This window comes from Sorex araneus, chromosome 3 (genome assembly GCF_027595985.1).
Source record: "Sorex araneus isolate mSorAra2 chromosome 3, mSorAra2.pri, whole genome shotgun sequence".
NCBI lineage: Eukaryota > Metazoa > Chordata > Mammalia > Eulipotyphla > Soricidae > Sorex > Sorex araneus.
In genome coordinates this window covers 192,538,448-192,791,257 of record NC_073304.1, presented here as the reverse complement: position 1 = coordinate 192,791,257, position 252,810 = coordinate 192,538,448, and the positions used below count along the sequence as shown (strand labels likewise).

The 252,810-nt window shown below is 48.8% G+C and overlaps 3 protein-coding genes across 3 annotated transcripts; 2 read left to right on the top strand and 1 right to left on the bottom strand.

Moving 5' to 3' along the window:
* Positions 1 to 17,211: 17,211 nt before the first annotated feature.
* On the top strand, positions 17,212 to 177,669 carry VPS53 (VPS53 subunit of GARP complex). The gene is made up of 22 exons (XM_055133685.1): positions 17,212 to 17,371; positions 22,215 to 22,295; positions 30,177 to 30,226; positions 33,205 to 33,271; positions 63,583 to 63,669; positions 66,470 to 66,585; positions 69,067 to 69,186; positions 80,427 to 80,505; positions 85,856 to 85,999; positions 86,891 to 87,033; positions 92,867 to 93,008; positions 104,399 to 104,497; positions 111,311 to 111,405; positions 121,398 to 121,640; positions 123,401 to 123,548; positions 131,297 to 131,379; positions 133,119 to 133,197; positions 146,656 to 146,804; positions 152,882 to 152,951; positions 171,773 to 171,910; positions 173,617 to 173,721; positions 173,974 to 177,669. Exons 1-22 carry the CDS (start codon positions 17,285 to 17,287, stop codon positions 174,142 to 174,144), a joined length of 2,496 nt encoding a protein of 831 aa, XP_054989660.1. The 5' UTR covers positions 17,212 to 17,284; the 3' UTR covers positions 174,145 to 177,669.
* A 13,382-nt stretch (positions 177,670 to 191,051) lies between these two features.
* On the top strand, positions 191,052 to 200,293 carry RFLNB (refilin B). The gene is made up of 3 exons (XM_055131898.1): positions 191,052 to 191,367; positions 193,674 to 193,780; positions 197,550 to 200,293. The coding sequence occupies exons 1-3, from the start codon at positions 191,149 to 191,151 to the stop codon at positions 197,878 to 197,880; spliced, it is 657 nt and encodes a 218-aa protein (XP_054987873.1). The 5' UTR covers positions 191,052 to 191,148; the 3' UTR covers positions 197,881 to 200,293.
* A 23,377-nt stretch (positions 200,294 to 223,670) lies between these two features.
* Positions 223,671 to 228,515, bottom strand: LIAT1 (ligand of ATE1). Its single transcript, XM_055132216.1, has 2 exons — positions 228,173 to 228,515; positions 223,671 to 224,885 (listed from the first exon to the last, which is right to left on the bottom strand). The coding sequence occupies exons 1-2, from the start codon at positions 228,513 to 228,515 to the stop codon at positions 224,392 to 224,394; spliced, it is 837 nt and encodes a 278-aa protein (XP_054988191.1). The 3' UTR covers positions 223,671 to 224,391.
* Positions 228,516 to 252,810: the final 24,295 nt, after the last annotated feature.

Here is a 252,810-nt window from a genome sequence, read left to right as displayed (position 1 = left end):
CAGGTGCTGCTGGGGGGACCATATGTGATGCCGGAGATTCAAACCAGGGTCGAGACCACCGTAGCTGGGTACAAGGAGTGCCATCTGTGGTCCCCTAATGCTTTTTAAAATTTTTATTTTAAAAGTATTACTATTATTATTATTATTATTGTAGTTAAATTTACACATTTATAATAGTTCCTAATGCTTTTTATTTTATTTTTTAGTTTTGGAGCCATGCCACTAAGGGTGCTCAGGGTTTACTCCTGTCTCTATATTCAAGGATCACTCTTAGCAGGCTTAGGAGACCATAGGGAGTGCCAGGGATGGAATCTGGGTTGGCCTGATGCAAGAAGCACCCTACCTGCTGTACTATCTCTCTGGTCCCTTCTAATGCTTTTAAAGCTAATGTTTACTGAGAACTTACTACATACCAGGCGCTGTATCAAACATTTCAGATGGATTATCACACTGGATTCTTTATTTTTTTTTCTTTTTGGGTCACACCCAGTGATGCACAGGGGTCACTCCTGGTTCATGCACTCTGGAATACTCCTGGTGGTGCTCGGGGGACCATATGGGATGCTGGGAATTGAACCCAGGTCAGCCACATGCAAGACAAATGCCCTACCCACTGTGCTATCGCTCCAGCCCCCACAATGGATTCTTACACAAAAAAATCCATTATCCTCAATGCATATGTGAACAAAATGAGTCCTTTAGAAATTAAAAAAATTGTCCAAGGTTATGAGGCCAGAGAGACAGTACAGTGGACAAGGTGCTTACCTTACATGGGACTTACCCAGGGCTTGATCCCCAGCATGCCATATGGTTTCCCTAGCACTGTCAGGAGTGACAACTGAATGTAGAGTGAGGAGTAACCCCTGAGCATTGTGGGTATGTCCTCAAACCCTCGACCCCCAAAGTGTCCAAAATTACAAAGCTGGTGGCACGGCTGGGATTTGAACTTAGTACTTTGCGATTTCAAGATTAATGTGTTTAATGAATGTACTGCCTTTAAACTAGACAAGCAAGGAATACTTTTCACAAGATAGTTTCTGATTAATAACCATTGCTCCTAATTGTTTACTCACAAATAAGTGGGGTAGAGTTTATGGGCTGTGGTGCTATTATTAACACCCTTTTATATTCATCTTTAACTATAAATTTTCAAAGCACTTTCATGTATACTATCTCACTTGCATCTGAAAATAAGCCAGTACATGAACATATTATTTTCATTTATAGATAACGAAGCTTAGGTACCAAAGGGTACATTGACTCGCCACTCAACAAAGTGGAAAGGCTCCTAGTTTGTGTTCTAAGGAGATTTCAGTTACTTCCTACTGAAGTTGGGATTTAAGGAATTTTGTTTGTTTGGGGGACATACCTAACTGTACTCAGGACTTATTCCTCACTCTGTGCTCAGGGATCACTCCTGGTGGGACCCAGGGAACCATATGAGGTGCCAGGGATTGAACCTGGGTCAGTTATAAGAAAAGCAAGAGTCTTACCTGCTGCATTCTATCTCTCCAGCCCTTAAGATCTTTTTTTTTTTTTTTGAGAGGTAGGGGGCATGCCCAGTTGTGCTCAGGGCTTACTCTTGGCTCTGCACTCAGGACTCACTCCTGAGTGATTCCAGGATTCACTGGAGGGGCTAGGGACCATATGTTTTGTTGGAGTTCAAACTCAGGTCAACTGTGGGCTAGCCAAGAGCCTACAATGCTATACTATTGCTCCAGCCCAATGACAGGTTTAATTATGCTTCTTGTGTGGATTCCAGGAGTGAAGCTGGGGTTACTAGATATCAAAATAATACTCAGTTCCCAACTCAGCCGCACCCCTTGAATGGGAATTTATGAAGCTCCCAATTTGAGGGGCTGGAGAGATAGCTGAATGACTTGAGCATATCCTGTGCGTGCTGGAGGCCAAGGTTCAAGCCCTAGTCTCACATTGTCCCCAGCACCCCCTGAGCACTGGGCCAGGAATAGTTCTCTCCCTCGCCCCCCACCAGCCCTAGTGTCATTGGATGTGGGCCCCAACAAATCACAAAGTCTTCAGTTTGGTAGAGTAGAGGCATCCAGGTCAGCTGTGTGCAAGGCAAACGTCTACCACCTCTAGCCCTTTTAAAAACTTCTTAAGCTAATTCGTTAAGATATGTGATATAGGACAGAGAGATAGTACAAGGGGTAAGGCACTTGCCTTGCATGTAATTGATCCTAGTTTAATTTCTGGAACTATATATGGTTCCCTGAGAACCAACAGGAGCGATTCCTGAGCACAGCCAAGTGAAGCTCAAATAATAATAATAATAATAAAATTTAAAAAAGAAAGAAAAAAGAAAAAAAGAAATGAAAAGGTCAAAATAAGGCTGTTGTTCTTAAGGACTTTTTCTGTGTAGCCAGAAAACCAGAAAAAAGCATCCTATCCTCCTCCTGCAAAAAAAAAAAAAACCAAAAAAACACAAAAAACCTAACTTCAGAGACTCATATAGGAAATATCTTTATAACGGGCTTGAGAAGACAGAGAACCTGTTGGTCTTCATCCATTCATCAGTTAGAGAAACTAGAGGAGAAAAGGAAGCTAGGCTAAAACAAAAGGTCCTTTGTTCAGAACTGCATTTCATTTCTGCATTAGGAGGGGCATAGAGAGAGAGCAGGAAGGAGGGCAAGAAGCTGGAAATGATGGAAATGATGGGAACAGACACCAGGAGAAAGATACAGCGCAGGAAGGAGGCCTGTTGGAAAACAGACACAGAGAGAATAAAAGACCAGGACACACCCTTAGGAAAATACAGAGATAGAGAAATCCAGAGATTGAAATTTGCAATTATTAAATAAGAGGCAAAGGCCTGGAGGCCAGAGAAGAGAAACAAGCCACAGGAAGGGAAAGAAAGTAATAGCTTTTTGAGACTCTCAATTCCTCTGCTACAGCATCGACAAAAGCCCTATTGCAACTGAAGATCAAGGCCCAAACCAGGAGACAACCTGCTGTTAGGATTGAGCATGCCCAGAAGGCTAATCTCTTCTTTCTCCTACACGTTGTGTCCAAAAGAGTGGGGCTGGAGAGAGTTGCCTTGCATGCAACCATCCTGGTTCAATCCCCAGCACCACAGATGGGCCCCGGAGCCTTGCCAGGAGTGATCCTTAAGGACCGAGCCAGGAGTAAGCCCTGAGCACCGCCAGGTGTGGCCCCAAAATCGAGACCCAAGAAGAATATCAATGTGACCTGACTCTGAATCTGCTCCCCTTTAGGCCAGACATCTCTGTCTGTCCAGACTGCTGTCTGCAGTGGTGGCATACAACATGGGGGTTAGGATTAGAGGGCCTAGTTTCCAGGCCTTACTCTACCACGTCCATGTATGACACGGAGGAAAGGATCTGACTTCCAGGTGAGATGAATTCCTCTAACTACTTGACAGTGTGGCCTTAAGAATTAAATGAGGGGGCTTGAGCTATAGTCCATCATATAGGACACTTGCCTTACTTGTGGCTGTCCTGGGTTCGATATCTAGCACCCCATATGTTCCTTTGGGCACTGCCAGGAGTGATTCCTAAGTACCACTAGGTGTGGCTAAAAATAACAATAAAAAAATCAGTTCCGTCCTTTTTTTTTTCTTGCATCTCTGGCGATGCACAGGGGTTACTCCTGGCAGTCCTTGGGGGGACCATATGGGATGCTGGGAATTCAACCCGGGTCGACCGTGTGCAAGGCAAACGCCCTACCTACTGTGCTATCACTCCAGCCCCAATAACCATTCTTAAGGTGGGCATTAGGCGGTCAGAGTGATAGTGCAGGGGTTAAGGCACCTGCCTTGCATATGATGGGCCTGGTTCAAGCTTTGCCTCTACATAGTTCCCTGAACTATTGGAGTGCCCAAGCACTGCCAGAGTGGCCCAGGCAAACCCCAGACCACAGCAGTCCAGCACTGAACAACTGGCCTGCTTGGCCAAAAGTTGCTGGGAGAGGCCTCCAGGCCTCCTGAGTACCATCTGGGAGGCCCCATAATCCCCCCAGCTGGGCATTACGATATCTATAGAAACAAAAGCTATGTTTTATACAGATGAAGCTTGATTAATGTAACATAAACTATTAACATGTTAGCACCACACATTAACATAGTATCAGCATACCAGCCAGTTCTGTTTTGTATGTCTGGTGGTTTGTTAGCTGGGGATGCCACCAGGACAATGCTGGGGGAGGGGCCTGCAGTGCCAGTCTTGGAATTCGGGGCCTGGCACACAGGTTCTATCCCTTTAAGTCACTTCCCTGGCCCCAATACATTTCAACATATTAACTTTACATGTTGATGAATTATTATTTTTTTGGCTTTGTGGCCACACCTGGTGGTGCTCAGGGCTTACTCCTCACTCCTGGAGGTGCTTGGGGTGCTTGGGGTGAACCTGGGTCAGTCAAATGCAAGTAAGCACCTTACCCGCTGTACTATCTTTCTGGCCCCTTAAAATATGAATATAAACAAAAAGTATGGAGGCACTTAGCACTTGTTTATAAGACGAAGGGAAAGGCATTCTTTGCAAGAAGCTAAATCTGCAGTGTCTTTTACCATGCATACCCAATTCCAGCCCCAAGATTTAATTATCTCTCAACAAAATTGTAGGTAAACAGCTAAGTGGCCAGAAATGAAAACACTGAGGAAACTTACTAGGTGCTCCGAGGACTTGACCGACCTCTCCAGCCGTTACTGAACAGTCTAAAAAGACCTGAGGAACTACTGAGTTAGGAGCTGAGATATACTGGCTCTGCAGGCTGAGCCAATTTCTAAAAAGCCAGGTAACCTGATGGTGGTGCCTCGCTTCGGTCTTATAAGGCCTAAAGAAGATTTTAAAGAATATTAGAGAAGATGAGGACAAGCACTTGCTAATCAAGCTTCCGCCACTTTTCATCTCCTATGTGTTCTAAATCCATGTTTACTTATACAGCAGTTCTGGCTGGATTGGCTTTACTTTCTCTCTCTCTCTCTCTCTCTCTCTCTCTCTCTCTCCCAGCAACGCTCGGGTTACTCCTGGCTCTGCACTCAGGAATGACTCTTGGCGATGCTCAGGGGACCATATGGGATGGGATGGTGGGGATCAAACCCAGGTTGTCCTCATGCAAGGCAAATGCCCAACCCACTGGACTATTATTCCAGTCCCATGGACTGGCTTGTTTTTATATGTTTTTCTGTTTATTTCTGGCTCCAGGGATTGAACTGAGGACCTCGTATAAGCAAGGTTTTGTTGTTGTTGTTGTTTGGTGGGAGGGGGGGAGGTACTCATGAGCGATTACAAGCAAGTTCTGTGTTTTCTGCTGAGCTATAGCACCAGCTCCATTACAATGAATCCTTGGCAAGCACATCTGACTGCTGAGAAAAGGAAGCAGAGGAATGTAAGAAAAACACAGAAGCTGTTCGCCCTTCAGATCATGTCCACCCAGAACTTGAGACATCTTATTTGGACATGGAGTATTTGTAGGCCTAACCAAGGTACAGATGACAGTGAGTCCATACTGGACTAGGGTAAGCCTGAAATCCAGTGACAGTATTCTTAGAAAAGGAGGCAGGCACAGAGAAGGCGATGTGAAGATGAAGAGGTTGAAATATAAGCTAGGAACTCTAGCAGCCACTAGAAACTAGGAGAGAGGCCTGGAAGGAGTAGCACAGTGGGTAAGGCTCTTTTGCCTCGCACACAGCCAACCTGGGTCCCATCCCTGGTACCTCATATGGAGTAATCCCTGAGCACAGTGCCTGGAGTAGGCCTGAGAACTGCTGGGTATAGCCCCCAAACAAAACAAACAGCAGCTCTAAATAAGTACATATAGGAACCATGCCACCAGACTCACCACCAGGGGTGCCCCAGAGGGGGGTGGGTGAGAGCCCTCCCTGCCCCAAGGGACCCAGTCCCAGCCGCTGACCTCTACTACCCAACCAACCACTGCCACGCTCCAGGCCACTTTCCACAGGCTTAGGCCAAGCCTCACGCATGAGCTAAGTCCCACAGAACCCAGGTAATGCGGAACTTTGTGATCTTAGACTATAGGCTCAATGGGACCCAGGAGCAGAGATCCTCTGCCTGCTTCCCCCAATCTCCAGAGATCCAGGGGTCACACCCATAAGCCACCTCCAGCCAGCACCAGATAATCTCCTCATCGGCCACCCTTCAGAATTCACGGCTGCTTCTCCAGAAGGGAAGCATAAAATGAGGCCCCCATAACCATGCCACCGAACTCCACACCAGGGGTGACCCAGAGGGGGGCGGATAAGGGCCCTCCCCACCCCAAGGGACCCAGTCCTGGCAGCCAAACTCCACAACCCAACTGCCACCATGCTCCAGGCTGCTTTCCACACCCTTGGGCCAAGCCTTATGCATGAGTGAACATATTCCTGGACCACTCGGCCACTTTGCAGCCACGCAACACATCTTCATAAAGGGAAATACATATATATATATATGTATGTATATATATATATATATATATATATATGCCTTTCTGAGAGCCCAGCAAGCTACCAAGAGTATCCTGCCCACACGGAAGAGCCTGGCAAGCTCCCCGTGGCATATTTGATATGCCAAATACAGTTATAATAACAGGTCTCATTCCCCTGACCCTGAAAAGAGCCTCCAATCGTTGGGAAAAATGAGTAAGGAGAGGCTGCTAAAATCTCAGGGTTGGGACGAATGGAGACATTACTGGCGCCCGCTCAAGTAAATCGATGAACAACAGGATGACAATGAAACACAAAAAGGACAATAAAGGTTTTATAAGTAAATATTTAAAAGACTATTAAGATTTACTGCACATAAATATAAAAAGATACAGTCAGCTTTTCTTCGCTGGAAGAAGTGCAAATATGTATTGCAAGGGTCCCGTATTAATAGTAAAAAAAAAAAAAAGAGGGAAATAATCCAAATACCCAAATCAAGTACTAAAATATTTTTTGATATGTTTAGATTTGTTCAAATTATTGAATGCTGCATAGCTATAAAAGGGGAAACCTAAACATAAAGCGAAAGCTTTCCACTATATATATATATATATTTTTTTTTAAAAATTTTTATTTTGGGGGGTTGGGCCACATTTTGCAGTGCTCATGTTGGGGCTAATGTTGGCTCTGAGCTCAAGAGTAACTCCTGGAGGTACTTAGGGGACCACACTGCCAGGGGCTGAACTGGGGCTGGCCTTCATCCCTGTACTATCTTTCCAGTTCCAGAATATCTTTATTTGTAAACCAGTGGTACTTGAGAGACCAGAAAGTGCCCGGAATCTGGGGCTCCCACATGCGAAGCATGCACTCTAGTCCTTTCAGCTCTTTCCCCAGCGTGTATTAAAGAAATCTGATGAAGAAAATCACATTGTCGGGGCTGGAGTGATAGTACAGTGGGTAGGGCGTTTGCCTTGCACGCTGATGACCTGGGTTCGATCCCTGGCATCCCATATGGTCCCCCAAGCACCGCCAGGAGTCATTCCCAAGTGCAGAGTCAGGAGTAACCCCAGAGCATTATCGGGTGTGACCCAAAAAGAAAAAGAAAAATGAAAATCACATTGTCTTGAAACATACGTAAAAGGCTTTCTCTATCTATCTATAGTACATATGAGGAATGGCATGGCGGCTTAGCGTGCTCATAAGTTCATATTCCTGTAGCCTCACATGCAGAGTAGCATTCTGGCAGCTCTGCTGTCTGTGACCCTCAATACTGCAAGAAATTTCTGCCTGCAACACAGCCAAATGTGTATGGGTACCACAAAAAAGAGGTGTGACATCTGGTGAGTGCCATCGCTATAAAGAAGTGTGTGTGCCGGGAGTCGACCCTGGCAAGCATGTGTATGAGCACCACAGTCAAACTTTTGAACACCAGTGTCACATAAGTGCTTTGGGACGCATGTTTTTCCCTGCTGGAACAGGATCTAGCTGAGAAAGGTAAGAAAAGCCTTAAGAGGAAAAGCATTGGGCAACAACATAAACAGAACTTGGTGTTTGTTGTAACAAGCTAGCACTAATTTAAAGACCATGTCTCCTCGCCCTGCTGAACCCCTCTCTCAAAGGTCATGGTGAAGGACCAGGAAAGTGGCACCACGGGCTGGAACAGATGCTTTGTACATGGGAGCCCTTGGTTCAATCCCTGGCACCACATGGACCCCGGCATCATGAGAAATAGCCCCCGTCATTGGGCTGGGAATAGCCGCTAAAGAATTGCCAGGTGTGGCCGCAAACAAATAGACCACAATGAGGAATAAGAAATAACATATAAAAAAAATAACGTATATATTAAGTTGCGCCTGAAGTACAATGCACATGCATGTATTGCACTGGTTTCTAAAACCATTCACTATTAGTGTCATGGATAATGACACTTGACCATAAAATGCTAAATTCAATAAAGAGATTCGCTTCGGCCAGGGCAGTGAGGGTAAAGATATATAAATTGAGACTGAGCCAAGTGAAAGCTTTCACAGGCAATCTATGACTGGCACTAGCAGGAGAAACTCAATATGGGTGTAAGAAATTTGGATGGGGTTGAAGAGATGGGGTTGAAGGCACTTGCCATGAACACAGATGACCCAGGTTCAATCCCTGGCACCCCATAGGGTTGCCCTAGAATAGCCAGAGTGATCCCTGAGCATAGAGTTAAGAGTAAGTTCTGAGCACAGCTGGGTATGGCGCCCAAACCAAAAATACTTCCCCCCTCTTTTTCTTTTGGTTTTTTTTTTCACTTAGTGCTAGGGGAGAGATCAGGGCTCAGATGGTCCCAGGTATTTTTCACTTAGGGCTAGGACAGGCTCAGGACTCAGATGCTCCCAGGTGAACCCTGGCATCACACGGCCTCCTAAGCACTGCTAGGTCCAGCCCTCCTAGAGGCCCCCTGAGCAGCACCCAGACTCAGGCCCTAGCACTGAACTGCCAACACAGCTGACCAAGTATTGCCAAGAGTGGCCCCCAGAACCTTTAAACACTCCTTAGGAGACCCCAAATAAGTTAACCATTTTTTTCTTGCTTTCCGATGGAGATCTAAAACCAAAAAAAAAAAAAAAATGCTTAGCTGGGCAAGATATTCTTGCATGGTGGAAAAAGGATATCAATTGCAGATCAGTGATTGCAAAATTGGAAGAATGAGAATCACACCTCTAATACAAATATTATGTGTGGGAGCGTTGTTCAGAAGCTCTTATGTTTAGCATGAGGAGGATGGGCTAAAAAAATATTCAATGGCATCCTCCCCTCCTATAAAATGTGCAAATGTGGGCTGGAGAGATAGTACAGAGGGTAGAGCATTTGCCTTGCGTGTAGCTGATCCAGGTTCCATCCCCAGCACCACATACGGTTCCTTGAATCCCACCAGGAGTGATCCCTGAATGTGCTCAGGGGTGGCTTCTCAAACAAAAACCAAACACACAATAACAACGTGCAAATATTTATTTTCCTAGGAAAATCATTTTATATAGTTATTTATTTACCTTCTCTAAGGGATCCAAAATTAAAAAAGGATGAGGGGCTGGAAAGATGGATCAATGCCTGGAGCATATACTTTGCATGCAGAACTGGGTTCAATACTAGGCACTTTGTGGTCCCCATAGCACCATCCAGCACCAAACCAAGAATAGCTCTGGGATATGCCAGGTGTGAATCAAAAGAAAAAAACAAACAAAAAAACCAAAACAACCCTCCTCTCCCCGCAAAACCCAAGAAAAACATAAACCCAAAACCAAAGATAAACTACTGATGCAGACCAGATAAAAAGTCTGTAGTTGAAAAGCGAACTCAGAATTAGAAAAAACTCAGCAGGAAGAAATGAAATCAAAGAAACAAGGAAATGGGGTATTAGAGACAATGAATCAAAATAGCTACATTATAACCAGCATGCTAGTTAAATAAGTGTCCCTTTGATAAAAGTTTTCATATTTGTTATATTGCATACTACTTGCACAATAGGGTTTGTCATTTTGTTCTATCTAATGAAGACTTTGTTGAGAAATGAAGAAATTACTGAATATGAACCTGATGGGTTGGGGTTCTAATGTCAGACCATCTGGGAACAGGCATGCATGCATGACTGAATGCCTGAGCGGTGACCGTGGGAACCGGGGAGCTGCTGAAGCGAGCTGGAGATTATGATCAGCTGAGCAAGAATGGGCATGCACAGAGAACCAGAGTACCAATCAAAACAAAACTGGGCGTCCAGGATATGGGAACACGCAGAACCATCTGAATGTCAGTCAAGAATGCTAATGCCCAGGTTGCATGGAGAATGGAGGAACTGAAGGATAGCAAATGAATCTGTTGGCATGAAAGGCCGAGGACAGTCTGTAAAGGAGCACCAAAGAAACAGCTTGAACGATATTTCATGTAGAAAGTCAACTATATTCCAGCTATAATCCTCCACCACAAGATGGCCTGAGACTTTTGGCATATTAGGATATAAGGGTGGACATAAGTGTATAGATATAATAGAATTCAAGTGTGATTGTGAGTTCTAATGGGGGTATTTTGAAATTTGCAGGGACAGAGTCTCGTTTTCACAATGTTGGAAGAACAGGCAAGCTGCTGCATTTGGTGGACAGGGAGCAGGACCATCCTGCAATACTTTGCAGTGAGGTGCACAAAAACTTCCAGCCCCTCCCTCCCTCCTTCCTTCCCTCCCTTTTCTCCCTCCCTCCCTCCTTTTCCTTTCTTTCTTTCCTTCCTTCTCTTCTCTTTCCTTCCCTTCTCTTCCCTTCTCTCTCCCTCCCCTTCTTTTTCCTTCTTCCCTTCCCTTCCCTTTCCTCCTCTATTTATTTAGTTGGTTTTTGAGTCACACCTGGCTGTGCTCAGAGCTCACTCCCGGCTCTGAGCTCAGGGATCACATCTGGTGGAGCTTAGGGGATCATATACAGTGCTGGGGAACCAAACCCAGATTGGCCATGTGAATGGTGAGCAAACTACCTTCGGTACTATCTCTCCAGTCCTGAAGTCCATCTCTTTAAGAGAAGGTGGTGATAGAGAGGAAAGCTTTAATTGGACAGAGACATTGTCTTGATCTCGCAAAATATTATATATTCTGTACAATGTCTACTTACAGCTACTTATATCATAGTTCAGCTACTTCAGAAACAATGACACCAGTTGTACATATGACAGGATCTTGGAGACTAAGAGTGAGGAATAGTCAAGGATGTGGAATTTAGAGGAACACTGGATTTCTCTCACCAAGGCTATTTAAAAACCGGGTTGGGCCGCAGCAATACTACAGTGGATAGGGGGCTTGTCTTGAACGTGGATAATGTGGGTTCAATTCCTGGCACTCCATATAGTCCCCATAGACCCAAAGAGTGGAATCCCTGAGTGCAGAGTCAGGAGTAAGCCCTGAGCACTGCCAGGTGTGGCCCATATAAAACAAAACAAAACCAAAAACTGTGTAATATTTGCAACTTATACTTTTTTGGCACTGTGAGAAACATTAGCAAAATTCCTCACTGGAAACCACTTACTCTTCCATTTTATTCTGATGCTATCTTCAGAGCTGTGCCCCAACTCCCTGGAGTTTATTGTGCTGACTTCTCCTCTTCCAATCTACTGTTTTCTCACACCAAAGAATTGAGTCTCTGATGGGGGCTGGAGCAATATAGCACAGCGGGTATGGCATTTGCCTTGCACACAGCCCACCCGGGTTCGATTCCCGGCATCCCATATGGTCCCCCGAGCACTGCCAGGGGTAATTCCTGAGTGCAGAGCCAGGAGTGACCCCTGAGCATTGCTGAGTGTGACCCAAAAAGCAAAAGAAAACAAAAAGAATGCTGTCTCTGAGATTTGAGGGTTTTAAGTATTGGAGACGGAATTTTAATGCTCATTTGATAAAACTGCAAGGTAGAGAGATGCAATATGATAACAAGGCACTCCTAAAACTTATTCATACTAATTATTAGATCAGTTATCTTTATTTTATTCTATTTTTAAGATCTAACTTTAAATTTATTTTTAATTGAGGGCGTAGTGATCTAGAAATTATTCATGATCAAGTTTTGGGCATGCAATGTTCTAACACCATTCTCTTCACCAGTGCCCACTTCCTTCCACCAATGTCCCCAGTTTCCCTCCCACCCCTCATCCTGCCTCATTATTAAAAAAGAAAAAGAAAAAAGGGGCTGGAGAGATAGCACAGCGGGTAGGGCGTTTGCCTTGCACGCGGCTGACCCGGGTTCAAATCCCAGCATCCCATATGGTCCCCTGAGCACGGCCAGGGGTAATTCCTGAGTGCAGAGCCAGGAGTAGCCCCTGTGCGTCGCCAGGTGTGACCCAAAAAGAAAAAAAAAGAAAAAGAAAAAAGGGGCTAGAGTGATAGCACAGTGGGTAAGGCATTTGCCTTGCACGCGGCCAACCTGGGTTCGATTCCCAGTACATAAGCCAGGAGTAACCCCTGTGCATCGCCGGGTGTGACCCAAAAAGAAAAAAAAAAAGTTTTCTACAAGAAATGAGAGAAGAGATTAAGAGATACAAACTCCAAGTCACACACACACACAAATTAAGAGGTAATGTACAAGGGCACTCTAATAACTAAAACATGGCAAACTTGGAAACTGGTAAGAAAAGATGGTACATAAATTTGTCATGATACTCATATTGCTACATACATAAATGTTGAATCAGCAGTGCTCAGGGTCTGGGGACCAAACCTGGGGTGTCTGCATGTAAGTGCCTTAACCTCTGTACTATCTTTCTGGCCCCTTATACTTCAATACTTAATATTTTCTATAATGCTTTGTCATCAACACTATGTTGTCCCCACAGCACAACAGAAAACTGCTTTCAGAAATCTATTTTTACTATTGTGAGAATATCACATGCTTCTATTTTCATACCCAAATTTCTCACATCTATAAACTTCCACATTTTATTTACCTTGAAAGTGTGCAATCTGTTTTCCCAGGTTTCCCCCTTGTATTACAGCTATTTTCCTCTTTTGCTTATATAAGCAAATCTTTCTAGACTATAACTACTTAATAACCTAGTGTCCACCTGTCTCTCTTCTATCTTCTGATGTGTTTTGGCCTCTATTTGTTTGGCCTCTATTTGTTTGGCCTCCCAAGCAGTGATCTTGGGGGCCAGTGATATTCGGATATTTGGTCAATAAGGTTATATGGTTCAATATTCGGTCAACAAGATTATATGATTTGATACGAGGATGCAAGGATTTGATGCTGCTCCAGCCTTGAGGTGCTAGGGACCACCAGGGCCACTCTGACAGTGCTCTGGGGGGAAATACAGAATATAAAGAGACGGGGAATGAGTCAGGGTGTCGCACATGCAAAGCATGTGCCCCTAACCTCTGCGCTATCTCCGTGACCTTCTTCCTACACTTTTTTTTTTTTGGAGGCAGAGGGTGGGTTTGGGCCACACATGGTGATGCTCAGGGCTTACTCCTAGGTCTGCACTCAGGAACCACTCCTGGTGGTGTTTAGGGGAGCAAATGGGATATTGGGGATCAAACCAAGCACCCTACCCGCTGTCCTCTCAGGAGTAAGCCCTGGTCACCACCAGGTGTAGCCCCAACCCAAAACCAAACGACAAATAAACAAACAAAATGTCTTTGGACTGGGGATATAGTTCAGTGGCAGATGGGGATATAGTTCAGTGGGGAATATAGTTTAGTGGCCTTGCATATACGAGGACCCATGTTCAATTCCTGACAACCAACAAAACAACAACAACAAAACTATGAAAAAACAGGATCCTTGCACTACTGCTGGTAGTGTGCAATATATTTCAGCCATTTATAGCCAATAAATAACAGCCATTTTTGAAAACAATTTATTAATTTCTAACAAAGTTAAGCATAGCGGGTAGGGCGTTTGCCTTACACACGGTCGACCCAGGGTTCAATTCCTCCGCCCCTCTCGGAGAGCCTGGCAAGCTACCTAGAGTATCTCACCCGCACAGCAGAGCCTGGCAAGCTACCCGTGGCGTATTTGATATGCCAAAAACAATAATAATGGAGACGTTACTGGTGCCTGCTCAAGCAAATTGATGAGCAACAGGGATGACAGTGACAGTGATAACAAAGTTAAACATGAACTTACCATTCAACCTAGCAATCCTTTCATTAGTTTTTGCCCAAGTAAAAGAAAAATGCATGGGGCCGTAAAGTGAGCCCCACACATTTGCCATGTATGTGGCCAAACTAGGTTCAACCCCCAGTATCCCATATGGTTCCCCAAACCTCGCCAGGAGTAATTCCTGAGCACAGAGCCAGGAGTAAGCCCTGAACACTGCCAGGAATGGCCCAAAAATTTATAAAGAAAAAAAAGAAAGAAATGTTCATGCAAATACCTGCGCAAGAGGTCAGGGAATACAGCGCAATGGCAAAGCACATGAACTTGTCCTCTGGCACCACAAGAAACACAGCCTCAATTCTGCACAGGAATGTTTACAGTAACTTCATTCATAACTTCCCCAAACTGTGAACAACCTAAATGTCCTCCAGCCCGGAAATGGATGAATAAATTATGATATTTTCATAAAATCAAAAGCACGCAAGAAGATATGAACAAGCAGTAAATAGATAAATCAAAGTACACTATGATAAATGAAAGACAAAATCAAAAGGAGACATACGATTCCATTTATATGATATTCTGAAAAAGTCAAATGATAGGGCAGAAATCAGGTTGCCAGGAGATGGGGGTAGAGCATGAGGAAATCTGAAAGGATAATGACCATGTTCTAGGCCCGATGGATGGTCGTTACAGGACTACAGGCACTTGTCAAAACTTAAAGCGTAAAAAACTAAAAGGGTGCATTTCCTCTGTGTAAATTATTATGATTATTGCTATTGGGCCGTACCTGGAAGTGTTGCATAGCTGCTATTGGCACTGTGCTCAGGGGTCATTTCTGGTTGTGCTCTGGGAACCATATGTGATGCTGGATATTGAACTGAGGTTCCTAACACCTGAGCAAAGTACCTTACCCACTGAAATATATCTCTGGACCTGTAAATTCTTTCTTTTAAAATGTAAATTATTTCTTAACATAACAAAAATAATTGGAGATAAGAGGCATAGCTACCCTCCTTTTCTGAAAAAGGGCATTTACATAAACATACTAAGCACTCATTGTGGACATCTGAGGGAAATGTACAATTTCACTCCCTGCAGGAAAGTTGTATTTCATTGTATCTATTTTTTGTTTTATTTTTTTCCCTGCCCCTGTTTTTATAGACACAAAACACATATTCAAACTGGGATCACTTTTGTTTTCTGACATATGCTATGCGTATATTTCATGTCATTACTTTTCAAATGTTAAAGTATAGCAGGTAGGGCGTTAGCAGGTAGGGCGTTTGCCTTGCACGCAGCTGACCGGGGTTTGATTCCTCTGTCCCTCTCGGAGAGCCTGGCAAGCTACTGAGAGTATTTCGCCCGGACGGTAGAGCCCAGCAAGCTACCCGTGGCATATTTGACATGCCAAAAACAGTAACAAGTCTCAAAATGGAAACAATACTGGTGCCCACTTAAGCAAATCGATGAATGAGGGGACAACAGTGCTACAATGCTACTTTTCAAAATCATGATTTTGAGTTAATATTCTACTGTTGAGCTGACTTTTATTTTATTTATTTATTATTACTCGTCCTTCCCTTCGGTGCCGGTATTGCATTAGAGGCTCTTTCAGGACCAGGAGAATGAGACCCATCATTGTTACAGTATTTGGCATATGAATACGCCATCAGGAGCTTGCCAGGCTCTCCCATGTGGGCAGGAAACTCTCGGTAGCTTGCCAGATTCTCTTGCCAGGTTCTTTGAGAGGAGAACTATGCTATAAGATGTCATGCGGTAAAGAGAGGCTGCTAAAATCTCAGGGCTAGAATGAATGGAGACGTTGTTGGTCCTGCTTGAGCAAATCGACAATCAACAGGATAGTGATTTATTATTATTATTATTATTTTTTGCTTTTGGGGTCACACCTGGCGGTGCACAGGGGTTAACTCCTGGCTCTGCACTCAGGAATAACTCCTGGAGGTGGTCAGGGGACCATGTGGGATGCTGGGAATCGATCCTGGGTTGGCCAGGTGCAAGGCAAACACCCTACCCGCTATGCTATGGCTCCAGCCCTCTTATATTTTAAACTTTCCTTTATTGTTAGAAATTACATTGGTCCTAATTTTTTCCTTTTCCCTTTTTGGGTCACACCCTGCGATGCTCAGGGGTTACTCCTGGCTCTGCTCTCAGGAATTACTCGAATTACTCTGGGGAACATAAGGGATGTTGAAGATGGAACCTGGGTCAGCAGCTTGCAAGGAAAACGGCCCTATCCACTGTACTATCACTACGGCCCCCCTAATCTTCTTTATTACAACTTGCGTTAAAAAAAAAATAAAAAACACCCAACTCGGTGGGACTCTCCCAACTCGGAGTTTCACAATATTTGACTGGTAAAGCAACTCTTCTTCTGGCTGCAATTCTTTCAGTGTTTAAAGAGTCTGGCGGAAAAGTGGTTCCACAGGGCGATCTGGCCTCCTTATCCATAAGGACAGGCCACCCCAACATTACCAGTAGGACTGGCTTGCATTTGCATAACCCTTTTGATACTCCATCTCACCACCTTCATACGGGTTAAGGAGAGCAGCTGCAGTAACTTGTGCACCATCGCAGACCTCGCCAGGGGTGGGAAGGGACTAGGGGCTCCAGCTAGCCCAGGTCACAGCAGATAAATACGTCCAGTGGCTGGGCACTGCCCCACGGGGGCCACACGCGGCCGTGCACAGGGAGCATCACTCCTGGCGGCTCTCAGGGGGGCTGGACATGGAGGGCCCGCGCCTTCCCCGCTGTCCTAGCTCCGCGGCCCGGCGGAAGGGACGCCGCAGACGCGACGGGAAAAGTGTCCAGCGGCTCTGCGCCCGGGGGACGTGATGCTCTGTCCCATCCTTCACAGTGCCCCGGGTGCATCCTTCACACCCCCACTTACCAGCTGGGCTCATTTCTGCCCCGGTGGCGGGGGGGGAACACTACTGCCACGGACCCGGGGTCGAGGCGCGGCCGTGCGCCGGGCTGGCCGCTCCCCCCAGCCTGCCGGGGGTCCCGCAGGGGCGAGCAGGCGCGGTCGTCCCGGACCCGAGGAAGCGGGGCGCGGCCCCGGCGCCCAGTCCCGGGCACCCGGAGGTCAGTCCTCCGGCATCCCAGAGTGCCCCGGGCCCCGGAAGTGCCGGCCTCCCGGAAGTGCCCGGCGGCCGACGGCGCCGCGCTGCTGCGACGCTGGGCTGGAGGTGCGGGGGGTTTTGGCTGACAGCGGCCGGTCGGGGTCGGGGCCCGAGGGGGCCGGGCGCGGGGGCCCGCGGGCGGCATGATGGAGGAGGAGGAGCTGGAGTTCGTGGAGGAGCTGGAAGCCGTGCTGCAGCTCACGCCCGAGGTGCAGCTGGCCATCGAGCAGGTGAGCGCCGGGACGGGAGCCCGCGGGGAGTGGGGGAGGGCGGGGGGGGCGGGTGCTGGGCGCCACCGGGACCGGGCGCGTGGGGGAGGACGTGGAGGGGAGGAGGAAGGGGCTCCGAACCGAGCGCCGCCGTCAGTCTAGGCCGGGATCGTCCTTGGACCCGGTGCTTCGTTCTTCGGCAGGGATGAGCCTAGAGGAAGGGACCTCCTGGACCTCCCGGTTTGCAGCCTGCACACCAGTGGGAAGTCTGGGGGTGGTGGGAAGCGGTTCATCACCAGCCTTGCAGAGGTGGCAGCGGCCTCCGCTAGACCCTTCTTTAGTGGCTTGGAATTGCGGGGCTGCCAGCTTGCGATTTCTGACGCGGAGGACAGAGGCAGGCGTGGGAAACGGACCCGCCCCCCCCTTTTTTTTTTCTTTCTTTTGAATCTGTGTTAAGGTACCTGATTTCCAATAGTGGTAAATGGTTTCTTGCATAGACCATTCCACCACCACACCCACTTCTCTCCACCAAGGCCCCGAAGGCTCCTGGTTGTCCCCCTCTCCGCCCATCTCAGGTCTGCATGAGGTGACATGTCACTGATTGTGGACCAGCTCTCCATTGCCTTTGCCGTTTGTTGCTGCCTTGTTGTGTATCTCTAAGTCCCGCCTGTGAGAGAGATCATTCTGTGTTTGGCCCTTTCCTTCGGACTCACTTCACTCTGCATGATATCCTCTAGTTCCATCCATGTCGGGGCAGATTGCATGATTTTGTCCTTGCTTAGAGCTGCTAAGTATTTATGTATATATTATATATTTATATATACACAATTTATATTATCAATCACAGCTTCTTGATTCATTCATCTGTAGTTCCTCATTTGGGTTTCCATATCTTGGCTGTTGTAATAGTGCTTCAGTGAACATAGGTATGCATATATCCTTTTGAATACATCTTCTTGTGTTTTGAGGGTAGGTGCCAAGAAGTGGTATCGCTACTTGGAAGTATGGAAGTTCTTCTGTTCTTCTTCTTTTTTTTTTAGATATCTCCATTTTGCTTACCATAGAGGTTTAACCATATGACATTCTCACCAACAGTAAATGAGGGTTTGTTTCTCCCCACAACTCCTCCAACTTTGGCCATTTTCAAACTTTTTAAATGTATGCCATTCCCATTGGCACGAGGTGGCATGTCACTGTTGTTCTGATTTGCATTTCCTGAGTAATAGGTGGTAATGAATATTTTCTCATATGTCTTTAGGGATGTGTCTGTTCTCTCCTCTTCCCATCTTTGGATGGGGTTCTTGGATTTTTTTGTGTTGAGATTTGTGAGTACTTTATACACCTTGGATATTAGTCCTTTATCTGATGTATTGTGTGCAGTTTTTTTAACCTGTTTTTGGGCTTCAGTTGGCAATGTTCAGTGCTTACTCTTGGCTCTGCTCTCAGGAATCACTCCTGGCAGGGCTGGGGCGAACATATGGGATGCCAGGGATCAAATCTGGGTTAGCCGCCTGCAAGACAAATGCCCTATCCTCTGTACTATCGCTCCAGCCTCTGTGTGCAAATATTTTCTTCCATTCAGTAGGATTTTATTATAGCTTGAATTTCCTTTGCTGTGCAGAAGCTTTTTAATTTGATGTAGCCCTGTTTGCTTATTTTAATTTGTGTTGTCTTTACCTCTGCAGGCATCTAAAATGACCCCTTTCTCATACACTAAACATTTGGGGTTTATTTTGGTTTAGGTTGGAGAATATTCCCAGGAGGCCTCCCACCTGGATGGGAAGGGACTCCTTAGTTGATTGAATTTTCTCTCTTGCTCTCTTTCTCTTTGTTTTTTCCTTTTGGGGTCACACCTGTGATGCTCAGGGGTTACTCCTGGCTCTGCACTTAGGAATCTCTCCTGGTGGTGCTTGAGAGACCATACGGGATACCGGGGATTGAACTTGCATTGGTCCTGTGCAAGGCAAATGCCCTTTCACTCCAGCCCAATTGAATTCTCTTTGAAAGTAGTAAACTTTTAGGGGTAATGATATAGGAAATAGTGATTTTGATTCTTCTCTGAGGTGCTGCTCCTGATAAAGAGCGAAAATCTTCCTTCAAGGAATTAGGCTAGGAATCTGCTTTAAGAAAGGGAGGGTTAGGGCTGGAGAGATAGCATAGCGGTAGGGCATTTGCCTTGCACGCAGCCGACCCAGGTTCAAATCCCAGCATCACATATGGTCCCCTGAGCACTGCCACCAGGAGTAATTCCCGAGTGCAGAGCCAGGAGTAACTAACCCCTGTGCATCGCCGGGTGTGACCCAAAAAGAAAAAAAAAAGAAAGGGAGGGTTATGCCACATTTAATGACCAATGGCTGATCGTCTTTGGGAACCTCATCTTTGGTGTTCAGGGACACCTTCTGGCTGTCTTCAGGGGTCACTTCTGTCACTGCTGTCAGAAGTGCCTGGGGGACTGTGTGTTGCTGGGTTTGAACCTGGGCCTCCTGCGTGCAAAGCATGTGCTCAGCCCTTGAGCTAGTTTCTCCTGCTGCCGACAGTTCTTTTATTTTGACAGGAAGAGGGTGCATTGGGCTATACCCCCTGTTCAGGGGCGTTGTGTTTCCTGGTGGTGGTGGTCTGGTGACCATGCACAGCAGAGATTAAATGGGGGTCATTCTCAAGCAAGGCACATACCTTAACTCCATACCATCTCTCTGGCCCACGTGGGTAGGTTTTTGAAGTTAAGCGGTAATGGTAGTGGCAATAATAAATAGTTATTGGGCATTAATACTTACTGTGGGCTTGCTATGTACTAAGTAATTTGTATCCCATTTATAGAATTATGAATGTGTTTTTCTTTTTCTTTTTGCATGGGTGGAGAGACAGGAGAGATGCGTACCTGCCTGTGCTCAGGGCTTCCTCCTGGCTCTGTACAGCGGGGATCGCTCCTGGAGGGGCTTGGGGGACCAAATGCAGTGATGGGTCCGCCTTACCTGGCCTACTATCTCTGTGGCCCTGGATCTGTTTTTTTTTTTTTTTTTTTTGGTGGTGGGGACGCACACCTGACAATGCTCAGGGCTTATTCCTGGCTCTGCCCTCTGGAATCACTCCTGGAGGTGCTTGGGGGACCATATGTGGTGCCAGGGATCAAACCCAGGCTGGCTTTGTGCAAGGCCGTGTGTGTACAATGCCTTGGCCACTGTACTATCGCTCAGGCACTGGATGTGTTTTTCTAGAAATGTTTGGCTGACCCAGACAAAGCGCTTTTGACACATGGTCAATCACTGGTACAAGACTACTGGTCAGTGGTTTTGATCCCCACTTTTCTTAGGCCACACAGCTGTCCCACTCACTCCAGCTGCCAGATAAAAGACCTGTTTCCTTTGCTTTTCGGACCCAGTGGACTCTAATGGAAGAACTTGATAGTGCACATGGCTGCAGTTTGACAGGGATTTTATTTATTTTAATTATTTTACTGAATCAATTTATTTTTTGATTATTGGGCCACACCTGGAGATGCTTAGGGGTTACTTCAGGCTCTGTGTTCAGAAGTTACCAGGTGGTGCCCAAGGAACCATATGGGATGTCAAAGATCAAACCGGGTTCGGCCGCATGCAGGGCAAATGCCTTATCTCTGTATTATCGTTCTGGCCCCTTGACAGGGATTTAGAGAGCTTATCTGGATGATTGGAAATAAGGTTGAATTTGTAGCATTGTTTATTTAATATGCAGAATCAGAAAAGAACTTGCTTTTCTGTAAACTATAACCGTCTTGTACTGGTGAAAGCCAGGGGATTAGTTGACTGCTTTTGTGATTCATCTTCCTGCATGTTCTTCAGGTTGCAACTATTGCAGGGATTGCACTATATTTCTCAGGAGACAGCAAGTTCAAGTCTGCGCTTCATGCTCTCCGATTTTCCAGGCTGTCTGTAAACTTGCTGCAGTGCATGGCGGATTCTGCAGCCCCCACATCGCGAAGACATGGCACATTGTTCTGTTTTTGAAACTCTCTAAATTCACGCATGTCAGCCCATCTAGTCTGACCATATACAATACTCTGAATTCCTCATCCTAGAGTTTTGTTGCTCTCTATGGAACGTTCATAGTTGCACGTTTGTTTCTTTTGCAATCACACCCAGTGCTTAGATGATCATATATCAGGGATGTGAACGTAGGTCACATGCAGGCCAGTGTCTTAGCATCTATACTATTGCTTCAGCCCTGATTACTTTAAAAAAATTGCACCATGATGTTAACGTTATAGATGTTGAAAATTAAAGATTAATAGGGGTGTGTGTGTGTGTGTGTGTGTGTGTGTGTGTGTGTTGTGGGTTTTGTGCCACACCCACCCATGCTCAGGGGCTACTCAGGAGACCATAAGCAGGAATAAAACCAGGGCCGGCTGGGGCCGGAGCGATAGCACAGCGGGTAGGGCGTTTGCCTTGCACGCGGCCGACCCGGGTTCGATCCCCGGCATCCCATATGGTCCCCCAAGCACTGCCAGGAGTAATTCCTGAGTGCAAAGCCAGGAGTAACCCCTGAGCATTGCTGGGTGTGACCCAAAAAGCAAAAAAAAAAAAAAAAAAAAAAAAAAAAAAAATACCAGGGCCGGCTGAATGCCTGGGAAGTTCCTGTATTCTCTCTCTCTCTCTCTCTCTCTCTCTCTCTCTCTCTCTCTCTCTCTCTCTCTCTCTCTCTCTCTCTCTCTCTCTCTCTCTCTCTTGTCCTTTTAACAGGTATTTATTTTATTGAGTATCTGTTGTAAACATTGTAAAGTGAAAAAAAGATGTTTTATTTTTTTCCTTCAAGGAATTTACCACTAGTGTGGAAGAAAGAAAGATCAACAGAAAGATGAGTTCTTTTATAACCCTTTGTGTTCTTCTAGGTATTTCCAAGCCAGGATCCTCTCGATCGAGCAGATTTCAATGCTGTGGAGTACATCAATACTCTCTTCCCAACAGAGCAAGTAAGTGTGGAATTTCAGGTTCTCTTCATTTAAGCACCTCCTGACACATCAGTGTCACAATTGATGTTGTTCTGTGATTGATGTGCATCCCCTTACTCTTCGGAGCCTTGAAAAACAAGTGAGGGGCTGGATCGATAGTACAGCGGGTAGGGCGTTTGCTTTGCACGAGGCTGACCCGGGTTCGATTCACAGCATCCCATATGGTCCCCTGAGCACTGCCAGGGGTAATTCCTGAGTGCAGAGCCAGGAGTAACCGCTGTGCATCGCCGGGTGTGACCCAAAAAGCAAAAAAAAAAAAAGAAAGAAAAGAAAAATAAATGAGTCTACATCAAGTGCCATTGTGATCAATTTGAGGGTCAGCTAGGACCAAATACTAGTGTAGGATTCTTTGTGTAGTTACTAAATTATTTAAAATCGAATCCTTAGATTGTAAGTCTCCCGTAATTAGATATAGTAAATTGGTAAGGGAAAGGCTTTTTGTTTGTTTGTTGTCTTTGGGCCACACCTGGTGATACTCTGGGGCTACTCCTGGCTCAGTGCTTAGGATTGACCTCTGAGGTGCTCATGGGGCCTTGTGCAGTGCCAGGATCAAACTGGAATTGGCCTCCTGCAAGCAAGCAGCGGACCTGTACTATCTCTCCACCCCCAATTTTGTTGTGGTTGTTGCTGTTGTTGTTTCTTGAGTCACACCTGGCAGTGCTCAGGGGTTACTCCTGGCTCTGCTGAGGAGTTAATGATTAACCTGAATATTTATTTATTTATTTATATATTGGCTTTTTTGGGTTAGACCCAGCAATGCTCAGGGGTTACTCCCGGTTCTGCACTCAGAAATTACTTCTGGTGGTGCATGGGGGACCATATAGGATGCCAGGGATTAAACCCAGGTTGGCTGCGTGCAAGGCAAATGCCCTGCCTGTGTACTATTGCTCTGGCCCTTGAATAATTGTAGCACAGCCGATAGGGCATTTGCCTTGCACGCTGCTGACCCTGACCGGGGTTCGATTCCTCTGTCCCTCTCGGAGAGCCCAGGAAACTACTGAGAATATTCCGCCCACATGGCAGAGCCTGGCAAGCTACCCGTGGCATATTCGATATGCCAAAAACAGTAACAAGTCTCACAATGGAGACATTACTGGTGCCCACTCAAGCAAATTGATGAGCAACGGGACGACAGTGCTACAGTGCTATTAAATAATTCAGTAACTGAGCACTGTATGGTAAATTCTCCACAATCTGGTCATGCTTATTTTATGATGAGAGTAATAAGGTTTGGAGATGTAAAGAAAGCTGTTTGGGGACCGGAGATATGGTATAGAGGTTAAGACACTTGCCTTGCACAGGTCCCAGTTTGATTCCTGGCACCACATATGGTCCCTTGAGCACTTTCAGGAGTGATCCCTGAGCACAGTGAGGAGTAAACCATGAGCATCACTAAGTATGACCCAAAAACCAGGAGAAAAAAAAAAAGCTCATCATAATAACTCTTGAAGGCAACAGACTAAGGGCCTTGAGTTATTATTATTATTATTATTATTATTATTATTATTATTATTATTATTATTAGCTTTTTGGATCACACCTGGTGATGCACAGGGGTTACTCCTGGCTCTGCACTCAGGAATTACTCCTGGTGGTGCTCAGGGGACCATATGGGATGCTGGGAATCAAACCCAGGTTGGCCGCATGCAAAGCAAACGCCCTACCCACTGCGCTATTGCTTAAGCTCCTCCCTTTATTGTTTTTTTAATCATGGTAGCATAGTTTACAATTCCACTGAAGTTGTTTTGCAGCTGCAGAGCTGTGCATCAGTCCCTCCAGCAGTGTTTCAAGATTCCTGTTACCCTTTCCTCAGTCCCTTTCCCTTCCTCCCCTAGCCAAGGGTCATTGTCTAATCCCTTTCTTTGTCTTTATAGTATGCATGTGAGTGAGATCAGCTGGTGCTTATCTTTGACTTCTGACCTGACCCATTTCATGTAGCATGACACTCTCCGATTCCATCTAAGTTACAGCAAACTGCAAAGTTTCATCTTCTCTCAGCTTCTGCACTTGCCAGGGTCACATTCTTGTTTGTTTGAAGTTGGGGGCCATACCTGGCGGTGCTCAGGGCTTCCTCTTGGCTCTGCACTCAGGGATCACTCCTGGCGGTGCTCAGGGGACCATATGGAGATGCTGGGGATCAAACTCCAGTTGGCCATGTGCAAGGCAAGCGCCCTCTCCCCTGTACTATTGCTCCGGCCCCTCCACACTTTTTAGCTGTGATGCTCCTGGATCCCATTCTGGCTGTAGAGCTTATTTGCATTGCTGTGGTGCCCAGCTGGTGTTTGCCCAGTGTCACACCCCCCAGTTCCGGTGTTCATAGACACCTGGCAGTGACGAAACCTGGAATCACTTGTTTTCTCAAATGGTCATTGGCAGCATCATGTGGCCAGCAGCCTGCTTGGCACATGTTGTGGCACCTGGTACCGACCTCACAGTCTCATGCTTGTTAGGTTCTGCTGGTCTGGGAGGCATTCAAAGATCCTGAGCTGTTCTTCTGGGCCCAGTATATTTGTTTTCCTTTATTTATTTATTTGGGCCACCGCAAGGGGTAATTCTCAGGGGCTGCTCCTGGCTCACTGCTCGGGAGTTCCCTCCTGGAGGCACTCAGAGGGTGCTGCAGTGCTAGGATTGAACCCAGGCCTCCTGCATGCAGAGCATGCCCTCAGCCCTCTCCGCGAGCCTCCCAGCCTTGTGCTTGAACAGCTGAAGGTAGGTATTTTTTTTCTTTGGGGACCCCACCCTGCTGTACTCAGGGCTTACTTGAGGCTGTGTTCAGGCATCATGCCTGGCAGGCTCAGGGCACTGTATGAAGTGCCAGGTATTGTACCCATATTGCCCATGTGCAAGGCAAATGCCCTGTGTGCTGTACTGTCTCTCCAGCCCAACTGATGGTAGTTGAGAATGAGCTTAGAGCTTAGAGCAAATTTCAAAGTTGGGGGAGTGAAGGGCCTGACGGTTGGTACAGGGCTTAACGCACATGCCTTCCATGTGGCACCACAGGCCCCCATGCAGCACCACATCCTGGGGCCTTTGCATCAAACCACCACCCTGGTTGGCCAAGACTTGAATGGCAAGGAATGCCCCCTGGGATATCCAGGAATATAAGGGAAGGACTAGAGAAATGTCCTGTTCTTTTTTCCCTTTTCTTCTTTTTACGGTAATGAGGAGAAAGGTGAGTGAGGGTAGAGGAGGGCACTTTGTATGTCTCGCTGACCGGGACTGCCCTGCCAGGGGTCCAGCATCCGTATAAGCACCAAGGAACCCTCAGGGCTCTGTTTGGCCCAATCAGAGTGAAAAGAAAGTGACAAGGTGACTTCTCCTTTGAACTACAAGTCTCAGCCAGTCTGTTTTCACGTCTGTTTTGGTTTTGGGTGATACGTGATGGTGCTTGGGAGTCACTCCCTGGCATTGCTCAGGGTGCCGGGTGATGCCAGGGGTCAGTTAAAAGAGGCAAGGTAGAGGCACAAGTTCCAAAACACTTTTATTGTTTTATTACAGGCCTGTGTACATGATGGCCTGTAATGAAGCTTCTTAAGAAATTTAGAAAATTTTTGGCACAGGGTTCGCTTTTTTTCTCCAGCCAGGGTTACACTAAGCAGTTCCTCTCTCAGCCCAGCCCCCATGGGCTGTAATGAAAGGTAATAATAGAGAGAAGTGGCATGGTCACCCGTTTCTCTCAGCTCTTCTGAAATCTCAAGACGAAAGCCCATCGATATACTTTGTGAATATGCAGTAAACACTTGTGAGGTATAGTTAGCTGATTTAAGGTCCACGTATGGTCCTGGTCAGGTCTCAGAGAGGACAGTATGTCGGATGCATATGCTTCCGACTGAATGGCAGCTACTTGTCTCTGGTTTTCTGACTGAAGCAAGTCCCCAGATATTTCTTGTTTTTTTTTTTCTTTTAATTTTTTGATTTTTGGTTCTGGGGCCACACCTGGCAGTGCTCAGGGGTTACCCCTGACTCTGCTCTCAGGAATTACTCCTGGCAGTGCTCGGGCTTCGATTCCCAGACCATATGGTTCTGGGAATCGAACCCGGGTCGGCCGCGTGCAAGGCAAATGCCCCACCCGCTATGCTCCAGCCCCGTCCCCAGATATTTCTAACTCACCAGGTCAGGGAGGGTCGGAACCAGGTTTCTCTAGATCCAGCAGGGTCCCTAGATGGTTCTGAAGAGCTGGCAGGCTTGGGAACACTGACCCAGTGATTGGTCTCCTGGTTAGAAAATGAAGATAACCATTTCGAATTTTCATTAGAGGTGTGATTAGGAAAATTCAGTCGAAATTTATTTTATGTTTTTGGATTTTTGGGTCACACCCCATCATGTATTTTATGGTGTCTTCTACCCATTCTTTCTTTAAGAATCAGAAAACTGTTTTCACAGGACTCCTTCAATTAAGAATAAATACTTAGCAGTTAGGTTAAATATGGGCAAAAGTCTAATTTTACCCAAATGGTGTAAATAACTCTTAAAAACTCTTGATTTTGTGAATGGAGATTCTTGCTTCTTAAGCCATATCTCGCCCATTAATAGTTAGCTTCAGGCACTTAGTACAATTCATTACCTGTCTCCTAGGTATTCCTACTTTACTCCCATACCTATCCACATTTTGTTTTGGGAGCTTACTCCTGGCTCTACGCTCAGGGATTACTTCTGGTGAGGACCAGGGGGACCAAATATGGTGCCAGGCATCAAACCCTGTTGGTCATGTGTTCTGGGTCACACCCAGTGGTGTGCTCAGGGATGGTTCCTGGCGGGACTAGAGGGACCACATGGGGTGCTGGGAATCGAACTTCAGTCAGCCTTGTGCAAGGAAATCTCTCTGTCTACCATATGATCACTCTAGCCTTTAAAGTTGATTTTAAAATCTAAAAGTAGTGTTAGGAATGGAGCTTAGTGGTTAAGAACATGCTTCATATGTGTGAGGCCCTGAGTTCAATGACTTCCACCCCAACCGTAGATAAAAACAAAAAACTCCAAACAAAGGCTAATTTCATTAAGAATTTTAGTAAAGTTGCATATGGAGCTTTTTGTTAATCATCTTTAGTGACTTTCAGGATGCTTCAGATCTCCAAACTTAAGTGAAAATTTAATCTCCCCTGCCCTAATAAATATATATAAAAAGAAAAATGCACAAGTTTATTTATTTATTTTAAAGGAATGAATTCCAGCAGATCTAAACAAGAGGAGAATTCTTAAGCCCACTCTGCTCTTGGAGAAATAGAAACTTAGAGACATTACACAGCGCACCCTGGACTGGAGACGCAGTGGGTAGGGCATTTGCCTCACTGACCCGGGTTCGATTCCCAGCATCCCATATGGTCCCCCAAGCACCGCCAGGAGTAATTCCTGAGTGCAGAGCCAGGTGTAACCCCTGAGTATCATCGGGTGTGACCCAAAAAAGTGGGAAAAAACCCCCACCTTACTCTTCAGGTGTAATTAAGCAAGTTGGTAGAGACAGGTGTTGGTCCAAACCCAGTCTTGATAATTGCATTCCTTTTTTTTTTTCTTTTTGGGTCACACCTGGCAATGCACAGGGTTTGTTCCTGGCTCTGCACTCAGGAATTACTCCTGGCAGTGCTCAGGGGACCATATGGGATGCTGGGATTTGAATCTGGGTTGGCCACGTGCAAGGCAAACGCCCTACCCACTGTGCTATCACTCCAGCCCCGATAACTGCATTCTTGTTATGGTGCTGGGGGCAATTTCTACCCAGTTTACTGTGGAAGTGACAGATGTGACAACAGCTGCTTCAGTTAAAAGTGACTTTTGGGGGCTGGAGTGATAGCACAGCGGGTAGGGTGTTTGCCTTGCACGCGGCCGACCCGGGTTCGAATCCCAGCATCCCATATGGTCCCCTGAGCACCGCCAGGAGTGATTCCTGAGTGCAGAGCCAGGAATAACCCCTGTGCATCGCCGGGTGTGACCCAAAAAGCAAAAAAAAAAAAAAAAGTGACTTTTGTTTTCTGAGATTCATGTTTACATCGGTCTTTCCCCGGACTTCTAAGCTTTCTGAGTAAATATTGGCTTTGACAGAAAAGTTGGGCAAAATGTGAACAGCCCAGTCTGACTTCTCTACCTCCTGTGACCGAAATCTCTTGACAGGTCTGTGCCTGGAAGATTTCTGACCACTCCCTGCCGACAGAGATTGTCATTAACAATTTATAAGCACAATTTTTGCGTCACTCCAAACTCCTTTAGGAATAGCGTTTTTTTATTTCAGGAGAAGGCAAAATAACTTAGAGCAAGTTGTCTTTTGAGTTGGAGTTATAATGGTGCTATGGAATGATACCATCTCTTTTCCATTAGGGGGCACCATTTCCTCACATTTTCTCCCAACTCAGGTTGAAGTAGTCCATTTGTTTTATTGTCATTGTTTTAAAAATAGAAGTAATCTTATTATGATTAGACTTTACAACAATTAGCAGTTCTTATTCTATGTAGGGCAGTTAGAAAATTCTCATAGTCACTGAGAAGTAAAATTTAAAATTCTCCTTTCCATAGATTGCACCTATTACTATTGGTTTTGTAGATTTTAATTCTTTAGCTGTGGTTTTTGAGGAGGGGCCACACCCAGCACTGCCAGAAGTAACCCCTGGCTCTACACTTAGAGGTCATTTCTTGGGAAGCGTATGTGGTGCTGGGAAGTAAGCCCAGGTCTGCTGCATGCAAGGCAAACACCTTTACCTGCTGCACTTGCTCTTGGTCATAATTATTAGTAAAGATTGCAACCAGAGTTTATCCTTGAACTTGTCTTTTTCCTTGTCTTTGGGCCACTCCCAGCAGTGTTTTGGGGACCTTGTATTGGAGCTCAGACACAGGACTCCCCACATGCAAAGCATGAACTTTGCCCTTTGAGCCATTTCCCTGACTCATCACTTTTCTTCTAATGGGCTTATACGTTTAGGCAGAAATACACTTTATTTATTTCTAATATTGTAACAACATAGAGTATATATATCGTAGGTGTAAGGCTGTCTTCCTTCCCACATAATTAATCCCACATAGATCAGACGTGAATGTAACACTTTTAGATGCTTCCTGCTTGCTCTTACGGTACCTTCTGCAAGATAATCACTGGCCTCAGTTCTAACACAAGAGAACAGTTTTGTCTCTGTACTCTACAAATGGGATCATACACTAGATGTGCTTCCATGTGGTTTTTTTTTTTTTTTTGGTGCGACATTTTATGAGTAAGATTTGTTCATGGTCCTGTGTGTTGTAAACATTAATTTTCACTGCTGTATTTTGTTTGTTTGTTTTTGGGCTACACCCGGCAATGCTCAGGGGTTACTCCTGGCTCTGCACTCAGGAATCACTTCAGGGACCATATGGGGTGCCGGAGATTGAACCCAGGTCAGCCAAATGAAAGGCAAACGCCCTACCAGCTGTGCTATTGCTTCGGCTCCTTATTGCTGTATTTTGTTTTATGCATTTGTCATAATTGTGTATGTGAGAGTTCAGCAAAATTTCTATAAAGAAGTACATATAAAATATTTTAGGGGGCAGAGCCATGCTACAGTGGGTCAGGCACTTGCCTTGCACATGGCTAATCCAGGTTCAATTCCCTCCAGCTTCCCTGATCCCTGCCAGGAATTTTCTTGAGTGCAGAGCCAAGAGTAAGTCCTGAGTACTGCTTGGTGGGATCCCCCACCAAAAAAAATTTCAACTTTCTGGTCTGTATCTGTTTTAACTAGTCAGTTGTTAAGTAAAAGTTGTCTCTTAATGCAATGGTAATTCTTTTTACATCTTATAAATAGCCCTTATAGCTCATAATTTCTCTATTAAAAGGGAGATCTAGAAGGTTAAATACTAATCAAAACTCTTTTTTTTTTCTGGTAGTCTCTGGCAAACATAGATGAAGTTGTGAACAAAATTAGACTAAAAATAAGGTAAGTGACATAGTATAATTATTGATAATGAAAAATATGTTATTAAATTTAGGTAATTAGGTTCTGGATTTTTTTTTAATAGTTTTTAGGTCACACCTGGCAATGCTCAAGGTTACTCTTGGCTTTGCATTGAAAAATTACTCCTGGCAATGCTCCGGGGACCATATGGGATGCTGGGGATTGAACCCTGGTCGGCCACACGCAAGGCAAACACCCAACCCATGGCACTATCTCTCCAGTCCTGAATTCTTTTTCTTTTTGGTTTTTGGACCACACCCAGCGGCGCTCAGGGCTTATTCCTGACTCTGTGCTCAGGGATCACTCCTGGCAGGGCTCAGGACACTGTGGTCCTGGGGGGTTAAACCCAGGTCAGCCATGTATAAGGCAAACAGCCTGCCCTCTGTATGGTCTAGTCCCACTGGATTATTGTTATCTATGAAAACACTGAAGATCATTTTGTTTAAATGGCAAATTAAAATTTTTTTTGAAAAAAACTTTATAGGTTTTCAGGAGGCTACAGAGATAATACAGCTGGGGGGTTGCTTGCCTTGCACAAGGCTGACCTGTGTTTGATCCCTGGCACTCTGTATGACCCCCTCCAGCCCTTCTAAGAATGACCTGTGAGCACAGAGCCAGGAGTAGGCCCTGAAAACCACAGGGTGTGCCCCTCCACCCCCCGCAAAAAAAAAAAAAAAAGAAAAAAAGAATGCAAAATGAGTCAGGATCTAGAGAGATGGATATTATAGGAGGGTCCCCTGTGATCCTGGATGGAATTCCCAGCATCACTGAGAGCCCCTTGAGCACCAGCAGGGGTCACTCTTGAAGACAGAGCCAGGAATCACCCCTCAGCTCCTCTAGATGTGGCCCAACCAACACTCACCCCGCAAATGAGGCCAAAACATTATTATGCACATATATATTTATTTGAGGTGGTTTGGACCACACCCAACAGTGCTCAGGGCTTACTCCTGGCGGTGCTTGGGGGACCCTGTGTGGTGCTGGGAGGGTACTCGGCCAGTGCCTTACCCCCAGCACTGTACCTCCAGTTCTCGGTTATATTTTTATTGGTTTTATTTCCCTGGCGTCTGCTGTCTTTCCCCAATCATATTTCCATGAAGATGGAAAATGGAAATTCCATAATGATCCAAAATTCACTTTTATATTAGTTATCCTTTAGCTTTCTTCTACCATTCCTTTAATGTATTCTTCAAAGAGAAAATGAAAATGACGGCTATTAATTTCTCTGACTGAGGTGCTATTATGTGGCCTCTCATGAGCTCCATGGGGGAAGGAGCTGGATGTGACAGACTCGTCCACGGTACGATTATATGATGAGGCCCAGAGGACAAAGGAGATGACTTCCTAGAGAGCCCTGCTTCCTGAAGCCTTTTAAGAAGACTGAGGAAGGATTTTGGGGGTGTAATTTGAACTCCCCATAATTTGAACTTCCTCAGCAACTTTGTTATCACAACACCTTGAAAAATACTAAAATTCAGACTAGTCCTTTTGGGTGATTCTGAATATGAAATTAAATAGGCAGCACGATAGGGCAGTGTGATTCCTCTGAGGATGTACTTTGCGTGTGTGACACCCAGTTTTGATCCCCATCACCACCTGGTCCCCTGAGCACTGTTGCATGTGGCCCCAAACCAAAAATAAATAAAAACAAGATAAAATAAACGAGGCTTCTGCTGGTCCTGTTATGCCCCGCCCCCCCCCCCCCCCCCCCGCTTCTAAGGTGCTTATAGAGTCCTTTTTTTTTTTTTTTTTTTTTTTTTACTTTTTGGGTCACACCCAGTGGTGCTCAGGGGTAACTCCTCCTGGCTCTGCACTCAGGAATTACTCCTGGCACTTCTCGGGGACCATATGGGATCCTGGGGACCGAACCCGGGTTGGCCCTACCCGCTCTGCTATCACTCCAACCCCTTATAGATTCTTAATCTATTCAAACTTGTATGATTTTTCAGGACAGAGGATGGAATCTACAGGAATTAATGAATAAATCACAATGTCTTTTTGTAATTTAGCTAACTTTTTTAAAATTTTTATTTTATTTTTATAAAGTAATTCACAATATTTGATTACATTTAATATTCAAACACCAGTCTCACCACCATTACACCTTCCCACCGCCATATTTCATATTTCAGATGTTTCCATTCTGAGCCCCAACCCATTCCTCAAAACAGAACTGAAATAATTTGTCTGCTGAAAATGATCCAAAAAGGTTTTTTAAAGCAACGTGTGTGAAGATTGTTATATTTGACCCAGGAGCCATTAAGGCCTTCAACAAGAGATTACTAACATGTTGTTAAAGGTTTAGCCTTGTGTGCTTTTATATATATATATAAATATATATATATATCTGTAAAAATATATTTCCCTCTAAGATTGGTTGCCTCCTAATTTAAACCCCATCAAATGTGGTACTCTACTCTTGGGAAATTAGTGGAGTGAGGTATGAGATTTCGAGAGGCTGCATGGTCCAAGAATGGGTTCACTCATGGGGGAGGCTCGTCCAAGCGTGTGGAGTGCGGCCGTGAGCATGGCAACAGTTGAGTTCCAGAGGTTTTCGGCTGCCGGGGCTGGCTCTGTTGGGGCGGGGAAGGGCCTAACCCACTCTTCTCTGGGTTGCCCCTAATGAAACAGCCAGGCATGGGGTCTGGCAGCATGGCTATGGTGTCTTGTTTTGTACTCTCTTCTGAGAGATTTATAGTGAGTCTCAGGATCGTGGCCATTGTTGAGATTATATGGTGCCAGCCAGTGGTGACTTACGGATGTATGACTGCCAAGTTGCTGGAAACCGGGAGAGATGGGGGGAGGTCATCCATTCATGGTTCCATTGAACCTGGAGTTTTCAGTCACAAGTCCCACATACCTGGATTTTCTACGGATTTGCTCATGGGTGAGGCTCAACCCAAGCGTGTGGAGAGCAGCCTTAGGTTAACTCTTTTAACTTATCCCTCTACTTCTTATAGGAGACTGGATGACAATATTCGGACAGTTGTAAGAGGCCAAACAAATGTGGGGCAGGATGGCAGGCAAGTAAGTAACTTACTTTCTTCCATATAATTTTATTTCCTTCCTCTCTCCCTTCTTCCCTCCTTCCCTGCCCCCTCCCTCCCTCTCTTCCTCCCTCCCTCCCACTTTTCCTCCCTTCCTTTCTTCCTTCTTTTCTTTCCCTTTGGTTTCCTGACTCTGTGCTCAGGAGTCACCTCAGGGAAACATGTGTGGTACAGGAGATTGAGCCAGGGTCAGCCGCATACAAGGCAAGTGCCTTAGCAAGTGTTGCTTTGCTTCTGCCTTGTTGCCGAGCATGTTTGCATGTTCTTATTGATCTGGCCCATACCCGGCATAGGTGAGCTCGGCTTGTCCCACTGGTTAGCAGGGCCCAATGAGGAGTTTGCTCAAACCCCGGGGAGTGCTTGCTCAGTGGTTCTGGGAACCAGGAGTATCTATTGTTATAGAGCTCTTGAGATAACAGCAAATTGAAATTAAAAAAAAAAAAAAAACACCTGACATTCCTCGGCTTTTGTCTTAGCACTGGACATCTTATTTAGAGTGTGGTGGCTAAATAAAGGCATTGCTTTATTTATTGGGTTTTGTTTTCTGGTTGTTTCTTAAATCTAAATCAGCTGAATTATTGGATTTTGATCAAATTATTTTTGCTGCTGCAAAAAATAATAATGACCCGTACCTCAGAGGATACCCCTAGAGAAAAGATCATCTTTATATGGGAGAAAATATTTAGAAGTCATATCTGATGAGGGATTAATATTCAGGTATTCAGGCTGTATAAAATTCCTAAAATTTACTGTCAGTAAAACAACCAAAAAACTCAACTGAAAAATGGGCAAAACATTTGAATAGACATTTTTCCAGAACAGCTCTATGAATGACAGTAAGCACATAAAAAACATTCAGCATTCCTAATTGTTAGGGAAATGCAAATAAACACTACAGTGAATTATCCCTTTACACCCATTTGGATGACTGCAATGCCCTCGCCCCCCCCCCCCCAAATTAAAAAGAAAGGTGGGGGAAGTGCCTTGTTTTGCATGTGTGTGAGGACCTGAGTTCACTTCCAGGCATCACAAAAAAAACAGCAGCAGCAAGAACAGCTACAGAGGACAGCAAGTGATCATGGGTTTCATAAGCCTCATGCGGAGTTAGTGAGACTTAAATGGTGTAACTTCTTCACACCCAGCAATGCTCAGAGGTTGCTCCTCGTCCTGCATTCAGAAATCACTTTTGGTGGGCTTAAGGGACCATATGGGATGTTGGGAATCAAACTATGTTGTCCATATGCAAGGTAAGCCCTCCCCACTGTACTGTCTCTCAGGCCCAAATGGTTGTAGCTTCTGATTATGCAAAACAGTATAGTGGTTCCTTAAACATAAAAATAGAATTACAGTATGATCCAATTTTGCTGCTGGCTACCTACCTAAGGTTATTTGAAAGCATGATCTCAAAAAGTTGATTGGTCTACTCATGCTCTTAGCGGCATTCCTCACCTCGAAGGTGGAAACCACATTTAACCAACAGATGGAAGAATAAGCAAGGTATGTTAGAGATGTACAGTGCAGTATTACTTAGCCTTCAAAAGGCTGCATTGGTATTGTATCGTATTATTATCATCATGGCACTCGGCTTCGAAAAAGGAAAGGTCTTCTGTACTGCACTAAGCCCGGATGGGCCTGGGGCATGTTCAGTCTGTCACCAGAAAGACAAGCACTGTGCAGTGTGTCACGAGGTGAACATCAGAAGACAGAAAATAGAGCAGTAGCTTCCAGGGGCTGGGGAGAATGTGGAGCTGTTATTTTAACTAGTAGAATTTTAGTTTTACAAGAGGCAAAGAACAATGGGGCTGGATAGCAGTGATGGTGGTCCACAGTGAGTGTGCTTGGGACCCAGGAACCGCACAATTAAAAATCACAGTGGGGGTAAAGTACGCGTTTCTTACTGCAATAAAAGTTATTTTTCTAAATAAAGATTGAAATAAAGTGCACACTTAGCAAAGAGATAAATAATAACCTGACATACCTACAATCCCTCATACCTAGGTTTTTTGGCAGACGGGTCAGTGGAGATGCACTTGAAAGCCTCCCAGGTCTTTTCATATCTAGCCAAGGAGGGCTGTTGGAAGGGGATGAAGGAGAAAAGAACTGAAGTGGAGGCATTCTTCTCCGGTGGAGGGGCCAGATGTTATCTGTCGACCGTCTTTCCTTGTCATTTGGAGTCTCCCCATCTGTTTAGGCGTCGAATTTCAGAAATGTTCAGGCTCATAACAGAAATGCCGAGCCCGCCTCCCCCCCTCGCCCTTTCTCACGGCGCCTGTGGCCCTTTGACCACGCTGGCACTGTTAGCCTGGTGTGCACTTTCCTAGGCGCTTCAGTTCTATTACTTGCCCTCCGACTTTTAGTCTAGCTGATTTTTTCAAACGTTCATTATGCTTCTCCAGTTTCTTGGGTGGGCGAGGGATAGAACCCTTTGTGGATCTGGAAGCCGAAATCTCCTGTCCCCTCATCTCCCTGTTTCTGTTCCTATTAACTCACAGATATTTTGATTCTCTTTCTTGTGTGCTTTCAGTTTTGTCCATTTTTTTGTTTTTCCTGCATCTGTGGCTTGCTTTTCCCTTTAGCCTGTCGTGAGTAGACCCTCTTTGTCTTTATCATCATTGGTATTTGTGTGTGGGCATATCCGGTTCCTAAAACCCCTGTTTCCCGGTCCTTGCTTTTTAAACTTTGATTGCATGGGCAGACACAGAGAGATAGTACTGCAGGTAGTGCTCTAGCCTCGCCTGCAGCTGACCCGGGTTCCATCCCCAGCACTCCTCTGTCCCCCTTAGCCCCACCAGGAGTGATCTCAGATGCTGACAGGAGTAAACCGTGAGCACCAGCAGGTGTGGCCCAAACCCCAACTCCCCCCCCCGCCCGCCGGCCACCAACATAAATAAATAGTTGTGGGTAGTCATGCCCTGTAATGCCTGGGGGACCATGTAATACCAGGGATTGAGCCCAGGGCCTTGCCCACACCCCAGGCCTCCTTGCAGAGGTCTTGTTCCTCCTGGCCTCGTTGCTCTCTGGCAGGTGAGATCCTTGTCAGTGGGGCCCTCTGAGGCGAGTAATCGGGAGGCCAGCCGCAGTCTGCTCCCTACCTTTGCTGACACGGGTTTGGTCATGGCACCTACCCCTGTGAGCCCTCAGAGGCTTCTCTCGACTAAACTAAGTCAAAGTCCTTTCTTTGCGTGGCATCAGCGCTCGACTCTGCTGTTCTAATTTTGTCTTCTGCTGTGCTCCATTAATACTGAAAACTCTTAGTTGCACGAAGCATGTCCTGTGCTTTGGTTCTGTTTCATTTTGGTGTGGTTTTGGAACCAAAGCCCTGTTTTGTGCTCAGGGAGCCATGTGTGGTACCAGGGATCTGAACTGAAGGTGGTTACCTCCTGTACTATCTATCTCTCTGAATGCTGCTTGTGGTTTAAAAAAAAAAAAAAGAAAAATCGGGGGACACACCTGGCTTGATGCTCAGGGGTTGCCCCTGGTCGTGCTCGGGCCTCCTGCATGGTCGTATTCCAGCCCATGTGCTCTTTGCTATCGATGCTTGCTCTCCTCCCTCCCTCACCCCCCAGCTTCAATCCAAACGCCTTCTCCACTGTACTCTCGGACCCCGCAGTTCAAAATCAGACACACACCCGTCTGAGGCCCAGCTCAAATACTCTTATTTTTGGCTTGTTTGTTTGTTTGTTTTGCCACACCTAGTGGTGCTCAGGGTTTACTCCTGCTTCTGTGCTCGGGGTCAGTCCTGGTGGTGCTCAGAGGACCACATGAGACCTAACGCTGGTCGGCCGTGTGCGTGGAAAGCACCCTACCCACAGTACTATCTCTCTGGCCTTTGAATACTCCTTTCATGAAAATTTCTATTTGGTTCAACTGTTTACATCCAAGAATCAGAAATTCAGAACTAGAATTACCTTCAAACTCTCTGGTCCTCATTCATAGATGAGAAATCGGGCCCTTGGCCTTGTCAGTAAGCTCTGTAATCTCCTGGTTTATTGGTAAGAATCACCATAGCCTATGCTGTGCTTTTCACTTTGTTTTCTGTGATTAACTTGACTTTCTAGTGAGCATATCTTACCATGTCGATGAGTTCGTATATTTGTTTTGGTTTTAGGGCCACACCTGTCAGTGCTGGGGGGAGTTGGGAACATGCAACATAAGTGGTGTTGGGATCAGTGGGGTCAGCTGCATGCAAGGCAAGCACTTGCCCTCTGTTCTATCCCCCCTCCACCCCCCACCCCCACCCCTTGATGAGTTTATAAGGTCCTCAGAGCAAAAATAGTTTCTTCAGGTTGGGGAGCTGCTCAAAGGGCTGGTGGGCATGCATCGCCTATGGGAACCCTGGGTTCAACCCCTGGGATTGCGCTCTACCAGGAGTGACTCCCGAGCACTAGGTATGTCCCCCCAACTTAAAAACTAACTAAATAAAAGGAACTGTAGTTTTGTCCTCTTTACATTGCTAAGAACACATAGCTCATATGACTAAAACACACTATGATTCCACTGTATTGAGGCCTGGGGGTGTAGCTGAGTTTTTGAGCATTGCCGTGGGTGTGGGAGGCCCTGGGTTGGACCCCCAGCACTGCCATTGGAAATAAGTAAAGTCCATGTACTATGACAGCAGTTTGATTAGGGCATGTTCCTGTTAAAGTGTTTCAGACTTTATTTGTGTTTGACTAGCCCCAGCTTACTACTGTTTGAAGTAATAGCTCTACCCGTTGCGTGTGATTTAGCCTGCATTTCGAATGGTTCACTAGAAACCTGAATACTTCACATTTCTCAGAACACAGATGAGTCTCCAGTATTCCACATTCCAAGAATGTGACTATAAAGTGAGTGATTCATCAGGACTTTTTGTTGGGTCATGCTTTGCAGATATATATCTTGTGATTGTTCGTATTTGGGTCTGTGGTCACGGGCTTGCAGGGCTGGAGCGGCCAGGCCCAGAGTTCTCCAGCCCCTAGGAATGTCAGCCTCTCCACCTTCCCAGATTAATCGGTTACAGGTTGTGGCCGCCGAGCAGGTCGTATTTCAGAGAGCAGGACCACATTTTCAAGAATGTTTAGATAGCATTTCAATCTGTGATGGAATTTTGTAGTCGTCTCCTTAGAATCCAGACAGAAAGGAAGCCCAGAAGAAATAATTGCTTTTCCTGTCATCCCCTCCATCTGTCTTTTCCAAACAGTTTGTAATGCAAGCTGTAATAGCAGCTTTTTTTTTTTCCATGTCAACTCCTCGGGGTGAAAGCGTCGCTCTCCAGCCCCGGCTGGCCGGTGGTTTGCTGAAGGGAGGCCCGATTTGACTGGCACAGACTTGGGAGAATTATGGATGTTCCAAAATATTGTGTTTTATAGGTCAAGAGGCCCCTGGTTCCCTCTTCCCTGGAACACAGGGAAAGTTTGCTTTCAGAACTTGTTTCCGAAGCTGCCAAGGAACTCTCGGGAGGAGGGCAGAAAAATGGACAAAAGGAAGTTTCCCTTTTGTAAATTGAATCAGATTCTGTTCAACCAGAAAAGACGTGCTTTTTAATTTGTGTAAATAAGAAAGCATTTTCTTGTTCAGGGTACTTAAAGAGACATGTTTGGCACCCCTCCCCCCATTTTTTTTTCCTTTTTGAAAAAAACAATGCTTCTGACTCAAAAATTATTTGTGGGGAGGGAATAATTTAGCAATTGGAAGGGCAGTTTCTTGAGTGGCTCGACATTTCTGAAACCCCAGCTGCCCAGTTAGCCTTGTGCCACCCTTTCTGAAGGGCCTTTCACTATTGACCCTCCTACGCAGGCGAACTGGAACTGGCCTAGTCTGCAACCTCTTGTCACCAGACTGTGATGCTCATACAAAGTTAACACAGCCTTGAATTCTCCCCATTTTTATCTGTTGAAATCATCGGGCAGCAGCGCTAATTAAATGCCCACATGTTTAAGCTCGGTGGATAAGATGAGTCAATTCAACAAGTACATGGTCTGAACTTAATTGATGAAAAAGCAAATGGACAGACTGGAGGGTAGGTGGAAAGAGAGGTGAAGGGAGACATGAGTCGAAGGCAGCCACTGTTGGTTGATCTGTGAAATCACCAGAGTGGTGAATGAGACCTTTCCCAGCAAGCTGAGGATCAGCTGATAGCACAGTCTCTCTGTCTCTGGAGTGGAGGGTTTTTTTTTTTTTTTTTTGAGGGGGGGTCACACCTGGCAATGCACAGGGGTTACTCCCGGCTCTGCAATCAGGAATTACTCCTAGAGGTGCTCGGGGGACCATATGGAATGCTGGGAATCGAACCCGGCTCAGCCGAGTGCAAGGCAAACACCCTACCCACAGTATTATCCCTCCAGCCCCCTGGAGTGGAGCTTGGCTGGAGTGGAACTGTGCGGCAGAGCAAGACTCTGGTTTGAGAAGGAAAGAGAATTCTCACTGCACTCTCGCTGTGTTCACTGGACTTTCATTTGGGAGATGGTCTAGGTCATTGTAGTACATTGCTCTGCACAACTCAGGATTTCCTTTCCATGACCTCTGACAATTCATTAACTCACTATGACTTAGATATTTAATAGTGATGGGGTACTCATTCTACCTCCCTCCTCCCCCCACCTCCCCACCACCGGTCTATTGCAGTTCATATAGAAGCTGGATTTTATTTTAGTTATTAGATGGCTTTGCTTATTTCATTATTTCTCTTTTGAGGATTTTTCTTATTTTTCTTTTGGGGCTCTACTTGGGAAGTTTTCACTCTGCTAATGAGTGAAAATTGCTGGCCAAGTTTTGTACAGCTTTAATTATAGGAGACTTCCCTCTCCCCTTTGACTGACCCAAAATAGTAAAATGGGTCTCACTGTAACTTCTCATTGATCTTCATTCTGCCAGCTGGACTGGTATAAGCCTAATCTCTTTTCCTTATTACAGCTTCTGAAATTTAAAATGGATATTGAGTTCCTTTCTGCCTGTTTTTGTTTTCCTAGCCTCGCCATTCCTAGGTTCTTTGCCTTTATGATATAATTTCCAGACTCTTTATCATCCAGCCTCTCTTGTAGGTCACTGTATTCTTCTTACAATGTGGTACCTGGCTGTGATGCTAAGAATATAGTACCTAGAATATGGTACCTAAAGTTTAGGGATACTGGGTGGATACACAGAGAGGCAGTTTGCCTCCTTGTTCTATACTGGGGCTGTTAATTGGGGAAGTAGGAGTTTCGGTAGGGAGGGAGCTATCAGCTCTATTAAATTAATTGTGAATTTTTGTGTGGATAGAATAGTGTATGGGTAGAATGAGGATCTATTCGTTTTCTAGGTTCTTTAAGGGGTCTGATTCTTCAAATGCTCAGAGGCATGAATTTAGGCATTGCACTTCTGTTACCTTGGGTTGGGGGAACATTCTGGCAGTCATACTGTACTTTGACTTCTCTGAAATTTCACTGTACTATCTGAAACCCCTGGGGTTAAGAGTACAAGAGCCCCTAAAGTTGAGAAAGTGGGGCCCGAGAATCCAGGGGCTCCGGCGCATCTGGCCAAACCCCGTTCAGTCCCCAGTACAATGCGGTCTCCTGAGCATCACCAGGTCCAGCCTTCGAGCCCCCAAGCACCTCTGGGCTGGCCTGTGTAATCCTCAGCACTGCAGGGCCCAAGCGACAGGAGCCCCTGAGTCCCTAGAACACTACTTCGAGAGATGGCTTCTCCCTTCCCCTCAAAACCTCCACCACAACAAAAAACACAAAGGCTGAGAAAGGAACCTGGATGGTTCCAGCCACGCCTCTCCGTTCCGAGCCGTGGCTCTCGGGTCTGAGTACCGACGTGGAGTTGCCTGATCGGTCAGTTCAGCAGGAGCAGCTGGAGATCTGGATTTTCATGTGAAAATCCCAGCTCTTAAAGGCCGGCTTAGTGTTTTTCACAAATACCAAATAGGCCAAGCAAAACGCGCCTGTGAGCCAGCAGTTTGCAGCGGCAGCCCCAGGCCTGTCTTTCTTGTGAGCTGCTTCAGCATCTCCCTTCCCTGTTTATCTAAGCGATTCTTTGAAAGTAAGTGCTGGACTTTATGTGTCTGCCCCTTGGATTCATCTTTGCAGTTTTTTCCTTATTTTATTTTTTATTACATGTTTTCAGTTTTGCTTGATCGCTCCTGCCTGCTCAGACCTTTTTATTTTTGTGTTGTTTCATTATTTGCTTATTTATTTTTGATTTCTTTTGCTTCTCCCAAGCAATGTTCTGGAGGCTCGGGGGACCTCCAGGGCTCCCTCTGGCCATGCTCAGGGAACCATGTGTTGCTGGTCAGCCGCATACAATATCTGGCCCTTAACCCTGGTCCTGTCTCTCCAGACCACTCACACGGTTTAAATCTTGATGCTTTCCCCATTTTATCATTAGCGGGTCTGCCAGACATGCCTTCTGTGTCTTCATTCTTGTGGGTGAAGAGACTACCCAGGTGGGGTTCAGGACCATGCAGTATGCTATTTGAGACTTCTTCCCTTCCCTAGCACCTCATTTTAGTAAAAGGGGGCCCAGAAAACAAAGCCGCCCCCCTCCCCCCACTTCCTGCCCTGGGTTGTCTGTCTGTGTGGAGCCATGCTTCTCATGTTTTAATTTTCTTTTTTACCTTCCAAATTTTATTTTATTAAAGCATCGCGAGTTACCACATTACAAAGTATGAGATTTTTTTGACATACACTGTTCTATCACTGATCCCGCCCCCAGTGTCAGCTTTCCTCCACCAGTATTCCCAGGTTCCCTCTTCTGTCTGTTTCCATGTCTCGAGTTTCCTCAGAAAAGAAGGCTAATTAGACTTGCCTTCCCTTTTCGCAAGATACCAGAAAGATGAACAAGATCAGCAAGCCATCGTGGAGAAAGTGTTCTTTGCTTTCCATTCCCCAAATGAGCATATTGTCTAATTCTATGTTAGAATAGAAATAATCGTGCTCTCCAAGATTTTGCACTTGGTGGATAGATGTCACAGGACACCATGGGTCTTCGTTAAGGGGGATTATGGATTTACGATTGTCAGCTCATGAAGAGCCCTTTTAAGCCTTCTACTCTACACATCAGATGTGTCCTTTCTCTGATCCTCTCTGTGGGACGAAAATGGAGCCAGCTCAATAATGGAAGGATGGCATTATTAATAAAGGTACCCTAAGTAGTTTGTGGGAGGCTGGGCGGGGATGGGCAGAAAGAGGCAACTGTCACTAGAGCAATTGGACTTTTAAAAGCACAGGCTCGGGGGCTGGAGCACTAGCACAGTGGGTAGGGCGTTTGCCTTGCACGCGGCCCACCCAGGTTTGATTCCCAGCATCCCATATGGTCCCCCAGCACCGCCAGGAGTAATTCCTGAGATGAAGAGCCAGGAGTAACCCCTGAGCATCACCGGGTGTGACCCAAAAAGCAAAAAAAAAAAAAAAAATTTTTTTTAAAGCACTGGCTCAAATTTTTCATTCATGATCAAGGATATCTGCAGGTAACATTGAATTTTTGACATTGCTAAGCCCTGAGAATGTTCAGTGAGAGCAAAAACCCCTCTGGTTCAGTGGGAAGTCAGGTGGGCCCTAGGTCTTTTGAGGGTTACAGTGTGCCTACTTTTGATGGGGGCATAAACCACCTCCCAACGAGAGCCTTAATACATCAGAAGGTCGAAGTGGGCTTGCCGTTATTGGACAGGTGGAACCCAAGGAAAGGTTCGACCTCACCCACTTCTCCAGCTCCCTTATTGCTCAGTTCTGTGGACTCTGTTCCTCCTCTGTCCTGCTTATATCTGTGAGCTCAAGAGGGCGCGTGAGCTTTCTCTGTTGGTGCTGACATGTCTGCTTTAGATTGCTGCCCTTTGTCACTTGGCCTCTAATACACTCATTTTTAATGTGTTTGTTTTCATTTTGGATCACACCAGGCGACACTCAGGGGTTACTCTGGGCTCTGCACTCAGGAATTATTCCTGGCAGTGCTCAGGGGACCATATGGGATGCTGGGGATTGAACCCGGGTCGGCCATGTACAAGGCAAATGCCCTCCCCGCTGTGCTATCGCTCCGCCCCCATAAAGACATCCTTTTTAAAACCAACCTGCCAGTAACCCGAGTACTTTTTTTTTTTTAATTCTCTAAGGACTGGAGTTTGCCAGCTGAAAGGGTTTGGTCCCTGGTCACTAACAATATTGCATGCCAGCCTGGTCAAGTAGAGAAACAAACCTGGGCTTTGTTCTTTACATCCGGCTCTGTCATTCTCTGTCCGTGTCACTCCGGACCACTTAACCTGCCTCTCGGAGCCTCTGGCTCTCCGCCTGTGACGTAAAGATTCTGTGTGCTGCAGGACGGTGGGGGGCAGAGTTGAGGGTTTGAAAATACCAAACCTACTGCTCGCCTCCATTCCGCCCGTCATCGGGACTCCTGCTGCTGCAGTTGATGGTGCGACCTTTGTAGTAGAGGCGTTTCTGATGCCCTGCGTGCAGGCACCGGACAAATTTCCTGTGACTTTTCCATCAGTCTCACACCTCTGCATCCCCATGGCCCTGCTGCCAGCTTCCTCACTGCCCCTCAGCTGGCATTTCAGACGGGAAAATTGGAGCACAGCTTTCCTTCCCCATGGGCCGAAACTCTGGCTCTTGCATCAGATCTGGTGGCAGACTCTGAATTTGCTCCTGTCCCTAAAGCCTCGGCCTCTGCCAGGACTGCCTCTCCCTGTATAAGCTCCCAGGCACGAGGGGAGTGGGCTGAGGCAAGGATGAAGGTTTCTCGGGGCTGTGCTGGCCTTCCCTTGGTTCTCTTCCCTCCTCCATTTTTCTTTTTTTTTTGACATTTTGGGTCATACCCGGCAATACTCAGGGATCACTCCTGGCTCTGCACTCAGGAATCACTTCTGCTGGCAGTGCTCAGCAGACCACATCGAACCCGGGTCGACCGTATGCAAGACAGATGCCCTCCCTGCTATACTATCGCTCCAGCCCCTCTCCCGTTCTCCTGACAGGAGCAGGCTCTCTGCTCTCACACACAGCCCACAGTTTTTCTCTTGAATGCCCAGTAGAGGTCGTGGGAAAGTGGCTGGGTCTGGGTGTGGACTGTCTTAGGCGTGCAGCTCCCAGACGTTCTACTGGCGTGCTGGTCCACACTTGGCCATTAGTCATTTGTGGGAAATGGTAAATGACTGCTACACCTACCAGCTTGTGGAATGTCCCTGGCTTCCTCTGCTCTGCCACATATGAAGCTGCCCTAGGGTGCCCCTACTCTCCTTGGGGACCGGGGACGGGAGTGCCTCCAGGTCTTTGGGTAGGCTCAAGAAGAACTGTGGTTTTGCCATTTCTTTTCTTCTTCTTGTTCCCGTAAGAGCCAGTCTTTGCAGCTCTTTGCATCAGAAGCAAAAGCTCAGCAAGCTAAGGAATCTTCACAGAACGTACTAGGAATTCCTTGGGGGGGTTTCAGACTCCACAGCTCAACAGATGTTCAGGAATTGGCCACTTTTCAAGTTTTGGTGTAGTTTCAATAAAGGAGGAGCCAAAAATACCTGAAAGGGGTATTAAAATAGTTTGCCTTCTATTACGTGTCTGTGTGAAGCCGGATTTTCGTCCTAATTTTCCACCAAACCATCATCATCACAACAGAGTCTATAGAGAAGCACATGTGAGAGTCCAGGTGGAATCTATTAAACACTCAGAATGTTTGCATACAGAGAAAAAAGACCTCTCTTCTCTAGAAATTTGGTTTGTTAGAAGGAAATGGAGCTATTTTCATAAGACATACTATTTATGTTAACATTAGTGGTGCCTGTATTGTTATTTTTAGAAGACTAATAAAGATTTTTGGTGGGGGAGGGAGTTTGGAACCACATCCCGGCTGTGCTTAGGGCTTATCCTTGGCTCTGCTCTTGGGGTCACTCCTTGCAGTGCTGGGGGACCATACGTGGTACCAGGAATTGGATCTGGGTAGTCCCGTACAAGGCAAGCACCTTAACCTCTGTACTGTCTTTCTGGCCCCAAGTCTTTTTTTTTTTTTTTTTTAACTTTTTGAGCCACACCTGGTGATGCTCCAGGGTTACTCCTGGCTCTGCACTCAGGAATCTCTCCTGGCAGTGCTCAAGGGACCATATGGAATACTGGCGATTGAACCTGGATTGGCTGCCTGCAAGGCAAGCGCCTTACCTGCTGTGCTATATGTCCAGGCCTCCATTTAAAAACATTTTTAGGGGCTGGAGTGATAGCACAGTGGGTAGGGCATTTGCCTTGCATGCGGCCGACCCGGGTTCGAATCCCAGCATCCCATATGGTCCCCTGAGCACTGCCAGGGGTGATTCCTGAGTGCATGAGCCAGGAGTAACCCCTGTGCAACGCCGGGTGTGACCCAAAAAGAAAAAAAATTTTTTTAAGCTTCCCAATTTTAATTTTCAGTATGATATCTACCAATAAAAGAGACCCATATACTCAAGATCTCCTTGGGTCCCTGAACAATTTTGAAGCGTGTGAAAGTATTTGAAGTAAGTTTAAAAAATACTCTGAGTGATTGATGTGTCAGTGTTTGGTAAGAGAGAACGGCAGGCAATTTGTTCCTGATTTTAATGACAGTGATTTTATTAGAATATTTGTTCTTTCACTCACTCAGTAAATATTTCAGTTAGTACTTTCTGTACACAAAGTGCTCTGTAGGGACTGTGAATAATAAGGCTAACAAAGCAAAGATCCATCTCTCCTACGCATGTGTATGATGTTTGCCTGTTCCCTGAGCCTTTGACTGTTAGTTCCCCTCATAATCTTGGTTCACTAATTACATTCACCAGATAATAAATGTTACATTTTATCACCTCCTTCCTCATCATTTTCTGTTGCTATGAACACATGTTTATGCATTTCATTGGCTAATTTAACCTAAATAAAAAAAAACTCCCTTCAGTTTATATCACTCTGCAGGATCACTGTATATTGCCCTTTTAATGTTCCTTTATTGGAGTCTCACATTTTTACCTGGAATCTTTATTTAGAGGTGGTGTTTTGGGTCACACCTGGCAGTGCTCAGGTGTGGATGGAGTTGCTTCTGGAGGTACTCAGGGAACTGCGCTGGACCAGGGATCGAACCCAGGCCTCCCCCTTTAAGCTATTTCTCCAGCCTACAAAAACTTTTTCATGACTGACTAATGTTTTATGGTGCATATGTATCACATTTTGTGTAACTATTTGTTCATGGATGAGACATCAACATAAATATTGGTTTAAGAACTGCTTTCACTTCTTTCACTATAACTTCCTTTCACTATATATATGTATATATGACTATATATATACATATATATGTATACATATACCTAGGTGTGGAATTGTTAAATCATATGATAATTTGAAGTGATTTCAATATTAAATCTCTCTGAAAACTTTTCCCCATGTTGTTCTAAACTTTAATAGACTATTATTTTCCCCATTATACATAACATATGTTTCTATTTGTCTTCACTTAATCCACATATATGGACTACATGTTTCAGATTAGCTATAGAAGCTTAATCTTTTGTGTTCAGGGCCTGCTATATGCCCCTCCCCCCAAAAAAACAAGAAAACCCAGTTATTTCTTTCAGTTAGAAAGTCTCACAGCTGGACTCTTTCCTTCCAACCTTAGAAACACATCAAGTCCCACTTGAATGCAACATGGTTATTGAAAATGGTTTTAGGAAAATTGTGTGCCAAGACGGAACACTGAGGTTTATTATTACTCTGCGCCATCTCCATATAAATTGGCACTCTTCAGGAGCCAAGAAAGAAGGTCAAGTATAACTTTTGCCATCTGCTTATTTCCAGGATACAGACAGTCTCAAGTTTAAACTAGGGTCTCTCCATGTGAAGAGGAAAATGCCATTCATCACTACTGTAACTGCTCTGGCGATTTCCCAGGTTACTTTTGCTTATGACTGTTAGTAGTCAGGAAGTTAGTAGTTAGTAGTTAGGAAAATTCCATCCTTAGTTTGAGGTTGCACATGAGAAAAAATGCAGTTTTACTGCTGACGGGGCAAAGCATTGTGAATTTCAAGTCCATGACACAAGGAGTCATTCAGATATGTTTAAACAATGAATGGGAATTTGAAACTGTCTTCGTGTAAGAACTTGACCTCCTTTTTCCCCTTCCCTCTTTCATCCATGGAAATACAGAGCAGCATGAGTTCAGTGCTATGGTTGTTCTGTCAACATTTCCATTCATAAGTCCCTATTTTCAAGAGCCTGTAATAGAACTATAAAATTTCCTTTACTCTCATTTGGACCTTGTGGTCTTCTCTCTGGAAGGGGATTAATTTTGCAGAGCCAGAGATAATGCTTTTTAAGTCTGTTTTGGTCTGGTGTTCCATAGTCATCTAGATGAAAGCTCTAAAAATTCCAAGACATATATCTTTCATGTAGGATTGGGTTATGTGCCAGGATCTCTGATCGTTTCCTATCATATTGTGAACTTTGAACTGAGGCTGTGTTCAACTATAGACATTGTGTGGGATACCCAGGATATAGCTCTTGAGCATAATGAAAGGTTACATTTCTTACAATATGGACAGTCCTTCAAAAACTAGAAATTGAGCTTCCATATGACCTCGCAATACCACTTCTGGGGAATATATCCCGAGGATTCAAAAGAGCACAGTAGAAATGACATCTGTACCTATATATTCATTGCAGCACTGTTCACAATAGCCAAAATATGGAAACAACCCGAGTGCCCTAAAACAGATGACTGGTTAAAGAAACTGGTAATCTACACAATGGAATACTATGCAGCTCTTAGGAGAGATGAAGTCATGAAATTTGCTTATAAATGGATAAACATGGAGAGTATCATGCTAAGTGAAATGAGTCAGAAAGAGAAGGACAGACATAGAGGGACTGCACTCATTTGCGGAATGTGGAGTAGCATCCCATGAGGCTGACACCGAAGGACGGTAGATACAAGGGCCAGGAGGATTGCCCCATAGCTGAAAGACTGCTTCATGAGTGGAGGGGAGAAGGCAGATGGAATAGAGAAGGGATCACTAAGAAAATGATGGCTGGAGGAACCAGTTGGGATGGGAGATGTATGTCGAAAGTTGATAATGGACCAAACATGATGACTTCTCAGTGTCTGTGTTGCAAGCTATAATGCCCAAAAGTAGAGAGAGAGTATGGGGAATATTGTCTGCCATAGAGGCAGGGGGAGGGTGGGAAAGGGGGGGTATACTGGGGATATTGGTGGTGGGGAATGTGCACTGGTGGAGGGATGAGTGTTTGATCATTGTGAGATTGTAACCCGAACATGAAAGCTTATAACTATCTCACGGTGATTCAATAAAATTTAAAAAATTTTTTAAAAAAAGGTTACATTTCTTCTGGAGATATACTTGCAGGTCCGTTCAGTGTTTCAAATATTATCTTTCATAAAGCAGAAGAGGAGGTGAATTGAAGGGACTTTATCCTGTCTCAGGTTTGGTGACTCCCCATGTCTCCTTGTTCTACTTCAAACATGCCTTAAGCCCTTGGGAGTGGTAGGGAGAGAGAGAGCCAAATATTCATCAGATAGAGGTTATTGTTGATGCTAGAACAAGTGCCACACAGTATTAAATTTTGTTTTTTAATTGACCTCTTGGAGATTTCTCTTGACTGGATGAGTATTTTGTGGTCAGGCTTTAGAGCGGGTGTGAGCCTGGGAGTTATATCCAGATCCTTTGAATTGAGAATGTGCCGTGGGGACCTGTGAAATAGCTTAGAGGGACTGTGCCCCTGCTCTGAAGACTGGAGAACAGGGTTCGAGATTCCCAGTACTGGTGAATCCCCTGAACACTGTTAATAGCCCCAAGCACCAGGCGTGGCCCAGTTCTTAAGCACCACTTGGTGCGCCCCAAACCCTCCCTCAGCCCCCCCCCCCAAAATGGAGAGGACCATTGGCGTAAAAGATTGGAGCTGATGCTCTGTGTACATGCATCTGGGTGTGGTCTCCAGGGCGTCACTGGAAGTAGCCCCAGGCGCTGAGCTGAGTGTGGCCCCAAAACAGTGGTAAAAAGGGTGTTATTGGGGGCCAGAGAAATAGCAGAGTGGGTAGGGCCTTTCACCTGACCGGCCTCAGTTGATCCCGGACACCCCAGTGGTCCCCCGAGCACCACCAGGAGTGAGTCCTGAGTGCAGAGCCAGGAGTAACCCCACTGCATTGCTAGGTGGGACCCTGAAAACAAAACAAAGCAAAAAAGAATATCCAGATGTCGCCACAAAAGAACATTTTCTCCCAAGTGAAGATGCATAGGATAAATGAGTTACTAAGTCAGAGTAGAAATAACAGTATGATATGGGATACGTTTTGAGTCCATAGAATTAGAATTTCCCTTGGCAACTGGAGGGCCTAGCTCTTTGTGGAAAGTAGTCCTTTATTAAACTTGGACAAATTGTCCCTTTAAATGCTCCCTATTTCCTAAAGTATTGAATTTCTGTGCCTTTTCTTCAGGAAAAAAAAAAAAGCAGCTGAAACTTTTGCGTAAACATTTCCTTCTCTTTCTCCATTTGGAGTTGCTGCTTTAAATATTCGCATCCTCAAGGGTTACATTTCACCAAAGGAAGCTGTGCGTGAATGCACTCACCGCTCCCTCTATTCCAGGCCTCGCGTATTTTAAATCATGGGTAATAACAGATATAAGCAGAGCTTTAAATATAAATGTTTAGTCTTATTTGGGCACTGCTGAATTTGTGTCCCAGCCTTGTCTTGTGATTTTCGCTTCTGGCTTTTTTCCTAAAAACAATAAAAAATGAGCTCTTTGGTTCATGTTTTCAGTGAATGTGGTTTGCAGGACTCATAAATAAAAGTAACTTGGGTGGAACAGAGTACTTTGACTAATCAGGTGAGAATTTTTCCTTGTGCCTTTTGCGTTCTTTTGGTTCTCAAACTTGAACCGAAACCCGTGCTTTAAATAAAACTGCTTTTCCCTTAAAGTTTCTGAATGGGCTGGTGCAGGCAATGGCTGCTCATGCCACCGGTCCTCTCCGATGAGGACCCAGCTGACATTTGACCAGGGTTGTATTGTAGGACATGGGGGGGGGCGTGGCGCTGAGCACAAGTGGCCCTTCCTGGCTCCCAGGTCCCTTGTAGTTCCTGCAGCTGTTTGCACCATCCTGAGGAACAGGCTATGTTGTTACTGTTGCTGAGGCATCTTAAAGCATCTCAGCTCCAGCTGGGCGGGGCCTGTTTCCATGGCAGCAGTATTCCGTGGTGCCAAAGTGGTCAGCAACATTAAAGAAAGGGACATGCCAAAAATAAAGACTTCTTGCCCTAGTCAGTGAATTATCCTAGTGCTCATCAAATGTCCGAGCCCCCGCCCCCCAAGCAGTGATTTTGTGTGTGTATGAAAGACTTTGCTTCCTGGTTCTGTCATTCTTTACTCAGAACACTTTGTACAATTCTTTTTTATTTTTTCTTTTTGCGTCACACCTGGTGATGCACAGGGGTTAGTCCTGGCTCATGCACTTAGGAATTACTCCTGTTGGTGCTCAGGGGACCATATGGGATGCTGGGAATCAAACCTGGCTTGACTGCATGCAAGGCAAACGCCCTACCTGCTGTGCTATTGCTCCAGCTTGTACAATTCTTAACTATGCTTCTGACATGTCTTTTACAAGCTTTTCAAAGACCTATCTCCAGTACGGCAAGTAAGGCACTTGCCTTTCACACGTCTGACCTAGGTTCCATCCCCAGCACCGCACATGGCCCATCAAGCTTCTCCAAGAGTGACCCCTGAGGACAGAGCCAGGAGTAAGGACTAAGCACCACACGGTGTGGCACAGAGACCAAAGGGGGGGAAACTTATCTCCATCTAGTGGCTTGTCCTCTCAGTAACTGGCATAGTAAGTGCTCACTTTCCCCCCTAGTTTTTGGGCCACACCCAGTGGTTTTTAGGGCTTACCCCTAGCTCTGAGCTCAGGGATCACTTCTGGTGGGGCTCGGGACCATATGAGATACTGGGAATTGAACCTGGTTAGGCAGTGTGCAAGGCCAGAACCCTACCTGCCTTATTATCTCTCTGGTCCCCACTTTTTTTACTGAAGGAATAAACCAAGGGCTGCAACTTCCCCCCCCCCCCCAAGAGTGCCTGGTTTTCAGGATGGTTCAAAGAGACTATTTTCCTGATCCTTGAGCCCTTCTTCTGTGTTTACATGTAGGCGTTGGACTTCTCCGACTTCCTCACACACCTTTGAGAGAGAGGATCACCCTTGATTCTACAAAAACCTTTTCATTGAAGGGGCTGGAGCGATAGCGCAGTGGATAGGGTGTTAGCCTTGCATGCGGCTGACCTGGGTTCGGTTCCCAGCATCCCATATGGCCCCCTAAGCTCCGCCAGGGGTGATTCCTAAGTGCAGAGCCAGGAGTAACCCCTGTGCATCACTGGGTGTGACCCAAAAAGCAAAAAAACACCAAAAAACAACCCTTTTAATTGAAATAACACACTCTGTCTGGTAGAACTGGGGCTATCTTTTATAGTTGCTATCAGCGCACTCTTGCTGAGAGCCTAGTCCTCCACCAGACTCTGGACTGAGGAAAAGAAAAGCCCAGTGCAGACTGGCCAAGCCAGTGCTTCTTAGTTTGAGTGGGGAGGTTCAGTGCGAGGTCGTGGAGGTGCAGTGTCTCAGAAGGGCGTGCTGAGCAGCTGTGTGTGTTGAGGTTCTTGCTGTGTCTGCCCTCAAGTGCTGGCTTCACCCTCTCTCCCAGGAAACCAGCCTCCTCCTTGTCATCCTGGGATTCCATAGGTTTCACTTCTTGGGACTCCTACTGTGAGTTCACAAAGTATGTGTGTGTTGAACTGCCTCTGTCCTCCCCAGGCCTCCCAGATGGTGAAAATGGCCCGTTTAATGTAGAGCTGTTAGCTTACTTATGGGACATCTGAGGGGGGTTGAGGTATAGGACCTAGGCGTGATTGATCATTTACATAGATAAAACATTTGGCAGAGGAAATTCTGTTAGCAAGGAGACACTGTCTCCCAGGGACATCTACATTCCTTTTATCTTTCCCTCTAGTTGTATGTGTTATCAGTACTTGCAGTTGTTTGAGTAAACACAGTAAGAGACAAAGACGCCAACACTTAGTTCATTGGGCTCTGAGAGCAAGCAAGGCTTTTACCATAAATCCCAGGCTAAGTCTCCTCTGGCCAGTTCAAGCTTGTCCTTCTCCATGAGGGTCCTTTGGCTTATAAGTAATCAAGACCAACTTGGGGAACTGGGACAATAAGAGTTAAAATACAAAGGAAAGGTTAGAGATAAACTTGAACTAAATTAGGGATGCTAGCAAGAGCATGGTAAGCTTCTCTGGGAGGAGGAAAATGGGCATTTCACTGACAAAGCCTAAGACACTTACAGTTAATATCCAGCATCCTACCAAAGAGAATGAACTCTCTTTTTCGGTTTGTTCTCAGAAGTGCCCAGGAAACTCTTGATTGGCCTAACGTGGGCCTGGTCTGTGTCTGTAGGCAGCTCCCAAGAGGAAAGGACATTCCCAGGGGGAAGGAAGAGTGCTGGGGAGCAGTTCTGAAAGGTGCCCACTTCCAGACCTGCTGCTGCTTCCTAACAGAAAGTCTTCGCAGTAGCTGCTCTGACTCCTGTTCTAGGTGCAAGGAGTCCTGAGCTTATGGAAGTTGATAGATCAAGGCTAACAACCTTCAGACCTTGGGTTGCTGGCTCTGAGACCCTTGCTTTTCACTCAAACAAGCATGCCATTACTTTAACAGATGGTAGCTGACAGATGTCAAGTATGATACAGAAATGGTAAGAAAATAGTGGGGAAGTAACATTTTCTTTACTTAGCCTTGAATACTAATACTCTTTTTTTTTTCTTTTTGGGTCACACCTGGTGATGCACAGGAGTTACTCCTGGCTTTGCACTCAGGAATTACTCCTGGTGGTGCTCGGGGGGCCATATGGCATGCTGGGAACCGAACCCGGGTCAGCCGCGTGCAAGGCAAACACCCTACTCATTGTGCTATTGCTCCAGTATCCCTAATACTCTATTTTTTAAAAAAGAATAGTCCAAGCCATACATATATACCCTACCCGTACTCCAAGCTCTAAGAGTATTGCACCACATCTGATGGGGTTCAAAGTAGGAGGCAACCAATCTTAGAGGGAATTTTTTTTTTACAAATATATATACATACATATGTATATGTATATAAGCACGCAAGTCTCAACCTTTAACAACATGTTTGTGATCTCTTATAGAAGGGCTTAATGGCCCCTGGGTGACATACAACAATCTTCACACTCTTTCCTCTAAGGAATCTTTTCTGTAGCATTTTCAGCAGTTTTTCATAACAAACAATATAAAATGTATTATTATTAGTTCTGCTTTGGGGCCAGGGTTGGGGCTCGGATGGAAACATTTGAAATATGGTGCTGGGAAGGTGTAATTAATGGTGGTGGGATTGTTGTTTGAATATTAAATGTAATCAAATATTGTGAACTACTTTATCTAAAATAAACGGTCACACCCAGGAACTGCCCCTGGCGCCATGTAATCCTGTCAACGGCCAGCATCTAGAGACTTAAAAGCAAGCTCCCAGCGGGGCTGGAGTGATAGCACAGCGTAGGGCATTTGCCTTGCACGTTGCTGACCTGAGTTCGATTCCCAGCATCCCATGTAGTCCCCTGAGCACTGCCAGGAGTAATTCCTGAGTGTGAAGCTAGGAGTAACCCCTGTGCATCGCCAGGTGTGACCCAAAAAGCAAAAAAAAAGCAAGCTCCCGGAAGAGAGCTACGCAGAGTCTCTTGCCCGCGTGCCTGGCTGTCTTCCTCCAGGGCCCTCTCGGAGGGGATGGGCTCCAGCTTCCCTCCCTGCCCCAGCAGAGCTCCCGGTGGCCGAAGACCTCCAGAGCCTAGCCACAGCCATGCTCAAGGCCCCTCTCCACATGTTCGGACAAGCCTCATGCATGAAGGAACCGGCAGAGGAACCCAGGTGTGTGGGACCCAGGGCTGAGACCTCCAAGCCTTCTCGGATCGGGACTTGGGCCTCCTTTGCCCAGATTTCCCATTTCTCAGTAGCTAGGAGGTCACACCCAGGGACTGCCCCTGCGCCGTGTAATCCCGTCAACGGCCAATATCCAGAGACTTAAAACCAAGTTCCCGGAAGCATGCAGCCACTTTGCGGCGGCACGATATCTTATAGCCTACTTCTCCCTCTGGGAGAACCTGGCAAACTGCCGGGAGTTTCCTGCCCACATGGGAGAGCCTCGCAAGGTCCCCATGGTGTATTAATATGCCAAAACCAGTAACAAGCTGGGTCTCATTCCCCTGATCCTGAAAGAGCCTCCAATTCGGCATCATTGGGCAGGATGAATAGAGAGAGGCTTCTAAAATCTCAGTGCTTGGACGAATGGAGACGTTACTGAGACCGCTCGAGGAATTTCGACGATCAACAGGATGATGATGATGATGATGATGATGATGATGATGATGATGATGATGATGATGATGATGATGATGATGATTTATAAAATAAAAAAAAAATAGTCCAAGCTTTACCAGTTCTTCTGAAAATGAACACTTTTCTCTCCTAACTGCAGTTGCAACAAGTGGGATCTTGCTTTAAAATCTGTTAAAGGCTGGCTGTCCTTGGACTGCTAGGATAAAAGCACCTGCAGAATTACAGCCAGGGGGATTTTTCTTTCTTTTTTTTTTTTTTTGGTTAGATATTTGTTTTTGAGCCACATCCCAGGGGTGCCCGGCATCAAACCCACGATGCCTGTATGCAAAGCAAGCACCTTCACCCCTGTACTATCTCTCCTGCCTGGATGTTTATTTCTTACAGTGTTTATGTTGGCTCAGATCCCCTCTCTCTGTATGGGGGGAAAACAACGGTTCTGTAAAAAGGAAAGGAAGGAAGAAAAAGAGACAGAAGAAGAAAGCGGTTGGGATCTCTGCCAGGTTCCATGCTGCTTATCTTCTCTGCGCAGAACCCAGAGTGGCTCTGTAGCCTGCTTGGAGCCTCCTTCAGGAAGCCAGGAAGATGGAGGAGAATAATTATGGTTAATGACGCACACAAACAGAGAGAGGGGTAATTGGATTTGCTGGGCTTTTTCAGCTTCCCCAGTGGGTTGCTTTGCATCTCTGAATTACAGAAACTTGGTTTACTAAGGCGTGCCACTACAGTATCTGCTTCCTAATAACCCTCATGAATGTGGGCAGCCACCATACTCCCCTGCTCGGTTCAGGAGTTCTGGTAGGGAGAGATTGAAAGCAGACGTTTTGGGGTGATTAATTTTGTTTTTTATCCACATGCAGCTTGGAATGTGGAAATTGGAAAGGTAGCTGCATTTTATTTTAGTGTCCAGGGACAGTGCCAGAATCTTTCTTTCAGCACGTTTTCTGATCAGCCAGGTAGTAAAAGTATTTTTAGTATTTAACAAAAAAAAAACCATAACAGCTATGGCCTTTTGTGGAGGTCTTCAGATTCTTCTACTTAGAAACACTCTTCTTCCTGTGTCACTGGTTAGTAGAGAGGAGAGGTTAGCCACAGGGATGTGTGTTGATGGTGCGAAGACTTTAGAAGAACCTTTCAGGACTCTGGGAAATGAATTATATTAAATTTCCTCGACTCCAGTGCTGTGTTGTAACACGCAGAGATACTCCGGCCTGTAAAGATCTGGCACTTTAAAAGAAAGTTTTTGGGGCCAGAGCGATAGCACAGCAGGTAGGGCGTTTGCCTTGCCAACCTGGGTTCGATCCCCGGCATCCCATATGGTCCCCCAAGCACCGCCAGGAGTAATTCCTGAGTGCAAAGCCAGGAGTAACCCCTGAGCATCGCTGGGTGTGACCCCCCCAAAAAAAAGAAAAAAAAAAGAAAGTTTTTTCTTTCCTTAAGACTGTGAGGGCTGGAGCAATAGCACAGCGGGTAGGGCGTTTGTCTTGCACGCGGCCGACCCAGGTTTGATTCCTCCGCCCCTCTTGGAGAGCCTGGCAAGCTACCAAGAGTATCTCGCCCGCATGCCAGAGCCTGGAAAGCTACCCATGGCGTATTTGATATGCCAAAAACAGTAACAACAAGTCTCACAATGGAGATGTTACTGGTGCCCGCTCTAGCAAATCAATGAGCAATGGGATGACAGTGATACAGTGATAAGACTGTGAAATGTAAGATGATGTGAGTCTTCTTCGTGTCCTCCAAGCAAAAAGAGGTGTGGAGACGCCTCTGGAAGGATGTTCCAGGTTGAGAGTAGATAGAAACCATTCTCTGAGCAGCCCTCTGCAAGCTGCCCAACCTTAACCCCCAGGTCCCGTTTGCCCTCATTCCCAGAATATCTTAAGGGCATGTACTTGACATGACTCTAGCTTCTTAAACTTGGGTGCTAGTGTGTGTGTGTGTGGGGGGGGGGGGGGCTCATGAGAATTCTGTCTTAAAATTAAGTTGATGATTTCTTATCACTCAGTGTTTGCCTGTCATCACGTATATTCCCTCAGTCACCTGCACACATCTCAGGTGAGAAGGAGTGGTGAATGCGAAGAGCTTTCAGTGGCGACAAATAAAATCTTGGTTTAAAATCTCTTAAAGGCTGGCCACCCTTGGACTGGCAGGATAAAAGCGCCTGCCGTATTAGAGCCAGAGGGGGTTTTTGTTTTTGAGTCACATCCCAGGGATGCTTGGGGGACCAGTACGGACCGTGGAAGCTGCTGGGAGTGATCTGGTCAGGGTCATTCCTCGCCAGTGGGAGGTGGTCTGTGGAGTCTGTCTTCTGGTGCTTGGTTTTATTTCTTTAATTTTTAACAAAATGTCCCAACATTTGGTAGAAGGCTTTAATGGCTTCTGATTGAGCCTGGGGAGGGCTCTGTGGCAAGTGCCGCCACTGGCAAGTGTGAGGCTCCCAGTTTGCCCCCCCCGCCCCCCCCGGAGCTACCCACGGGTGTTGCGCGTGTCCCTGTCTCAGTCTGTCTCAGTCGAGGGTGTGTCTTCAGGCATGTCACAGCCAGGTGTGTGGGGACAATGCAGCTGAAGTGTGTGACCCCCGGGGGACCCTGCAGCCCCATTGCCAGACCTGCATTCCCCATTGAGGTTCACGAGCAGTGTGCCACTTTCCAGTCACTGCAGGAATTAACAGCAGGCAGGAAGGGCAGGTGCCACCCGTGGCCCCGTGGACAAGAGACTCCATGCTTGCAGCCATGTGGAGGACAGTACGGGAGAGCGTGGTGTGTACTGCTAGGTTTTATTTATTTATTATTTTTTAAAATTTTTTTCTTTTTTGGGTCACACCCGGTGATGCTTAGGGGTTACTCCTGGCTCTGCACTCAGGAATTACTCCTGGCGGTGCTCAGGGGACCATATGGGATGCCGGGGATTGAACCCAGGGCTGGCCGTGTGCCAGGCAAATGCCCTACCTGCTGTACTATCTCTCCAGCCCGTGCTGCTATGTTTTAAACTGCTTCTAATTGAGCTTGCTCCTCCGAAAAGCACCCCACAATATTTTTAATGAGTTGGCAAGTATTTGTTGGTCCCAACTGTGCTCTGGCTTTGGTTAGATGCTGTAGTTGAGGTGTGGATATGTAAGTTGCCAGCAGAGCCACCTTTGAGAGTGAGGAGGTGGTATGAATAGTTCTGCCGAGAGAGGGGATATTTTAGCCAGATCTGGGGCTCTTCTCTGAACAGATGATTGCCTGACCTAGAAGCTATCTGAATGTTACTCATATTCTTTTGGCGGGGCGGGGGGTGGGATTTGGGGTGGTTTATTTTGTTTTGTGTTTGGGGCACTGACTCCATGCTCAGGGATCACCCCTGGCTCTGTGCCCGGGGTTCACTCCTGGCTGGGCTTAGGTGACCGTATAGCATACTGAGTTGAGTCCTGGTAGGCTGTGTGCAAAGCTAGTGCCCTGCCCGCTGTACTTTCTCTCTGGCCTTGGTCCATAGTATTTTAGTCTTGAGGTGCCCTGTGGTCTCTCTGGCAACTACTTGTCTCTGCTATTCTGGTGAAAGTAGCCACAGACAATACCTAGTGAGGGGGATTAACTGTGTCTCAGCCTCGCTGAGTGACAGAAACGGGTGTGCCCCTGCCCTCTTTGCTCACCCCTGCTGGGCGTCACCGTCCACCTCACTCCCCACTCCAGGTCCTCCACTCCGCAGAGCTGCTTTTGTCTCAGTAGTTGCCAGCTCCACTGGCCCTCCCTGTGTGAATCTTGCATGAATTGTCATCAACATCAATCATCGTCACCCCATTTCTTCTCCTTCTAGGGCTTTTGTTGGTTTTTAGCAACCACGGTTCCCGGTTTTCTCCCAGGCCACTGGTGACCCTTCTCTGGCGTCTTTCCTTCTTCCTCTCCTAGACATCTAACCACCAAAATGCTTCCCTCACTTCTCCCTTCTCTCTCCTCTCCTCCCTTTCTCAGTGATTTCTCTCATTTCTACACGCTGCTACACCGTAAGTAAACCTTTGCTCAGGACCACTCCACGTGGTCCTCAGGGGGTCATGCCAGGCATGTGCTCTAGTCCCTTGAGCTATCTCCCTGATTCATTGGTTTTATTTTTTTTTTCCTTTTTGGGTCACACCCCAGCGATGCTCAGGGATTACTCCTGGTTCTGCACTTAGAAATTTCACCTGGTGGTGCTTGGAGAACCATATGGGATGCCAGGGATTGAACCTGGGTTGGCCGCATGCTAGGCAAACGCCCTACCTGCTGTACTATCACTCTGGCCCTGGTCTTAGAATGTAACATAATCGGCATGTATTCAGTGCCTACCATGTTAATGTAATCATCATTTATTCAGTACCTACTGTATTATTCTGGGTGCTGCCCTAGGTGTCTGGGAGCTAATTGATGACAGATGATTCCTGCCCTCTAGGATCTCAGAGTCCATCCAAAGGGGGACGTGCTTACAGCTGTTAAGTACCCATAAAGCACCCTGAATACCCTGATAGTGATTTGATTCTGTTGTCTGCTGCATAGTGAATATGGGAGAGGGTGTCGGGAGGAAAATGTACATGACGGGAAACAATGGAAAAGAAATGGCTCTTCAGTGAGACCGTGGAGAAAGCAAAGAATGGCACTGCATCAGTAACTGTTGAGTGTTTAGTTGGAAGGTTCACTCCTTTGGTTATAAATCGGCATCTGATAATTTATTCTTTTTTATCTTTGTTTATTAGAACTTGATTTGGGGGGGAAATGAAGCTAGCCCATTGATGAAAGGAAATATGTGGCATTTGTATTAAGGATACTATAGATCATTTGTGGGCGGAGGGCAGCTTGATTTTGGTGTTATAGTTTCATGAAATTTGGGGGGTTTTGTTTTTCTTGGTTTGTGGGGCCACACCCAGAAGTGCTCAGGGCTTATTCCTAACTCTGCACTCAGGGATCATTCCTGGCAGTGCTTGGTGGACTGATGTGGGGTGCTGAGGGTTGAACCTGGGTCTGCTATATGTAAGACAAGAATTGGTTGACAGCAGTATTCTAAAGAATCCCGTATCTTGGTTTTTAAATTGGTTGGAGGAAGTGACTTACTGAAAAGAAGAGAATTCTCAGGAGGCTAAGATGAAGAATGGGTAGTTGTAGATGTCCAGGAGTGACTGAGGATTGGGCATGTCAAGGAGTGGACAGGCCTGGAAGCTGAGTGAGATAGGGGAAGGGGTAGTCAGAGGAGGACATATATGTAGCTGTATGTTTAAGCACAGCTTTTATTTATTTATTTATTTATTTTAAAATTTATTTTATTGAATCACCATGTGGAAAGTTACAAAGTTCTCAGGCTTATGTCTCACTTATAAAATGCTCAAACACCCGTCCTTTCACCAGTGCCCATATTCCACCACCAAAAAAACCCCAGTATACCTCCCACCCCCATCCCCGCCTGCATAACTGTTAAATTTCACTTCATTTTCTCTTTACCTTGATTACATTCCATATTTCAACACAAAACTCACTATTGTTGTTGGAGTTTCAACACAGAACTCACTATTCTTGTTGGAGTTTATCCCCAAAAAATACGGCCTTATTGACAAGGAAACATTTGATAATTAGTTTTCCACTGGTGAGAATGAAGAGACATAAAGTCACGTGGCCACAGTAGCGGCCGCACAGTTTAGAATTTCTGTATTTTCGTAATTAAGTCCAGGGAGATTTACGTTGGAAATTGCATCATTTCCCTTCCTGGGGCAGCATGGAGCAAAAGCTTAGTTCACAGTCTGGAGACATGGCTGCAAGCACTTGCTGGGACCAGAAGTAATGTAGCTGGCTCTGGATCTTGGTCGTTCAGCAGCAAAGCAGCCGTGCAAAAGCATGGCCACCAGGGTCGAATCTCGGCAGAGTGAGAGCCAGTATCGGCCCTGGCCCGAGACTGCCCAAGCGTCCCGCTGTTTCAAGTTCAAAACACATTTTTTTTTCCCCTCCTTCCCACGCCACCAAGTTCATACCTGTTTAAAAGTTCCATAATATGGCGGACGCCAGCTTAAGCACAGCTTTTAGGCATTTTCTCAGAATGGTCAGAGATCTGGAAATTAGCCCAATACTTGTCTTGAGCTAATGTACCTTTTGTCATTAAATCTTTCTTGCATGTAGGAGCCATAGTCACTGTGTGAGACATCAGGAAACTCACCCAGAAAAGTTCTTTAGCTAGTAGGAATCCTCATGCCCTGGACATCTGGCTGGAAATGGGAGTTTTCTTTCACTACACTACTGCCATTTTCTTTCTTTCTTTCTTTCTTTCTTTCTTTCTTTCTTTCTTTCTTTCTTTCTTTCTTTCTTTCTTTCTTTCTTTCTTCCTTCCTTCCTTCCTTCCTTCCTTCCTTCCTTCTTTCTTTCTTTCTTTCTTTCTTTCTTTCTTTCTTTCTTTCTTTCTTTCTTTCTTTCTTTCTTTCTTTCTTTCTTTCTCTCACTTTTGTGCCACACCTGGCTCTGCTCAGGGTTTACTAGTGCCTCTGTGCTCAGGGATCACTCCTGGTGGGGCTCAGAATCATTTGGGGTGCCGGGGATCGAACCTGGGTCAGCCGTATGCATGGCAAGCACTTTACCCACTGTATTATCTCTCCGGCCCACCACTGACTGTTTTAGGGGGTGCAAACTCATGGTCTGAGAAAGGCAAGATGGTGGGAAGCTGCAGTAGAGCCATTCACCAGAGCCCGTGTCCCTGACCCTGCTGGTCTCAGACATGGTGTGAGCAGCTTGCTTGAGTCATCCGAGACCTGACACCCAAAGGGCTAAGACGGGCCGAGTGAGAACTTAGTTAAGCATTTGCTTGTGGGCAGCCTATGTTTGACCCCCCAGTACCCCTGGGGGCAGCCCCTAAAGCCAGAGCCAGGAGAAATCCCTGGGTACCGTGGGATATGGCCCCAACAAAACAAACAAACAAGCTTAGGAGAACTTCTGGCCTGTGGTCCGTGTCCCTGGGTATGAAACCCCTGTAAATTCCAGAAGTGGCAGCTCACAAGAAAGCTGTGTTTTTCACAACAGAGCCAGGAACTCCAGACTAAGAAATGGACAGAGGAAGTGGACAGCCTGGGATACCTGGGAAGAAACGGGAGGTACAGTCCCTGCCTTTGACAGGGAAGCAGTTTCCCATGGAGGATGCCAGCTTAAGTTTGCTTTAGTTTTTTGGATTTTTGTTTGTTGGGGGGGCCACACCTGGCAGTGCTTCGGGGTTATTCCTGGTGGTTACTCCAGGGACCATATGGGGTGTGGAGGATCAAACTCAGGTCAGGTGCATGCAAGGCAAACGCCCTACCTGCCGTACTGTCGCTCTCTGGGCTCCTTAAGTTTGCATTCTGATGATGCTTTGTTAGGCAAGAAGGAAATGTCATAGTTTGAAGTGCAGAGTTGGCTCTTCCTTTCGGAGCTGCTGAGGGCTGGGCTGCAGTCCGTTCTCCCGGGCCTGTCTCCTCCCTTCTCAGCACTGCTCTCCCCTCTCCTCGGGTGTTCTCGGGAAGGTTGGCTGCCTCCCAGTTATCCGGATGGATGGATGGCACACACAATTTCAGGATTACGTTGGCCTATTTTCTATTTTATAAAGGGCCTGGGAAGCCCAGTTTGGACAGGCTACTCTTAAATCCAAAATAAATAAAGTGCCGAGATGAAATGAAGCCTGAGTTCTTCTTTGGCTGCCGCATCTTCCGAGTCCATATGCTGTGCATGTGTGTGGCTTTCCTGCCCTCCCAATTCCCCGAACGTAGCTTCTCCTACTTGCAGAAGCTACTGTGGCTTGTAATACTTTTCATGTGCAGCATATAACTATGTGGGCTTTTAATTCACTGGCAACATTTCACCCATCGTCAGTGTTCAGTGTCCTTCTAACTTCATTTCGTTGATTTACTTTTTTGTGGCACCAGGAATTGAACCCAGGGCCTTACACATGCTGTGCAAGGCAAGTGCACATGCTCCATTCCGGAAATGTAGCCCCTACCTAAATATTGTGCTTCCCAGGCACAATTGTGTGTGTGTGTGTGTGTTTGTGTGTGTGTGTGTGTGTGTGTGTTTAACTGCAGTCTTTGTTGTTTTTATTGGGGGTGTGAACAACACGCCCACACGCCCTCTGCTGAGGCCCAACAGTGATTCTCCTCAGCCAATTGGATGGGTGGGCTTGAGGGTGCGATGCTGGAGACTCCTCAGCTCACCCCAGCAGAGCCCTGGGGGTCTCCAGGACCATACCCCGTGGTGCTTGGGGCCCTTTAGGACAACACTCATCGATGCTGAGAGGACCATATGGTGTACTAGGGCTTGATTCGGCGTGTGCCCTGTCTGCTGTACCCTCTCCTTGCCCCTGAAAGCCATCTTGGGGAGCTTCTAAAAGTTAACATTTTCCCTGCCTGCATTGTAGAGCCACTTCTGTCCTTTTATAGACTTTGCAGGTCTGTATGACTTTGTGTACATACACGCACTCATGAAAGACACAGGTGGACTTGTCTTATTAATTATTTATTTTGGCGAATGCTCAGGGGTTACTCCTGGCTCTGCACTCAGGAATCACTCCTGGGGGTACTCGAGGGACCATATGGGATGCCAGGGATCGAACCTGGGTCAGCCTTCTGCAAGGCAAATGCCCTACCTGCTGTACTATGTGTGTCTGGTTCTTGGATTATTTACTTGTTGTCATCAATATGTGTAGTAATCTTTGAGCTGAAAGGAAGTCGTTTTGTTTTTTAATTAAGGCTTTACTGAGCAAATTGGCAAGAATTTTAAATATTTCCCTATATCTGAACACTGCACTTTCGCCTGTCTTTTCTACTTTAGTCCAGTGAAATTGTCCATGAAAATAAAATGAATCAGAAGTTTTATTAGTCCCTCCCCTGCCCCCATCTCCGCCCTCCCCCAGCCAGACCGGACTTGATTGCAGTGTAGGGGACAGGTCCTGATTTTGCATTGTTTCTTGTTTTCTGTTTTTTAAATGTATTTCTTTTATTCTAGGCTCTTGAAGAGGCACAGAAAGCTATTCAGCAGCTCTTTGGCAAAATCAAAGATATCAAAGACAAAGCAGAAAAATCAGAGCAAATGGTGAGTTTGGGCTTCTACCTAACTCCTTGGGGGGTATTTATGCACACCTAGAGATAGTCAGGGCTCACTCCTGATGGGTGCTCGGGAACCGTTCAGTGCCAGGGACCAAACCTGGGGCTCCCACACTCAAGCCGTGCAGTCCAGCGCTTGCGTTCTCTCCCGGGCCCTGGACCTCTCTTTCTTGCACTGGAATTCACCTACCATGAATGGTAGGTCACCCTCCTGTAGTGGCCCTCATCCTACCTGTTGCAGCCCTCAGGTCTCTGAGCAGCCTCTGAGCCCATTCCAGCTCCTTCCGGAGCGGCTGGGAAGCGTGAGGTGATTCACCATCCCTGCTGGTCTCCATCTGCAGCCCCGATTTTGAAGGGGGAAAGTTTTTCTTCTATTCTCTTCCCCAAAATAGCTTCCTCCTCTCTTTGGATTCCTTTCCTTGGCATATGCTTCTATCTTGCATTTCTCAGCTAAGATGTATGATACGTAACTTAGGAAAACTGGTATGTGATCCGGGAGGTTAAATGCATCCTGCTGTGATACATGCGTGTGTTTTTGATTAAGTTCCCCCTCTACGAGTCTGTGTCCTCCGGTGCTGTACTCAGAGGCCTTCTGCTGACCAAGAATCCAGCCTCACCCACTCCTGCTCCGTGGGAGGCACTGTGAAATGCTAACTCCTGGGCTCGGATTCTCACCACATAATGTAATGTCTATGAATTCACTTTTTTTTTTTTTCAACTGTTAAGTAAGAACAATAACATCTGTGAGTGGTCTGGACTCATCAGTCAAAAGGCACAGAGTGGCTCTATAGATAAAAAGCAAGATCCATCTTCATTATGTATACAAGAAACTTGGATCAGGTCTTTGTTGTTGTTGTTGTTGTTGTTTGGGAGAGCCACACCTGGCTGTGCTCAGAGCTTATTCCCGGCTCTGCCCTTAGGATCACTCCTGGTAGGACTCAGGGACCATATGTGGTGTAAGGGATCGAACACGGGTCAGCCGGGCACCAGGAAAGTGCCTTCCCGACCCTGTACTGTCTCTGCAGACTCTCCTACCAGATCTTAAGGCGACATAAGCTCAGTGAAAGACTGAAAGTATTCCAGGACGGCATTCCAGAGGAAAAGGCAGCAACTGCGGGTCACAAAGTTGTGTGTGTGTGTGTTTGTGTGTGTGTGTGTGTGTGTGTGTACATATTTATATATACATTCAATGAAATGCTGCTTCCCATTCAGAAAGATGATGGTGTCCTTCGGGACAGCATAGATGAAACTGAAGGTGTTTATGCTAAGTCAGTCAGGAAGTGGAAGACATTGAACAGCTGACTTAACTCAGATGGAATATAAATAACAGAAGCAAGCAGGCAAAACAAGAAAAGTGACTCTTAGACTCCGAGTAGTGTGATGGGTACCAGAGGGGAGGGGGTGGGCAGAAAAATGGGCTGAAGGCTAGGGAGATAACTCAAAGGGCTGTGTGCATGGTTTTCTTATGGGGGCCTCAGGCTTGATCCCTGGCACTGCATGGACCCCAAACACTACCAGGAGCATCCCCTGAGCAGCGAGGTGGGTGTGGGCAAAACCAAAGGAAGAGATGGAGGGTCATTTCGATAGAGTTGGCACAGGGACTTTGGCGGTGGGACAGTGAGACTAGCTGTGTGACGCTCTCCTCTAAAACCTTAGAGTATTGTAAAACAGTGACAGATCATTAAAATTTTATTACACATAAGTAACTAGAGGTAAGATTCACATGAAACATGACCTTCAGGGATGCAGCATGATTTATTCTCTGTGTATATTGCAAAGTGACCAGTAAAGTTTGATTAACATGTGATGAGGATTTTTAAGATTTAGTCTTTTACTAAACCATTTCTATTGAGTGATTGGATTTATGACCCTGCTAATTATGGTTTTCTTGCTTCATTCATGCACACATCATTCCAAGATCCGCTTTTTAAAGCATCTTTCAAATATATTTAAAATCAAACTCGAATGTGTGTATGCAGATCTTATACACACACACACACACACACACACACACACGTATACATGTATGCACCTGTGTATATATGGGTGCAGAGCTTGGGGTGGCCAGGCTGTTTTCAGCACTTTTCCATATCTGAGTTGCAGACCTGATGGTCCAGTGCTCAGGCCCAGAGGGTCAGTGTTTTATTTTGGGGGCCACACACAGCTGTGCTGCTTACTCTGCACTCAGGGATCACTCATGGTGGTGCTCAGGGAACCCTATGTGATGCCAGGGATGGAGCCTGGGTCAGTTGTGTGCAAGGCCAACACTACCCTCTTTCCAGCCCCTCAATTGTTAGTTTGATTTCTTCATTTGTAGTTAAAAAAAAAAAAAGGTTTACTTTATTCTCTAAATGGAGGATTTTATGACCCTGGGTAGTGGTTTCTGAAGAGAGGCCTGGAGTGACAGAACAGCAGGTAGGGTGTGTGCCTTGCACCAGGCTGACCGGGGTTCAATACCCAGCACCCCACATGGTCCCTGGAGCCCTGCCAGGAGGAATCGCAGAGCACAGACCCAGAGTGAGCCCTGAGCACTGGAGGGCGTGGGCTTTCCTCCTCCCACCCCCTCCCCTCCCCCCCGGCACCCACTCCCCCGCCCCCCGGCCCAGAAAAAAGACATCTGATGAAATACCAACTTAAATCCAAATAAGCTGAGAAGTTACCTTCATTATATGTTGTGAGGATGTGTTCTTCCCCCTTGTTTCATTTGCATCGTCTTCTTGTGGAGCCACTTGCGGATGAGTTTGCGTCCTGACTTCCTCCTTTCTTTGCTGTGCTTTTTAATTATTTAGGTCAAGGAAATCACCCGTGATATCAAGCAGTTAGATCACGCCAAACGCCACCTGACCACCTCCATCACGACGCTGAATCACCTGCACATGCTGGCCGGCGGCGTCGACTCCCTCGAGTGAGCTGGGTCCACTTTCTCTTCGGGGACCCCGGGAAGTGAGGGTCCCACAGAGAAAGCGGCATCAAAGGCATACGTCCTCTTAGTCTCAGCATCCTGCCCACTTGCTGCAGATTGGCCCTCGGCGGTCAGTCACCCATTTTGCTTTGTGCTCTCTGGGTGTTTAGAAGCAGCACGCTCCTGAGTCACCCCCAGAAGGGTAGCGAGGGGCTCCATCAGTGTGTGAAGTGCTTCCATGCACAGATTTGCCCCCATCAGGCCGATTTCAGGCTTAACTTTTCCCTGTCAAGCTTATACTCGAACCCTGCCCTTTGGCCCGTCTCTCTTGTAAGCTGGACCAAGCTGCCCCGTGCTTGAGTGTGCTATATGAGAACAGCTCTCTGGTTTATCATTCCGCCCATGTGTTTGTAAACCCACTTATATAGTGAATACTCTGTTTATTGTTGTGGGGCCACATCTGTTGGACTTATGCCGTGGGTGCTCTAGCCTGGTGGTACTGGGTCGAAGGACCACATCTGGTAGTGCTGAAGGCGTGGGGCGCGGTGCTGGGGATTGAACCCAGCAACTGCCCATGCAGAGCAGGTGTCCTGCTGTGCTGTCCCCAGCCCCAAACCACTTTTTTGTTGTTGTTGGTTTGTTTGTTTTTTTTTGTTTTTGGACCACACCCGGCAGTGCTCAGGGGTTACTCCTGGCTCTCCACCCAGGAGTCACTCCTGGCGGTGCTCAGGGGACTATATGGAATGCCAGGGATTGAGCCTGGGATGGCCACATGCAAGGCAAATGCCCTACCCGCTGTACTGTGTCTCTGTTCCTCCCCCACCACCCCAGCACTTTTTCTCAAGTTAGTAAAGTTTCTAAAGTTAGTTTCTGAAGTTTCCTGTTTGACTTGTGGAGGATCTCTAGGGGTCTGGGCTTGAGGATATTTAGAGGAAGAGATGGTTGTTTACCACAAAGAGGCAAGCCCAAGCCCTTCTCTGCTGGCAAGGCTGTGATGTGCCCATTCACTTCTACGGTCTTTCTCAGGCTGAGAATTCCCCCTGCCCCTGCCTCCGTATAACGTCTTGTTTGAGAACGAAAGAATGGAGGCCTGGCAGTACAGCAGGTAGGGCACATGCCTTCCACACGGCTGACCCAGGTTCAATCCCTGGCACTGCATGGGATCCTCTGAGCCCCAGCAGGAGTGATCCCTGAGCACTGACTGATCGGTGTGGCCCAGAAACAAAAAAAAAAAAGGTGGGAGGGGGGACTGGAGAGATCGTGCAGTGGGTAGGGCACCAGCCTTCCACAGGGCTGACCTGGGTTCAATCCCTGACACCCCATATGGTCCCCCAAGCCATGGCAGAATTGATCCCTGAGCACTGCTGGGTTTGGCAAAGGGGGAAAAAAAAAAAGAAAAACAAAAGAAAGAAAGAAAGAAAGAAAGAAAGAAAGAAAGAAAGAAAGAAAGAAAGAAAGAAAGAAAGAAAGAAAGCAAGAAAAGCAAGAAAAGCAAGAAAGCAAGAAAGCAAGAAAGAAAGAAAGAAAGAAAGGAAGGAAGGAAGGAAGGAAGGAAAAGCTTTATCACAGAAATCTGGAGAGAATATCCTAAGTCAGGGTTGGGGTATTGGTGACTTCCTGGGTGATCTCTCCTAGGTTTTGCACGGGCTTCAGCGAGCCCCAGTCTGTTTGCCAGTGAGTAGTGACCAGAAGAATGGGCTGGCAGGAGGCAGGCACAGAACCTTCCTACCCCTTCCCCAGATGCACCCCCAAACTCTCCGACCAGGCAGTGGTATCAACCAATCGAACTGGTTTAAACTTATCCGTTCTTTTGAAATCTGACTTCTTCAGGGAAGTCATAAATTACAAATTTAATTTGGAATCCCAACCCTAATGAAAAATTTATATTTGTTTCTCCTTTCCTTGCTATGTGTAATTATTGGTTTTTATCAGCATCCTTTACTTTATACTTCATTAACATTAGCAGTAGGGAAAATAGACGTCACTTAGATACCTCAACTTAACAGTGACTTCAAACCTATAGATTTGCTTTACCATTGTGTAGAAATACCCTTTGCTGTGGAAAGCTGTGTTTGGTTTGCCCATAAGCTGTAATATCCCTGCCAAAATCTGCCTACTTCCAGAACCCAACCCAGACCCCACATCCGTGAAACCTTCCCAGATCCTGTCACCTTTCACCCTGTTGCGAGGCCATCAGTCACATTGTTCTGTTCCTCTCACAGGATCTAGCTAGTCCTTTTGTTTGGAATCAGTTATTTTACTTGTGTCAGGTGTATGCTGGCCTTCCTCCTTTATTGAATGATGTCACCTCGAGGCTTTGGACCAGCTCTGTGCCCCCGCCCCCGCCCCCAGCATCAGACACCAGTACTCAGGGTCAGCTTAGTGAGCCAGGCTGCTGTCTCAGGCATCAGAGCAGGCCCTGCTACGGCTCTCTCTGTGGCCTCACTATTTTGCTTGAGTTCTGAATTTCTTACTTCCTTCCAGAGCCATGACCAGGAGAAGGCAGTATGGAGAAGTTGCCAATCTTCTTGAGGGCGTAATGAACGTCCTGGAACATTTCCATAAGTACATGGGGATTCCACAGATCCGGCAGCTTTCTGAAAGGTAAGATGTCACAAGAGAAAGATGTCACTCTTCTCAATTTGTTTTGGTGGGGCCAGGAGCCAAGCCCAGCAGCTCCCACATGCAAGGCAAGTGCCCTCGTCTGACTCACACCCTCTCATAGAAAAGACAGAGCAGGAAGTACTTAGCCCTCAGCACTTGCTCATTGTAGAATTGTATAGTGAGAAAAGAACTGCAGCTTTCTTTCTTTGAAGAAAGGTGCCGTCTTGGGGGCTGGAGTGATAGCACAGCAGGTAGGGCGTTTGCCTTGCACCCGGCCGTCCTGGGTTTGATTCCCAGCATCCCATATGGTCCCCTGAGCACCACCTGGAGTAATTCCTGAGTGCGGAGCCAGGAGTAACCTCTGTGCATTACTGGGTGTGAACCAAAATGAAAAAAAAAAAAAAGTGCCATCTGACTTCACTTTGTGTGATGCCGGTGTCCCAGCTGCCATTCCACTCACTAGCTTCTTTCTGTATCTTCTGACGCTCCTGTGTCAGATGGTTGCTGGCCCAAGCATCCCTGGAGTGGTCCTGGTGGGTGGGGCATGTGGAGAACTGTCTCCTTTAGTGTATGTTTCAGATGGCGGCTTCAAAAATCAGCCCGTGGGGCTGGAGTGGTAGTATAGTGGGCAGGATGCTGGGTTTGATCCCCCTCATAGGGCCCCTTGTTTTCCTCCAGGAGTGATCCTGACCACAGAGGATCCTGACCACCCTGTTCGTTATTGTTTTTGTATTTGTTGTTGTTATTGTTTTAATTGTTTATTTTTTTTTTTAATTGAATCACCATGAAAAAATTTACAAAGTTTTCAGGTTTAAGTCTCAGTCATACAATGATCAAACCCCCATCCCTTCACCAGTGCACACGTTTCACCACCAAGAACCCCAGTATACCTCCCATCCCACCCACCCCCGACCTGTGTGGCTAATGATCTTCACTTTATTCTCTCTATACTTTGATTACATTCAATATTTCAACAGAAAACTCACTATTATTATTTGGAATTTCCCCCCAACAATCAAACCTGCTGAAAAGGCATCATTTGATAATTTGTTTTACATTGCCGAGAATGAAGAGTATATGAGGTGCTGTCACGGCCGCACGGTTTTGGATTTCTGGTATTTTAGTAGTTAAGTCCAGAGAAATTTCTGCCAGAGGTTGCGTCACTGCAAGCTCGTACCTCCGGTTAGTGGGCTCTATAAGATGGCAGTCACCACACAGCCACCGCCACCGCGGAAGGGAAAAGTCAAGAGAAAAACCTTTCCCCTCCCGGGGCAGCATGGGGTCACAGCTCAGTTCACAGTCTAGAGGCATTTCTGTAAGAAGCCGCTGGGTACCGAAAGTAGTTAGTAGGCCTCCCGGATCATGATGTTTTAGGAGCAGAGGAGCCATTCATGTCTCGTTATTGTGTTTTGATGTCACATATTCTTTATGTACACATCTGACTGGGTGCCTGGGTACTTCCTAGCTCTTGGTTATTGTGCGTGCAGTGTTATTTTTTTTAATTAATTAATTTATTTTGCTTTTGGGGTCACACCTGGCGATGCACAGGGGTTACTCCTGGCTCATGCACTCAGGAATTACTCCTGTCTGTGCTCAGGGGACCATATGGGATGCTGGGAATCGAACCTAGGTCAGCCGCTGGCAAGGCAAACGCCCTACCCTCTGTGCTATCACTCTAGCCCCACACGCAGTGTTATTTTTGGGTTTGTTGTTGTTTGGTTTTTTGCCATTTCCAGCTGTAGTCAGGGCTTACTCCTGGCTTCTTGCTCAGGGATCACTCCTTACAGGCTCGAGGGACCATATGGCATGCTGGGGATTGAATCTGGTTGGACATGTGCAAAACTAGCACCTAAACCTATCACGCCAGCCCCTGTGTTTGATTTGTGAGGCATCTTGAGGGGCTTTCTGTAGTGACGGCACCCTTTGCAGTCCTGCCTTTAGTGTACAAAGGGCTGCTCTTGCCACATCTTTCCAATGCTTGTTCCTTATCTTTGGGATAATAGCCATTCTCGCTGGCTGGAGGGGATATCTCAATTTTGTTTTGATTTAATTTCCTTAATAAGAGATGATGAGTATCTTTTCATTACCTATTGACCATCTGTATGTTTTTTCAGATGTTCTACTAAGGACAATTCTTTGTTCCCCACATTTGTGAGGGAAAGTTCCAGTGATCTATCTCCATGTAACAAATAACCATGTAACTTAGTGACCTCAAATGGCTCTTTTGCACACATACATTAATAAACTGCTCAGTGGAACAGCTTTGTTCTGCCTCGAACAGCGTAAGCAGGGAAGGCCCTCCAGGGACTGGAGAATCTCTCAGCCCACTGACAAGTTTATGGGTTGCTTTAGAAGCAACTTTTTAGGAAATCTTGGATGAACCAGGGAAATCTTTTGTCTGGCATTTCTGGTTGCCTGTTAATGATCTAAAATTAATCTTATTCTTTAAGGTAACTTCCTTTAGCTTGATTCTCTCTCTCTCTCTCTCTCTCTCTCTCTCTCTCTCTCTCTCTCTCTCTCTCTCTCTCTCTCTTTCTCCCTCTCTCTCTCTCTCTTGCTCTGGCTCTCACTCTTTTTTTGGGAGGTCACTGTATCAGTGTCACTGTCATCCCATTGTTCGTTGATTTACTCAAGCAGGCACCAGTACCATCTCTATTAACTTAGCCCTGAGATTTTAGCAGCCTCTCTTTACTTGGCTTTCCCAACGATTGGAAGCTCTTTCAGGGTCAGGAGAACGAGACCTAGTGTTACTGTTTTTGGCATATCAAATACACCACAGGTAGCTTGCCAGGCTCTGCCGTGCAAGCAGGATACTGTCGGTAGCTTGCCAGGCTCTCGGAGAGGTATGTATATATCTTTCTGTTACTGTATTTGGGATATTAGTACGCCATGGGGAGCTTGCCCATGGGAGGTCACACCGGCAATGCTCAGGGGTTATTCCTGGCTCTGCACTCAGGAATTACTCCTGGTAGTGCTGGGGGACCATATGGGATCCTGGGGATCAAACCCGTTTCTGCCACGTGCAAAGCAAATGCCCTACCCGCTGTACTATTGCTCTGGCCCCTCCTTTTTTGTTTCGTTTTGTTTCGTGGCCACACCTGGCAGTGCTCGGTCATTACTCCTGGCACTGAGCTCAGGGATCACTCTTGGCAGGTTCAGAGAACCATATGGGGTGCTGGGGATTGAACCTAGGTTGACTGTGTGCAAGGCAAGTGCCCTGCTACTTCTCTGGCCCAACTTTTGCTGGATTTCTCTTTTGTTGTGGAAACATTTGAGTTTTTTTTTGTGGGAGGTAGGGGTAGGCAGTGTACTCAGTGATGTTCAGGGGTTACTCCTGGCTCTGCACTCAGAAGTTACTTCTGGCCATGCTCAGAGCACTGTATGGGTTCCAGAGGATCACACCTGGGTTGTACGTGTGCAAGACAGATGCCCAGAAATATCTGAGATCTTAAAAAAATTATTGTTTTGGTTTTGTAGTCACAGTTGGTAGTGTTCAGGGTTTATTCCCAGCTCTGCTTAAGGATCACTCCTGGCGGTGCTTAGGGGACCATATATGGTTCCAGGGAGCAAACCAGTGACATCCGTGTGTAAGGCAAGTGCTTTGACCCCTGTGCTATCTCTCTGGTCCCATACATCTGAGATTTTGAGGGGGAAATCAGAAATTTTATCAAGACATGTTTGTTTTGCTTGTATTTGGGTGATACCTGGCAGTGCCCAGCGTCTAGGCCCAGCATGGTACCCGGGGGCCAGTGGGGTGCTGGGAATCAAGCCCCGCGCTCTGGCATTGACAGCATGTGTTCAGCCTGTCAAACTCTCTACCTGGGCCCCTTCTTTGGTTTTGTTTTGCGTTTTTTGTACTTAGGCCACGCCTGACAGTGCTTGTAGCTCCTCCCAGCCCGGCAGGTTGCTGCCAGTACTCCACTGAGAGCAAGTCAGCCCCTCCCGCCCAGCTCCCTTCCCTCTGTCTTGCAGCTCATAAAGCTCTTTGTCCGCTCTCTCGGCCACCTCACATCCCCCGTGCGATATGGCGATCAGCCAGCTCTGAGTGTGAAGGGGCAGGGAAGGGTGAGGGGAAGGGCGGCGGTTTCCCTAGCATCTGCCAAGCTCTCTGCTGACATTCCTTCATCACTCCTTGGCATTTCCACTCTTCGATGGCACACTGGCACTTGCTGCGGCCTGCCCTTCCTGTCCTGGATCTTTAAAAATAAAGTAATGAGAAAAGGTTTTAATAAAAAAAAAAAAAAAATCCAAGCTCTGGCAAGAAGAGAATTGGTGTCCCGAGGAGTGTTGAGGATTCCCTGGCAGGGCAGGATGGAAGCAGATGATCACTGCCTAAAATGAGGTGCAGGGGTTCCTGGGGCAGCTCCCAGGGAGAAGTGTTGGGGTTCTGCAGAAGAAGCTACATAGAGCTGGTGTCCGAGTCCTGCCCTGAACTCTCAGCCCAGTAGCGCCTCTGGGTCTGAGCACCCCAGTGGTGGCTGAGGGCTGACACTCGACTCGCACCCGAGGGCCCTGCACCTCCAGTGTCAGCTCCTTTCGGAGAGCTGTCTGCGGGAGACTCGGCCGCGCACCCAGACTGCCTCTCGCTCACAGGCTGAGCTGTCTGCGGTGGACGAGGCCGCACACCCAGCCTGCCTCTCCTTCTTACAGGCACTATGAGCGTATTTCCAGGCAGAGCAACAGGGACCTGACACCCAAAAAAATGCATTGCTTCAGAATCTCCAAACAGGGCCCAGGCATCTGGTTCAGTGATAGAGCACGCAGGAGTCCTCCAGCACCATCCACAGCACCGCACTGCACTGTCCGTGTCAGCAGCCACAACTGCTGAAATGTGCAAATACCTCGAGCAAGTGGACTAATGTGACAGTCGTGATGAGACAGCCCCCAGACATCTCAGCGACAAAGAGAAGGGGGTGGGGGCATCACCAAATATGAGAGGGGCGCTAATACCAGGAGAGTTGCTTCAGAGGACAAAGTAAAGGAACACGCAGCCCAGAGCTTTAAGACACACCTCAGGGGCCAGAGGAATAGTATAGCAGGTAGGGTGCTTGCCTTGTACGTGGACAACTCAGGTTTGATCCCTGGAACCCCATAGCGTCCCCTGAGCACTGCCAGGAGTGATTTCTGAGCACAAAGCCAGGAAACAGCCCTGGGCACCACTGGGTGTGGACTGAAATTTTGAAAAAAAGAAGGGAGGGAGGGAGGGAGGGAAGGCCATTGTAACAAAATACCTAATTTATATTACCTGAGAGATTTAAGAAATTATGCCCATGAAAAAAAGAATCAACTAGACTCTGGATATTGCATATTAAATCATCTAATTTATCTAGTAAATTTCTGAAAGATAGCAAAAAGAAGAAGGCTATAAAAGTAGACTATCCAAATAAAAACTGATCAGTTTTTAACCCTTGGCACCACAAAATAAAAACAAATAGAAGATGATAGTTAAGCGAGGGGCCATAGCGTGTCAGGGCTTTATGCGCCTGCCTCACATACAGCCGACCCTGATTGCATCCCCAGGACCACATGGCCCCTCCACGGGTGGAGCCCTGGGGAGTCCTAAGCCCTGCCTGGGTAATCCATGCTCTCAGAGTCAAGGGTGACGAGGCAGTGGCGTCTTCCTCTGCCCTTACGCCAGTCCAGAGTTCATCTGCTTTTCCTGTTCATTCATTTCCTTCACTTACCTGCTAGATACTTCCTCTGCAGCATCCCAGTCCCCGTGTTGGGGTCACGAGGGAACACTGGTAAGAAATACCTTCCCCATCCCCACCCGTGAGGGGCTCGCCATGTTTGGGTACAAAAGACAGAACACTAATAGAAACCGATCACCGCAGGCATGTAAGCAGATCCTAGCAGGGTCTCCGAAGAGCAGTGGACAGAGTCCAGCTTCGGGACTGAGACCTGGAGTCAGGGAAGAGCCCAGTTTTAATCTGATCTTTGAAAAGTCAGTCGGATCCACCCTCGAGACAGAAGAGGGGGAGGGAAGTGGCAGAGGGAACATTCTGCACGCCACACTTGGAGGTGGTGGGATGGAAAGACGTTCTTTTCTCCAGTTCCCTTTTTTGTGGGCCACACACACCGTTCATGAGGAGCCACGGGCCAGGCCTGGTGGTGCTCCAGAGGCTGTGTGGTCAAACCGTGGCTTTTACACATGTCACCAGCATGCGTCTGCTGCATGAGCTATCTTCTTGACCCCGAAGGGCTTCCCTTCACAGGTAGCAAGGGTCCGATTTGATATGCCTTGCCAAATCATGTTGTTTTCCTATCTTGTTTCACGGAAGGGTTAATTTTATCTCCTCTCTTTCTTTTCCTTTTTTTTTTTTGGTTTGGGGCCACACCTAGTGTGGCTCAGGGGCTGCTCCAGCTTGGTGCTTAGGGATAACTTCTGGTGATGCTCAGGGGACCGTGTAGTGCTGAGGATGGAACCTGGACCCCCTGCATGAAGAACATGTGCTCCAGCCCTTTGAGCCACGCCCCCTCTCACATGCCCAGCCAAAGATTTAGGTTCAGTTTTATGTGGGGGCCACACCCAGTGGTGTTCAGGGCTTACCGTGGCTGTTGTGCGCTCAGCACTCACTCTGGGCAGAGCTGGAGAGACCAGGTGAGGTGGTGGAGATTGAACCCAGCCGGCTGCATGCCAGGCAGGCTCCTTCCTTACCTGCTGTACTGTCGGTCCAGCCCCCTAATGAAAGATTAGGGAGCTAGGAGAGGACTGAAGGATTTTATTTGTACCTTCTAAAGGCTGAGAGATAATAAGTGCAGGAGACCAGAAGTTGTGACTGTTTCCTGGAACAGAACAGATGCTGACCTTACCAAAGTAGTGACCTCAAAGTCAGGAAACGGGCCGGAGAGCCGGTTCCCACCAGCTGTGTGGGGTGTGGGCTCTGCTGTTGATGGCAACAACATGGCAGCTCGGCAGATGGTGCAGGGAACAGTAATGGAGGCCAGACCGGAGCGTGCCCTCGCGAGACTCTGCCTTTTGACATTTTCCCCAAAGAGGCGGTGCTTGGGTACTACTTCCCCTCCCAGTGCTCGGGCTCACTCCCCGAGGTGAGCAGGGAGGACCAGGTGGTGCTGGGGATGGAACCTGGGACCCCCCCAGCCCTCTCTGCAGCCCCTTCTTTCCAGCAGCACGTTTCCCTGCCCTGGACATTACCATGTAGGGTTGCTGCATGCACAGGAGGAAGTACTTTTAGTTCATTTCACAACGTCCCATTGCAAAATGTTGTGTCAGTTCATCAGCATCTGTACTGCTTGGGGACACTGAAAATGCAAGAGAAGAAACCTTGTTTTCAGGACTTAACTACAATTGTTTTTCAAGAGGTAGTAAAAGTTTGAGGAAAGTCCAGAGTCTTTATTTTTAGCATCATTTCTGATGAATTTTCCTCCCGTCTGTTTACATAGCCATGGTGGGACCATCTGGAAATGATAGAAATGACTGTTTGTTTGCGGGGGAGGGGGGGCCGGAGTGTCACGCCCGCTCCAGTGCTCCCTTTTCTCGCGTTTCATAGCTTTGCTCTCTCCTGATTGCCAAAGCCCCTCCGAGGGGCCGTGTTCTCAGGTCTCCCAGATCTGCCTGGATCTTTGAAATATGAAGTTCACAGACCTTTATTTGAATATGGCAGTTTTCTTCCAACTGCCCTTCTGGAAAATGTTTAAATGTTTAATGTAGCATTGAAGGAAAGATTTCCCCCACCTTAATATCTTTACATTTCAAATCCTCCTGGCTTAAGGAGATCCATGAAAGCAAATGTTTCTGGTCATCAGTCAGTATTTCCTGAGAAAGAATAGAAGATTCCTGCATCCTCTTGATACTCATGAAACCCTTGAACGAAAATATCTCTTTCAGGGCTATTTCCAACGTCTTACACATGAGAGATACTTGGCAGGTGGTGGGGGCCTCGTGGTGTAGTGATAAAACATTCTCGAGGAGGTAATAAAGAGGCCTGGCGGGCTGGGGAGAGGGCTCGGCGGGGCAGAGGGGGTGCTTTGCATGTGGGGGACTCTGTTTAATCCCTAGCACCGCACACTCCTCTGTGTATGCCAGTAGCTAACCCTGCACACAGAACCTGGAGCACCACTGGTTGTGTCCCAGCTGAAGCTCACACCCCCCCAAATTTCAAGTTCAAGGAGCTTTTTTGTTGCTTGTTTGTTTGTGGGAGTTTGGGGCCACACCCAGCTGTACTCACAGCTTATTTCTGACCCTGTGTTCAGGGACCACTCCTGCCCAAGCTCGGGGCCCAGTTGGCTGTGCCAAGAATAGAACCCTGTTTGGCATATGCAAGGCAACCGCCCTACCTTCTGGCCCCACCAAATATAAGTTTTCAAAGTATAGAGTTGTACTTGATCCCCCAAAGCATCCCACTGAGTCGCTGCATTGGGATTTCCCTAGTCTAGTCTCTCTGTGTAGAAATGAAGCTTTTAACCAACCCTATTAATCATGCTGTCTATTACGGACTCTGTATTTAGGCAGTCGTCTTACTGTGAACTGTCTTGCCAGCCCCTTATGAAAGACTATGAAGAGGTGAGGCTGTAGATGTAGTTATATTGAGGGAGGGGAGGGGTTCACTCCGCCCATTGAGGTCCAGGGACCCTTTTGGCAGTTCTCAGCTAACTGGGGCCAGTGGTTCAATGCAGATGCCCGAGGATGTGATGAAGCTCAGGCTCTCTGGTGCCAGGGATTAACCAGGCCACCCTGACTGCACCCAGCGGTACTCTCGGAATGTGGGCCAGGGAGACAGCCTGGATCGGGGGCGTGCCTACCCACTATACTATCTTTTGGCCCCTGATGCTCACTTCTTTTACATGTTTGTTTTTTTTTCTTTCATGCATTCTGTTTAGGCAACCAGAAATAAAAAGACTTCTATTCACATCTCATCTGGCAGTGCGTGGCAGCACAGTTACGTTTATAGAGCCATCGTTAGTATAAAATAGGGAAACCAGGCATTCTTTCATCTGAGTCACCGACAGACACCTCAGAAACCACACCTGAAAACATCTCTGTGCAGAAGCTCATTCTTTTGCTCCAGTGCTCGTCACACCTCAGACTTGCAGTCAGCTGTAAGGAAGGAGGCTGTTGCCAGCCAGCGTTGTCAGATGGGGTTTAGCAGAGAGGCAGCTCTGAGAGACCCCTGAGATGCGTCCAGTCAGGCCTCCAGCCCCGCCCGCTGAATTCACAGCTCTTTTTTTTTTTTTTAAATTGAGGTGGGGGGCACACATGATGTTTAGGGCTTTATTCCTGGCTCTGTGCTCAGGAATTACTCCCAGCAGTTCTTGGGGGACCATATGGGATGCCGGGGATCGAACCCAGGTTGGCTACACGCAAGGCAAGCACCCTACCCGCTGTACTATTGCCCCATCCTCCACTTCACTACTCTAATGAGCTGTGACCCCGTAGGGAAAGAGACTGAATTATGATAGCACAGAGTTCACCAGAGTCTGATCATTAAGAGGTTACCTTGAAAATGGATTGAAGAAGGAAGAGGGTCAGCAAATCGTGACCTGGACTTTCTCCTCTCCTGCACTCTAGAAGTACCCAATGTTATCATTGGTGCCGGTATTCTTTTCAGGCACCTCAGTTTCAAATCCAGCAAGAACGTGGAGCCAGTGGGTAGTGGGCTGGGAGGGGTGGGAGGGAGAGAGCTGGGACCTTCAGTTTCCTAAGATGTTCCGGAGCACTGAGCACAGGCATGTGGCTACCCCTTGACGGGGTGGGGCTGTCCCTCTGGGAGTTTCCTTGTGGCATAGAAGGAGCCAGTGCTTTCTGGGCACTGCCAAGGGGCGGGTAGGAATATAGGGACCTAAAGCTCTGGAAGTTTCTGCCTTGGGACCTAGCACCAAGGGAAGAGTCTGCCTTACCCATGGTGTGGAATCTTAAACTTCAGAAGTTTGATTTCAGAAAGTTTTCTCTCCTATCAGTGCTGTCACTCAAGGACTAGCTCCTAGTGTCCACTGGGGAACTATCTGGATCCTCCTAATTCTGTCTCAGGGTAGGAGGACGGGGAGGGAGCATTACTCAGGGAATAGCCTTATCTCCCTCATTTCTAGCCCCGTGAAATTTGACTAAAGAGCATGCAAGTCTACCTACAAAAGTGGTTTTAAACATTTTGAAGATGGTGGAAAAACCCTGGAAAGTATTTGGAGTAAGGCATAATTATAATTGTGCCACAGGATAAAAACAGACTGGTTTGGGTCCTGCCTATCCCCTCATTTAAAGGAATCTCAGTAGGATGCCAGGGACTTCCCGGTAGCCAAAGAAATTGTGGTTTTGAGCTACTCACTATTTCTAGAAACTTCATAAAAGTTAATTCGGAGTAACAGGGTGGAGCAAGAGAGGCAGAACACGACTTTATAAGTGCTTTTAGCAGAGATGAAATAGCTGCCTTGAGCTCCGGGCAGTCTCGTCCCGTCCAGCCTGACTCCGCCCCAGCTCTGCCTGGCCAGCTGCTGCCCGGCATCTACCACGTCCACATGCCTGGCAGAGGCGCTCTTGCCGCAGGAGCACTGACTCGCTGTCCCTTCTCGTCCCAGCTGCCGCTGCTTGGTCCTCTTTGGCTTGAGCTGCAGACTCTCGAGCTCCTTGTATGCAGACAAGCCACTTTGTTACCGGCTACCTTCTCCCCCCTCCCCGCCCCACCCCCCCAATTCTTTCATGTTTTCACCGTGACTCAGGCTTCATCGTTTCTGAGTGTGCTTCAGCCCTCATCCAGGGGCCGTTCCTCTCACCTAGCAGTTCATTTCACCATGTGAATCTTTCTCATTTGACTTTAGAAAATGTTCTCTTTGTTCTTTGCTCACATTGATGGGCCTGGTGCTGGTTTCTGCGTTCAAAACAAACCTCTGAGGCCAGATGGGGCCCTTGTCCCGGTTTATACCCCAAGAAGCAAGAGATCCAAAGTGGTCCAAAATGGATTTGGAACCCCCCTTGAGTTGGGCATCATGAGGTAGGCCATTTCCACACAGCACGGCCTCCTCGAATGACATTTTGTAAAGATGAATCTACACTCCTTCACAGCAGCTGAGAGATGAGCTAAATAACTTTGGGATGTAGAAAATTCCATTGTGAAGATACTTGGGTCCCACTCACCTGCCACACAGTATGAAGCCGCTCTTACCGAACCATCTCTTTTGATTGTCTCTAAGGATCTCGACACTGCTGGGCCCCTGGGATCTTTGCATCATTATTTACAGTATTCTTATTTATGCCTACTCTCAATGACATACTCTCTTTTTTGCTACAGAGTGAAGGTTGCCCAGACTGAGTTAGGACAGCAGATCCTGGCTGATTTTGAAGAAGCATTTCCTTCCCAGGGGACCAAGGTATTGTCTGGCATTTTCTCTCCAGTCTTTGGATCTAAAGAAGTTGTGCCTATTTTTGGCTGGCTCTCACTCCCTCAGTTACAGCTTGCTTATCATCCCAAAAGTGTGTGTTAGCAAGTTGTAAAGTCTTTGTCAAAGGTGCTGAGTAAAGAAGACCAACCTCGAGTTTAAATATCTCAAAGCCATGTGGATTCATCATCTATGTGTTCTTCCAGCCTCCGCGAGTAAGGATTTGTTTGGGTTTAATTTAATGTGTGTCAAACCCAATATCTTGTCTACCCAATAAATTCCTTTTTTCTCAAAGCTGTGTTAAAAAAAAAAAAATTCTTCCCCTCCAGCTGCAATGTTTTTTAGGATTGTTACATAACTTACTGGTTTCAGTTTGGTGAAAAGACAGCTGGGAGGGGCGGCCATGAGCTTATGTAACCCGGGGAAGACATGGTTCAGCAACTCACTTTTAATGCTCAGAGTCCTGTTCTTTGGAGTGAGCCCCCTTCGCCCCAGCGAATGGTGTTGTGTCTACAGAGCACACGCTGTGCCCCTGCTGAGCTCTTGGTTCCCCTTCTCGTGCCACATGCGTGGCCCCACTACGCTGGCCTTGTGCTGCGGTGGCTGCTTCAGCTCCATCCTTCACATTGGAGCAGACATTGCATGCTCCGAGGAGGAAGGGCCCTGAGCTATTCCACGAGAAAGAATTGCTCAGGACCAAAACGAACCGAAGCACACACGGGCAAACAGCATTCTTCACTGCACTCGGTGGGTGGTGACGGGGGGAAATATATGCTCATTAACCAGGCCGTGCAGTATTTCCTGGATCGGCCCTATAATTCAATAGCGGGAAACATCTTAATCATTTTCTCTTTGTGCTCCAGAAAAGAAACCGAGGAAGTAGGTGGGGAACCTGCCCGGGGTGGCCGGTGCTTTCTAGGGGGAACTGCTCCTCCTTTGGAAGCCCATGTGGCTTCCTGCTGCCTTCTAGGAATCAGATATCTTATTCGGAAAGCTTGTTCCTGTGAGGACCTTGGATTCCTTGTTCTTTCGATAGAGCTGTGGGGAGTGGATGTTGGAAAGCCAGTCTGTAAAAAAGGGATTGTAAGACATTCACACATCATAAAGCCCTAGGCTTTTCGTAGCCCAAGGTCTGAGTTATCTGCTGCTCTTTCAAGAAATCTCAGGAAGAGGTGAATGAAGCCTCTCTATTCTCGAGAACCAACTAGTCTTTGCTTTTTTTTTTTTTTGGCTTTTTGGGTCACTCCTGGCTCTGCGTTCAAGAATTACTCCCAGCAGTGCTTAGGGGACCATATGGGATACTGGAGATTGAACCCAGGTCAGCAGTGTGTAAGGCAAACCCCCTACTTGCTGTACTATTGCTCCAGCCCCCAGCCTCCATTTTTTATTTTTTTAAAATCTTTTCTCTGCTCTTAGCAGGCAACGACACTAAAATGTTTTTCTTTTGCAACTCATTTCCGTCTGACAGGGCGACTTAATGTTCTTTAAATGAGTTTTCACATTTCCTTTTAAATCCTGTGGGCTTTTCTTTTTTTATTTATTTGTTTATTTTTATTTTATATTTATAAAGTTGTTCACAATATTTGGTTACATTTGATATTTGAACACCAATCCCACCACCATTATACCTTCTTACCACCATATTTCCATCCTGAACCTCGAGCCCTACCCCCTAAGCAGAACCAAAATAATTTATTTTGTATTGCTTGCTATGAATAATCTGCTAAAAATGAGGCAAAAAAGGTTTCTTGGAGGAAAGTGTGTGAAGATTGTTGTATTTCACCCAGGAGTCATTAAGCCCTTCTATAAGAGGTTAATAACATGTTCTTAGAGGCTGAGCCTTGTGTGCTTTTATATATATGTGTATATATTTACACACATACACATTACCCCCTAAGATTGATTGCCTTCCCAATCAAGTGTGGTGTGCTACTCTTGGTATATTGGTGGTGTAAAGTATAAGATACTGTGCGGCCGCAAATGTGGCCACATGGTCCAGGAATAGGTTCACTTGTAGGTGAGGCTCGTCCGAGTGTGTGGAGAGCGACCCTGGAGAGCGGCCATGAGCATGGCGGTAGTTGAGTTCTGGAGGTTTTAGGCTGCTGGGGCTGGCTCTGTTGGGTTGGGGAAGGCCTCACCCGCCCCCCTCTGGGTTGACTATAGGCTTTGCTTGAAGGCCTTGAATTAATATTCTTGTTTCACTATAATGGAAATCAAGACATTAAAAATTTATCAAAAGCATGAACTCAGCCTTTGTGCACTATCTTTCCAGCTCTTTAAGTTTCTCTCTCTTTCTCTCACTACCTCTTTCCTCCCTCTCTCTTTTTCTTCCTTTCTTCCTTTCTTTCTCTCTTTCTTTTCTTTCTTTCTTTCTTTCTTTCTTTCTTTCTTTCTTTCTTTCTTTCTTTCTTCCTTTCTTTCTTTCTTTCTTTCTTTCTCCCTTTCTTTCTTTCTTTCTTTCTTTCTTTCTTTCTTTCTTTCTTTCTTTCTTTTTCTTTCTTTCTCCCTTTCTTTCTTCCTTTCTTTCTCCCTTTCTTTCTTTCTTTCTTTCTTTCTTTCTTTCTTTCTTTCTTTCTTTCTTTCTTTCTTTCTCCCTTTCTCCCTTTCTTTCTTCCTTTCTTTCTTTCTCCCTTCCTTTCTTTCTCTTTCTTTCTTTCTTTCTTTCTTTCTTTCTTTCTTTCTTTCTTTCTTTCTTTCTTTCTTTCTTTCTTTCTTTCTTTCTCCCTTTCTCCCTTTCTTTCTTTCTTTGTTTCTTTCTTTCTTTCTTTCTTTCTTTCTCCCTTTCTTTCTTTCTTCCTTTCTTTCTCCCTTTCTTTCTTTCTTTCTTTCTTTCTTTCTTTCTTTCTTTCTTTCTTTCTTTCTTTCTTTCTTTCTTTCTTTCTTTCTTTCTCCCTTTCTTTCTTTCTCCCTTCCTTCCTTTCTCCCTTTCTTTCTTTCTTTGTTTCTTTCTTTCTTTCTTTCTTTCTCCATTTCTTTCTTTCTTTCTTTCTTTCTTTCTTTCTTTCTTTCTTTCTTTCTTTCTTTCTTTCTTTCTTTCTTTCTTTCTTTTTTTTTTTTGCTTTTTGGGTCACACCCAGCAATGCACAGGGGTCATTCCTGGCTCATGCACTCAGGAATCACCCCTGGCGGTGCTCAGGGGACCATATGGGATGCTGAGATTTGAACCCGGGTCGGCCGCGTGCAAGGCAAACGCCCTACCCGCTGTGCTATCACTCCAGCCCCTCTTTCTTTCTTTCTTTCTTTCTTTCTTTCTTTCTTTCTTTCTTTCTTTCTTTCTTTCTTTCTTTCTTTCTTTCTTTCTTTCTTTCTTTCTTTCTTTCTGTCTTTCTTCCTTCCTTCCTTCCTTCCTTCCTTCCTTTCTTTCTTTCTTTCTTTCTTTCTTTCTTTCTTTCTTTCTTTCTTTCTTTCTTTCTTTCTTCTTTCTTTCTCCCTTTCTTTCTGTTTTTGGGCCACACCTGGCAGTGCTCAGGGCTTACCCCTGGCTCTGTGCTCAGGGTTCACTCCTACTGGGGCAAAGGGGAACATATGGAGTTCTGGACATTGACCCCTGGGTTAGGTATGTGTTAAGTAAAGAAGGGCCTTACCTGCTGTACTATCTCTCCAGCCTCTGAACTTCTTTTCTTTGTTTATTTTCCCCTGGCTTTTGGCTCACACCATCAATAATTAGGGGTTATCCTGGCTCTGCACTCAGGATTCACTGCTGATAGTCTCAAGGGACAGACCATAATGGATGCTGAGGATTCAACCCAGGCCGGCTGTGTGCAAGGCAAACGCCCTACCCACTATACTACCACTCCAGCCCCTGAAATTATTTTCTTAAGAGAAAAACTTGGAACCTCTGACTAGAGTTTCTGGCTTCTGTGACTTCGTTGTCAGATCAGTCATTCACCCACTTGCGAGAGGTGAATGCAGAGTGCCCCGTGACGTGATTGCTGTTCAGTGTGTAGCAGGTCAGCAGTGGGGTTGCTTGCACACTGCTTTGAAATACTTAAAACTCCCATTGAGATGGATAGATTGGACTGAATTAATCACTGTATCACTGTCATCCCATTGTTCATCGATTTGCTCAAGCAGGCGCAAGTAACATCTCTATTTGTCCCTGTTGCATGCTAGTGTAGCCAGATGGTGGACTGAACTAATAAAAAAAAATAATAAAGATTTGGAATCTCATCACCTAAAGTTCATTATTATTAACAAATATTTTAAACCTTTTTATTAATTGAGGTACTGTGATTTACAATACTTTGGGTCTGTGGTTATCCTGACAGTGTTGATTCTTCCAGTTCATGAACAGGGAATATCTTTGCATTTCCTTGTTTTAATCTTTCCTTGTCCTCTTCTTTTTTCTTAGCAGCAGTTTATAGTTTTTACTGTGTAAGTCTTTCACCTCCCTTGTTAGGTTGATCCCTTGGTATCTGAGGTTTCTGGAGTACTATTTTGAAAAGGATAGTCTTTTCAATTTCTTTTTCTTCTTGTTTATTATTTGCTGATAGGAGTGCCACATATTTGGGGGGTGTTACATTTTTCACCCTTCAACCTCGCTGTATTTATTGGTTCATTATTTCTAAGTTTTTCCTTGGAGTCTTTAAGGTTTTCAGTGTGTAGTGTCATGTTGGCAAATAGTGATAGTTTGTGAAGCCCCTTATTTTTTAGGTGAGGTCACTGTGCCGAAGCTATGTGGCAATTTCACCATACCCAGAGTAGACTCCAAGCGTTCTTTCAACTCCAGTTCACTCAGCCAATCCTTTTCATTCAGTGATATACCATAAAGAATAATTCTGCAAGACTGACTTGGTTTCAGTCATAATCAAAGTCTTCCCATTGTGGGTGGTGTCCTTCCGTATCACAGTGTTCTGTCCTTCGCTTATCTGAACGGTTGATTGGACAAACGAGCCTGGTAGTCAGGAGCCTGCTTTGAGGTTCTGTGCCACCACGTCATTTGGCACTGACTGGAAGAAAAGGAATTTGAGGTTGCAGTCAGGAGAAAGTGCCGAGGTGGAAAGATGGGTGTCTTTCTGGCCTTCAGGGTTCATCTGCAAGGTAGGTTCAGTTTTCGTACTCAGAACACAAGATTGCCTGTGATCATGGCTGGCCCCCTTTTGCCAAAAAGCCCCACCCCCAGTTCACAGAGGATCTTTTATACTGTCTACTGCAATATAGTCTGATGATGCTTTCACAGTGGGCTGAGTAACTAAAATACACATCCTTTGGGGAAGAATGCAGCCAGGGGAGGGGGGGCAATCAGAACGTCAAGAGGAGAACAAGAAGTAGCGGCTGTCAGGAGCCACGAGGCTCCCAGGCTGTTCCTGGCTTCTCACCTGAGTGTTGTCTGTTCTGCCAGAGGCCAGGAGGACCCAGCAATGTCCTGCGAGATGCGTGCCTGGTTGCGAACATTCTGGACCCCCGAATCAAACAGGAGATCATCAAAAAGTTCATAAAACAGCATCTGTCAGAGTATTTGGTACTTTTTCAAGAAAATCAAGATGTGAGTACACACCAAATGGGACCAGAAGTTAAATTAGAATTGTATTAAAAATGCATGCTACGGGAGGGATACTGGGAACATTGGTGGAGGAGAATGGGCACTGGGGGGGAGGGATGTAAACGATCACTGTATGACTGAAATGCAAACGTAAAAGTTCCTAAGTCTGTAACTGTACCTCACAGTGATTCACTAATAAAAATAAATAAAAATAAATAAATAAATAAATAAATAATATATATATTTTTTAATGCATGCTTGGGCATACAGTGGGGAAGGAGTTTGCCTTCCTCATGTACGGCCGACCCGGGTTTGATCCCCGTATCCCACATGGTCCCCTGAGCACTGCTAGTATGCGGCTCCCCCTGGAAAAAGCTCATGCTTTCAGGTCTACTGATGTTTACTTTATTAGTATCATTGCTTTAAGGTAATATTGTAATTAGTATTTGAAGTGTTAATTTTTTGAATAGTAAGAGTATTGTGTATTTTAGAAAATAGTAGTATTGCTATCTTTAAGTAATAAAGTATTGTTGAACTTTGTATCCTCGGGGCTCACTGCACAGGTCACTGGTTCTTAAGGGACGGAGTCACTTGCCCTTTGGAGAAGTGAATGAAAGCTGTTTTTCTTCTCCACAGAAAAATGCATCAATGCATAAAACTTTGCATAGTTTCAGAAATTTTGTGGTTCCTGGGAAGCCTGATCCTGGGCTCCAGGTTCAGAACCTCTGGGTCAGGATTTTTTAAGGGGGAAGGAAAAAATGTAGCCTAGACTCGTTAAAACTGTGAGAAAGAGAGTGATTCACTGTATTTGTCCTAGTTTGTTATTCTCGCTTGTTTCCCTGACCTGCTAATACTATTACTAAGCTCTGAAGCACATTTTGTTTCCCGCCTAAGGTTGCCTGGCTGGACAAAATAGACAGACGCTACGCCTGGATCAAACGCCAGCTTGTGGACTATGAGGAGAAATATGGCCGAATGTTCCCATGTGAGTGGTACATGACCGAGAGGATTGCAGTCGAATTTTGCCATGTCACAAGGTAGATTCCAGTTCTGCATTACTTCTGATGTCTGTTGAGATCGGTTGAAATGAGTAGATTGAAATAGGCCTCCCAGTCTCTAGGGGTTCTATGACATCTTGTGAATTGAGTACCACTTTCTGGTCTAGTGAAAACACTTGATACCACGCTCCTTTGATCCAGCTGTCTCCCCCCATCCTGCTCTCATCTTTAACTCCAAAACTTTCCCTTGGCCTCACTCATTTTTTTTTAACACAAGATCTGCCTTCTCAGCATCAACTCTGGACTCATTAACAAAGATTTCCCTGTGCTGCAGTGTCCCGTGAAAACTCCCCTTGCCCATGTCTGGGTCTCGCTTATCATTGTGCAGTGTGTAAACCAATAATCTGCTTTTCTGATTCGCTCAATACATGGCTCCATAGGAGGAGTAGCTAACTGAGTCACTTAATAACACTCAGGAAATGTTTGTTGAACAAATTTCCCAACCCTAATAAAGTGTTTAAAATCCTTGGATAGTTAACAATATTGGCGTCTGAGTGATCTACTTAGCATTTTAAAGACCGTCTCCCACTCCTGCTGTTTTTATTATTTATGAGCATAGCTCAGGTTCAGTCTGTTTTGTTATTGTTTTTTATTTTGTTTTGTTTTGTTTTTAATTTTATTTTGGGCCACACTCAGCTGTGCTCAGGCATTACACCTGGTTCTATGCTCAGGGATGACGCCTGATTGTGCTTTGGGGGACCATATATGATGCCAGGCTGTGGTAGCTGTTTCCAAGACAAATACCTTATCCCCTCTACTACCTGTCTAGCCCCAACAGCCAGTTGCTTTATATCAGAGAACTTTGATTCAGAAATTTTGATATCAGAAAGTTTGATCAGTATATCTGTGCTAAAACTTGAGCCCAGATTTTTACTTGAGATGTTATATGACAATTGTGGTTTTGTTAGTTTTGTATATCCTTCTCTTACTACACAGTTACGTTAAATCCAAATTAATAGGGAAAAAAATTCCTTGTCTAAGCATAACTGAACCCCATAGAGTAACTGATGGATGTCATCTTTGGCCTATATTTGGTGATGTTTGGGGTTCCTGTCTAACTTTTAAAACCACTTTATTTATAGTCTCATGCATACATACACACACACACACACACACACACACACACACACACACACAACCTGCCATCCTACATTTGTTGGAGTTTAAATTGGAACTGTACGGCATCTACAGATTAATTTTTGACTTAGTTATATCTTATGAACACTGAGTCTTTAACATATGAACATCAGCTTTTCCTTGTTTTTGGAGGGGCTGCTACACCTGGCAGTGCTTCAGGACAACTCTTGGTGGTACTCAAGGGGACTGTGTAGTGCTGAGGATTGAACCTGGGGTCCCCACTTAAAGCATGCACTCACTCAGAGCTGTCTCCACTGCCCGTCGACTGTCATTTTAAAAGTCTTTATTGCAGTGCTGGAACAACAGCACCGTTTAATCGACATTTAGTTCACAAGTCTGCCAGAAGTCATCCCTGAGTGCAAAACCAGGAGTAACCCCTGAGCACTGCAGGATGTGGCTCAAAAAACTGTAGCACTGCACTATAGCACTGTTGTCCTGTTGTTCATCGATTTGCTCGGGCAGGCACCAGTAACGTTTCCATTGTGAGATTTGTTGTTACTGTGTTTAGCATATTGAATATGCCACAGGGAGCTTGCCAGGCTCTGCCGTGTGGGCAGGATATTCTCGGTAGCTTGCTGGGCTCTCCAAGAGGGATGGAGGAATTGAACCTGGGGCCACGTGTAAGGCAAATGCCCTACCTGCTGTGCTATCGCTCCAGTCCAATATCTATACACACACGTACATAATATCTGTCTCTCTACAAATCTAAGACGCACCTCCTCTGTGCTATTGGTGACATTACTACAGTGATCGTGGGCTGTGGTGCATGCACGTGAGACTCTGGTGCTTACCGATGGCTGCTATGGTGCTTGCAGGGGCTCCCATCCCTGGCTGTAGAGGGGTCAGATCACAGAGCACAGGGCTGCCAGGCTCGAACACTGGAGCGGCCAAGATGGCTTGTGCAAGTGGGACACCAGACATCTGAGCTGACCCAAGGCAGGAGCCACAAACAAAAAAAATTACAAGAAAAATTTTTTTGCATATTGTATCACTTTCTGTGTGAAACACTTACACTTTTCTTCCTTTTTTTCTTTTTTCTTTTTTTTTTTTTGCTCTTTGGGTCACACCCAGCGATGCTCAGGGGTTACTCCTGGCTCTGCACTCAGGAATTACTCCTGGCGGTGCTTGGGGGACCATATGGGATGCTTGGAATCGAACCTGGGTCAGCCGCGTGCAAGGCAAATGCCCTACCCGTTGTGCTATCACTCCAGCCCCACACTTACACATTTCTGATAGATTTGTTTCTAGGTATTTAATGTTTCCTGGAGCTGCAGTATCTGGTATCATTTAAAACCTTTAAAATTGTTGCTAGGTAAAAGAATATCTCTGTCCGTCTGTCCAGTTTTTGGGCCATTGCCCTGTGGCACTCCAGGTCTACTCTCAGCTCTGTGCTTGGGGGTCACTCTTGGCAGTGCTCAGGGGACCATGTGTTGCTGAGATCTAGACTCAGGCCCCTGTATGCACAGCATGTGCGTCGGTCCCCTGAGTTATCTCTCTAACCCAAAGCCTTTGTTTTCTTAAAGTTATGTCAAGTTGAATGCTTACGTCCATTGTGACGGGGAGAGAAATGTCTTCAGAGATATTGGCAGATAGATTTTTTTATTTCCTTTGTTGGGTTTCCCATGCAGTGCCCAGTGGGTTCAGTGGGCCCTCCCAGAAGTTCTCAGCCAACCAGGATCGGCGGTTCAATGTGAGGGCAAGAGGCGATGCTTTTGTAACCTTGTGGTGCCAGGGATTGCCCAGGCCACCCTGGCAGTGCCCAGTGCCCTGAGGGCCAGACCCCGTGAAGACCAGGAGGCCTCCAGGACTGCACCTAGAGATGCTTTAGGGGACTGTTGGGAGCTACGGATCAAACTGGAGTTGGCCACGTACAAGGCCAACATACCTTCACCCCTGGATTGACTGTCCAGCCTTGATTTTTTGTGGTTTTCAGTAGACTTTAGTTTTTAGAGGTTTCATGTTCACAGGGAAATTGAGAGGAAGATGCGAAGGTTCCCCGTTTACCTCTGCCCCGTGCGTGGCCTCCCCCATTATCAGCATTCCCCAGCAGAGCGGGACGTTTGTTCCAGCCAGTGACCCTTCATGGACACCTCATTATCACCGTAGGTTCCATCCGGGTTCACTCTGCGTGTCGGGCCACTGTTGTTTCAAGAGTCACACTTGCGGCCACAGATTTAGTATTGAGCCGAGGTCAGCTGTGGTTGTCACTTGCAAAGTCCTGCTTAGCCAAGAAAGAGTGAGGTTCCCTTGAGAAACTGATTAGTGCTTCTCTCGGGCCTCCGGTTCAGTGGCGTGCAGACTCAGTCCCTGAAAGCCGAAGCCCACCGGGGACGGGACGGGCGCTCGGGCCAGCGGACCTGCTATTGTTGTGTCGGCGAAGGGCCGTGCAGCTGCCAAGCTCTCATTGTTGGAATCTTGGCTGCCGTCCTACACATACATAATTCTCAAGTCAACCCGGAGGCTCATGCTTAGACTGGGTCTTTTCTTTGCGTGGGAAGGTGATCGCCGCTCAGTGCTTGCTCGGAATTCCCGTGTCGCTGCCCCCGAGTGGCTCACATTCTGACCTGCATCCCCGAGTGAGTGGCACACACGCTCCAAGGCACGCACGTGTCGCTTTTCACCGAGGGATTCTGGTCTCTGGTCTGTGTTACCAGGGTTTCTGCTGACTGACGGAAAGAAAGCATTACTGAGAGTATGTGATTTTTTTTTTTTCTGCCCACGTTCCAAGTTATACGTGGGATTTATTTCAAAATAATTTTGATTGTGATTTTGACAACATGGTTACAATAGTGTTAACATTTACAGGTTTGGGTTATTTTGGACTTTGTGTTTTGATTTTTATGCCACACCAGCGCTACTTAGGGCTTACTCCTGACTCTGTGCTCAGGTGGGCTTGGGGGCCATATGGGGCCTGGGCATCAAACCCAGCTCAGCCACAGGCAAGGCAAGTGCCTTACCCACTGAACTATCCTTCCGGATCAACACTTATGGTTTTGATGTGTGAAGCCACTGCCCCCTCCCAACCACCAAAGAGCCGTTGGCTCCCCGCTGGCCGTCCTTGTTCTAGCCCCCCTTCCTGCCTTCCCTGCCCCGTTCCCTCACCTCTTGGTAATCTTAGTTTTGTAAGCCCACACCAAAGGTATGTCATTGTTGAATACTGTCTGTCCCCTGGTTTGGTTTCTCTGTAAACCACACAGGAGCAAGATTACCCCGGCGTTTGTCAGAGGGGTTGCTCCAGAATTCAGTGGTGCGTGATTGAGGAAACGCTTTAAGCTTTTTTCTGGTCCTCAGAGACGGAGCCCAAAGCCTTGTGTATGTGTGATTTAGGCCCTGCCACTCCTACCCCTCTAGAAGCAGGCATTGCATAACGTGCACCAAGCAGGTGCTTTCTGTATATTACTCACAAATTGTTGGAACCCAAGATGAGCACATGCCGTGCAGGCTTGAGGTCCCGGCTTCAATCCCTGGCGTGCCTGGTGACCACTGCTGGTGGCTCTGGGACCCAAGCTGCCCCAGGTGTGGCCCACACACAGTACGACTTATTATTTTCATTATTGGAAATATCATGATTTTTTTGTTTGTTTATGGGCCACTCCTGGCTGTGCCCAGAGCTAATTCCTGGCTTTGCACTCACTCCCGGTGAGACTTGGAGGGCCATATGGGATATCAGGGGTCTAACCTGGGTCTGCTGTATGCAAGGCAAGTGTCCTACTCACCGAACTCTATCCCTTAATTACTGAAAATTTTTAAAATCTAACTATTGTGGCAAGAAAGCAGACAGATTGCTGTCTATAAATCTTGTTTGAGGTGGATGGGAAGGGCCTTCTAAGCACTGCATAGGGAGTCTGAGAGCCATTCTTGGTGGTCAGTGCTCAGCCAGCAGGGCTGGGTGGCTCAGTGCAGGGGTCCAAGGATACAGAGCTGCCTGGACCCCCTGGTGCTGCAGCCTCCAGGATATACATGATGGAGTTCTGGGACCCATGTGGTGCCAGAGTGTGAACTTGGGGCCCTGGCCCCAGACCTTGATTTTTCTTTTCTTTTTTTTAAATCTTTTTGTTCTAATAGATAATTTCACCTTAAAAGTCTTATTTATAGGAGCCAGAGAGATAGTACAGCAGGTACTATCCATGTTACTTTGCACACAGGCAACCAGGGTTCAATCCCTGGCACCCTATTTGGTCCCCCAGACACAGCCAGGAGTAACTCCTGAGCACAGAGCCAGGACTAACCCCTGAGCATTGCTCGGTATGGCCTGAAAACAAACCAAACCCAAGCAAAAAAAATATATATTTTTTTTAATTGAATCACCGTGGGATACAGTTACAAAGCTTTCATGATAGAGTTTCAGTCGTAAAATGATCAGACACCCATCCCTCCACCAAGTGTACATTTTTCACCACCAGTGTCCCCAGTATCTCTCCCACCACCCCCACCTGACCCCACTCCCTGCCTCTATGGCAGACAGTTTCCTTCTTACTCTCTACTTTGGGGCATTATGCAAGCCAAAAATTTCTTATTTGTAATCTGTGGGTGCTATTTCCCAAGCACTAAAGTAAGAAGCATAGGTCAGGATTTGAAATGATTATATACTTTTTTAAAAAATGCAAATGAAAATGGTTTACTCTGTCTGCTCTTGAAAAATTTGTTTGATAATATTCCCATCTCTGTTTTGAAGGACAGAACTTGCCAAGATTATGCGTGCCAGAGCTAAGGAAATTGAAGTGAAATTGCTTCTTTTTGCTATTCAGAGAACAACGAACTTTGAGGGATTTCTTGCAAAAAGCTTTTCCGGCTGCACCCTGACAGATGGAACCCTGGTAAGACCTACCTAAGGGAGACTGGACCATTACCAGGGGGTTGTGTGGTTAGACTTCACTCCATTGTGTGGTCGTTTCTGACATTAGGTCAACAACTGAATCCCCTACTCCAGGGATTTTACTGACTTCATATGACTCATGATGACAGAAGGATCCTTATTGTCTGTTATATGGCACTCCCGATCATTACTTTATCAGAAGTATTGACTTCAGACCAGAAAGAAAATACAATGGGTCAGGCACTTGCCTTCTACAGAGCCAACCCATTTCAAATCCCCAGCACTGCATTTAGTCCCCCTGAGCATTGCCATGAGTAATCATTGAGCACAGAGCCAGGAGTAAGCCCTGTGCACCAAAACGGAAAACAGAGTGTTGGTCTCATTTGACAGATCAGTACATTACAGAGGCCTTTCTTACTGAGCCACAGGGTGCCTTACTCCTTTATCAACTACTGAGTTTTGTTCACAGTTACTGGGATGTGGGTTGAAATGATAATGGCTAGGGCTCTTACCTTGCATGCAGCTGTCCCAGGATTCATCTCTGGCACCCCATCGGTCCCCTGAGACCGCCAGAAGTGACTCCTGAACACAGTCATGAATCAGGAGTAAGCCCTGAGCATAGATAGCCAGGTGTGGCCCCCAAACCAAAACAAAAAAACAATTATTGGGATATTTTTACTTCAGTATAATGTCTCTACTGAGAAAGGTCTCTAGTGAGAAAATCAGGACACTGTGTCTCTGTAAACTTCAAGACCAGGTCTCTAAATCTGCGTGTCAGATAGGCTGAAGATGAAAAGTTCTGAGGGTCGGGGCTGGAGCGATAGCACAGCAGGTAGGGCGTTTGCCTTGCACGCGGCCGACCCGGGTTCGATCCCCGGCATCCCATATGGTCCCCCAAGCACCGCCAGGAGTAACTCCTGAGTGCAAAGCCAAGAGTAACCCCTGAGCATCACTGGGTGTGACCCAAAAAGCAAAAAAAAAAAAAAAAAGAAAAGTTCTGAGGGTACTTGGCCTCCACAGGAAAGGTGGTGAAGTTGATTATGTCATTTTATTTCTGTGCAATCCAAGTTGAGGTTGAACGTGTCTTTCTGAAAGGTTGTTTTGCAAAATCCAGATTTTTGCTAATGCATGCACCATGTGTGGAAACCAAATTTTTTTGTGTGTCATTACACACAACACAGATTTCAAGCTCCTTGGGCCTGGGAATCGTGTCTGGCTCTTCTGTTTCCTGGGCATGCTTAGAATGCACGCTCTGTGCACACCGGCAGAGAACAGAGAAATAAAAACTGAGGGAGTCAAGTTTCTTTTCTGTAAACTGCTGGTAACAGCAGAGAAGTCGTGTGATTTGGTAGCAAAATCGTCAGACAAGTAGTTGAGGGAGACCTAGGTTCTAGTCCTGGAAATTTACTAACTTCCTGTGAATATGCTGAAGGACAGCAAAATCCTTGGTTCACGTTGTGGTCTGTTCAGCTCTCCTGAAGTCAAGTTCCTGGCTAGACCAGGAGCTCCAACTGACACCCCCCCCCTGCCCGAATACCTGCTGCTTCTTTGCTGCTTACCTCCTGCCATGCTGTCTTGCTCCCAAGATATGCTTTTCGGAAATCTCTTCAGCCACAAAATGAGCCAAGGATCTTGATGCCCTTTAGAATAATCGTAGGAAGTTAGTGAATTCCCTGGCTTGGGATGTTACAGTGCAGACAAGACACCAGCCAACGGGTCAGACTGAGTAGATACCTCCAGCTGCTGCTCCTTCTTCCAGTAACCCCACCGTCTCTCCCCGCAACACAGACACACACACACATTTTTGTATCATTGAGAACCTTTTTATGGACCGGAAAATAATCGTGCGTCGGGGCAGAAGACCCAAGTACATGGCTCCCTGACCTCGGATTGTGGCCCCAGTGGCTCCTGACCCCCTGAGTACTATTTGGGACCCACTCCCAAGGGGGCTTTCACACCTGGCAGTGTTCAGGGACTCCTTCTTTTTCTGGGCTTCCCTCATGCAAAGCAGGTACTCAGCCCTTTGGTCTGTCTCTGCTGTGCCCAAGAAAACCATGGAACCTTCTTGGTATGGCTCAGGATGCCAAGCCTGGAAACACCCCCGACCCCCCATCCCCACCCTGTCTCAGGTCCTTCTGACTGCCCACTGGTGCCTATTAGCCCATGTGCCAACTGCCCTGTGTGCCGAGGCATCTTGGGCTCCTTTAAGTAGATGCAACCTTGACGTCCCCCTGAGAGAATTTCAGATGAGAACTTCACCTGCGGGACTGGCTTTGTCTGTCCTGTGCGAGCCCTGGCACGATTGCAATGTCCTGTGCTGGAGTGTTTCTGTGAGTAGTGAGCTGCCAGTGATTTTCGCTAATTGCCTAAACTCCTGACCCATTAGGGATTCAGAATAGTCTGTAAATTAAAATGCCTTGAAATTAAAAGCAAATGCCTGGCGGTGGACTTAACTGCATCCACATGCGTTATTAGCAATTGGATGATTAGCATCAAGGTGAACAAATTACATTCAGCCTGTGCTGAAAGTGGAGTAGGTCAGGTTAAGTTTTTCTAGTTAGCTCACTGGCTTTGGGAGGAGGTTGTCCTTTTCAAATAAAATTTTAAAAGTTCCCGTTTCATGCGGCCGGATTTCCCCTCTTGGCCGTTGTTTAAGTTGCATTTCTAAGCAGAGTCATGAGTTGGCTCTTCGGGGTCCATTTCGTATACATCTGAACTCACCCGGTGTATTAAATCACAGAAGTTAGGTGCAATTTCAGCGGTGCAGTTTGAATGTCGGGGTGTTTGCAAAAGGCTCAGTCCTTAAGAAACCACACAGAGACGCTCAGCCCGCACTTCCGTCTTCCAGCAACTCGACACCTGCTTGGGGAGTGTTTGGAAGAAGAGGAGGGGTAGAGTTGAAGCATTTCTTGCCCTTTTTATTTTCATTTATTTATTTAGTGTTTGGTTTGGTGTTTCAGCTTTAGGGACCATTTCTGGCATTGCTTGGGGCTTATTCCTGACGCTATTCTCAGAGATCACCCACGCTTGAACCTGGGTCAGCTCCGTGCAGTGCCAGTGCCACAGCCACTGTGCTTTCTCTCCGGCCCAGGGGTCATGCATTTCTGCCCCAGCATAAGGATTTCTGTCCTGAACAGAGAAGCCACTTTTCCTTATTCGATGAGCCTCCTTTCTTGTTATTTTTTTTTTTTTGAGGGGGGTGGTCACACTCGCGGTGCACAGGACTTACTCCTGGCTCTGCACTCAGGAATTAATCCTGGTGGTGCTCGGGGAGGGGGGGGGCATATTGGATGCTGAGAATCGAACCTGGGTCGGCCACATGCAAGGCAAATGCCCTACTCGCTGTGCCATCACTCCAGCCCTGATGAGCCTCCTTTATTGTTCCAAAATAGTTTATAATTGCTTTATTTGACGCTTATATTTATTTGACTCCCAAGGGTTTAACTTGTTTCTTGGTGGGTTTTTGTTGTTTTGGGGACACACCTGGTGGTGCTCAGAGATTTCTCCTGGCTCCGCATTGAGGGATCACTCCTGGCGGGGTTTGGTGGGACCAGATAGGATGCTGGGGATCAAACCCAGGTCATCTGCATGCAAGGCAAGTACCCTGCCCACTGTACTATCTCTTTGGCCCCAAGGTATTTAGCTTGCTAGTTTCTGAGAAGATAATATGTGGTCAAGAGAGGGAAAAATTGGAGATTGTTCTCAGAAACAGTAAAGAAAGAATCATTTGTGCTCACGTTAATAAGGGATGAGAATTTGGGTATGTGCTTTCTAAACATTTTACACAGTTTGCTCTTTGAAGACCCCTGGGCCTCCTGACCCTGCTTGGGAGACCCCAATTTACTCAGAGCTACCTTTGTACAGTTTGGTTTGTCATGTGTTCACGTTGTTGTACGCAAATTTAGAAACCCCCATTACGGGGCTGGAGATAGCACAGCAGGGCGGGCACTTGCCTTGCACGCAGCTGACGCTGGTTCAATCCCTGGCATCCCATATTATGGTCCCTTGAGCACTGCCAGGAGAAATTTCCTAAGTGCAGAGCCAGGAGTAACGCCTAAGCATTGCTAGGTATGACCCAGGAAACCAAAATAGAACAAAAAAGAAAAAATCCTAGTTGCCCCTAAAAGAAACACTCTCCCCTTAGCTGCCGTTCCCCGTGTGCTCCCCTCCTCGGTCTCAGGGAACTGCCAAGTCTGCCTTCTGCCTCTGCGGGCACATTTGCCTACTTGGGACATTTCCCCTAAACGGGATAACGCAACATGTGGCTCTCTGTACTGGTTATCTTCACTCAAGATGGTGTTTTCAATGGGGCTGGAGCAATAGCACAGTGGGTAGCCGGCTCTTTGGCCCGGTGCTCGAATAGTCTGAGCCGTGGGACTTGCCGAGCCTAGTGCTTGAGGCTGTGGTTATTGCACACTTGCTCGGCCCCGCACTGACCAGAGTTTGCACATCAGAAAATCGACCCTCTTTAAGCAACTAGAAAGCACCCTCCTCCCCACAGTCACCCCCCACCCTGCTCCAGTGCCCCCAGAGGGCGCTATCACCCACTTTGGGAAACAAAGTTTAGAATAAGAATTAATAGAAATTATGGAATTTTCGTGGCCGGAGCGATAGCACAGCGGGTAAGGCGTTTGCCTTGCACTTGGCCAACCCAGGTTCGATCCCCGGCATCCCATATGGTCCCCCAAGCACCGCCAGGAGTAATTCCTGAGTGCAAAGCCAGGAGTAACCCCTGAGCATCGCTGGGTGTGACCCAAAAAGCAAAAAAAAAAAAAAAAAAAATTGTGGAATTTTCATCTCATAACTAAACTTTCATCTGGTTTTCACCAAGAGAACGTAAAAGATGTATCAAAATGTTCAGAGTTTGGGGGCCAAAGAGATAGTACACTGGCCTTGCACGTGGCCGACCTGGGCTCAATCCCTAGCACCACATATGGTCCCCCCGAGCCATGTCAGGGGCGATACCTGAGTACACCCCGAACACTGCTGGTTGTGGCCCCCAAACAAACAACATTTAGAGTTTCTTCTTTGGCCACCTAAAGTCTCTATATCTAGTTCGAGTCTCATGGGGAGTCTGCAAGGAAGCCCAGGCCCGACACTGGCTAAAGCAGCCTCTCTCCCTAGGAATGAATCGCTCAGCTGGCGGCTCCGTGCCCTTCTTGCTTTCGAGGGGTTGGGAATCACCAGTTAGGTTCATTAGTAGAAATGGACGTAGTGCGTGAAGTTTCCTTTCTTATGGCTGGAAATTAAGCTGTCATCTTAGTGAAAGGAATGAGTTCTTTTAAAATGGGAAAGCTGTTGAGTCTTGGCCAATGTTAGGTTGCATCTAGCAGCCCCAGAACTCATGGAATATGTCATTTGAGTTATTTAAGACCCACGCCCGAGCTTGTGATTCTCTGCGGTCTGTGACAGCTGTGGAGCCGGGATGAGAAGTGTGGTCCCGTGCGCTCCGTCAACAGGGTGCTCGCACAGAGGGCCAGCCCGAGCCAGTGGCTCCAGGACTTGTTCTTTCACGAAATTAATCTAAGCAGTAAGGTCGTCCGCTAAACAGCCAGGAGTCCATTTCCACCTTCCCAAGTTTTGTTGCGGAGGGGGCTGGTGTGGGTGGGGCAGACTCTGAGGGCCTGGTGGGAGACTCGGGAAGGAGGGAGGAGGCCAGAGTGCCTTTGCCTTGTCCTGGGATGGCCCTTGCTCTCGTTTCCTGGCCAGATTCCAAGGAGACAGAGATGCAGGATCTGCCTCTCGCTTGTGGCTGAAAGGACTTCTTCCCCCTGAGCTCCCACTTCCTCCCTTCCGAGAGGTGCTTCATTGAGGGACGCACAGCCGTTCCATCTTACTTACCCCCCAGCCCTATTCACCGTCGTCCCGTTGTTCATCGATTTGCTCAAGCGGACACCAGTAGCGTCTCCATTGTGAGACTTGTTGTTACTGTTTGTGACATGTTGAATACGCCACGGGTAGCTTGCCAGGCTCTGCCGTGCGGGTGGGATACTCTCGGTAGCTTGCCGGGCTCTCCGAGAGGGATGAAGGAATCGAACCCAGGTCGGCCATGTGCAAGGCAAACACCCTACCCGCTGTGCTATCGCTCCAGCCTCTTAGATACCAATAAGAGGGATCGGGGGATGTGTCCCAGGTGGTAGAACACATGCATGGGGCCCCTGGTACCCACTGGTCCTCCAAGCACTGCCAGAAATGACCCTGGTGGCCCCAGCTCAACACTGCCAGAAGTAGCCCAAAGGAATTTAAAAAAAAAAAAAAAGGAATGCAACAGTACCCAAAAAATATATAATGAAATCTTCCTAAGCTTTCTGGGTATCAGATATTGTCCTAAGCTGCTTCATGTACATGCTTCATGCTTATATTATCTCATTTAATCCGGTAGTTCTCTAGCCCTTTCATATCTCAGGTAGAACTGAGGTCTGAGAAAGTTAAGCAACTCTAGTGGCAGAGCCAGGACTTGAACCCAGATCCATTAGATCCAGAATCTGAGCGAGCAAGCGCCGAAGGCGTGCCGGGCCGTGTGATGGCTGTCTCCCACAGTGGGTGATGGGGCCCTACCATTAGGGTCACCAAATGACACAGAGGCAGCAGTAGCCTCGGGTGCAGCTGGGGGCATTTTGTGGTCTGTCACTTAAAGGAAGTGGTTTGGGGGAAAGGGACAGGGAACGACACTGAGTGAATGTTTTCTGAAAGGAGCCAGAGGCCAGGTAGGTTTGGGAACCCCGGTTGGTAACACCAGCCACGAAGCTGCTCAGGCCAGATGTGTCCTGGCTCCTCTCTTCCCCGGCACGTCCGCCGCTCAGCAGGACCTCTCCTAGGACACTGCCGCCTGAATCTGCCTGCTCTCCCCCGTCTCCGTGACCCCAGCTCGAGCTCGGTTCCCTGTCAGCTGGGACACGGCCACCGCCTCTGGAGTGAGCTTCCTGCTCCCGGCCAGTGGCATCTCCCCTGGACAGAGGAACTGCAGTTCTTAAATCTGTTAGATCATCTCACTCACTCCCTGCGGAAGCCCCCTTAATGTCACGACTGTCCAGTTGCAATGGGGAGAAAACCTAGCCACCAGTCTGGGCCGAACCCTTCCTCTCATGGCTCATGAGAAGCTGTGACAGGGTCATTGCCTTATCCCCCCACCCCCCAGCCATCCTGCATCCTCCATCCTGTCCTTCACCTTCACCAGGCTCCATCCAGCCTTTGCACCGTGTCCCCAGGCTAGTCCAGATCTTCCCTAAGTCTTGGCCTGACCAGCTCCATCTATATCCGGCCTCTGCTGAAATATCACCTTCTCACTAACATGATAGCTCTGACAAACCTGGGTTCATGGCATGTACATGGGCCTGATTCCATTCCTGGCACTGTGTAGCCCCATGCAAATAGTATGACCCTAGCAGCCCCTAGCCACCAGTGGACGCCAGGATTGCTGGGAATGGTCCCTTATGCCCCCCAGACCACTGGTATGGCCTCTATTAAAAAGAAAGATACAGGGGCTGAGCAGTAGTGCAGCAGGTAAGGGGCTTTCCTTGCACACAGCCAATCTGGAGTCAATCCCTGGCATCCCATTTTTTTCTGAAGGAGCCTTGTCAGGAGAAAATCCTGAATGCAGAGCCAGGAGTAACCCCTGAGCATCGCCGAGTGTGCCCTGCCCCTTCCAGACAAAGAAAGATCTGGGGCTGAAGAGATAGTACAGCAGGTAGAATGATTGCAGCCAATCCAGATTTGATACCCAGCATCCCATATGGTCCCTGAGCACTGCCAGGAGGGATCCCTGAGTGCAGAGCCAGGAGTAAGTGCCAAGTTCCTTCAGATGGCCCCCAAACCAAAAATAAATAAATAAAGACAAATGGGCAGACGTGATAGTTCTTGTGCTTTCTTTTTAACTGTCGTTTACATGTTTACTTCTTGCTACTTAGGTGCATTCTTGAGCACTTTACCAGCAAGCACTGAGTCTTGGGGCATACCCTTAGTCCATTTCCCCAGTGTCCATTTTTTTTTAACTTTTTTATTGAATCACTGTGAGATAGACCCTTACAAAGCTGTTCATGATTGGATTTCAGTCATACTGTGTTTCAGTACCCACCCCTTCACCAGTGTACATTTCCCAGAACCAGTGTCCCCAGTTTCCTTCCCATCATCCCCCACCCCCTGCCTGCCTCTGTGGCAGGCACTTTTCTTCACTTTTCTTCTCTCTCTCTCTCTCTCTCTCTCTCTCTCTCTCTCTCTCTCTCTCTCGTTTTGGGCATTGTGGTTTGCAATATTGATACCAGTGTCCACTTTTTGTTGTGATTTTCAGGACTATATTATGATTTATTTTTATTTATTTATTTTGCTTTATGGGTCACTCCTGGCTCTGCACTCAGGAATCACCCCTGGCGGTGCTCAGGGGACCATATGGGATGCTGGGAATCGAACCCGGGTCAGCCGCATGCAAGGCAAACGCCCTACCCACTGTATTATTGCTCCAGCCCCAGGACCATATTATGATTTAAAAATGACAGGACTGGCGATCACACAGCTGGTCGGGCATTTGATCCTCGCCACTCTACATGGTCCCCAGAGTCACCAGGAGAGGTGACCGGGTGCAGAGCCAGGAGTAGGCCCTGAGCACCAAACCGTGAAAAGAGAAATAAGAGAAGAGGCCCAGCTCTGTGTAACTGTGAGAGGTTGTGTTCAACCCCGCTAGACCTGGCAGTGCACAAGAGACTTTTGAATGAAACTTTCCGTCCTGGGGTCGGGAGATGGCACAGCGGTAGGGCATAAGTCCGGCATGCGCCAAGCTGAGTTCAGTTCCCAGCACAAGCAGGCGCAGCTCCGGAGGTCCCCAGGTACTAGCGGGACTGTCCTGGAGGCTCCAGCACCACGGGGGTGGCCCAGAGACCCGTCCCTGACACCACACCATGGGGCTGGTTGTCTGAGACTCACCGGAGGGACCCCCAGGCCTCCTGAGCTCTGCCAGAGAGGCCAAGAGGGGAAGGAAAATGATCCTATTTTTATCACTGGAGAATTTGAGCAGAGCTATGATCCCACATCCACTGTTGAGCCAGTAGCATCAGGAATCCAATTCAATGGACTATTTTCAGTCATTGTTGATGATTCACCAATTTTCTTTCTTACCACACTGTTCTCCCTAAAATACCAACAGTACTTACAAAGACAATGGAAGCTTAGAAATAATCATTTTCAAAGAAGCCTTGCTTTGTTTGGGGGAGGGGGAGAAAATAAACTTAAAAATACTTTTAAGTTTGTAGAGATTATTTTTCACATCAGACAAATAAACCAAAATTGAGATTGTAAATTTGAAATGTTCCCCTAATGCTAGACCCTGTTGTTTCTCAGCAGGGGATCCCCCAAATCATTGTCCTACTAGTGTTTACCTGAGGTAACGGATTCATCACTAGGCTTTCTTCAGACAGGAATGTCTACTATCTAATAGCTCCCACGTGTTTTGGCCAAGTAATTCACATTGAGTGTAGGCAGAATTGCCTTAAAGCCTGTACCAGACCACAGGTGCAGTTTTTGTTTTGTGTGTTCAGGGTTTTTGTTTACTTCTGTTTTTTGTGTTTTGTAATCTCTTCAGCTGATGTCTTGGCACTTGGCAAGTCATTCATATTTATATTCCAGCTGCTGTCTCTCTCAGCTTATGGATTAATTCAAGTTGTTCCACAAATGTACACAAAACTGTCACCAGTGCATTTAGAAATTACCTCTCCATCTGAGTTCTTCTCTTTAGAGAGACATTTCTTGTTCCTTCTCATTTCCAGTACCAGCCAACGCCTGTTTCCCCCTGCTTTGACACTTAATTTTCTTTCTTTTTTCTTTCTTTCTTCTCTTTTCTTTTTTCGTTTCTTTCTTTTTTTTTGGGGGGGGGTGAGGCGGACACACCTGGTGATGCTCAGGGGTTACTCCTGGCTCTCACTGTCACTGTCACTGTCATCCCGTTGCTCATCGATTATGCTCGAGCAGGCACCAGTAACGTCTCATTGTGACTCTTGTTACTGTTTTTGACATCGAATATGCCACGGGTATCTTGCCAGCTTCTGCTGTGTGGGCTAGATACACTCGGTAGCTTGCCAGGCTCTCCGAGAGGGGTGGAGGAATCGAACCCGGGTCAGCCACATGTAAGGCAAGTGCCCTACCCACTGTCCTATCATTCTAGCCCCAACTCAGTTTCCTTTCTGCTAGTACTGTTAGCTCCCCAGCATAGACATCTCAAAATTAAATATGTAAGGGGGCTGGAGCAATAGCACAGTGCTAGGGCATTTACCTTGCACATGGCCGACCCGGGTTCAAATTCCATATGGTCCCCTGAGCACTGCCAGGGGTGATTCCTGAGTGCAGAGCCAGGAGTAACCCCTGTGGATCACCGGGTGTGACCCAAAAATAAAACAAAACAAAAAATTAAATATGTAAGGAAAAAATTTAAATGATTGATTCTGTTCTTTGACTGCAATGATTATCATCAGTGTCCCTTGTATGTATCATGTGGTTCTTAAAGGGATTTCACATGCTACATCACATTTGGTCCTTCAAGTAGTTCTGGAATCATATCCAAGCAGAGGACCCTGCTGTGAATGAGAGAAGCAAAATGCTCTCTCCCATGTGGCAGAGTTGGAGCTAAAATTCATGTGTCTTGCCTCCAGCTTTCCCACTAGCCCCATGTAATCATGTATTTTAAAAGAATGCTCCCATTCAGAAGATGGGAAGTAATTTTTCTCCAGAGGGTGTTGTTGTGGTTCCTTCCATGGACCTAAAGAAAGGACGTCTGTGTATAATCTAGAGTGCGCAAAGGGTGGGGCTCTGTGGTAGAGTGATTGCCCGCAGTGTACGAGGCCCTCCATCTGATCTTCCACTCGTTAAAGAAAAATAAAAAGGATTTTCTTTACGATTTGTTCTTGAACTCAAACCCTACGGACATGTTGATTCATTCATATTTTTGGAACACCTGTTACTTGTCAGACACCAGAGAGGTTGGTGAACAAGTCAGACACTTATCCTGCTAGCAGGGAATCTCATGGGGAAAAGAGAAATAACTAAGAACACACGCTGCTGCCTTAAGTTCATGGGTAGAAATAAACTGGGTGGGATAGGAGCTGAGACATCTCCCCTAAATTTGCCATCGGGGGCAGGTTAGAGAAGTAGGGACTTCTGTCTGGTCGGAAGTATGAGTGAATGAGGGTTGCAGCCAGAATGGGACCTGTGGCGGGCGGGCGTCTGTGTTCCAGGAGGTAAAAAAGCAGTGCAAAGGCCTGGAGGCACAACGTCTCTATTTGACTTATCAAACGAGGCCTCTTGGTTTAATTCTTGTCGAGACTTGGAGGAAGCAGGAACTCCGGGGGCTAAGCTGGTGCATGTACTCAGAAAATGCCCCTCACTCTCTCTCTCCTGTCTTCTCAACAGAAGAAACTCGATTCTCCAGCGCCAGCCCCCAATCCCTTCCTGGATGAGGAGCCAGCCCCGGAGATGGAGGAGATGGTGGACAAGGGCGACTCTGACCAAGTAAGTCTGGTGTGCCTTCCCACATGCCACAGGCCCTCCGAGATGACTGCTCTGGGGGCCTCCTGCGTGGTCTTCTCTCTGAAAGTGCACTAGGAGAGGGAGTGGGGGAGCCCCTGCGGGCCTGACCCCTCTGCTCCTGACGAGGCTCCCCAGGGACACACTACCACCCACTCGTCCTGCGCGTCTGTGTCCCATTCTGCCACCTGCTGACCTGGTGACCTGAGCTTTCCGATGGCCTCCCCCTCTCTGGCCCAGGGGTGATGTGAGGGTCGAGAGTTCCCAGGGACATCAGTGGTTCCGTTGGCTCAGAGAAGCCACCGCTCCGCTCCATGTAAGCCGATCCCTGCGGGTCTGGAAGCCGTCGGGAGGCTGGGGTCCCTCACGCCAACCCGTGGTGTCTTTGGAGAGTTACTTTTCTTTCTTTTTTTTGGTCATACCCAGCCATGCACAGGGGTTACTCCTGGCTCATGTACTCAGGAATTACTCCTGGCGGTGCTCAGGGGACCATATGGGATGCTGGGAATCAAACCCGGGTCGGGTGCGTGCAAGGCAGACGCCCTACCCGCTGTCGCTCCAGCCCCTGGAGGGTTACTTTTCACAGCACCCTCACACTTTCATTTCCTTTGGATTTTTCTGTCCAGCTCTAAATTTCCTCTCCCTGCATCCTAGAGTGGATGAAATCACAGAGTAAGAAATCAAGGCTTTTCCTGCCTGGATTAGCGGCCCTTCTTTTTCATTTTCTGCCTGTGTCTGCCGGGGAAATCCTTGATAGTATCGATTTGCCCCAGACGCCACCGCTGAAAGCGAGTCTTGTCGAGTCTGGCCCGGGAGACCAGCTCTGGGAAATGTGTCAACTCATGCTTTGCCGCTCAACCTGTATTCCTAGGCCAGCGAGAGTAGATGTGAGCATTCTGGTGGGAGCAGAGAACTGAATTTTTAGCAGCAGCTTCGTGCTGTTGCAGTAAAATGTGTCTGGTCCATTGGTTCACCTAATTGTAGTAGCATGGATGCCTCCCTGTTTTTATGGCACTTTCTAGTTTAAGAGTCTTTTCTGTGTTCTATTTCATTTCCACTTCACAATGCTTCCCGTTTTATGGGATTTTTATGTGAGTAGGTCAAAGAGGTTAAAGTGATTTGCCCGTAGCATGGAAGTGGAGGAGTTCAGATGGGAAGCCAGGTCTCGAAGTCAGAGACCAGGATTCCTTTCCTGGTGCTCTTTTTATTACTCCACAATGTCTTCATAAAACGTGAAGGACAGAGAAATGAGTGCCGTGCACAGCAGCAAGTGGCTGTCACTGCAGGGCTGGTAGCTGGGGGCTGCGTCAGGCCCTACCCCTGGAGGGCTGTGTTTGTCCCTAATAGGACCTGGACACCAGTGACTTACGCCTCCTCACCTCCCTCCCCGACCTCCCACGGCCTCCCCAGCCCTTGTCTGACTGTATTTGATGCAGTGGGAGTTCCTGGGGCGCTCTCTTCCCAGCCACTTACCGGCTGCTGGATTTGGGCGCACAGGAAGCGCAGGCGCCCTGTGGGGTCTCAGGGAGGAAGCCCACAGGATGCTGGTGGAGAGCTCGGCCAGAACTGGGGGGGGTCAGGTTACCTTGGGTCAGAGAGCCCAGGGGACATTGGCCCCTCAGGTGTCAGCATCGTTCCCTGTTTACCAGCTGGGGCGCAGGCCTGGTGGTGGAAGGGAAAGTGAACTTGCAAAGTGGTATTTTCAGTGTGAACAATAGGTCGGCCGACATAGTATAGTGATTTAAAATTGAAAAGGGGGAGACCATCAGAAAGGAGACTGGGGGTGCTCAAAGAGGGAGAAGGAATAAGGAATTTATGGTTTACAAATGTACCCTTCTGGTGATCCGAGCAGTTAGATTTAATCTGTTTACATTGGATAGTAATGAAAGGAAATGGGCCCAGCTGCGGCCCTCCTTACTGTGACAACAGTAACCTTTTATTATTCCATCAAACTCCAAGAGGAAATAGTTTAAACATCTGCAGCTTTGGGACAGAATTCACACACTCCAAAATCCAGCCTGCACGCTACTGCTAAAGAACTTAGCATATTCTTTAAGCTGAGAGTCAGCCCTGGGGGGAGCTGACCATTGCGAAGGGAAACTCCAGTTGGGGTTGGAAATTCCAGCACCTATCCTCCGACTGTGAGCACCCGTGTAAAGCAGCCGTAGGCCTGAGGCAGCCCTGAGGGGAGAAAGAGAAAGATAAAATGACACTGCTGAATCCCTCCCATAACCCACCTCTTGCTTCCAGCTCTCACTAAAAGCACAAGAGCCCTGGTGACAGGTGTCTCCACCCCCCACCCCCCAGGGTGGAGCAGTCCCCTGCAGGCCAGTCGGGCTAACACCTGAACAGCCTGACAGTGCCACCACCCTCCGAGGGTGCTTAGGGACTGTGCCAAGCCCACGGCCTGGGGTAGCCGATTGAGATACAACTACTCCACGGCCATGGAGCCATTTCCTTTCATCACTTAGAACTGCGGCTTTAAGCTTAATGAGTTCAGGGCCTGAAGGATAGTCCAGTGGGTAAGACACTTGCCTTACATGCTGCTGACCAGAATTCAGTCCCCAGCATCCCGTTTGGTCCCCCAAATGCTACTAGGAGTGATCCCTGAGCACAGAGCCAGGAAGGAATAAGTCCTGAGCACTGCCTTGGGGGGAGGCCTCCAAAACTATTGCTCCTGGCTTGGCTCAGGAGACTATTAAGTGAGAAATGAAAATGTTGTCAGTAGGAAGGAAAGTGAACAGAATCTGTAGGTGAAAAAAGTCAAATGAAATAAATACATACTGCAAAAAGGGGTGCCAGAGCGATAGTACAGCAGGTAGGACTTTTGCCTGGGTTCAGTCCCTGGCACCTCATTATAGTCCCCCCCAAGCATAGCCAGGAGTCATTTCTAAGGCTGAGCCAGGAGTAACCTACCTCTGAGCTTCACTGGATGTGGTTCCAAACTCACCCCCCTCAAAAAAAAAAAAAAATGGACTAAGAAGATAGCTCAGAGGGGTGGAGCACAAGGGCCAACATTTGACCCCAGCACTGTGTGACCCTCAGGCACTGCTGAATATAACCTGGTGACCCGGAGCAGAACCGGCCACATCACCTGGCCCAGGCACCAGACCATTGGGCCTGTGTGTGTGCTGTCTCTGGGAGTGGCCCCTCACTAAAGAGACGACAGATCCTGTATTATATAGACTCTCGTTATCATTTACAGGGCCAGGCGGAGATGTTCCTTGGATGGACACACACTTTACTGTATGAGGCCCTGGGCTTGGACCCTGGAGTGCAAATGTGCACGCACTCTTTCTCCCTCTGTCTGTCTCTGTCTCTGTCTCTCTCTCTCTCTCTCTCGCTCTCTCTCTCTCTCTCTCTCTCTCTCGCTCTCTGTATTGTGTATATCTACATATATCTGTTCATGAGACAGATTCATGACTTTAAGTAGAAAGTATGATTTGCAGTGGTTATACCATGCAAGCATTTTCTACAGCAGAAGAAAATATAAATAGAAATAAAAGAACTAAGTATGACATTTATGATGATTGTCTTCATTAATAAAAAGGCACATGGGTCTAGTAGTCATATCTCTAATTCCAGTCAGGAAATAGTCTTTTAATGTTAGACAAATTAAATTGAAAGGTCATTTAATAAAGCCCCTTATTCCAAAGAATAATGGATAACTGCCTTGGAAAACGTAGAACAAATGGGTAAGGGCTACCCCCTCACAGGGATCATACTATGTCATGAATCCTCCTTAATTTTACTTTATTTCTATGTTTCTGGTTCTGCGGCCACACCCAGTGGTGCTTGGGGCCACTCTTGGCACACTGCCCAGTGTGGGTGTCCCTCCGGGGTGCTGGGATCCATCCAGCCCGGGCCTCCCACATGCAAAGCATGCATTCCAACCCTCTGAGTTGGCTCCCCAGCCCTGGGTCTCCCCCCGCCCCACCCCGTACCCAGCTGTACTCAGGGCTTACTCCTGGCTCTGCACTCCGAGATCATTCCTGGTGGGGCTCAGGGCTCCTATGGGGTGCCAGGGATTGCACCTGGGTCAGCAGTGTGCAGGGCTAGCGCCCTACCTGACCACTATCCTCTTTCTCTGGCCCCTGAATCCTCCACTTGTAAACCAATGAAAATGTAAAAGTCCCAGAAATGAAGTGGAACTTCGATTCCAACTAACTCAAAGTCAGTGAACCCAGTCCTAGGGGTCTCGTAGAGTCTGTGGCCCGGCTCTGGCACTGGCTCCTGAATGGAAAGAGAAAATAGCCCAGACTGCAGTTGTTCTTTTTTTTTTTTTTTTTTGCTTTTTGGGTCACACCCGGCAATGCACAGGGATCATTCCTGGCTCATGCACTCAGGAATTACCCCTGGCGGTGCTCAGGGGACCATATGGGATGCTGGGATTCGAACCCGGGTCGGCCGAGTGCAAGGCAAACGCCCTACCCGCTGTGCTATCACTCCAGCCCCTGCAGTTGTTCTTAGGAAGGACCAGACTCTCTAAAATCCTTGTCCCCTCAAGTAATAATATTCATGTTAATAATGGCACAGAACTCCGGGACAGTATAAGGGAAGAAAGCTGACTCCAGGATTGAATGGGGTGTGTCTTAGATTTAAATTTTGGTGATCATTACCTTTTTTTTTTTTTTAAATAGGGCCCATACTCAGCAGGGCTCCGGGGACCTGGGGGTTCCCTCCTGACAAACATCACCTTAGTGCTAAACTGAGGGTTTGGTGCTCAGGCTTAGAGTGTTGGAGGTTGAGCTCAGGGTCTCCTAGACCCCATCACTTTGAGCCTAATCCCCTGCTCAGTTATAACCAACCAGTTTGTTTGTTTTTTTCACCACGAGTTACAAAGTCACAAAGACAGTTATGATTAAGGCCCAGGCACATAATATTCCAACACCAATCCCTTCACCAGTGCTCACTACCCTCCACCAATGTCCCAGTGTCCCTCCCATCCTGGGCCAGCGTCTGTGGCAGACACTTTTCCCCTCCCCCATTGTCCCCTTCCCTAATGTACCCCTAGCCCCACACCAGTGCCAAGTTTCCCATGGAAGACCAGTTCTCCTGCTCTTTGTTTCTATTGCCTTCGTAGCCAGTCTTTAGAGATAATGTTTTGTTTCATTTGGGGTCACACCTGACAGTGCTCAGGGCTTATTCCTGGCAGGGTTCAGAGGACCATAGGTGGTACTGGGGATCAAATTCAGGTTAGCCACTTGCACGACACGTGTCTTATTCGCTGTATCATCTCTCCAGCTCCATTTTAGAGAATTTTTAAACCACTGCTGTCTAGGGGCTGGAGTGATAGTACAGTGGGTATGGCATTTGCCTTGCATGCGGCCGACCTGTATTCGATTCCCCGCATCCCATATGGTCCCCCGAGCACCTCCAGGAGTAACCCCTATGCATCGCCAGCTGTGACCCAGAAAGAAAAAAAAAACAAACAAAAAAAACAACCCACTGTTTACTTCTATCTCTTAATTTAAAAAATATTAGAAAAAGTTAATTATTTTTGTCATTGGCTTAGCTTTTCCTGTATTTAGTAAAGCCAATGAGTAGTTCTATTTTTGATGTTATAGATGATGGCTTATGCCCAAAATGTACTTGAATATCAACCCCAGGAAAGTCAGTGAATTGATGTGTTTTTTCAGGGAGATCTTAATTTATTTTTCTCAGAGACTTTGAAAAAGAATTAGCATATGCAAGTTTTTAAAATGCAGTCCTGTCCAGATGATGTCCAGACCAATTGTTTGTGAGTAGCCATCTGGGGACCAGTGCGCCAGTCTTTCACTGGTGCAAGGCAGAAAATAAAGACCTGTCTGTGTGTCTGTCTCATGAATGGTTACCAACTCTTTCATTTGGAGTAACTGCCTTCATGCTGTCTTCTCTGTATATGGTTTTCAGGCATAAAATGCTCATCTATTAGGAACTTGTGATGAAAATAGAAAGTAGCAAAATTTAAAATGAGCAGTTTTATGCTGGTCCCTTACCTCCTTTCCCTTGTATCGTCGATGAAATTGAAGCATTTGGAACCCCCATAGGAAAGTGATGAGATGATAGAAAAAGTTCTAGTTCAGGAGTCAGGAAACATCATCATGTGCCTTTGTTAAGGCTTTTAGAGCCCATTGAGCCTCCCTTTCTGTTTTCCTTTCGTCTTGTGGTTTTGGGGCCATTCCTGATTATTCTATAGCTCTGTGCAGAGTGAGCGTGGGGACACTGGGTGCTGGCAGTGCCCGGGGGCCCCCATGCTATGCCTGTGACTGAAGCCCCCTGCGTGCAAGCTTTGTCTCCCACCCCAGCCTCCCTTTCTTTAGGTATGAAATAGTTTTATAGCACTTACAGAGGATTGTTCCAAGGAGGTGAGAGATTATTTTGTATCAAATACTTGACCCATAATAGTAAGTGGAGGCTATCAAAACTAGATCTCGGGAAAGTACTTTATACGTTCGAATGCTCTGTGCACATATGAGGTGCTGCTGTTAGCTAGGATTTCATTTTCAAAACATCAGTCACATGAGGAATAGTTTCCAAATTGAAAACGCATGTGTTATCAAAGTAGCAGTAAATCTTTCGCCATACAAGGCAAGTAAATGATGCTAACCAAGCTGGGTTATTGTTCACAGACCGAGATGAATCGTAATGCGAGACATCATCTCTGTTTAGTTTCATTGAGTTGCATTGTGCACCTCTTATCTGCAATTATGTTAGGGGTGAGTTTGGGGGGAATATTTTCTTTGAAACTGCTTGAAAAATTTCAAAGATGGCTTGAGTAAAGGCTTTCTTTCCTCTTCTGTTATTCTTCCCTTTCAGCCAAAGAAGCCTAAGGCACCAGACAATCCGTTTCATGGCATCGTTTCCAAGTGCTTTGAGCCACATCTCTATGTGTATATTGAATCCCAGGACAAGTGAGTGATGAACATTTTATTGTCTTCTACTGCGTTTCTCCTCCCTCCAGTCACAGTTGTGTCTCACAAAGGCACAGTCCTTCCAGAGGTCGAGGAGGGGCTTGGCATGCCTGGGACCGTCCCTGGAAAGCTGTTTGAGGTGTTTTTATGCCTCTAGAATGCGATTCTGTATTACCTCTCTAAATCTCAGAAACCGGAGCCAGACTAATAATTCCAAATGGATCCCAAAGCCCCCCTGCCCAAGTGAGCCTGCAGGACTTATGTTGGACAGTGGGAAGTCTGATCTCTGGCATCTATGTTTTCAAATATCATTTGTCTAACTTCATTTTGAGATCATTGTGACTTACAGATACTCGTCTGCCCTCATTGTCTGCCTTATATAAGCACAGGATCAAATAGGAGAGGTGCCTTGCACCATTAATGCCCTTTTTCTGTTTGAGAATCCAGTCATGCACTTCGTTGTTGGGTCTCTTCGGCTCCTTTAATCTCAGATAATTCCTCAATCTTTGTCTTCCACTGGCCTTGACGCTGCTAAAAGTACATTACCCAATGTTGCACAGAACTCTCAAATTTGGTTTGTCTGATGTTTCCTCTTGATTAAACCGAGGTTATGCACTTCTGACAAGAATAGCAGAGAGGCTGGGTCAGACCCTTCTCTGTACGGCACATACAGAGGCCCATCAGATTGATCTGTGTCATTACTAGTCGCGTTGACATCGATCATTTGCCTAAGGTGGTGTCTGCCAGATTTCTCTGCTTCACAGTTACTATTTTTCTCTTTGTAGTTAATAATTATCTTGGGGGATGTATCTTTGGGACTATGTAAATATCCTGTTTCTTATCACACTTGGCCCACGCATTTTGACATTCCTCGATAATTCCTGCCTAAAGTAGTTATTACTGCAATGTTTGCCAAATGTCAATTGTTTTCATTATTTCTTCTGCATTTGCTACTTGGCTCTCTGCTATAAAGAAGTGCTTCCTTGGGGTCGGAGCGAAAGTAGTGTGGATGCGGTGCTTGTCTTCACACATAGCTGGCCTGGGTTCGATTCTCCAAAATCTCATGTGGCCCCTTCAGCACAGCTAGAATTGATCTTTGAGAATGGAGCCAGGAGTAAACCCTGAGCAGCACAGGGTGTGACCCAAAAGAAAAAAGAAAAACAGACAAGCTTCTTTCTTTTCCCCAGTGATTGATTGATTGATTGATTGATGTCAGTATGAACTCATGAGTTATTTAATGAACTATCATTTATTTAATGGACAATATTTGCTTTTCACAAGCTCAGGGGCTCCAAAACCCATACCAGCATAGCCAAGTCTCTTCACAGCCAGCAGAGTTCTTTCATGTTCCAGTGCTCGTTATTCATGCCAAGGACAAAGACCCCATTTCATCCTTGGGTCTCTCTCTGCAGCCAGAGCGACAGCTGAAGGCCCTTCCTGATTGGAAGGCAGATGTGGAAAGGTTTCTGGAACAGGTCAAGTAGACTGGAGATAGTCTGGCCGGGACGCCTAGGGAAGGCTGGGGTGCCCCAGGAACACACTTCCCAGAAGCAGACCACAGTTCACACAAGGAGAGCAAGCTGCTGTGAGAAAGTTCTAGAGAGTTCCATGGAAAAGCAGTTAGGCCCTGAGGGCCAGTCTCTTTTTCTTAGATATTTCTGTTCTGAGTACCGTTGGGTGTGACCCAAAAACATAACAAATGATAAAAAAGCAGTATGTTTTAGGAGTAAATCATGAGCTTCAGAGATAATCTCAAATGAAGTCACTACATGGAACAGTGTATCATTGATCTATTTGATCTGATAGATTCTTTAGTTTCCTCCTAATTACAAAACTGCACTGTAGCACTGTCGTCCAGTTGTTCATCGATTTGCTTGAGCAGGCACCAGTAATGTCTCCATTGTGAGACTCTCTCGCCCGCATGGCAAAGCCTGGCAAGCTACCCATGGCATATTCGAAATGCCAAAACAGTAACAAGTCTCACAATTACAAAATAATAACAAGTAATAATAAAGCCCTAATTTTGCAAAAAGACTCCTATTCACAAAAGCAAACTTTTCTAACTCTCTGTTCAAATAAAAAATAAAGTGGGGCTGGAGAGATATTACAGGGGTAATGAACTTGCCTTTTATATGCAACACCCGATTCCATCCCTGTCCTCAGGCCCCACCTGGCATGATCCAAGCACCACTGGGTGTAGCCCAAGAGACTGAAAAAAAAAAAAAAGTGAGTCTGGAGTGATAGTACGGTGGGTAAAGCACTTGCCTTGCATGCAGCTGACCTGGATTCAATCCCTGGCATCTCATGTGGTCCCCTGAGCGCTGCTAGGAGTAATTCATGAATGCAAAGCCAGTAATAACCTCCTGAGCATCACCCAGTACAGGCTGGACTGAAGGCTGTAGTTCCTGCTCTGTCTGGCCCTCTGAGAGCACCACGTTGTATGCCAGGAAGTTTTTTCTCAACAGGTTAATAAGATACCCCTTCAGAGCAGGAAACAATTCGTTATTTTTATTTTAATTCATTATTTATTGTTTGTTACATTTGCCTATTACATTAGGTTAAAGAGCAAGCCCGGCTATTTTTGGATTAATGCTCCTTCTCTGATCAACCCGAATTCTTTTTCTTTTCCTTTTTTTCTGTTTTTGCTTTTGGGCCATACCAGTGGCCCCAAACCATACTCCAGGATCACTCCTGGTGGGACTTGGGGGACCATAGTGGGTGCAGGGTTGGCTGCATGCAAGGCAAGTGCCCTGCCCTCTGTACTATCGCTATGGTTCCTAATTCTTATTTAAAAAAAAAAAAAAAAGACCTAGCAGCTGTTGCTTCTAGGGCCTAAAATACGTATCTATGCCTGATTCCTGGCTCCACAAACCTACCTGGTCTAGAGAAACATTTTGGGGGCGTTCTTAAAACTCTGGTATCTGCCCTATCCGCATGGCCGGGATTCACATAAAGTAAACTCATTGTTCCTGGTGCTTTGGGCAGAGAGCCAGCCCCCTCCTGAGGGACTCTCCGTTTCTCTGTGAAGGATGAAGTGCTGGCCCCGAGTCCTGCTGCCTGGCTGCCCCTGGCCTCCCTCGTCGGTTGGTTTCCATGGCGCTGGGGAAGTTGCGGAAGATCCCGGGCAGGGACTGCGTAGGCCGTGCTGCCGCCGCTCCAGAATAAGCAGCAGAAGCTTGAAGTTGGAAAGACGGTTCAAGAAATGCATTTTTCCTTCTCTGTTAAAGGAGAGAACCAGGGAAAATAATGCCGAACGCAGTGCTTACTCACCGTTTTCTACAGCACAGATTAGGAAACGGTTTGTGAACCTGATGAAAGCCACGGGCCCTCTTGCCAGAGAGCCCACAGACACACAGACTATGTGGCCTCTTATTTCAAGGGGTTCTAGGAAGCACTTCCTCCCTTACAAAAAAAAAAAAAAAACCTGCCTGGGGAATGGCCCCAGGGCAGCCGGTGGCGGGTGGGGACGTGTGTTAGACTCCTGTAGAAGTCAGCGTTCTTGCTGCCACTCTGACTCCGAACTTTACAAGGGAGGAAAATCTTAGACCCACTCGCTCCCAGATGGCAGAGGCCAGTGCAGAGGGGTGGGGAGGGCCTGAGTGCCAGCAGACCGGAAGCTGAGTCAGCTCTGCCCAGACTCGCCCGGGACTGTGATCGAGCGGGGTGCTTTGTCCTCGCTACAATGAATGTAATAAAAGCCGCCTCCTAGGCTCCGTGGCAGAGCCGACAGCAGATGGCTCTTCACGCACGCCCACAGACGGGGAAGCCCGCTGCCCTGCCTGCCCTGCCCGCCCTGCCCGCCCGGGCGCAGGCTGAGCGGCTTACTCAGTAGCGCGAGCCTTCTTTCAGGTCTGCCATGGTCCCTTCCCCCTCTCCCCAGCCTCCCACCTGCCCGGGAAAAGTTCTAGCATCCCTGGCCACAGTCCTGGCCTACAGAGCCAGTCCCTCGGGGCAGGGCTGAAAGGGGGACAACCCTGAAACCAGCTCTGGTGAGTGCAGTGGAGCTATCCGTGCGTGCTTGGAAGTGGCTTTCTACATGTTCGTGTTTGTGGAGGACGTTGGTCCGTCTGCTGCTGTGAGGAGGTTGTGATTTTCTACCCAGGATGGCTGTGTGAAAGACAGATGCTCTTCCCTACTGTACTATCTCTCTGGCCCCAGTTGTCTTTGACTGACTCTTGTGGGATGCCCCCTGCAGTGACTCAGTCAGGCGAGTTATTACACATTCCATCTCTGCCCATCTCCTGAGGTCCTTTGAATAAATTCTACTAAGTGGGCATTTCCCGCAACCCTCTTGTCCACTTCAGCTTCATCATACCTAGAGTCTTTCTGTCAACTTGATGTGTTGGTTGTTTACTTTTAAACATATATATATGGTTTATGGGGGTGGTGGGAGTTATGTTGAGACCATTGGTGGTGGAAAATGGGCACTGGTGGAGGGATGGTACTCAATCATTGTATGACTGAAATGCAAGCATGAAAATAATTTGTAAGTCTGTAACTTTATCTCACGGTGATTCACTAATTAAAAATACATATATATATGGTTTACTTTTAAACTACATATCACCCCTTATATCCTCCTCCCAGTTCCTCAGTTCTCTCAAAAATACAACCCAACATATACACGTACACTCGCATATAGATGCACGGACATATTTTTTTGGAGCAGCCCGAATTCTCGGGAAACAAACAAGCTAACCTGTTACTCTTCAGCACTTCACTGGACTTGTCCTGAAACAACCACAATCCAGCCATCTAACTCGGTAAATTAACAGGGACTGGAGAGAGAGTACGGCGAGGAAAGCACTTACCTTGCATGCAGCTGGCCCAAGTTCCATCCCTGAGCCCCACCAGGAGGGATCCCTGAGCACAGGGCCAGGCGTGAACCCTGAGCACTGTCAGGGGTGTCCCCCAGAAACCAAATCACAAAATAGACACTAAGACACCATCGCCTCCTTCTGTTTCACCAGTTGTCCCAGTTTATGGTTTTTTTTTTTATGGATCCTGAATCAATATCAAGGTCACAGGTTGTCCTTGTGAGATGTCTGGTCCCCTGCAATCCAGAAGGACTCGGGCTTCTTTGTCTCCCGTGACCTTGACATTGTTGGAAAACTGCTTCAAGGCCTGTCCCTCGCTCTGCGTCTGACTGCTGCTCCCTGGTGATTTATGAATCTCGCAGAAGTGGGGCTGCCTTCTTAGTCATTCACATCAGCCTCCCGCCAGGCTGTCGTCCTGCTCGGAACGGTCTTCACTTCTGTCACTTGGTGTCAGCCAGGCTTCTCCATTAATAATCAAGTGTTAGGGAAAAAGCCTTGAAGCCAATGAAGTGACCATTTTTCTCATCTTTCACCTATTTATTTTGCCACCATTGATGATACGCGCCTGAAACATTTATTACTAATATGGTTGGTTTGCCAAAGGATGGTTTTTATAACTCATTTCTTCTACATTTATTGCTTGGCATTCTATTTTAAGAAAAGGCTTTCTGTTTTTCTCATTCGTTTGTATTACCATGTACTCATCAATTTCTCTTTTATTCAGTGGATTACTGCCATGATTATCTTTTTTTCAACTTTATGTGGAGCTAAATTTAGACCTGCAGACAAAATTGAAAAGTCATACAGGTTTCCGGCTGGCCTTTCTCCCAGGTTCCGCTAATATTAACTATCATCTCACATAACCATTATCAGTTACCTAAACCAGCATGTTAATATTTTCTTGGGGGAGTTGGGCGTACGGCGATGCTCAGGGGTTACTCCTGACTCTGCACTCAGGAGTTACTCCCGGCGGTGCTCGGGCAACTATATGAGATGCTGGAGATCGAACCTGGATTGGCTGTGTGCGAGGCAAGTGCCTTACCCACTGTAGTATTGCTCAGGCCCCCGCACATCGACATTTATATAATACTCATTACTAATCTCCAGGCCTTATCTGAACTTCACCAAATAAGGCGAATGTCCTCCTCATCCCACTTGTTTATTTTTGCTTCTGTTTCCCTAGCTGGTGGAGTTGTGTCCATAGATAGAGATTGCACAGCCCACGTGGTCCTGCTCGCTCCTCCACAGTCTGCGCTTGCTCCCGACTTTGTTCTCGTCCCTGGTCTCTCATCCCAGTGTCCTGTGAAACTTGCTCACGAGTTTCCTGTTAGGTCCTCTGTCTAAACCAAATTGGTCCTTACTGTCTACGTGGCCAAGTCAGTGTGTTTTTGCTATGCTGGTATCTCAGTATTATAAGTAGTGGTGAGGGGAACCCGGTACCCTGGGGGCAAATATGAGGTCACAGCACTGTATTCCTGAAGCATTTATAGTGAGAGTATTGTAGTATTGTGAATGGTGGTAAATCATTAATATACACACGCACACACTGTAGATGCCCTATTCCTGCACCCTGTATATTGACAGTGTAGTAAATCATTAACACTCTCTCTCTCTCTCTCTCTCTCTCTCTCTCTCTCTCTCTCTCTCTCTCTCTCTCTCTCTCTCTCTCTCTCTCTCTCTCTCTCTCTCTCTCTCTCTCTCCACTGTGCTATCTCTCTGGCCCCAGGACTTGGCTTGACTCTTAACTCTTCACTGGAATTAACTGCATTCGGTAGAAGAGGCGACCCGTGGTGTTTCCCTTACATGGTCACTCACTGTGCATCTCTTTTTCTCCAGAAGTCCTTCCAAGATTTTCCCAAAACTTTGGGTAGTGCCTGTGGCTGATGCAGTTCTGGAAGAAATGCTCACCCTATTTCCCCCTTCTCTTCCCTGTCATTTCTGTTGTGATGACTGGGACCGCGTGCTTGGTTGCAGTGCACACACACTTCAGGTGTGCTTCGCACTTTGCTTTTCGCTCACAGTACTTGTATCTTAGACATACAGCCCACAGGAGCTTGCACGTGCCCAGTGCTCAGTCAGATTGGAACATCTATGAAGTGGTCTAGCAAAAGCCCCCTACAGAGAGGCTTAGGGCCAGAGCAATGTTACCGAGGGGAGGGCACTTGCCTTGCATGCAACCAGTCCCGGATCCCATATGGTCCCCTGAGCACCGCCAAGTGTGATCCCTGAGCACAGAGCCAGGAGTCTGTCCTGAGCACCACTAGGTGTGAACTCCAAACCAAAAGTAAATCAAATAAAAAGAGACCAGTTTTTTTCCTTTTAACTGAATCACCGTGAGATACAGTTGCAAGCTTTCATGTTTGAGTTTTAATCCTATAATGATCAAACAGCCATCAAACACCCATCCCTTGAGGGAATCTCTCGCCTTCTTTTACGTCTTCTCCTACCCCAAACCAGTCCTCACCCATTCCCCCCTCCTCTTTCTCCCAGTTCCATCCCATCACTTAGGAACCACCAGTGGTGCCCAAGCATCTGATTGTCTTTGATTGGGCACAGTCACAACTGGGGGTGAGCGTCACCTGCACATTCGAAGGGAGGGCCTGGCGGCAGCGGGAGTCACAGTCTTGTCCCTGGGCTCGGGAGCTCACGGTCGCTCATCTGAAGCAAAGAGGATCGTGTTGTTCTTAGAGCAAGCAGCCTTTAGCACCGTCTTCATTCTTTTTTTTTGGCCACACCTGGGCCGACTGCTTGCCAGGCAAACGCCCTCCCCGCTGTACTACATACGGCTCCGGCCCCTCACCGCCACGGAGATGACACGCTAGAGTGCAAGCTCCAGATTCTTCTGGAACCACACCAGAGAGGAGAGGGGAAAGAGCTGGGACCAATGAGCGGGGCCTGCTTTGTGCCCAGCTCAGGAGGAGGCATATTTCTTGAATATTTGACATTCTTAGACCATATGGCGGAGGGTTAAAAAAAAAAAAATGGAGAATCCTGTGTGTGTTAGGCGTGAGAGAGGACTGGTGTGAGCGGCGCCTTGGGCAGGCCGAGCCGAGGCCAGGGCTGCAAGGAGAGGGGAGAGGCAGGGCCAGGCGGGCCACAGAGGCGAGTCGGGCTGGAGCGGACGGCGCCCGTGGGGGAGAGGTGGGAGGTAAGGGGGGGCGCAGGGCATGGAGCGGTGGAGGAGCCATGGTGGTGGTGCCCTAGGACATTCCGGGATCAATTTCAGGATGAACCGAGAGCTCCTGTCCTCGGGCAGGGCCTCCAGGCCAGCAGTTCCTTAGGGGCGGAGTAGCTCCATCTGGATATAATAAACTCTCAATAACAAAAGCCCCTGAGTAACATGTCAATTTTCTCCTATCCCTGCTAATTGATGCTGTGTGTGGTTCTTGTCTTTTTCCTCCTGACGGTTATATAAATACATTTTACAAGCACAGCTGGGTTCCTATAGCCTTCACATCTAGAAAAGATACAAAATGTCAAGGGGGGGTGGTGGGTCCCTGCCATTTCTCACGGGGACCTTCCCCTTTCTCGCACTGCACAGCTGTGCAGAGAGCAGTTTACACAGCACTGCTGGACTCCGGGGCCTTGACTCGGTGCTGTCCAGGCAAATCCAGGGATGTTTGAATGGATGGGGGGGACGGGGAATGGGACCATCATCACCCCTGTGACCTGAACAGGCTTGGCACTGCCCATTTCCTCTCTTTGCCCACGATTTTTTTTTCTTAGAACCTTTGATTCTGGAAGCTTGAAGAGAAAGGGGGGGAAATTAAACTTGAGAAGAAAAGAATTACACTTTTCCTTATATTTTTTCTCTTTCTTTAGGTCGACCTCTGTGTCTGGGTACATTTAAATTAATGATACTTAAATATTTGCTGGCATTGTACTTTTGGAGCTTTAACGTATAGTAGGGTAGAATGATTAAAGACGTGAAGTTTTGGGCCAGAGAGATTAACACAGGGTCCAAGAAGCTTGCCTTGCTTGTGGCTGACCCCTGTCTGAATCCCCAGCACTGCATGTAGCCCAGCATCAACAGGAACCACCCCTGAGCATAGAAACCCGCCCCCCCCCCACCCCCCAAACATAAAGCATGAGGTTTGGCGCCAGGCTGCTAGGTTTGAATCCTGATTTCTCCTCCCTTTGTTGCTGTATCTCTGAACAAGGTGTTTAACCTACATAGTTTTCCTTTTTGTGTTTGGGGGGTGGGTGCAGGGGGCATATCTCGCTCTGCTCAAGGCTTCCTCCTGGCTCTGTGCTCAGGGATGATCTCTCCTGGCAGTGCTCAGGGACCCATGTGCCTTGCAGGAGATCAAACCCAGGCCAGCCATGTGCAAAGAAAGTGCCTTAACTCCTGTACTAACTCTTCAGTCCTGCATCTTCCTTTTTGAATTTGAGGTTAGGTACAGTATCTACTTTGTAAGCCCATTGTGAAGGTTCGGTGAGGCTCAATGAAATAATGTTTATAAAGTGCTGACCGTACTGTATGGTACATCTCATGTGTTCAGAAAATGGTACATCTTGTGTTCAGAAAATAATAGGAAACTATTATTAATTAGAGTTTCACTTATGGAAAAGACACGTGGTACCAATATGTGTTTCGGTTGGTGGATTCAGGGCCGGAGAGGTAGTACAACTGGAAAGGCACTTGCCTTGCACATGCCTGACCTAGTTCGAACCCTCCATCCTCCGAACCACATATGTCCCCTGAACACCTCCGGGACAAAGCACCTCATGATCCCTGGAACAAAGCCAGGAGTCAGCTCTGAGCACCACCGACTATGGCCCAAGAACAAAACAAAAAAAAAAGCAAAAGTGAATTCAGGCTTAGCTCTGCCACTAAATTGTATGGTGAATTTTATAGAATATGTGTGTGTGTGTATTTAATTGTTTCCATGAGGGCAGTAATGAAAAGTGTATATACACACACACATACGAAACAGCAACAACAACACACATATCTTTTTCCTTGAAAAATAAGAAGTAACACATCAGTGCCGCATTTTCTTATTCTGGTATTCAGGAGGGATGGTGGTGGGCAATGATAGTAGTACTACAAAAGGGTCTGGTTTTAAACATGAGCATTCAGAATGATTATTCCTGTCAAGAAACAGAAATGCATTGCAAACAGGCACGGTTTGCTTGAAATAAAACGATATTTTTGGATTTTCTTCCTCCTAGGAATCTTGGGGAGCTGATCGATCGGTTTGTGACTGACTTCAAAGCCCAGGGGCCCCCGAAGCCCAGCACGGAGGAAGGGGGTGCGGTGCTCCCCAGCTGCGCCGACCTCTTCGTCTACTACAAGAAGTGCATGGTGCAGTGCTCGCAGCTCAGCACAGGGGAGCCCATGATCGCCCTGACCACCATTTTCCAGAAGTACCTCCGAGAATACGCCTGGAAAATTCTCTCCGGCAGCCTGCCCAAGTGAGTCGAGTCCTTCCCTGTCCGCGGGGTGAAGCAGCATTTTTTAAATGCCTAAATATGGAGATCTGCAAGAAATCCACTCCAGAGTTGTTTACTGAATTGCAAAGAGTGTCACGAAGGAAAACACCCTCACTGAGTCCCTGGGGTCCGAGACCGTTTCCTCTCTGATGGGATTCCGCAGCTGACCCCGGCCATTTGAGGAAGTGTCCATCCTGCCCGCCAGCGTAGGTCAGGTCCTACCAGGGCCGCCTCAAGGGAGGCAGTCCCATTACATGGGCGTTTAATATGACATAGACTCAATAATAGGAACTTGGCCAGAAAAAGGAAAGAAAATGCGGGGTGGTAATGGAAGTCACTATGAGAGAGTATGGGCGGCTTCTCTCAAGCCCCATTCGGTGGGTGTCTGATGAGCACACAGGAGGGTCCCGTCTGCTTCCTTCAGTCCCAGTAGGTCCAAAGTGGCCCGTGTGGTGTGTGTGTACCTGGCTATACTGGATCATGCTTAATTTTTAGAGATATGGTGGGGGAGATTTTTTTTTCTTTTTAATTTAAAAAATAAAAAATAAAATGAGGACCGGAGTGATAGTACAATGGGTAGGGCTCTTGCCTTGCATGCAGTAGACCCAGGTCTGATCCCCGGCATCCCATATGGTCCCCTGAATATACTAGGAGAAATAACTGAGTGTGGCCCCAAAGCAAAGATAATTAATTTGAAAAATAATAAGATGAAAAAAACTTAATGAGACATTTGGAGGGGTAGATGTACACATTATAGCCCTTCAAGCCATCTCCCCAGTTCTTACTTAGAAAGGTTGATTTTAAAGGATCATTTCTTTTACTTCTAAAGTTCATGTTACTGAATTCTGATGTTTAAAAAACTGCAGGTGGAACAGTTCTATAACTGCATTTTCACATTTTTCTGGACACAGAAGCAAGGAAAGAAGGGCCTTTGTGCTTCTTGCAGCAGTCAGCCATGGGCAGGAGCTGGTGAAAGTCCAGCTATGTGTAGCCAGGCTGCCCGGGCCTCCTGCTGCTGCCAGGGCTCTGGGGGGCCATGCAGTGCTGGGGCGTCGAGCTGGAGTCCTCGTACCACAGGACTTGCACCACACCCCAAGCCCGGAAACTGCATTTTAACCTTGACTTTTGTAGCCTTCCAAGAGCATGATATAAAAGATGCCCTCGCAGGAGATAATACAGCAGGTAGGGCACAAGGTAGGCCTTGCACACGGTCAACCTGGGTTTGATCCCCAGCATCCCATATGGTCCTCAAAGCACTGCCAGGAGTAACCCCTGAGCAGCATCACTGAGTGTGGCCCAAAAAGCAAAAATAAAATAAAATTTTAAAAATTTAAAAAAAAAAAGATTTCCTCCCCTTGCAGCATTTTTTTTTAACTAAGAAATGAACGGGGAACCCACCTTGGAACTGCTGGTGACCCCGAATGACCTCTCCAGATCAGGAAATTCCAAGCTAAATGGAGAGGCCTCCCTGCTGCTGCCTCCTCTGTGCACGCACGCATCGGTCATCACAATGTGACTGACCGACCCCCTGGCAGAATCTCTCTGCCTGTTCTGATGGTCAGAGAATCGGCCCAGATGACAGTCAAGGTAAGGTCAAGAGGAAGAGGGCTCATTGTATGTGCGTTGTCTGGGCCACGGCCAGCCTTTCTTTTCCCCTTTTCTTTGTCTTAAGACGGGCAGTTTCCAATTCAGGAAGCCAGAGAGAAGGGCCCGCCTGACTCGCTGCTGTTCCTTTTCCGCAGGACCACGAGCAGCAGTGGCGGGCTGACCATCAGCAGCCTCCTGAAGGAGAAGGAGGGCTCGGAGGTGGCCAAGTTCACACTGGAGGAGCTGTGCCTCATCTGCAGCATCCTGAGCACAGCCGAGTACTGCCTGGCCACCACCCAGCAGGTGAGTGGCCGTGGCTGCTCACTCATCACCGCCTGTCCCCCTGGGCCCCCTACCACAGAGGGCCGCATCCAGCCTCGGAAAACGGCCCGGCCATCTCACAGGGGGCCCCTGTTATAAAATAGGGACTCGGTGAGAAAGTGTGTCTGGTGCCCTTCTCCAGAGAGGTGTGAGCCCCGCAGCCCCCCGCCCTCCCAGAAGCAGGCCTTCGAGAAGCAGCGAGAGAAGCGCAGGGGAGTGGGAGCCAGCCCGGGGACGGGGAGCACAGCTGCTCTCCCTTCTCTGGGGGGGAACCAGGCGAGGCGGCAACCTTTGGGCCTTTCTTCTCTTCAAGTCTGCCTGGCCTCCTCGACCTGCCGAAACAAGTCACCATTGTTCAGATGCTGACGTTCAGGAACCGTGAAGCCGGAAAGGGTGATGCCTCTCCTTGAGGCCCCATTCGCAGAAGGAAGGCCCAGGAGAATTTTCCACCCGGCCTCAGACCTAGGGGTAGAAATTCCTTTTCACATTTGGCCTGGAATTCACCTAAGGCCAAGAGAAAAATAATTAAGGACGTTCTTTTTCCCTTTGTGTGTGTGTCACGGGGAGGGGGTGATGGCAGTTATTATTTACACATGTCCAGGTCATAGGAAGACCGTCGTAAATTATGATTTAGACACGACAACTTGGAGCTCCATTGAACTAGTGCGGTATTTCCTGAATTCAGCAGTGCCACCCCTAGGGGGTGGTGGGGCAGCTAGAACAATCCAGGGTAGGTGGACTGTGGTAGCCTTGAGTATAATTGAGGGACACTTTCTGTTAAATGCTTCTTTTTTTTTCTTTTTTTCTATTTTTGGGTCATACCCAGTGATTCACAGGGGTTACTCCTGGCTCATGCACTCAGGAATTTCTCCTGGCAGTGCTCGGGGGACCATATGGGATGCTGGGAATCGAACCTGGGTCGGCGGCAGTGCAAGGCAAAAGCCCTACCGGATGTGCTATCTCTCTAGTCCCTGTTAGACGCTTCTTAAAGAAGGTAGATTTCCAGGGGACACTGAGTGATTATTTTTCCCCTGAAAAGGGATTAGTAGGCCAAATAAGTTCGGGAACTATTGAGCTAGAGCAAGAATACAGGAGGCAGGAACTGGAGAGATAGTGGAGTGGATAAAGCATTTGCCTTGCATGCGACTGACCCGAGTTCTATCCCTGGCATCCCATATAGTCACTCAAACAGCATCAGGGGTGATGCCTGAGTGCAGGGCCAGGAGTAAATATGAGCACTGCTGGGTGTGGCCCAAAAGCCAGAGAGACAGACAAACAGACAGACAGACAGACAGACAGACAGGGCGCCAATCAGAAGTGCTTCCCCGAAACTCCACTGACACTAAGCCAGTCAGAGGCAGTAGCATGTTGTGCTTGGGGGTGTGTCACACTGAGTCACCCAGGGAATGGTCTGGAGAGGTTTGGCTTTGGAGAACGTCAGTGATCCGCTTATCCCTTAGAACACCCAGGGCTGGGTAGCCGTATCTGTGAGGGCCTGAGTTCTCTGATGCAGAAACACTATTTAACTGATTAACTGTAGTGTATATGTGGAACATACACACATATAATTATGACAGAACTTACATTCTTATTTTGTTTCTTCAGCATTTTTTTTTTCCTTTTGGGCCATACTCAGTGATGCTCAGGGCTTACTCCTGGCTCTACGCTCAGGAGTTACTCCTGGAGGTGCACAGGAGACCATATAGGATGCCGGAGATCAAACCTGGATCTCCCACATGCAAGGCAAACATCCTCCCCGCTGTACTGTCTGACCCCAACATAACTTACTTTCATAACCACTTACTATGAATGCCATAGCATTAGCATTTCTCCTGTTGATATGATGTCCTTATTATCATGACTCTTATGACTGCGTTGTTAAGTACAGTTCATCATTGTTTATCACTGTATCACTGTCATCCCGTTGTTCATTGATTTGCTTAAGCGGGCGCCAGTAATCTCCATTCATCCCTGTCTCGTGCTAGTGTAGCCCGATGGCATATTGGGGGCTCTTTCAGGGTCAGACAAATGAGGACCGTCGTTGTTACTGTTTTTGGCATATCGAATACACCACGGGTAGCTTGCCAGGCTCTGCTGTGCAGGTGGGATACTCTCGGTAGTTTGCTGGGATCTCCGAGAGGAACGGAGGCTTTTGGGGCGGCCTCTAATCGCCTTTACAGGTGTTCCCAGTCTACCGAATGTAAGTTTTTGGTTGACAAACTGACAAACACGCACCTGCCTGCGTCTCTGGGCAGCACCTGGGACATCTGTGGCCTCAGGTTGATCTCCTTGAGGTTGGTGGGGTGCGCCCGGAAATTGTTGAGTAGCTGGCAGAGCAGGACCCTATCGCAGAGGGTCTGTGCCAGGTTGAACACCTGCACCAATCATCATCATTGTTTATAAATTAACAAATTATCAAATAAACTAATAGTATACTTGATCATTGCTCCTGCTGCTTTAAGTTAACTGATAGTACAAATGACACTGTTCTGCATTATTTTCCAGGACAAATTAATTGGACAGTGGTTTTGTTGTTGTTTGGTGCTCAGGGGATTTTATATGGTGCTAGGGAATTGAACCAGGGTTGGCAGCATGCAAAGCAAGAACCTTAAACCTTAACTCCTCTACTGTCTCTCTGACCCTCAGACAGTGGTTTTTGTTTTTTCTTTTCCATCAGTCTGTGGACCAGTGTCAGTCCACAGGTCTCAGGTTGAAAACCACTGTCTTTAGGTTCTTAAAATATCAGGAACCATTTTGATAACTCATGATATATGTAGAACATAGTGAAAATTATTTTTACTGATCATAAAAGTAAATGCATCCTTAGCACTTACACTGTGATTTTCAAACATAATTTTCTATTAAAAGGATGGGGTGGGGGCCAGAGAGTTAACACAGTGGGTAGGGCACTTGCCTTGCACACGGCCATCCTGGGTTCAATCCCTGCCATCCCATATAGTCCTCTGAGCACCACATGGAGTGATTCCTGAGAGCAGAGCCAGGTGTAACCCCTGAGCATTGCCAGGTGTGGCTCAAAACAAAAGGGAAAAAAAAAAGCAAGAAATGATTCCTGGAGAAATAATTAATTCCAGACCTGGGGCAGATGAGGCTAGAATATCATGACATAAAAAAATCAAGATAAGTTATCAGAGAGTATGAGAACTATTTTGGAAGAACTCAAGAGCCATATTTGGTTTATTGTTTTTTTAAAAAAATGCAATGTGGGGGCGATAGTATAGTGGCGGGGCACTTGCCTTGCATGCCGCTGCTTGGGTTCGAACCCTGGTATCTCTGTAGTCCTCCGAGGCCACCAGTAGTGATTCCTGAGTGCAGAGTCAAAAGTAAGCCCTGAGCATCACTGGATGTGCCCTCCCCCTTCCCACCCATAATCTGTATAAATATACTTGTAAATGTGACCTTATTTGGAAAGTTGGTCTTTGACAGTAGAATTCAGTGAGGATCTCAAAATGAGATCATCCTGCATTTAGGGTGATCAGTGACTGGAATCCTCAGGCCAGAGACCGAGATGTAGCACACGAAGAGAGGGAGGAGGCCATGTAAAGATGCCGACAGAGTGCTCTGGCCCCTGACTCAGAAGAGGTAGAAGTTTGTTTCAGAACCGCCTGGGCACTCACTAGGCCCTGCATTTGGTATTATGGAACGTGAAAGTAATGGAGGAACCAGATGAAAAGCCAAAAATGTGAAACCAGGTGCTAATGAAGCCAAAATTCCTACCAATTTTGTGGTAGGAAGGAAACAACTGTGGCAGCGTTCGGGAGGGGTTGGTCCACCGAGGTGGCAGGTGGGAGAGCCTGTTGAGGATTAGCAAGCCGCTGAGTAATGAGTGTGGCAGAATGGGGGGTGGCAAAGCTAAGGGGGCTGGGCGGGAGGGGGAGCAGGAAGTAGAGACGGCAAAGGCCCTGCAGGAGTGAAGACCCGGGTCTGTTCCTGAACTGTAAGACATCAGTCTGACTGATGCCCGCTTGGAGAGGGGGAGGCATGATATGGGCTGGGACGTCATTAGAAGTCGTGTGTAACAGGAAGAGACTGCGACAGATCGCATGCACCACGAGCCTTCGCCATCATTTCTGTCATCAGTCCTTGTAACTCGATGTGTAGGCTGTTTCCTGTTTGATGTAAACTCCAGTGGCAGGTGAACTAGAGAGAAGAGGACCTGCTCTTCTCTGCTCACTGAATAGCTCCCTGATTGTTACGGAACCAGCCCCAGTAGATATTAGCTGGATTAGGGGATGCTGTAGAAACTACTTGCCTATCTTTGTTCATTGTTTCTCAGTCACTGAAACGTATTTCTAAATGTGAAATCGCCGACTTACTGAGTGTGTGCATTTAAATTTCTGCTATTCAAGTAAATCACCTCCCAGTGGCCGGCGTGATTGTGCAGCAGGCAAGGACGGCGCTTGCCTTGTACATGGCCAGCTCCTGGCACAGCGCCCCATTCGATCCTCTGAGCCCCACCAGTAGTGATCCTGAGCATAGAGCAAGGAGTAAGCATCGAGCACTATTGGTGTGACCCAAAGACTCAAAAATAAAAATAAGTTGCTTTCCAGACGGGAATTAAGAGCAATTTTTGGTTTTGGTCTTGTTTTGGGGCCATATCTGCTGAAGATCCAGGGTTACCCCTGGCTCTGCACTCAGGAATTGCTCCTGGTGACGCCAGGGATGGAACCTGGGTCTGTTGAGTGCCAGACACGCATCATGCCCACTGTACTAGCTCCTTCCCCCTTATGAGTTTGTTTGTTTTTTTCCTTTATGGGTCACACCTGGCAATGCAGAGGGGTTACTCCTGGCTCTGCACTCAGGAATCACCCCTGGCAGTGCTCAGAGGACCATATGGGATGCTGGGAATCGAACCTGGGTCAGCCGCGTGCAAGGCAAATGCCCTACCGCTATACTATTGCTCCAGCCCCCTTATGAGCATTTTTAAATGAACACATTTGTTATTCTTAGAATTTGTATAATAGCACTATAGCACTATAACACTGTTGTGCCGTTATTCATTGATTTGCTCGAGCAGGTACCAGTAACGTCTCCATTGTGAGACTTGTTACTGTTTTTGGCATATTGGATATGCCACAGGTAGCTTGCCAGGCTCTGCCGTGTTGGCAGGGTACTCTCGATAGCTTGCCGGGCTCTCCAAGAGGGACCAAGAGGGACGGAGAAATTGAACCCAGGTCAGCCACATGCAAGGCAAACGCCCTACCCGCTGTGCTGTCGCTCCAGAATTTGTATAATTTGTATAATAGCTATAATTTGTATAATAATTTTTATAATAGCTATACAAATATAACTATTAAGTACAAATAAATATTTAAAAGTATAAATAAATATAACTATTTATTAAGAGTACCAAAACATCCCAAGACATTTTGAGATATTTAGAATTCTTGATCAGCTGGTATTTTTTGTTGTTATTGTTTTATCGGTTTAGAGGTTTTGTTCTTATGGTTTTCAGGCCACACCCAGAGATGTTCAGGGGTTCTCCTGGCTCTGTGTTCAGGGATCACTCCTGGCGGTGCCTGGGGCCCCTGTGCAGTGCTGGGATCAAACTGGGGTGGCCCCATGCAAGACCAGCACCTTCTGCCCTGGACTGTCTCGCAGCTCCTAGTTGTTTTGATTTTGAGGCATTTGGGAGCTTGGCCATGTAGTTCTCTTTGGCTCTAGGCTGACAGAGACAGACTCTCGCCACGTGTATTCAGTGTCCATGAGCCGCGTCCCCCTCCCGGCCTGCAGCCACCGCCAACAGACACATGAACAGGGAACAGGGCCACCAAGGCAGTCGGTGATCTGTCGCCATTTACTCCATTCTCCCCATGCACCTGTTCCAGTCTCACCGAGCTCCCCATTCCAGTCTCACACTGCCCCTCACTCCCCTCTCCTCCTCTCCCCCCATTCTAGTCTCATTCTGCCCAGTCTCACAGCCTTAGTCAGAAGCCCAGCCTCCCAGTTGGGGGTAGCAACTACACATGGGTGAGATAGCACAGTCAACATATGTAAAGCCCTTCCTTTCCAGGAAGCACTCCCAAGAAAAAGATCTTATCCTGCTAGGAGATCCGCTCAAGGGCGGAATTTCATCCAAGGGTATGTTTCTCCTTTCCTTAGTCCATATACACTTAAATAGTCATCTTAAATTTACTTCTTAATAATCTTTCAAGTCATTTTGTATGGACACAGTAAAGAGATATATTACACTTAAAGGCTGGCTCTTCTGGGGACATCTCACTATAGATCCAAGACTACATTTCTCAGGCCAGAATTATCCTTTATAACCCTAACAGGGTACTTGTCCAGTCACTTCCCTTTGGGTCATGACAGAATTTGTCCATGACCGTGCTCTTAACCTGTAAGTTTTTTATTGTTGTTGTTGTTGTTGTTAGCTTTTTGGGTCACACCCAGCGATATATAGGGGTTACTCCTGGTTCATGCACTCAGGAATTACTCCTGGCGGTGCTCGAGGTACCGTATGGGATGCTGGGAATCGAACCCAGATTGGCCGCGTGCAAGGCAAACGCCCTACCCGCTGTGCTATTGCTCCAGCCCCATTAACTTGTAAGTTTTATGGCATTTGGCCTGTCCCATGTTGATGCCAGGGTAGCTTACAGCTTGCCCTGGGTTCATCCAGTCCCTTTCAGGACCCCGCTTCTGGGGTGCTAGGGACTAAAGGCAACTGAGGCCTAAGTCGAGTAAATATGACAGATGCCCAGGAGTAAATATTATTCGGAATCAATTAACTCCCAGGTTATAAAAGCATAGCATTAACTGTCTTCCTGTCTCTATACAAAAAGGACATGGCTCTAAAGTAAACTGCAAAGGACATAAAGCAAAGAGAAAACCAGTATTTCACTTACAGATGCAAATCCAGAGATCTTAGAAGGATCTGACCTTAAGAGTCACAGGGTCTGATTTGGGGATATAGGTGATTAACAGGGGAAGCAGAGCACAGAGAAGTTAAAGATAAACACAGAGGAATGGGGGTGCCTCGGGAGCACTGTGATGGGTGTAACCCAATAAACCTAAGCTCCCTGCGGCAAGAGAGAAAGGACAAACCAATGTTATCCTAAAACCCCCATGTCCACCACTGCTTTAATCTGCCAGATGACCCAGAGAGCGCACAGTTCCTATTTGACTTTACTGCACCCGGCCGCAGAGGCTTCCAGCCTTGAGTGTAAGCGTACATGCAGTTCATTGGCAAGAAGTATCGTAAAAATCAACCAGTTTTTTTTTTTTTTCTTTTTGGGTCACACCCGGCGATGCACAGAGGTTACTCCTGGCTCTGCACTCAGGCTCTGCTCAGGGAACCATATGGGATGCTGGGAATCGAACCCGGGTTGGTCACGTGCAAGGCAAACACCCTACCCGCTGTGCTATTGCTCCAGCCCCAAATCAACCAGTTTTTAAATTTGTGAAGCTAATTGTTAGTAGGTCATAGAAGCCATTGCAGCCCCTCTGCTGAAGGACGTAGTTCCTGGAGGGAGTTTGATTCCTGGCCTCACCACTTAGTATCTCGGATGAGTCACACCTCTGTTTTCTTACCTGTAAAATGGGAATGATAATATAGTCTTCCTCATAGGGTTCTGAGGATTATGTGAGTCAGTAATTGAGAAGTGTCTCAAAATATACCTAGAGCATCAAACTCAGTAGACAGGAAGTATTCTTATGATCATATTCTCTTGCATAATGATTAAATATGCTTTTCTCTCATTTTCCGATAGCTTGAAGAGAAACTCAAGGAAAAAGTGGACGTCAGTCTGATTGAACGGATCAATCTGACCGGAGAAATGGACACATTCAGCACGTATGTACCTTGCACATATTTGCTCAAAGCCAGCCTTCCTTGTTTCTGTGATGCCCAGGGTCCCCGTCGCTGGGCCTTACCTTGGCCTCAAGGCTGCCCTTTATTTCGGAAGAGGGAGCATGCCAGCCTGGCTTGGGGTTGCTCCAGAGTCCCAGAGCTTCTGAGAGCTTTGGGATGAGAAGGCGGCTCTGCAGAGACACTCAGAAACTGGTACCACCGCCACCTCAGATTCAACCATTCTGTTCCTTCACTTTTACAATGCCTAGAATCACTGTCACTGTCACTGTCATCCCGTTGCTCATCAATTTGTTTGAGCGAGCACCAGTAACATCTCCATTGTGAGACTTATTGTTACTGTTTTTGGCATATTGAATACGCCACGGGTAGCTTGCCAGGCTCTGCCGTGCGGGCGCGATACTCTCAGTAGCTTGCTGGGCTCTCCAAGAGGGGCAGAGGAATTGAACACAGGCCGGCCGCGTGAAAGGCGAATGCCCTACCGCTGTGCTATCACTCCAGCCCAATGCCTAGAATAACAGAAGAAATCATTCCTTTGCCTTCCTGGCACGGAGGTCAGCTCCGACCCCTCCTGTCTGCTCCTCTCATTCACAGAGGGTGACCCCCATCTCCACTGTTGTATATAAAGAACAAGCAGCCCAGTTTTAGTCCCGGGGGGGAGGGGGTGTGAGTTAGTCTGTGTGTGTGTGTGTGTGTGTGTGTGTGTGTGTGTGTCTGTCTGTCTGTCTGTCTGTCTGTCTGTCTGTCTGTCTGTCTCTCTTGGAGGTTGGGGACCGTGTCTGGACAAGAAGTTCTAACTGTAAAATCTCCCTGAAAGCATCCTTTCCCTATGGTTGCCTTGCAGCATTTTTTTTTGTTGTGTGGAAATGAGATTGGGATAGGCCAAACTTCAACTTTGCACCTTAACCACATCTTAAGGAAAATTAAATTTTTTCTTTATGTGACGGTCGTTATTTTTTTCCAGATTGGTTTCTTTCCTTTTCTCCACCCTCTTCTCCTCCCTCCGTTCTGCCTGCCAGGCCCCCAACAAGTCTTGCTTTAAACATCTTGGGCATACAGGAACTTTGGTGGGAAGGCTGAGAGGGATTTGGAGTATGGCAGTGACGAGACTAGCCTTGAAATTCTGAGTTGTGACTGAGTGGAGACACTCCCTCACAGAACCAGGAATAGAAAATGAAAAAGCTAAAATGCGTGGTCAGAAATTCCTTTTACAAAATGGAGTTTTTTTGATGGATCAGTACCCCTACTAACACCTATCGTTGTTGTTATTCTTTAGGTAAGAAGGTTACAATACATTTCAATGCATTTTATTTTTGAGGGGGAGGTGGTGTGGGCCATACCTGGCAGTGTTTAGGATTTACTCCTGACTCTGTGCTCAGAGATCATTCCTGGCAGGGTTTGGGGGACCATAGGTTGACCACGTGCAAGGCAAGTGCACTACCCACTCTACTGTCGCTCTGGCCCCAACATTTATGGTTTTGATGTACAAAGTCATGGTACCTTCACCACCACCAGAGTGCCCTGACCCCTCCATCTCGGTCCTCACCTCTCCCAGACCCCCCTCTTCCTTCCTGTCCCTCACTCTCCCCCACCATTGCCAGTGGTCGCGGTGAATCAGCCCATCTGATTTTTGCACCCATGCCCCAAGCACTTGGAAGGGGCTGTGTCGGACATTCGAGAAGTCGTGTTCCCAAGGGTGACCGGGTCCTGTCCTTGCTTTGCAGTGTCATCTCCAGCAGCATCCAGCTGTTGGTTCAGGACCTGGACGCTGCCTGCGACCCTGCGCTGACGGCCATGAGCAAGGTGAGCTTGTGGGGACGTGCCCGAGCAGCCCCATGTGGGTTCTCTCTCTCATCTGCATGTAGGGGTCCAAAGGGCCAGCCGGGCTGAGAAGGGAGCGGCCTTCTCGGGACCCCCCTCAGGCCTGGGTGGTTGTCGTCCCTGGAGGATGGGACCTGGAGCAGATGCGTTTGGCAGGTCTAAAGATGATGTTGTCTTCGGGTAGCTCGTGACATTTGCTGAAATTCAGCCTTAATGTGGTCTCACCAGAACGGATATTTTGGGTGGTCTAGATGGCACTGACTTTGACTCCTCTTCCTTCTTGCCCACTGAGAGCTTTTTCCTGCTTTCTGAGCTCCTGTGCCAACGCAGGGTGATTTGGTCAAGTTGTAGACCCTGGTGTTCCTAAAATCAGGGCGGTCCATCCACCAGCCCTTGGCCTTCAAGTCCCCTCCTTCGGCCCTTACCACATGGGACCTGGTGCTGCTACTTCACTTGTATGTGCCTGTCTCTTTCTTTCCAAAAGGAATCACTTTTCTTCTTGGGGCGGGGTAGGCAGGTGTGGCACTTTGCCACACCCACACCCAGCAGTGCTCAGGGGTCACTCCTGGCTTTCTGCTCAGGGGTCATTCCTTGGGTGCTCGAGGATCACACTTGGTGCCTGTCATCAAACCAGAGTCTGCCACATGCAAGGCAAGCACCATAACCCCTGTAAATTCCTGCTTTCTGAGCTTTCATAAGCCATCATGCTGTCATATAAATTCCTTAAGTACATGACCATATAGAATATAGACAACGCTCAAGTTTGTAGATAAATTGGAAATGAGCAATCCTTCCCGCTGTAGAAGTTTCTGTAGCAGCGGCAGGCACACCAAGGCCTGCGGGCCAGCTCTGGCCTACTGCCTGCTTGTGTTAACCGAGTGTCACTGGGGCAGCACTGTGTCCGTCCGTTCCTACATGCTCTGTGGCCGCTTTTGTGCTTTAATAGCAAAATTAAGCAATTGCAACAGGTAGAGACACCTTGTGGCTCACAAGCCATAAAATGACTCATAAAATGTCTCTCTGGTCTTTCATTCAGGAAAAAAAAGTTTGCCAGTGCCCTTTCCAGAGGCACAGGTGCTCGGGGGGCATTCGCCCAAGTCTTGAGGCAAGAATCCCCCCGGGTGCACTGGCCTGCAGCAGAGCATGGGGAAAGCACTGGCGTTGGAGACACACAGCCCTCACTCTTCCCGGGTTTTTTTCGGAGGTGTTGGGCAGATGCATTGAACCCTGGGCTCAGTCTGCGGAATGGGGTCTCTGCGTCCAGGTGGGCCTGCGGGGAGCCCAGTAGAAGCGACCCAGGTGCCCCTTATGCGAGGGCCCTTCTCGTCGGTCGGAGCGGCCGTGCAACAAGCTGCATCTGCAGACGTTTGCTCCAAGCTTGGTTTTTGTAGTCAGTTACAAATATTAAACAAAAATAAGACTAAAATCCAAATTAGGCAAGAGAATTTTCTGAGACTACTGGGGGGGTGGGGGCGAGTATTGAGTAGCTGGTCCAGAGACCAGTGCTCTCGCCCATCAGCCCATCAGATGCGGGTGTGTATTTCCAGTAGACGCTGTGTTTACAGGCAGGACACTCTGAGTAAGCAGATGGAAGCTAATCCATTTTCACAAAGGCGCGGGGCGCTGAAGATTCACATTGTGGGCTCTGATTATCCCCTAGCTGCTGGCGAACATTCACGACATCCTGCACTCGATCTCTTCCAGCTGCCAGCTCTCCTGAGCCACCACACAATTTAGACTGGAATGCAGATGTTGGGGGAGTGGGGGATTGCATTTACCAAAGGAAGAGTGAATTCCTTGCCCCCCTCCCCCCGAGTAAAGTAATAGTCGGAGGGGAGGTGTTTAACACTGCAGGTGTTGCTTATATGAACTGACAGTTCGTTAGGTGGATTTCTCTCAAACCTCCCCCCTCCACATCTCCACCACTCCATCTCTCCCCAAGACTCACACCAGCAAATATTAACAGAGACTGTACCTCCAGAGTCTTTTGTTTATATCACAGGAAAACCACAGACTTGGGAACACAGCAGCTGGGAGGCCATTACTCTTTGTCTGAGCCTTCTGGTGCTCAAGCAAAATGAAATCCATGTGATGAAAGTGACCAAATCTAACCCAGCCAATTGGTCACAAATGGACTCAGCATATACTCTCTGTCTCTCTGTCCTGTTTTGTGTAATTTCTTTTATAATTTAACAAGCAAAAACCAAAAACCCTTAAGTAATAATGCGAATTTCTGTCTCCAATTCTGTCATTTTGACTGTTGAACAGTTCGGTTCTAACTCTGCTCAGTATTTTGTTGGGAGGCAAGGCCGAGAGACACAGACTTATTCCAAAGTGCTCAGACTAAAAAGATGTGTGGCCAAGGCTATCTGATACGAGAGGAATACCCAAATCACATGTGAGCAGATCAGTACACAAAGAAAGTACAAAGTACCTCCTTTAGAAAGAAGAAAGAAGGCTGGAGCAATATAGTATAAAGGATGGGGTGTTTGTCCTGCAGCCGAACTGGGTTTGATTCCTGGCTTCCCATATGGTCCCCTAAGCTCGCCAGGAGTGATTCATAGAGCCAGGAGTAGGCCCTGAGTGGTCGGGGCCAGAGAGATAGTACAATGGGTAGGACGTTTGCCTTGCACACAGCCCAACGCAGATTCAGTCCCTGGCACCTAAGCCCCACCAGGAGTGATCCCTGATCATAGAGCCAGAAGTAAGCCCTGAACATCACCATATGTGAACACTCCCTTTCCCCCCCCAAAAAAAAACCTCTTATAAATAGTGATAAAGTGAATATTGGGCTTTTCCACAGTGCAGGCAACTTGGTCGACGATTGAGTTCACAGGAAGAGGCTTCTTTGATAGGAAGGATTGTGCCAAGCAATTCAGTTTTGTCATTCTCCAGGGAAGACTTGATTCTCCTGAAGTAGCCCATCTGCTTGATTAACAGATTAGTTCAGTTATTTGTCCCTTGGCGCTCTCGTCAGTCTGCCACTCCCATGTATACTCCACCACCTGTGCCACTTTCATTTCCTCAAATGTGTTGTTTTTCTTCTGGCATCCAGCCTTTTCCCATTTTCTACCTAGAATTTCCCTCTCCCTATTGTCTGTCCAATGCACGTGTCCTTTAAGATCCAGTGCAAGAGCATAAACGTCTGCCTCCTTTATTAAAAAACTGAAGTATCATTTGCATATCAAATTCACCCTTTCAAAGTTTATGAGTCATTGGCTTATAAATATTGTATTCACAAGAAAATGCAGCCAATCTCATTATGGAATTCCGGAACATCTTCCACACACCAAAGTGAGAGCTAATACTCATTAACAGCAGCTCTGTTGCTGGACAGTCAGTAATCGTTATGTCTCTTTGCTTTTACCTGTTTTGGACAGTTACATAAATGAAATGACCCAGTATGTGACCTTACTGATTGGGTTCTCTTGGCCAGATGTTATGTGACTTTACTACTTACTTTGCTCTCTTAGCCAATTGTTCTCATTGTTTTATTCATGGAACACCATGTATTAGTGTTTCATTCTTATTTGTGGCTATATAGTATTCCTTCGTGTAGTTATAGCACATTTGGTTTATCCACTTATTTGTCAATGGCTATTGAATTATATGCAGTTTTTAACTACTGTAGTCATTACATATTTGGTGTAAATATGTGGAATCTTTTTGGGGGGTGAGAGTTTGGGGTACACCTTGCAGTGCTCTAGGCCTTATGCTTGTGGGGGGGAATCACTTCTGGTGCTACTTGGGAAACTATGGGTGCTGAGGATTGAGTCAGGGTCAGCTGTATTCAAGGCAGGTGCCTTAACTCCGGCTCTGTCTCTCTGGCCCATTGAATATAGTCTTTAGTTCCTTCCATATATAGGTAGAAGTGAAACTGTAGTAACTACACCAAAAGCAGCTGTGACTGCACCATTTTACACTCCCAAGAAAGTGTGAGAGGTCTGATATCTCCTTGTCTCTACCAACACTTAAAAATAATAATAATAATAATAATAATAATAATAGCTATTATAGTGGGTGTTAAATGGTATGTTGTGTTGTCAGTTTGTATTTGCGTTTCCTTAATGACTAAAATCTTGAGCAGCTTTTCTTGTGCTTAGTGACCATAGTATCTTCTTTGGAAAAAGTGTCAGTTCAAACCCCTTGCCCATATTTAAGTTGTTTTACTTTTTCCATTTTTGAGTTGTAAAAGTTCTTTGTATCGTCTATATACGGGTCCCCTGATTACCTATTTGATCATTTTCTTTTCTTTGGGTCATGTTTTCTTCACTTTCTTTTTTTCTTTTTCTTTTCCTTTTTTATTTTATTTTGTGTGTGTGTCTCTTCACTTTCTTGATCTTGCCCTTTACGTTCTTAATTTAAATGAGATTCATTTTTTGTAGTTTTTTGTTTTGGTGCCTGTGCTCCGGGTATCATCTAAAACAGAATCACTGGGCTTGAGTGATAGCACAGCGGGTAGGGCGTTTGCCATCATTACCTAGGGCTGAAGAAATGGTCCAAGGGTTAAGACACTTGCCTTGTATCCCAGTCAACTCCCCTGAGCACCATTGGTGTGGCCCCAACCCCCCTCCAAAGAAAGTAAGTTTTATCACTCACCTGAGTGGTCTCTCCCCACCCACCACCCAGAAAAGGGAGCAAGACTCAGATTAACTTTTCTGTGTGCAGAGAACTCCAGGCCAAGGCAGTTTGAAAGAGGCCCTGCTCTAAAACCATCTTTGTCAGGAATTGAAACAGCTCTGAAGCGCGACAGCACGGGGTGTGAGTCTCTGAGTTCTCACCGGTCAGTCTCATGCCCCGTGCTCACACTGGCCATGCCAGTGCGTGTCCACATTTGGAATATCGCTAAAAAACTTTTTTCAATTGCTTGTTATTTTCTTTATCCCTTCCCACCTCCCTGTTGTAGTTGCAGTGATGTGGGTGGGTTGAGGGGTGGACGTTACACACACCCTTGTCTGTGGGGCTCTCCTGGATCACACAAGCCTCAGGCCCTCACACTTGGCCCCAGGGATACCCTCGGCATTGGTCCCCTGTGGAGAAACCCACAATGTCTTGAACACATCTCTCTCTCTCTTTCCCCTCACAGTTCTCTACTCTTGTAAAAGTTTGAGTTGTAAAAGTTCTTTGTGTCGTCCATATATGGGTCCTCACAAATCTCCTTAAGTAAAGCTATTATCCTTTATTTTTACTTATTTATTTTCATTTTGGAGCCACATCAAGTGGTACTCAGGGGTTATTCCTGGCTCTGCACTCAGGAATTAACTCTTGGTGGTGCTTGGGGGACCATATCCAGGTCAAACCTGGATCGTCACTTGCGAGGCAAATGCCCTATCCGTTATACTGTTGCTCCAACCCCTATGAGGCTATTTGACTTTTATATATAATGTGTATAGTCTAATCTAAAATGGCAAAGACTAACACCTCTGTTTACTTCTTACCACTTTATAGTTTTTTGTTTGTTTTGTTTTGTTTTTCTTTTTGGGTCACACCCAGCAATGCACAGGGGTCACTCCTGCCTCATGCACTCAGAATTACTCCTGGCGGTGCTCAGGGACCATATGGGATGCTGAGATTTGAACCCGGGTCGGCCGCGTGCAAGGCAAACGCCCTACCTGCTGTGCTATCACTCCAGCCCCTAACCACTTTATAGTTTTAGTGCTAACATTCAGGTGTTATATACATTTTGAATTAATTTTTAGAGATGTATGAGGGTGTGCGGTAGGGGTTGGCTTCCGCCCTCCTGCAGATAACTAGTGGCTCCCGAGTCGTGTGCTCTGAAAAGACTGTTCTCTGCCCTCTAGACAGTCTTGAGACCTGTCAAAACATATAAAAGTGCTATTCTGCAATTACTTTTGTACCTCTGCCTCCTCTGTGATGCTTTGAAAAACTTGAGGAGTATGTCTTGTTCATTTTGGGATAGCTGAGCAAGCACTTGATTTTAATTAGTACTCCCAACTTTGAAGATAAAGGATGTTGGAAGAAGAGAGAACTAAAGTTTGCAGGCACCCAATTTACTAAAAAATTATTTGAAGAGACAACCTGATTTTTCTGATCTGTTTTGCATGTTTCTTCCTGAAAATGAATGCATTGTCATTCTGGCACGTGTGTATGTCTGTGTGTGTTTGTGTCTGTGTGTGTCTGTGTGTGTCCAAAACCAGGCAAGAGTCAGCAGCATGTCACTCGCTTGCCTTACACTCAGCCAACCCAGATTTAGTCTCCAGGATCCCATATGGTCCCCTAAGCCCTGCCAAGACTGATCTCTGAGTGCAGAGCCAACTCTAAGCCCTGCGCACAGCTGGGTATGGTCCAGAACCTCCCAAATTAAAATAAATAATATGTCCAGAACCATATCACCTTATAATAATGAAGCCAGAAATAAAGCCACGTCTACTGACCCTGGAAAAGGTTGTTGTTTGGACTGATGGGGTGGAAATATAAAGAGCTCCACTCTTTAAATGTAAATTCTGTAAGTCTCGGAAATTGATTGTGGCCTTACATACAGACTTATGAAAACACTCTGGCCTCCCCACAAAGAACCATTTGTCCTGTGTTCTGTCCCTTCTTCACTACATTCTTTCCCCTAAGGCTGCTCACGCCACAAGGTTGAAAGAATTTAAGTGTCTAACCAAAATCAAACACACTTAGCTTTTGCCCAGTAATGGTAGTTTTAGGGGAAAAAAAGAGACTGAACAAATTCAATTTCCTTACCTCTGCACGTGTAATTTCTGCTGGGTTTCAGGACTGTGAACGTGTATTAATTTAGGAGGCTGCATTACTCTCCCCCAGAGACATTTGACCAGCGCTGAGCCAGTCCTCAAATCTGTTCTCATTTTTCTCAGCCATTTGAATGTAGATTTATTTCTGGAGACCCATAGAACTCCATGATTAAAAATCCTGAAGTTCACTTTCAACCTACAACTGAAGTACATCTTCCCTTTCTTATGAACAATTATTTATTGTTATTATTATTATTATTATTATTATTATTATTACAACCAAAGCATAACACCTCTATGATAGAAAACACGGATTTTTAAAGAAGCAGAAAATGGAGGGTCAGAGCCATAGCTCAGCAGGCTGGACCACGTCCTGCATGCAAGCGTCCTGGGTCTGGCCTGACACTTCATGGTCACTTAAATATGACCCAGCGACTCCCTGAGCACTGTTCTGGGAATAACCCTAGGGGGTCACCAAGAGTGGACCTAAGAAAGCAAAACATACAGAGGAAGAAAATGGGTCACTTAGCAGGTTTTTTTTTTTTTTCTTTTTGGGTCACACCCAGCGATGCTCAGGGGTTACTCCTGGCTCTGCACTCAGGAATTACTCCTGGCGGTGCCTGAGGGACCATATGGGATGCCGGGGATCGAACCGGGTGCGGGGATTGAACCTGGGTCAACCGCGTCCAAGGCAAATACCCCACTCACTGTGCTATGGCTCCGGCCCCTAGCAGGTGTTTTTGTCATTAGCCGTGGACAGTGTTACCTCATCGTCCTCTTTTTTTGATCACGCTGCCGTGATCTTGGGGTGCTGGTGGGGCTCAAACCCAGGACAGGTGCGTGCAAAGTGTGTGCTCTGCCGCCCAGTTCCTCCCCCATCCTCGCTTAATGCTTCTTTGACCAGTCCTTGTTCTTGTCCTTCAGTCTGGCCCCACAGCTGTCCAGCGCTAGTACCAGCTCCTTCCCTGTAGGGGTGCAGCCCTAAGGCCATGGAAAAATGTCACTCTCAGTGCTTTGGGGTTCTCAGTCACTGTCTCCTACCCCTGTTCTCTTGCCACCCCCTCCCACTCCCACAGTACTCGATCCAGTGCTGGTCACCCAGAAAATCCCTATAAATACAGCAACTTTCACTTAAAATGTAGCCTGAAGAGAGTAAGAACATACACACCGAAGTGAGGCTCAGTGCTTGGGACCTAAACCATAAGAGCAGCCTCCAGTTGCCAGGAACACTTCTTTGACTCCCAGTGTGCTCTGTATGCCTCTCTAGTCGTGACCAAAGTGAATAGGTCCGTGTACATTTTCAGTTGAAAAGCAGGTTCTCAGGAGACCTCTTTCTGAGTTCCTTGGAGCAGTAGAGAAAACCATTTTCTTTTTTTGCTTTTTTTGCTTTTTGGGTCACACCCAGGGATGCTCAGGGGTTACTCCTGGCTCTGCACTCAGGAATTACTCCTGGCGGTGCTTGGGAGATCATATGGGATGCCAGGGATTGAACCTGGGTCAGCCACATGCAAGGCAATCACCCACTATACTATGGATCCGGCCCTTTTCTTCTTTTTCTTAAGTGAGTGTCTAGAAAATGGCCTGGTATAATTCTTGGGCCATAGACAGACCAGGGTTGTCCCAACTACTATTTACACTAAGTGGGAAATTTTTTTTTTTTTTAATTAGAGAATCACCGTGAGGGTACAGTTACAGATTTATACACTTTTGTGCTTATACTTCCCTCATACAAAGTTCGGGAACCCATCCCTTCACCAGTGCCCATTCTCCACCACCCGTAAACCCAATGTCCCTCCCACCCTCCCCAATCCCATCTCCCCCCCACCCCACCCTGCCACTGTGGCAAGGCATTCCCTTCTGTTTTCTCTCTCTAATTAGCTGTTGTGGTTTGCAATAAAGGTGTTGAGTGGCCGCTGTGCTCAGTCTCTAGCCCTCATTCAGCCCGCAACTCCCTTCCCGCACATGGCCTTCGACTACAATGTAGTTGGTGATCGCTTCTCTGAGTTGACCTTTCCCCGGAACATGAGGCCAGCCTCGAAGCCATGGAGTCAACCTCCTGGTACTTATTTCTACAGTTCTTGGGTGTTAGTCTCCCACTCTGTTATTCTATATACCATAGATGAGTGCAGTCTTTCTATGTCTGTCTCTCTCTTTCTGACTCATTTCACTCAGCATGAAACTTTTCATGCCCATCCTAAGTGGGAAATTTTAAGCAAATTGGCCACCGTTTTTAAGCTTTTTAGTTTCTCCATCTGCAAGATCTGCAAGTTTCTCCATCTGTGACTAGATGAGATGATATACGCGAGGCGGCAGGAGAGTAAACTCTCTCATGGCAGCTGCAGCCTAAACCCCAAGTCACTGGGGAAGATGGTGGTGAACCTTGACCACTGAGGCTGGCCAGAATCCCTGTCAATTGCACATGTGGGGGAAAAGATAGTGAAAGCAATCTCACTTTTTATTATTTCAGCACTTTGTTTTTTCACTTCATTAAGGTGATTGGTTCTTCTTCCCCCTCTTTTAGTGGGGTTGCAGGGGCTGGGGGCCACCATGCTTGTTGGTGGTGCTTGCCCTCTTAGTTGCAGTGCTCGCTGATGACTGTGCTCTTTGTTCTGTCACTGGGGGCCACACACAGCAGTGCCACTGTGATCCCTTTCCACATGTGGGCCGATACTGGGGATCATGACCCATGTAGGACTTGATGCCTACAGGGCCAGCACTGAGCCATCCTTGCGTCCCTCAGGCTTATGTAGATTTAAAATCATGAGTCCAGTCTTCTTGTTGTTGTTGTTGTTGTTGTTAGGTTTTGGGTCCCACCTGGCGATGCTCAGGGGTTACTCCTGACTCCATGCTCCTGGTGAGCTTGGGTGACCATATGGGGTGCCGGAGGGTTGAACCCAGGCTAGATGCATGCAAGGCAAGCACCCTGCCCACTGTACTATCTAACTCCACCAGCAGAGCCCTAACTTGATAAAATATCAAAGCAAATGAGGGGCTGGAGATGGCTCGGTGGCTCTGTGCTTTCCGAGCATAAAGTTACAAGTTTGATGCCAGGCGAGGCCTGCATGAGCTGAGCCCAGTGTGGTCGGTGCCTGGCAGCTCTGCTGTCTGTGCTCCCAGACGCTGCTGGCAGTTTCTGGCCCTGGAGGCCAGGAGTGTGTGAGCGCCACAGTCAGCAGTGCAACACCACCGCCGCAAACCCCCACAGGCGCAGTAACCAGAGTCCACGCGAGCATCGCCACTACCCAGCTGAAGGCCCGCAACTCCCAGGGAGCACCACGGCCAAGAGTGTGAGCGTAGGGGCCTGGTGTGGGACCCAGGAGAACCCACACCCAAGGGTGCGTGTGACCACTCGCCCCCTGTCCTTGCAACAGCAACGGCGGGGGGGAGGGAGGGGGAGAAAACAAGAGATCCGAGGCGAAGGAGCACCTTTCCTTGAAGCGCTGTTCCAGCTATTGGCACGCACTGGCACGGCCAGTGGTGAGCGAGGGCCGTTAGCTCATGGCCGTGCAGACCGACTAGCGAGAACTTGACGGCCCACCCCCCACGCGCTGTCTTGCTTCAGCGCTGTTTCGAACCAATGACGGGGCCTGTCAGCACCTCGCTTCATAGCGTTCTTCTGTGAAAGGAGAACTGTAGCGTTTAGATAATCATGGATAAACTTTCGGTGAGACATAAAAATGTGAAATGCTGCCAGCTGGGACCACGGCAGGCATGACTCTGGCGGCGCTGCCTGCGGCCCAGCCTCCTGCCAGTTCACCGTGTGTTCACCTCCAGCCTTTCCGCTCCCGGCCCTGCCACAGAGCCAGGGAAAGAGACGAGGTGCAAACCTCAGCAGTACCTGGCCGTTTTCGCCTCGCCCTATGAGCTCATTTCCAATCACCGTGGATGCGCATTATCTGGATGGGTCACAGCGCTGAAATCAGATAGGGGGGAAAGGAAAAAGCCTCTGGAATGAAAGTTGAGGAAAACATGACCCAGAACCAGAGCATTGAGACCCGATGAAGTCAGTTCGTATTTGGCCCTTTGACGGTTGCACGGATGCTTGTTTGGGTGTTTTCCCCCCAGCCGAAGAGCAGAGGTCTGTGTCTGGCTGAAAGCTGTGCCCGTTGCCGGGCTCACCTGGAAAGTAAGGGTAGAGGACCCGCTCGCTTCTACCGGAAGCTGTGCTTGCCGGCCATGCCCACAGCTCTGAGTTACACAATATAAATATCTATCGATGTGACGACAAGACACCGAGTCCTTGGAGCTTCCTGGGAGTGCAGGATCCACATGCAATACTGATCTTAAAAAAAAAAAAAAAAAGTTCTCTCAGTACTGAATTTTCCTTATCCCCAAGAGCTCTGTAAAAATTGTGTTTTCCTGCCAGAGACATGAGGGCCTCAGAATGACTGCCCTCCTCCTGTCCTCGGGGTTGTGCATGCCTGAGGAGCGTTGGGACAGACAGCCCAGCACCACTCAGAGCTCATTGGCTGGCTGTCCGTCTGTGTCCATCGCCCACCTGGCAGCTCAGAGGAGGGGGACTACACCACTGCTTTCCTTCTTTCTCCAGCTTCCAGGGCCCCACGTGCAGCCCACCCGCTCAAGATGCATTTTAGGGAGTTTCCCCCAAATTCTCTTCAGCTCAGTAGCGCTTAAGCCCCCGCAAGGCTCTCATTTATTTTATTGTTGATGTTGTTTTGTTTTGTTCTTTTCCATGACCCGGTCAAGGATCACAGCAGTCCCCTTGGTCATCTTCACCTTCATCTCCACACGCTCCTGCTGTTCTCTTGCTCCCGGCCCCACGTCACTGCCTCCCCTCCCCTCCCCCACCCTTTGATTGGAACCCAAGCATAACCCCAGAGATCTGAGGGATGAGTGTCCTGAGTTTTTGCATTGCTTCTTTGAATAAATGAGACGTTCGTTCATTTTGGAAAATGTGTAAAATCCCTTAGCCAACAAAGAGTAAACATACCTTTCTGAATCTAGTAGCGGGTACCCATATGTGCCCTGAGTGGGTGCCATACACAGTGCCACATGTTTGTCCTGTCCTGTAAAGAAGCTCTTTTGACTCTTCCCATAAGACTGGTTACAAGGCTATGGACTCCCTAAGCTTCGTCCTCTCCAAAAGCTCTGTATCGTTCTTTCCAAAGTGAAAGATACTCTCACTGGATAGAGTATTCTTGGTTAGTTCATTTCACCGGGTTTTTGTACTCGGTGCTTCCATTTTCTTCGGGCTCAGAGTTTCATTTGATAGATCTGCTGTGCATCTCTGGGCTTTCCTTTGTATATCAGTTCCTTTTGATCTTGCTGCTTTCAGTATTCTGTCTCTGTCTTTGGCTTTTGTCATTTTGAGTACAGTGTGTCTTGGGAGTTTTCTGAGTTGAGCTTTTTTGTTGTTGTTGGGACCCTTCAGGCCTCTTGGGTGTTGGTACTGTATTCCTCAACTTTGGGACATTCTTATTGATAAATTAACTATTGTTTCTTTATCAGATTTGCCCTTAGGGACTGATGACGAATCTTATATTGTTCCCTTGGCCTCATCCCATAGTTGTCTGATGTGCTGTCCATTTCTTTTCAGACATTTTCCACCTTCTGTGTGTCTTAGTGGCTTCCTGCGTATCCTGGAACGCCTTGATTTTTTGCTCAGCTGCTGTTGTTCTGCTCTCCTGAGCTTCTGTTGAGCTTTTTAGATCATCTACCATGCTCTTCATTTCTGTCATGTCTGGCTATAATTGTTTTCTCATTTCAACTCCTATTTTCTTGTGCTTTGCTAATTACCCATGCCATCATTTCTTTGAGTTCATTAAGCATCCTTATCATGGTGTCACTGAAGTCGCTGTCTGAGGATTTACTGAGTTGGTTGATGTTGTTTGTGTCTTCAGTGGTACTCTCTCGCTCGGTGAACTTTATGGCTTCTATATAGTTCCCCCTTTTGTTTTCAAGTCTTATGTTTTCTTATGGGCTGGAGCGATAGCACAGTGGGTAGGGCGTTTGCCTTGCATGCGGCAAACCTGGGTTCAATTCCTCCGTCCCTCTTGGAGAGTCCAGCAAGCTACCGAGAGTATCTCACACACATGGCAGAGCCTGGCAAGCTACCCATGGCATATTCAGTATGCCAAAAACAGTAACAACAAGTGTCACAATGGAGACGTTACTGGTGCCCATTCGAGCAAATTGATGAGCAACGGGATGACAGTGACAGTGACATGTTTTCTTATGAAATCAGTGGACAACAAAGCAGGAAATTTGAAAAAAGGTATCATGAACTTTATGTACCTGTCATCCTCACTCTTTTGCAAAACGCCCCAGCTCCCAGTATTCTTGAGTAGTTAACTCCAGTCAAGGTTTCATTTCATGGAGCCTTGTCACCCCTCTAGCATCCCAAATTCCAGATAGGCTTGGAGGTTGGTGTCCTTTCCTGCTCTCCAACAGTCTCCCAGAAGCCCCGTGTTCGCAGCTCCTCTGCACGGTGGTGGTCACTTTAGAAGCAAGCCCTCTGGGGGGAGGGAAGGGTGCTTTAAGCTTGCAGCTGACAGGATAGGAAAAGCCACGCCTGAAGCCAGACCTCAGTGTCAAGGAGAAGGTGGGAAGTCATTTTTATTCACTGCATTGTGAGCCAGACAGACTTCCCCAAACAGAAGGGACCCACTGCCGTGATGCACTCTGGCCCACCCTTCTCCTGGTGGCTCTCCCTTCCCCACCCACGGACCATCTAACGGCTTCTCCGGCCCTCTCTCCCTTTCAGATGCAGTGGCAGAACGTGGAGCACGTAGGTGACCAGAGCCCCTATGTCACCTCCGTCATTCTTCACATTAAGCAGAACGTCCCCATCATCCGTGACAACCTGGCCTCCACGCGGAAATACTTCACTCAGTTCTGCATTAAGTTTGCAAAGTAAGTCCTGGAACACCCCCCACCTCTGGTCTGTCCTGAATGCCACACTCAAAAGTTGGAGCTCTCTCCAACGATCGCCAGCACCCTTATTCTTTATTTTTTTTATTTTTTTATTTTTATTTTTTTTTTTTTTTGCTTTTTGGGTCACACCCAGCGATGCTCAGGGGTTACTCCTGGCTTTTGCACTCAGGAATTACTCCTGGCGGTGCTTGGGGGACCATATGGAATGCCGGGGATCGAACCCGGGTCGGCCGCGTGCAAGGCAAACGCCCTACCCGCTGTGCTATCGCTCCGGCCCCAGCACCCTTATTCTTGAACTCAAATGAAACATCTACCAAATCTGCTATCTCAAAGCATAGGTAGCAGTTCAGAGAAATGCACGATTCCAAATGCATCAGGGCCAGCAGAAATTAATCGAGGAGTCCTCCTCTTTTGAATTATATGGAACACAGTCACGGCCTGACTCTACTCTGAGTTTGGACCATTTTAGTTCTTGAGCGATTTCCTGTACGCATTTAGTCTCTCAGCTCGTTTATAAGCTATTAAAAGGCCGATGAGGAGGTGGGGGAACAGGACTGATTGAGCCTTTTCTTCTTCTTCCCCACAATACTTACTGTGTTGCTGCCAGAAATTTGTCCACTTGTTGACATCTTTGAGTCCAGAGAAAGCACTAGAAACGGGGAAGAGCGGGTCATTGCCAAAGTGGATGAAGGGCTCACCGTGCCACGTCTCTTGCCACGTCCTCGTGGGTGGCCACGACTGGCTTGAGTCTTGATGCGGGGAAATAGTTTGGTCCTTTGGCAGGCACACAGCATCCGGGTGCAGCGCTGTTCCCCCCCCAAGCCCAGGCAGCACGGCGGCCAGTGCCGCTCCTGACCAATGACCAAGCAAGCCAAAGGCTTCAGGGGGGTCAGCGCAGTCCAGGCTACTGTGTTGAGGTTGATCTCATCCACATCCCCAAGGGTGCTTTACGGCTCCAAGTTTCTGTCTTCCCCAAATCTCTCCCGGTTTACATTTAATTAAGGCTTCCCCTCTCCCTCACAAATAAAATCCGAAGGAACCGCAGTTGTGGAATGGCTGTGGCGTGAGCTTCATGTCCGGTGAGGGGAGAGGCTCGAGCGCGCTCTCAGGGGAGGGGCCACTGCGTGCACATTCCTGCCCCTCTCGGGCGCTTGTCCGTGTGTGTTTTAAAGCACTGCTGGTAAATCACTTCCTAACACCACTACCCCCACCCTTGGGTAAGAGCTGTGAAAATTCACTGTGACCCTAAATCTCCGATTGAACTGATGTTCGAGTGAATAAGGTGTCCATTTACTTAGCCAGGCCCCACTTAAGCTTGACATCCGCTCAGAGCCTTTGAATTTGGGTTTTTTGGGGTTGGTTTTTAACCCCCAGTCCATTTTGGGTGAGCTGGGAATAGGATGCACAACTCTCACGTGTGGAAAACGTGATCTGGAAGCCTGGGATCTGGAAAATGGTTTTCTGGTTTATTACTTGGTGCCCTCTCCTCCTTGTAAAACCCCAGCTGGATACCAGAACCCTCAGGCACAGGGGCTGGAGAAGACCCTTTCCCAGCCAGGGGCGATCACCACCTCCACCCCAAGGGTCTAGAGAAGCCTTTGGCAGTTACCCCCCACATTGCTGGGGCTTCTCCAAAGACCTGTCGCTGGCGAGTTATTTTGTTTATTTCCACTACCCCCCTCCCTGGAGGCAAGCTTGCAGAGCCAGTTCAAGGACGTGACCAGTGTCTCCTCAAGAACAAGGTAACCAGGGTTATTAACGGCATCTAGTTTTGCAATTAGGCAAGAATTCAATATCATGTCACTTGTTTGGCCTGGCTCTGGTTTAGAGCTACACCAAAGAATCGTTTTCAAATAGGCCTTTGTTCTCACTCCCTTCTGATCAGCCAGCCTTCCCCTACATCCGACCTCTGGAAGTTAATTTTCCTTCCCGTTAGCTTCCTTTCTTATGCCACCAATGTCTCCAGTTTGTCTCTGAAGCTTTTCCCGTGTACAGCAAGATTACCCCTGCCAGTGACAGGTCTGAATCACAAGTGACTTCTTCCGCTAAGCTGATTTGCTGCTACTCAAGTTACGGAGATACTAAAAAGAACAAAATCTCTGTTAAGTGGCTGGGAGGATACATCAGGATTTCATATGTCAATTCTGGGTCAAGTGCTGGTACCACACTGGTGTGGGAAAGTGGTATGAAAATGTGGAATTAAATTAAATTTTTTTAAATATGGGAATTAAAAAATGGTAGCTGCTACCATCACTTTTTTCTTTAATCAACGTGGATTCACTTGAGGCCCAGAATTAAGTGCTTTGACTTAACAGACGTGATTCCTATATTCATTTGCCTTACAGTCAAATGGAGAGACATGGATATTTAAGCATATAAATATAATAGAGTAGGTTAGATGTTGGGGTAGAGTTCTACGGGCTGTCTGTTGAGTTTGGTGGGAGGGACTAAGGAAAAGCCTCAAAGGAGAGAGATCCTTGGTCTAATGTGCTTACCCGTTAGGCGTTGGGGAAATGCACTGTAGGCAAAGGGAGGGTGAACAGAGGGGCAGTGATGCAGTCATCTGCAAAATCATGGCGTCTGCAGGTCACCCAGCCAGCCCGGATGTCAGGGCTTAGGTCTTAAGGCATGATGAGACCTAGGCAGAGACTCAAGATAACCCAGGAGGGCCTGTCTTCAGCTTTAAAGAGTTTGAATCAGACAAGGCTTATTCACTACATGGAATTCTTTGTCAGAAGACAACTTAGAAAGACAGGCTGAAGGTCAGGAGGTCAGGAAGCAGTTAATGGAACTTCCATGGAAGTGGGTAGGATGGTAGCAATGGGAATGGCAAGGAAGAAGTGGTCTGAGTGTCCAGGGCCAGACACGGTGAAGCAGCAATAGGAAATCTCGCATTTCTGACTTGGGTGGCTGGGTAAGTGAGGTCCTGGGAGTGGTTAGATTATGTAGCACCCAGGGAGACTGCTCAGCCACCCTGTCTCAGCTGCCAGTCCTACTTTGTGGCACCATTCCTCCCTTGTCACGGGCACAGGAGATGCCTTCTGGCCCATCCACTCTAGACGTCTCCCCAATTCTAGGTACCTCTGGGTCTCTCACACCTTGGGGAGGGCTGACAGGCCAGGAAAGAGCTTCATTGACAAGCCAGCAGATTGGAAGATGGCGCGTCATGAACTCAGGGTCACTGGGCTGTCACTGTTACTGGTTTTCATAGAGAAAGAGAACAGGGAAGCACATGGCTAGGAAGTGCCAGTGAGATCAGAAAATTCCCTGTGGGCTGTTCCCCTGAGGCCTACTCTGTCTTATCTGTACCCAAAGGCTTCTGAGTGACCCTTTCACCTGTCCTTATCTTGGGCTTTGGGGGGGAAGGACAAAATAAGGACAACTGTCCCTGGGGGCAGGAGCAATAGCACAAGTGACCCAGGTTCAATCCCCAGTATCCCATATGGTCCCCCAAGCACTGCCGAGAGTAATTCCTGAGTGCAGAGCCAGGAGTAACCCCTGAGCATCCGTGGGTGTGACCCATAAATTAATGAATGAATGACAACTGTCCCTGTCCAGAACAACTTGCTAGAGGGTTTTCTTGTTTTGTTTAATTTTTAAATTCAACTCTTGATTTCTTTGGGTCAGGTTTCAATTCTGTACTCCAGGCAACCTAGCTTTCTCTACGTAAGCCTATGTAGTGCTTTTCATAGAAGACCCTCAACCTATTAAATTTACACTCTCCCCTCCCCCATACTGTTATCATCAGCCTGCCAGGTCAGGTTGTCCTTCGATCCTCAGTACATTTTTTGGGAGAACATATATTTTGTTCCTTGATCTAGCAGTTACTAGTTAACAGTTGTTGACTAGTTTTACACCAAAGATCTCATAATTCTCAAAAAAAAAAAAAAGGACTCCCATATGACCCAATAATACAACTTCTTGGCATCTACCCCCCAAAATTAAAAATATATATAATTACTTTGGAAGGATCTATACACACCTGTGTTCATCACTGCACTTTAAATACAATAGCCAGGATAGAGACACAACCCAAATGCCCAACTCTAGATTAGTGGATCAAGGAGTTGTGATGTATGTACACAGTGGGCTGCTATGCAACTCCAGGAAAGAACAAAATCACGCAGTTTGCTGCCACATGGATGAAGCTAGAGGATATCAAGCAACGTGAAGTCAGTTGGAGGGAAGGGACAGATAGAGAATGACCCTGCTTGTATGTGAGACTTAAAGATAAGCAGGCAAGCTAGCGACAAAGGGCCAAAGGCAGAACAAGGAGAGAACTGATCCACACAGCTGAGGTGGGTTTTTTTTTTTTTTTTGGAGGGGGGTGATTGGGGAGGAACCTTGGGGACCTTGGGAGAGGGAGGTAGATACATTGGTGATGGGTGTGGTGTTGGAATGATGTACACGCAAAACTATCGTACTGTAAGTCATAGTACCTCGGTAAAAAATTTTCTTTCTAAATAGGGCCAAGTGCAATAGTACAGCGGGTAGGGTGCTCGCCTTACAAGGGGCCAGCCCAGGTTCAATTATTCGTACCCCGTAATGTCCCCAAGCCCCACCAGGAGTGATCCCTGGAGCACAGAGCCAGGAGTAAGCCCTGGGCACAAAAACAAAAGAAAGGTTTTGTTTTTTGGGTTTTTTTGTTTTTGCTTTTTGGGGTCACACCCAGTGATGCTCAGCGGTTACTCCTGGCTCTGCACTCAGGAATTACTCCTGGCAGTGCTCAGGGGACCGTATGGGATGCCAGGGATCAAACCCGGGTCGGCTGCATGCAAGGCAAATGCCTACCCGCTGTACTGTCACTCCAGTCCACAAAAAAAGTGTTTTTAAAATAAAAATTTTAAAAGAAAATATTCCCAGGGCTGGAGCGATAGCACAGCGGGTAGGGCATTTGCCTTGCACGTGGCCGACCCGGGTTCGAATCCCAGCATCCCATATGGTCCCCTGAGCACGGCCAGTGGTGATTCCTGAGTGCAGAGCCAGGAGTAACCCCTGTGCATTGCCAGGTGTGACCCAAAAAGCAAAAAAAAAAAAAAAGAAAATATTCCCCTCTTTAAATATCAGGGGCTAGAGAGAGAGAGAAAGAGAGAGAGAGAGAGAGAGAGAGAGAGAGCATAGCAGATAGGGTGACAGCCTTGCACTTTGCTGACCCTGGTTAATCCCAAGCACTCTGAATGGTCCCCTGGAATACCAGGAGTGATTCCTTCTCTTTTTTTTTTTCTTTTTTTTTTTGTTTTGGAGCCATACCTGGCAGTGTTCAAGGATTATTTCTGGCTCTACACTCTGGCATTACTCCTGGTATCCTGGTGGTGCTCAGGATACCATATGGGATGCCAGGGATCAAACCCAGGTCTGCTGTGTGTAAGACAAATCCCCTACCTCTGCTATTTCTCCAGTCCAATTTCTGAGTGTAGAGCCAGGAGTAGGCCCTGAACATTGCCGGGTATGGCCCCAGAACAACAGAATCTCATAACTACCTCATGTATTTTCTGCTATCATATCTGTTCAGGTATTTTCAGTTACTAGTAATGAATGCCCTGGCTTAGACAAAAGGTGACTTTTTGTGTTTTGTGGAACCAGATGTGCAGAGGTAGGGCAGGTCCAAAGGTGGTTGATTCATTGGTTCAGCATGTCACGGAGGACCCCCGCTGTTGACTTCATCCTTAGACTGACAGTTCCACGGCAGCTTCCGCTGTTCTAGCCCACGCAGCGCCAAAGAAGAGAGTCTGGATCCAGCGCACAGCAACGTCTTCCCTGCAGTTCCCTTCTGTCCCTGCGTAAGGACTCAGCTAGAGTCACCGGTGCACTGCCAGGCTTGGATCTGCAGCAGCACATTGGGACCCACCACTGTAGTTCAGGAGGGACTTCCCCTCCCTCCCCTGCCCTCCCAACGCTGCAAGTGCTGGATTTGAAGGGAAAGTTGATGGTGACCGTGTTTGCCTACTGCTCACATCTCCTGTAGGAGGAGGTGGGGCCTCTGGGAAGAAGTTTCTGCAGTTCTAGGGAAAGGAGAATACACCTAATTTTGTTTCTTTTTCTACCTTTATCCGCAGCTCCTTCATTCCCAAGTTCATCACCCATCTCTTCAAGTGCAAGCCCATTAGCATGGTGGGAGCAGAACAGGTGAGATGGAACTAGTAGAAGGCCTTTTCCTTCTGGTTGTTGCCATAAAACAGGCGCTTCTCTCTCTAGTACACAGAGAATAAAATTGCCCTTCCCCCCTCTTGGTGACAGAGTGATAACCTGCCAGTTTAATTGAGCCATCTGGTTTTTTTTTTCTTTTGTTGTTGTTGTTTGCTTTTTGGGTCACACCTGGCAATGCACAGGAGTTATTCCTGGCTCTGCACTCAGGAATTACTCCTGGCGGTGCTCAGGGGACCATATGGGATGCTGGGAATCGAACCCGAGTCAGTTGTGTGCAAGGCAAACACCCTACCCGCTGTGCTATTGCTCCAGCCCAGCCACCTGTGTTTGAAACTGGTCCTGCTGAGCACCTCCTGAATATCAGACAGTTGAGCACCTACTAAGTACCGGGCAGTGTTCTAGGTGCAGGGCTGGCCACCTGACACATCTCTGCTCTTTCATGATGCTTCAATCTCTCCTTCACAGTGCTGGCCATTATGACCAGTGCCATGAGAGGGGGCGGTCACAGACTAGACGGTAGCCAGTCGAGAGTGAGCCTGCTACCGCCCTCCCCGACCTTGCCCTGCAGTGCCCAGGGAGGTCGGCATCATAGAGACAAGTGCAGGGCAGAGATGCTCTGTCAGCCCCTCAAGGCAGCGCCTGGCTGTATCAGAGACTCACTGATGGGCACTGCGCAGGAACCTGTCCCCCGCACCCTGGGTTTGGGAGCTGTGGTTAACTGGCTGGAGGGAGGCGGTGCTGTTCGCAGAGAGGGAAGTAGGTCCTGCCCTCTCCCTGCATTCTCAGGTTCACTGCCTCTTCCCACAGAAAGAATGCCAGGAGAACATATAGTGAAGCGGTGAAGTTTTATTTGTGAAAGGGTGAAGAAAAGGCCAGAGAGATAGTACAAGGTATGGGGTGCTTACCTTGCATGTGGCCAACCCGGGTTTGAGCCCCAGCACCACATATGGTCCCGCGTACCACCAGGAATAAACCCTGAGCACTGCAGGGTGTGGCCCAGAAAAACCAACTCCATAAAAGGATGACGGAAAAGAAATGGCATTTCCCCCCCCACACACACACACCAAAGCTGGAGAAAATGCAGATGAGAGAGGAGAAAAGTAGAAAAGAAGTAAAACAAAAGGAAGAACTCACACGGCCCAGAGCGCCTGCCTCTTGCATTTGCAGACCTGACTTCACAGCCTTTGTCCACACTGCCCTGACTTGGGATTTTTCCTGTAGTTAAGTGTCCACTGCTGAGCTTGTCAGAGGAAAGTGACTGTGACTTGTGAACGGGAAAATAAAGAAAATAAAGGAGACTTTCCTTCTGATTAAAAAAAAAAAAAAAAAAAAAAACACTCCTAAAGGGGTCCAGCCTTCTCCAGAAGGGCTGTGTCTCTCCAGGCCTTTGCTCCTGGGAACCATCTCCAAGTGGGGTCCCACTTTGGGGATTGGGCCGGTGGCAGGAAGTCTTTTTTCAGATCATGCCTCGATATCATGACTTTCCCAGATCCGTTGCCAAGGTGCCCCCCGCACCACCTGACTGCATACTTCACAGTCAAGTAAGGTGAATGCGCTGTTCGTAGATGAATCAAGAGATGGTTTTAGCTCACGCAGGCTAAAGGTCATGCAGAGGGGTGTCTGGAGCGGGAGTCACGGGTGCCGAGAGATCTCTCTGGAAGCTGGGGCTTGGGAGGGACTAGAGAAAACTAGGCAGCAGGACCAGCAAAGGCGCTGATTGTCTTGTTGTTGTTATTTTGGTTTGTTTTCTGTGGTTCTGGGGCTCAGACCCAGGGCCGCACACATGTAAGTTAAGTGCTCTGTGCTGAGCCACATCCTGCCGCAGCTTTGTTTATTTGGGATCCCATCCTGGCTAGGGCAGAGGCTGCGTTAGAGTAGCAAGCTGGACCCCCAGGGCCCCATGTGGGCTCTGAAGCACAGCCCGGGTGATTCCGGAGTGCAGAGCCAGGAGTAACCGCTGAGCATGGCCAGGTGTCGCCCCCACCCCCAACCACAAGAGAGAAAAGAAACTTTTCCTCGCCCTAACCCTTAAGCCCACTGTTAATTCTGTGCTTCCCAGCATCTCTCTGCAGATTGTACCTTTCTTGCATCGGATGAGTTCTAGGCTACGCCTCATCCAGTAGAACAGTTTAAGCTACAGGGATTTTTTTTTTAAATATTCAACTATTAATAATATTTGGCTCCTAATTCTTTAAACATTTCCAGTTAAATGCTATTTATTCCTGTACTGAGCTAAGTGATTCTCATATCATCATGAAAATAAATTCTCCCTAAATCCCCTCCTAGCAGCCATTATGCTGTTTGGGGGCAGCAGGTGGGGACAGGGAGTAAGTGGTTCAGCCACACTCAGGTCTGCTTACAGCTTACTCCTGGCTCTGTGCTCAGGGATGGTCCCTGGTGGAGCTCTGTGGACCATGTGAGGTGCTGGGGATCGAACCCGGTTGGTTGCACGCAAGGCGAGTGCCCTACCATGCTGTCTCTCCTCATCCTTTGTAGCCTGTTTCCTGAACTCTTGACACTCGAAGGAAGTCAGGCTATATTTTAAGGAAGATGATGTGGTTCGAAACACTCCCAGTCAGTCAGTTGACTTGGTAGAGGCTGAATAACTTGCCTTCAGCACTGCAGGGCTGTGTCATTCGGGGGGGCGGGGGGGTGGCAGGTTGGATTGTGCACCGTGGTTCTGCGCGGGTGACTGCCTCAGGCTGTCTGACTTGCTCCCACCTGAGAAGTGCGGGCTGCGCGTCTGTTCTCTAAGCAGTGGGCTTCCTCTGGCATGAGAAGGCAGGCAGTATGGTGTGGGCATCTAGGTTCTGGGCCCCGGCATGAGTGAGGCAGGGAGGGAGTCTTGTCTGCACAGCACAGCAGTGACGGTTGCCCTTAGACAAGCCCCTTCACCACAGCTCTTCAGTTTCTTCACCTGGAGAACAAAGATCATTATTGTCCTGCCTGGCCGGGGAGAAGTGGGGATTCAACAAGACCGTGCGCATAAAGCGTGGGACACGGCGTCTGGCACGTGGTCAGCCCTCCGCCGATGCCAGCTCTTAGTCATGCCGACTTCCTCGGACCAGGAACCCGGCGTGGTTTCTGCTTTCAATTCCCACCTCCCAGCTTAGGAACATCAGTCAGTGCTTGCCGCGGGCTTTCCAGCTGACCCACGTTAGCCGGAGTCAGGGGTATTGTCTCCGAGAACTCCCCGGGCGGTTTCGTGGATGCAGACGCTGACCGCCTCTGACTGCAGCATTATGGTGTTTGGAAATTCCTGCCTCTCGCATGTCATAAGCCGAGAAGTCATTCTCTCCATTGGAAAGAGCAGAATAATGCCCCAGCATGTTGTCTTGAGTTTCTGTAGCATGTTTACTGGGAACTCGTTCCGTTCACCTCGCCGCGGTGTGTGTAATCCGAGAGGATGTGGAGTGATTACCATCTGTGTTTCTGAGACGAGCTTCGCCTTCTCAGCCTCCAGAACTCTGTCATTAGCCTTCACGAAAGCTCTGGAACACGAAGTCAACTCTCCGGGAACGTGTTTTCAGGAGCTGACAGCTTACTAACTGATTAAATGTCTAATAACCACGATATTTTTATGCCATCACATGAATCCAATATCCTACCTATTTTCTGCAGGTATTCTCTTAAGACAGTGGGGTTTTGTTTCTTCTGTTTTCATTGTGGTGGCCGGGCCCACTCCTGGCAGTCCTCAGGGCTCCCCTCTGGCTCTGTGCTCAGAGATCACTTCTGATGGGACTCGAGTGACCGCATATGGTGCCAGGGATAGAACCCAGGTCAGCCCCATGCAACACAAGTGCCTCAAGCCCCTGGACTGTCTCTCCGGCCCGAGCCAGTGTTTGAGGAGGGCTCTGGGATGCAGCTCAGTGTTTGAGTCCTGCTTTGCATGGATGAGGCCTAACTAAGCCTCAGCACCAAAAAATAATAAATACATAATTAAAAATTAAAATCAAGTCAGTGATGCGTTTAAGCCATAGAGCACGCTCTTCCTCTCATGCGAGGCTCTTTTTTTGTGTTGTTTTGAGGGGAGGCCCACCCAGCAGTGCTCAGCGCTGGCTTCCAGCTCTGTGCTCAGGGATCCCTCCTGGCGGGGCACAGGGAGCCAGGGATGGAACCCAGATCAGCCACATGCAAGACAATTACCCTGCCCACCATACTATCGCTCCAGCCCCCCTTGTGAGACTCCGGACTGTAAAGATAGGGGGCAAAAAATAAAGAAAGCATGTATCTTATAAGCTCAAAGCTTATATCTTCAGTGAAATCTCAGTTTGGCCAGGATTTACTTTGAGGTGTAGATGAGAAAGCCATCTGTTAGCCTGGAATTCTCTTCCTCAGACCCCAAACACAAGTGATTGATAAAGTGGTGATAGGGGATTCTGGCTCCAGCAGGCATGGCCTGGGGAGGATGGAGGTGGGGACACAGCACTGCGGCCCTCAGAGGAGTCCCGTGTGAAGGTCAGGTCTAGCTGGATCCAGGCTAGCCCATGTGTGTGGGACTAGAAACTCACTGGGACCTGAAGGAGTGGTCCCTAAGCCACAGAAAGCAGGAGTGGAGAAGTTCGCACAGAGAGAGGTTCGTAGAATGAAACCGATTCAGTCTTACGGCACCTGGAATCCAAAGTAACAGAAGTGATTAAACTCAGCGCCAAGGTTCAGACTGATGCCAGCTGCCTCTGCTTTGCCACGAAGGTACGAGGCCCTACTTTCAGTTAGACTTCAAAGTCTCTGCCAAGAATTGGAGAGGAGACGTTTTCCTACTCTTCACTCTCTTCTGGATTCCTGTGTTAAGTGAACTATTTGTCTTCGGGTCCAGAGTTCTCTGGAGCAGTTTGCAGGGTTACATGAACCCCGACACTCCAAAATTTGTAATGCTTCTTGCTAGTGCATGACATTTAGGGACTCTTCAGAGATTTGTAGGGCTGTCCATAGCCTTAGGCCATGTGTTTATGACTGGGCACACAGCACAGATGAAAGCCATTTGCACAGACTTACCGTAGAGGCCGCAGCGCACTGTGTCGGGAAATGGTGTAGAGATGAGGACTTTGAACTCCCCGGAGGCCTGCGGGCCAGCCCGCCCTGGCACCCACCATCCCTGTGAGCACAGCAGTTAAAATTTGAGTTCTGTGCTCTCTCTCTCACTCTCTCTCACTCACTCTCTCGCTCTTCTCCTTTCTCACTCTCTCTCTCACTCTCTCCCTCTCCTCCCCACACACACACACACACACAAACACACACACACACACAACTTCTCAATCACTCGAATTGTGAGGTCTGAAGATCTTGAGCAATATATTTCCTATCTGGAGCAATAGCACAGTGGGTAGGACGTTTGCCTTGCACACGGCAGACCGAGGTTCGATTCCTCTGTCCCTCTCGGAGAGCCCAGCAAGCTGCCGAGAGTATCCCGCCTGCACAGCAGAGCCTGGCAAGCTGCCCATGGCATATTCGATATGCTAAAAACAGTAACAAGTCTCACAATGGAGACGTTACTGGTGCCCGCTCAAGAAAATCGATGAACAACGGGACGATAGTGCTACAGTGCAGTGCTATATTAAACAACGGGACGATAATGCTACAGTGCAGTGCTATATTTCCTACCTGTGAAATCACTTTTTTTTTCCTTTGTATTACCTTTTTATTCTGCTAAAATCCGCACATGGTAAAACTTATCTTTGTTTGTTTGTTTTGGGCCACACTCAGCTCTGCTCAGAGTTTTCTCTGACTTTGCCATCAGGGATCACTCTTGTGGGGGTAGGTACCAGATGGATGCTGGGATCAAATCTGGGTCAGCCATGTGCAAGGCAAGCGCCCTACCCACTGTACTATCGCTCCAGCACAAAATTTACCATTTTAAGTGAAGTCCAAGTGTATATTCAGTAATATGGGGGCCAGAAGCAAGCTCTAAGGGCCAGATCATATGCGTTGCATGCAAGAAGCCCTGGATTGGATCACTGGCACCGCGTGGTCCCCCAAGTACTGCTGGGTGTGGTCCCAAAAAATTTTAAAAATCACTTCAAGCTGTTTTTAAAAATAGTCCTGCATTATTGTGTCCATCATCACATAGGCTGCCTCCAGGCATTTCTCACCTCCCCATGGAAAGGAACCACTCCCCACACCTCCCTCTCGCCCCTTCAGTGTCCGGTCACTAGCAGGCCTGCTCTCCGGACCTCAGTGGCAGCGGAGTCCTGCGAGCTCTTCACATAGCATGTCTTCGGGGATCATTCATGTTAAGATGTGTCAGAATGCCTTTCTTTGCCTAGAGTCACACATCTCTTAATAATGAGGTCTGTTTTGAGCAGTGTGTCACACAGAGGTTTAGCTTTGTGCAGCACTGTAGCACTGTCGTCCCGTTGTTCATCCATTTGCTTGAGCGGGCACCAGTAACGTCTCCATTGTGAGACTTGTTACTATTTCTGGCATATCGAATACGCCACAGTAGCTTGCCAGGCTCTGCTGTGCGGGTGGGATACTCTCGGTAGCTTGCCGGGCTCTCCGAGAGGGACGGAGAAATCGAACCTGGGTCAGCAGCATGCGAGGCAAATTCCCTACCCACTATGCTATCACTCCAGTCCATGCAGATATCATAGAGGATAATTTTGTTTTGTTTTGGGGGGAACCATTCAATGCGTTACTCCTCACTCTGCACTCCGGAATCACACCTGGTGTTGGTCCGGAGGCCATATGGGGATTCAACCCAGGCCAGCTAGGTGCAAGGCAACGGAGCCTGCTGTGCTCCCTTTCTGGCCCTGAGAGAGGATAATTACACAAACTTCTATCAACTGGGAGTTGGTTACGACTTGACGGGGAGCAGAGCTGTGGTACTAGAAGGGTTCTGCAGTTCTTCCCGGAGCGTGTGTCTGTCCTGGATTGAACCTTGGACTCCAGCCTGCAGAGCAGCCCTGTGCACCATCCCGCTGGCCCCTGCACTGACGACACCGACTCTAGCGTGCTGCAGCCACCGTCCTCTGTGCCCTCTGTCCCCGGCCTGCCCGTCGCCCAGTGATGCATGACTATAAGCCATGTTTTGACCCTATCCACTTTTAAACGTACATCATTCAAAACCAGTTGGGAGAAAGATATTTCAAATTCGCTTCAGATTGTTGGGCCAGAGCAGTAGTACAGTGGGCAGGACACTTGCCTTTTACACAGCTTACCTGGGCTCCGTCCCCCGCACCACATGTGGGCCCCGAGGCCCAGCCAGCAGTGACTCCCTGAGCACTGCTGGGTATGGCACAGTAACAAAAAACAAACAAAAAAAAATTTTTTTTTCAGATTTTGTTTTTTAAGCATGAACAGCTAGAAAAGGTAAAAAGAGAATCGTGTGCAGTTCTGTCATCACCAAAGCTAGAACCTGAGGAAGTGGGGTGGTTATTTGGGGCCAGGTTCTTCTTGGTAGATCTCTTAAACGTGACAGGGCGTGTTTCTCCTTGTTTTCTGAGGTGCTGGCGTGGGGGCAGGGCCCCATGCATGCAGAGCCACACCCCTGGCCCTGTCGCTGTATTGTGAAGCATTCTTTAAGAGAATTGAGGCAACTTGACACTCACAAGTGACATGCCCAGAAAGCCTCAGTGAACTAGGAATATAACGGAAAGTGTTAACTCTGAAGACAGATAGATAGAAATGTGTGAGTGGATCCCATGAGCAAGTCCACTTCTTGGAATTGTACAAGTAGCAGTCAGAGGCGATGTTCTGTCCCGGCACCACATACCCCCCACCCTGACCGTCGAGTCAGGGATAGCTCAAGCGCAGAACCAATGTGGCCCTGAAAACAACCCCCCCCCCAAATTATATAAATAAAAATTGAGTTTTGATATCTATATAAATTTTTTCTCAACAAAAATTGAGTGAAGGCTAGGGAGTGGTTGCATTAAGATACTCCTCCTCTCTCGCTTTCCCCCCCATCTCTCCCCCTTTTCCTCCTCCCTCCTTTCCTTCCTCCTTCCCTCCCTGCGCCGGGGTTTAACCATGCCCTTGCTCAGGCAGGACATATGCTCTACTGGCCTCCCCATAGCAGGACATGGAGGGGAGACATGTCCCAGTACTCACAGGTCCCTCGGCTCAGGGACCACACGCAGCGCTAGGGTTCACAGCAGTGTGACGGCCCCAGTTGCGTGCTAGGCATGTGCCTTCCCCTGTGTACTCTCTCCCCGGCCCAGCACGTTCCAACTCTTGACCTTTGAACTTAGTGATGGGTCTGTCCTGTGCAGTATAAGCTGTGCAGCGGCGTATCCTTACCTCTGCCAACCACCTCGGTAATAGCTTCCCCATGTCACCAGCCAAAAATGTCTCCGCACATGCCAGATGCCCGAGAGGAAGACGGGACCGGACAGAAAATCTCCTCCACCCAGGGAGAGCCACTGAGTGAGAGGCTCAGACGCCGTGAGAGGAGAGTGGCAGGTGTGGGCGGTAGGTGCAGGTTCATTATACTATTGAAAGTCTCCATAATAACAAGATTTATGAAATGTTACAGAGCTCCACACCCACTCAGGCCTACTCATCGGGAGCCACAATAAAATTTTATTTTGGGAACTGAAGCACAAAACTTCATGCTTCCTGGAGTTTTAACTAGCTCCGTTCCAGATTTTCTGATTGTAGAGCTTATGTTCAGAAAAGCAGAACTTTCTCTTTCCTTTTCCAGGAAAAGGAAATACGCTTCTGCCCAGGTCATAGAACTTTCTCCCTTCTTGTGTTCTACTTTTTTTTTGTTAGAAGAGCTTCTTGACTCTCTGCCCCCTCCCTTACCTCTGTCTTATTAAGCTCTGGCCCCGCTTGAGTGAGGACTTGAGGCCTTTTTGAAGGAGCCATCAGCCATCGGGCCATCTGTCCCCTGTGCCACACAGTGCGGGGAGGCGCCACTGTCCCCTCAGCCTGGAAACGCACCCCGAAAACCTGTGAAGCCAGTGATTCCGTTGGTGGGGAGATGCCAATCAAACCCACACTTCCTTAGATTCTCTTTCAACATTAAAGCTAAGACAAGTGTCAGCGATCACAGTTCTGTCCCACGTTGCCCTGGAAGTCATAGCCAGAATAGGCAAAAATGAAAAGTTTTTTAAGAAAGGAAATAAAAAGTATTCAGTCTAGGGAGATGGCTCAGCGGGTACCTGTGCAGGATGAGGGACCCAGAGTTCTATCCTAGTTGCACCTGGTCCCCCAAGCACTGCCACAAGTGATCCCCAAACACCACAAAGGGATTGACAGCCCCCGAGCACCACCAGGTAGGGCCCTCCTTCCTCCCAGAAAAGTAAATAAATGAGAAGTTTGTGCATCAGAAAGGAAGGAACAAAGCTGATACTATTCACGAGGCCCGTGATTGTAAATGACAGTATCCAAAAAGATCTACAGCGAAACTATTGCCATAACTATTAAACATAATCCTACCAGGGTGAGATCACTCTTTTTATTAAAGCCACACCTGGGCTCAGGGGCTATTCCAGTCTCTGTGTTAGGGAATGACCCCTGAGTCACTAGGGTCTGCTGCATGGAAGGCTGGCAGTTGCCCACTGTACTGTCTACAGCACCATGTAAATGAGCTCACTATTCAAAATTTATTTAGCGGCCAGAGCTATAGAACAACAGATAGTTGTACTATACACAGCCAACCTGGGTTCAATCCCTGGCATCCCATATGGTCCCCCAAGTACCACCTGGAGGTACTCCTGAGTACAGAGCAAGAGTAACCCCTGAACATCGCCAAGTATGACCCAAAAAAAGAAAAAAAGAATGGAGCTTGCCTTGCACGTGGCTGACCCAGTTCAGTCAATCCCGAGCATCCCACATGGTCCCTGGAGCCCCATTAGAATCCCTGAGCTCAGAACCAGGAATAAGCCCTGAGAAGAGCTGGGTATAGAATAAAAAGCCATAAATGGCTATCTGGGAACCGGGGAAATGGCCCAAGGACTGGAGAGCATCTTCTACATGTGGAAACCTCTGGTTCAATCCCAGTTTTGCATGGTCCCAAGCACCATCAGCTGTGGTTGCCCCACAAAAAAGCAGGATGGCTTACATTCATATGTTAAAAGCTCAGTTTTGAAAAGATGTAACTTCTTCCAAAATCAGTCTGTAGATACAGTACAATTCCAGTTAAAATCCCAGTAGAGGTAGACTGGCTAGGAGTGTTGAAATATATATGTGTATAAGTGTAAATTGATAAGTTTATTCTAAAAGTTAGATGGAGTTGCTGAAAAACAAGAAAGCTCAGTCACCTTAAGAGACAAGAACAGAGTCGGAAGCCAGACTTCAGGGTACCAAGACCTATTGTATGGTGATTAAGGTGCCCAGGACAAATTAGACCAATAGCACAGAATCCAGTCCCAATTTCCCACACATATAAGCATTGGAAATTAAATTTATTAACAAAATGGCAGTGTAATTAATTCCATTTGGATAGTCTTTGCAATAATTAATGCTACGTAAAAGGAAAATTAAACGGGGAGGATAAAAACAAAAGACAAAAATTGCTAAATAACTGGATATCAATATGGAGTAAATACTCATCTTGACCTTCAGCACACAGCTATGTAAAAAAATCCATGAGTACATAATACATGAGTACAAAATCCTCATGTAGTGAGGTTGCGTGCATTTTGTAAAACTGTTGGGAAGTTTTACATAACGGAAAACACAGCTACCACATTACCCACAATTCCACTCCTTGGAATATATGCCAGAGAATTGAAAAGGAATGTTCACACCAAAACTTCTACACAAATATGCATGGCAACATGACTTGTATTAGTCAAAAGAGAAATAACCCTGTAGTCCATCAGCTAGTAAGTAAATAAAACATGGGGTGATCTTACAAGGGACTTATTTAGTCATAACCAGAGTGACCTTGTACTCATGTTACAACATAGATGAACCTTGAAAATAGTATACTAACTGAGAGAAACCAGATGCAAAAGGCTTCATTTATATAAAATGTCCAGAACTGGCTGATTCATAAGGCAGAAAAGAGGTGGCTGCTAGGGCTAATAAGGAAGAGAAGTAAACAGGATAGCTCACCGGCGCAGGATTTTTTGTGGGGTGATGAGATGAGCTGTTTTGGAATGGTATAGGGGTAATGCATGCACAACCTTACAAATACACTAAAAAACAAGCATTTGGGGCCAGAGCGCTAGTACAACAGGTAGGGCATTTGCCTTGCACACAGCCAACCCGGGTTTGATCCCCGCCATCCCATATGGTAAGCCTGCCAGGAGTGGTTCCTGAATGCAGAGTCAGGACTAACCCCTGAGCATCACTGGATATGACCCGAAAAGCAAAAAATATATATATACACATGTATCTTTTTATTTTAAAAATTTAAATGAGCACTTTCAAAGGGGGTATTTTATGGTACATCTCAATATTTAAAAAGTAATTCCAGGTGAATCATGGCTATAAAAGTAAAGCTGTAAGTTAACTTCTGGAAGTTAACAATATTCTTATGACTGTTGATTAAGCAATGGTTCCTTAAACAAAACAGTAAATGTACTAATTATTTTTAATGTGATTATTTGAAATACTTAAAATTGAGAACTTCTTGGGGACAGAGTGATTGTACAAGTGGATAGAGCATTTACCTTGCATGAAGCCAATCCCCCAGCACCCCATGTGGCCGGTCCCCTGAGCCCACCAGGAATAATCCCCTGAGCACAGAACCAGGAGTCAGTCCTGAGTACCTCTGGGTGTGGAAAAAAAAAATGAAGAAATCCTTTCCACCACTAAAAGATGAGTCACAGAGGAGGCTAGAGCGATAATACAGTAGGTAGGGCTCGTGCCTTGCACACAGCTGACCCAGGTTCAATCCCCGGCATTCTATATGGTCCCCCAAGCACCTCCAGGAGTAATTCCTGAGTGCAGAGCTAGGGTAACCTCTGAGCATTGCCAGGTGTGACTCAAAATAGGGGAAAAAATATCATAATAGTAGATACTGTTTGGCCAGTATATATACTAACAAAGTACTTATATCCTAAATCTATTTTAAAACCTATAAAAGTGCCATATAGAGAGAATCTTTTTGAAAAGACAGTTTGTTGCAAGGAGAAGGAGAAAGTGGAGAGGTATGGGTCAAAGGGTACGAGCCATCAGTTCTAGAATGAGTCCTGAGGATCAATGACAGAGCATGTGACTGTAGCCAAACATGGAAGTTATAATCACGTTGATATCAGAATGACTAACACTAAAACAACTGAATTACTCTGTAGGTGAAGTTATGGAACAGCTGGAACTTCCGTATATTGCCAGGAAGAATGGAAATTGGTACTGAGTCAGAAAGGTAGTATAGTGGGTAGGGTGCTGGCATTGCTGGCATAGGGTGCAGTTGTCTCCTGTTTAACTTCCAGCACAAGTATGATCCCCAAGTGAGCCCTGAGTACCTCCAGGTGGCCCAAAAGCAAAAAGAAAGGAAAAGGAAAAAAGAAAGAAAAGAAATGAGCACACCAAATTGGGAGACAGTTTGGCAGCTACCCCATGATCTGGCGGGGAGAAGCACTCAAGCGCAGAGAAGGGAGGGCAGTGGATCAGGCACAGAAGACAAACAAGAAGGTCAACGGAAACCTCAGGTGCAGGGTGTTCCTTCGTAAGAGAAGGCAGTGGTCAGCCCTGCGGGGAAGGGGAGAGGTCACCAACAAGGAGAATACTGGGGAGGCTGTTTAATGAAGTGTCAGACAGCCAAGGGACAAATCGGTGAGCGTGGCCCCTGCTCAGAGGCTGTGCCACAGCACCTAGGTGTATGGTAGCCATCGGCTGAGTTTCTATGCTAATTATCCCTAATTACACATTTCTCAGAACACGCCCAGTAGTATCTTTACCCAGACAGTAGCATATACATTTCTGTAAAAGGTTAGGAAGCTACATGAGTCAGAGCGATGGTACAGCGGGCAGGGCACTTAACTTCGCACGCTTCTGACCCAGGTTCAATCCCTGGAACCCCGTAAGTTTGCCAGAGCCACACCAGGAGTCACCCCTGAGCACAGAGGCAGGCCCTATTATTTATGCCTGCCTCTGGGAAGTAGACAATGTCGAGAAAGTAGGAAGTATTCCTGTATATTTAAAAATATAAGCGCTGATTTCTTTTTTTCCTACTGACAAATTCCAAGACACAACTTTGATTTTGACAAGACTCTAAAATTTGCTCCTTGGAGGATAAAGTTCAATCTTTGTAAGGCCTCATGTAGCATACTTGAGCAATGAAAAAAATGTTTCCTCTTTATACAGTGGTAGAAAATGTCAAGAAGTCAGATTCTACTCCGCTCAGTTAAATCACAACATGTTTGTTCCAGATCCTTTTTGCTGTTGCTTGGCCACACCTGATGGTGCGTGGGGGCTCCTCCTGGCTCAGCCCGTTGAGCGCCGTCTCTCTCCTCCTCTGGCCAAGGCGGTCGTGGTTGTTGCTGAGACTCCTGGGTGCTCACCCGCCTTTCTGTCCCCTTCATGCCCAGAGGGGACCACGATTCTGATTTTTAGATTGGGGGCCACACCTGGTGATACCCATGGGCTACTCCCAGCTCTATTCTTGGGAGGCTGGTCCTAATGGTACTCAGGGGGCCCTCAGGTCCCAGGGATCCTGCTTGCAGTGCAGACGCTCCATCCCTATGAGCTGTTGCCCTGCCCCCACTAATCTGACATTGACTTTCATCCTTCCCGCATGTGTTTTGATATGTTACATGTATGTTTTTCTATATATGTTAATGTGGTTTTTGACGTAGGCTTCTTTTCTTTTAATTTTTTTTTTTTTTTTTGCTTTTTGGGTCACACCCAGAAATTCACAGGGGTCAGTCCTGGCTCATGCACTCAGGAATCACCCCTGGCGGTGCTCAGGGGACCATATGGGATGCTGGGATTTGAACCCGGGTCAGCCACGTGCAAGGCAAACGCCCTACCCGCTGTGCTATCACTCCAGCCCCTTCTTTTAAATTTTTATGGAAAGCTTAGAGATGAGAGGAGAGAGCATAGGAGAGAGATACATTCAAGAGAGAACACGGAGGGCTGGAGCGATAGCACAGCGGATAGGATGTTTGCCTTGCATGCAGCTGACCCGGGTTCGATTCCCAGCATCCCATATGGTCCCCTGAGCACTACCAGAAGTAATTCCTGAGTGCATGAGCCAAGAGTAACCCCTGTGCAACGCCAGGTGTGACCCAAAGAGAGAGAGAGAGAGAGAGAGAGTGGAAAAAGCAGAGCTGGCTTTTGGGAGAAAGCTATATACAGTTTTTCCAAATTGTCCTGGTCTGGAGTTTCCTGCATACGTGACGGTGACCCCGGGTGATGCTGCAGGGAGAGACTCGGACTCTGGGTGGTCCTTTCACATTCCTGCAGGGACCTGTACATTCTCCTGTGGCTTCCCCTCTTCTGGGGAGTTCATGCTTAGGTCTCTTCTTTTTAAAGTAACAGGCGCTCATCTTTCCTGTTTCACATTCTTTCCTACCCACAAGTAAATAGTCTTTACTCGGGGCCTGGAGGACAGCCTGCAGCCCGCTTTCCAGCATGACGCCCTGAGTTTAGTCCCTTGTTCAGTGTGCCACTCGGGGCCTCAGCCGCTCTGCGGGACTGCTGGCACTCAGCAGTGTGTGACCGCTGCGGGAGCACTGCCACGGAAGTGCGCCTCCCCAGGGAGCACGGTGCCTAGAAGGTAGGGAGGCACTGTGGACAGGCTTGCAGCCCCCAGCGATTACTACAGCCCAAACATGTGTCCGAACATGTGTGTGTAGGAGCTCCAGATTCAGCCCCCAGCGCCTCGTCTGCTGAGCCTCTCCGGAGCAGACCCCCCAGCACAATGCTGGGAGTAGCCCCCGAGCATCACACCAGTTGTGGTCCAACAATCAAGGGCGTGCCGGGGCCAGAGCAGCAGCTCTGTAGGAAGGGTGTTGGCCTTGCACGTGGCTGACCCGTGCTCCATCCCTGGTAGCCCACACGACCTCCTGAGCACAGAGCTAGAAGGAATCCCAGAGCACCGCTGGGTGTGGCCCCAGGCCCCCGCCTCCCAGATAAGGAGAATGTGCGTGAGCATGCAACTGAAACGAGTGCAGCCCCTGGTGAGCACATGTGCAGGCCCTACGTGGAGAGGCATGCAGGCCAGGCCGGCACTGAGGCCAGGGGTTGTGGGAGCACAGTAGTGTGAGCACCACAAGGAAACATGCAGCAGAGGGGAGGGGGTGGGACAGTCACCTTTATTTTTTAATTGCATATGTATTTTTTCATGTCTAGGATTTTATTTTCTTATTTTAGGGTTTTTGTTTGGGGGTCACACCCAGTGATGCTCAGGGCTTATTCCTGGCTCTGCACTCAGGAATTATTCCTGGCGGTGCCTGGGGAACAATATGGGATGCCGGGGATCAAACCAAAGTCAGACACATGCAGGGCAAATGTCCGACCCACTCTGCTGCCACTGCAGCCCCTCATGTCAGGATTTTCATCTAGAGTTTGGCATCTGTGTGCTTAGAGGTGGGCAGTGTCCAGGGCTTTCTCTCGGCTGTGTGCTTGGGGGGTGACTCCTGGCAGTGCTCAGAGAACCATGCAGTCCCAGGGGTCAAACTGGGGTCTGCCACGTGCAAGGTGGCAAGTGTCTGGTCTCCTGTCAAATGTCTCTTGACCCGCCGATTAATTTTTTAATCGAATCACCATGAGCTACAGTTACAAAGCTTTCATGTTTGAGCTTCAGCCATACAATGATCGAACACCCATCCTCCACCAGTGCACATTTTCCACCACCAATGTCCCCATTCTCCCCACCCACCCACTCCCCCCCACCTCTATGGCAGACAGTTTCCCCAATACTCTCGCTCTACTTTTTTTTTTTTTTTTTTTTTTTTTTTTGCTTTTTGGGTCACACCTGGCGATGCACAGGGGTTACTCCTGGCTTTGCACTCAGGAATTACCCCTGGCCGTGCTCAGGGACCATATAGGATGCTGGGATTTGAACCCGGGTCGGCCGAGTGCAAGGCAAACGCCCTACCCGCTGTGCTATCTCTCCAGCCCCTCGCTCTACTTTTGACCCCTTTCTTTATATCCGCCTCAGATGGTCTGTTCTGATCTGTCCCTTGAGGCTAGGGTGCCTTTCTCTGTGCACCTTGTCCTTTTGCAGGAGAGGGAGGAGTTTTCTCTGCAGGAGCCTGGAGCTACCTTCTGGGTCTGGCCTCTGACTGGCTGGGTCACAGCATGCAATCACTCTTTCCTTAGCATAGCTGCATTACCATTTTTTAAGGTCTGGAAACCTAAAATATGACTGATCGGACTCTTGTAAGCGTCTCGAGATCTCTGAACCCCACACGGGAAGCCCTGTCAGATCACCCGTAGAGTTTTCCATGGCGACCTCGCAGGTCAGATGGCACAGCATAGTCGGGACACTCCAGGGAAAGGAGGTTCTTGTTTGGGGGCTGGAGGGGCCCAGAGGAGGAAGCCTGCCAACAGTGCTCAGAGGCTGCATGTTTGATTCTTGGCTCTGCGGTGCAGGGCTGCTCAGGCTGGCAGTGCTCAGGGGCTACCAGGCCCATACCCAGCGTGCTGGGGGGGACCATCAGGTGTCAGGAATCAGACCTAGAGCTCCTCCTGCAAGGGACGCCCTCCAGTCCTGTCATCTCCCTGGGCCCAAGAAAAGCATTCTCAGCCAAGTATATTCTACCCTGGTAGGTTAACACTCAGAGTCAAAGGAGGGATAAAAGGCTTTATAGCTAAAAAATTAAAGTGAAATTAAAGTTTGGGGCCAGGGAGATAGTACAGCAGGTAAGGCACTTGCTTTGTATGTAGCTGGCCTGGGCTGGATCCCAAATCCCCATGTGGTTCCCTTGGCAATGCCAGGAGTGAGCCTTGAGCACAGAGCCGGAGTACACCCTGAGCACCACTGGGTGTGCTCCCCCACCAACAAAAAGAGCAAAACTTAAAGCAATTCATCAGCACCAGCCTTGCAAGAAATATTAAGGTGACTTAAAAAACAAAAAGCATTTCTGTGTAGAAGCAGTGATGCAAACACCACAAATTTGCATCACAGGAACTGAAATTGTGGCTTACCAGAATGAATTCGAGCTCAAGTCACTTAATAGGCTATAAGTATATAATCTTACAAGGAAACATGCAAGATATCCTTAAAATCTTCCGAAGAAAAATATTAATTGAAAAAGGAACAAAAAGTAGAGATGCTAATGCACAGTAAAAGAAAATAAGACATAAATGAACAAAGACAAACTAAAAACTAGAGAAATAAAATACCAATAAATACATTTCAACATGACCCTAAATGTTAATGCTCTAAATTGACCTATCATAAGGTATAGAGTGATTGAACGGGTTCAAAAACAAAATCTAGGGCTGGAGTGATAGCACATCAGGTCGGGCATTTTGCTTGCACACGGCCGACCCGGGTTTGATTCCCAGCATCCCATATGGTTCCCTGAGCACTGCCAGGAGTGATTCCTGAGTGCAGAGCCAGGAGTAACCCCTATGCATTGCCGGGTGTGACCCAAAAAGCAAATAATAATAATAAGTTTAAAAAAAAAGAACAGTTTTGGGGGCTGGAGCAATAGCACAGCGGGAAGGGCATTTGCCTTGCACTGCTGAGTGCAGAGCCAGGACTAACCTGAGTCCAGAGCCAGGACTAACCAACCCCTGTGCATCGCTGGGTGTGATCCAAAAAGCAAAAAAAAAAAGTTTTTGTTTAGCAAAAGAAAACATTAATAGTATGAAATAACAACCCACTGATCAGAGATGTTCATACATCTGATAAGTGTTTAATGTCCAGTATATATATAACAGATATTTCCTAAGAATATATGACAAACAATAACCAAAAAAGTCTGCCCATTATAAAATGGGTAGAAGGTTGTTTTTTTTTTTCTTTGCTCCTTGGCCCATACCTGATGATGCTCAGGGGTTACCCCTGGCTCTGCACTCAGGAATCACTCCTGGCGGATGCTGGGAATTGAACCCGGGTTGGCCATGTGCAAGGCAAATGCCCTACCGGCTGTGCTATTGCTCCAGCCCAAAAATGGATAGAAGATTTGAGTAGATACTTCTCCAAAGGAAACATAGTGATGGCCAGCAAACAGGACAAGATGCTAACTTCCGGGGGAATGAAACTCAGAGCCCCAGGGGAAGCTCTGATACCTGTGCAGGTGGCTCACATTGAAATGAAGGAGTATTAGTGACTGTGGAGAAAACGGGTGGCTCTCCTACGCTGGTGGGCTTCCAGCCATTTTGGAAAGCAATACGGAGCTTCCTCAAGAAGTCAGAAGTAGGGGCTGGAGAGATAGCACAGCGGTAGGGCGTTTGCCTTGCACGCGGCCGACCCGGGTTCTAATCCCAGCATCCCATATGGTCCCCTGAGCACCGCCAGGGATAATTCCTGAGTGAAGAGCCAGGAGTAACCCCTGTGCATCGCCGGGTGTGACCCAAAAAAACAAACAAAACAAAACAAAAAAAGTCAGAAGTAGACTCCCATGGGATCCAGCAGTCCCACTGCGTCCAGAGCAGGAAATCATTAGCTTGAAAGTCATATCCACCCCAGCCAATGAGAGCACAACCCACGGGAGAGAGGTCAGAGCTGGGCCTCCAGCATGTACCGTATATTCTCCAGGAGTAACCCCCAGAAGCTCCCAAGCGTGACCCCAAATCAGTGCTGCCTGGAATTGCACTCAGGCCCTCACACACTCGAGGCGTGCACTGTGCCACTGAGCCACGTTACCCCACGCCCCGCCCCCAGTTTGTTTGGGTTTGCCTTTAGTGTAAGGAATGATCAAATCAGGAAATAAAGTCAGGAGTGTGTCAGGAATCAGCATGTCTTGGCCTGAGGAAATGACTGGCATCATTCTGCTTTGCACCCACAGCTGCTGCTGGACACCCATTCCCTGAAGGTGGTCCTGCTCGACCTCCCCTCCATTGGCTCGCAGGTGGTGAGGAAGGCCCCCGCCAGCTACACGAAGATTGTGGTGAAAGGCATGACCCGGGCGGAGATGATCCTCAAGGTGTGCCGCCTCCCTCGGCGTGTCTGACAGGGTGGCGGGGTGGCTGAGGGCTGGGTTCCAGACGCACCTGTTCCAGAGGGTCGTCTGCATTCTCAGGCTACACTGGCCACTGGCCTCACCGGATGTGAGTCAAAGTCAGTAGCCCGTCTGGGGACCAGTCATTCTTCCTGACAGGTGACTTCTTTGTCGTAACGGTCTTGTTAGATTTGGCCAAGATCGGGAGTGAGCTGGTCTTGTCACAGTGAGTTGCTCTCTGTTCCTGGGAAGCCCTCCGTTAGCATTGCCTCTCTGGTGTTTTGTCCACTGCAGCTTAATGGGAACACCGTGCAGACATGACAGGGCTTCCTAAAACCCCTCTGCGGGCTGAGGACATGGAGAGCGTCTAAGCCTTGCCCTCCTGCCCCGAGCAACACCTGGACTTGTTGAGAAGCGAAGGCCTTGAGGAGAGGGGCCAAGGCTCCAGAATGTGCAGGATGAGCGTGACTTCAGGTCTGCCTCACAAACAGACGACAGCAGGAATGGACATTGCCTGGGGCCCGGAACAGCTGCCCAGAGCTGCCCAGACATGGCCTTCCCCAACCACTGCCCTCTCCTGGGGCAGGGGCACTCGGTTCGGGGAGAACCTGCAGAGAATTCCTGAGTCTGCTAGTCCTTGCCGTGCCTCGGTGCATGTCAGGAATTTCCTGAGGAACATGTATTGCTCGAGGAAGAAAGACTCTCATTTCAACACGACAAGAGATAAACTGGAGGGTCCTTTTCTTCTGTTTATATATTGAGTTCCCATCAGTATTTTCCAGAGAAGACAGTAGCATGTGCAGACACATGGGCAAACCCAAAGACACATACACACACACACACACACACACACACACACACACACACGACAGACACCACACACAGAAACACATACATAGATACAGACAGACACAGACTCACTCACAGATACTTGTACACTAACACACAGACAATTCAGACATGCAGACACAGACATACATAAAACACAGACACACACACACATATGTATGCACACATACAGACATATAGATATGCACACACTGACACAGACATGCACACACACATGCACAAACACATGGACATGCACACACATGCACGCACACATACAGAGACACAGACATGCGCACACACACTCCGTAACTGAAATGATAGGGGAACTAGCAGCCCCAGGTGTAGTTGGGGGACACTTTCTGTTTTTTCACAGAAAGAAGATAGTTTCCAGGGGGTTGTTGAATGGTTTTTATTCCACATGGTGCCTAGGTTTGCGGGCGTCTGGTCAGGGAAGGCAGTTCTACCAGGCTCTGGACTTCGGGCCTTGGGGGCGGGAGGCAGCGCCTCGGCAGTGCCACTGTGGAGGAACCGGCCTCTCTCCACACCCCGTGTTCGCCCGCTTGTCCAGTGCAGGGCCCTTTCCACAGGAGGCCCTTGGTCACAGCGTCCCCAGCGCCCTGCCCCCGCCCCTGCCCTCTGATTGGGAAGCTCCGGGGGAAGTGCTCCGCTTGTCCTCCGTGGGCAGCGCTACGGGTGACTCCGCCAATGTTCTTCCTGAGTGTGAAGGTGAACTGGGCCGGGGGCCTTTCCGAGCCGCCAGCTGCTGGCCATCGCCGAGGCCGTCTGGTGGGCAGGGGCGGCCTGCCCTGTGGGGTGCGGGGTGGGCCTCCCTTCAGTGCCCGCCTTGTCTGTCCCCACAGGTGGTGATGGCCCCGCATGAGCCCCTGGAGTTATTCGTGGACAACTATATCAAACTCCTTACGGACTATAACACAGAGACCTTCCAGAAGATTCTGGACATGAAGGTCAGCTGGGGGTCTCTGTCCCCAGGAATAGCCTCATCTTTGGTTTCTGTTCTGGGGGCGGCTGGCGGGGCAGTGCCTGGCGGGGCAAGGGAGGCCGTGGGAGCTGGGCATGAGCCCAGGCCAGGCATGCCGGGCTCACCGCATGCCGGCCCCCTGCACGGCAGGTGTGCATGACCCGTGAAATGCTTGTCCTATTGGGACAGCTGGGGACCCCGAGTCTGCGCGGCCCTCACCTCCCCCTCCCTCCCGCAGGGCCTGAAGCGCAGCGAGCAGAGCAGCATGCTGGAGCTCTTCCGCCAGCGGCTCCCCGCGCCGCCCTCGGGGCCCGACGGCTCTGGCTCGCTGTCCCTGCTGACCCCCACGCCCGAGCAGGAGTCCTCACGCATCCGCAAGCTCGAGAAGCTGATCAAAAAGAGACTGTAGGAAAGGACCCGGACACCGCCCCTCCCGCACCCCAAAACCCTCTGTGCCCGCCCCCCAGGTCTCAAGCGGTCAGTATTGAGACTTGCCCTGCTGGTGTGTCTCTCCCATCCTCTGTCTTCTGTCCCCGTCCCGAGCCCGGAAGTGAGTGAGGCTGAAGGGGGGGGTGGCCCGGAGACAGGGCTGGGCCCCGCGGCTGGGCTGGGCTCCTTCGTCCCCCCTGCCACCCTCCCCAAGTGTCCCCACACCGTGTGGCCCTGTTTCCTCCGAGGCACTGCCCGGCCCGGCTGCCCCCTCCTTTGTCTGCTCTCCCTGGGCTCCCACTGTCTCAGGAAGCAGCGTGTGCAGGTGCAGAATAGGGGCGGGGCAGGGGCTTTCTGCACCCAGGAAGTGCCCCCCAGGATGACAGCCTCTGGGCAGGGGGGCTCCTGCACACACTCCTACAGCGGCCCGACTTCCAGGGCACACATTCTGTTTCTGGTGCTTTCTACAATGTGGCAGTGAGTTGTCCCAGTGTTCCCCCGTGTCTCAGAAACCCAGGGCTTCCCTCTGTCTGGCCCGAGGTCCCCGTGTGCAGTCCCCACTGCGGGGGGGCTCCCGGCCGGGTGGGAGAGAGCTCTGCCTGCACCCTCACACACACGCACTACAGACAGATGGTCTCTCCGGGTCTGCGCTCCCACTCGGCACCACAGGAAAAAAAACCCAAAGCCCGACCTCTGACCCCCCTCCTCCCCGTTCCCATCATATCCAGAGCCCTTCCCAGAAGCCCCGGATACAAGGCGGTGTTTGGTGACTGGGATGCTGAGCCTGGCACCACCCTGGCACACCCTGGCCAGGCCTGCGTTCCTTTGAGGGGACAGCCTCTCAGCTCTGCCTCGCGCGTCCTGCAGCTCGAGAGACTGCTTCTCCCCTGGCCGCCCTGACTCACCTGGTTTCCTGGCCATGAAGCCTCAGTCACCCACAACCAGGCCGGAGAGAACAGTACTCGTGTGCACATTTGTTCCCGAGCCATGAACAGTTGGTTGGCACAGATGCCGTTGAGAGGAAGGGGGGGCTTCCGGAGACTGCCACAGGCCTGGGATGACCAAGGAGCACTCACAAGCGAGTTTCCAGGAGCTGGGGGAGCTCAGAGGGCCAGAGTGCAGCCCCAGCACCTGCAGGGCCCCTGGCTCGGTCCCAAGCCTGCCCCGGAGAAGACGAAACACTTCAGAACAGAGAATTTTTTCTGGAAATCCACAGAAACTTGAGACAGCCGTATAGCAGATTTTAAAGACTTGCCCCCAACCCCACTGCCTGCCTTCTTGTTTTTCCAGTCTGGCCTCTCTGCTGTGCGCGCCTTCCCTGCCCAGCCTCCTTTCTTCATTGGTCTCCAGCCTCTTCTTTCTGGCTGGCACGACAGGCAGGCATGGAGCCTCTCCAGCCGCCAGCCCTGGAGCAGAGTCAGGGGTGGGGCAGTGCGTGTGGCTCTAGCAGAGATCCTGGAGGAGAGGCTTGTGCATGAGACACCTGGGGGCGGGGGCGGTGGGAAGGATGAACAAGCACCGGCCACCCGCAGCGGGGGCTCTGGTGAAGCCGCGCCATCCGCACTGATTGAGGTTAACGCTGCTCGTGAGCGAGGGCGCCGCGGGCCCACCTCCACTCTGAGCAGCCACTTCAGCCATCTGTCATCAGCCGGGGAAGCCGGGGGGCTCCTGCACCTGGTTCTTGTCACTCTCGGTGTTTACAGATCCACACTTGGCTCTCGGCTCCTTCACGAGGAGTCATTTGCTAGCCGTCTCCGTAATGGCATTGAGACGTCAAACTGCTGTTTCCCTCCCACCGGTTGGTGGTCACAGCCAGGGAATTTTCATTCTTGATTTATTACATTGTCAGTAATCTCCAAGGGGCCAACAGCTGTCAGTAGGAGTTATGTTCAGTGTCTCGTTGACGGGTCTGCGAGCCGTGCGCGCGTCCTGCGAAGATAGAGCATGGTTCTCGGTGGGTAGGGTGGGGGGCGCGTCAGAACCCACCCGGGTCTGCTGAAGGACAGGGATGCCCGGAGGGGCCAAGCCAGTGAGCCACGAGGCCCAGCACACCTGTAGGCGTGGTCCACGGGTGACGGTCACATTTACACCTCCATTAAGAGCCTTGCAATAGAATTTTTCTTTCCTAAAGGATTGGTTACTGTAGCACATCTTCAGAGAGAGAGAGAGAGGGTGTGTGGTTGGGATTTGGGGTTTCTTTTTCTCCTTTCTATAATTTCTGACTTTCCAAGTGGGTGTCGTGACTATTGAGGTGAGCTGGTGCCTCCAGTGTAGACCCTTTGCTGATCGCCAGCAGCTTTCATTTTGAATGCGGGTCGATGGGTGCAACTGTGTCAGAAACTCTGATACTCCCAAGCCGACCATCTCCAGTTTCGATGACCAAGCCCCAAACACAAGACTCATGGATTGTTGTTATTTCAAAAGAACGGAATCGGGAGCACTCACTGATCAGAACAGCCCCAGCCTTGTTGTCATACTGAATTTCAGATGTTGTACTACCATTCCTTCCCCCTAATACTTTCTCTAGCTCTTTAAAAATAATAATAAAATAAAATTTGAGAGCTAGGAGAAATGCCAAAGGCAGTGAGGCACTTAACCTTGCACATAGCCAGCCCAGTTTGATCCTGGCTACCTCATACGGTTCCCCAAGCCCTGCCAGGAGTGATTCCCTGAGCACACCGGGGTATGTGATTCTTCTCCCCTCACCCTCGCCATGGCTAAAATAAATATTGGTAATTTATAATTGATAAAAAATTGAACACCTGCTGCTGCTAATATGGTCACACTTCCTAATGGCTGGCTTAGAGGTGCCAGGCGGGAGAAAGTTCTGGTTCCGTCCTAAGGGCAAAACGCGCAGCTCACACTGTGACTTCCAAGTTCAGCTGCCGAACGAACGAGAGTTCAGTGTTGCCGCTGCTCCCTCCCCAAGAACCAGCGTGGCTGCAGGGAAGGGTGCACAGGCCAGAGGACCCGCTGCCAGGGCTGCCAGTGTGGCAGGAGCAGGCTCAGCCTCGAGGTGACAGCCTGCCCGGTGCCCCACTAGACAAGCCCATTCCTGGCTTAGCACGCCCCGGGAAAGGCCAGAAGTTCACGGCTGGAACTGCGCTCTCTCCCTCCCGGGGAGACGCATCTTCACAGTGACTTCACAGCCTTGCCCGGGTAGAGGCAAATGTTTCACACTTCTCGGCTCCCAAGTCCAGTTCCTAAAAATAAGACCTTTAGAACTGCATGGGGCCATTTAAACAATAGCCTTGGAAACTCGGGGAACGAAAAGTTGGCGTGGTTGCATTTCATACAGTATATAGAATTTTCCAGTCTCCTAACATATATCAAAGTAGATAGCCTCTTGGACCCTCAGCGTTCTGTGCCTTTGGGAGAGATAAATTTCCTTAAAGGGATTGCCTCTTTTGTGTAGATATCTTTCATTTTCCCCATCTGGAAGCGATTTTGTGGTGCATATTGGAGCATAAAATATTACAGTTAATTAAAGCATTACTGGCTGTCATTTGCGAGAATGTATTTCCTTACTGTTGACGGAAGGCAGAGCAGACTCAGGAAAGAATTAGCAACCCCTGAACTTTGAGCCCCTGCTCAGCGTCTGCCGCTCTCCGGGGAGAAGGGGTGCCCCTTCCCTGGCGGCTGGGGGAGCGGGGCCCGGAAACAGAATGTGGTGTTCATCAGCGAGGTCCTGGCACGTCCAGCTGGGCTGGAAACACTCCCTGTAAACACGGCTGAAGGGTTCTGCTTCCGATTTGGACCCTTGTCGCACTCGGGCTTTCTGTCCCAGTGATTTCCTCCTGCTCCTCCTTCCTGCCTCCTCCCAGGGGCTGCCAGCAGGTCTCAGGTCTCAGAGCAGGGCGTGGATCCTGCCCACGGGCATTTGCAGTGAGCTTGGGGCACAGGGGAGCCCGATGTCTCAGCATTGGGTACTGGCAGCTCTCCCATTGGTTTGGTTTTGAGGTCATTACCTAGTTTCCATTCTTGATTGTTCTCTGACTCCCCGCTCTAACAGGGCAGCGAGAGCCGGGCCTTAGGGGGCAAAGAAACCCTTTCTGATGACCCCCCAGAAGAACAGTAGAAGTGTATTTCCGCCCAGCTTCTCCTCCAACCAGAGAGACGGTCACTGGCAGGGTAGAAGCAGAAGCAGCCTGGGGTTAGGCCTCCGGGTCCGGAGCACTTTGCCATTTTGAGCAAGACAGTGATCCCTGAGCCTTTGTTTTTCAACATCAGTGAGGGGGTTGAAGCGTACTGGAAAGGTGATTATCCAAGACGAGGGGCTGGAGCAATAGTACAGTGGGAATGGTGCTTGCCTTGCATGCAACCAAGCCAGGTTCAATCCCCAGCATCCCATCTGGTCATCCGAGCCCTCCAGGAGTCAGCCCTGAGTCCAAAGCCAGGAATCAGCCCTGGACCATCTCCAGGTGTGGCCCAAAAATAAAGGTCATCCAAGCCCAGCTTGTATGTCTTCTGGTGCTGGTGCGGGTCTGCAGGGGTGGAAAGGCTGAGGAGCACTGCTGTCAGCCCTAAGGAGTACCATTGTCTCGTGCGCGTTACACATGCGCCCTGGGCCACAGGGTGGGTGTGATGAGACAGTTTGGTCTGTGACACCATGCAGCACTTAAACACAGTGACCAGTGAATGGGTTGCTTTAAAGTCCATCAAAGGCAAAGACACTGAGACATTTTCCCAGGAAACCCTGGGGCCTTAGTACAGCGAGTAGGGCGGGTGCCTTGCACACAGTCAACGTGGGTTTGATCCCCGGCATCCCACGCGGTCCTCCAAGCACTGCCAGGAGTGATTCCTGAGTGCAGAGCCAGGAACAACCCATAAGCATTGCCAAGTGTGGCCAAAAAACCAAAGACATTTTAAAAAAAAAAGTGACCAAGTGACACACAGTGGCACACACAATGAACTCAGCAGGCTCCCATCCTTGCCTTTTTAGGTCATGTGTATGCGCCCAACTGAAAGGTTTCAGAGACGCTCCCGCCTCCTCTCTACTCTGGAAGCTGCTGCTTCCGTAGCGTTTAGGCATAAACCTGCAGACCCTGAGGAAAGAGCTTCCTCCTGGTGGTGTTGGCAGGGCCGCCTGTTGTGGAAAATGTGGCATGTTTCCTCGGAGTGCAAATGAGAAGGGCTGCTAAAGGCTTCCTTCCAAAGGAATTCTTTAGATACAGTGTCTGGTGTCCAAAGACCAGACTCCTCAACTGACTGCTCCTGGCAGAGGCAAAGTTCTTGTCTGCACTTTTTCTCTTTTTTCACCTACAACGCCAAAAACCCCTAAGTGTGTTAGGACAGGCAGCATTAAGTGGGAGGCTGAGGCTCATCAGGGTTGCTTTAAAGTCCATCAAAGGCAAAGACACTGAGACATTTTCCCAGGAAGCCCAGTCGCAGGAATCCAATGACAAGCCCTCATCTGCCTCTTGCAGTCCCCTGCAGGATACTGAGAAAATGTGGTGAAAACAAAGCTAAATGCTCTCCCTTAGGAATGTTTATCACTTAATCTGAGGACTCTGGTCAGTAACCAAATGGAATTTACACAATTGCCCTTCTCTCTGTCTCTCTCTCTGTGTCTCTCTCTGTGTGTCTCTCTCTGTCTCTGCTTCTTTCTCTTCCTTTCCTTTCTGTTTCTTTCTCTCTTTTTTCCTTTTTTTTTTTTGGGGGGGGGTGGAGAGGAGTTGGGCCACACCCAGCAGTGCTCAGGGCTTCCTCCTGGCTCTCTGTCCAGGAATCACTCCTGGCCAGCTCAGAGGACCATATATGGTTCCAGGAATCAAACCCAGGTCAACTACATGCAAGGCAAGACCCTACCCACTGTACAATCTTTCTGGCCCCTGGAGACTTTTTCAACAGTTAAGAAATTTCTCTTTAGCAGTTGGTGCACTGCTCTTCCTTCTGAGAAGAGTACAAGCAAACAGTTGGGGGGGGGGGGGTGGAGGAAGCTTTCTTGCTACCGTTTCACCTGGTACCCCTGAAAGTTGCAGCTCACTTCACAAATACTTTTGTTGGCCACAGAAGTAAAGGGAAGTTTGTTGTGGAAAGGAAGTCCCTTCTAGAGAGGGGAGGAAGCATACAAGCGGCTCAAGAGGCCACATTCCAGAAAGTTCTTCACAAACCAAACTTCTGGGATTGGGCTGATTGAAGCAGCCACAGAAGAGCAGTAGCAGGCAAGTGGAAAACTAGCAAGTTTTATATAGAGAAAATATGAGTTCCTACTCAGAAAAATCCTGTCCCTTTGGGCCTGTGTCACACCCACGGGGCTTTTCATGGGTCCCAAGTGCTCACTCCCGGGCTGGGACTGGCTGTGAGAATTGGGTCGGGGGAGCAGGAGGATAAGAGTCCAGCTAGTTCAGCTTGGGTCTGTGGCTGTGTGGTGGGTAAATGACACGTATGATCATGAGAAGGTCCGGGGTGGGGAGGGGGGGTCCAAGCTACCCTCATTCAACACTATTCCTACACAATTGGGGTGGAGGGTGGCGCTAGTACTGAGTGTTTACTGCGAATGAATGGCTCACCGGCATGTAGGATCTCATCAGGTCAGAGTGCCTGTCCCCTGCTCCGCGTGGTCAGCTCCACATGCATCTGGAGAACAAGTGACATGTTCAAGGCCCCTACCATGCTCTTTCTTCTCTATGCCAGTGGTTTTCAAATGTATGAGGCCATTTTCCACAGGACTTCAGTGCACAGAAAAGGATTACAGTCAGACATGGACCCCAGCCGCCAATTCTGGTTTTCTTTGCTTGCACAGTATAGAGAAATCTCAGTCCCATCCAACTAGAGCAGTTTTTATGTGTATAGTCTCTTTCTTTGTTTTTGGTGGGTATCGCACCCAGCAATGCGCAAGGGCTATTCTTAGCTCTGAGTTCAGGAGTCACTTCTGGTGTGTGGGAAACCCTATGGGATGCTAGGGATCAAACCCAAGTCAGCCATGTACAAGGCAAGTTCCCTACCCGCTGCAATATTGCTCCAGCCCGCCTTCCTATCGCAAATACTCTTTTCCCTCCCAGTGTTGCCAGTGATTGAACCCAGGTCCTTAACCCAGCCACATCCTGGGCCCCCTGAATAGACACTTCTGTAGTTCAGATGGAGTATAGCTTATCTAGCTGTTCTCCTTCCTGTCAGTATACAAACCAGTGAGTTCCCTTTTTTTTGGCTATTAGAATCATGTCATCAGTATAAAATCTTCCTGAAAGTATCTTTGTTTATTGGTGCTCACCCTCTAGAAAAATACCCTGCTACGGTGAGGTGAGAGCTCAAAGGGTAGAGTACATCCTTTGCATGCTGGAGGCCCTGGGTTCAACCCCTATCACTGCATCTCTCCCTCTCCCTCACCCCGCTGACCCCTGGTACTGCCAGGAGTGACCTCAAAGCACAGATCAAAAGTGGCCCTTGAGCACCACTGAGCCCACAAAAAAAAAAAAAGAAAAGAAAACTTGGGGGCCGGAGCGATAGCACAGCGGGTAGGGCGTTTGCCTTGCACACGGCCGACCCGGGTTCGATCCTCGGCATCCCATATGGTCCCCCAAGCACCGCCAGGAGTAATTCCTGAGTGCAAAGCCAGGAGTAACCCCTGAGCATCGCTGGGTGTGACCCAAAAAGCAAAAAAAAAAAAAAAAAAAAAAGAAAGAAAACTCTTAAATTACTTTGTTCCTGGGGCTGGAGCGATAGCACAGCAGGTAGGGAGTTTGCCTTGCACGCGGCCCACCCGGGTTCGATTCCCAGCATCCCATAGGGTCCCCTGAGCACCGCCAGGAGTAATTCCTGAGTGCAAAGCCAGGAGTAACCCCTGTGCATTGCCAGGTGTGACCCAAAAAGCAAATAAATAAATAAATAAATAAATTACTCTGTTCCCTTTTTATAATAAAATAACACACACATTTGAAACGTGACCAGCTCAGAGAGATGCCTCCAGACCCCGCACCAGGATGAGTTTCATCCAAGGCATCCCGGGCAGGGGGCGGGGTGGGGGTGAGCCAAACAAAGCCCCGGCAGCCAAAAACCTTTGTAACCCAATCTCCACCATGCTCACAGCCAAACTCCACAGGCTCAGAACGAGCCTCATCCAGAAATGAATCTGTTGTAAAACTCAAGTATGTGGGTTTTGTGACCGAAATCTCCAGCCCGGGATGGAGTCAGGGATGGGCGACCTCCCCCCACCCTTCTGTTCTTGTCGGAGCCTGGCAGTCATGCCCACGAACTGCCTCAGGCACCATATAAACTTATTAACCAGCCATGATCCAGAGGTTCATAAATAAATCTCAAAAGAGCAAAAAGCTGTAGAGATGCTTCCGGACCCTAAAGTCAATATCTAGTTATTTAACTCCAGCTGTATTACCCCATTTAAAATTTTAGAATTCCTGATGTGCAGCCACAAATGCCGCAAATCTCATACTCTACACCACTGATATACCAGTAGTAGCACACCACGTTGGATGGGATATAAAGTAGAAGGCAACAAATCTCAATCAAGAAAATATTAACACTCAAGGCTTAACCTGTAACAATGTATTATTAACCTTTTACACAAGGGCTTAATTGCTCCAAGGTGAGATACAACAATCTTCACACGCTTTCTTCTAAGGAACTCTTTTTTGATCATTTTTAGTGAATGATGATGATGATGATGATGATGATGATGATGATGATGATATTCATAACAAATAATACAAAATAAATTATTTAGGGCCTGCTATTGGGGCAGGCTTGGGTGGTGGTTGGAAAATTGGAAATAATGGTGGTGGGAAGATGTAATGGTGGTGGGATTTGGTGTTGGAATATTCAATGTAATATCTTGAACAACTATAAAAATAAAATTAAAAAGGGGGTGGGGTGGGGATGATGGGAGGGAACCTGGGGACACTGGTGCTGGGAAATGTACACTGGTGGAGGGATGAGTGTTGGAATACTGTATGACTGAAATCCAATCATGAACAGCTTTGTAAGGGTATACCTCAATGATTCAATTAAAAAGTGAAAAAAGCGGCTGGAGCAATAGCACAGCGGGCAGGGCATACGCCTTGCACGCGGCTGACCCAGGTTCGATTCCCATATGGTCCCCCGAGCACCGCCAGGAGTAATTCCTGAGTGCAGAGTGCCAGGAGTAACCCCTGAGCATCGCCGGGTGTGACCCAAAAATCAAAAACAAAAGTGTGAGCAGCTCTTACCCCAGCATCTTCTGTCAGAGGGTGAACCCTTTGTCCACCCCCTCACCCTACATGGTTGCTTCTGTTTCTCCATCAAGGGTATTTCTCAACCTTTTTCTTTTCTTTCTTTCTTTTTTCTTTTTGGGTCACACCCTGTGATGCACAGGGGTTACTCCTGGCTCTGCACTCAGGAAATTCTCCTGGCGGTGCTCAGGGGACCATATGGGATGCTGGGAATCGATTCCCGGTCGGCCATGTGCAAGGCAAATGCCCTACCCGCTGTGCTATTGCTCCAGCTCTCAACCTTTTTCTTACCATGAATCCCTTCCAGCCTAGTTTCTTCCTGAGCCCCACATGGCCCCTCCTTCCGTCACCCTTCTGTCCTACCACTTGGCCCTAGTTTCCTGTGCTGCCCCTCATTTACACAATTTTCCCCTGGGGCCCCCTTGGCACATCCTGGGGACCCTCTGGGGGATGTTGGGCCCCAGTTGAGAAAGCTTCTCTGGAGGGCGTAATTACAGCACCTTCTGCAGAAAACCAGCAAGGGAGCAGAAGTTCCCCTTTGGTTTTCGTTGCACAAACCCACAGGGACCCAACTTGGGCTTGACCTGAGTAGAGGAGCTCTCACTGCACACACTCCAGGGTTGATGTTTGCTCCTGAAGGGAGAGCTCAGCCTCGGTGCAGAGACAGCCACAACCGTTGGCCCTTCCATGACTTCAATTCCCTGTTCACTCCCAGTCTTGCCCACCGCCCCAGCCCCCGGCCTGTGCTGGCTTTGCTCAGGGTGTGAGGGAAAACAGTTCCCCTCTCAAACTCAACTCCAGGAGAGAGTTTCCTTACTCTACAGCAGAAGGGAGAGTCTTGAAAGCCAGCACTTTAAATGCGAGAGAATGGTGCAAGTGTCTTGTTTTTTATTCTGAAAATGTGCCTTTATTTAAAGCGCCCAAACCCTCGTGGTCTTAGTCTTCCATTGCATCATCATCAAAGAGGTTCTGGGCACCAATAATTTTTCCTCATTAAAAAGCAAATGGAGGGGCTGGTGCGATAACACAGCAGGTAGGGCGTTTGCCTTGCACAAAGTTGATCCAGGTTTGATTCCCAGCATCCCATAGGGTCCCCTGAGCCCCGCCAGGAGTAATTCCTGAGTGCAGAGCCAGGAGTAACCCCTGTGCATTGCCAGGTGTGATCCAAAAAGTAAATAAATAAAAAGAAAATGGAAAAAATAAAAAGCAAATGGAGGGGTCGAACCAGTGGTGCAGTAGGCAAGGCACTTGCCTTGCATGTGGCTGACCAGGGTTCGATCCCCAGGATCCCATACAGTTCCCTAAGCCTGCCTGAGCTCAGAGCCAGGAGTAACCCCTGAGCACCACCAGGTGTGCCCCACAGCCCACAACAACAACAACAAAAGCAAGCTGGAGAGATATTTCAAAGATGCAGGAGACCCAGATTTGATCCCCCAAGTATGGCTGAGAGTGATTGGTAGCCCCCAAGCACTGCTGGATATGGCCCCGGAACCCAAATAAATGATAAGAAAGAAGACTGGAAATGAGCTCAAGTGGTACAACACGTGTTTTATAAGGCCCTGAGTTTGATTCCTGGTATTACACGCAGCCCCTCCATACACACTACAAGTACCAGTGGGTATGGAGTGGTCGTCACAGTCCCTTGACACCACCAGGCGAGCAACACTGTGTGTGTGGCTGGACCCGAGCACCAAGCAGTCGGACTGCCTCACTGAGCTGGGCATCACTGAGGACAGAGCTCTAAAAACTTAAGGGGAGGACTGGAGAGAGTGCAGCAGGTAAGGCATCTACTTTGCACTCAGTCCACCTGGTTCCAGCCCATGTGGTCCACCGAGTGATCATTGAACAAAGAGCCAGGAATAAGCCCTGAGCGCAGTTGGGTGTGGGTGCCGAACAAAAACAGGTAAATAAAGCTATAGAGATCGCAAAGGACTGAGGTGCATGCCTGGCATGCAGACACCCTGAGTTTGATCCTCAGTACCACATAATCCCCGGAGCACCACTGGGGTGGCCATGGTGGCCCCGGCATTGCTGGACCTGGGTAGCATCTCATCACTGGACCAAGCATCAAACTAGCCAAGTATCCATAGGACTGATCCCAGGCACCCCCTCACCCCCAGGCAAAGAGCACTAAACATATGGGGGTCCAAGAAGGTTACTGACATACCCCTTAGCAGAAACGCAGGGAAGGTGCTAGAAAGGGGAGAGGAAATGAATAGCAGGCATTCATGGAACCAGGTTTTCAAAAATTAATTAATTTTATTATTTTAGTTTGTTTTGTGTTTTTGTTTGGGGGCCACACCCGGCGGTGCTCAGGGCTTACTCCTGGCTGTGCACTCAGAAATCACTCCTGGCGGTGCTCAAGGGATCGTATGGAACGCCAGGGATCGAACCCGGGTCAGCCGCGTGCAAAGAAAACGCTGTACCTGCTGTATTATCTCTCCAAGCCCAAGCCGGACTGCTTTTCACGCAGATGAGTGACACCTCAGGGAGTCCCAGAAGGATTTTTGTCCCTGGTTGGAGGGTCCCACCAAAGTGTGGGGACATGATCCAAGTCCCAGTGGAGCCCCGGCTGGGAAGAGCTGCACAGGGCGCGGGGGCGCTCCTCTCGCCACAGGCCTGTCCCCGCCCCTGACCAATTTTTAGTCGAGACTCCGAAGTGAAAAACACGGCTTCAAAGGCGAGCTCGAGTTCCCAGCGGGGCCGCAGCCCACAGCCGCTTCCGCTCCGCATGGGGCCGGCGGGGCGCGCGCGGGCCGCAGCTCCCGGGAGGGCGGCGGGGCCCAGACGCCGCGCGCCGCCCCCTCGGCTCCCACGCCGCGCCCTGCCCGCCGCGGTCCAGATGCGCCGCCCCCCCCCGCCGGCGGCGCCGGGAGCCCACGGACCCGGGGGGCCTTGGCCGTGCACCCTTACTCCTAAGAGCCTCTCTGCCAGGGAGCCAGGGGGCTTGGTGCAGTCCCGGGGCTGTGCGCCCCGCGCCCGGCCGGTCTGGGGTCAGCCTGCAGAACTGACGCGCACTGCATAGGCGCAGACCCATCTGGGGTTCATTTGGCGGGGATCAGCTCTGCGGTGCGGAAGGAGGGAGCGTCTGCAGACAGGCTCTCAGCTGACACACAGGGTGGGGCCTACCTACACGGGACAGGGCTCGCTCGTGAGGGCACCCACCTTGGGGCCGCCAGCCTCATCACCCAGGCTGCATTTGGCTCCTGGGGTTGTGTTTGTTAGTCGCTGGGCCAGGCCAGGCCACCCTCCCACGGACCTGCTGTCTCCAGTGGAGAAACCAGAAAAAGAACCTTGGTGGGACAGCGGAGAGGGCCATCCCAGTACCCTGTGTGGTCACCGAGTTCCGTAACAGATTCCCACCAGGCTCCTTCCTTCTCTCCCTCCCTCCCTCCCTCCCTCCTTCCTCCCTCCCTCCCTCCCTCCCTCCCTCCCTCCCTCCCTCCTTCCTTCCTTCCTTCCTTCCTTCCTTCCTTCCTTCCTTCCTTCCTTCCTTCCTTTCTTCCTCCCTCCCTTCCTCCCTTCCTTCCTTCCTTCCTTCCTTTCTTCCTTCCTCCCTCCCTCCCTTCCTTCCTTTCTTCCTTCCTCCCTTCCTCCCTCCCTCCCTTCCTTCCTTCCTTCCTTCCTTCCTTCCTTCCTTCCTTCCTTCCTTCCTTCCTTCCTTCCTTCCTCCTTTCCTCCTTCCTTCCTAGCAGTGAAAACACATTAGATAGATGAGTCTCCTGGTGGTTGTTTGACCTGCTCACCTCTCCCTCCCCACTTCTGCTTAACCCAGGTCATCCCAGCCATCCGATGGCAGTGGGGTGATTTGGTGCCCAAGGGAAAAGGTGCCACCAGCTTCCCCAGGCAGAGCCTGAGAATGCTTCCCTTAGCCTGTCCAGGAAGAACAGGGTCAGGAATCGGCAAGACCCAGACTGCAAAGGGCAGGGCACAGGGTGGCCACCCTCTTGCCTCCACATAGCGACTGTCCTGGGGCTCTTGGGAGAGGCTTTGCCGGCCCTGCACAAACCAGCAGGGGAACGCATGGTGCTGGCACGGGGAATTCTGAATTCAATCCCCACCCCGCACTCGGACAGAGGATCCACCCAGCCATCATTGCTGCCAGAGAGAACATGGCTGTGAAGGCACTGGCCGTGGGGTTCCAGGTAGATTCAGCTTAGGCCAGCACTGGGCTCTGCAAGTGGTGGCAGGATTCCATGTGGGGCACCCCAGTCCCAAAGCAGCACCCAGAAAGCATCCATCTATGGGTCGTCATCCGGTGGGAGCCGTCTTACCCTCAAGAGCACCCCTCCGCACCCCAGAGATTAGGGGCTGGGGAGATAGTACAGGGGTAGGTAGGGCGCTTGCCTGGCACACAGCTGAGCTGGGTTTGATACCTGACACCCCCATATTTTCCCTCAAAGCCTGCCAGGAGTGATCCCTGAGCTCAGAGCCAGAAGTAAGCCCATAGTAAGCCCTGAGCGCTGTCAGGTGTGGCCCAAAACTAACCAGCCATGCTCAGGACCTGGACAATAGCCAGGCAGCTCCTGGAGCAGAAGCTGCCCCAGCCGCCTTCCTCATGGAGGGACTCGGCTCAGACCCATGCCAGAACCCAGAGAGACCCAGGGACGAATACAAGCCAAGGCAGACATCACAGCCTCATACAGGTTCTCTGGAACCACTCAGCTGCTGCACCCCCAAAGTCTGACCAGCCACAGTTCTGGGAATTCTGATAAGACAAGTCAAACCATCAGGAGAGAGGCCAGAGTGACAGTACAGTGGGTCGGGCGCTTGCCTTGCATGCAGCTGACCTGGATCCATCACTGGCACCGTACATGGTCCCCCAAGTCTGTCAGGACTGATCCCTGAGCATAGAGCCTGGAGTAAGCCCTGACACAGCCAGGTGTGGCCCCAAAACCAACAAGAAGGGGAGCTGGGGAGGTGGTTCACTCCATACACGTGAGGATCTAAGTTCAACCCTTGGCACCACAGGGCCCCCAAGTAAGCATTGCCTGGAGTGACTTCTTAAAACCCAAGTAAGTTTTGCCTGGAGTAACCTCTGAAAAAAAAAAAAAGAAAGAAAAGAAAAGATAAAGAGGGAACTTGATTTTTCCACTCTGCTCCAGGCTGTCTTCAAAGAGCTCAAAGCCCAACTGCAGAGTGCAGGGGTTCAGCCTGTGTCTGGGGAATAAAAGCATCACGACAGCGAAGGTCAGTCCTGCATCTCCCTCCGACCTACCCCAAATGAAGCTGATGCGGGGACAGGAGCAGAGTCAGACAGGGCCCCGGCGGCTGCCACGTCCCGAGTCAGAAGAGCGTGTTTTCAGTGACCCCAGCCAGAGAGCAGACTGAGCTCTGCTCGCTCCACTGCCATGTGCCAGTGTCCGTGGCACCGCGCAGCCTGGCTCCCAGGGCCAGACTGGTTCTGGGGTTCAGGAATGTTGACTTGTCCTTAGGATGAATCTAAGCCCCTTTCCTGCAGGGCATCCCTGTCGTCCTTGTGTTTAAAGCACTTGAGATGGGGAGACACCCAAAGGGCCAGAGCATGCAAAATGCATGTCCAAGATTCTGTCCCTGGAACCTCATCGTCTTGAGCACTGTACTAGGAGTAGACCCCCCAGGTCCTAAAACCAAAACCAAAAAAGAACTTTGGTTTCCTTAAATTTGATTTCTTTAAGTATTTTAAAGACAAAGGTATGGTTTTCAAAGAACACTGAGAGGGACCTGTCCTCTTCCAGAAAAAGAAAAAAAAAAGGGAGTGAGTTTATTTTACTTTATTTTGGTTTTGGGGTCACACCCAGTTATGCTCAGAGCGTACTCCTGCTCTGCGCTCAGGAATCACTCCCGGCAAGGCTAGGGGAGTATATGGGATGCGGGGGGTTGAACCCAGGTTAGACACATGCCAAACAAATACCTTTCCTGATGTACTATTTTAAAAGAAAGTGAATTTAACAGATACTTAGTGGCAGTGGGCAGGGAAAATGGCCCAGGAGTCAAGGCACTTGCCTTTCATGTGGCTAACTCTGATTTCATCCCCTGCAGTGCATGCGGTCCTCCAAGCCCTGACCAGGAATGATCTCTGAGCACAGAGCCATGGAGTGTGGCCCCAAAACCAAAGCAAATAAAATAATTAAATGAAAATGAAGGACATACATGGGGCCAGAGAGATAGTACTGGCAAGAAGGAAGGAAAGGAAGGGAAGGAAAGGAGGAAGGAAGGAAGGAAGGGAGGAAGGGAGGAAGGGAGGGAGGGAGGAAGGAAGGAAGGAAGGAAGGAAGGAAGGAAGGAAGGAAGGAAGGAAGGAAGGAAGGAAGGAAGGATGGGAGACAGGAAGGAAGGAAGGAAGGAAGGAAGGAAGGAAGGAAGGAAGGAAGGAAGGAAGGAAGGAAGGAAGGAAGGAAGGAAGGAAGGAAGAAGGGAGGGAGGGAGAAGAGAGAGGGGGAGGAAGGGAGGGAGGGAAGGAGGGAGAATAGGAGGGAAGTAAGAAGCATGGAGGGAGGGAGGGTGTCTGCTCACTTAAGCATGGAGCAGGCTCCCCTCTCTGGCTGGGCATGGTCCTGGGCTTCCCCATCCTGGCATGTGTGACCTTACACCTGCTGTGTGGCACATCCCTTTTTTGAGTCCTTAGCTAAAGGGATGTGTGAGGTGGGCGGGAGACCGAAAGTGGCCAGATCTCCACATTTCCCGGTTCTCCAGGTCTGACTCCAACAGGTCTGAAGTTTGCTGCTGCGAGGATGTCACTGGGTAGCCTTTAGCACGGCAGAGCTGCCCATCCACCACCTGCCAGCTGGGCCTGGGCACAGCTCAGCCAGCAACCCAAACCCTAGGTCGGGGCTTGCTGTTAATCACCGAGGTCGGTCTGCAGACAACAGACCAGTTGAACTGGACCACAGACCAGTCCGTTTGACAACAGCCCAGTTCTACTGGAGGCTGCTGAGACTAGTCGGGGCTTCTGTGTCACACTAGAGGGGAGCAGTCCCCCGTCCAAGTGAGAAGCTGGGGCGCCCAGGGGAGGCCCTGGCACTCAGCCGTGGACAGCCTGCTAACGCGTCTACCTCCCCGGGCTCCGAGCCTGCGCCCACCGCAGACTCGCCCCCCTGCTGCTGTGGCCGCAGCCGGTCTGGCTGAGCACCCAGGTCAGAGACGCTTCCCGCCGAGTCCCCTTGAGGATAGCCAAGGCGGCCGTCAGTTCCTCAGGCAGAAAGGGGAGCCGGCGGCTGCCCGGAGCCCGTCCTGGAGCCAGAGGCGGCTGCAGCCATACGAAGCGCATTAACTATTAACATTTTCCAGTTGTTGGTTTGCTGGGTCCCGCCAGCTCCCGAGGCTTCTGCAGGCCGGAGCTCTACTTGGGTTCCCTGCAACAGCCAGGGCCGGAGATACTAGCGCCCGACGACCCTCGCGGCGAGGGGGCAAGGCGATCTTTGGGGCTCGGTGTCCCCGTGCCCGCCCTCATTGGGACCGGGATCGAGACGGAGCTAGGGGAGCCTTTTCCGCCCGGCTGTGGCCGCGGGGGTCCTGGAGCACGCCGCGATCGGCGGCTCCGGGAGCGCCGGACAGCCGGACAGACAGCAGCGCGGGCGGCGCACGGCGGGTGCGTAGCGGCCCCTGGCGCTCAGCGGGGCGGCCCGAGGGGCGTGACCCAGGGCTCGGGCTCGGGGCGGGGCCTAGAATAGGCGGGGGAGGGGCGGGGCGGGGTTTCCCGGGGGCGGGGCTTCTCGGGGGCGGGGCAGGCGCTCGGCGGCCGGCGAGACCCGGACAGCGCGGGCGGCGGGGCGGCCACCGGCCCCGGCCCGCGTCTGCGCCCCTGCGCTCCTGCGCGCCGACCCGCCGCGTGCACAGCCATGGTGGGCCGGCTGAGCCTGCAGGATGTGCCCGAACTCGTGGACACGAAGAAGAAGGGCGACGGCGTCCTAGACAGCCCGGACTCGGGGCTGCCCCCCAGCCCCAGCCCCAGCCACTGGGGGCTCGCGGCGGCCGGGGGTGGCGGCGGCGGCGGCGGGGAGCGCGCGCCCGCCCCCGGGACCCTGGAGCCCGACGTGGCGGCGACTCCCGCGGCCCCGGTGAGTGCCCCTCCGCATCCCACGCGCAGCTGCCTCCCGGGGGGACCCCGGCCCGCGTGCCCGGCCGCCCGGCCGCGCCGTCGGCGCCGCCACCCGCCCGTCGGGGCGCCGTGGCCATCGCCAGGAGCCCGGGGCGGGAGTGCGGCGAGGCCCGGCCAGCTGGAGCCGGTGGCTGGAAAATTGTCATCGCCTGGGAGGCGCGGGAGCCCCGGGAGAGGAGCCGCCGCCTCCTCCCTCTGGGGTGGCGGCCCCCAGGCTGCCAGCCCGCGACTCAGACGCATTCCTGCCCCGGCCGGGTTCTGCGGGCGAGCACCCCTCTCCGGGTCCCCACTTGGCCCCCTCTGGCGGCGGCTCCCGAGGGTCCGCCCCCTCCTGGCAGGCCTCGGGGAGAGGGGTGTGCTGCGGGCTCCCGCATGGAAGAGTAAACGTGGCCAGCCTCGGAGGGGACCTTCGGGAGGGAGCACTCCGTGGACCTCCCTCCCACCTCCTGCTGTGTCTGTCCCCTTGTCCTGTCACCGTGTCTGGGAGGTGGGAGGCCCTTTGAAACAGGAATCCTGGTATTTGGTTATAAAATATTTATTCCAGTTTCTTGCCCCTGGACCGTGGCTGGTGGTGTTTACTGCCTCCACCTAAACTCCAGGAGGTGCTTCTGGAAGCCAGAGTGGCTGTTTGCTTTCCAGGGGTGGAGAGAAGCTTTCCCGGGGCTCTGATGTTCTTGGGGGTGCAGGGAAGGTGAAGGGTTTGGGGAATTCACCTGCTGTGCACTCCTGACCTGTTCTCCCTTCCGTGTGTAAAGGCAGCACTAGAACCCTAAACCTTCACACACACACACACACACACACACACACACACACACACACACACACTCCTAGGAGGTGCTCCATCCACCTAGCCTGCTAGTTCCCTCCACCCCAGGAGAGCCTCACCTGTCAAAGCCACACTGCCCAGTGTGCCCGCTCCTCTGGAACGCTTTCCTTGATGCTTCCAAGACTGGGCTTCACCCCCACTCCAGGTGATACCTGGAAGGAGTCTGTAACGAGCTGTGGAAAGTGACCTTCCTTCTCTGGGTGATGGTTCCTCCTGGGGTCCCACGACTGCCTGGAAGGTACTCCCTGACTTTGGGGGGCTCTGGCTGCGAGAGATGGGACTACAGATCTCCCTGTGCCATTTCCAAAGAGCCTGCAGCAATCAATGCCCTCATCTTTGCCCTGCACCATCCTCTGACAGTGGTTCATACCCCGGCTGGCTGGCTCACAGCTCAGAGCCTGAACCCTCACCACCTCCTGCCTGTCACCCACCCTGGTCCCCTCTGGATTTTGCTTTTCCACACCTCTACTTCACACTTTGCTCTGGCAACAAGTTTTGAGAACCAAGCTTCTAGAAACGTCTGCTTCCTTCTCTTTCTCGGGAGAAGCAGGGTGGGTTTGCCACCTACACACCCTAACCAAAAGGTGGCAAAGAAAATGGCCAACGATCCCCAAAAAGAGATTGGAGAGACAGTACAGTGGGTAGGGAGCTCGCCTTGCACGCGGCTGATCTGGGTTGGATCCGTGGCCTCCCATATGGTCCCCTGAGCACTGCCAGGAGTGCAGAGTCAGGAGTAATCCCTGAGCACTACTGAGTGTGGCCTCAGAACAACAACAAAAAAAGAGTCTCCCCAGTTAAAAAAAAATCCCCCAGCACCCCCAAGGGCCTCTCTGTCTCTGCACATGCCACTTACAAGGCCGATCCCAGAGCAGGTGGTATGTTTGTGGGCTGGGGGACTGGGAGGTCTGGGCTGTTGCCCTGATGCTGTGGCTGGGGGTCAGTGATGTCTCAAGGGCTCTGCTCTCTGAGTGGGGCATGGCACTGGCCCTCAGCTAGGGAGGCTGCAGAGTGGAAGTGGGGGCGGGCGCCCAGGCAGGGGAGGTAGGAGACCCGGCTGGGGCTAGAGTAGGACAACATCTGAGCCCGTTTGTTTGCTGGCTTGTTTGTGGGCTGGCTCACTCTGGCCTTTCCTACAGTGGTTGAGACGGTGCGCGGCTGGGGCTGGGGGCTGGCGGTGTCGGGCAGAGTCCAGCACTGTCGGCATTTGGCTTCTCTCATCTGGCTGTCCCCAACCTCAGCGACTGACCGAGGGTGACCGCATTGTGGCATGGTTGAGGTGAGGAGGTAGGAGAGAGCACACAGCCCATCTGGGGCAGACCTGGGGTCTCCCCCACACTGGAGTCACCCCATTGCCTGGCATCACTTCCAGCGGGGAAGGCTCGGAGCCAGGGCAGCTGTGGGGTGCATCAGGTGGTCTGAGTGCCTCCTTCTTCCCGCAGAATCCAGTGCTCCTGGCAGCCCCAGCCCCCGGCTGCTCACCAAGGCTGTGTCCCCTGTCCTTTGGTGAAGGAGTGGAGTTTGACCCCTTACCACCAACGGAAATAAGGTAAATGTATCGCATGGGTCTTGTTTCTAATTCCATTTTTCATTCCATAAGTGCTGATTATTTAAGAAAAAAGTCAGGGCTAGGGAGATGGCGCAGAGGACTGGAACACATGCTTTGCAGATAGGAGCCTGGTTTGATCCCCCTGGTACTCTGAGCATGACTGGGAGCAACCCCATCCCACACGCACACAAACACACACACACACACACACACACACACACACACACACACACACACTCCAAGCACCATACCAGCAGTAACCCCTGAGCACTTCCAGGTATGGTCCCTAAATCAAAACTTAAAATTTTTTTTTAAAAAAATAAATAGATATAGGGTCTGGAGTGATAGCACAGTGGGTAGGACATTTGTCTTGCACACGGCCGACCCAGGTTCTATTCCCAGCATCCCATATGGTCCCCTGAGCACTGCCAGGAGTGATTCGTAAGTGCAGAACCAGGAGTAACCCCTGGGCATTGCCAGGTGTGACCCAAAAAGCAAAAAAAAAGTAAAGTAAGTCAAAGACTTTTTATAGTCTATTGGCTAATCTTCTGGAATTTTCTTGTTTTTTAAACTGCATTCTAAGCAATTAAATATAGAAACTTTTGGGAGGTGGGGAAGCACCAGGGACCATACATTTAAAATATGTGCTCTGCTTTTAAAAATAGGTATACTTTTGGGGCTGGAGCGATAGCACAGCGGGTAGGGCGTTTGCCATGCACGCGGCCGACCCGGGTTCAAATCCCAGCATCCCATATGGTCCCCTGAGCACCGCCAGGAGTAACTCCTGAGTGCAGAGCCAGGAGTAACCCCTGTGCATCTCCAGGTGTATCCCAAAAAGCAAAAAAAAAAAAAAAAAAATAGGTATACTTTTTTTTTTTTTTTTTTTACTTTTTGGGTCACACCTGGCGATGCTCAGAGGTTACTCCTGGCTCTGCACTCAGGAATTACTCCTGGCGGTTTTCAGGGAGACCATATGGGATGCTGGGAATCAAACCCAGGTCGGCCACGTGCAAGGCAAATGCCCTGCCCGCTGTGCTATCGCTCCAGCCCCCAAAATAGGTATACTTTTAAAAATAAAAAAGAGATCCCACTGTACATGCATTCTTTCAAGTTACCTTTTGCACATTATCTGTCATGACCCTCAGATGTTTACATCTTTATTATAAATAAATTCTGTTTTCTAGAAACTGTTTCCTTCATCCGTGCCCCCTCACATCCCTCCTTTCATGTGCTACAGCTGCCTTGTCTGATATTATTGTTTCACCGGGCAGGTATTCTTTTGATAGTTAATCTCATTCAGGATGATTCGGGGGCAAAGACTCATAGAGAGGCTTAGTTACAAGCGTGTCTCTGTGGAAAAGGGAATTATACTTTTGGTAACTGGGGAGTTTGGAGTTGGGGTTCTTTCTATGGCCGTCACACAAAGGGCCCTTTGAGTTGGAACAAAGGCGTGTCCCGGTGTGAGGTGAGATCTTTAGCCTTCTCTCCCCGTGGAGCTGTATTCTGAACAAAATGGGGACATGACTTCATGTCGGGTAGTTTCTTCCCCAGGGAGAGTAGATGTTCAGGGAGAGAAACACTCCCTCTCCCCGGCCCAGGCCTGTAGGGCACTTCGGTGAGTCTCGGAGAATCGACTGCTCTGCAGTACGGCGCTTGTGCCGTCAAAGGGGTCCATGTTTTGCTTCCACACGCCAGACAGATAACTCCCAAACTGCCAAAGAAGGGCTTAAGAATAAATTGGCTGCTGCTGAGAAATACACGTTGATCCTCTGAAAAGTGAGCTGGAACTGGCCTCGAGGGCAGATCTGGGCGTCTCTGGGTTTGAGAAGGGGGTCTCCAAACTGAAGGCAAGGGTGGGCCAAGTACTAGTATTGGGTATAGGCAAGCTTTGAGGACCAGCACTCAGGATTTGTGGGTTTCTTTATCCTCTCAGTAAGGAACTGATGGGTCAGGCCAGTAGTACAGGGGTTAAGGCACTGACCTGGGCCTGATGCTATGGCCCCTTGAGCCCTGCCAGGAGTGATTCCCAAGCATAGAGCCAGGAGTAAACCTTGAGCACTGCTGGCTGTAGCCCCAAACACCAAACAAACAGAATCGACGATCACTTCCAGAGCAGAGAAACAGCTCTGTGGGGCAGTGGGGCCCACATCAGTGTATACTGAGCCCCACCCATACCCCACATGCCCAGCTCAGAGTACTCGCTAGATCTCAGTACTTACCCCCAGTTATTTCAGGCTCCCTTTTCAGAAAGAGGAAACAGTTATCGAAAAGTGAAGTAGCTTGACCACAGGGTCATAGCTCCTATCAGTGGGAGCGTGGCCTGGGCCACAGGCTTCCATAAGATACAGAGATGTGGTGTGGGCGGGACAGGGGGAAGTAAAGAGCTAGGCCGGGCACCTCTCTGAACCCCAGCTCCACCCCTGTGTGCACTGTCCCCGTGGCCTGCGGTAGAGCTGATGGAGTGAGGTACCATGAGGAAGGGCTCAGGCTGTCCACATCCAAGACCAGCAACACCCATGGGGTTCAGGGTCATAGTCGTGATCCCTGTGGACACACTCAGAGGAGCAGCTTCCATGCTGCCTCCGTCTCCCCACCAGGTGAAGTCGGTGGCCCCACAGGTGGCTTATGTGAGGCGGAGAGGGGAGAGAAGGTCACTTTCTCCCAGTCTGCCTCTGCCACCCCGAGGCCTTCTGGGAAAACGAGGGCTGATAAAGCCTGTGATGAGCCCCTGCTCAGCACGGGCCAGAGCCCTGCCATCCCTATCAGGTGACCGTTAAGCCACCCCCGACATCCGCTTAGTGTTCTCCGCATAGGAGTTGATCCCCACCACCAGACTTCTCAGCGGGCCACGGACTCAGGTTGGGGCAAGGAATCGCTCTTTGCATGAAAGGAAAGTCAGTCCTAGGCTCTACAGTTTGTTTTTTTTCTTTTTGGGTCACACCCAGAGATACTCAGGGGTCACTCCTGGCTCTGCACTCAGGAATTACCCCAGGCGGTGCTCAGGGGACCATGTGGTATGCTGGGAATCAAACCTGGGTCGACTGCATGCAAGGCAAACACCCTACCCACTGTGCTATTGCTCCATCCCCCTTTACCGGGTTTTTTTTTTTTTTTCTTTTTGGGTCACACCTGGCGATGCACAGGGGTTACTCCTGGCTCTGCACTCAGGAATCACCCCTGGCCATGCTCAGGGGACCATATGGGATGCTGGGATTTGAACCCGGGTTGGCCGCGTGCAAGGCAAACGCCCTACCCACTGTGCTATTGCTCCATCCACCTTTACCGGGTTTTTGTCTTACCTCGCAGAAAAGAATTTCAGGAGCAGATGAGCAGTGAAGTAAAACAGATTTTATTGGGGGGGTTTAGGAAGGGGAAGGAGAGAAAGTGAGAGAGTGTGTGACCTGCTCAAGAGAGAATGCGGGGGACTGGAGTGATAGCACAGCAGGTAAGGCGTTTGCCTTGCACCCGGCCGACCCGGGTTCGATTCCCAGCATCCCATATGGTCCCCTGAGCATCGCCAGGAGTAATTTCTGAGTGCATGAGCCAGGAGTAATCCCTGTGCATCACTGGATGTGACCCAAAAAGCAAAACAAAAAAAGAGAGAGAGAGAGAGTGCGGGCTTCTCCAAAGGCAGAGAGAGCCCCTGCACCCCCCCACCCAGAAGTAGATATGGAAGCCGGAAAGTGCACCTCTCAAGAGGGGAGATGCGGGCGCCCCAGGAGCTGGGCCGGTGGGGGGCCCTTCCCTAACCTGGCTGCCTGCATCACAGGTACACCTCCTCCGTCAAGTATGATTCTGAGCGGCGCTTCATCGACGACGTCCACCTGCCCGTGGGCCTGGCTGTGGCCTCGTGCAGCCAGACGGTCACCTGCATCCCCAACTGCACGTGGCGCAACTACCGCGCCGAGGTGCGCTTCGAGCCCCGCCACAAGCCCACGCGCTTCCTCAGCACCACCATCGTGTACCCCAAGTACCCCAAGACCGTCTACACCACCACGCTGGATTACAACTGCCGCAAGACGCTGAGGAGGTTCCTGTCCAGCGTGGAGCTGGAGGCCACCGAGTTCCTGGGCAGCGAAGACCTCGCTGACGAGTGCTGACCCGGCCACCTCGGGAAGCTTCGCACACACAGCAGCTTGTAATGAGGGAGAGAATTGGAGTAGTTTTTCTAAAAAAAAAAAAAAAAATTATGAAATTAGTTTTTGAAAGGAGCGCATGTGCCCCCTGCTGCTGCCGCAGGCTCCCCAGGGGTCTCGGCGCAGGGGCTGGAACCAAAGGGAACAGCGAGATCTGAAGCGGGGAGGGGGCTGTGCTCCTCGCACTGGGCTGCCCGGGCCCAGGAGGACCGTGGAACAGGACATCAGGAGGGAGGGGGAAAGTTGAGTTCCAGAAACTGCGTTCCCAGGGGGGTCCTCACAGCAGGGAGAGCCGCGGCGCCCATATGGGTTCAATCTATGGCGAGCCGAGCGCCCTGCCATTTTTCATTTCCATTTGTGTTTCCTGTTACCAAACTCTTGGAATTTTCTAAATCTTGTTTCATGATACTGTAAAACCCCCAAACCGCAATAGGAGATGCCTTTTTAGGAGGCAAGAAAGGGGGGACAGGGGGGCATTTTCCCAAATTCGTGCCTCACTCTGGGGGAGTGCTCAGGCCCCCCCAGAAGCTGTGCTTGGGCACCGCTGCCTTCGGTGGGTGGGTTCTGGGCACCAACCCTGGCCAGGCGCCTCGACCCCTTGGCATCTGGTCACGTCTCCGTAAGCTTATGTAACCCTCTGATATGTATTTTGGGGTTTCCAAATACTTTCCTGTTCTTTTCATAATGCAAAACATAGTGAGGGAAAGCAATGCTTTGGAAAAACATTTTTTGGGGACTCCATGAAGGGGGACCGTGGGCAATCCCTAGGACGTGGCGTTAGCTGGGAGGAGGATGCCTATGTGTCTGGTGATCTGCTTCACTCAAGGTGGCTGAGCAGGCACTCCAGCTCCTCTCCTTCTTAAGGCGTCAGGGACACCCACACCCCCAGGGTAAGCAGAGGGGAACTCAGAGTAGGGAGTGCTGTCCTGTCACCCCTCACGCCTGGGCTCTGTAGGGTTGGCACACACGTCTCCCATGTGGAAATGACCGTCCTGGCACCGAGGACAAGTGAGAGATCCCTTGTGGACTTCAAGGACCCGCTGAAGCAGGGATGGGCAGGGCCTGGTGGATTCTGGGCAACCGTCCTGGCCTGCCCCTCCCTACCCAGCCCTTCCTCCTCCTGCCAATCCCTGCGGGTTTGTGTGTGTGTGTGTGTGTGTGTGTGTGTGTGTGTGTGTGTGTGTGTGTGTTTAATGTGGCAGATGGCTTTTTCTCTTCCAGTGTTGGAAAGAACAAACTGTGGATATTTCCTTTGAATGCATCCTAGTGCCGTCCAGGGCTCTGGGGCACAGCATGCCGTAAGCACGGACTCCCACCGGATCCCCAGGTTTCCGTGGCTGGCTTCCATCTGTTCTAAAAGCAGAACCAAGAGCTCTCGGGTGCCCTGGAGCCTGAGCGTAGAGCAGGTGTGATGATAATCACCCTCCTTTAAAGCCTGGGGCAGCCTCCAGAGCCAGGCTGGCCGGGTTCACAATGCTCGGCCTGTCGTCCTCCTAACTGATTTGATCTGCTGCCTGCCCGGTGAAGCCGCAGTGCGCTCAGCAGGCTGACGTAGTCAGGGTGAAGCTCGCTGGGGTCCTGTCGGGAGCCCCAGTCTCCCTGCGTCTGGAAGAGCAAAGTAGCCAGCACTTACTGATAAGAAAGAAAAGGGAAGAAAGGATGTTTCTCCTCGATAAGATCTTGTCGTTGAAGACAAGTGGTAAATGTAATTTTTAAATTAGGTCCTGAGATTTCTCTAGACTTTACTGGGAGTGAGGGGGGGGCTCCTTTGAGCATGGAGAGCAGCCAGCAGGAGGCAGAGAGACTGTGTGGGAAAGCACGTCGTTGAGATGTTGGTTTGGGGGTAATTTAGTTTGGGCAAATCCCTACAGAGGTGGAGAGACTCTGAAATATAATAGGAAAGTAAGTAGAAGTGAGAGTCGTGGACGTGTATGGCAAATGGACATGAGGGTTTAAGTTATTCACTAGGGATCCAACTGTACTTCTTTCAAATCCTTCTTTTTCTCCAAACCTTCTTGACTGATGTTGGCAAAGGCATAACGGGCCACGTTGGAGAGAATGAGACGCCAGCAGCCGTCATGGGGCCGTGTCAGCGTGTCGGGAGAGACGCTGGCTCAGTAATGGCTTCTGCGGTTATGGAGTCCGAGAGTGAGGTTGATTTGTATTTTCAGAGACAAGTTTTCTTTATCAAATCACAGACCTTTCAAAAAGAATGAGTACCTGTCTCTTCAACACTTCTGTTTTTAACTGTAGGAAACCCAGAAAGGTATTTGACCAAAACATAAATAAATAAATAATGCTAGTTTTTAAATGTGTCTTTGGTATCTGTTCCACTCCATTTTGCTTTGTGACTTTTTTCATTTAACAATAAATTATCTTTAAAATACAACGTAAGGGTCTTTTTTTTTAAGTATATTTATAATGATTGGCAAGAAAAGTGGGGGGGAAAGCAGTTTATCCCCTTGAGAAAGTTTAATCTGCAGATGTATTTTACTAGCATAATATTTCTGACCAGGGTACATATTCTCCTTGGGAAACAAAGATTTTTCCAGGGGTTCCTTGGGCACAAAATTTTAAAGAAATTTGCTCTCAGTTTCAGTATGTCTTTTATTTATTTAGAGGGGGGCCTCCAAGCACTGCTCCAGGGACCCTGGGGCCATTTCCGGAGCTGTTGGCTGTCCACTGCACTGGACTCTGCGGTGCTCTTGGGGGACTACCTAGTGACGCAGAGCGAACTGGGAGACTTGTGCATCCAAAGCGGGGAGCTGTTTTCCTGCGCCCTCAAGGCCTCTTCCCTAAGAGGCATCAATCAGTGTGCCTGTAAGGGTGGATCAGCCTCCCCACCTGCCCTTTCAAGCTGCTTTTCTCCCTCTTTGCAGAAGACAGATGGCATTGTCTTAGCCTCATCGAGTACTGATCGGCTGATACAGGCTGGGAAAGCCTGTAGCCCCCAGACACTGGGACAATTGGAAGCATCAGTGTGTGGGCACCGGCCCCCCCTGGGAACTCCGTGTCTATCTGCATCCTAAGTGTGATTCCAAGGAGAAGGGCCTGTAGCTGCTGCGGGAGTAGGTGGGCTCTGATGAGAGGCTTCAGTCCCACCTGCCTGTGAATTGAGGCGGACACTCTGCATTCAGGACCTGACTCTTGTCACCAGCTGTTATCTGCCTCCAGCAGAAGTCCCATAAGGCACAGCAAACTGAAGGAACGAGATAGTGGAAGTGCAGATAGCTTGTTTTATTCAAGTGTCCCAATTCCTAGCAAAGCTCTGTGATAAGTAAGTTAAAGACATATTTGTTTGAGTTATGATTCAGAGATAATTTTATCTTTGAGTTATGATTCAGAGGTGATTTTATCCCAGGAATACACTTTATCACTGTTATGTATTCTTTTAATTTTATTTTTGTTTTGGGAGGGTCAGACCTAGTTCTGCTTGGGGTTTATCTCTGCCTCTGCTCTCAGGAATCATTCCTGGTGCTCAGGCAGGGATGCCAGGGATGGAACTGGGTCAGCGGCATGCAAGGCAAATGCCCTACCCGCTGTTCTATCTCTTCAACTAATTGCTATGATTTTATTTTTTTTGCCTTTTGGGTCACACCTGGCGATGCACGGGGGTTAACTCCTGGCTCTGCATTCAGGAATTACTCCTGGCAGTGCTCAGGGGACCATATGGGATGCTGGGAATTGAACCCAGGTTGGCTGTGTGCAAAGCAAACGTCCTACCCACTGTGCTATTGCTCCAGCCCCATATTGCTGTGATTTTTTAAAAAAAGAAATAAAACCCAGTCTTGGGGCCAGAGAGATAGTTCAATGGCTAGTGTTCATGCTTCACTTACAGGAGGTCTTGTTTGATCTCTGAAATTGCAGGGTCCCCTAAATGACCACGAGGCACTGAGTTGGGAGTACCCCTGAGCATCACCAGCTGTAGCCCTAAAAAGCAAACCCAAAGAAACCAACCCACTAAAAACAAAACAAAATTCAGTCTCTTTTATATAGAAATCAAAGCTTGTTTAGTTTTGGTTGGGAGGATTTTGCCTGGTAGAAATCCTGGTGATCTTACATGGTACAAATTTTCCATTTTTCTGATGGAAAAATAGTCATAGGGCTAAAGCTACAAGTCAGGGAGTCCTGGGTCATGGCTCACTGGCAAAAGCAGCTTCCCTGCAGGTGTGAGGCCCTGAGTTCAATCCCGGTGCCACCCACATGCACTGAACATCAGCTGGCAGCCCTGCTGCTTGTGGGACCCCCACCCCAGGCACCGTAAGCTGTCCGGCGTTGCCACAGCCAGGCATGTGTCAGCACTGCAGCTGAAGTGCGTGTGGAGAGCCCCACAAGGCGAGATGTGCAAGTACCACTTCCAGGAGTGTGACTCAACAAGGATGTGTGCGAGCCCCAGAAAGCACCCAGGGGAGCACTATACAGAATGGGAGTGAGCATCAGCCCTGAGTGCAGCCCCTGGTGGTCTGTGTGTGAGGCAGCAGGACCACGGAGTGGCAGGGGAATATCGCAGCTGGGTTTGTGAGTCCTGGTTAGCACCACAAGCAAGCAAGGGAAGTAGAGGCAGAAAAATATCAACTCTAATATGTGGATTATGGGGGGTGTAAGGAGGGGAGAGGCGAGTTTGAAACTAGGTCTATTTCCATTTTCTCCCCGTTCCTGAGTATCTCAGGTTGTTAAGCTGGTGCTCTCAGGAGAGGGTTCTAAGCAGAATGAAGACTAATGTGATGTCTTCCAAAGCCCTTTTTGGTGTACTATGGAAAGTTCAGCAGTGACTATGAGGGAATGAATCCTCCTGCAAGGAATGCCCCCGAATGAAATTCTGCTAATTTGATTTTAGCGACCAATCATGATCAAGTGGGGGAATTTATGTCTGTCCTATTTTCCAAGTGCTTTCTATGGAATACAATAAGAGTTGATGACCAAATCCATTCGGAGAAATGAAAAGCTGGGCAAAGCTAACATTTCCTGAAGGACCTCTGGGAGCCTTTGTGGAAGCAGTTAACAGCCACCACCTGATCTTTCAAGGCGCCTCCCCGCACTGAGCAGAGGAGATCCCTGTGTAACTCAGTCTCACTCTTCCTTATCTTGGTTGTGGTGTCGGGAGGTAGTGTGGGGGTTGGTGGGTGTGGCCCCTGAGCATTGTCATGGGGGTCTGGGTGGCAGTGCACCCTTGGATCATGTCAACTAAGAATTGCTGGAAAGTTTCACTAAGCCTCCTGAGGCCCTGGGAATCCCCTCCCCCAATTTTACACACACACACACACACACACACACACACACACACACACACACACACTCAGAGAGAGAGAGGGAGAGAGAGAGAAACGCTTAATGCTTATTTCTATGAATCACAGCCAAAGACCTATCATAAAAACCAAAACCATAGTAGTCCCAGCAAAGGAAATCTCATACATTCTTTTTTTCTTTTCTTTTCAGTAGTGCTTGAGATCAATCTGACCCCGGGGTTTCACACAGGCGAGGCCAGTGCTCTACTTCTAAGCTGTAGCCCAGCCGGGGAATTTCATTCAGAGAAATGATGCACAGATGTTTCGAAGGCTAAAGGAACAAAAAGGGGACCCTAAAATCAGCCCAATTATTAATAATTTTCAGGAAGCAGATTTTACTTCTTGTACCCCTTTATGATAATTTCTACCTGATAAAGCTTGTTCCACTGCTTCTTTGAGCTCGTTGGACATCCTCAACCTTTCATCTCTGACTTCCTTGTCGGCGAGATAATATTTGTGGGAATTCCCTGTTGAGGCTTCAGGGCTCTTTTCTTCATCCACAACTCGTGGAGGGGATTTGCGCTGTTTCTTCATGTTACTGTGGTAGTATGGAGGTGGGTCCCTTCAGTTCACCATCAGTGACCACCTCTCACTGCAAGGGAGGATTATAGATGTGCTCGGTCGATGGTGGTCTCCTTTTCCCCCCTTTAAGAATACTACTTTGGGGGGCTGGAGCAATAGCACAGCAGGTAGGGCATTTGCCTTGCACGCAGCTGACCTGGGTTCGATTCCCAGCATCCCATATGGTCCCCTGAGCATGGCCAGGAGTGATTCCTGAGTGCAGAGCCAGGAGTAACCCCTGTGCATCACAGGGTGTGACCCAAAAAGCCAAAAAAAAAAAAATACTAGTGTAGCTTCAGGGGATGTGTTCTTTTCCATTAGGCTTGTTCAATTCTTTGTGTTCACTGTTATTTTGATGTTTGGGGGAGCATTTTGATTGGAATAGGCTAGTGAACTATTAGCTTAATGTATTTGGGATAGCCAGGAAGTCCTCTTCAGAATTAGGTGATGGAGGCTGAGCTGTGAGCCTGAAGTGCTGGGAAAGGGAGAATTAACCGCGGCTGTGTGAGCGGCCACTGCCCCGGAGGCCACGCCCACCAGCCTGTGTACCTATGTGAGGGTCGGGTCACTTCAGTGCCTGCTCCGGGTTTGGGGCACGCTTCTGGCGCTCCTGAGGCTTGCGGCGTCCCTCTACCTGAAGAGCTCTACCTGATAAAGCTAAAAAATAGGGTGAGCAAATGAAGCCCAAAGTGAGAGGAAGGCAATAATAAAAATTCATTTTTGAAATGGAAACTAAAGAAACTAAAGATTATGAGCATTTTGAAAACAAATGTTTAATTTTCTTTTTCTTTTTGGGTCATACCCAGCGATGCTCAGGGGTCACTCCTGGCTCTGCACTCAGAAATTACCCCTGGCTGTGCTCAGGGGACCATACGGGATGCTGGGATCAAACCCGGGTCGGCCGTGTGCAAGGCAAACGCCCTACTCGCTGTGCTATCACTCCAGCCCCCAATGTTTAATTTTTTTTTTGCTTTTTGAGTCACACCCGGCGATGCACAGGGGTCACTCCTGGCTCATGCACTCAGGAATCACCCCTGGCGGTGCTCAGGGGACCATATGGGATGCTGGGATTCGAACCCGGGTCGGCCGCGTGCAAGGCAAACGCCCTACCCGCTGTGCTATTGCTCCAGCCCCCCAATGTTTAATTTTTTTTAAATATATTTTTTAAGGAATCACCGTGTGATGCAGTTACAGATTTATAAGCTTTCATGATTACATTTCAGTCATAAAATGATCGAGTACCCATCCCTCCACCAGTGCCCATTCTCCACCACCAATGTTCCCAGTATCCCTCCTGCCGCCCCCTCACAACCCCCCCTGCCTCTGTGGCAGGCACATTCCCTCTTACTCTCTCTCTCCTTTTGGGTGTTATGGTTTGCAATATAGGTAGTAAGTGGCCATCATGTTTGGTCTATAGTCTACATTCAGCACGCATATCCCATCCCAAGCGAGCCTCCAAGCATCATTCACTTAGTGGCCCCTTCTCTATCCCAGCTGCCCAGCACACGAGGCCAGCTTCCAAGCCATGGGGTGATCCTCCTGGCCCTTTTCTCTATTATCCTTGGGTGTTAGTCTCCCATTCTGTTCCTTTATATTCCACAAATGAGTGCAGTTGTTCTATGTTTGTCCCTCTCTCTCTGACTCATTTCACTTAGCATGATACTCTCCATGTTAATCCACTTATGTGCAAATTTCATTATTTCATCTTTTCTAACAGCTGCATAGTATTCCATTGTGTAGATGTACCAAAGTTTCTTTAATCAGTCATCTGTTCTCGGGCACTCAGGTTTTTTTTTCCAGATTCTGGCTATTGTAAATAGTGCTGCAATAAACATACAAGTGCAGATGTCATTTCTACTGTATTTTTTTTAATCTCCAGGATATATTTCCAGAAGTGGTATTGCTGGGTCAAATGGGAGCTTAATTTCTAGTTTTTTGAGAAACATCCATATTGTTTTCCAAAAAGGCTGAACCAGTTGGCATTTCCACCAGCAGTGAAGGAGAGTCCCTTTCTCTCCACATCCACGCCAACACCGGTTGTTTTTGTTCTTTTGGATGTGTGCCATTCTCTGTGGTCTGAGATGATATCTCATTGTTGTTTTATCTGCATCTCCTTGATGAAGAGCAATTGTTCATGTGCCTTTTGGCCATTCAGATTTCTTCTTTGAGAAAGTTTCTGTTCATTTTATCTTCCCATTTTCTAATGGAATTGGATGTTTTCTTCTTGTAGAGTTCTACCAGTGCCTTGTATATTCTTGATATTAACCCCTTATCAGTATTGGGTGAATATCCTTTCCCATTCTGTAGACTGTCTTTGTATTCTGGTCACTGTTTCTTTTGAGGTACAGAAGCTTCTTAGCTTAAGGTAGTCTCAACAAATTTTTATTTTTTAAAAAGATAGTGGGACCAAGAAAGATAGTATGGGAGCCAAGCTGACTCTACACAAGGAGCCAGGTGTAGCCCCTGAGAAGATCTGGGAGGGCCGAACCCTCCCCCACCCCCAAATGGAAGGGACCGAGGAGATAGTAGAGGGGTTTAGGCACCTGCCTTGCACACAGCCAATCCTGGTTTGATCCCCAGAACTGCTTATGATCATCTGCAGCACCCCCAGGAGTGATCCCTGAGAGCAGAGGAAGCCCTGAGCACCACCATGTATGGCCCAAACGAAAAAAATTAATAATAAATAAAGTGTTACCAAATTGATACAAAAGAAAATAAGGGGTAGGAGGCAGAACCAGCACAAATGATATAAGCTACTATTCTTCAAATGATATAAGCTACTATTATTCTACCATTAAAAATAATTATGAAGGGGCTGGAAAGATAGTACAGCGGGTAGGGCATTTGCCTTGCATGTGGCAGACCCAGGTTCAATTCCCAGCATCCCATATGGTCCCCTGAGCACCGCCAGGAGTAATTCCTGAGTGAAGAGCCAGGAGGAACCCCTGTGCAACTCCAGGTGTGACCCAAAAAGCAAAAAAAAATTTAAAAATAAAAATAATAATTATGACAATAAAAGTCACAGACTGGAAAAAGTACAAATATTGACAGAGGACTTATATCCAGGATATATAACGAGTTCCTCAAAATCGGCATCAAAAAGACAAACACGGGGCTGGAGCAAGAGTACAGGGAGTAGGGCATTGGCCTTGCACATGGCCAGCCCAGGTTCAATCCCCAGCACCACATGTGGATCCCCAGACACCGATAGGAATGATGACCCCTGAGCACAGAGCCTGGAGTAAGCCCTGAGCACAGCTGGGTGTGGCCCTAAAACAAACAACAGCAAAAAGACAAAACAACCAGGGCTCATTGGTAAGTCTGAGTGGCAAAGGTAGTAAAGCTCATACTTTGCATGCATGAGATCTGCCTGGGTCCCATCCCGGACACCATAGGAAAACAAACAAACAGCCCTTTAAAATGCATCTGAGATGGCGAAGGGCCATATAGTCCAGGGGCTTCAAACATGGGCTCTGCAAGCATAGGGTTATGGGTTCAGATCCCAGGTGTCCCACATATACCAAGCACAAGCTTGGCGCGATTGCTGCCTGTGGTCCCCAGCACCGCATGTGACTTCCAGCCAGGTGTGCGTGACACCCTCAGCTGCATCAGGGAGTTCTGTAATGAAAAAGATCATGAGGGCCAAGGTTAGGAAGGGTAAGCCCTGGCGAGCACTGTGTGTAAGCGCCACCGGGAGCCATCGCTGCTGAGTATGATGCCGTGACCATGGGGTCCCATGCAGGTTGGACTGTTCCGTGGGAGCACCTCTGCGGGTGGTGCTCACCCACCTGGTGGCGGGGCACTGGGGTCTGCTCCCAGGTACTGGCTTGGTCATGGTTGTGGTGCTCCCCAGGTGTCGGGAATTGGCATGTGCCAGTCAAAAGAGAAATGTTGTGTCTCCTTTTCACTGTGTCTTTAAGGTAAATGCTGTCCATGATGGTCCGAGATGGAAATTAGCATTGGGGGATGGGGATGCAGCCAAGTAGAACTCTGTTCACTTCTTCTGGTACCCTGAAGCCCTAACCTCTGAAAATGAAAATTTCCTTTGTTCCATGCAGTGGCAGTATTTTATTTTAGATAACATTAATTTTTTTTTTTTTTTTTGCTTTTTGGGTCACACCCGGCGATGCACAGGGGTTACTCCTGGCTCTGCACGCAGGAATTACCCCTGGCGGTGCTCAGGGGACCATATGGGGTGCAGGAAATCGAACCTGGGTCGGCCTCATGCAAGGCAAACGCCCTACTCCCCTGTGCTGTTGCTCCAGCCCCTTAAACGTTTTTTTAATGGGAGCTGGAGCGATAGCACAGCGGGTAGGGCGTTTGCTTTGCATGCAGCTGACCCGGGTTCAATTCCCAGCATCCCATAGGTCCCCCGAGCATCGTCAGGATTAATTCCTGAGTTCATGAGCCAGGAGTAACCCCTGTGTATTGCTGGGTGTGACCCTAAAAGCAAAAAAAAGAAAAAAAATTTTTAGCTAAAAAAAAAAAGAACCAGAGCGATAGTATGGCTACAAATTGCATTTGGCGAAGGATATAGATTTGTCTCCTTTAGGAAATTCTCCTTGTTCATTAAAAATATTCAAGGAGTTGAAGGAGTCAGCAGAAGCAGAATCCTGTCTCAGGCAAACCTATAGTTTCTGCTCCAGAGGCCCGATGATCTACCTGTTCTTCCTAGAGTCGAATGCCAGTCACCTTGAGGCTCTTTCCATATTTCACTTTTCAGAAAGCTGTCTCTGATTTTCTTCCATTTGGGTACATCTCGCAGCTTTGCCTCCACATACCTCTGGTGTCTACCTCAGCTGTAAGCTCCTTCAGGGCAAGGATTTTTTTTTTTAAATACGGAAACAACAAAATAAACAATGATCCTTAGCGCCTGGCTGAGAAATGTGACTAACCAAACTATTACAAGAACAGAGAGAAAAGGGAGAACTGGCCCAGTCTCACTCAGGAGTGTACTCGCCTCAGAAAGGCTTCAGAAGGGCACAGTCCAAGTAGGCTCACACTGTCACTGTCATTGTTACTGTCGTCCCGTTGCTCATCAATTTGCTCAAGCAGGCACCAGTAATGTCTCCATTGTGAGACTTGTTATTACTGTTTTTGGCATATCGAATACACCACGGGTAGCTCGCCAGGCTCTGCCGTGTGGGCGTGATACTCTCAATAGCTTGCTGGGCTCTCTGAGAGGGGTGGAGGAATCGAACCCGGGTTGGCCGCGTGCAAGGCAAATGCCCCACCGCTGTGCTATAACGCTCCAGCCCAGGCTCACACTCAGCTATTTTTTTTTACACATCATCATAAAGAGAAATATATATACATATATATGTATATATATACATATATACATATACACACACATATATATATGCCTCTCAGAGAGCACAACAAGCTACCGAGAGTATCCCGCCTGCACGGCAGAGCCTGGCAAGCTCCCCGTGGCATATTCGACATGCCAAATACAGTAACAATAACAGGTCTCATTCCCCTGACCCCGAAAAGAGCCTCCAATCATTGGGGAAAACGGGTAAGGAGAGGCTGCTAAAATCTCAGGGCTGGGACAAATGGAGACGTTACTGGTGCCCGCTTGAGTAAATCGATGAACAACGGGATGACAGTGACAGTGACAATAGGGTGCTTGACCAGCACCAAGCTGTCCTAGGTTTGATCTCGGTATCCCATATGGTTCCCTGGAAGCCAGGAGGAGTGATTCCTGAGCGCAGAGCCAGGAGTAAGCCCTGAGCACTGCCTGCTGTGGTCCCTCCCAAATGTTGGGGGGAAAAAAGTGTGAATTTTTCAACATTTTTGGTTGATCCTATAATACAAATAAGTGTTGACTTTTTTTTCCTTTTTGGTTCACACCCAGAAATGTTCAGGGATTATTCCTGGCTCTGTACTCAGGAATTACTCCTGATGGTGCTTGGGGGACCATATGGGATGCTGGGGATCGAATCCGGGTCGGCTGCGTGCGAGGCAAACACCCTATCTGCTGTACTATTGCTCCGGCCCCAAGTGTGTTCACTTTGTGAAAAACAAAAAATACATTAGTAAAGTTTTAAATCATACATATTTTCCCAAGAGTTGCATATATTAAAACATTGCTTTTGTTTTTTGGGCCATACCTGACAGTGCTCAGGGCTCATTCCTGTCTCTGTGCACAGGGAATACTCCTGGCAGGACTTGGGGGATCATATAGGGTCCTGAGGATGAAACCTGCATGAGGTCATGTATGAGGCAAGTGCCCTGCCTCATGTACTGACTCTGCATCCACCAAGACTTAGAGTCACCAAACAAACCATTGCTAATGTTCTGAAGAACTGCAGCATTTATGGGTGTTGGGTTGGTGGGGTGGGGGGGCAGTGTCAAGGAGCAAGGCACTCAGAGAGTTCTCAGAGACCTCAGAACTGTCCCAGCAATATTCAGCCTGGCTATGTGGCCCTGTAGGCTCACTGCTGGGGCCCAGGATGTGGTGCTGCTCAGGCCACAGGATTAGGGGCCACCCATGCAACCCTGGCAGTGCTCAGGGTAGGATGAAGCCTAGGGCCTTGAGCATGCAGTGCTGGCTGAGGATGGATCACTGCGCCTTAAGCATGCAGTGCCGGCTGAGGATGGATCACTGTGCCTTGAGCATGCAGCGCCGGCTGAGGATGGATCACTGTGCCTTGAACATGCAGTGCTGGCTGAGGATGCAGCCTGGGGCCGAAGTCATGCCAGGCACAGGCTGCAGCCCTGACGATCTCTCTCCTCTGCCCAGAGCTGCAGCTTTGGATGGGGGTAAGAATGTGCTCATCAAAGAGAATCCTTCGCTTTGAGATAGTGTCTCTGCAAACACCACAGTGAAGCTGGTCATCAGGGGATAGTGGAGCTTCTGTTTATTTCTTCTCCTGGAAGTTTCCCTTCTTCTTGCTTGCTGGTCTTTATCTCAAAATGAAATGCCAGTACTGGTAGTGTCAAACAAATTGCTGGTAATTACAAATTATTCCTTTCCTCCCAAAGCCTCCGGCATTGTTTAAGTAATAATTAGCACAGTGAAAGAATGTTCTCAGTGCCAGCCCTCCACCCCTCCCAACCTGGAGACATTCCTGAAAAGCAACAAAGGTATGAAAAGTTCTTTTAGATGTGTTCTTTCAGGGGCTGGAGAGATAATAGGTAGACAGGGCTCTTGCATTGCATGTGGGCAAGCCACGTTTCATTCCTACGACCCCAGTATGGTGCTCCAAGCCCTATGGTCTCCCGGCCATCAAGAGTGAGTCCCTGGGTACAGGGCAAGCCCTGAGCACCAGATGTGGCCTAATAACAAACCAAAAAATGAGTTCTTTAGTTTTGTTTTTTATGTATTTATTTGTATTTACTTATGTTCTTTTTTTTTTTTTTTGGGGGGGGGGGCAAACCACATCCAGCAGTTCTCGGGACTTGCTTTTGGCTCTGCACTCAGGGATGGCTCCTGGCAGGACTCAGGAGACCATATGGGTGTCAGGGCTAGAATCTGGGTCGGCTGTGTGCAAAGGGAACGCCCTACCTGCTGTACTATCTCTCTGGCCCTCGTTACGATCTTTCTTTCTATAACAGATACAGACACTAAAACCTTGTGAAGGGGTGAAGGCCACCTGGTAAGAGTGAGGGGCTGGAGGCAGACCTGCAGAGAGTCCAGACTCAGAGGGTTAACAAGAGGGGAGAGACAGACTCGTAGGAGAAACGGTGCAATGAACAAAGGGCTCTACAGAAAAGAAGCAAAGGGCCAGAGAGATAACACAGAGATTAAGTCACTTGCTTTTTATGGGGAGGAGAGGAGAGGAGGGGAGGGGAGGGGAAGGGAGGAAAGCAAGCTGTTAGACCTGAAACTATATCACGATCACGATCATGAAATCCCGTTAATCACCGATTTCTCGGGCGGGCTCAGTAACCTCTCATTTTGTCCTTTCCCTGAGATCTTAGAAGTCTATCTCGACTCGGCCCTCCCAACAATGTTGCACTGGGGGGGCTCTGTCAGGATCAGGGGAATGAGATCCAGCTTGTTACTGGATTTAGCATATGAATACACCATGGGAAGCTTGCAAGGCTGTCCCATGTGGGCAGGAAACTCTCAGAAGCTTGCCAGTTTCTCCCAGAGGAAGAAGTAGGCTGCAAGATATCGTGCGGCCGCAAAGCGGCCATGAAATTCTGAGAGCTTGCTTTTAAGTCTCTCTCTGGATGTTAGCCGTTGATGGGATTACACACACCTGGGTTCCTCTGCCGGTACCTTCATGCATGAGGCCTGTCCAAACGTGTGGAGAGGGGCCTTGGGCATGGCTGTAGCTAGGTTCCGGTGGTCTTCAGCTGTCAGGAGCTCTGCTCGGGGTGGGGAGGGAAGCTAGAGCCCATCCTCTCTGAGGGGCCCCGGGGAAGATAGTCAGGCATCTGTCTATATATATATTTTTTTTAATGCTGAATTTTTATTTTACTTTCTTATTTTGGGGCCACCCCTGGCAATATCCAGGGCTTCCTCCTGGCTCTGCACTCGGGAATCACTCCTGGTGGTGCTCAGGGAACCATATGAGATGCCAGAGATAGAACCTGGGTCAACAGCATGCAAGGCAAATGGCCTCCCCACTGTGCTACTGCTCCAGCCCTCATGTAGTCCATTTTAATAAAGGACAATCTATTGAGAAGTAACCAGACAAGGAGAAGGGACTAGGCGTCTGTGGCCAGCAAGTTGAGGAAGGTAACTGGGGACTGTCAGGGAAGCTAATGGGAGCCAGGTTGTGTCTCGAGGACTGTTTACCCAGACCCGTGACTGTGCTGGCCTGTCTCTGATGACAAAGATCACTCTCGGCACTCCGCCGAGATGTGACCCGAGTAGCCGCATGTGTGCGGCCTCTCCGGTGCTGGATGACCATGATCCCGGAGGCCATCTAAACTACTTTTGGTACCAGTAGCTTCTTGCAGAAATGTCTCCAGACTGTGAACTAAGCCACGGCCCCATGCCACCCCAGGAGGGGAAAGGTTTTTCTCTCTTGGCTTCTCCTTTCGGTAGGGGGGGGAGGAAGGCCTGGCGACCGCCATCTTATAAGGACCACTAAAGAGAGGTACGAGCTTGCAATGATGCAATTTCTAGCAGAAATTTCCCTGGATTTAGTTACTAAAATACTAAAATACAAAAATCCAAAACCGTGCGGCTGATATCACGGCCGCAAGACCTCATATCTCTTCATTCTCAGCAATGGAAAACAAATTATTAAATGCTTACTTTTCAGCAGGTCTGATTTTTTTGGGGAAACTCCAAACAATAATAGGTGAGTATTTTGTGGAAATATTGAATGTGATCAAAGTAAAGAGAAAGTAAAGTGAAAATTATCAGCTACACAGGCAAGGGTGGGGTGGGGTGGGATGGACGGGAGGTATACTGGGGTTCTTGGTGGTGGAATATGTGCACTGGTGAAGGGATGGGTGTTTGACCATTTTATAACTGAGACTTAAGCCTGAATGCTTTGTAATTCTCCACATGGTGATTCAATAAAAAATAAAATAAAAAAACTTCTAAAAAATTAAAAAAGATCACTCTCTCTTTTTTCTTTTTCTTTTTTTCTTTTCTTTTTGGGTCACACCCAGTGATGCTCAAGGGTTACTCCTGGCTCTGCACTCAAGAATCACTCTTGGCGGTGCTCAGGGGACCATATGGAATGCTGGGAATCAAACCCCGGTTGGCCACGTGCAAGGCAAACGCCCTACCTGCTGTGCTATTGCTCCAGCCCCAACTTTCTTCTTCCAGGAGAGAAGAAACAGGAGGGGGACCCTGGAGCCCACCCTCACAGGGGCAATGTGTCCTTCGAGGAAGAAAAAGGGAGCACAGAAGAAAGTTTCGCCACATGTTGGTCCTTTTTGTTTGTCCGTTTGGGGTGCCTCACCAGCAGTGGGAATCCTGTGGTGCTGAGAATCCACCCCAAGGCCCCCGCATGCAAAGCACGTGCTCCAGCCCTCTGAACGACCTCCCGGCCCGCCAGCTGAAGGTTCACTACTGTCAGCTACTTTCCCTCAAATGGCACATTACACGGGGCCTCCTGGGTTCATGTCCCAGCTCCCTCCCTTGCTACCTGAGCAACCCTGACAAGGGCCTTCAGGTTTTCTTTAAAGTGGAGATGGATTTTTTTTTCCTTATAAAGATGTGAGGATTAAATGAGCTGCTACTTGCAAATTACCTAATACAAAAGTACCTGGCGTGAGTTAAAAGCTCTAGAAGTATTTACTGATTTAATTATCTTTTGGCTTATAATTTCATTTCCAAGAATGTATTCACAGCACTGGAAAGTTGCACTAAAATGTACATATAAGGAAGTTTCTTGCAAACTTGTTTATGGTAGCCAAAAATAGGAGGCCAAGTGCATGTTCGCAAACAGGGCTGAAGATCTAATCTAAAGGCAACAGAACACTGGGCAAGCTGTGGAAAAGTGTGGAGGAGTTGCCACTGTAGCAACAAGGGAATTATTGTGGGCAGGGTTTGAGCCACACCCAGCTCTCTGCTCCAGGTTCCATGTGAGGCCAGGGATCGAGCCAGGGTCAGCCACATACAAGGCAAGCATCATAGATCCTGTTCTCTCCCGGGTCCTCCATGTTAGAACTTTACCAAAACTATTAAGAGCATATGTTCCATTTGTTTTATTTTTCTGCATGGATAAACATAAATAGGCATAATCTGGAAGGCCAGATATCAAACAGATGAGACTGTTCCTCTCTAAGTAGTAAGACGATCAAGTGTTTTAAATCACTTTTGGGACTTACCTCTAGTGTTTTTATTTTTTATTCATTGTTGTCTTGGAGCCACACCAGCCGATGCTCAGGGGTTACTCCTGGCTCTGTGCTCAAGGACCACCCCCACTCCTGGTGGTGCTTGGGGGCCAATACTGGTACCAGGGATCAAACCCAAGTCCCCTGCATGCAAGGCAAACACCCTACCCCCCATACTGTCACTCCGGCCCCACTGTGTTTCCAATTTTTGCAGCACTGTGTATGCATCTGTGTAATCTGGAAAGAAAGCCTGGCGTGGAGTCCAGCCCCGCTTCCTGGTGGCTCAGAGATGGGTCTGGCCGTTCTCAGCGGAGGCTGCCTCCATGGGTTACTGGCCACCTTTGCAAGGTGTGGGCTAAGGAGGACGAAGGACAGAGCCAGAGCTGGCTGGCTCCCCGCAGGAAGCCTTTGGGCCAGTCCCAGTTAGGGGGGAGCCCACACCCTGCTTCCGCCCTGACCTTCCAGACGCCTGCAGTGGTGTCTTCACCACTCTCTTCCCTTCCCACTGAGTGTGTGTGTGTGTGTGTGTGTGTGTGTGTGTGTGTGTGTGTGTCTGGGGTGGGCAGAGTCCTGGCACAGGAGCACCTGATAGGACATCTCTGCCTGCCCCCTGTGTCTGCACAGCTGTGGGCATCGCACAGGGAAGCCCTGCCCACTCACACCCCAGCGGAGGGAAGGGGAGCCAGCTCGTGGGACCACAACTGAGACCACAGTCTCAGTTCAATCCCTGGCACTTCACGGTCCCTGACCACTGCCAGGAGTGACCCTCCAAGTACCAAACCAGGTAGCCTCCCCCCAAAAAAAAATTCTGAGGAAAGGAAGTAGCCAGGAGCCCATGACAAGCTCCACTATGTCTGCGCCCAGCAGTTGCAAAGGCTGGCAGTCAGGGACAGTGCACACAGTCACCTGACGACACTCCCTTAAAAAGACAACAAGATGGGGCCGGAGGGATAGCACAGCGGGTAGGGCGTTTGCCTTGCACGTGGCCGACCCATGTTCAATCCCTGGCATCCCATATGGTCCCCCAAGCACCGCCAGGAGTAATTCCTGAGTGCAAAGTCCCTGAGCAACACTGGGTGTGACCCAAAAAGTAAAGAAAAAAAAAATGACAACAGGAGGGAGGGAGGAAGGAGAGTGCATGCCTCAGGAACAAGGTTACTCAATATAGTGCCACCAAACAACTGTCGTATCTGGGCGTTTTTTGCTTTGTTTTGTTTTTTTTTTTTGTGGGTCAGAAGTTGGGTGCAGCTTAGCTGGAAGCTCTGGCCTTAGGCAGTGGATGCACTGTCACTCAGGGCCACTGTCATTCAAGGCTTCTGTCCCAGCTTACCCTGGAAGCTGTTATGGGAGAGACAGGGCAGGTCTTGGCATGAGCCTGGCAGCTGGATCTCCACTGAGCTAGAGCCTGAGAGGAAGAGGAGGAAGAGGAGGGAGAGGAGAAACAGAAGGAGGAGGAGGAGGAGGAGGAGGAGGAGGAGGAGGACTGCCTCAAGAGTCCATAGTCTACTATTTTTTTTTGGTCACACCCAGCAGTGCTCATGCTTACTCCTGGCTCTGTGCTCAGGGCTCACTTCTGGTGGGCTCCGAGGACCACACGGGGTATCTGGGATTGAACCCTGGGTCAGCCTTGTGCAAGGCAAGTACCCAACCCACTGTCCTACTTCTCTGGTCTTCACACACAGTCTCTCTCTTCCTCCCTCCCTCTCTCTCCGTCTGTCTCTCCCTCTCTCTCTCTCCCTCTCTCTCTCCCTCTCTCTCTCTCCCTCTCTCTCTCCCCCCTCTTTCTTTTATTAAATCACCATGAGATTAGTTATAAGCCTGCTCATGATCAGGTTTCAGTCATACAATGTTCGGACACCCATCCCTCTACCAGTACATTTCCCACCACCAATGTCTGTCTTTTAAAACATCAATATTTTTTTTGTTTGTTTGTTTTTTGCTTTTTGGGTCACACCCAGCAATGCACAGGGGTCACTCCTGGCTCATGCACTCAGGAATTACCCCTGGCGGTGCTCAGGGGACCATATGGGATGCTGGGAATCAAACCCGGGTCGGCATCATGCAAGGCAAACACCCTCCCCGCTGTGCTATCACTCCAGCCCCAAAACATCAATTTTTATTGTTAAATTTTTTTTGCAATTCTAGGAATCAAAGACTGTCACATGTGCAAGGTGCATGCTGTACCCCTGAAACACTTCCCTGGCCCTCCAGATAAGGCTTTTCTTGGGGGCCACTTTAGATTTATACAAACATTGAACAGAAAGTACCAAGAGCCCTCATAGGCCCCCTACCCTGCTCCCCTGGCTTACCTGGTACTAGTGTGCCAGCACTGACTCACCATGAGGAACTCAGCTCTCTGGGTTCAGAGTCACCCTCGGCGGGGTCAGCTCGGAAACACCCGACCCACTGTACTATCGCTCTGGCCCCCTAACAGCTTCTTGCCACCCCTCTCGGGAGTGACACCCATCCCTTTCTCCATAGCTACTCATCAGAGTCAATACATCGAGCCTGAACTCAGGGAGTGGGGGAATGTACCGGAGGAAGAGTTGGCTGGGAACCGTGTCCCACACCGTCCACACAGAGCCCTGGGGCTGTCCTCCTGCAGCAGACACATGGCCCCTCGCAGGCTCTCCAGGAGTGCGTTGTTCCAAGTCTCCAGTGACTCCCAGCTGGATCCAAAGTCTACTTGACTCGTGGTGGGAGTGTCTTAATTTTTTTAATTTCCATTTTGGGGCTACACCTGCCGGTGCTTAGGGGCTGTTCCTGGCCCTGTGCTCAAGGGTCACTCCTGGCAGGGCTCAGGGGACCTGTATGCAGTGCTGGGTAACAAACTGAGACTGGCCTTGTGCAAGTGACTAAACCCCTGGACTCTCTCTCTGGGCGCCAGGCAGTGTCTTGAGCAGAGCATGTGCTCAGCACCTTCAGACCAGGTGGTCGGCCTTGAAAGTTGAAACCCATCACCAAGGCTCCACCAAGGCTAAGTGCAAACCCTGAGTCCAGTGATTAACCCAGCAGTGCCAGGTGATTAATACTCACGGAACCACAGCTATAGAAGATCCTTTTTCTTTAGCAAATGGATTTTAGGGTGTTAGCCAAGGATCAATAGTTCTGAAGAGAAATGTGTGGTCAGTCTAGACCAGCGGAAATTAACTTTTGTTCTACAATCCACTCCCACTACTGACCCTTGATCAGGATCTCAAAAAATGAATCACTGGGCCAGAGAGATAGTACAGCGAGTAGGGCACTTGCCTTGCATGTGACTGACCAGGATTCAGTCCCTGGCACGCCACCTGGTCCCTCGAGCCCCACCAGACATGATCCCTGAGTGGAGAGCCAGGAGCAAGGCCTGCGCACCTCCCGGGTGTGGCACAAAACCTCCCCAGAAATCCCTCTTCATCTGTTTTTTTTTTTTCCCCTCTTCATCTGGAGGTGATGGACACACCTTTACCTATTCAGCTTCTCTTTCAGGAACCACCCTGTAGGTTAAGGTGCTTGTGCTGCAGTGCAGGTGACTCCGGTTTGACTCCCCGACACTACACTGCCTTAAGCCCTTCCAGGTATCCCTCCTGAGCACAGAGCCAGAGTAGCCCCCGAGCATCACTGAATGTGTCCCTCAAAACCAAAATGCCCACCTAGGGGCTGGAGCGATAGCACAGCGGGTAGGGCGTTTGCTTTGTGTGCTGCCGACCCGGGTTTAATCCCAGCATCCCATATGGTCCCCTGAGCACCGCCAGGAGTAATTCGTGAGTGTAGAACCAGGAGTAACCCCTGTGCATCACCGGGTGTGACCCAAAAAGCAAAAAAATAAATAAATAATAAAATAAAAACAAAATGTCCACCTATACTATGCAGGTATCAAGTGGGTTCTATAATCTATTCAGTAGACTTATATAGTGGGGTTGCCCTTCTGTCCCTCTTCCCCACGGTACCCTACATGCGTACAGCAAACTCTGTTTCCTTGGCCACTGTGACTGGTCTAGGGAGAGGCCTGTGACGCCTTCTCTGGGAGTGATACACACGCTGTGCGGGAAGGGAAGGCTGAGCCTCTCCTCAAACTGTAAGCTATCAGCAGCAGCCTTGTCATCCTGGTACGTGAGGCCTGATCAGGAGCTGCCTGGTCAGGAAAAGACAGAAAAAAAGGCAGAGTAAGGTCCGGAGAGACAAATCCTGATGACATAATGGGGACGCCTGACTCTAACCGTGCTTGAGGCCACGGCCAGCTTGCTACTGTCAGTTATGTCCATCAGCCGTGTCCGTTGATCAGCCCCTTTTCAATGGACTTTTTGCTCCTTTTAACAGGAAGGATTCTCACGCACAGAGCGAGGTGTGAGAAAGACAGTGAAAAACTTGATAGTCCGGGGACCAGAGCAACAGTACAGCGGACAGGGCATTTGCCTTGCATGCGGCTGACCCGGCATCCCATATGGTCCCCCAAGCCAGGAGTAATTCCTGAATGCAGAGTCAGGAGGAACCCTTGAGCATCGCTGGATGTGACCCAAAAAGCAAACAACAATAACAAACAAACAAACAAAAACTTAATAGTACATCAGCTGACCGAGAGTACAGTGGGCAGGGCTCTTGCCTTTCACTTTTGACCTGGGTTGGATCCCCAGCAGCCCAGATTATTCCCCAAACCCGCCAGAAGTAATCCTTGAGCACAGAGCCAGGAGTAGCCTGAGTACCACTTGGTATGACTCCCAAACACAGAAAAGTTAAAATAAAACACTTCCAGAGCAGGGTCAGAGAAAACTTCAAACTCCTGCACATGTCCTGCAGGAAGCCTGGGTTCAATCCCCAGCACTGCGTAGCCCCTGAGCACTGCCAACAGTGATCCCTAAATGGATAGCTGGGAGCAGCCTTGACCCCCATCGGGGTGCAGCTCTGATGCTTCAGCAACCACTGCTCAGGGCTTACTCCTGACTCTGTGCTCAGGTATAATTCCCGAGGGGCTCAACGGGCCATATGGGGTGCTGGGCAAAACAACTTCTAACCCACTGTAGATTGGTTGGAACCACTCTGTGCTGTTTAACTTAATCACCCTCACCCTTGCCTCATTTATAATCTTAAACACAGATGCCTATTTGGTTCCAGATTATAAAGCGCTTTTTTTTCTTTTTTTTTGCTTTTTGGGTCACACCCGGTGATGCACAGGGCTTACTCCTAGCTCTGCACTCAGGAATCACCCCTGGCAGTGCTCAGGGGACCATATGGGATGCTGGGAATCGAGCCTGGATCGGCCGAGTGCAAGGCAAACGCCCTACCCGCTGTGCTATTGCTCCAGCCCCTAAAGCGCTTTCTTTATCTTTTGGTTTTTGGGTCAACCTGGTGATGCTTACGGGTTACTCCTTGCTCTGCACTCAGGAAGTATGCCCGGCAGTGCTCAGGAGCCCATATGGAAGGCTGGGGATGGAACCTGGATCAGACACCTACAAGGCAAGCTCCCCACCCGCTGTACTATTTCACCCAGAGCCCCACAATACTCATTCCTGACATTCTAACTTCATTCCTCCTATATTCTCTCCTGCTCCAGACCCCTGTGCTATGTTTTGTGGTTTTGTCAAAAGATTTTTGCAACTTTACCTTTTTTTTCCTCCCCCTAGACTTAGGAGTTTCTGGGCTTCGGGAAAGCTACAGCCTGGCCTGAGGCTTGCAGTTGGGAGGGTGTGACCACCCCTCCCTGGGAGAAGCGGTCCAGTTGCATTCTATCGGCCTGACTGGGCCAAAGCAGAGATAAGGACGCTCCTGCACTGATAAGGCCCCCAGGCCCCTCACCAAACAGAACTGGCCTTCCTGACCTCTAGCCTCCCAGGTATTCCCCACCAAACCAAAATACACATCCCCCAGGATGATGCTTTCTGCCATTGTCTGTACATGAGCTGTGTTTATGCTCCTCAGGGACACATACCTGGTGTGTCCCTCATGAATATGCATGAGTTACCTGAAAACCTACTAGAATGTGTATGAGCTGAACCATCGCCCCGCCTCTCTGCTGGCATAACCCCACCCTCACTGCCTCACTGCCTTCTTTGACGCTTGTTCTCTAGCTGGTGCGGGGGGCGGGGGGGGGGGGCTATCCTTCTCCACCTCAGTTGTTCCATGGTCGATACAATCCCTCTGTTCTATTCAGTGGTTCCGGGACTCTTGTGGCTCAGCCGCTGAAGCTGTGGATCAGTCTGTGCCGCTGAGCTTTTGGTGAGGTGAACTCCACACCGTCACCCACTCTACTGGCCGCTGGGCTCCCCCTCCCCCCCATCCGAAGTGTCAAGAGTGCCGGGGACAGGGGGCTGGAGCAATAGCACAGCGGGGAGGGCGTTTGCCTTGCACGCGGCCGACCCAAATTCGATTCCCAGCATCCCATATGGTCCCCCGAGCACCGCCAGGAGTAATTCCTGAGTGCTGAGCCAGGAGTAACCCCTGTACATCTCTGTGTGTGACCCAACCCCCTCCCCCCCCAAAAAAAAAGAGTGCCGGGGACAGCACACAGAGGCCTTCCATGTGCTAGTGCCAGAGTTCTGTCCACAGCACCACAGCCCCATCCAAGCCCACGAGCACTGCTGGGGGTGGGCCTGGTACGCACCCCCTCACCTCCACCACTCGGCACCCCTGGGCGCAGCACTAAACCTGCATGCAGGTCTGCAGAGCCGGTCTGAATGTTGTGGGCACGGCTTGGGCGACCCCCAAATAGACCAGCAGCACTGAGCCAACCTCTCACGACAGACTGAGAGCTTGCTGGGGGCCAGCACCGTGCCAAATGCTTTGGGCTCAGGTGTCCTCTGCTTCTGGAAAATTCGTATTAAGCTGCTTTACCTTTACAAAGGACTCACATTAGTATCTGTTTTCATTCTTTCTTCCCAAACAAAAGAAATTCACAACGGATTTCTGCTTCTCACAATAGAAGGCATAAAAGCAAAAACAGTGTCTGTTTTCAGCACTGCTTTTACCCCAAGCTGTGCCCACCCCCACCCAGTGTGGCAGTGCCACAGCAAGCTCGCTGGCAACCGCATGACCACGTGGGCTCTGCAAGTGAGGCTGGCCTTCGCTCCCGGCCTCTTATCTGTGAGTGTGGGTTTAGGTTTCCTGTGTTCTGTGGTGGGACTTGTGTTGAACAAGGAATGAAACCTGGTCATTCTGGAACAAAGAAGAGGTGTTTATTTGGGGGTTCAGGGTGACAGCCTGGAAGACACAGATATAAGCAGCCTTTGACCGGATTTATCCAAGCTTCCAGACACAGGCAGACTCCAGTGCACAAGGGGAAAGGCAGTGGGGAGATGGCTCCCGGGGCGGGAGCAGAGCGGGAAACCTGGGTGACCTCCTGGGAGCACATACTCCCCTGAGCGCCACTGGGGGCAACACTGGGTGTGACCCAATAAAGGCGGAAGAGCGGACACTCGGGCCTGCTGTGTAGTCGGAGCTCGCCAACTTCCTTCTGGTGCAGAGGTATGCGAATCCAGTGGAGTCCGTCCCATGGCGACTGGTGGAGTTTGAATTCTGGGCTGTCAGCGGTCAGCCCGAGGTGACTTTCTGGCCTGGCCTGGGTGTGCAGAAGGCTCTGGCATGCCATAGTTTCCCACTTGTTTTAGTTTCACCCATATTAAAGGCTCCACTTTGCTTTTTTGGTGGTGGTGGTGATGGGGCCTCCCAAGCAATGCTTGGGGTTTGGGGGTCACTCTTGGTGATGCATGACTAAACTAACCAGACGGGGTGGTTGAATGCGCGGGCCCAGCGATGCTGGTGGTGGAGGGGGTGGTGAGGAGTGGGGTGCATGAGGTACCAGGAGTTGGACTTCGGGCCTCCTGCATGTAAGGCATGTGCTGCAGCGCCGAGATATCCCCCTGGCCCGCTCTGCTCTGCCGCCCTTTCTTGACCTTTAGCACATCTCTGCCCACCACCTGGTGCCCAAAGCCCCCTGCTGGGTTCCCTGTGGGCTTCTCAAGCCCAGCCGCAGAAGACAGGCCTGGCACTGGCCCGGGTGCCCGTTCAGGTCTGTCTCGGGACTTGGGCTGCTCCTAACTTCCCTCTTCAGGACAGGAAGAGCTCTCCCCACAGTTCCTTCCGTTCCTTGCCTGGGTCTGATGAAACCAGGAAAGTTCTAACTAGTCTTTCTGTCTGCTTTGGGGGGCCACACCAGGCTCAGTGCTTGGAGGTCACTCCCAGCAGCGCTCAGGGGGATCGTGGGGTGCCGGGAATCGAAGCCTGTGCTCAGCCCTCTGAGCTCTCTCCGGCCCTGTCACTGGCCTTTTAAGAAGGCCGCTGTCAGCCAAGGGCTCTCAGGGACCAGAATGACCATTTTTGGGGAACCGCACACATTCGGTCATCTCTCTTGCAACTGGCTGCCACCTTTTCCCAGGTTCAGAGTCTCATCTTGTCCCCCAACACTTTAACTCTTCAGAAGTTGGTCCTCATCTGAAACGTGCGCTTTCTGCCTCTGCCCCTCACTGTATAGTAGCCAGTGGCCGGGACGCTGCTCCATCCCTTGCGCTCTCAGACTCGAACTTGGTTCCTGAGGGCAGTTTCTGCGCGCTGTAGAGGCAGGCCTCTGAGTCCACGTGTGTAGCAGGCCTGGCAAGCGGGAAGTGGATACCCACCTCCCTCTGAAGGCAATGCCCTAGGGGACAATGAATAACCTTGCTTCCACATCTCCTGGACAGACATTCTGGCTTTTCCTGTGGCATCAGGCCCAGGATGGAAGCTGGTTCACCAATGCTCCTGTAAAGGGCTCGCTCCACTTCCCCGTGTCCTCTTAAAATCTCTCTCACCACAAATCACCTGCATTTGAATCCTTGTCTTAGGGCCAGTTTCTAGGGCAACCAAACAGACCGCACATATTCCTCACTAGATAACATGTGTGGAAGGGAGGAATGTTAATTTAGGATGTGTACAGAAGGGCATTTACAATGCTCCAGAACTTTGCTTTAAAGGGTTGTCTTGAAAGGACCTGTGCAATAGTGCAATGGGTAGGGCATTTGCCTTGCACACAGCCGACCCAGGTTCCATCCCTGGCATCTCATATGGTTCCTTTTTTTTTTTTTTTGCTTTTTGGGTCACACCTGGAGATGCACAGGGGTTACTCCAGGCTCTGCACTCAGGAATTACCCCTGGCGGTGCTCAGGGGACCATACGGGATGCTGGGAATCAAACCCGGGTTGGCAGCGTGCAAGGCAAACGCCCTACCCGCTGTGCTATCACTCCAGCCCCATCTCATATGGTTCCTTATGCCTGCCAGAAGTGATCCCTGAATGCTTAGCCAGGAGTAAGCTCTGAGCACTACTAAGTTCGGGAAGGAAAAAGTATCCCCTCCCCCCCCAAGAGGATTATCTTGGGGAATGAGGGAGGATAATATTCCTTCTGAGATTTCTCATGCCCCCAGGGATGAAGTTCTGGAATCTACTTATTTTGAAAGTCACATTCAGGCAGGAAGTGTATTTAATAGCTTTAAAACAAACAAATAAAAATAATGTCTCCATGATCTCTGAGGCACTTTCCTTGAATCCCCAGAAGCTGTGTGAGGAGGCCCGCCCCTGGAATTAGTCTAAGGTTTAGGACTGATATCATTGACACACTCTCTTTTAGGGGTAGATTCTAGACATTGAAGTGTGAGGTAAATTCAATAAGAAAAAGATGCCACCATGTTGGAGAGAAGGGGGAACGTTCTGAAAGAACTTTGTTCAACACATTGCTGGATGTTCTTACGGCCGGGGTGGCGTTGCCGGGCCATGCAGGGCACCCTGGTGACAGGAGAGGCTGGCTGACCTCATCGACACTGCAGACATCTGCTTCCTTCACAAGTGGCTCTGATTTCCTTTGATTCTTCTTCGCTAACACACAAGCTCGTGATAAGGGCCGGTGGCCAGCCTTCCAGGGCTCCGGGGGCCCTTCACTCCGGCAGGACGGACGTGAAGTCTGAGTGGAGCAGCTTCGGAGCCAGGCTTCCGTCCGAGTGGAGTCTGGGGTGGTCGGCCTTCACCAGGGGCTGCCTGATGCCGCTGCTGCTGCTCTCTTTGTCCGAGAGGCTGGGCAAGCTCTCGGGGATCTCCTCGGCGCGGGGCTCAGAGTGGAAGCTCTTGAGGGCCAGACTCCGGTACCGCTTCCTCCGGTTGACCTTGTAAATGCGAATCCTCTCCTCCTCTGCCTCGGGGTCCGTCAGAACCCCATCCCAGCGCAGGCTCTCATTGGCCTGGCCCGAGAGCTTCTCCTCTGGGTCAGCGACGTGGGGGAGACTTCGGCTGGAGGTGTAAGGAGCGGCGGGCTTGCTGTCCTCTTTGTCCGACCTGTGCTCCGGCCTCGGGCCGGGGTCTTTGATGTCACTCAGGATGCTGTGGAGGGATGAGGGCCTCGGCTGAGTCTTCAGGCCTGGGTTCTGATGCTTATCTGCGGAGCACAGGGGCTGAGTGAGCGCTGGTGGGGCGACTCCCAAATCCCCATAGACAGTGGAGGGGCCCCTCTGCTCAGGGGGCCAAGCCCACTGGCCCTGTACAGAGCCACGGGCTCTCAGCTTTGGGGTGAGTGGCTGGGAGAGGAAGGGCTGAGGGAGCCTGAGCTTGCAGCTGGATCCTTTACATACCCTAGGGCACAGGCTCCCAACTTTATCAACCTCTTTGCAGAAATAAAAATCAGTATCCGACCACCCCGTTTTGCAGAAAAAAAAAATCAGCGACCCTGAAAAACCTACATTCTTTAAGTGAGCAAGCAAAAAGCACGCGGGCCCCTCCCCTCCCCCCAGCGCACCTGAGTCTTCTATTGCCCACCCCTCTGTTCCAGCGCCCCCTGGTGGCATCTCAACCGCATTAACATGGCTCTAGGTGAAGGCGCTTCCAGTCGAGGAAACCTGCACTCCCAAAGTGGGGACCGCCGAGCTCAGGTGGCGCGGGGTAGGGCCCCTTTACACTCCGCCACTCGGTCGCCCATTCACCCCTCCACATCTCACTGTGGTGCTCTCCAGGCCCATGAGTCTGACTTGACCCCCAATCTGGACGCTCTAGGATGGGAGAAACGGGAAACAGAAACGCTCCCTGGATCTAACTGCAAAGCCAACAGCGTGCCAAGCCGGAAATGCTGCTTCTGTGCGGCTTCTGCAGATTGTTTTTTAATTAATCGCATTTCGGGATTATATAACATGCTCACAAAACACAATGACTTGTGGCTCTTTCATCAGCTCTTCTATTTTTAGAGGACAGGAATATTTCTCTTCCCCCCAATAAAAAAAAAAAAAGAGAAAGGAAAAGAAGAATAAAAATCCTCTTGATATTTCTATGCCTCCCTGGTCTCTGAAAATTTTTTTTGGGGGGTGCCTGTGGACAGTCAGACACACGGCACTAAAATTTCTAGATCCCTGGCACCCCATATGCTTACCCCAAAGCCCCACCATGACTGTTCCCTGAGCGCAGAGCACCACCAGGTATGGCCCCCCAAACAAACACCCCCCCCCATGGGGGAGTTTGTTTAGAGAGATAGTATAGCAAGGCTCTGGCCCTGCATGTGGTCAACAGGGTTTGATCCCTGGCACCCCATATGGTTCACTGAGCCTGCCAGGAGTTAAGTTCTCTGCACAGTCACATATGACCCAAAACACAAGGGGGGAAAAAACTCTCTAGAGTCAGAAGTGGAGCTGACAGATGCTTTTTTGTTTTGAAGACACGTGTGTAGTTCAGTTTTGTTTGTTTGTTTTTTGCTTTTTTTGGGTCACACCCGGCAATGCTCAGGGGTTACTCCTGGCTCTGCACTCAGGAATTACCCCTACCCCTGGCGGTGCTCGGGGAACCATATGGGATGCTGGGAATTGAACCCAAGTCGGCCACGTGCAAGGCAAATGCCCTACCCGCTGTGCTATCTCTCCAGCCCCTGTAGTTGTTTTTTTTTGTTTGTTTTTTTTTTTTTTTGGCTTTTTGGGTCACACCTGGCAATGCACAAGGGTTACTCCTGGCTCTGCACTCATGAATTACCCCTGGTGGTGCTCGGGGGACCATATGAGATGCTGGGAATTGAACCCAAGTCGGCCAAGTGCAAAGCGAACGCCCTACCTGCTGTGCTATCTCTCCAGCCCCTGTAGTTCAGTTTTGACCTAAATTCCAGGACTGTTTTCTTTGCTTTACAAGTTCACCCGAAGAAGTGATTATAGCCTGCCCATCGCTGTGTTCCCGAGTATGAGGTGCACGTCTGGATGGTACCTTTGACCCCCCACTTCCCAGGGGAGCCAGCTCTGTGCCAGGGCCCAGAAGCCCAAACCCAGACAGGCACCTGCCAGAGGTCAGCACTGCCACGCTAGCTTCAATGAGAGCCTCCCGGGACGGCCTCATGCACAATGACAGTGGGGACTCAGCAGCCCTGCCCAGGCCATCCTGAGTCCTCCATGCTCTCGCCAGACAGTGGATGCTCAGCGCTTTGGTGGAGAAGTTGGGCGCTCTCTCTGGAGGAAAGACAGTGTGATGGAAGGACTCTGGATTTGTAGCAGGTGGGTCTGGTAGTTTGCCTGGATGGAGAACCTGTTGAGGTATGGTTGTCTGAACACAGGACCTGCTTAGGGGGGAGGGAGTCTGTTTCACACTCTCCTGTCTGTAGTAGACAGTGAGTGTATGTGACTGATGCATCTGCACTTTCTCACAGATTTCTCCCGGGTAGTTATATTGCTGGGAAGGTGTGTGCAGCAGTAGCTGGTGTTATTGAGCTTCTATACATGGGTCTACTGGAACTCTCCATTGTATCCAGAGGCTAGAAGTGTGTGTGTGTGTGTGGGGCGGGGGACACTAGTATCTTAGAAATTTGGGGGCTGGGACTGGAGAGATAGCACAGTTTGTAGGGCTCTTGCCTTGCACTCTGCTGACCTGGGTTTGAACTCTAATACCACATATTGTCTCCCAAGTCCCACGGGGAGTGATCCCTGAGCACCAAGCCAGGAGTAAGCCCTGAGAACTGCGATGTGTGGCCCCAAACCAAAACAAACAATCTTTGGGTTGGTGAAAGTCTGGGAGGTTACATGAGCTTGAGCTTTCTTCTGGGAAGCTCTAGATGTTCAGGTTCATTTCAAAGGAGGAACTAGGAAGCTGAGAGGGGCTGGGGCTCGGGTTTGGGTGATGTCTTCAGTCATACTGAATTCTCAGGTCCTATAGGTCAGTATAGGATCCGGGGACTCCGTGTGGGGTGGGAGAATGTGAAGTCCGTGGCCTTTCTTGGAGGAGTTCGGTGGGTGGGTTTGGGTGGTCTTTAGTGATCAGGCTACCATAAGTAGTGATTGTGTGTGTGTGTGTGAGAGAGAGAGAGAGAGAGAGACAGAGACAGAGACAGAGACAGAGAGAGACACCATCTGTGATTCGGTGTTTCCGTTCCTGGTTTCTTTTCTAGTTTTTGTTTTTGTTTGGGGGCCACGCCGGCGGTGCTCAGGGCTTACTTCTGGCTCTGCACTCGGGCATCACTCCTGGCGGTACGGGACGGTGGGGACGGACGCTGGGTTGGCAGCGTTCCGGGGGCCATATGGGTCCTGGGGACCAAGGCCGGGCTGGCAGCGTTCAAGGTAAGTGCCCCACTATCCCCGCCCGGACTTGGGCGGGTCTCCAAGGAGTCGGGGCGGGAGAGTGTCTCTGTGCAGGTACGGGTGGGCTTCTCCCGGAAGACTCCACCCCAAAACACTCAAGCCGAAGGGGCTGGCCAGCCGCCCATCTTACCGTCCCCTTTGCCCGACCCCTTGGCCTTTTTCTTCTTTTTCTTCTTAACCTTCCGCTTAGTCAGTTGCGAGGTGCTGCTGTCTATGGGGGGCAGCCTGGACCCCTGGGAGACCTCGGCGCCGCTCTCTCTCTCCTCCGGGTCCCGGGCCTTGTTATCCGCGAACCCCGGCGGCCCGGCCCCCCCGCGGCCTTCCATCCGGCCCCCTGTCTGCGCCCGGCGCCTGGGGCAGCCGAACACACGCGGCTCCGGCGGCTCCACGCCCGGCCTCGGCCACGCGTCTCCATGGCGACTGGCGGTCGCCGCGCGTGCGCACTCGGGCAGCTTCCGCCCGAACTCGGCCATGGGCCGCCGGCCTCCGCATGCGTACGGGGGCGGCCCCGCCCGGGCCTCGGTGACCCGCGGTGTGGCCGCCGCGAAGCCGCGGTGCCCGGTGCTGAATGTCCACTCTGCCCCTTTAAGCCCACCAGGTCCAAGACAAACGTAGGTCTTCCTGGCGAGCTTCCAGACCGGGGATGTGGCGGCCGGTCCTGGGCTTGAACCTGGGCTTGAACCCGGGCTTGAACCCGGGCTCTGAAGGAAAAGCACGTTCAGTGCATCCCCGCGGACGAAACAGCTGGGCCGGCCCGCGGCTCCACCCCACCCGCTCTTTGTGCCCTCACCAAGGCGGGGGGCCCGCCGTGCCCGGCATTCTGGAGTCCCTCTCCTAAGTGGTCTCTGCTTCCAACGGCCCCACACCAGTCTTTGCTATGTAATGCTGCTAGAATTACCTTTGTGGGTTTTTTTTTCTTACTTTTTCCGGTTTTTGGGTCACACCCGGTGATGCTCAGGGCTCTGCACTCAGGGGATCACTCCTGGTGGTATCCAGGCGACCACAGGGAATGCTGGGGATCGAACCCGGGGTCAACCACGTGCAAGGCAAACGAGCTACCCGCGGTACTGTCGCTCTGGCCCCGCTAGAATTTGCTTTTTAAGACAATTGGATCATTTTACTCGCTTAAAACCCTCTATTCAGTCCCTAAAACAATTCATACTAAGGTTGAATCAGGGTGATGTCGGTGGGCCCCATGGGTGACTTAGGTGAAGCGGGGAGGAGAAAGACCATCACCTTCTCCCCCACCACCTCTATCACCCGGGAACCAGGGTTATTGGGGTCTTGTGCTGGAGGAAAAGAATTTCAGTAGATAAGCAGTGAAGTGAACAGATTTTATTTAGAGGTCTTTTTGAGGGAAGGAGGAAGGGATAAGAGGGAGAGAGAAGAGTAAGAGTAACGCGCTCAAGAGAGAACGTCGGCTTCTCCAAGGGTGGAGAGAGCCCTACACACATCCTAGCACTAGACACGAAAGCATGAAAAGTACACATCTGAAGAGGGAGATGTGGACGACATATATGCTCGGGCATCACATGTGCTCGGCCACGTGGACACAAGCAGCACATGGGCTCAGGCAGCATATGCGGGCGCTTCCTTTGTTCAAGGTGTCTTTTATAGGGTTTCTTCAACCTGCCCCCCTCTGAGGCTTCTTTCCAGGTAAAAATTCGTTGCTAAGGAGGTTACCAGGGAGGTCGGGAGTGGTGATGGCCTTCTCTGGGCTGAATTAATCAGATTGAGGGAGAGTTTGAGGAACTTCCTGGGGGAGGGGTCCATTATCCTCAGGGTCCGCTGATGGTCTTATTCGGTCTTTTGTTTTCTGAATCCCGCAAGGTGCATCTGCTAAGTTTCATTGCGCAGGGCTTTTCCCTATCTACCTGCCTACATCTAGGGGGCTAGGGAGATGGTTCAAAGGGCTGGAGCATCAGGCTTTGCAGGAGCGAACTTTGGGCTCAGAGCATTCAGGGAGTCCTCCCACCCTCACTCCAACATGATGTTGCCCCAAGCAGTAACAGAACAAGACTGAACTAAATGTGGCTGGCTAGGCCTGGTCTGCAATCTGTTACGTGCTTTCCCTTCCAGGTTTATTATGCCCCTCAGACTGGCTGCAAGTGGTGATGTCAGTGGGCCCCATGGGTGGCTCATGTGAAGTGGGGAGGAGAAACACAGTCACTCTCTCCCCGTCCGCCTCTGCCACTCGAGACCCAGGGTTACTGGGTTCTTGTCTCGCCTCGCAGAAAGAAATTTCAGTGAAATTATAGTTTTTATTTGGAGGTTTTGAAGGGAAGGAGGGAGAGAAAGTGGGAGAGAGTGGAGAGTAATGTGCTCAAGAGAGAACACGGGCTTCTCCAAGGACAGAGACAGCCCCTACACACATCCCAGCATTAGACATGAAAGCTTGAAAGTACACATCTCAAGAGGGTGTTAGGGCGCAGATCGAGATCTCCCTATAACGACAAAGAGACTGCAGAGACTGCAAACAGCAAGCAGGGTTTATTGTAAGACTGGCTAGTCAGGGTCCAGCTGCCTACGCGGACATGCAGGTCCAGCAGCTTGGGCAAGACCCCCGAGCTTCTCCAAAGGAGATCTTATATAGGCCTTCCCCGGCCATTACAGCAGAGCCCGCGCATTTCATAGCCAATAGATTTGTAATATTACAAACTTTCTTAACCAATCCATTTAAAAGGACATCACCGGGGCTGGAGCGTAGCACAGCGGGCAGGGCATTTGCCTTGCACGCAGCCGACCCGGGTTCGATTCCCAGCATCCCATATGGTCCCCTGAGCACCGCCAGGGGTAATTCCTGAGTGCAGAGCCAGGAGTAACCCCTGTGCATCGCTGGGTGTGACTCAAAAACCAAAATAAATAAATAAATAAAAGGACATCACCCTTAGCCTATGGTTTTAGAGATCAGCATTCGTACCAATATTTAGGAATGTTCCGGTTCTGGGGGCAGTCATGGGTCTTGTGACATGGGTCTTGTGAGAGGCATCTGATTATCTGGTCTGACCACCACCCTTCTTGCGACTGACCGGGACACCTGTATCCGAATTCCTTGCTCAGGGGCAGAAAAACAAGTTATTCTGCAATGCGGGCTCCTGTAAAAAGAGTCTTGAGAAAGCTAAATTGATTCCTGTGGTCTGTTCTGGGCCAGTCCTTCACAAGGGGAGATGCAAACAATGCACAAGCAGCACAGGGGCTGGGCAGCATATGTGCGCCCTTCCATTGTTCAAGGTGGCCTTTATAGGGTTTCTCCAACCTGCCCCCAAATCGGGCTACTGGGGCTCCTACCTAGGTCAAAGTCCGTTGCTAAGGAGGTTGTCAAGGGGGTAGAGTTGGGAGTGGTGATGGTCTTGACTTTGAAATTCCTTTCCTGGCCTTTTGTTCCTCCTGGAGCTTCTGTGGAGAGGTTCCATGTGGGGGGTCTTATCAGGCTTTAGTTCCTGTTTTCTGCCTTTGCAACTTCAGAGCTTAGTTCCTGTTTTTGGCCTTTGCAACTTCAGAACTATTACTTCCCAGGAAATTTACTGCCATCGCCTTGGGCAGGGGTCTTCCCTATCTGCCTGCCTGCCTACATTAGTAGTATCTCACATGTTATATGTTATGTGTTATGTGTTATATGTTTTTTTTTTTTTTTGCCTTTTTGGCTCTTTGGGTCACACCCGGCAATGCACAGGGGTTGCTCCTGGCTCTGCACTCAGAAATCACTCCTGGCGGTGTTCAGGGGACTGTATGGGATGCTGGAAATCGAACTCAGGTTGGCCGCGTGCAAGGCAAATGCCCTACCCGCTGTGCTATTGCTCCAGCCCCTGTATGTTCTTGAGTCTTGCCATCCCACAAGGCAGAGTCTAAGACCAACCGTTTCATTCTGGGTGGGTTTATTGTAACTAATAGAATGTAGGCAAGGTGACAGTGTACCTGCTTAGGCCAGGTTCCAAAAGAGAATGCACCTTGTTAGCAAGAACCCGGCTGCCTGGGAGTCCAAGTACCCAAGGCACCATGTTTTGAGGCAGTCCAGGCTAGACTGCCGGCAGACGCTTAAGACTCGGAGAAGACTGGTCCCTGGCCTCTGCAGCCCCACTTCCCCCTCTAGGATGGGCTTAGAGTCCACAGTCCTGGGTAATGCACTTCACAATGACTTTTTCCTGGGGCAGGCGTGGAGATTGTTACAGGTGCAGGATTCCGTCACCCCACAGACTGTGAGAACAGGGACCCTCTTGCTGGTTGAAGGCTGCGGCTGTCACAGAGTGGATACTGCCTGCCTGCCTCAAGAGGAAACTGACCTCACAGAGAGAGGCAGGACAGAGCAGAGAGCAGGAACCAGCCCTCCAGCCCACCGAGGGACCCCACTGAGCAATGGAAAAGAGCTGATAGAGGGAGCAATTGTCCAGTGGGGAGGGTTCTCTTTTTTAAATTTTTCAAAAATTTTATTTTTTGAATGCCCATGAGAACAGTTACAAAGCTTTCCAGTTTAAGTCTCAGTCATACAATGATCAAACACCCATCCCTTCACCAGTGCACATGTTCCACCACCAAGAACCCCAATACATCCCCCATCCCACCCATCCCCCTGCCTATGTGGCAGATGATTTCCACTTTACTCTCTCTCCACTTGGATCTCATTCAATATTTTGACAAAAGACCCACCATTGTTATTTGGAATTTCCCCCAACAAACAGACCTGCTGAAAAGGCATCATTAGATCATTTGTCTTCTATTGCTGATTATGAAGAGCATATGATGGCACGCGGCCGCAAAGTGGCTGCGCAATTTTGGATTTCTGATATTTTAGTGATAAGTCTGGAGGGATTTCTGTCAAAAGCCTCCGGGTTCCAAGACTGGTCTGTGTGCCTCTGGGATCATGGCCCTTCAGGAGCCAGGAGCCGTTCATGGACGGCAACTCGGGGCCTCGTTGGGACGGGGAGAGGGGCAGGTTCCACCCCCCCATCTTGTGAGGCCCCATGTGTCACATCACTGCAGTCTCATACCTGGCTGTCCAATAGGCTCTGAAAAGGTGGCAGCACCGCACCACCAGGAAGAAAAGGCAGAAGGGACAAACACCTTTCCCCACCCGGGGTGGCACAGCGCCATAGTTTAATGCTCAGTCCAGATGCATTTCTGCCAAAAGCCGCTGGGTTCCGAGATTGGTCTGTGTCCCTCTGGGATCATGACCGTTCAGGAGCCAGGAGCCATTCATGAGAGACAACTCAGGTCTTGTTGGGGTGGGGAGAGGCAGTGGGGAGGGTTCCTGCCTTGCACACAGCTGACCCAGGTTTGATTCCTGGCATCCTAAATGGCCCCCTGGGTGTTAGGGTCCATGATCCGAGGAACAAGACAGAGTAAAACATTCGAGCAAAGAAGTTCTTTATTTGTGCCAAGCACATGTACTGGTTGACCAGGGTCCCCTGCACTGAGGGCAACCCCATCTCCCTGCAAATGTTCCCTTTTATCCCTTTACTTGGGTTCAGACCTTCCTGCCTTGGATTGGCTCTCTCCCAGTGATGTCGGTGGGCCCCACAGATGACTTATGTGAAGCGGGAAGGAGAAAGACGGTCACTTTCTCCCCATTCACCTCTGCCACCCGGGATCCAGGGTTACTGGGTTCTTGTCCCACCTCCCAGAAAGAAATTTCAAGAGTAGACAAGCAGTGAAGTAAATACCTTTTATTTGGAGGGTTTTTAAGGTGTGGAGGGAGAGAGAGTGAGAGAGAGAGTAAGACACTTGGGAGAACACAGGCTTCTCCAAGGGTGGAGAGAGTCCCTACATATATCCTAGCACTAGACACGAAAGCATGAAAGTACACGTCTCAAGAGGGAAGATGCGGGCGACACATGTGCTCTGGCGCCATGTGCTCGGCCACGTGGGCACAAAAAGCACAAGGGCTCAGGCAGCATATGTTTCCTTCCTTTGTTCAAGGTGGCTTTTATAGGATTTCTCCAACCTGCCCCCATGTGGGGCCTCCTCCTAGGTAAAAGTCCGTTGCTAAGGAGGTTATCAGGAAGGTGATGGTCTTCTTTGGGCTGAATCACTAATGTTAATCAGACTGAGGGAGAGGTCCGAGGGAATTTGAGGAATTACCTTCATGGGGAGGGGTCCAGTCTCCTCAAGGTCCGCTGCTCAAGGTCTTCAGTCTTGGAATTTTCCTCCCAGAAGTTTTGCTGACCCGTTTCATTGACCAAGGTCTTACCCTGCCTACCTGCCTACATCCCCAGGACCCTAGGTTCCTGTTTGTTTGTTTTTTTTTCTTCATTGGCTTATTCCTTCCTTGCTGCCCTCACCTGCTAACTCAGATTACCCAACTTGACTTCCTTTCCCCTTTTTAGGCTATAGCCTGCCGCTTTTCCTTTCACGGTCCTTCACCTTACTTATTCGTCTGCTTTCCCAGAACTTATGCCAGTGATTGTGTTAGCTAGGTTAAAGATAAACCCGGATATCCTGTCCAACATACCTGCTTAACATTAAATCTTCACAATGTGGGACTATGGCTAATATGGAGTCCCTAATGTTAGTTCTTGCAGTCTTTCCACTGAGCACCGCTAGAAGTAATTCCTGAGTGCAGAGACAGGAGTAAGTCCTGAGCATCACAGGGTATGACCCTGTACCCCCCAAATACATTTTTTTTAAAAAGAAGAGCTAATAGAATCTTCATGATTTGTTTCCACTTACTGCTTGAGGTATCAGCTGTGGGTGATGTAAATTAGTAACAACTGAGATTTATTCCTCCATAAGAACTGAGTCTACCCTCTGCCCAGTGAGGATAGGCTTTGAGTAGAGCTTGGGGCTCTGTCCCTTGCTGTGGCCTGCTCAGTGGGGTCCCCCCAGTGGGATGGAGGGCTGGTTCCTGCTCTCTGCTCTGTCCTGCCATTCTCCATGAGGCCAGTTTCCTCCTGAGGCAGGCAGGCAGTATCCACTCTGCGGCAGCTGCAGCTTTTGACCCCAGCAAGAGGGTCCCTACTCTCACAGTCTGTGGCATGAAGGAATCCTGCACCTGTAACAATCTCCACGCCTCCCCCCAACATGACCCTCTGAGGACAAAGTCCTGGATTTCTTTTTATTTTGGGCACCATGAGTCCCAACTCTGTTACGATAGGGTTTCAGACATACAGTATCCCAACACCACCCCCTCCAGCAGGGCTCCCCACCTCAATGCACCCCCTCACCCCAACCTTGGAGATGGGTCCTGCAGATCCACCCTCAGGTTCTGTTGCCTTTGGCCGTTTGTTATCCCCTCACTGTGCTTCTTTATATCTCACATAAGAGAGAGGTCATTGTGTATCCGTCAAAGTCGGGGATTTTTATGAGAAGAAAAGAGGAAGAAGCGATAAGTTGGTTAAAGAAAAGAATTTATTAGTGTTGACAAATTTGAACTATTTTTTGCCATACATTATTGGTTACTGATTGTCTAGAAGGATGAAAAGGGAACTGACTGATTCTATCCTTCAACTAAAAGTCCATAATTATCAGTTCAATTTAGATGACTTCCCCAACAATTGTTTGATTGATGTTTTCTTAGAACAATTGCTTTTGGCCCATTCCAAAGGTCTTTGGCCAGTTCAAGGAGACAGGTAATACAATTTCCCTATAATAGCTCTTTGACTTCATTTAAAATATGGCTTCACAGATGTCAACTTCTCACATATTCAACTTGACAGGCAGGTTGAGGTGTCTAGACATGTGCATTTAATGGGCTCCTCAGTGCGGGGTGGAACTGGACATGGGCAGAGGCAGCAGGCCATAGATGAGGTGGGTGCAGACCCCAGACAACCTGAAGTAATAAATTTAGGTTTGTCCGGGGCTGGAGCGATAGCACTGTGGGTAGGGTATTTGCCTTGCACGCGGCCAACCCGGGTTCAATCCCCAGCAACCCATATGGTCCCCTGAGCAGCGCCAGGGGTAATTCCTGAGTGCAGAGCCAGGAGTAACCCCTGTGCATCGCCAGGTGTGATCCAAAAAGGAAAAAATAAAAATAAAATGCTGACAATAAAATCAAGAATAATTTTTTTAAAAAAAAATTTAGGTTTGAAAAGTCTATCTGGGGGCCAGAGCAATAGTTCAGAAGTCAGGTGCTTGCCTGGTGAAGGGATGGGTGTTTGAGCATAGTATGACTGAGACTTGATCCTAAAAGCCCTGTAACTGTTCTCATGGTGACTCAATTAAATAAATAAATAAATAAATAAAGTAAAAAAAAAAAGAAATTAGGTGCTTGCCTTGTATGCAGCCAACCCTGGTTGAATCCCCAGCCTCATATGATCCCCTGAGCACCACCAGGGGTCACTCTTCAGCACAGACCCAGGAATAGCCCCTGAGCATTGCTTGGTGTGGCTTCCTCCCTCCATCAAAAAAAGTCTATTTGTAAGGTAGAAAGACATTTTATTTAACAGATCAATTTAATGTTTACCTTTTAATACTTAGACATGGTACATGCGTTCATCTGTGTACTCTTCCTCTGGACTTTGCAACTATAAAGAGCAGGTTTGCTCCCCCACCCCCACCCTTTTTTGTCCAGGGATCAACTTCCCAAGCAGTGCTCAGGATGTCTGGAGGCGCCAGTGGTGATTCTTGGGTAGCTGGGCCATAGGCTCAGTGCATAGGTCTGAGGCTGTTTACACCCATTTCCATCACTTCCTGCTCTACTATCTCTTCCGCCCTGCATCCTGGCTTTTTTTTTTTTTTTTGCATCCTGGCTTTTAAGTTTGTCCATGGTGAGGAAAATACAATGCACTTGTTTGGAACCTTTTTTTCTTTTTAAATTTTAATTTTATTTTTTAAAATTTATTTATTTATTTATTTGCTTTGGGGGTCACACCCAGCGATGCTTAGCAGTTACTCCTGGCTCTGCACTTAGGAATTACTCCTGGCGGTGCTTGGGGGACCATATGGGGTGTTGGAAATCGAATCTGGGTCTGCCACGTGCAAGGCAAATGCCCTATTGCTATGCTATCACTCCAGCCCCTTTTTAAAAAATTTTTAATCCTTTTGATTAGACGCTCTGAATGGAGGGCAGGGGTGGAGAAATTGTTACTTCTTGAGCCCCATTTGTTTAGTCAATCTTTCTTTTTTTAGTGTTTGTTTGTTTGTTTGTTTGGGAGACCATCCCCAAAGGTGCTGGTGTGGCTCAGAGAACCAACCCTATGGAATGCCAGATTGAACTGGGGTAAGCCACATATAAGGCAATTCCCCTACCTGCTGTACTGTCTTTCCAGTCCCATTGAGTCAGTCTTTAATTTTTGGCAGTGGGTTTTGCTGTTGTCAAAAAAGTTGTATTTCATCACCGGGAAGCCGCTGGCCTCTAAGGGTTCCACAAGCCTCTCCACTTCCCCGTGTATGCAGGTCTGTATCATGTCGGGTAGATAGACCAGAAAGGTGCTGCCAAAGACCAAGACGACGGAGAAGCCAAAGAAGAAGACAGCCCGCATCTTCCAGCGATCCACAACAGGGTGCTTGTAGCCGTGGAGGTCTGATTCTTCCCAAGAATGTTTTTGTCTTTAGGATCCAGGTCTTCCTACTGGCTCTAGCTGGTGCTGACCCCTGTATTCACACCACAGCAGCGGGGTGACCACTGCCCTGAATTGCTAGGTTCTGGGAGCTCCTGCAACCAAACCATGGTGCGTACCTAAACCTAACATCTCAGTGGCAGTGACAGATATCTGTTTGGGGTCTATTAATGGTAGGGGACGACAAACAGCCATCTTCACAGCCTCCCAACTGTTGGCAGTGAGTGACCTATTAAAACCTTGACAGGGCTGGATAAATAGGACAGTGGGTAGGGTGTTTGCTTTGCACACAGCTGACTTTGGTTCTATCCCTAGCAGCCCATACAGTTCCCCGAGCACCACCATTCCTGAGTGCAGAGCCTGGAATAATTCCTGAGCATCCCTGGGTGTGGTTCCCAGCAAAAGACACACACATTTACTTAGCCCCATCTCCATCCGCTTTACACATCAGTTTTTACGATCATAGTAGTTCTTTTTGAGTAAGGAGGGGGCATTGGGAAGGTCACATCCCACGTTGCTCAAGATTTCCACCCTGCTGGCATGGGTCGTGTGAACTCCCCTGTCTTCCTCTTTTCTGTCTTGCCCACTTCAATGATCAAGGAGCATTTATTTCCAACAGCCATCCAAAACCTTCCCGCTGTGCTCAAAACAGTGCCCCACATGCTCTGCCTTGCTGCTCTCCCTGTCTTGCTAACCTGAGGTTTTCATTAACATCTGTAAGACCCATGAGGAGAGGCTGATGGAGAATTGATAAGGCTTCCAGAACTATTTGCAGTTTTGCACCAGTAAGGTTATTTGTGTGTGTGTGTGTGTGTGTGTGTGTGTGTGTGTGTTTGCGCGCGCGTGTGCACACATGTAAAAGGGTCCCAGTATGCACAGCATTTACCATGGCACAAGTATATGCAATGGGGTGGGCAACTGCCCCATTAACTCAGAGTCAGTCCCTCGTGACTTTCAGTGGGAGCATATCAGCTTATGCATCCGGGGTCCATGAAGGCATTGATAGTGGGGAAAGGAACTGTCCACATTTCAGGATAAACAAACCCCAGAGTGGTTCTTTTTGAGTCAGCGGGGAGGAGGGGTGCATTGTGGAGGTCATATCTCATGTTGCTCAAAGTCTAGTTCCAGATTTGTGCTTGAAGGTCACTCCTGGGACTGCTGGGGGCCATGAGGCTACAAGCAGGGGCTTCCTGAGGCATGTGTCACGTGCACTGCGGCCCTTTGAACAGTTCTCCACCACCTACCATAACAACTTTTATCCAGGCCTCCCTTGGGAACCGTCTGCTTTGTGTGAGGAGTGGGGCCAGTCGTGTGATGGCTCCACTGTAAGTCGTGAATTCATTTCCGCTCAGACAAGCCCTTCCACACTTCAGGGGTTAAAATCCAAGGCGTTGCCCCTGCCTTACTCCCACAAACCTATCTTTTTGAAATTGCACTTTTTTTTAAAGGTCATGTTGGTTTATAATACTACATCTTTTGTTTCATTTGTTTTGTTTTGTTTTTAGGGGTTTTTTGGTCACAACCCACAATGCTCAAGGGTTACTTCTTGCTTTGCACTCAGGGGTCGTTCCTGGTGGTGCTTAGGGAACCATATGGGGTGCGGGATATTGAACCCAGGTCAGAGGTGCACAAGGTCAGAGGTGTGCACCTTACCTGCTGTACGATCGCTCCAACCCCAACACTCCATCTATTTGCTGAGTCAGTGTCCTAGAATCCCACATCATCCCATGTACGTTATCACACTAGACTCACCATCCAAGTACCCGAAGCCCTGCGCCCTTCACTGTTTCCCTCACCCCTGGCCCTTCTGGTCACCTGAGTTCAGCAGTCGTAGTCCGGAGCTCTGCTTTGGTTTGGTGTTGCCTGTTCCTCTGCTTTCACAGTAGATTTCAATAAACGTTTCCCAGGAAGTTGACGGGACTGTTGCCAAATGGAGCAGTCCCCTCCCCATAAGTCCCTGTGGCCTGCAGTTTCTTGCTTGTGCCTTTCCCGACATGTTGACAACATACTTGGTGATAGAGATCTCCGAGGTACATTATATATTTTTTTCTGCAAAATAGGACTCTAAGAGGCAGGAGAGAGAGTTCAAAGGATAAAGCGCTCACCTTGCGTGCAGCTCATCCCAGTTCAACTTGAGCACTGCCAGGGGTCACTCCTGAGCACAGAGCCAGGAACAGCCTATGGATACAGCTGGGTAGGGTCCAACACCAGTCCCCCTTCTGCACCCGCTTTCTCCACACGCAACACAGGTACCCTTGGGATGGCAGCTTTTCAACCCGTGGCCAGAGTCTAGACTGACTCAAATCTGGCTTAGCATCAAAGCGGCCCTCTTCCGGCATTGCATTTGAGTTTTTACAGATAAGCTTTTACAGATAAAGACATGGAATATTTTGCTAGATTTTTTTCCCCTTACAGCAGGCATTTTATATATCCAGAAAGGTAATGCCCTGAGTGGGGTCTGGCTCTGATTTGTTTTGTTTTGTTTTTGGGTCATACCCAATGATGCTGAGGTTACTCCTGGCTCCAAGTTGGGGAATTACTCCTGGCAGTGCTCAAGAGACCATATGAAATGACGAGAATTGAGCCCCGGTTGACTGTGTGCCAGGCAGAGTCAGCCTAACCTTTGCACTATCGCTCCGGTCAGCCCCTAGCTCTGAATTTTGTGGGCAAGTGATACCTTGAGTAACTCAGCACATGACAGCTGCTGCTCTGTACTGGGGGGACCACGTGGCCACCCAGAACCAAAGGTGCTGCATGTTCGCCCTTTCATATTTTCTCTCCTCAGACCACACATCTCCAGGAGCCAGAATCATCCAGAAAGCCCCAATTGTCTTCCTCCTTTGTTTCAATCAAATAACATCTCTTGGTATCAGATGTTGTTTTTTTTTCCACACTAAGAAATTCTTCAGTTCTCGGGGCTGGAGTGATAGCACAGTGGGTAGGGTGTTTGCCTTGCACGTGGCTGACCCGGGTTCGAATCCCAGCATCCCAAATGGTCCCCCGAGCACCGCCAGGAGTAATTCCTGAGTGCATGAGCCAGGAGTAATCCCTGTGCATGGCTGGGTGTGACCCAAAAAGAAAAAAAAAATTCTTCAGTTCTTGGGGTTGGAGCGATAGCACAGCGGGTAGGGTGTTTGCGTTGCACGTGGCCGACCCAGGTTCGATTCCCAGCACCCCATATGGTCCCTGAGCACCGCCAGGAGTAATTCCCATATGGTCCCATATGGTCCCTGAGCACCGCCGGGAGTAATTCCCGAATGCAGAGCCAGGAGTAATCCCTGTGCATGGCCAGGTGTGACCCAAAAAGAAAAAAAAAAAGAAAGAAAGAAATTCTTCAGTTCTTGATAGACAATAGGATCCGACAGCTGGTTCTGAACCTAACTGTAGCAACCTTGGAATTGAAGGGCCCCCCGACTCCATAGGGCTCCCGGACCCCCGACTCATGCTCAGGGCAAGTCTGCATGACCTTGTGCTGTCCTCTGATAGACTGAATCTAAGCTGGGGAGTGCCACCTCCCCCTTCTCCTCTTCTGCCTGTTTCTCCTCCCCTTCCTTTCAGGGTCTGTAACTGGCTGGAGGAGCCAGAGGTAGAGTAGTGGGTAAGCGACTTGTCTGGAAGTCCAGGTTTAGTCCCTCGAACCACAACTGGTCCCTTGAGCCCTGCCAAGAGCCATCGCTAAGCGCAGAGCCAGGACTAAGCCCTGAGCCCTGAGCCAGGTGTGGCCCCCAAACCCGAAACCAGTTTGCCAGGATGACTCACAGAGTCCAGGGAAGCAGTCTCCTTGCTCTCGCCCATTACTCATGCAGGATGATTCAGAGCAACGTTTCCCAACTGCTCTGATCTTGTCGCCCTCCTCTGGCTCCATCACCTTATTGGTGGGCCCCCCTAGTCTCATGCCAGGGCCTCCCATTTACACGGTCTTCACCTAAGGTTCCCTGGGAAGATCCTGAGAAATGCCATTTCCACCAGTGACCACCCAGCGAGTAGCGAGGGGTGTGGGCGCTTCCCAGCCCGGGTACCACATCTCCCAGTTCTTCAAGTGTCTTTCACCCATCCACAGCCTTCTGGATCCTTCTGTTGGCATTTTCCCTCAGGTTCCCGTAGGTGAGCAGCTTCATCATACATGGGCCACCGATGACTAAGTCAGTCTCCAGTCTCTCCCCCCCCTCGCCCCTCCCCAGGGGCTGAAAGTGCCAGCCCTAGGTTGGGAGGTTTCCATGGAAACCAGCTTCTCTTCCTTAGGGGTTTTTCTAAAGTCACTTCATTAACATGAACTCAGGTGTGGTTGAAAGGGACTTATGAATAGCAAAATCAGCTCCTTTTTTTTGCCTCTATTCCTCTGAAGCTGCTTAAGGACAAACCCACGGCTTGTACAGAAAGCAAACCGCATTCCTTTGGCTTGCCACCTGGAAATGCGGGAGGCTTTTTAGGAATGGAGATTTGGAGTCAGGAATAAGACCAAAAATGTATATTTCTGATTCTGTTACAATATCACCTGGAGAAGAGACAAATACCCCCATGGAAGAATCTCAGGGGCAGGGGACTGTTCAGGAGTCAGGGAGCAGGGCTTGCGGGCACCAAGCCCAGAGTTCTCTCCCCGAGCAGTGCCACCGAGCAGTCTGCCCTGGTTGGCCAGACGTCTCAGAGAGTGGGTCCTAGTGAACACTGTTGGAAACCACACGCTCCCAAATTTTAAAAAAAAAATGATGTAGCTGCTCTATTCTAAAAGGAGAGAAGCATGGCCCCCACCCCCACACCTTATGTGTGGGCTGTGCAGGGATTTCCGGGGAGGGGTGCCTCGGAGGGGAGAAAATCTACTCAGTCAGGGATCGTATCCGTGGAGGAAAATCCTGTCAGCAGCGTGTCCCCGGATGAGATGAAAAGGGCTCTTTGCTTCAATTTACTTCCTCTCCCAGCCCATAGCCGTAGTCATGAGGAAAATATCACATGCCCTAGTGGGGCATTTTCTAATATATCTGAGGAGTGCTTCTCAAAATTGTCCAGGTCCTTGAGGACAAGGAGCATCTGAAGCTGCCAGAGATCATATGGAACATGAGCATTCAGATGGGATCCCGGACCAGAAAAGGAGCCAGCAAAATCTAAGGGGATTGGAATCAACCATAAGCTTGAGTTAATAATGAATCCGCATTGATTCATTAATTATAACAGATAGTCAAGTGTGGTTGGAGGACCCGCTCTGGATGGGAGATGCGCACTGAAAGTAGACTATAGATCGAACATGATGGCCACTCAATACCTCTACTGCAAACCACAACACCCAAAAGGAGAGGGAGTACAAAAGGAAATGCCCTGCCACAGAGGCAAGAGGAGGGGGGGAGTGGGGGGCGGGGGGATGGGGTGAGGCTGGGTGGGAGGGATACTGAGATCATCAGTGGTGTAGAATGGGCACTGGTGGAGGGATGGGTACTTGAGCATTTTATGACTGAAACACAAGCACGAAAGTTTGTAAGTCTGTAACTGTACCTCACCGTGATTCACTAATAAAAATTTTTTAAAAAATAAATAAAGGGAATAATTATAACAGATGATCACACTATGTCAAAGGTTAATAATAGGAGAAACTGTGTGTGATATGGGAGAGGGAGTATGGATTCATTATCTTTTCAATTTTTCTATAAAGTTTAAACTTTATTTATTTATTTATTTATTTATTTATTGCTTTTTGGGTCACACCTGGCAATGCTCAGGGGTTACTCCTGGCTCTGCACTCAGGAATTACTCCTGGCAGTGCTCAGGAGACTATATGGGATGCTAGAAATCGAACCCGGGTTGGCCACGTGCAAGGAAAACACCCTACCCACTGTGCTATTGCTCCAGCCCCTAAACTTTATTTTTTTTAAATATCTATGAATTACTTTAAAAGGCAGCCTGATGGGGGCAGCCATGTGTGAAGCCCAGCCATGCCAGGACTACTGGAGTTTTCTTGTAAGAAGAGAAGGGTGAATAACCTCATCCATATCTACTTCAGAATGAGCTCAGCTATTCCCAGCAACAGTCTGGGTTGCCAACACGCCCAAATCCACCTGGAGAGATGCATTCTGGGAGGACAAGCCTCAGGGGTCCTGGGTCTTCAACCTGTTACCAATCAATGTGGATCACTCAAGGACACTCCTAGGTCTGGCTCTCCTATGAATTTAGATCAACGTCTCCACTCCAGCGGCTCCCCACCTTAATCTTCGGAAAAGGGCCTTAGGAAACACAGAAGGAGCTTCAGAAAGGACAGAAGTGACTGACTACACCAGAAGTATGACAAGTGCTTTGAAGGAGACAAGAGTCTGAGCTTCAGGGTTAAGGAGAGAGAGAGAGAGAGAGAGAGAGAGAGAGAGAGAGAGAGAGAGAGAGAGAGAGAGCGAGCTCAAAGGCCTGGAATGTATGCTTTGCAGATGAGAGTCCCAGGAACCATTATGGTTCCCCCCTGCCTCTGCCAGCATCAAGCACGCATGGCCCTAAAACAAAACAAAATGAAACAAGGAATTTGGGCTATAATATACATCCTTGCACTCGTTTTTTGCACATGTACGAGCCAATCTCTAACCCAAGGACTTGGCTATGACACAAATCACAGATCATTCTATCCATCTGTGGCTGTGGGAAAGATGTCAGATTCATATTCAGTCTTTCGTCAGTGGGAGTGTATGCGTATAAGCCAGTATCTATTTACATTTGTCTCACAACCTTGAAAGAAAAGAGACATCTATTACACACACCCTGTATTAGGATTCCCAGATCCAGGTCTTTGAGTCACAGGCCGGCTCAGCCCACAGCCCTGGCTGGGTGCAGGGCCTCTGTTCCGAGGACTCCACTCGGAACCTTTCCGCTCATCCTCCTCCCTCCCCGCCTCCAGCCTTCTCCTTCTGGGCCTTCACACCTGCCGCTCCTTCAGGCCCAGGCCCTGCCCAGAGGCAGTTCACCGGCTGTGTTGTCTCTTTGTACTTTGTACACCCTAGCGGATGACCTCAGGCAAATTCCTGAGGGTGCTGATGCCTCGGCTTTCCCAGCACTAAAATGGCCACCCAGAGGTGAGTCTTCACGCGGTGCTGGGTACTTCGAGACTGCTCAGTACACCTTTCACTATCCTGGGCCACTTTTTCGGTGTATTTCCCCCCATTCCTCTAAGGTTTTGAAGAGTTTACATATCTTTCTGCCAGCAGCAGATTTCTATGTCCACCCAAGTCATTTGGGCCACTGGGCCACTGGGCCTTGGGGGTGGTACAGGGGCAATTTGCAGAAGCAGCTCCAACTCCTCATGATTTGGGAAAAGAATCCGAACAACTCAGTGTTGGTTGGGGCACCACCACGTCTTGAAATCAAAGCAGAACTATCCCCTAATTGGACGCACTTATTCACTCTTTTTTTTTTTTTTGGTTTTTGGGTCACACCCGGCGATGCACAGGGGTTACTCCTGGCTTTTCACTCAGGAATTACCCCTGGCGGTGCTCAGGGGACCATATGGGATGCTGGGATTAGAACCCCGGTCAGCCGCATGCAAGGCAAACGCCCTACCCGCTGTGCTATCGCTCCAGCCCCGCACTTATTCACTCTTTTTAAAAAATTTTATTTGTTTGGGGCCGGAGTGATAGCACAGCGGGTAGGGCGTTTGCCTTGCATGCGGCCGACCCGGGTTCGATCCCCAGCATCCCATATGGTCCCCCAAGCCAGGAGTGATTCCTGAGTGCAGAGCCAGGAGTAACCCCTGAGCATCGCTGGGTGTGACCCAAAAAGCAAAAAAAAAAAAAAAAAAAAATTTTATTTGTTTATTTAATTGAATCACAGTGAGATACACAGTTACAAAGTTGTTCATGATTGGGTTTCAGTCATATGATGTTCCAAGACCCATCCCTCCACCAGTGTATGTTTCTGACCATCATGTTCCCTGTTTCCCTCCCGCCCACCCCATGCCCCCTGTCTCTCTGGAAGGCAATTTTCATCTCTCTCACTCTCTCTCTCTCTTCCTCTCTCCTTTTGGGTGTAATGGTTTGCAACAGGGATATATCATATATATATATCATGTATATCATATGTATATATGGATATATCATGTATATCATGTATATCCCTTTACCTACTTTCAACACTCAGTTCTTGTCCAGAGTGATCATTTCCAACTATTCTTATTATACTGGTCCCTTCACTAGCTTATTTGCCCTCCACTCCACACACACTTGTGGCAAGCTTCCAACTATTGACCAGTTCTCTTGGCCCCTGTTTACCCTGGCCTTGGATATTAACCTCGTACTATTTTTTTTATATCCCACAAATGAGTGCAGTCATCCTATATCTTCCCCCTCCTTCTGACTCATCTCACTCAGCATGATACACTCCATGTCCATCCATTTATAAGCAAATTTTATGATTCACTTTTCCTAGCAGCTACATAGTATTCCATTGTGTAACATACCATAGTTTTTGTTTTTTTTTTAATCCAGTTGTTGGACTGGAGCGATAGCACAGTGGGTAGGGCGTTTGCCTTGCACGCCGCCGACCTGGGTTCGATTCCTCCGTCCCTCTCAGAGAGCCGGGCAAGCTACCGAGAGTATCCTGCCCTCACAGCAGAGCTTGGCAAGCTACCCGTGGCATATTCAATATGCCAAAAACAGTACCAACAAGTCTCACAATGGAGACGTTACTGGGGCCTGCTTGAGCAAATTAATGAACAATGGGACAACAGTGCGACAGTACTACCCAGTTGTTAGTTCTCGGGTACCCAGATCCTGGCTATCGTGAATGGCACTCATTCTCATTCTCTTAAGTTTCCCTGCCAGTCCTTGGGGGCCTCCCGGCATGATGCTCCACCAAGCAGTCTCTGCACCGTGATGTCACACCCATGCAGACTTCACGGAAGCGTCTGCTGGGGAGCGTCTGTGTTGGATGCTTCGATGTCTGCTCCGACGTTAATCCCACCGAGTATCTCCCTTCAGACAGTGCCGTGTTTGTGTCTAGAAAGTTGAGTTTGTTTTGGGGCTGGAGCAATAGTATTGTGGGTGAGGAGCTTGCCTTGCGTGTAGCCGGCCTGGGTTCCATATGGTTCCCCGAGCACCAGCAGGAGTGCTTCCTGAGTGCAGAGCCAGCAGGAACCCCTGAGAACTGCTGGGTGTGCACCCCCGCCCCCACAAATCAAAACCAAAAATTTAGTTTGGGGTCTTCAAAATAGAAGACCTCCATATCCCCACTTGACAGTTCCTTGCCAGCAGTTTCTGGAACATCTGAAACATAGCTTTAATAACATGCCTTTCTACTGATTCTATCCTCTAGGTTAGCACCAAGTCCATTTCCATGAGCTGTGTGTGGTGTCAAGGCTTACTCCTGGCTTTGTGCTCAGGGATCACCTCCTGGAGGGTCATGGGGGTAGGGCTCCGGGGAATCCTTCATGATCCTGGAATTAGAACGAGGGTTGACTGCTTGCAAGGCCAGCACCTTGCCTGCTGTGCTATCTCTATGGCCCCCCAGCCCCCACCAGAGTCCTAGTTTTAAGCTTGTATAGGTTGGGGCCAGGTTGGGGCCAGACTTGGATTTAGGGTCAACTTGGACTGAGGCAAGAAACATATATTTCTCTCTCTTGCACTCTCCCTTCCCTCTTTCCCTTTCCCTCTCCCCCTCTTGTGCCAAACCCAGCAATGCTCAGGGCTTACTCCTGTCTCTGTGCTCAGGGATCACTTCTGGTAGTGCCCAGGGGGTTCTATGTGATGCTAGGGATCGAATTATAGGTCTGCCACAAGCAAGGCAAGCACCTACCTGCTGTATTATCTTTCTGCTTCATGACTCTTCTTACTATTCCAAGCAGTGGCCTTTGACGGGGACGCTTCCCCTCTGGCTGTGCTGGCACAGTGCTCTGTGGGACGGGCACTCAGATCTTCTGAATGGTGTGCCTCTACTCCGCCTCCTTTGGGTCAACTTTGCTCCCCTCCGCTGAGCTGGACTCAGGGAGGGAGTGCCTGAGGGGACCATCTGCATGTCCCTAACTTTCTCCCAGTGTATGTCCCCTTCTGTCTAGAATCTGACCCGGGAACTTCCAGTGGTTCCTTTCCCAGCTCCCAGGCCTGTTGCCTCAGCTCTGGTAGAGCAGCAGGCTCGGCCTGACGTCTCCAAAGCACAGCTGGAAGTGTTCGCCTGACCAGAAGCCAGGCTATCCTCACCTCACTTGTTTCTTTCCTTCCCTCAAGACTGAAGTCTTGCCTTTTGTCATAGACACATATGTATTCGATATGCTATCTCAGTGGTCAGCAGGAAGCAAAACCCAGTCTCCATGACTCCATCTTGAATAACACAGAAGTCTGGGTAAGAACAGCCTGGTTTGGGGTTGGAGCGATAGCACAGCAGGTAGGGTGTTTGCTTTGCACGCAGCCAACCCGGGTTCGAGTCCCAGCATCCCATATGGTCCCCTGAGCACCGCCAGGAGTAATTCCTGAGTGCCTGAGCCAGAAGTAACCCCTGTGCATCGCCAGGTGTGACCCAAAAAAAGCAAAAAAAAAAAAAAAAAAGAATACCCTGGTTTGTGCCATGGATTTGTGAGAAAAATTCAAGGTGGCTGAAGTATGAGAGGACTTCTTCTGTCTCAGAGGAGGAAGGAGAACTCTCTCCTGCTGGGTGTCTCCCAGAGTTGTGCATTTGGGGTTTCCCCAAGAGAGGCTGGGTGATAAACTCTTTCCTCACCCCCAGAAAACTTGTCACTTATCATCCCCTTGTTTGTTGATTTGTTCGAGTGGGGTCCAGTAACGTCTCCATTCATCCCTTCACGTGCTAGTGTAGCCCAATGGTGTCTGCTCACTCCAGGAACACGAAGAGCCTCAAACCGTTCATTCAGGGTCTTGATGAAGAAGTCTGACCATCATGGGCGGCCATGCGGTCTTTTGACATCCCGTGAAATCCAGTCGTTAAGAGCTCTAGTCCAGTGGTCGTCTCTAAATAGCATTACAGGTCCGGCTCATCTGATTTTCGATGCCTTGGCAAATGCATCGCCTTGGAAATCAGCATCCCTGATTCTTGATCATCGACGGAGGTTGGAACTCTGGATTCCTTCTCTCACTTGAGTGAAACATGATACTCCAAGCATAAGCTCTTTGGATTCCTCTTTGGGATACCCGAATAGCGTTCTCATACTGTTTTCGTAGAGTCCACGTATCTGAGGCGTGTGTTAGTGTAGGAAGAATGATGGAGTCGAAAAGATGTGCCCAGAGCCAGAGGTTCTTCATCCACTTAACCACTTCTTTGACGCTCTTGAAGCCATTCCACACTGCTCTCTTCCCCCTGCGCAGTTTAGGTGCCAGGTTTGTTTGTCATGTTGAGTTCTCAACCTAGTTACACCCAACTGCTGCATTAGGAGATGTTCGTTCTGTTGAGGGCAAATGGAACACCAGAAACTAGTCGGTTTCTCATGAACATTGTCTTTGTGAGATTCAGCTGCAGTCTGACCTTTCCACACTCATGGTCGAAGTCAGCCAGCATTTGTGATGCTTGGCTGATATTTGGTGTTATGAGAATGATGTCATCAGCAAGCGGAGGTGGTATAGTTGCCAACCATCTACCTTTACTCCCATTCTTTCCCATTCCAGTTGTCGAATAATGTTCTTGAGGGTGGCACTGAAGAGTTTTGGTGAAATGGTGTCGCCCTGCCGAACCCCTCACTTTACGTCGATGATCACTTCTTTGTAGAATGGTGAGATCCTGGTGGTGAATCTGTAATATAGCTCACGGAGGATCCTGAGCTTTGAACACTGTTTGGCTAGGGCTTCAATGACCGCTTCAGTCTCAACAGAATTAAAGGCTTTCTTTAAATCAATGAACGTTAGACAGAGCAGCATCTTGAACTCTCAAGAAACTCAATGAGCTTGGTCACCGTGTGCATATGGTCGATCGTGCTGAATCCTTTTCGGAACCTGGCTTGCTCACATGGTTGTCCTTCATCTAGTGTTCTGCCTATTCTATTCAGGATGACTTGAGTGAATAACTTGTAGACGATAGACAGCAGGCAGATCGGGCGATAGTTGCCTATGTCGTGGATGTCTCCCTTCTTGTTTAACAGAACGATCCTGCTGATTTTCCATGGGGACGGAACCTTGCATTCAGAGAGGTAGCATGTGAAGAGCCACGCCGGTGTATTGACGAGTACTGGTGGCAGATTTTTCAGGTGTTTGGGTCTGACCTTGTCTGGACCGGGTTCTGTACGCTTCTTTACCGACAAAATGGCGTGTCGGATTTCAGAAGGGAGAACACTGGGAATGACATATCCATCCTGCAGAATTTGGTATGTGGGCAGGTGGACGTGGCTATCAAAGAGATCTGAGTAGAAGTCATGGATAACCTTTTCCATTGTCCTTCTGGAGGATGTGATAGATCCATCAGGACATCGGAGGGCAGTCATCTTGGTCTTATAGTTGGTGAAGGACAGGTGGGTGTTGAGAATACTTTTCCCGGCTTCTGCTGCATTGGCCAACACTGCTGCTCTTCTCCCTTTGAGGTCTTCCTTTATCGCTTCTCTGCACAGCTTTGTGAGCTCGGACATTATCTTGTGATTTCCTGAGGCTTGTGACAGACCACGTTGGCGAATGAGCTCGAGAGTTTCTGAAGACAGGCGACTTTTTGTGGCTTTCTCTCTCTCTGTATTCCTCGCACAATCATGGAGGTGCTGAACCAGTCGATTGTATACCTCGTCGATGTTGTCAACGATGGCATCTTCCCATATTGCTGCAGTAGTGCCAAAAGAGCTCCAAATTGGTGTTCGTTCTGGGAGTTCTCTTCTTAAACTTTGCAGCCCTTTCTCCCCGCTCTGTGAAGTAGAATTTCATACGAAGGAGATGTTGGTTTGATCCTGTTTGGAATTTTGGGACAATAGCAACATCGGTTAGGCAAAACTGTCAATTGAATATGATGTGGTCAATTTCATTGTAGAACTGTCCACTGGGAGACTCCCATGTCCAGCATTTAGATTCGGCCTTCTGGAACTGCGAGTTACCACGGATGGTCTTGGTCAACATGATGAACTCAGTCTCTCACCCTGTTCATTCCATTCTAGGCTGTGGGTCCCAATGTGGAGTTCTTCAGGTGACCTTCTATGTCCTATCTTGGTGTTAAAGTCATCAACAATGACCTTGTAGAAGGTGTGGTCTTCTTTGTAGAACTTCTCCAGCTCCATGTAGAACTTCTCAATTTCTTCTTCGTCGTAGTTGGATGCTGGTGTGTAGACGACAAAGATAAATCAAGAAAAAAAAACCAGGAAAACCAAGAATATTTATTGATAAGTAATCACTTAAAATAATCATTTTTGGGGCCGGAGCGATAGCACAGTGGGTAGGGCATTTGCCTTGCATGCGGCCGACCCGGGTTCGATCCCCGGCATCCCATATGGTCCCCCAAGCACCGTCAGGAGTAATTCTTGAGTGCAACGCCAGGAATAACCTCTGAGCATCGCTGGGTGTGACCCAAAAAGCAAAAAGAAAAAAAAATAATCATTTTTTAAACTTTATTATACACAAAGTTATTTACAGTACAGTTGTTCCAGGTATTCAAGATTCCAGCACCAGTCCCACCACAAATGTGCCCTTCCCTCCAATATCCCTGGTTTCCTGTACATGCCCTAAGCCTGCCCCCTTAGCAGGCACTAATTAATTTACTTTCTTTTTTTTTTTTTGCTTTTTGGGTCACACCTCGTGATGCACAGGGGTTACTCCTGGCTCTGTACTCAGGAATTATCCCTGGCAGTGCTCGAGGACCATATGGGATGCTGGGAATCGAACCCGGGTCGGCCGCGTGCAAGGCAAACACCCTACCCGCTGTGCTATTGCTCCAGCCCCTAATTAATTTACTTTTTATTGCTTATCACAACATCAGCCTCCTCATGGTGTTGCTAAAGTCATGGCCTGAGGATTGCTGAGCTGTTAGGTGTCAGCTGGGTCCTCTGTGTCGCTGGTCTCACTCCCTGAGCTTAGTGGGCTTCTACTCAATGTCCCCATCTCATGTTCTTGTTTCTCCTGGGCTGTCAGCTCTGGGAAGTTCGGAGAGCGGCACGACCGCCTATGTGACCATTCGCTTCAGGGACTGTGGGGACAGGATGATCAGCTGCAGGGTCTTTGTGACCTCTCTGAGATCAGTCCTGGAGCTGGGCTGTTTCTCTGGCAGGGCTGGGAGCCTAAAGTGGGTGAGGGAGCACAGAGCCTTTGGCAGGGTGGGGACTGGGTCTGTCCCCTTCTGGTCTAGGGTCCAGAGAGCTTGGCCTGGTGGAGGCTCATCAGGGACACCCCTGGCTCGCAGATGACTACTCTCAGGATCCACTTTGGGAGCATCCCCTGAGGTCCTGGTCACCCTTGAGGCTCCTACCTCCTGAGCAATGTCAGTGAGCCTCTAGTGGCAGGAGTGTTGGGGTCCCACTGGCCACTTCCAGGGACAGGAACTTCCGAGACGGAAGCTGTCCACCATAATTCTGCTAGGCCTCTGGGAACTTTCTGGTTGGATAGCAGAAAAGCAGGCCTGCCTTCCCCTTCCCACTGAACGTCTACTGCAAGCACCATGCAGTTCCCCTGTCTTCCCACACCAGACCTCAGGGCTCAAGCCCAGTATCAGCTCCGGGCCTGTGGTTCTCAGTGACTGGCAGTGGGGGGCGGGGAGGTTGCTCTACACCCCCAACAATATCTGACAGGAGCTTACATTTGCCATATAGATTTAAGTAAAAGGAAATGAGATTTAAATGTCCATCCTATGGCGAAGGCTCCTCACTGATTGAAAACACATACCATGCATGGGTGAGGTCCTGAGTTCAACCCTCCTCCCACACCACACAGAAATAAAAAGAAAAGAAGAAATCTCTGCGGAGGGTACAGCACAGGTCTAGGGGAGCAGGAGATGCTCCTCAGAAGGCCCTGGCTAAGAGAGGGATTTGCTCTCTGCACAAAGTGGGGAAGCATCAGAATATATGTGTCCAGGTGGTGGGGTGCTGAGTGGGTCTGCAAACCAGGAACCCACCTCTGGTTATCACTCAGCTCCTGGCTTCCTAGGTGACCTCAAGGTTTAATATATTTGCCCTCCTTCCCCTTCCGCCAGTCCTTTATCCACATTGACAAGGGTGGGCGGGTGGGTGAGTGTTCAGAGCCTGGCCGTGTCCTCCTCCCGGCTCCCACCTCACCTGGTGCAGCCCAGAGCAGGTTAGATGCTCTGTTCCCGTGGAGCCAGGACTCCGCGCTGAGGCAGCTTTAGCTTTTCGTGGCTCTTTAGCAACGGCGGCAAATGCTTCCTCCCAGGTCATGGAACATTCATGCATCCCGCAAAT

Coding starts and splice junctions, on each gene's coding strand:
- VPS53 (XM_055133685.1), top strand. CDS start 17,285: ATGATGGAGGAGGAGGAGCTGGAGTTCGTGGAGGAGCTGGAAGCCGTG. Junction 87,034..92,866: donor GAATTTTGCCATGTCACAAG/GTAGATTCCAGT, acceptor TCTGTTTTGAAG/GACAGAACTTGCCAAGATTA. Junction 104,498..111,310: donor ACAAGGGCGACTCTGACCAA/GTAAGTCTGGTG, acceptor CTTCCCTTTCAG/CCAAAGAAGCCTAAGGCACC.
- RFLNB (XM_055131898.1), top strand. CDS start 191,149: ATGGTGGGCCGGCTGAGCCTGCAGGATGTGCCCGAACTCGTGGACACG. Junction 191,368..193,673: donor CGGCGACTCCCGCGGCCCCG/GTGAGTGCCCCT, acceptor TTCTTCCCGCAG/AATCCAGTGCTCCTGGCAGC. Junction 193,781..197,549: donor TTACCACCAACGGAAATAAG/GTAAATGTATCG, acceptor CCTGCATCACAG/GTACACCTCCTCCGTCAAGT.
- LIAT1 (XM_055132216.1), bottom strand. CDS start 228,515: ATGGCCGAGTTCGGGCGGAAGCTGCCCGAGTGCGCACGCGCGGCGACC. Junction 224,886..228,172: donor GGGGTCGGGCAAAGGGGACG/GTAAGATGGGCG, acceptor TGTGCTCCGCAG/ATAAGCATCAGAACCCAGGC.